We start from the raw sequence: 288,358 nt of genomic DNA, 5'->3' as shown, positions 1-288,358 counted from the left end.
TCAGATAGTCAGCTGACTGAGCCACCCAGGCACCCCTAGCTAATTCTTAAGAGTAGATAAATCCAGGGGTGCCTGCGTGGCTTAATCCGTTAAGCAACCGACTTTGGCTCACATGATCTCGCGGTTTGGGAGTTTGAGCCCTGCGTCGGGCTCTGTGCTGACAGCTCAAAGCCTGGAGCCTGCTTTGGATTCTGTGTCTCCCTCACTTTGTCCCTCCCCTGCTCACACTCTGTCTCTCTCTCAAAAACAAACATTAAACATTTTTTTTAATTAAAAAAAAGAGCAGATGAATCTGGAAACATGGAAGTCAGCAGGAACAATGCAAACATAATTAGGAAAGTGGAATCGAATTGTTGTTTCATACCGCTTTCGGTTTTCTGACCATTACACTAGAGAGCACTATCTACCAGTTCATCAAAAATTTTGGGGGGCACCTGGCTGGCTCAGTTGGAGGAGTGTGCAACTCCTGATCTCGGGCTTGTGAGTTTGAGCCTACACTGGGTGTAGAAATTACTTAAAAAATAAATAAACTAAAAAGGAAAATCTGGAAAACTGTAATGAATACTAAAAAAAAAATCGTGTGGTGCTTATGAACCCACATTTACAATTATTAAGAGAGAGATTAAGGACTTTCAGGCTTTAGTGAGAGTAGCAAAGGCCTGGTGCACAATCAACCACCCAGATTAAGTTAGGACAGCCTTTCTCCACCACACAGGCCTTGAGAATCACCCGGGCACTTTCAACACAGAGATGCCTAGACCTGGTGAATCAGGATCTCCAGGGAGTTCCCTGCGCACCTGTAGAGTTAACATGCTCCCCTGGCAAGGCTTATGACACTGAACATTTGGAAAACAGTGGGTGAAAGCCTTTCTTCCCAAAATGTGGTCTGCACACCAGCCGCCCAGGGATGTCCTGGGAGCTTGCTAAAAATGTGGAATCTCAGACCTCAACCCAGACACGCTGAGTCAGAATCTGCATTTTAACAAGATCCCTAGATGGTTCTTCTTCTTCTTATTTTTAAATGTTTATTTTTGAGAGAGAGATTGAGAGAGACAGAGATAGAGTGTGAGTGGGGGGGAGGCAGAGAGAGAGGGAGACACAGAATCCAAAGCAGGCTCCAGGCTCTGAGCTGTCAGCAGAGAGTCCCACGTGGACCTCGAACCCATCAACCACGAGATCATGACCTGAGCCGAAGTCAGACACTTAACCGCCTGAGCCACCCAGGAGCCCTGCTAGATGATTCTTATGTACACACCAATTTGAGAAACTCTGGGCTAATGAGCAGTGGTATCCCCTAAATCCAGTAGAGTATAGATCACTGTTTCTCATGTCTGGCTGTACATTAGAATCATCCACAGAGCTTTTAAAAATGCTAATGCCTGGGCCACGTTCCCAAAGGTTCTGAATTAATTACATCACTTTCCAATAATTTTTTTCTTCTTGGAATTTTTCTTCCAATAATTTTTTTTCTTCTTCTTTTCTTTTTCTTCTGTAAATTTTGTCAACTTACATATGCTTTTTGACTTATTTATTCTAGATTAGTCAAATATGCCCAGTATTTTAATAATGATGAAGCTTGATTGGAAAACAAGGTCTGAATCCAGGGTCAAGATGGGTCTCCCAACTTCTCCTCAAATTGAACTAACCCTAGGCACAGGCAGATAAGTAATCTTTTTTTTTCTATATTAAATATAATTTATTGTCAGATTGGTTTCCATACAACACTCAGGGCTCATCCCAACAGGTGCCCTCCTCCATGCCCATCACCCACTTTCCCCTCTTCCCCACCCCCCATCAACCCTCGTTTGTTCTCAATATTTAAGTCTCTTATGGTTTGCCTCCCTCCCTCTCTGTAACTTCCCCCCCTTCCGCTCCCCTGTGGTTCTCTGTTAAGTTTCACAGAATCCACATATGAGTGAAAACCTATGGTATCTGTCTTTCTCCAGGCAGAGAAGTAATCTGACTGCGGGAGGATTCCCAGAACAACCCTGCCCCAGTAAAGCCACAGATAAACCCAGTGGATGTGAGACAATGATCGTTCCCCCCACTTTTTTTTTTCCAGTGCTGTTGATTAGGCCGGCTGGAACCACCTGAGGACCAAGGAGATCTTTACCTTGCTTAGGAACAAAGTTTTTAGAACATGAAGAAATCCTTAGAACCTAGCTAAGCTTAAACTGTCTGCTGAATTTATTATTAACAAGACAGCTTTCCATTCACAAATCCTCTCTCTGTATCATGGTTCTCACATCTTTCTTACGGATTTTTGGCTCCTGTATTTCTTCCCCTTTTTTTTTTTAAAGTTACTTATCTATTTATTTTTTTAAAAGGATGGGGCGCCTGGGTGGCGCAGTCGGTTAAGCGTCCGACTTCAGCCAGGTCACGATCTCGCGGTCCGGGAGTTCGAGCCCCACGTCGGGCTCTGGGCTGATGGCTCAGAGCCTGGAGCCTGTTTCCGATTCTGTGTCTCCCTCTCTCTCTGCCCCTCCCCCATTCATGCTCTGTCTCTCTCTGTCCCCAAAATAAATAAACGTTGAAAAAAAAAAAATTAAAAAAAAAAAAAAGAAAAGAAAAAAAAAAGGAAGACCCATTTTTATTTATTTGTTTTTTTATTTTTTTTATTTTTTATTTTTTTATTTTTTATTTTTAAAAAAAATTTTTTTTCAACGTTTTTATTTATTTTTGGGACAGAGAGAGACAGAGCATGAACGGGGGAGGGGCAGAGAGAGAGGGAGACACAGAATCGGAAACAGGCTCCAGGCTCTGAGCCATCAGCCCAGAGCCCGACGCGGGGCTCGAACTCACAGACCGCGAGATCGTGACCTGGCTGAAGTCGGACGCTTAACCGACTGCGCCACCCAGGCGCCCCTATTTGTTTTTTTAACTAAGCTTTACACCCAGCATGGGGCTTGAACTCACCCCCTGAGATCAAGAGTCACATGCTCTACCTGCTGAGGCAGCCACATGCCTATTTATTCGTTTTTAGTGAAAAGTTGAACGTCTTTTGTACCACCAGGACTAAATAAATATAAATTCCAAACTCTTTAAAGTAGCTCCCTTCTCTTTCCCTTAGACAATGCTTTTACTTAATTTAGATAACAGCTCCACCCAGTGCTCACCAGAAAAAAGGCAAATATGGTTTAAAAGCCTTTTCCAAAATCACATATATTAAGAGATTATTGGGGCGCCTGGGTGGCTCAGTTGGTTAAGTGTCCAACTCTTGATTTCAGCTCAAGTCATGATCTCACAGTTCATGGGTTTGAGCCCTGTGTGGAGCTCTATGCCGATGGTGCAGAGCCTGCTTGGGTTCTCTCTCTCTCTCTCTCTCTCTCTCTCTCTCTCCCTTTTTCTCAAAATAAATAAACTTTAAAAAACTTATTTTAAAAAGAGAGATTATGTTGTACCTTTTAAATATACTCTGCTAGGCAGTGTATACTCTGCAAACTTATTTTGTAGCCAAAATGCTTATTAAGCCAACGTAAATCTTACTCAAAAAGCAGGGCTTGAGAGCGTTGTGACACATTGTGAGCATTTCATAAGAGCAGGTGAAGAAAGGCATGACAATCAGTCTGTGTTCACGGAGCCAGTGAGGCTCCTGCGGGTGGGGAATCCAGCATTTGCACTGTGACTTTTATCAGAGCCCCTGTCTTCTTCCTCCATCTTGCAACATGTGACAGATCCATTGCTAATTTATGAAACTTCAAGTTCAGAAGTAAGATACATTTCACATATTTCTTCTGATATGTCCTCCACTTCATCTTCAAGCTCGGCCCCTATTTACTTATGAGTTCTCAACCAACTCTTTGTGACATCCTTTGCGTTTTTTCCTTGCCATTGTGTATGAGTCATTTTTTGGTTGATTAATCTCCATTAGGATAGAAACAAGAGAGCTGTTTCTAATCTTGTTGGCTGACTTCCTGTGTTCCTCTGTCCCTCTCTCAGTGTCTGCAGACATACAAGGATATCATCATCCCATTGGTCTTAAATATCTTAGATCAACCTAGGTATACGCAGAGATAATGAACAGTGTGCAGCATGGCTCCTCTAGTGCCCATCCTTGCATTTGAAAGTCACAATCTTCACCCTTTACAGTAACACTCACACTATGCATCTTGAGGCTGCTTTGACCCATATCCTCCAAGGGATGTTACCTTTCTGCCTGAGCTCACCTACTCCCAGCTTACATTGGTTTCAAAGGTGGGAATTGGGAATTGTTGATAGAGCTCACAAATACAGTTCATGTCCTCATACCCTTTGGACTCTATTAGGCATTCTAGAAAACCTTCACTCTATGTCCCACGTGGCAGGGGAATGCTGCAAACCAGCCCAGATCCCAGCTCCCTTTGAGAATCTACTAGACTCCATCTTTGAAACTTACCCTCTCTCACTCTGACTTTGTGGCCACCTGCCTCACCCTCCCAGGGTCCTGAGAACATAAGATAAACCCGGTCTTAAATATAAATTCCAAACTCTTTTCTTTCCAGGAAATCATCTTTTCTTTTCAGGAAATCATCTTTTCTTTCCAGGAAATCAAACGGGTCCATTCTAAGCCAAGTCTTACCATCAGACTCTCCCAGGCCACCACTCCACTGCCCATGTTCCAGATTCTTCTCCATGGTTTCCATGCTCCACAGTTCACTCTTTCCACCTGCTTCATCATTTTGTTCTTCACAAATTTTCAAATTTTGTTCCATCTATCTTGAATTCTTTTTTTTTTTTAATTTTTTTTTTCAACGTTTATTTATTTTTTTGGGACAGAGAGAGACAGAGCATGAACGGGGGAGGGGCAGAGAGAGAGGGAGACACAGAATCGGAAACAGGCTCCAGGCTCCGAGCCATCAGCCCAGAGCCCGACGCGGGGCTCAAACTCACGGACCGCGAGATCGTGACCTGGCTGAAGTCGGACGCTTAACCGACTGCGCCACCCAGGCGCCCCCATCTATCTTGAATTCTATTCTTCACAACTCTTCACTTTTAATATTTATTTAATCTTAAAGGCTGTAATCAGAATTTTTCTATCTCCCCCTTGCCCTCCATTATAAACTTCATTCAAGGATTCACAGAACACAATTTTACAATTAAGAAGCAACAGCAGTTGGGGGTGGGGAGGCAGCAGCAACAACAAACTCAAATTCCCATAAATAATCATTATGACTTTTCAAATACTTTAGTTGGCACGGTGACAGTTTACCATAACCATCCAGGTGGTTTTCTGTTGAAAACATTGCTCCTGAATTCCCAAGAGCTAGTTTTGGGAGTCAAACTTGGATACTAACTTTACCATGAACTAGTTATGGGACATCAGGTAAGCCACTTAACCTCTCTAACCTAAGCTACAGTTTTCCCATCTGCCTAATGGGGATAATAATAAAACCCACTTCATGGGGTTTTATGAGACATAATAATAATAATATAATGCTGTAAAAAGCCTGGCATATAGTAACTCATTAAACATTAGCTATTATTAGTATTTATTTATCTTTTTTATTGTCCCAAGGGCTATATTTTGTACTTGTGGATTTTTTTTTAAAGGAGAAGACTTTCTTTTTAAGTTTATCTATTTATCTTGAAAAAGAGAGAGAGAGAGAGGGAGGGGCAGAGAGAGAAGGAGAGAGAGAATCCCAAACCCAATCCAAAAACTGTGGATTTGTAAAAATGATCTCGAAGCTCAAAGTTTGATGTAGGATGTCCTAGGTATGAGGAGTTTGGCTGCAAATTATGTATTAGAAGTGTATTTATGGAGCTACAGGACCTAGAATGCCGGAAACAATGGATGTACTTTTCTTCAAGCTAGTCAAACAAATTATTCGATACTAGGCAATATATTATAAAGGGACTGTTACTAAAATGTCATATTTTCTAAAGAGGACATCAGGATTATGAAGAGACTAAAAACAATCTCCTGTGAGTAGATAAAGAAATTGGTGCAATTTGGACCAGAGAAGAAAATGTTAGTATATTCAGGTATTTAAAATGCTACCATGTGAAAAGGAGCCTAGACTATTTCCTGTGTGAGCCCAGTACAGAATTAATGCCAATGGGTGTAATTTAGGGGAAGGCTGTTATCGGTTCAACGTGAGAAAGATTTTAAAGGAGCCAGAAATGCCAGGCAATGTAATGGTGGCTTGCACAGTAGTGATCATCCTAGTCACCTTGCCCTATACATCTCTGCCATCTGGGCTGTTCTCCCCAAGACTGTTGAGTGACAACAAATGATATAAGTATAACTACAGACTTTTGACACTAAGACAGTCCAAGAACAATGTCAGAAACACTTAAAAGAAGAGCCACTTCTGTGAGAGAAACTAGTTTGATGGCCATGGTCTTATTGCTAGCTGCTTTTAGTAAAGGTCCTTTCTTTAAGCCAATACATTAAAAAAAAAAAAAAAACTAACACTAAAACCATTTAGAAAATCCTTGTATAAAGCAGGTGTAATCTAGTAAGTAAACTGTTTTCCTGAGTTCTGTGAGCCACCGTAACAGATTAATCAAACCCAAGAAGGAGGCTATGGGAACCTCCAGTTTACAGGCAGGTGGTCAGGAGCACATGATAGCCTGTGCTTTTGATTGGGGTCTTAAGTGCACTGGGGTTGGGAGGCAGTCTTGTAGGACTGTGGGATCAATGCTGTCTCCAGGCAGATAGTGTCAGAACGGTGTTAGATTATAGGACACCCAGCTGGTGTCTCACAATCACTTATGTGTGAAAAACGACTGCCCATTTGGTGACCAGAATATAGAAGTGTTCAGAGTACTATGTGTCACATAACAGAAAGCAATAATGGGCTTTTTCTTGACTTCTAAGCACCATGGTCCAATAAAGGGAACCAGGGTTTCAAGAAGAAGTGGTTATGGGAGCAGAGGAAACACAAGATGAATCTGGGACATCTGGTGGTACCAGAAAGTAGGAAAATGCTAAAAGAAAAAGGAGGAAGTGAGGAAGGGAGAGACACAGGAGCCAACCTGCTGGCACTCCCAATGAGAAAAGCTGTGCCAATGTAACTGGCTGTACCTCAGCTTGCCCCGGGCTAGTGAGGATTCAGTGTAACTGCTACCCTCCAGGGAGCCTCTTAAAATGGTGACAATGAGGGATGCCTGGGTGGCTCAGTTGGTTAAGCATCCAACTCTTGATCTCAACTCAGGTCATGATTTCATGGTTTGTGGGATTGAGCCCCGAGCTGGGCTCTGTGATGACAGCACGGAGCCTAGTTAGGATCTCTCTCTCTCTCTCCCTCTCTCTCTGCCCCTCCCTCACTTGCGCTGTCTCTTTCTCTCTCAAAACAAATAAATAAACTTAAAAAATAATAATAAGATGGTGACAGCGGGACGGGGCCTCTTCCCTACCCCCTTCCTCATTGTAGCTATTATTTTAATGTTCCCATTAGCTCAGAAGCAAACAAAAAAACCCATTCCCCATGAGGTATAGCACACATTATTGTTATTTGACAGATAAAACCAATTGACACTCTTAAGATGATTCTCCACTGAGGTTTTATTACACAGGAAAATACTGAAATTCTTGACGCATCTGGAATATATTTGTGACACATTTGGAATATATTTGTTGGCACATATCACCCAAACATCAGGGAGCGAGGTCTGAGCTGCCGTGGAAAGATCAGCAGCTTTGGAAGGCTGGCCTGCTGCTTCGATAATATTCCTTTCTGCCATACAGCCAGTGAGAATAGTTGACAACAGTTACAGGGTCTCCAGGCACGGTGCCCTCACTCCCCACCCGTGCCAATCCTTGCACAGCGACCATATGAGTTCCGTACCGGTCCTACCTGCAGGAACAGAGACACAAGCTCAGATCAGTTACGCGATTAGTCCAATGCCACACACACATAGAAGGAGCAGAGCCAGGATTTGATGTCAGATCTCTCTGGTTCCGGAATCCTCACGTTCCACCAGTAAGTTACACTGTCTCTGCATGGGAGGACACACATAGGAGGCTTGGGGAGGAGGGGGACACAGAAAAGTGTGTACATTATCTCCTGAGACATGTCGTTTCTACCAATAGTTTATTGGGAGGTGGTAATCACATCCAGAACCAGAAGGAAAGAGCCAGAGGGAGGGGCAGGGAAGTGTCCCCACCTGGATGACTGGAAACAAAAGAAAGATCTTTGAAAGTCCAAAGCAAGAGCTGTTCGGGGAGATTCCAGGCCTGTAACACTCAGGAAACCAGACTGGATATCGTAGCTTCCGTCATTTTAGGCAAGATCATCAGCGAGGCCAGAAGAGACGGTGTGATTGGTGGGGTCCCTGCATCCAAGGGACATTCTTGCCGTACATTGGCAGACCTAGACTTGCAGTAACTGGTCCTCCACACATCAACGATCCTGCCTTCGTCTGGGGAGGAGTTAGCTTGATAAACCAGCACTCGTGTTTCTACTGCACAACACTATAAGACATCGGGCAGTGTCTTCTCATAAACATAATTTGTACAAGATAAATGAGGAAAGAGAACGAAGGCATGGAAAGTGCCCCAATATCCCAGTAAGTCACTCTCAGTGAGAAAACATTAAGGATGCTTTCCAGTTTTCCTGTCAGAGAACAGAGGAAACCAGTCTCTCCCAGGAAGAAAAGGAATGTGGGTGCAGGACGCCCCCATGACCAGCCCTCTTGGGAGTGAGGAGGGGGCTGGGTCACTTGACCCCTAGGAGAGGCTCTGAGTCTGTGAGGGAGGGCCACAGACCCCTCCTACGCTGCAGAGACTTCGGCGTGGGGACAGTTTCCTTGTGGAATTTTTTTTTAAGGCAATTTTGTCAGCCCAGGACTGAAAACCCGTAGCATTATGATTATTATTTGTTATCTTGAGTTTAAAATAATAAGAACTTTTTTTTTGGTTTTTATAGAAGAACAAGTTTACCAAGATAGTTACTTGAAGGACTAGAAACGCCAAGATCTATCTTCAGAAGACAGAAAACAAAGGGAAAACTTCAACTTGGAAGGAGAGGCTGAGATGACCCAGAAAAAAAGTGGACACAACTCTGGAAGGCATGTGGGAGTTCCCGGCCGGAACGGGTAGCATGGAATTGGCAGGAGTTACCTAACACAAGAGCAGAGATGAGCTCCCCCTCCAGCAGAGGATTTATCGTGTAAATGGCCAGGTTAGAGAGAAGCATGAATGGTAGTGAGTTCTGAGTTCCCATCGGCGTTCAAAAAGACCCCATGAAACATGGCGGCAGAAAGTTCATAGCAGTGCCTAGTGCAGTGACAATAAAAGGAGTTAACAGGAGCCATGAAGATGGGCATCGAGGTGCCTGCAACCCACACCTACATGGCTGCTGTGCAAGTCTGGGCTTCTGCCCCAGTAGGGAAGTCAGGCAAGAAGGCAAGGCCAGTCAACCAGAATATAATTCCCACCAGAGGGACAGGCAGGCTGGTGGGGAGCAGCCTGAGGTCCAGGTGGCAATCTGGGATTTTGTTCACCTCCACTGCTTCTGAGAACAATGACCGTAACATATGTTGGTTCCTGAGCCAAGTCTCTCATTGGCTTCATGGTCAGAAGGTCGGAGCACACGAGTAACAGGTGCTGCTGGCAGCTGGGAGTACTTGAGCACACAGACTGGGGAGGGGCCTGGAAAGGCCAAACTCAATGTTGGCTCCGACACAGGTGAAATTCTGCTGTGACAGGCATACATTCATTCAATGGATACTGAGACTAATTGAGCATTTATGGTGTTCCAGGAACCAGTGCTGCCAAGTTAAGCAGAGAAATGTCGGCGTTGATAAGGTAGTCACCGCCGTTAGGGAGATAGGGGAGGGGACTAACACGGGACTGAGCCCTTACTCTGCCCATCACTGTCATCAGGTTCTGGAAACGCAAAGAAGACTAAGACAGCCTTTCCCCTCAAGGCACTTGGAGTCTAACAGGACCACTATTAACTAGATGAAGTAAAATGTGGTTAACTGGATAGGAGCTGAGAACAAGAAGGGCTGTAGAGGCAAGAAAGGAAAGACGCGAGTTTTCCCCAGGTAAGTAAAGAGAATTCCAGAAAAGGATTTGCTGTCTCCCAAAGAGATGACATGGGGAGGGGGGGGTTGGAGCTTAAAGTCTGAGTAAGAAATTGTTTTTAATTGTATTTATTTATTTTTTAAATGTTTATTTTTCAGAGAGAGAGAGAGAGAGAGAGAGGGAGAGAGAGAGTGAGTGGGGGAGGGGCAGAGAGCGAGGAGAACAGAGGATCTGAAACAGACTCCTCACTGAGGGCAGACAGCCCAATGCGGGGCTTGAACTCACAAACTGTGAGGTCATGACCTGAGCTGAAGTCAGATGCTCAACTGACTGAGCCGTCCAGGCGCCCCTGAGGTCTGAGTAAGAATTTAAAAATTAAGAAAGAGCAGAAGGACACGGATGGCACCAGAACATCATGAGAGAGGCTGGCACACATCAAGTGCATTCGGTGGAATGTGAGGAGCTCTGCATGGCTGGAGGAAGAAGAGAAGGGGTGGCTAGGGGTGGCGAGGCTGAGAAGACACTAGAAAGCTGGGAAGAAACAGGGTATGAGGGACCTTCAGACAATAGGGCACCGTGGAAGGCATCGAGCAGGCTTCGTGCACTTGGACCTGTTTCCTTAGAGACAGAGGACTGATAAGCAGGAGGAGGGATGGAAGCAGGAAAGCCAGGGAGCCACAGAGCCTCTGCGGAGAGCTGGGCCCATTACAGACAACCCGCCCCATCGAAAAGAGGCAGCCAGGGGCGCCTGGGTGGCGCAGTCGGTTAAGCGTCCGACTTCAGCCAGGTCACGATCTCGTGGTCCGGGAGTTCGAGCCCCGTGTCGGACTCTGGGCTGATGGCTCAGAGCCTGGAGCCTGTTTCCGATTCTGTGTCTCCCTCTCTCTCTGCCCCTCGCCCGTTCGTGCTCTGTCTCTCTCTGTCCCAAAAATAAATAAACGTTGAAAAAAAAAATTAAAAGAAAAGAGGCAGCCAGACACACTTTGCCTCCCACCTCAGGGGAAAGAGGCCCATCGAGACCAGATCTCCCCACTTCTATGAAAATCTAGAACCGTCCGTTCTGATGTTAACTATCCATCCACCACCCTGATTTTTAATACTGGCTTAAACTTTTAAAAATCACCACGTGGAGCAAGAAAAACTCCCTCAGTTATATTTCTGCACAATTAGGAACAAAGGAGAGATTGAAAATTAAGTCAGTAGCATTTGGTAATTAAGCCCTGGAGTCTGACCTGGGTTTGAAATCTGGTTTTCCCACTAATCAGTCAGGAGGCCAGGGGTAAGTTAGATTAGCCTTGCTGAGCCTCAAAATGCGAGATGATTGGGCAGGTTATTGTGAGGGACACATTAAATAATGCATGCTAAGCATTTAGCACAGAATTTGGGATATAACCCATGATTAATATATATAAGCTTCTGTTGTTGTTACATTTATTGTATTATCAGTATTATACAATGTATATTGTATTTTGCACTCAATGCATTATTCTCCTTTTCTTTAGTTGAGTTTTTTTTTTAAGATTTAAAGCACCACAGGGGCACTGGGTGGTTCAGTCAGTTGAGCATCTGACTCGGCTCAGGTCATGATCTCGGGTTATTTAGTTCGAGCCCCGTGTCGGGCTCTGTGCTGACAGCTCAGAGCCTGGAGCCTGCTTCAGATTCTGTGTCTCCCTCTCTCTCTCTGCTCCTCCTTCTCTCTCTCTCTCTCTCTCTCTCTCTCTCTCTCAAAAATAAATTAAAAATATTTTTTAAACAGATTAAAACACAAGTAACTACTGCAGCATTAAAAAAAAAAACCTATTTTCCCAGTTTTCATACCCATAGTAGTAAGAAAAGAAAGAGAAAATATAACTGACATTATTCATCCTCCCTTTGGAAAACAAACCAGAAAACATGGGCCTAAAATTCATTGACTCTTTCTCCCAAAAAATGCACTACGTTTGTAAATGAGCCTTATCCTTTCTCTTCCTTCCTTTGAAGTCTTGCACATAAATTTTAACTTAGCAAAACATTTCCAGCTTCCATTTTCAATAATAACAGAGCTTTGCAGACATTTGTAATAACTTATTCTAAACTTAATATTAAAGGCAGGGGCTCCTGGGTGGCTCAGTCCATTGAGTATCTGACTCTTGATTTCAGCTCAGGTCATGATCCCAGGCCCATGGAATGGAGCCTTGCATTGGGCTCCTTGCTCAGCATGGAGGTTCTCTCTCTCTCTCTGCCTCTCTCCCCTGCTTGCTCTCTCTCTCTCTGTCTCTCTCTCAAATCAAAAAAATAAAAATAAAGGCAAAGTTGATTTCTCAAAGAAGCCTATATGAACAAATATCTCACTTGCTAGAGGTAGGTGCTCAATGTTTTACAGTTAATCCTCAAAATACTTTGGATTCAACTTTGCTCAGAGAGCGTCCAGTAGAAGGTCAGCAGCAACTATTGTGTGACCCATATTTGGGGTTTCATTTCTGTCTTCTAGCAAAATAGGAAAGGTAAGATCAGCCTATGTGGGGGAAGAAAGCACATAATCTGAACTGAGGGCACTGTTCTATTGTACTGGGCAGGTCTTTTCTAATGGCAAGTGACTGAAAACTAACCCACACAATTTCAAAGTAAGAAGAGAATTTACTGGTCTCTATAATGTAAAAGCTGTAGGCATGGATAGGTGCAGCAGTTCTGATAGGATCTTCAGGAGTCCTTCTCTGCAGCCCTCTATCTCCCTCAGTTCTGCTTTCCTCTGTGTTGGATTTACTTCCAACATCTCTTTCCATATGGTGGACCTCAACAGCTCCAGGCTTACAGCATCCCGTACCTCAGAATCCCAATGGAGAGAACTCTAAAAAATCTCGGCATTGGATCTCACCAGCCTCGCGTGAGTGAATTTTCCCTTTCCTGAGCCAGTCCCTGGGGCCAGTAGAAGAGAATGCTCTGAATGGCTGAAGATGAAGCCTGACTAAACCCTGGAGTTGGGGGATAGAGTCCATGAGACCTAAGCTACACGGAATGAGAATGAGGAAGAGGCAGTCACCTAAAGAACACAGGGGTACTAGAAAGTGGAATGGATTCCAAGCAGGAAAAAAACCCAGATGTTTGCCACCCAGGTGATGCCCACAGCAAAATCCAGAGAAAATCAGTAACTCATTTTATGCCACAGCATGTAGCAAATACCCCGGGTACTCCGTGGGCTAACTGGCTACCAGCTCCATTGTTACAAGAAACACATACACTGAAGTCAATTCATAACACCCTGATTTCTCAGGTTAGCACCCTGTCAACTTCAACTTTATGAAGCAGAACATGACTTCCTTCTTCCCTGGAATTTAGAATGATTTTTTTAAAGGGATTTTTTTTTTTTTTTTTTTTTTTTGAGAGACGAGAGAGAGCAAGACATGGTGCGAGCAGGGGAGGGGCAGAGAGAGAGAGGGAAACACAGAATCCAAAGCAGACTCCAGGCTCTGAGCTGTCAGCACAGAGCCCGACACAGGGCTCGAACTCACGAACAGCGAAATCATGACCTGAGCTGAAGTCGGGGGCTCAACTGAATGAGCCAGGCACTCCTCACCTGCAGAGTTTAAAAAAAAAAAATCCTTCAGGGTAGTTCTATTTTTAACTTTTTGAGGAACTTCCACACTGTTTTCCGGAGCGGCTGCACCAGTTTGCATTCCCACCAACAGTGCAAGAGGGTTCCCATTTCTCCACATCCTCACCAGCATCTGTAGTCTCCTGATTTGTTCACCTTAGCCACTCTGACCCACGTGAGGTGGTATCTCAGTGTGGTTTTGATTTGTATTTCCCTGATGATGAGTGACATTGAGCATATTTTCACGTGCCTGTTGGCCATCTGGATGTCTTCTGTGGAAAAGTGTCTCTTCATGTCTTCTGTCCATTTCTTCATTGGATTATTTGGTTTTTTTGGGTGTGGAGTTTGGTGAATTCTTTATAGATTTTAGCTACTAAACCTTTATGCAATATGTCATTTACAAATATCTTTTCCCATTCCGTCAGTTGCCTTTTAGTTTTGTTGATTGTTTTCTTTGCAGTGCAGGTTTTTATCTTGATGAGGTCCCAATAGTTCATTTTTGCTTTTAATTCCCTTGCATTTGGAGATGTGTCAAGTAAATTGCTGCGGCTGAGGTCAGAGAGGTTTTTTCCTGCTTTCTCCTCTAGGGTTTTGATGGTTTCCCGTCACATTCAGGTCCTTCATCCATTTTGAGTTTGTTTTGTGTTTGGTGTAAGAAAGTGGTCTAGTTTCATTCTTCTGCATGTTGCTGTCCAGTTCTCCCAGCACCATTTATTAAAGAGACTGTCTTTTTTCCATTGGATATTCTTTCCTGCTTTGTCAAAGATTAGTTGGCCATACATTTGTGGGTCCAATTTTGGGTTCTCTATTCTATTCCATTGGTCTATGTGTCTGTTTTTGTGCCAGTACCATGCTGTCTTGATGATTACAGCTTTGTAGTAGAGGCTAAAGTCTAGGATTGTGATGCCTCCTGCTTTGGTTTTTTCTTCAATAATACTTTGGCTATTTGGGGTCTTTTGTGGTTCCATACAAATTTTAGGATTGTTTGTTCTAGCTTCTAGAAGAATGCCGGTGCGATTTTGATTGGGATTGCATTGAATGTATAGATTGGTTGGGTAGTATTGACATTTTAACAATATTTATCCTTCCAATCCATGAGCATGGAATGTTTTTCCATTTCTTTGTATCTTCTTCAATTTCCTTTATAAACTTTTTATAGTTTTCAGCATACAGATCTTTTACATCTTTGGTTAGGTTTATTCCTAGGTATTTTATGACTCTTGGTGCAATTGTGAATGGGATCAGTTTCTTTATTTCTCTTTCTGTTGCTTCATTATTGGTGTATAAAAATGCAACCGATTTCTGTACATTAATTTTGTACCCTGCGACTTTGCTGAACTGCCCTATGACCCAGCAATAGCACTGCTAGGAATTTACCCAAGGGATACAGGAGTGCTGATGCATAGGGGTACATGTACCCCAATGTTTATATCAGCACTTTCAACAATAGCCAAATTATGGAAAGAGCCTAAACATCCATCAACTGACGAATGGATAAAGAAGATGTGGTTTATATATACAATGGAATACTACTTGGCAATGAGAACGAATGAAATCTGGCCATTTGTAGCAACGTGGATGGAACTGGAGGGTATTATGCTAAGTGAAACAAGTCAGGCAGAGAAAGATACTGTATGTTTTCACTCATACGTGGATCTTGAGAAACTTAACAGAAGACTATGGGAGAGGAGAAGGGGGAAGAAAAAGAGAGAGGGAGGGAGGCAAACCATAAGAGACTCTTAAATACAGAGAACTAACTGGGGGGGGGAGGGGAAAGTGGGTGATGGGCATGGAGGAGGGCACTTGTTGGGATGAACACTGGGTGCTGTATGAAAACCAATTTGACAATAAATTATATTTTAAAAATAAACATAAAAATTCAAAAAGATAAATAAAAACATAAAAATAAAAAAAATCCTCAAGTGTGGCCTCATGCCAAAGATGAGACTGAATGGTTCTGATGCAGGGCTGAGGCATCCCAGCGTTTGCAAAATTCCCAGCCGATTCTAACATGCAGGCAGGACTGGCAGACACAGGGCTAATTTGCTTCTGAACAAAGTGTTTATTTCTTTTTAAGTTTGTTTGTTTGTTTGTTTGTTTGTTTGTTTAGGTAATCCCTACACCCAATATGGGGCTCGATCTCACGACCCCAAGATCAAGAAGCACATGTTCTTCCGAATGAGCCTGCCAGGCGCCCCATTAACAAAGTTTTTCAATAGTTGCCATCGTTGCAAACAAGGCAAATATTCTTCTTTGTTAGTTCTATTTACATTCTTAATGTCAAGACATTGTAGATGTCAATCCAACAAAGCTCCATAACCAGTTATGTGAGGTTGTGCATTTTTTTTTTAAGTTGTGTGTATCTTATGGGCCCCGTGTCTACAGTCCTACTTGGTCTGTAAGGAAATGTCACATCCCTGAACAGGACGACATTCTTCACGTTAAGAGGGAAAGCCCTAGACAGTCCACTGAGAGGCACTGACTTTCTGACCTCTCCACTCACAGATCAGGATGCCCTGCAGAAGCCCCCGGCCAGGGCTAAAAAGAGCTATAGCTCTTCATGTAAACGTATGACAGAAATGAAGAAACAAACCCAGACAAAGGACCTGCAGAGGTGGACAGGCTCAGGGCTGGGTGTGTGACTGCCACCTCTGCCTTTGACTATGGCCCTTGCACCATGTGCCAAATTCTCAGAACCCAGTGAAACCAGCTCCCTCTTGGGCCACCATCTCCGACCCTTCTGCCTCAGTTCCACCTTGTACTTCCCTTCCTGATGATCTCGAGCTCACCTGGCTCCTGACCTCTGGGCTGCTTTCTATTTCCAACTGTCCCGGCCACTTAATCTGACTTCTTCAGTTTGGCCCATGGCAACCCTTCTTAGACACAACTGTGTACTCTACTGGAGACCGAGATTTTTCCTGCCATGTTGGATATAAGATGGAGATTGGGAGAAAATGAAGTTAGATACGCTGAGGCCAGCTCCTGAAGAGCCTCAGAGGCAGTGCTAAGGCCTCTGTTCCCTAGACAATGAGGAGCCGCCATATTGGATATAAGAGGAGAAGGAATGCTATCATAGGTAATTTCTAGAAATCTAACTCTCTTGGCTTTGAGGACAGGTTGGTGAGAGGAAACGATGACAACATTTGGGGCCAGCTTTCCTGGGACATGAGCTAATAAACTATAGTGGGAAGGGTGGGGATTCAACCACAGCAGTTGACAGAGAACTTCCAGGAAACATTTATGTAAATGCTTGATCTAATCAAACACCTTACCCCATCCGTGTTGTCCCTTTGTTCAACATTTCTGGGCCTCACCTCTGAACCTTAAAAAAGACAGGGGTACCTATAGAATGATCCTATAGTAATAAAACTCCACATTCGATTAGAGTTTCGCAATTCACAAAAGGGCTTTCTCGAAGTCTCGCTCGATCCCTGTTCCAACCCTGTGGGATGGACATTAGCATCCTCACTTTATAAAGATGAGACTCAGAGTGCGTGACACATCCCAAGCCTCAGAAATGGTAAGCAGGCAAATAAAAACTCAGTCCCAGGTCTTCAGACAATTTCAGTGCCGCCTTCACCTCAACACAACCACCTCCACAAGGAAAAAGAGGCTTCTCTGTAGTTGGTTTCGTATCGGGAACGCAGCACATTTCATTTTGCATTATGCTAGGCATCTCCTCTATCATGATTTTAGTGTAAATCTTAAGGCTGTACCAGGGAGGATTGCTGTTAACTTTTTGTGCTTATCTTTACCAAAACCAATACATTACAAGTGTGTTTCCATGTCTACATTTCACGTTCATTAAGGGGAAAACATGGATTGCAAAGGAATCTCTCCAGCTTCAGTTCCTTTGATGGTGTGTGTGGACCCCTCTTCCTTCCCCCATGCCCTAACACACTCAACTTCACACTCTGTCTCAACCCCCATGCACCTTCAAGCAGGCAGTGGGACACACACATACACACACACACGCACACACACATACACACACACGCACACATACATACACACATGCAGCCTGGAGGTCAAATGACAGGAAGCCTATTAGGAAGAAGACAAAATTCAAGGCCCCAGGGCTGGATGTGACATGAAGGTAGAATGCAAAGCGTTTGGACAAGGAGAGGAACCACCAAACACTTTGGAATACAGTGAATTGAGAGGAAGAGCTGGGTGTTCTGAGTCTTTACCTAAAAAACCTGAAGCTCAACTTTACAGCTTATTCCTGTGGTTGCCCAAGTATATGGCAGGTTGTGCTCAGCTTAGGAGACACTGCTGCATTGTCACCTAGGAGGGGTGGGTGTTCGGCAGATGAGGACATTGGCAGGTGGCATTTAAGTGTTATGCCTAATTATCCCACTAGAGGGCGACCACAGACAGGCATGTGTGGCAATTCCTACTGGCTGAAAGTTTCCATAGCTTTTGCTTGAGTGTTGGAGGAGCACAAAAATATGCAACAGATACTAAAAACTCAGGTGAAAGTTTACACGTGTAAACGTTGTATAGCCTTGGCCAGTAGTAGGATATAAATTCCTACAAAATGGGAACGATCTTAAGAAGAAAAAGGATAAAAAGTGGAAAAAGTGATTTTTAAACATCTTTTCTTGGCTGTTACACATCCTGAAAGACCCAACCAGAAACCACAGATATGGTAGTATTTCTGATGTTAGTACCCCCATGCCCAGGTCCTCATATCTGCTGCACCCCACACCCCTACAGAAAGCATTCCACAATGGATCTGCTATGTGATATTATCTGTTTCTCACCGAGGCAGCTAATGACCAAATGTAATTATTTGTTGCCTATAGACAAATCAAAGGCAGAACAAACAATAATTTACCACATCCTGTTAAATAATCGAGGATGAAATCAGGATTAACACCGAGACATTTCCAGTGTATTTGAGAGTAGATTCCTCTAGCATCGATTAGAGCCAAGCATTCCAGTAAATTTTTAGGAATGAACGGGAAGCTCTCGTGGTAAGGGCTAAAAACCCGTACGGTCTAGGCACTACCTACCTCCGGGATTCTCCTCTCCTCATCCCTTCCTTCCTCACGTGGTGCATTTTCCATCACCCGAGTTCTGCGCACTGCTCTTCCCCTTGCTTGAAATGTTCTGTTCCCATCATCCAACAAGGGGCTTCTTGTCATTCAAGTTCCAGATTAACTGTGGCTTCCTAGGAAAAGACTTCCAAAGCCACCCACTCCTGTCTGCCTTTCCCAACACTACCCCGCTCTCCAGCTGGGTGGGTCCTTTGCTGCCCGGATACCATCCACTCTTCCCAGCCTCCCGACCAGCTGAATGTGGCCATATCTCCGGCTAATGGGATTGAAGTGAAAACGCTGAGTGGGACTTCCTGGAAGCCTCCTTGAAGGGAAGCAGACAAGCCCTTCCTCCCATTTTTCATTCTCCTGCTCTCTGGAATGCTGATATAATAACTGCAACTTCTGAAAGCATCCTGTACCCTGAGATGGCAGCGAGGATGGACAGATAGGAGCCAGGGGAGCTGATGAAACTGTGGCTGGGATGCAGCATACAATACCAGCCTGGGGATCTTTTGTGTGGGAGAGAAATGAACTGTTTATTTAAATCACTGCTATTTGTAGCTGTCCCATTACATATGCCACCACACCTTAATACAAACGACACGTGCCTACCACACCCATCCCCAGACACGGCACCCTATCTTCTTCACCACCTGAAACAGCTCATCCGTTTGTGTTGACACTTTTATTACTAGGGTCATAAACTAGGGTAAAACTTCATGAGAACAGAAATTCAGGTATAACTCAACTCCTGTCCAGTTCTCACTCTTCAAGAGGAGTTCTTCTACGGAGAGTTGCCTTGTGACTGTCCGAGACTCTAAGTTTTATGTTTGGTGCACTCTGTGCTTGAAAGGCTCGGTGTTCTGAATATTTTCCATTCATCTCTCCAGATGTCTTTACCTTTTTTCACCTGCTCCACGTTCCAGGAGGCTTCTGGTTGAGTTCAGCCACTAGGGGATACCGGCAGATGGATGGGGGATGAAGGGTGGTGAATTCTTGCAGCTCCCTCCCGGCTGAGCCATTGTGGATTGACTCCATGGCTCCCCGGGTAGCCAGACCTAGGGGAGTAAGGGCCTCCTGGCTCCCGCTAGCCCCAAGGCACTCATCATTCTGCATTAGTTTCCCTAAATCCCGACTCTATTAAAGTACCCTGTTATGCTATCTGGGCCTCCTGTCTGTTGATGGAGACTGATGCAAGTGTTGTCTTCCTTTAAAAAAAAAAATTATTTTGAGAGAGAGAGAGCAGCATGAGCAGGGAAGGAACAGAGGGAGGGAGAGAGAATCCCAAGCAGGCACCACGCTGTCAGCACAGAGCCCAACATGGTGCTCGATCTCACAAACCATGAGAGCGTGACCTGAGCTAAAATCAAGAGTCAGACGCTTGATAGACTGAGCCACACAGAAGCCCCAACAGGTGGCTTATTTCTAATTTAACTTATAAATTAAAACTTTTTTTCTGCTTTTCTTACCAAAATTGTCTATCAATGTATTTTTCCCATTTTCCTATCAGGTTTTTGGCCCTTTGTCTCTCCATGTTTAAGAGTTATTTATATACAAAGAATATTAGCCCTTTATCTGTGCTATATCTTACAAATATTTTCTCCCAATTTGTTAGTTGTCTTTTGCTTTGACTATTCTGGGGTTCTTAGCCATGCCAAATAAACAAACAAAAACTCTTTTAAAATATTTTTAAAAATAGGGGCGCCTGGGTGGCTCAGTCGGTTGAATGTCCAACTTCGGCTCAGGTCATGATCTCGCAGTTCACGGGTTCGAGCCCTGCGTTGGGCTCTGTGCTGACAGCTCAGAGTCTGGAGCCTGCTTCGGATTCTGTGTCTCCCTCTCCTCTGCCCCTCCCCAGCTCATGCTCTGTCCCTCTCTGTCTCTTAAAAAAATTAAAAAATAAAACGTAAAAATTTTAAAAAACATTTTTGAGAGAGAGAAAGTACATGAGAGTGGGGGAGAGGGACACAGGGAGAAAGAGAGGAGGAAAGAGAGAGAAAGAGAGAGAGAGAGAGAGAGAGAGAGAGAGAGAGAGAGAGAATCTCAAGCAGACTTTACACTCAGTGTGGAACCTGACACCGGGCTTGATCCCAGGACCCTGGGATCATGACCTGAGTTGAAACCCAGTGTGAGATGCTCAACCAACTGAGCACCTAGTATGTTTTAGTATCTCATAGGGCTAATCTTACTCTGAATTTTTAAATTATTTTCCCCATATAATCTTTAGTTTCACCTTGTCTGGCTCCACAAAAGAGCCAGCCCATTGCTCTTTTTTTGAGATTGTGATAATTAATAAATTGACTTAGGAAAAAATGAACAAGTCTGTGGTGTTGAGTCATCCTATCCAAGAATAGAAGATGTTTTAATTACAAGGGCTTTATACAATATTTTAATATCTGGTTTTTCAAAGTTTTTCTATTTCCTGACCATTCTTGCCCATTTATTTTTTCATATAAGTTTTTGTATCAGTTAATTTGGTTCCGTAAAAACCTTTTTGATATTTTTATTGGGGTTGTGATAATTAATAAATAGAATTAGGGAGAATTGGCATGTCTTCCAAGTCTAATCACTTCAAAATTGATATTTTTAGTTTGAATGTACACACACACACAAGAATCTAAAAATATATGCCAATTTTTAAAAGGACCAATTTCCTTCAGTTCAGCTAGTATCTACATATTAGGCACTGTTTGCAAATTACTGTCAGAAAATACAGGAAGATGAGCAAGCCATGGTCTCTGCCCTCAAGATAACCACCTGAAGGGGACAATAAGCACTTACATAAGTGACTACAATTTACACAGGTGACTCCAATGAGCCTTACGTAGCATTTAATGTTTGCCTCTTGGGGTAGCATGTCTCTGAGTGACAGAGATCTAGAGCCCAAATATCCATGGAAAGTGCTCATATGTGTCTACAGTGATCCAGGTAGAAATGTGGTTTACTGTTGTATATGCTGCGTACTGGTCTATCACTCTCCAGAGAGCCTGATCACCTCCAACACTGATCCATACCTACAAAATGTTCTCTTTCAGAGAAGAAAGCATTAAGCCGAGGGACGCCTGGGTTGTTCAGTTGGTTAAGTGTCTGACTCTTGATCTCGGCTCAGGTCATGATCTCATGGTTCATGGGATTGAGCCTCGTGTTGAGCTCCATGCTGGCAATAAGGAGCCTGCTTGGGATTCTCTCTCTTTCCCTCTTTCTCTCTCCCTCCCTCACTCATGCTCTCTCTCTCTCAAAATAAATAAGTAAACTAAAAAAAAAAAGAAAAAAGAAAAAAAGAAAGGATTAAGTTGAAACCATCCATTCATTCTACAATATTTACTGAGTGAGAAAGTGCTCTTGGAGATGAGATCATGGTGGATAACAAGAAAGACCACACCCGTCGTGGTGATGGCGTTCTAGAGGCAGAGACAGAAAACAAACAAATGAAATAACGCCATTTCAAACAGTGGTAAGAGTCACGGGAAAGAGTATAGCAAGTCAAGAAGAGAAAGAGGGAAGCACCATTTTCAATAGGATGGTGAGGAAAGGCCTTCCTGAGGAGGAGGCATTTGGGCAGATTCGAACGACGTGAAGGGGCAAGTCCCGCGAAGGTCCTTGGAGAAGAGTTTTCTGTGCACGTGGGAGCATCTGCAGAGCTAGGGACGGTATGGAGGCCCGCACACCTGGAAGAGAAGGCCAGGGAGAAAATGGAAGAGAAGGCTTGAGGTAGGCGTGCCTAGATCAGGTAGGGACACTGGGCAAAAAAGAGTTTGGCTTGTGTTGCGTGACAAGGGATGCTTTGGCAGGGGTATGACGTGTATGATCTGATCTGTGTGTTAAATCTGGCCACCGGGGGAATGATAGATTGTAGTGAGGGTCAAGAGCAGAGAACTGGTTAGGAGTCATTGTGTTGTTCGTGTGCAAAATGACGGGGCTTGGACCAGTGGACAGCTGTGAGAAGGAAAAGTAGCAGAGGAATGAAGGAATCATTTAGAGGCAGAGCCAACAAGACTTGCTGACAGACTGAATTTGGGAGTAAGGGAAGAGAGGAGCCAAGGATGTCTGTGTGGTTTTTAGCTTGAGGAACCTGGTAGATACCAGTGCCATATATTGAGAAGGGATGACTACCGGAAAAGGGACAGATTGGTGTATTTTGGACAATCGTTTCAAGACACTTGGTTATGTCCCGTTGATTTTTAATACCTCAGTGTAGGTTATATGTTCCTTTCCCATTCTTCTCTAGTATCCAATTAGAATTGTTCCTGGGAAGACAAGTCAGGTGTAAAAGAAGCTGTGGTAAACGAGCACTTGATAGTTTCTCAAGGTCTCAAGCATTATCCTTCTATAGAAAAGAATAAATCAGTATCAGTGTTGATAGTAAAGGATGTTTGGGTCTAGTTGATTCAGTTGTAATCAAGCAGGAAAAAAATTAATAGAGGTTACACTAAGTTGTTTTGCAATGTTCTGCCTGGTTCAGGAGCAGAGATGAACTTACAGCTCACAACTGGCTGTGTTTAGGCCCATGGTGCATGATCAGAATACACTGGTTACCTGGGGGGAAAATACCTTACCAGATACTCTAGCCCCGATGTAATCTCTGAAATGGAGCCACTTAATCACGGAACATTTTCTTAGCATTTGTCATACACGGGGCACTGTGCTGGGGACTGTCACTGTGTCAGATACTGTGGCACTGCTGTTGTTATTCTTGAACACCTCTTTGTTTTCAGAGGGTTTCCCATGGCTTCCGAAATGCAATTGATCATTTGGGTTCTGTTTGTAGAACTGTGATGAATCTTTAAGGCCAAATACATGCTTTAACAAGATCGCAAATGGGTTAAGGCATGTGAAGTACTTTGAGGCGGTCAGGTGAAAAGCTCTCTGAAGTACCAATTAATATTATCTTTACCTTAAAAATAGCTCTTAAGCAAAATCTGGGTCAAAAAAGGCTATAAAGGGGATATTCTTTATAAAGATCTTGGGTTCTACAGTCCATTCTCTTCTGGCTAGGTGGGAATCCCAGATATTTTGTGAATGATAAGGAAATGCAATCATCCCAGGCCCCAGCACTGCATCTTAATAGGTAGAGCAGGACAGAGTGTCTTCAGCTATTGTGAATGACAAATGGATTTGCATTTTGTGGGAAAAGAACAATGGGATAGGGCCAAGTATGAATGATTTATACCTTAAGCATCAAATGTGCAAATTTTCTTCCTAAAATTAAAAAGACTTTTTTTCTTAAAAGTAATATATTTTAACATAGAAAATTTAAAATACAGAAAATTTATAAAAAAGAAGCCATTAGCCACTCCTCAGAAATTACCACTGTTAATATTTTATTTATATATTATATATAAATGAGTGTGTGTGTGTGTGTGTATAAATACATATATATCTGTAAATCATCTTTTAGGACTGTCGATTTCTGTGAGTGTATAGAAGAAATGATTGGCATCTGAAAGATCAACACCCAAAGGACTTCAAGTTACAGGGAAAAGTTGCCTAGCATAGACCTAATAATAGTTACTCACATTTTATAGCACATCTTCTGTGTATTATCTCTTCTTACTACTAATAATAGCTATTATTATTATCATTAATAACAATAATGCTATTAACAATTAATAATACTTTTTGCTATTAATTATTATTGTTGAAACGTTAGTAAGAGAGGAAAAAATGCTTTCTGAGAGATGTAAGTCTCAGCCCCAAGTTATGATTCGATGCAAGATAATGAATTGTATTATGCCTCCGTTTCCTCAAATGTTCAATAAAAATCCTATCCTAGCTGAAGTCTGAGGCTCCTTCCAGTTTTAAAATCCTATCCAAGTCTTGTTTTGGAATACAGGCACTTATTGACTTGCATTTCCTGGGATGCAAAATTTTACTTTCAAATATTTTTTGAATATTTTATCTAAAATACACCTGTTTTCAAGCAAAGAAAAATGGATCACATTTTGAAGACTCTTCGAATGCTTTGAAGATGGGGCCTATTTACAGAGACCAATTTGTTTCCCTGCATTATTTTAACATGCAACTCTACTCCAGTCCTGAAGCTTCCTAAGTATCTGAGGCTTCGAAAAGCGGGGGTGGAGGAAGCTTATTACCATGGAGATAGATGGGAGCAAATGGTCACATCATCAAAAGCAAACTAGAAATGTACAAAGCTTTTGTGATGCTGATCCTTTTTTTTTTTTAAGTAAGAAGAAGAAGGAAAAGAGGCACAAATAAAAGGACAGATCTCTCTCATTAAATCCAACACTAATTTAGTAATCAGTGAAATAAAGGTACCCTTGAAAGCCTGCTGCCAGAAAATACAGTACAACAAAGAAGCACAAAACGTTGCGGGCTGCCAGGTGTAATTTCCAGGTACTCCAAGTGCATTTGGACTCCCCATTCTCTTAGCTTTGCTTTACAGATCGGCCATCCTCATGGCAGATTTGAACTATCCATTTAGTCACCCCAGTGTGTTATCCAAATATTTAGGAGGAAAAATATTGCGAGAAAATAACCTTTAATTTTATGATTCTGCAAAGGAAACTGTTCGAAATTAAGACGTACAAGAAGCTAAGAAAGAGTGTTAATTTCTTCTTCTGTTTATGATCTGTCACTTTGGACAATCTGGAAATAATTTTGACAGCAGGATAAGAGTCAAAGTTGGACTAAAAGTAAAAATTTACAGAAAGTAACTTATATCAGAATACAGTCACCAGCAATTAGATTCTTATGTGCGTATGTATATATAGAGCTTTTCTATCAACCCCATCCATTATCTCATATTACTCTGACAGAAGGTGCCAAAAACCTAAAGGCAGGAAAGATTTATACTCAGTTCTTCATAAATATTCAAAGGAAAGGAAAGCATTTAAGAATAAATACATAAAAGTTAAAGAACAGGCCAAGAGTCTGCCTTGAACTTTCAATCTATAAATTAGAAATAGTAGGGGTGGGGATGTTTTAGAGATTGAGGTGATATTTTGAAAGTGTTTTATGCTCATCAGAGAGAAATGATTTACATTATACTTTAAATGTGAATTTTGAGGAAAATTGTATCTTCTTCTTCCTCTTCCTTTTCCATTTCAGATTTTCCCTCTTTGTTTATATCCCTAGGAGAGAAGACTCTTCAAAATTAGAAAAACATTAATTTCCTTAGCTGATTTATAAATTCAGTGCAGAACCAAATAAAACACCAAGGTGATTTTTTTTTTAACTTAAGAAAATAGTACTAAATTTCATTAGGTAATGGATATGGGTAATTTTTTTTAAGTTTATTTATTTTGAGAGAGAGGGGTAGTGTGAGCACACAAGTGAGGGAGGGGCAGAGAGAGAGGAAGAGAGAATCCCAACCGATGCAGGGCTCAACCCCATGAACTGTGAGATCATGACCTGAGCCAAAATCAAGAGTCAGACAGAGGTTTAACCGACTGAGCCACCCAGGCGCCCCTAGAAATGCGTAATTAGAAACATTCTGGAAAAAAAAGTAATGAGGAAATAGTTAGTACAACCATATTTAAAATATAAAGGTACAATAATCAACATATTCTAGAGAAGAAATAGATAGCTAAATAGAATAGAATAGAATAGAATAGAATAGAATAGAACAGAAGAGAATGACCAGAAATAAATCCAAATATGTATGTGAACTTAATGTGTGGAACAGGTAGATGAGTCAATTTTACAGAAGGTGAGGAGGAAGGAAGATGCATTAGTCAATAAATAGTGGCAGATATGGGGTTCTTGGGTGGCTCAGTTGGTTAAGTGTCCAACTTTGGCTCAGGTGATCTCATGGTTAGTGAGTTCAAGCCCTGTGTTGGGCTCTGTGCCGACAGCTCAGAGCCTGGAGCCTGCAGCCTGCTTCAGATTCTGTCTCTCTCTGTCTCTCTCTCTCTCTCTCTCTCTCTCTCTCTCTCTGCCCCTCCTCCACTCGTGCTTTGTCTTTCTCTCTCTCAAAAATAAATATTAAAAAAATTTTTTTTTAATTAGTGGCAGGGTAGACTGGCTAGGAATGAAAAAATAAAATACAATGGTCTTTCACCATACTTTTTTTTTTAATTTTTTTAAATGTTTTTTTATTTATTTTTGAGACAGAGAGAGACAGAGCATGAACGGGGGAGGGTCAGAGAGAGAGGGAGACACAGAATCCGAAGCAGGCTCCAGGCTCTGAGCTGTCAGCACAGAGCCCAAAGCGGGGCTCAAACTCATGGACCGTGAGATCATGACCTGAGCCGAAGTCGGACACTCAACCGACTGAGCCACCCAGGCGCCCCTCACCATATTTTTATACCCAAAAATATTTCCAGAAGATTGAAAGATTTTCAACATGAAAAATAAAATTATAGAATTAGTAGTTCAAAACTTTAATGGATTTATTATTTGGTGGATAATCTTGGCATACAAAAACACTTTCTAAGGCCTGTAATCCTAAAGTCTTGAAGAAAAAAACCAAATTTGAACATGTACAAACTAGAAAAAAATATTACAGTATATTTGGCAAAGAAATTGTCATTAATATACAACACGTCGTACAACTCAGTAAGTCAAATCAAATTTAAGAAATAGTCAACATATTAAAATCTTCATCTCTTTCACAATTAAATAATTACATATCAAAACCAATGAATATATCCATATAATGGAACATTATTGAGCAACAACAAGTAACATTATTTGTAATATCCAAAAAGTGTAAACAACCCAATGCTCATTAATTGATGAATAGATAAACCAGATGTGGTATATCCATACCATGAAATATCATTCAGCTGTAAAAAGGACTGAAGTACTAATAAATGCTACCACGTGGATGAACCTTGAAAGCACTATGTTAAGTGAAAGAAGCCAGACACAAAAGAGCACATTTGTATGATTCCAGTTATGTGAAATCCCCAGAATGGGCAAACACAGGGACCCTAAGCATAATTTAGTTGTTGCCTAGAACTGGGGCAATGAGAATCAGGGGAAATGGGGAGTGACTTTTTTTGTTTGTTTGTTTTGTTTTGTTTTGTTTTTAGCGTTTATTTATTATTGAGAGACAGAGAGAGACAGAGCATGAGCAGGGGAGGGACAGAGAGAGAGGGAGACACAGAATTGGAAGCAGGCTCCAGGCTCAGAGCTGTCAGCACAGAGCCCGATGCAGGGCTTGAACCCGCAAACCGTGACATCATGACGTGAGCTGAAGTCGGATGCTTACGGACTGAGCCACTGAGGCACCCGGGGAGTGACTGTTAATGGGTACAGAGTGTTCTGTTGTGTTTTTCCTTTTTGAGGTCATGAAAATTGATTCTGATGATGGTTGCACAATTCTGTGAAATGTACTCAAACCACTGAATTGTGCACTTTAGACAGTGAATTGTCTGGTATGTGAATTACATTTCAACAAAGCCGCTTTGTTTTTTAAGTCTTATATAAGAAAACAGTCAGGGGGCCGCCTGGGTGGCTGTCACTTAAGCATTCACTCTTAATTTCGGTTCAGATCATGATCTCATCACTCGTGAGATGGAACCTCACTGTCAGTGCAGAGCCTGCTTGGGATTCTCTTTTTCCCTGTCTCTCTGCCCCTTCTTCACTCGTGCTCTCTCTCTTTTTCTTAAAATAAATAAACTTTAAAAAAATGGACTCCATTAAAAAAGAGAGAGAGATTCTTTCTCACCCTCTCCCTTTGCCTCTCTCCAGCTCACTCTCTTAAAACAGAAAGGAGAAAGAAAAAGAAAAAGGGGTATATGAATCTGATAAGATTACAAAGCTCAATAAATAATGGTGGAAGTGAAAATTGGCACACTATTTTGGTGAACAACTTAGCAATACCTTTCAAAATTTAAATGCATCTCATTCTTTGATTCAGCAATTCAGACTCAAAAAATTACCATATCAATATATTTGCAAAAACCTGGCAACTTGCATACAGAAGAACATTGTGTGCAACAGGAAAATCTGAAAATCTGGAGGTGGCCATTTAAGGGAATATTATACAGCCTTTTAAAAATATCATGGAGGGGAGCCTGGGTGGCTCAGTCAGTTAACCATCTACCGCTTGATCTCAGCTCAAGTCTTGATCTTAGGGTCATGAGTTTAAGCCCTGAATTGGGCTCCACACTGGGGGTGAAGCCTACTTAAAAAAATACACACACACACACACACACACACACACACCATGGAGTTATAAGGGCTGACATGGAAAGATCTCCAAGAAAACAATAAAAATAATATTTACTGAGCACTTGCTATGTACCACTCTTTCAAGTGCTTTGCATGCAATAACTCACCTAATTCTCTTTGCAAGCCTATATTTTTCATATTGTTATTACCTCCATTTTGTAGATGATGGCACTGAGAAACACAGCTAGGATTGAGTAACTTGCCTAAGATCCCATAGCTACTAAATGGTAGAAATGGTTTTTTTTATATGAAATTTATTGTCAAATTAGTTTCCATACAACACCCAGTGCTCATCCCAAAAGATGCCCTCTTCAATGACCATCACCTCCCCTCCCCTCCCTCCTACCCCCCATCAACCCTCAGTTTGTTCTCAGTTTTTAAGAGTTTCTTATGCTTTGGCTCTCTCTCCTACTCTAACCTCTTTTTTTTTCTTTTTTTTTTTCCTTCCCCTCCCCCATGGGTTTCTGTTAAGAGAAGCGGTTTTTTGCATACATTTAAAAGGTGCATACATTTGTCAGGCTCTGGGCTGATGGCTCGGAGCCTGGAGCCTGTTTCCGATTCTGTGTCTCCCTCTCTCTCTGCCCCTCCCCCGTTCATGCTCTGTCTCTCTCTGTCCCAAAAATAAATAAAAATAAATAAATAAATAAATAAATAAAAGGTGGATATTTATAGATTTCAGGTGCTCCCATCACACACATAAAATAACTGTGTGAGATGATATGTTAATTAGCTTGACTTTAGTAATCGTTTCACTATGTATATGTATATCAAATCATTGTGTTGTACATCTTAAATATTTTAAAATTATTTTATTTAAACATTTTTGTTTAAAAAATCATAGGAAAGCGTCAACATCAAATGTGTGATTGTGGTTACCTATGAGAATGGAAAGAGGAGAATGGAATCACGTTTACTCTACAATGTTTTCTTAATAAAATACCAAAAGCTAATATCACACAATATTAACATTTGTTAATTCTGCCAGTTATATTTGTTATATTAGTATTTGTTATACCAGTATGTATTTGTTATATTAGTCCTTCTATTTTTCCATACATTTGAAAGTTTTCGTTTTTCTAAAAAATATTCTTTCCATCACACTAAACTGCCTCCTGAGTGGTTACCAGACAGCAAATGGACAAACACTCCTGCAGAATACGGTAGGATTATTGGGGGGCGGTGGGGAGAGAAGGGGGCGGTGTTTAGTTTGTTTTATGGTCTACTGTCTCCATTACTGATTCAAAGTATTTTACAGAAGCTGTGAGGGTGTCTAAGGCCTGACCCTTCTTTCTCATTCTAACTCACTTATGCCTAGACCGCTCATGCCCAGACCCCAGTACAATCTAGTTTGAAACACTATCGATGGCTCAACAGTCATTAAGCATGGGTTTCACTGCATTGTTTCCTTGCACAAATGCCTTCAAACTATCTTGAGGGAGGAAGAATTCATTGTTAGCTTGGGTGTCAAGCCTTCCTCAGTCTCACCTAAGTCTCTTTCCACTGTTACCTCCCACAAGTTTACCCTCCATGCTTGCATTACTGTTTGATGTGTATAATTTTTGCCTTATCCCTACATTAGCCTGTCCCCCTTCCTTCCTTTCTGCCCTTCTCTATCACAGCCTTGCTTGGGATCCAATTTCAATCCAACATCTTCCCTAGAGTCTTCCCTGAACACCCCAGCCCAATACAGTAATTATAATTACTCCCTCATACGCTCATCCAGGAATTCCCATGTTTGTGGTTTACTTTGCAGTAGAACAGATGCACGGGCTCTGGATGTCATTTTCTCTCACCTGACCAGGAACCTCACTCTGTAGATCACTCTGCCTCTCCTTTATCTTTAATCTGTCACTCTTTACTGGCCCCATTCAAAACTTTTCAGGAGTCCCCAATTATAAATGAAGCAGAAAGTGTGTCGTGAAAGGTCTGGTCCCCCTAAGTCAGGTGCTGAGGGGAGAGCAAAGAGGAAGACTACTGTAGTGATCCGGGACTCGCAGTTCCCACGCGCTGCATTAAGCCTAAAGCATCAGGAAAATCAAGCAGTGGGCTGGTGAGGTGTTATTAGTCACAGCCCCAATTATACAAAACTCAATGTCCATCAAGAGTAGAGAAAATAGGGGCGCCTGAGTGGCTCATTTTGTTAAGCATCCAACTCTTGATTTCAGCTCAGGTCATGGTCTTGCGGTTTGGATTGGTTTTAGGATTCTATTTCTCCCTCTCTCTCTACCCCTCCCCCACTCATGCAAGCACACGCACGCGCGCTCTCTCTCTCCCTCTTAAAAACAAATAAATAAATACACATAAAAAAAGAGTAGAGTGAATAAATAAATATGGTTGTATTGTAATCCATATAAATGCATTATGGTGAGTGTGAAATAGAACACTACTGAATGGTGAAATGAATAAACTTGAGCTACATGCAATGATATGGACAAATCACATCAACACTTGAGAAAGACAAAAGCAGCCCCCAATATGCAAGAGCCAGTCTGGTACATTCAGCCACTCACAGGTAGGCCTTGGTGTTCTATTGAACATAAATAATTTCGCAAAGTACAACATCAGACAAAGCCATTCTGTGACCATGATAGATCAAGACAAAACCCAAACGACTGTTACACCATCCAACCACCAACAAAACACGAATATTGCCCTAACCACAAAAATGACCAAATATCCTCTTATAGAACTGATATGAGTGACTCATGCTTCTTTTCCAATTACAGCTTTAGCCTCAGTCTTAAGTTCCTTTCTTCTAGGTAAGATTTGGTGTGATACCCAATCACAGAATTACCCTGGCTTCCTGATCAGGGTTATCCAAACCAGAGCAAAGACTCACTTCCTTAAACTCTTCTCCAAATCACCTAACACAAGCCTAAAGCCTACACTAGATCGGAAATTCTCTTACTGAGAATCCCCCCCCCACCCCCCCCACCGTGTGTGCTCTTCCTCACCGTAATGAATAATAAACCCAACCTCCTCAACTACAGGAGTGTGCCTGGGCGACTGGAGGGCACTGATACGTTAAAATTGAGTGAAAGAGGGGCGCCTGGGTGACGCAGTCGGTTAAGCGTCCGACTTCAGCCAGGTCACGATCTCGCGGTCCGGGAGTTCGAGCCCCGCGTCAGGCTCTGGGCTGATGGCTCGGAGCCTGGAGCCTGTTTCTGATTCTGTGTCTCCCTGTCTCTCTGCCCCTCCCCTGTTCATGCTCTGTCTCTCTCTGTTCCAAAAATAAATAAAAAACGTTGAAAAAAAAATTTTTTTTAAATTGAGTGAAAGATGCAAGTCACCAAAAAAAAAACTTTCATTCAAATGAAGTTAATAAAAGTCAGTACTAATTAAGCTGTTTAGAGATGCATTACCACAGAGGTGAGAAAACTATAGAAATAAAAGTAAGGATGTGCTTATGAGAAATGTTGGTATAGTGTTAGTTCTAAGGGAAAGGAAGGGATGGAATGGGTTGAGGCATAACGAAGTTAGAGCAAAACAAATTGCTTTATTCAAGGATGTGTAAGCACAAAACACTGCAACCTAACAAAATACTTTTGCAGAATACAAAAAAAAAAAAAAAAAGGAAACAACTTCCAGAAGACTCCAGGAAGAGCTTGTCCCAGATATTGAACCACTGTAGGATCTGCAAGAAAACTTCAGGGAACTGGTAGCCTTCATAGACACAAGATGGACTTTTAAACAGGGAAGGGTTATGAGTTATTAAAAGAAGAGAATAAAATGAGAACTCATTAGGATGAAATAAAATGCAACAAGATTTTTAAAGGAAGGACGATGTGATGAGGAAAGATTGGAAGGAAATTAAAACGGAATGCTGGAGTTAAGGAAAAAACATGGAAGGTATCGCAACATTGATTCTGATTGATGCTGTAGTGATGTAGAGAACAAGTTAAATAATTATCAAAATTTATGGACAAAGAGATGAAAAAGTTAAGATGATAGCAACAAAGGATAGAGAACAAAGAAGAGGGGCAACTGTTGTTCCTTAGGAGGAATCCAGAACAGCAGGAAAGACACAGTCACAGAGATGGGATAGGAGAGTGTTTCTCCCTAGAGGGTAGGGTTGAGGATGTAGCCATGGTGGGCACGTGACCAGATTGCCCTGGAAGGAGTGGTGTGCCTTTAAATTGAAGTAATGAATGACTACCTGTTGGGCTGGGTTGTGTCCCTTCAGTGATGTTGGGGGAAAAAAATAAAGAGATAAAGATAGTGAATGAATGCATGAATGCAGATGTTCAGCCGGAAGTGCGAAACCACATCCCAGATGAAGTCAATCAAAAGAAGTCAATCACAAGAAACCCACAGCTAGACGCATTTGGGCAAAACTTTTGAACCGTAAGATAAATAGGAGGGAAATGCTACCATATCCATTTTCTCCTTTAAAAAAAAAGGTAGGGGGCATGCCTGGGTGGCTCAGTCAGTTATGCATCCGACTCTTGATTTCAGCTCAGATTATGATCTCACGGTTCACGAGTTTGAGTCCAAGTAGGGCAGAGCCTGCTTAGGATTCTCTCTCTCCCTCCCTCTCTTACGTGCTCTCTCTTTCAAAAATAAATAAATAAACTTAAAAAAAAAAAGAAGAAAAACTACCCAAAACAAATTAAAAACTTAGACTTGTCGCAAGCTTTTCTTTCTCTGCCACACAAAATTCCCAATGACAATGAAACAATGCTTACAGATGGCTAAAGAATGAGGTCAGAATCTAATCCCATTTAACTATGTTTTCACTCAAGGAAGAATAATATGAAGACCTTGGTTTGCAAGTGCTCAGAAAGAATGCCACCTATGTAACCTTTTCAGAAAATTACTTCAGTTGGACTCTAACAAACTTACGAGTTGGTAAGTCGTGGAATGGCACCCTTGGTGGTGAGTACTAAAATCAAGTAAAATTGAGACAGGAAGAGTACATTAATTTTGAACATCTTCACCCTCTAAATGACAAAGCTTATCTCAGTAATAATCGTTAAGTGCAACTATAATAACGGCCAAAAAAGAAATGCAGAAAGTGAAAATAGTTTATTGAATTTTTTATGTATAATTGTACAGTAAAAAATTATTAGTTACTAAAAAAGAGAATATGGAAAATATGGATTACTACTTTTTAATTACAATTATGAGGGGTGCCTGGGTGGCTCAGTTAAGCATCCGACTTCGGCTCAGGTCATGATCTCATGGTTCATGGGTTCAAGCCTCGCGTTGGGCTCTGTGCAGACGCGCTCAATGTCTGGAGCCTGCTTCCGATTCTGTGTCTTCCTCTCTCTCTCTCTGCCCTCCCCTGCTCGCGCTCTGTCTCTGTCTCTCTCGAAAATAAAATAAAACATTTTAATAAAAAAATAATAGTTATGAAAGACTAACAAATTGAAAACAAAGAGAAATTTCTATTTTAAAGATAATGTTCAAATTCAATAAAATATTGAATACATAAGCTAAATTCTGTGCTTTCCAATAAAAATATTCACCTTGCAGTTTCTACTGTATCACCGTTTTATTTTATTTATTTTAATGTTTATTTACTTGAGAGAGAGAGAGAGAGAAAGAGAGTGTGTGTGTGTGGGGGGGGGGAGGGGCAGAGAAAGAGGGAGACACAGAATCTCAAGCACCGGGTCCAGGCTCTGAGCTGTCAGCACAGAGTCCAAAGTGGGGCTTGAACTCGTGAACCATGAGATCATGACCTGAGCTGAAGTCAACGTTTAACTGGCTGAGCCACCCAGGCACCCCAGTATCACTGTTTTAAATTTCAAATACCCAAAATTCAAATACTCACAAGCAATTACAGAACTGAAGTTAACTCGTGTTCTGATTCCTTGTCTTTGCAGTCACTATTGTTGTTCCTTGTTTCAAATCTACTACTTAAACTCAGGCATTTGTAGTACCACAGGGGTTGGAAACACAGACTGTACTCCGAAAGTGAACTGGAACAATGCTGAACCATTTATAAAGCTACCTTTGAAATGAGCCTGCATGTCCCCCTGTTCTGGAAGCTCAATGAATGACTGAAAATTCTTGTGATTACTGCCCGTGTAGAACACAACATGCACTAACAGATAAGTAATGATAAAATGTGCTAAGTTTAAGTTTACATGCACATTATTAACACTCAGTAACCTCAGCAGTTGTTTATGATGTAGGCCAAAGATTGTTCAGGAAGAAATATTTTGTGGCTGACTTTGTTGACAGTTGCTGGCATGTGGCGATAATAAAGGGTAGCTGACTTTAGTCGGTTTCCTTGTCATTCAGTTCTCACTGCTCTGCCCTCCGTCTACCTCTAGTTTGAATAATTCTGGTAAATCTGGCTGTGCAACTGAATGCCAGACCATAGGTCTCTCTTTTTCTAATTACCCTCCAAAGAGAGGACTGTGGTTTAATTAGATAGAATTATGCTCTCATGCATGTATCAGGAAGCCGACAGAAAGGCTTAAGCAAGTGAGGGAAATAATTTTTTCCTGTAGCAGACAGCCCAGGGCTGGTAGAGCAGCTCTGTGAGGCCACCAGGGATGCACGCTCCCTTGGTTTTTGCATCAACATCCTTCCCTTTTGTCTTCTGCCCTTAAGCTCACAAAATAGCTACTGAACCTCAAGATCCTGTGCCAACATTATATGCAAGATGAAAGACAAAATGCTCCCCAAGCCAAGTGTGCCCCCTTTTTAGGAGGAAAACACTAGCTTTCCTAGAAGTCTCATCCACCAGATTTCTGTTTACATCTCCTTGGTCAGAAGTTGTCATCTGGCCACTCTTAGCTGCAAGAGAGTGTGGGAAATAAAGTCTTTTTATTTGACCTGGGCACCTAACCATCCTAAATAAAATTGGGGTTCTTTTGGGATGGAGGAATGGATATTGTTTAGGTAAAGTACTTGGAGATTAAATGCTGGCTATTAGGGGCACCTGGGTGGCTCAGGTCACGATCGGTCAGCTAAGCATCCGACTTTGGCTCAGGTCATGATTTCACGGTCCATGAGTTCAAGCTCCATGTCGGGCTCTGTGCTGACAGTTCAGAGCCTGGAGCTTGCTTCAGATTCTGTGTCTCCCTCTCTCTCTACCCCTCCCCCACTCATGCTCTCTCTCTCTCTCTCTCTCTCTCTCTCTCTGTGTCAAAAATAAATAAATATTAAACAAATTTTTAAATGCTGGCTATTAAATTCTTCTGTTGCTGTAAAGGTACTGAGATAAAGTTGGGGTGTACTTGAATTCCCCATAAGGAGAAACTTGTGGTTGAGGATCACTACAATTTTAATCATTCTAGTGTTACACATGAGAAAGATCCATGCTATGGTATGAATGTCTGTGTCCCACCAAAATTCATTTTGAAATCCTCACCCTCAAGATGATGATATTAGGAGGTGATTGGGAGATCCCAATCACCATTGGAAGATGATTACATCAGGAGGGAAGAGATTAGTGCCCTTATAAAAAAGACCCCAAGGAATGACCTTGCCCCTTATACCATGTGAGGACACAGGGAGTTGGGTGTCTTCTGTGAGGGAGCCATCCCTAACTGGACACCAAATCTGCTGGTGCTATGATTTTGGACTTCCCAACCTCCATAACAGTGATAAATACATTTCTGTTGTTTTTTAGCTACTCAGTCTATGGTATTTTGTTGTATCGGCCTGAAGGAAGATCAATTAAAAAAGATGCTTAACTCTGATGTAGTAGAGACATAATTGTTCTGGGCCAAAAGCATTTCAGTTTCTACTCTTTTTGTATTTTAGTATTTTTGTACTTTGTACCTTAATATTTTTTCCACTTGTGTTACTTTCTTTCTGTGTGTGACCAAGAAAGGATAAAATAGTGTATTATCACATTCAATCACCCAATATCATAAGGTCTGGAGACTTAAAGCCAGGATCAGGCTACTGCAAAGGCAGATATTGATGCTTCTTTTTCTGTACACTCATCTTTCAAGTTCTTGAATTTCCTTGGAGTTAAGCAGCCATGGACCACTAAGCAATACTGACCACTTACCATCCATGTATGAGTCATTGGGCCCATTCACAAGGCAACTCCTGGAAGGAAGAGAATGATAGAGCAATGGTCACTCTGTGGGTCATGTTTTTAATGCCCAAGCTACCCAATAGTGAAACAGTTCCCTGTTCATCTAGTCTCGCTCCTTCACTTTCCATATTAGGCCCATGTTTTCTTATTTTGTCCTCAATGAGGTCAAGAACATTTTCTGGTGAAAATTGACATGACCGGATATCTATTTTCTTAATGCTTCCCACCTCAGAAAATAGTCTGAAGGATGAACTCAGGATAAAGGATTGTAGACATAGGCCACAGCAATAATGACTGAAAGAAGTTTCTGATCATAAAGACTTTCAAACTTCTAGGGAGCGGACGGACGGGCTGAGGCTGAAAGCCTCTAGCACCAAGCTGAAGAAACTGCCACTTGATGGAGCCATTGTGTGTAGTTGACACACAACGTTATGTTATTTTCAGCTGTACAACATGATGATTCCACAACTCCTTATGCTATGCTATACTCACCACAAGGGTAGCTACCATCTGTCACCATACATTTTTACTGTGACATCATCGACTATATGTCTATGTCATGCCTTTTGTTCCCACGACTTATTCATTCTGTAACTGGAAGGCTGTACTTCCCATTCCCCTTCACCCATATGGCCCATCCCCTATCTTCCTCCTCCCTGCAACCATCAGTCTGTACTCAGTATTTATAAGTCTGATTCTGCTTTTGTTCTTTGGTTGGTTGGTTTTGTTTTTTCACACATATGTGTGAAATTGTGTGATATTTTTCTTTCTGAGTCTCACTTATTTCATTTAGCAGAATACCCTCTAGGTCCATCCCTGTTGTCCCAAATGGCAAGATCTCACCCTCTTTTATGGCTGAGTAATACTCCATTATATATATATATATATATATATATATATATATATACACCACATCTTCCTTACGCATTCATCAGCTGATAGACACTTGGGCTCTCTCCATGGTTTGGTTATTGTTAATGCTGCTATAAACATTGGGTTGAATGTACCCCTTTTGAATCTGTATTTTTGTACCCTCTGGGTAAATAGTAGTGCAATTGCTGGACCACATCTTCTTTATCCATTCATCGATTGACACGACACTTACATTGTTTCCGTATCTTGGGTACTGTAAATAAAATACTGCAGTAAACATAGGGGGGCAAGTGCCTTTTCAAATTAGTGTTTTTTGTTGTCTTTGGGTAAAAACTCAGTAGTCGAATTATTGGGTTACGTGGCATTTTTATTTTTAATTTTTTGACGAAGCTTCATACTGTTTCCCACAGTGGCTGTACCATTTTGCATTCCCACCAAGAGCACACAAGCATTCCTTTTTCTCTGCATCCTCACCAACACTAGTTTCTTGTCTTTTGGATTTTTAGCTGAGAATGGTCTTTCTTAAAAACTTCTCAAAAAGTCTGGACTCGGTTCTTCCATTTTGCCTCTGTATGTGATTTAATGTTAGTTTCTGGTAATGTAATTTAATATACATATAAAGATATATGGAAAGAGATAGCTATTGGTATAGATATAGACACAGACACAGATATAGGGGACAAAGGTTACTACCAAGCACAGAGCTGTCGGGTCACTTTGAACACACAGACCTCCATTCCAGCTGATACTCTCAAAGTCTGAGCACACCACATACACAGCCATCTGCACATCGATAGTCTAAAACATCCCTATTATAGGATTTCTCCCAAGCATAAGAACCAACAGCAATAGATTATGGTACTTTATTAAGTGACGCCTCATTATGCAGTGAAATACTACAGGACCATTAAAAAGAATGAGGTGGATGGCTAGGGCTACCAGAAAGACAGATACAGATATGAAGAGTATATTGTGACAGGAACAATGGAAGCTGGAAAGCTGTAAATGGAGAATTCCATCTGGTGTTTTCTATGCATAGAAAAAATTCTAAGGGAATGTTCAGCATAGGGAAATTTTTCTCTAATATTTTATGGTTTTGTTAAAAAATTACCTTCGCAATCAGCAAAAGCTATACACATCTATATACACATGTGTGTATAATAGATATAGATACATTTACATATATACACACTTATACATGTATTCACATTTTATGTGCAACAGGTGTTCTAAAACTCAATTCCTTGCAAGTTATGGCTTTGCCTTCAAACCAGAACTTTAGCTTCAGTCTCCCTCATGCCACGTTTATTCTCCCCTCCATACCTCTACTCCTGTTATTCCCTTTGCCTGGAATCCCCCCCCCCCCCCCGAATCTTTCATTTTTCAAATCCTGTCTACCTGACCTTCAAGGACTGAGACTCTTCCCCAGGTTCTCAGTCACCTCAGACTCCTTATTTCCTCAACTGTCATAATGCCTTTCAAACTTTGGTGTGTGTAAGAATCCCCCCGAAGGCATTATTAATGTTTCTGTCGCTCCCCTCCCCCACCACCAGAGATTCTGATTCACTAGGGCCAAGGTCGGGCCCCAAAGTCTGCTGTACTCATAATACTCCCAGGTGATGTTGACGCTGTGGGCTATGATCACCCTTCACAGGCACGGGTCTAGACCCCAACAATTTAGATTTAGTAAATTCTGTTACTTATTTATTTCGTGGATCACTTGTTTCTCATTACATGGCCAACAACTTGTGGGTAGGAACATTGTTCTACACTTGTCTCTAGCCTCTGCAGTTCGAGAGCCAAGAGATGATCATAGGGTACAAGTTACCTGAGGCTTGGAAGTTTGCAGGCTTCTCAGTAACGCGGACAGTGGTGAAGATTATGTGAGTCTGCAGCAGTCTCTTCCACTTGTACCAGCCCCAGAAAACTTTCTGGCCCTGATTCTGAACTTGAATGCATCATGAATCCATGCATGCGATCATGTGACTTTACGTAGGTTAAGGGACAATGGACAAACCTACCTCAGGAGGACAATTCCTCTGTGGGGCCTCAGAGCCTCTGAAAACACAATTTTTATAATAAGATATCCTTTCTTTATTTTTCTAGACTGTCCCCTGTATTAGTGGAATCCTGAGGCTGGCTGATGCCACTCAAATATAATAGAGCAGTCTGAATGTGGGTGGCCATAACTAAGTGTGAAACGCAAGTGTGCAATTGACTTCTAGCTTTATTTTTTTTTAAGTAGTGATGGGATACATACAGTGGGTCAACTTACTGGAAGAATGCCTGGCCCCACCCATGCAAGTCAGTGTGTATGTGCTCACCTGGTCCATAAAGGCCAACCTGACGGCCATCTCTCCAGAGTATCCCCAAGCAACAGAACACACACCCAATCCTTCCTGTTACTTAGTGCCCACCGACACCCCCCCTTCTTACTACATTCAGTAGAGAAAGTCCCCAGTGTTCTTGGGAACCAGACAATTGGAACCATCTCACCCCCTCCCCCCAACCGTCTCTGGGCCAGTGTTCCTGGAGTGCTGAGAAACTCTAATCTGGGACTCTCCTCTTTAACTGTACCCTTCCCACCCCCCCATTCTCCTTCCCACCAGGTCTTGAGAAGACAGGAGACATCACTGAAGCTGGTGTGTGTTGATTTGTGCCTTATGAATCTGTGTCACTGCATAAAGGTCTACCCCTTCAGGGAATAAGAACGTGCTTCTAGTTCTACCTGTAAAACTAGAAAAGTAGTCTTTAATCTCATAAGAAAGGAGACCTGGCCCTCTACACTCATATGGGAATATGGGGGAAAATATGGGATAGAGGTAGTTCCCAAATACAGTAGTCATGGGAACCTCTCAGGTAACAAACTTTGAAAACAGTCATGGAGGAGTGAAGTACGGTATTTTGAATCACTATCTACTATGACAAATATTTATTAAGCACTTGGGTCATAGACATTATACTGGGTACTGAGGATATAATGATATACCCAAACAGGCATAGTTGTGTATGGAGCTTATGATTGTTCTCATGACACAGTCTTATGAGAAGGTAATTATTGTTTTTTTAATGTTTATTTATTTATTTTGAGAGAGGGAGAATGTGAGCAGGGGAGGGGCAGAGAGAGAGGGAGAAAGAATCCCAAGTAGGCTCTGAACCCAGTGCAATCCCCCTGGGGGTCTCAGTCCCATGAACTGCAAGATCATGACCTGAGCCGAAATCAAGAGTCAGACGCTCAACTGACTGAGCCACCAGGTCCCCTAAGAAGATAGTTATTCATATAAAACCATTCAAACAAATGTAAACATTTAATTAAAGTAAGTGCTGTGAAGGAGCAGTAATGGTGCTTTAAATGCATGAACTAGAAACTGCCAACCTAGCAAGGGCAGTAAGAGAAGGCTTTTCTGAAGATCTGAGTACTGAGCTGAGAGCTGAAGGGTGGGTGGGAGCTACCAGAGCAAAGCATGTTCCAGGCAGAAAGGTGTGAAAAGGCCCTGTGGCAGAAATGATATGACATGTTCTTTCATTGAAAAAGGCTCCAGTGGCTGATACAGGCAAGATGTCACTAGAGAGGAAGAAAGGGCCAGACCATGTGTGGGGTTCATATACAACATTAAGAATTCCTGTGGGTAATAGGAAGCCACTAAAATGTTTAGTCAGATTTGCGTTTTGAAAGACTTCCCCAGGCCGTTGTAAGAATGGGTTGAGAGGGCCAATGCTGGGACACCAGCTAGGAGACTATTGTGATCACCCAGGGGAGAGAAGATGAAAACTTGGTCTAGGGCTGGGGTACGGGAAATGAGACAAGACCAGCTCAGGCCACTCACCAGCTAAAACTAATAATACACAAAGTTTCCCCCACCCTCACCCCCATATGATGCAAACCTCCAGGAAAACTGAGTGTTTGGGGCCTCAGTTATAAAGCTGGCTGATTATAAGACAGCAGTGTGAATTCAGAAGTCCATCCTAAGTTTGACATGTGAGTGTGCAACTGACTCTAGCTTCAAATTTTTTAAGTAATGGGGCAGGTGATTTTTCTAGAGAAATAGACTTCTGGAAAATGAGTCAAAGCAGCAAGTTAAGGGAAAAATTCACGAAGGGTGTCATTCTGCCTTATCACCACTGAGTGCTGCTGTTTCCAATGACAAGTTCCCCCCCAAAACCCCAAAGAGCCAAGGACCAGTAAGAGGAAGGTGGGGGGGGGGGGAGGTGTTACCTTGGAATAAAAGGGAGAAAAAGACAAAGAGATTTCCTAATTTTGGAAATCTGAGTCCTAAGCAGCAGGGGTCCAAACCAAGAATTTGTGAAGGTCATTTTGCCGTATGGTAACTTCTGGCTTTACTGCCAGCATCTCTAAGGACAGTCCCCAGTATTAAAAGGGCCAAGATGGGGTTTTTTTTTTTTAGAACCATTAGCATGCCCCCTCCCCCACAGACCCATTAGTGGGCCTTATTAAACCAGTTCAGACAAAGAGTAAAGATGCCCTAGTTAATGGAGAGTCTCCGATAATTACTCTGCTCAGCCGCTTCTTTTAGGGTTTGAATGGGCTTTAAATAATGTTTCTCTTGCTGTGTTCTCAGACAATGACCTAGTAGTCTGCTTTAAGCGGTGCCAATCCCATTAGCTGAAGAATAGCAAACTGTGTGTGCCAATGAGTGTGTGCGTGCGTGTGTGTGTGTGTGTGTGTGTGCGTGTTGAGGAGCACAGCATATGGTGGAGGTCAGATTTAAATGTTGCTCCCTTCTTCTTTTCCTTCATTCCTTTGTAAACTCATCCCTCCTAGGAATCAAATGCACCACTGTGTCTCTCGGGTCATCGATTGGGTGAACATCTATTCCTGAAAGTAGCAAGCAACTTTCAAATGCTTACAGAAGATGCCTATCATTCTTATTTACTAAGCATTTCTTGGTAGGATGTGATCTTAAAGTTATTCCTTGCCTTCTAAGAACTTCAAGTCCCAATGCACAATAATGCAAAGAACATAAAGTCATCTCAATATGTGTTTACTGCTCAGAGTTGAAAAATGTGAAGCGTTTCATAAACGTGGAAGGAAAAATGTAGGAGACAAAACACAGAAGAGGGAATGCCGAGATCCTTGGAATACTTCCCTCTGTGGCCTCTCTGCTGATGCTGGCAGCTCTTATTTTTCTGGTAATTAGACTGCAGAGTTACCTTTCAAGACAGGTTATATATATCCTGACAGAGAATGTGGAAAAAGGGCAACCTCACTTTACTTGGGAAGGATCAAATTCTTCTATCGGAAAGTAAGTTCAATTGTGAACAGCTTTGTTATAAAAATGTGTAAAACAACGTTCAGAAACACTGTAGTGAATTCAATCTGGCTGGAACCAGCCCTTGCCCACCTTTGTCTGGAAGAGTTGTCCAGGCATTCCAGAATGGTCTCTTTTGATAGTTCTTGAACATATGGAGTGTGAAAACAGGCCAGCATCAGGAAGTGGGGCGACGTCACACCATTATATGGAAGTGGGTTACATGCAGCTCAGTGAGCATCACACAGCACCCACAATACGCACCACACACACACACACACACACACACACACACACACACCCATACGTGCACACACACATTTGACAACTCCTGGAAAGGATGATCACACTGTAGCCAACAGGAAAAAAAGAGCCACTCTCTGGTTCTTATTCTACAAAAACACCATAGGCAAGGAAATACTCTACTTGGGAAAACTAGGAGGTTCCATCCAGTTTTCACTTTTTTTACCTTTTGTTTTAATGACCACGAGCACTTTATGTGTGAGGGCTCCTTGTGCATAATTTAAATTTCTGATGTTATTTATTTTTGAAAGCATGAACTTACTGAGAACTGAGAGATGTTAGTTTCTTGTACCTACACCGCTAACAACCTATCCGTTGGATAACAACTTTCATTTGTATAATAATTAAAGTGTGTGACTTAGGAATCATCCTTCAGGACATGACAAGTTCAGTATTTTGGGCATTGGACTCTTGTATCAGTGATTCCCATTCTGAGGAAAAGGACTGAATGGTATGACAGTTCATTTGGGTGTGTTAGGAGAGGTGAATTTTTGATCATGTACAAAAGGAAAAAAGGATCCAGCTCTTAGGGACAGGCTTGGACCTTGGGTTACATGAAAAAAAGAACAAAACAGGGGTGCCTGTGTGGCTCAGTCAATTGAGCGTCCGACTTCAGCTCAGGTCATCATCTCGCGGCTTGTGAGTTCGAGCCCCGTGTCAGGCTCCGTGCCGACAGCTCTGAGCCTGGAGCCTGCTTCGGATTCTGTGTCTCCCTCTCTCTCTGCCCCTCCCCCACTCACACTCTGTCTCTCTCTCCTTCAAAAATTAATAAACATTAAAATTTTTTTTAAAAAAAGAACAAAACAAAAAAAAATTAAAATTAAAAAAATGAAAAAAGAACAAAAAACCCCAATAAAACCTTCTTAAAAGTCACTCTTGGGGCGCCTGGGTGGCGCAGTCGGTTAAGCGTCCGACTTCAGCCAGGTCATGACCTCGCGGTCCGTGAGTTCGAGCCCCGCGTCGGGCTCTGGGCTGACTGCTCAGAGCCTGGAGCCTGTTTCCGATTCTGTGTCTCCTTCTCTCTCTGCCCCTCCCCCGTTCATGCTCTGTCTCTCTCTGTCCCAAAAATAAATAAACGTTGAAAAAAAAAATTAAAAAAAAAAAAAAAAAGTCACTCTTGAAAACCAAATCAAATTATGGAATCTCAATAATCTTGAAAATTACAAGTGTTAAATTGTTCATTAAACCACACTCTGGGCCATTACGGTGCTTTGTGCTGTGCGAAATAGTAAGTATAATAAGTATAATCCATGATGTTAGACTTTGTGACTAGGATTACAATTCAGAGGTCCTGATCCCCAATCCAGAGCTTTTTCTAGTATAGCAAAGCCTCTCTTGTGATACAATTACCTTACCACAATCCCGCATGTATCAAAGATAGACTACTGCATTAAAAGGGCTGATCCCCAGTAGAACCAAGGGCTGCCCTTAGATGTGGGCCATTGGGCCGCTGTCCTGGGCTCTGTGCTTTAGGTCTTCCCCTGGCTGCATCTCTCTCTGGCCAAGGAGGTGGCTACCTGGAGCCCCCTCCTTCTAGATCAGGTACCTAGGAACTCGACATTCCCTGCCCCCGAAGTCAGAAGCCTGCCTCCAGGGCTGCATAGGTTTTTATGCCAGGGCTTGTCTTCCTGGGGGCTGGCCCAGCTGCCAGTGTGTCCTCTTAGGCCTGAGGAGTGGCTATGACTAGGGAAGCAGTAGATGCTGGGACATGTTAAGATGATGGGACAGTAGATGTTAAGACATGGTGGCAGAGATGTCTACATGCACATGTGGGGCCTTGTAGAGCAAGACGGGGTCTGGGCTGGGAAGCTAAGGGCAACTGTCTGTTCTGCTCTTGTCCCTGTAAATATCAGGTATGCCTGCAAGTTCTGGTGAATGAATGAATGTCTGTCTCTTGGTGTACGTATGGAATCATAAGGTTTTAATGTGTTCAAATTCAATAAATGATGCCATATACACACATTCATATAAATATACAAATTCACATTCAATATATGTACAGTCCACAAGTTATGATGGTTCAACTTGTGATTTATATATATACATTTTTGGGGCGCCTGGGTGGCGCAGTCGGTTAAGCGTCCGACTTCAGCCAGGTCACGATCTCGCGGTCCGTGAGTTCGAGCCCCGCATCGGGCTCTGGGCTGATGGCTCAGAGCCTGGAGCCTGCTTCCGATTCTGTGTCTCCCTCTCTCTCTCTGCCCCTCCCCCGTTCATGCTCTGTCTCTCTCTGTCCCAAAAATAAAATAAACGTTGAAAAAAAAATTTATATATATACATTTTTATATATTTATATTTTCCATTTATGTGCATTTGTATTATACACACACATTTTTACACTACTCTGAAATATAGTATATATATTTGCTCCATACAATTAACAGCTCACATATTGGGGGCCTAATATTGCCATGCACTATTATAAACTCTCACTGTGAATTTGCTTATTCCGAAAACACCTTGAAGTAGATACTATTATTACTATCATCATCATCATCATCATCATCCCCATTTTACCCAGGAGGAAACTGAGGCACGGAGAAGTAAGGTCATTGGTGCAGGCGTGATAACCGGTGGGTGCCAGAGTCAGGCTTCTAACCGCAATGCAGTGCAGCTGTATTCAACTTCCCCTGCTTGTCTGCCTCAGCACTACTTCTCCAAGGCAGGCTCAAACCCTCGCTCTTTTGTAGAGCCCTATCTGAGCATCTCTGTCCTCCGGTTTTCTGCACTTCTGGAGTTTCTTGCGTCTTCATCACTCCTCAGATATTTACTGTTGGGGACTGCCGAAAACCTTCCCGTATGTTTATCTATTAGCTCTACCCTCGGAAAGTGAAAGATGACTAGACTCTCGCCTGACAATGTCCGGGTAGGTGTCTTGTTTTCCAGGATAAGCATGCTGGCCTCTGAGATGAGCTGCCAGATCCCTCACTGGAAAGGAATTGTCGCCCCAGCTTCTAGAAAGGAGTGCTGTCAGCAGACTGCCTTCAGCGGTCAGCCAGCCCCTTCAGGGATTGTGTCAACTGCAGAGAACCATTTTGCCCAAGGCCACGCTCCCTCCCAGAGCGCACCACCTCCACGGAATGATGGATGTGGGAGCGTAAAGCCCTGGCCCTCTTGGTCAGTGGCGTACCGGAGCCAGCTTCCACGGACGTGGAGGCCTGATTGTGCACATCTTGAGCTCCATGTTCAATGACATGACACCCAGATCTTGAAATTAGGCATGGTGTGGTATCTACTCCATGGAAACTGGCAAACACGAACAGATCAGGGCTTTCGTTTTTCAGAGTCAGGTTGCCAGCACACCACTGTTCTTGGCCCAACTCAGGACTACTCTGGACCCTCTGAAGGGCCACTCTGTCTCTGAGTCTTCGTGGGGTTGGCGGAGGCTGTCATTGGGCCTCACAGCTGTATCTCTCCCTCTGCCCCATTCAGCTCCCATCCCCTCAACCACCCTATGCAGGTGTATTGATCCCAAGGGCACTTTCTGCATGCCGAATTCTCAAAGTCTGCCTTCTGGGGAACTCAGCCCGCAACAACTCTAAATACTGTTAAAGTTTATCTAAACTTTGCAGATTGCTTAGGCACTTTGTCAGGAATGCTAGGTTTTCCCACAAGGAAGTTGAGAATATATCATGCAAAAAGGTTCTATTCCACATCAAGATTGAGACAATTTTTCTTTTCTTTTTTAAAAAAAATTTTTAAAAATGTTTATTATTGAAAGAGAGAGTCAGAGCGTGAGCAGGGGAAGGGCAGAGGGAGAGGGAGACACAGAATCCGAAGCAGGCTCCAGGCTTTGAGCTGTCAGCACAGAGCCCGACACGGGGCTCAAACTCACAAACCACGAGATCATGACCTGAGCCGAAGTCGGACGCTTAACTGAGCCACCCAGGCGCCCCGAGACAATTTTTCTTATACAAGGTTTTAACCTTTCTTAAAAAATTTAAGTATATTTTATTTATTCCAATATATCCAAAATTTTGTGATTTCAATATGCAATCATTACAAAATTTTTTACTGAGACATTTTACATTCTTTTTGCATAGGAAGTTTTAGAAACCTAGTGTGCATTTTATACTAACAGCACTCTCAATTCTGAAAAGCAGTTGCTTTTCAATTGCTTAACAGCTATCTAAAGCTGCTACAGGGGCGCCTGGGTGGCGCAGTAGGTTAAGCGTCCGACTTCAGCCAGGTCACGATCTCGCGGTCCGTGAGTTTGAGCCCCGCGTCAGGCTCTGGGCTGATGGCTCAGAGCCTGGAGCCTGTTTCCGATTCTGTGTCTCCCTCTCTCTGCCCCTCCCCCGTTCATGCTCTGTCTCTCTCTGTCTCAAAAATAAATAAAACGTTGAAAAAAAAAATTAAAAAAAAAATAAAGCTGCTATATACATTATACAATGTAACTGTTAAGAGTATCCATTGCTCAAACATACCACAATTTCTATATACACTTGATTGTTTTTTCCATCTTTATTGAAGTATAATTAATATATAAAACCTGCACATAATTAAAGTATACAAATTAGTGAATTGGGACATATGCAATGAACATGCTTATTATTTGGATTGTGGTGTTGGTAACAGGAGTATACATTTGATTATCGATATACATTTAGGTTGTTTCCAGTTTGAGACTATTTAATTTTGTTTTAATGTTTATTTATTTTTGAGAGAGAGACAGAGACAGACAGAGCATGAACGGGAGAGGGGCAGAGAGAGAGAGGGAGACACAGAATCGGAAGCAGGCTCCAGGCTCTGAGCTGTCAGCACAGAGCTCGACATGCAGCTCAAACTCAGGAGCTGTGAGATCATGACTTGAGCTGAAGTCAGACACTTAACGGACTGAGCCACCCAGGCGCCCCCTCCACTTTGAGAGTGAGAAATGGTTCTATCAACATTCATGTCTGTCTCCTGGTGTACGTATGGAATCATAAGGTTTTTATTTGTTCAAATTCAATAGATGCTGCCAAATATATTTCACTTAGTACTGTCAGTTCTTTTTCTAATTTTATCAGTTCTGAGGGATTGCTGGTGGTATCTAAACTGGAGTTCAATGTTTTAATTCCCCAATGAGAAATGATGTTGCTCAAGAGGTAAGCACTTAGTAGAGGCCCTGGTTAGTACTCACCGTCCTAGAGGACAATAGATTCCTGCAGTTTGTGCTTGTTGAATGACTAAAACAAACCACATTCAAATTGCCCAGTGAAAGAATTTTTTTGTAAGATTCTATCCCTTATCTTTGAGCTTTCTTGTTAAAAAAGGAATTGTAGGTGGTGACCGGGTGGGGAATCATTGAATCTTTTGCTTTGCTGAAGGTTTTTCACTCCCTCCCTCTGCCCCCCCCCCCCATTACCTATTTGTAGAAGTGATAGTCAAAAGACTTAAAAACATGTATAGCCAGACCATCAACTGATCAAAAAGGATTCTGGCCCTAAAGCAAGAGCAGGGTGTTGTGGATACCCACCATCCCAGCAGAATAGGGTCAGGTATTAATCCTTTGGGTGTTGGATCATAGGATGGGTGGACACGGGGTTCCTCAGAAAGAGACTTGGGACACTTAGGAAGTTTAGGACCGAAGCTAGTTACCAACCTGTATAGAACTGTTTCAATATTTTAACACTGGGTATGGTCTTGTGGGTGCCTGCTAGTTGAATATTAAGCTCCTTTGTACTTTCCAACAGGGACTCCTTTTACAACTTTGACATTTTATGTCTCAAATGCTTTTAACTTACCTAAGAAGACAAATTATATTGCTCTCAATGAATATCCTAATCATCTCTACTTGGGCACATCTGGGGAGATGGGAGTGAGGTAGATACTTGGCTTGCAAACTTTAAGCTATAAATAGCACCCCAAATTTTCTGATTAAGTTTAACACTTTTTTTTTTTTTTGACGAGGCTTTTATTTCTTCGGAAGGTAGCATTGCTTTATTGAATCCTGGTCTGACCATTACTTTCGTAAATGGAGGCTAAAAGGGAAAAAAATAATGAAAGGACATACTAATATAAAATCTCCTTGCATGTCATTTGGCATTTCGTTTTATTTCAATGCACATTTACTGAGATATTTACTAGATACAATGGTATGTGTCATAGAACATGCAAAGATGAGTAAGATGAAATCCCTGACCTTTGGGGCATGGAGAAGGAGATACAGTAGGGGAGCCTCAGCAGGATAATGGGAAAGGAAGAGTATACAGGAGTGGTAAAAAAAAAAAAAAAATGTGAGTCGGGAGCTTAGAGTGGGAGGAAAAGAGTATGCAGGAGACAAGTCTGAAATGGTGGAATATTAGTCAAGATGCTTTCAGTTGTAAGTGACAGAAACTAACTCAAACTATATTTGGCAGACAGTGATATAATTGGTACCATGGCTGTGAGATCTAGGAGGTGTAAATAGATAGGCGACCCTATGGATTCAGGGTAATGATGCTGTGTCCTTGTAAGTTTGCTGTTTGTAACAAATGTACCACTTTGGTGCCGCATGTTGATGGTGGGGGAGATTGTGCATGTAGGGGAGCAGGGGGTGTATGGAAACTTTGTATTTTCCACTCAATTTTGCTGTGAACCTGAAACTGCTCTACAAGAAAGTCTGTTAAAAAAAAGAAAAGAGGGGCGCCTGGGTGGCGCAGTCGGTTAAGCGTCCGACTTCAGCCAGGTCACGATCTCGCGGTCCGTGAGTTCGAGCCCCGCGTCGGGCTCTGGGCTGATGGCTCGGAGCCTGGAGCCTGTTTCCGATTCTGTGTCTCCCTCTCTCTCTGCCCCTCCCCCGTTCATGCTCTGTCTCTCTCTGTCCCAAAAATAAATAAACGTTGAAAAAAAAAGAAAAAAAAAAAAGAAAAAGAAAAGATGGTGGGGTTGCTGTTCTCAGACAGCCATTTGAATGGAGACATGAACTTAAATGTTTTAAATTTAAAGAGTAAAATATCCCCTGCTGACCTAATGGAGGCCTGAGTGCCTGCCCAGCTGAGATTGTTCTCAGTCCTTGACTTTTCATCCCTTTTCTGGGACCACCCCCTTGCTTCAGTGCTGAGGCTCTATATTAGTGATGGTGAATAAATTCAGTCATTTTGCAAATGTGACTCTTTAATGCATTTTATGTGGCAGACCCTGTGCTCGATGCACACTGGGAATACAGTGACAAAGCCTGGGCCTTTGCCCTCAAACTTCACAGAACGGTGTAGTTTTTCTCAAAGGGTAGTCCACTGACCGCCTATGTTGGAAGTACTTTGAGGCAGTTGTTCGAATCACAAAATTCAGTACAGTATCATAGACCTTCGAATACAAATGTGTGGATGTGTGACCCAGGAATTTGCATTTTTAACAAGTATTCAAGAGCCTTGACACTCAAAATATGGCATCTCCTGGGAGTTCATTAGAGGTGCAGAGACCCCACCACAGATGTCCTGAATCAGAATCTGCATTTTAACAGGATCCTCATACATTAAAGTTTGTGTTTGAGAAACTCTTTTTTAGAAGATTGTTACATGCTGACGTTTCAAAATCACTGGTCTAGGAAGAGGATATACAAACATGAATTTGTAACAATGTGATGAGTTTATTTTAAAGGAACATGTGAGTTCCTCTGGGTGTGCATAAAAGGAAAAGGTTCACCTATCAGAGGTTTCCCAGACATGTGTGATAGCACCCACTTTTAAAGGGCAAGGAGTTAGGCTAACAAGATGGGGCGGGGTGAGGGGTCTCATCAGAGGAAACCACAGTACAGAAGTCCTGAAGTGAAAAAGAATACTGCATGTTTAGGGGACAAGAAAGGTACCTCAAATTGCAGTGTTGTTGTTATTGTTTTTGAACTTACTTAAACTCTGAACATCAACCGAAGGAGGTATTAAAAAATAATTATGGTTAAAGATTTTCTCATTAATCTTTAAGGTTAAGGGGGTGAGGGATCAGACTTTCAATTCCTTTCATGTTGCTTTCTCTAGCCTCCTTGGACATTTTTTTTTTTTTGCATTTATTTCTTCACGTATTAATTCAAACATATATACATTGGGCACTGGTGCTTTGTGACTATTATGTGGTGGTGAGTGAAAACAAATAGTTCCTGCCCTCAGGGAGTTTATAGGTGAGGCTGGGGTGGGGGTGAGAAGCCAATAAAATAGGCAAATAAATAACTGTGTAATTATAAGTTGAGAAAATGGTAAGGAAGTGTGCTGTGATGGAGAACACTGTGGGGAAACTTCAAGGAAAGGCTTACCCAGCTAGACCAGCATATCCTCTTACAAAGTGGCCAAAATCAATGTGGGTTTGGTGTGGTGGGTGTCTTACTAAGAAGCCCCCGGGTGCCAGTCAGTGTGTACATGAACACAATACACACACACACACACACACACAGCACGCCACTGTTGTGCTGGGAATCCAAATGGGGGTTGAAGACCTCCCCTCAAAATCATCCCCTTTCAACCTGCTGTCTACAACATGAAAGGACAGTGAAAATTGATTTTTCTCCGCAGCTCCAAACATGAAATGAGAAGCAATCTCCAGCTTGTAATAGTCCCATTTTCAGAAAGAACTTATATGAGTAATTTTCTTAGGGAGCTGCAAAAAAAAAAAAAAAAAAGGTCCAATCCTGTGTGTCTGTCCCAAGTGAAAATTTACCATTGCAAATATTCATTCGGGCGTTGGGGGGAGCCGTGCGGAGACTCTGCGGCATACGCCATTGTTTTCAAAACGTGTGTGATAAAAATCTTGTCTAAGGAAGCAGAGATAAGGCCTGGCTGTGCGGTCAGGCCCCGCCCGGGCCGCTGGCTCCTTGGGCAAAAAAAGACGAGTCCTTGAGACCCTGGAACCTTGTGTGTCCGGGTCTCGCTTCCCGGGTGGCTGGGGGGAAGCATTTAAGAGTGGGACCGCGAGAAGCGCTTGTAAACAGACGGCCGGGCTGGGATGGTCGGCGGCCAGACGGGCTGTCACGGTGAGGCGGGCTTGCCCGAAGCCGCGCCCCGGCCAGGAGTAGCCTGCAGGCCCCGTAGGTGAAGGCAGAGAAACAGCCCGCGGCCAGGTGAGCATCTGCCTGCGTCTGTGCTGCCTGGCTGGCCAGTGGGGGAAGGGTGTGGGGATGACAACATTGTAACACATATCCGAGGGTATCCCTGGGGTTGCGATGATTTTGCTCTTTCTTCCGTACTCTGGCTTTTAGTTCCTGCTGGAGACTGCGCTGCAATGTAGTGGATAATGGGTGTGGGCAGATCACACGATGCATTGTCTGCTTATTTTTTATCAATCAGGTATATAAGCAGAAGGCAGTTGAAATAGCACATCCTGTTCTGTGCGCTGTTTTTAGTCTCCCTGCTTCCTGGGTCCTAGAAACCAAACCTCAGCAGAGCTTTTAACTCACATCACGCCGGGGCTTCTAGAGAAACGATTGTTCCTTCTGTTGACAACGCTCATTTCTCATGTATAGTAAAGGACGCTGTGTGGCTGATGACAAGCATGATTTGGGCCTCTGTGAGAGGGTTACTATGCTAAAACACCAGGATGAGGACATTTCAGACCCACTCAACAAATAAAATTGTCTACTGAGGTATATGGTTGAATGGCAAATGGATATTGGTCTAGATTTATAGCTTGCAAAGCAGGGCAGATTTGAATTTACCAGGTCAAGCTGAGATTGAGCTATGCTGTTGTAAACTTATTTGGAAGTTTATTTTCCTTTCTTTTGTTTTTTCCTCCTTGGAAAAGAGAAACACCTTTTTTTTCTTTAGTATTTTCAGTAGTCATGGTGAATTGCAATTTATATTCATTCATAAGGTATTTTATTATAAATCGACTGCATGTAAATTTTAATTGTTGTGTCTGTAATCAAATACAAGCCAGTTTTCATTTCATTAGCTTCAAGAAAATGCTTTCACCAAAAATTGGGCTGTATACAGATGTGTCTCTCTGGTCACATAATCTAACTTTGAGTTAGTAGAGTATTAGATTAAATTGCATGTAGAGAAGTGTTTTGAAATCAAGCACATCAAAGAAATAATACTAATGCCTTATGAGTTTGTCTTTAAAATGAATATTTTCACAATGTGATGGTTCACAGCAAGAACTATAAAGCCAGACTACCTGGATTTCAGTTCCTGTGTAGCACCTTCCTGTTGTGTAACCGTGGGAAGTTACCTGCCGTATTTCCCAATCTGTAGAATGGGTTTGGTAATAGTTCTGCTCTCATAGGGTGGTTGTGAGGATCAAATGAATTAATATTTTTAAAGTGTTAAGAACAGCACATGTAATAATTGCTACACACGTTTGTTAAGGAATACTTAAAGGGCTCCTGGCTGGCTCAGTCAGAAGAGCATGTGACTCTTGGGGTCATGAGTTCAAGCCCCACGTTGGGTGTAGAGATTACTAAAAAATAATAAACTATTTCATTGATTTGAAAAATACATAAAATAAACCTGTGTTGAAAGTAGGATGGTGATTGCAGAAGCTGGGGTAGGGGCTAAATGGAGAGTTTTGTTAAATGAGTATAGTTTCAGTTTTGCACGATGAAGAGTTCTACCGATTGGTTGCACAACAGTGTGAATGTTACTGACGTACACTTGAAAGTAGTTAAGATGGCAAATCTTATGTGTATTTTCCCACAATTAAAAATTTAAAAAAATATCAGTGTTGGCAAAGGTGGGTGTTAAAATTTTTCTTTTTTTTTTTTTTCCTTGAGAGAGAGAGAGAGAGGGCACAGAGAGAGAGAGAGAGAAGTGGAGCTCACCCAGGGCTCATGTTTTACCCAAAGTGGGGCTCGTGTTCACCCGAAGCGAGGCATGAGCTCACGAATTGTGAGATCATGACCTGAGTGGAAGTCAGATGCTTAACAACTGTGCCACACAGGTGCCCCGGTATTCAAAGTTCTTATTAGCACACAGCAGCACCGTCCACAGTTGCCTTTGTCATTGTGAAAATGCAACTTCTTACAGTCATCAGTAAGATTCATTTATTTAGTAAATTCATGCAATTAAGGTTTATCATAAAGACATGAACATGTTATAAGAACACCTAAGACTCTATAGCAGGCAGAATTCTAAAAATGCCCCTGTACCAAGATTGGATGGCCTAATCCATGCAACCTATAAAGATGATGAAATATCACTCTTTTGAGTATATTATATTTTGTGACACAGTTGAATTCAAAATGGCGAAAATACCAGAGTGGTGCTTGTCTAATCACAGGAGTCCATAAAAGTGGAGAGCTTTCTCTGGCTGGTGAAATCCAAACGATTTGAAGCTTGAGGAGGAACAACATACTGTTGCTGTTTTGAAGGTGGAGGGGACACTTGAGAAGGAATGCAGGAGGCCTAGAATTGCTGAAGTTGGCCCAGCATGGAAACTGGAACCTCAGATGTAGGGGCACAGTCTAGCAGCTGGACCGTGCCAACAACCTGAATGAGCTTAGCACTGGGTTCTTTACCAGAGTCTTCAGCTAAGAGCCCAGCCTGGCCAGCAACACCTTGAATATAGTCTCTTGAGAGAGGCCCTGAGCAGAGAACCTAGTCAAGCTTACTCAGGCTTCTGACCTTCAGCATTGACCTTAAGAAATAGGTGGTGCTTTAAGCTACTAAGTTTGTGGAAATTTTTTATATAGCAATAGAAAGTTAAGACAGGGGCACCTGAGTGGCTGTCAGTTAAGTGTGCAACTCTTGATCTCAGCTCAGGTCTTGATCTCAGTGTTGTGAGTTCAAGTCCCGCACTGGGCTTTGTGCAGGGCATGGAACCTACTTTTAAGAAACAGAAAGATGAAAACTAATACAGACTTCAGCAGAAAATTGGGCAAAAGACAGGAACAGACTATCCATAGAAGAGGAAATTAATGGCTAATAGATGTACAAAAATACACATTACAGGCGCCTGGGTGGCCCAGGTCATTATCTCATGGCTCATGAGTTCAAGCCTGGCATCGGGCTCTGTTCTGACAGCTCAGAGCCTGGAGCCTGCTTCAGATTCTGTGTCTCCCTCTCTCTCTGCCCCTTCCCAACTCATGCTCTGTCTCTCTCTCAAAAATAAATAAACGTTAAAAAAAAATACATTCTCTTTCCATTAATCAAAGAAATGAAAATTGGAATAACAGCAGGGTCCCATTTTTTCCAGCTCTTAAAATTTACATATTGTTAAAAATTTCAGTTCTTCACATTAGTTAGGGTCCAGCGGAGCAGACACTCTCAAATGCTTGAGGGGTTAGCAAATGGTATAACCTTTCTATAAAACTCATTGCTGAATGTATGCAAAGCCTCACTAATGCCCCCACCCCTTGACCTAATACTTCTACTTCTAACAATCTATCCAAAGGAACTTAGAAATACCTTTTAAAGTGTATTTATTTTTGAGAGAGAGAGAGAAAGAGCAGGGCAGAGAGAGAGGGAGAGAGAGAATCCCAAGCAGGCTCTGCACTGTCAGCACAGAGTCCGAGCAGGGCTAGATCTCATGAACTACAAGATCATGACCTGAGCTGATATTAGGAGTTGGATGCTCAACCGACCCAGATGCCCCAGAAATATTTTTAAAGTTAATGTCCACAAATGTTTAATGTAGCTTTGTTTTCTCATAGATTGTTGGAATTTAGGCTTTGGGGTATAGACCCAGGATAATAATCCAAGTGGAAAACAAAGAACTATAATGGATATGTAACCATTTGCAAAAAGAAAGACATCTGCATATTATGACTAGGAAAACAAAGCTGGCCTGGGTTGGTAACATCTGATACATTAGGAAACACTCAAAGCTATTATTCATTGAATATTTATCAGATATTTGACATACTCTATTTCAGTTTAATCATGTTTGCAACCTTCCCATAATACTTGAAGGCAAGCTATAAATTTACATATTTAAGAAGCAGGCAGGCAGATAGGTGCTACTTTGTTTTTTTAACGGTTATTTATTTTGAGAGAGAGAGAGAGCGCACGAACAAGGGAGGGCAGAGAGAGAGAGGAGAAGAGAGAATTCCAAGCAGGCTCTGTGCGCACAGCGCACAGGGCTCCATCCCATGAACCCACGAGATCATGACCTGAGCCGAAATCATGAGTCGTACACTTCACTGACTGAGCCACCAAGGCTCCCTAGGGGCTACTTTAATTACTAGTTTCAGAAGACCTGATTTTAACAGGAACCTGGAAAAGATTAGATCATTTGGGCAGATGTTTTAGGATTCTCCATCTCTAGACAATTTCCAGGAGCACTAGAGCAATGCTGCTCTTTCGTTTTCCCCACTGCTTCCCTTTCCTAATTTCATTTTGCTCTATTCTTTCACATCCACAGAAACATCCAGACAGTGCCAGTTGCCCCATTGGCACTAGCCAAATGCTGATTTTCTTCATGAGGAAGTGTTAATCCCTTAAAAGAAACCGTGTGGAGGGATGGTTAGCAAGGGGTTGCTTTTTTCTTTTTTCTTTTTCTTTTAAAGTGTATTTTGTATTTGATTTATAAGTAGCTGAACTGTATTCCAGCTTAGATGCAAGCTAAATAATTCAGAGCCCTGAGTACTGAGTGACACTATGATAAAAATGACCACCAGTAGTAAATTCCATGCATTATGTTTGCTCTATTTCATTGGCTCCTGTGGCTATTACCAGACAGACAATAAAAAGTCCACATAATTAACCCTCATACTGACAATAAGGTGAGAACTGTATGTGTTCTGAGGGTGTAATTAATCTTGATGGCAATGTGAGTTATGAGCAAAACCCAAAGTTAAACTATAGAGGCCATTGTATTAAGATGTCAGGCATGCTATTTTCATTAACATTTCGTTTATTTTTCATACACACTAACTGTTAATTTGAGTTATGAGTTTCAGATTGGATTCTCTGATTACATGCCATGTTTGTGACTACTGTAGAAGTTTATTTGTCCAGTTATCTTGATTAGTGAAACCAATTTATAATTCAGTACAAACTAAAGCTGCTTTGTTCTGCATTATCAAGTTTACTTGTGGACATTTATCTAGTGGGGAAATTGCTAAATATCCACTTTACTTGTAGTTTTTTAGCCAGAGAATAGGGAACATGTATTGCAGGTTAGAAAACATCAGCACTGTAACCAGCAGTTTTTAATGCTCCAGGAAATTAACTAAATGATCTTTTCCCACGTGATCTTGATCCATTTTTATCAGCACTTTAGCCTTTCCAGAACAACTTCTCTTCCACCTTTAGGGATTCATTGATTCATTGGCTGAACAAGTAAGAATTGAGCACTTGTTTTGTACCATGACACATAGCTCTTGTACTTGGGGCCAGGAAAACAACCTTGACTAAAACAGTCATAGTCTTTGCCTTCATGAAACTTACGGTCTAGTGGAGGAAACAGACAAGTAAACAGGCCATTTTGCACAGCATAAAAAGCATTATAATTGAGGAAATTAGGATGCTATGGGGACACATAAGAGGGATGTCCAAAATGGACATGGGAGGTCAGGGAACAAGTGATACTTCAGCAGAGACCCAAAGGCTGAATTCACATTTGCCAAGTTGTGTCCCTGTGTGTTGTGGGGTAGAGAGAAGAGAGGGGAAATTCAAGAGATAAGCCTGGGAAAGTAAGTGGACATGAGCTTTTACAGGCAATGTTAAGGAGTGTATGGTTTTTCCAGAAGACAGCAGGGTTTTAATTTTATGTTTGTTTGTTTGTTTATTTATTTATTTATTTATTTATTTATTTATTTTTATTTTTAAGAGAGATAGGGCGTGAGTGGGGGAGGAGCAGAGAGATATACGTAGAGAGAGAGAGAGAGCGAGAGACAAAATTCGAGGTAGGCTCCAGGCTCTGAGCTGTCAGCACAGAGTCTGACATGGGGCTTGAACTCACAAACCAAGAGATCATGACGCTCAACCGACTGAGCCACCCGGGCGCCCCAGAGTTTTAATTTTAGAAAGGCCACTTAGGTGGTAGTGTGGCGACTGGATGAGAGGAGGGCAAGACTGAAGGGAAGACTGGTGGTGGTGTCTGAACTAAGGCAATAAGGAAAGAGAGGAATGGATATATTTGACAGATGGAGGTGTGGGTGAAGGAGCCAGAAGGGTCAAGGATGATGTTCATTTTCTGGGGCAGATGATGATGTCCTTCGCTATATGGGCAATGTCAGGAGGAGGGGCAGGTTGAGGGTAAGATGAAGAGCTGGGTTCGTGCATGTTAGGAGTTAGGGGACATCCAAAAGGCAGTTGCATTTGTGGGTCTAGATCTTAGGGGAGTAATCTGTTGCTCATCCACCACGTGGATTGTAGCTGAAGCCACAGAAATGGAGAAGAGGAGGAACTAAATAAAAGGGTTATGGGGGAAAACAGAGGAATGTGTGCATTTATGATATGAACATAGGAAAGGGGAGCTCATAGTGGGGACTGAAATGAGCATGCAGAGATAAAGGAGAAATACCGGAAAAGGCTACATCAGTGTATTTGGGAGCGTGATGTTCAGTAGGTCAAATACCGCTGAGAGGGCAGGTTGGGTGTGGAGTGAAAAGTCTCCTGGGGTTATCAAGAAGGAAGTTGTTGATGACCTTTGCCTCTGCAGTTGCAGCTGGTGAAGAACCAGATTCCCTCTGGTAGGGAGAATGAACGAGTGGTGAGAAGTAGAGTCAGAAAGCATAAAGAGCAAGTTTCTTCTAGGAACTTGGAATTCAAAGGGAGGAGGAGAAAGTATTTTAGCTGTAGAGGAACTTGGAGGGCAAGGGAGGGTTTTACTTACTTGGTTTTTCCTTTTTGAATCATCGTGCACTTGTACAATTGAATCTCCCCATTCGAAGACCACCCGGAACGCGGAAACACAGTGACTCATGCTGCCTTGAACAGTGCAGGAGTTCCTTGAGTAGATTAAAACCTATTTCAGAGCTTCCTAAACTGATTGCTGTTACCACTCTCTGTACCAGTTTGTTGGTTTATAACGGGAGGAGATTAAAGAGGATGCGGTGCCTTGTTCACTGGTACCATGCAAACTCCTGTCGGCATCCTGTACCCTGCTTTGGAGTTCACAGAGCACTGCATTATGTCATTAGACTTGCTTTCTAAGACGACTTTTGAAGAGGATAGGACAGGTGTTATTTGACCTGCATCGAAGTGACTGGAATTCAGGTTCGAATGGCATACCTCTGGTAGTAGTGCTTGGAACCTTGAAACAAACAGGCCTTCCACTTCCAGGTCTTGTGGTCCCAAAGTAATTGTCCTTCATTGAAACATTAGATATGATGTCTAGAGATTCTCTGGAGTGTGGTGATATGAAACCGGAGCGTATCAACTTTCAGTAGGCCTAAGAAACAAGACTGAATGTTGTGGGTCAACTTTGTTATTTTGATTGAGCCCCAAATACATTTGACATTCTTACCCTTCTTCCTCCCCCACCAAAAAAATTCCGTTGGCTTTAGAAGGAGACAATTTATTTGGACCTACCTTAATAGTTAAAATGTGTTGGAATTATGTATGGTCATATTTAATTTGAAATGATTTCTTTAATTCTTTTGACAGAAACACTTATTAGCAGGGGTGGATTTTTTTTTGTTTTTTTGTTTGTTTTTGTTTTTTGTTTTTACAGCAAACATTTTACAAGTGCTTCTATTTATTGGCTAAATGAAAAATGATGTCTTAGGGAAATATTAGTAAAAGGTTTGGGCAATTAGGACTATGTCAACATTTGCAAAAGCACTTATTTGGCCTAAATGAAGTCATAGTTATTATACCCTTGCAGACATTACAAGTAATGTGTTCAAGGTCACTAAGAGAATTGACGTTAGCTATTTAGTTAGAGAACAGCTTTTGACTCTGTTTAGGGACCTCTCATCCACCATTCCCTTAAAGAATTTACAATGACACAGAAGTATTACAGATGTGATTTTTTTAAATAAATTAAGTATAAACTGTTTCCCTGGGTGTAAAGATGATATTTAGCATTTAACTTTCTGAGTTGTGGGATTAACAAAGATTTAAAAATAAATAATTTAAATAATTATTTTAGTTATTAATAATAAATAATTTAAAGTTGCTGAGGTTTGACACTACAATTCAAAGCCCAATGTCTGTAAAATTTTAGCTATATTATTTCAGGGTAATTAATTTGCTATTAAATGCCTTCCAGGACTGTGTGTGCATTTTAGAGTCTTTTTTCCACCCACTGGCAATATTACTTTGGACACATAACTTCATCTCTTTTGAATTTCCTTTTGGGGCACCTGGGTGGCTCAGTCAGTTGAGCGTCTGACTTCGGCGCAGGTCATGATCTCACAGTACATGAGTTCGAGCCCTGCATCAGGCTCTGTGCTGATAGCTCGGAGCCTGGAGCCTGCTTCAAGTTCTGTGTCTCTCTCTGCTCCTCTCCCACTCACACTCTGTGTCTCTCTCTCAAAAATGAATAAACATTACAAAAAATAATACAAAACTAAATCTGAATTTCCTTTTCTGTAAAGTGGTAATCATAATAGCAGCACTCTGATAGAGTTGTGAGAATTTAACAAGATGATGCAGATAAAGGGCTTAACGAACCCTAACCCTAACCCTTTAGCAACTACCGAAAAATAATAGCTATGACTTCTTAATCTTGGTATTGGCTTAGGAATTATAAAAACTCTTTATTTTGTTTTTAAACATTTTATTAAATACATCATTCCACATTTACCATGTGTCCATCCACACTGAATGAGTCCTTTGCAGTACATTTTTAGTGAATTTAGTATAGTAGTGGTGGTCTTGGACAACAGGCATTTCTTTGAGTCCCAGTTATCATATGCCTGTCATCTTAATGTCAAAAGAGCTAAAGGAATATGGACCAATGAGAGCTTCAAAATGAGTACGTGCTGCAGAATTGTTTTCTAAAACTCCATTCCATGCTAATGATAACAGTCCATAATAAAAGAAATTTAAATCCAGAACTAGAGATGAAAATGTAGTTCCTGCTGTTTTTTTCCTTCATACTTTGTAAACTTTTCCTTTGTCCTGTATGATGGACAGAGATTGTTTCTGACCTTCATGTTGTATTTAGCAAAATAACAAAGACTCATCCTGTTATTTTACCTTACCTTGTCCTTATCTTTGAAGGTCAAAGACTGTTTTGTCTGCCTTTGCTAGCCTTGCTTGTTTCCTGACAGAATTGGTAAGAGGCCGCTTGGTAGTCAAGTTTGTGGTCACAGATTAAGTTGAAAAGAGAAGGAGGAGCCATGGATGCCATTGATCACCACTGAGTGTCTGTCCTTTCAAATAAGAAGTGAATCACCTTTTGCTTAGACCTTATCATGGGTCTGATACTCTCTAGATGCCTTTTTTTTTTTTTAATGTTTATTTATTTTTGAGACAGAGAGAGACACAGCATGAACAGGGGAGGGTCAGAGAGAGAGGGAGACACAGAATCTGAAACAGGCTCCGGGCTCCGAGCTGTCAGCACAGAGCCCGACGCGGGGCTCAAACCCACGGACCATGAGATCATGACCTGGGCTGAAGTTGGACCATGAGATCATGACCTGGGCTGAAGTTGGACCATGAGATCATTGACCTGGGCTGAAGTTGGACGCTCAACCGACTGAGCCACCCAGGAGCCCCTCTAGATGCCTTTAACAAAGACCCAGGCTCACTTTTTAACAGGTTCAATTGTAGCTGATAAAGAAAACAACAACAACAAAAACAACAACAGTTAATTACTTCACTGTACATTCACCCTAAGTACCCATAGGAGCTGGTTTTGTGAATATGTACTAACCCATAAGCTGATTATTGTTTTGAAGGTTAAAGTTGTAAGTATTTTCCCTTCTGCTAATCAGCTGCAGTGACCTAAGGAATTGAAGTCAACAGGAAGTGAGGCATTTATTCATTTCTCATGACATCCCAGTCATGTAGCCGAGGTCTTCTATTGGCCAGAGATGTCTCTGTGGGTCAGAAAGACTTGGGCAGCTTTGTGAAGCCCTGCATTCGTGCCTTCCATTTGTGAGATTATTCATTTACTTTGAACTGATTCTTTGGAACCTTTGAAGCTCTTACCATAGGTTGACAGCTTCATGCCAGACATAACAGCATTTCTAGAGCAGGTATGATTGATTTTGTGTGTTTGTTTCCTTTGTCTTTGGTTTCTTCCAGCTGAAGTCATCTCTTTGTAGACTGTTAAGACATTTAATTGTGTTTGGTCATTAAGACTTTTTATTATCTCTTGATTATTAACGATTCCTTATTTATGTTCCTGTAACACCTTTTGGATACTTCTGTTAACGCACTGTTTACACTTGGTTTTATGTTGTTTCCCCACTAGCTATTAAGCTCTTTTAGGACAGAAGCCGTGGTTTTGTGTCCTCAGCCTCTAGTGTTTGGGTACTTGGTCCATGCTTGTAAATGCTTGTTGAGTATAAATGGTTGTGTGGTTAGAAATCAGCTAGTTTCTAATAGGAATAGTAATTGCTTTAGGTTTTATAAAGAGCTTTTACATATATTAACTGCATTTGTGCTTTACAATTTTCTAAGGTAGTTGGGGGCAGGCATTGGCAGGATTTCCATTTTGCAGATAAGGAGGGCCCAGAAGTCCTGAGTCAGCCTGACTTGCTTGTAGTCATTCAGTTTAGAAGTCAGTGCCTGGACATTAACCCTTTGTGGTTTTGGAAGTTTGTGTCCTCTTTGCCACACCTCTGTCCCATTGAACAAATTCAAAACTGGGTGGCTCATTGTTGGATTTAACCTACTTACAGTTTATGGTCCTTCTAACATCTGTGCCCCTGAGCAATTTAAGGTGACTTAAAAGGCAATTGAATTTGGTTGGCCCAGCAATTAGACAGGGATTCCAGGAGCCTCTTTTTGTTCCCCATAGGGCCTTCAGCTGACACTAGATGAGTCATCTTGGTTTCTCTTTAATCATCTTTAAAACAATCCTGCTACTTTACTTACCTCTCTCTGTTTACTATTGGTTTTTATCAAGAAGCTTATCAAACACTTTATAAACTATACTCTAAACCATGCATATGAAAAATATTATTCTCAGTAAGCCAAATCGTGATATGAGTTGATAACATCTTTGAAGCTACTTTCTTAGTTCCTTTTGGGTGTCTTACATATCTGGGTCTCAGTGTATCTCCCTGGTGGTTGTTACATTCATTGTTGTGGTCTGTCACGTATTCAACTTATGCCAGCTGGCTTGGCTCGGATGGCATCTACATGGATTCTAGTCAGTTATTCCCTGTTGCAGCTGGAGGCTGACTGTAGCCAGATGTGGTTTTTTATGATGGAAGTTTTTGCTTTCTTCGTCTCAGTCTTAGATAATTTGAGGGTATTTTGTTTGTTTTTTAATCTCTAGTCCTTACCATGGAGGTAAAGGGAAGTGGAAAACATTGAGTCTGCATTTTCAGACACTGACACTTACATAACTGAAGTTTATGTCTGTTTGGTTTCTAAAAGTGGGACATATTGGAACTCTGGTGGTTTTATGAAATGGGATTCCCAATCAGGAACCTTGGCTTTCCAATCCAGTGGTTGACATCAGGGCATAATAACATTACTGCCTCCAGCAGCAGAGCAATCTGAGATTTGAAATGCCATGCTTATATTTAGTTTGGTTTCTGGGAAAACATCTCGGGGCATTAAATGTCTCAATGATTTTGCAAGCAGCAAACATGTACTGAAAAGTGCTTTAAATTGATTGGGTGTATTTCAAAGGGAACATCTCTTTACTGGTATTAGAAAGAGCTTGAGCTCTAAGTCAATGGGAAATGAGACCAGCCCAACTACTGATTTGGAGTGGTTCACAAAACAATTCCTAGCGCTGCATAGGTGCTTTTGTTCCTATAAAATGTCTGAGTGAGGTCTTGGCTGCCTGACCTTTGCCATGTTATTTTTAAACCTGGTTCCTACAGCTTAGAAGCTTTCTCCACCAAGAAAAAATTTTGAAGCTCAAATCAACATACATTTTGTTAGATTTTACTTAAATGAGCTTATAATGAATTTAAATGTACTTTTGCCGGAAAACCAGAGTGGTATTTATATTGATAGACGTCAGTGCTTTGAAAACCTACTCTTTATTCAGTTTTTCATTCAGCAAATATTTACTGAGCACCCATTGTGTACTAGCCATAGTTCTAGGCCCAGTGGGGGTTATGAAAATGAAATAGGTTAGAATCACCAATCTGAAGTTTCTGTAGGTCCAGCAGGGTAGGTGTCTGACCCTCAGGCAAATTGTTTATCTTTGAGCCTTCACATTCTGTCTGTAAAATGGGGATAATAATACTCCCATTACACATTGTGATACATACAGGCAATGTACCTGGCACAATATAGGCTTTTGAGAAATTATAATTGTCTTTGTCATTATTTCAGAAAGAACAGGCAGCATGCAATGTATATGTTGTTGGGGTAGTACCAAGAGATTCTGTGGACCTTTAAATTAAAGAGCAGACAGTTTTAGGATCAGGATTTGAGCTTGTAGAGTGGAAAGAATTTCACAGGTAGAGGTGGGGAGAGGGTACCTTAGAGATAGCTGTGTTAACCAACATTTTGAAGCTGGGAAAACATAAACTTTGAGCTGTAGCATTGCAGTTTGGAGGAAACGAATATATTCTGGAAGAGAAGCGGGCAGCAGGGCAGGCAAGCCAGGCCAAGATTGTGCAAGGTTTAGAGCGTCAGGTGAGCAAGGTGGACCTTGTCGGCAGAAGCTTCATTGAAGGATCTATTTGCTACTGTCTCCCCAGTGCCTAGAACAGTGGCCAGCCCGTGGTGAGCGTTCACCAAAAATCTATTGAATGAGTAACTGACTGTGGTTTTAGACAGATTGAGCTTAATTTTGTCATGAGATAAGCCAGGTAGAAAAGTCCTATGAATAGTTGGGAACCTGGGACCAGAGATTAGGCCTGAGATTGAGACTTGACAACGGACATTTGGAAGGCATAAACATAGAAGTAATTATTGAAGCCACAAGTGTGGAGAAATTGAGCCCAGAAGCATATGTAGCTGTAGTTGGAGAAGAGAGCTCAGGCAATGCCCACATTTGGTGAGGAGACTGGTGAGGAAGGGAGGAAGATGGAGACTGAGAATGAGAGGATAGAAATGAGAGGAAAAGTCGATGTGTGGTGCCTGTGAAGCACCGGGGATGTTTGAGGAGGGGCTGGTTAACAGCATCAAGGAGGACCGGGACTTGGAGGAACACTAGTGGTTGTGTATGGAGGAAGTCTCCGGAGAGCTGTCGATGGGAGGTTCAATCAAGTGGGCCCTCGTGCCAGCTTGTGAGGTGTAAGTGGGCACAGCACACCTGGGGACGTTGCTTGGTTTTTTCAAGGTTAGTGTTATTTGCTTTTTGAGCATGCGTATAAACAGACAGTGTGCCCAAATTATATATATAATCTGATTCCAGTTAAATACTGGACACAACACACCTATTGATTTATTTTCCCTGAGTTAGGAGACCATGACTGATTTTTATTTTCTTTTCCATATCTGTCCATATTTTCCAGTTTCTATGAATATTTATTGCTTTTAGAACTGGGAAAACACTATACAAATTATCTTCTTAATGTTTTTCTCCTGATGTGTTACATAGCAATAGACTTCTCATTTATTAAAACTTATAGACAATGTAGCCATTTAATGTTCCTTCTAGGCCTATGAAAATGGGATTCCATCTGTGTTTCTAGGTGTCCTTCTCCTCTGAAAGACCTCTGAACTCCTTACGAGGTCCACACTGGCACTATTTCCTCGTCTGCTGTTGGTGGCTCGCCTCTGCTCCATCCACACGCCTACATCATCTGTATGTCAAATCACCATGAAAAACCATTATCTCTTATAGCCTTATGGTCCAGAAAGGTCGCCTTACTAGGGTCAGATCCTCTGTGTGGTGGATTCTTTACATTATATAACTTAGAAAATTTTCCGTCAGCTACAACCCGAACCAAAGTGAAGAACACGGAAGAGCCACATGTGCTGACCATCCTTGTAATCCCTCTTCGTTCTCACGTTTGAAAATAGATTGGCAGAAACCGTTTACCCTAGGTGTCTTCAGCATTGCATTTTTCTCCATAGTCCAGCTGTTTCTAAAACTACCTAGCCTCAGACACCCTCTCAGCGCTCATTAAATTCTGATTACGGGCCATTTAGTCAAGTGGGAGGAAGTCAGCACTTTTACCATCCAGCTTTGGAGAATATGGCATCTTTGTGTGGGCTGGGCTGGTATTATTGCTCATATCTGCTTCTGCCTCAGTGTGGGAGGACTGACTTATTCATCCTGTTAATTAGCCCGGCTTAATGAGCATGTAAACAGCAGACTTCCTTGTTAGAAGATAGCAACACACTGATTTCTCCATCCTGTTACATTGTGATGTGTGCAAGGGATTCTTTGGGTTGAGCTTTTCTTACCACACTGACGAATGGACTTCAGTTTCTCAATCTTTTAAATAGGAGAAATAACCCTTTTTACAGAAAGGGCATTTTATGTAAAATAAGATAAAATATCTATAGATCATTGAATTTGGCTGAAAAGTAGTGTATTGTAAGTAGTTGGTTGCTGACTTTGCCATTGTTGGGCTGACGCATCTTTGAAGGTATAGACCAGGAACATGTGGTTGTTGAGTGGGTGAGGTCCAGTGGAGTGCTCCATAATTATATAGTTTACATTTTTTAAAGGCATGTTGGAACAGATACCTAGTGAGTGATCCACAGGCTTAGCAATTTGATGTTAGCAACTTTGTTGCATGCAGGTAGCTGAGTAAAGCACTCAGTGGTTAAACGATTTGCTGGAGGCCACCCAGCACGTGTGTGTGTGTGTGTGTGTGTGTGTGTGTGTGTGTGTGTGTGTGGTTGAGCCAGATTTAGAACACAGTTCTAATTAGCTCCTAATTTCCAGTTTTGTGCTGAGGTAAACCACACTGCACCTACACACTCAATTTATTTGGTTCACTTTGTCAGGGGAACATAATCTGCATATTTTGACCTGTCTGAATATGTTGTTATTTTTAATTAATTTCAAAACTAAATGAAGCATGCTAGGGAAAGGTATTTACTTATAGAGACTAAATTTGGCATTAGCTGCTTGTGTTGTAGTGAATTTGAGGCCTGTATATCCTAGGGAAAAGACGAAGTTCCAAAAAGAATGAGGTTGCAAAATGGAGCCCCAGAGGATGAAGACACAGATTATACAGGAGGGTAAGTAAGCACCTTGCCTGGTGTCCAGTCGCTTCAAGTGTAGAGTGGGATACATGGGATAGAGATTGTTGGTCATTTCAGTGCGATATGGCAAACCCAGTGTGCTGCGAGAGAGCCTGAGCAATTGGGAAAGGCTCCCTACCTTGGAGCAAAGCAGGGAGGAGTAAAGCAGTAAGGGGGATGCTGGTTAGCATCTACAAATTGGAGAGGTGGGTAGTCACGAAGGCCCATGAACATCGCACAAAGGAGTAACAGTGCATTCATTCAACACATGAATAGTTAGTGCCTTTTGTTTTTTTTTTTTAAATATGTCAGACACTATTTTATGCACTTGGGATACCTTAGTGAACAAAGCGAGCATAAATTCCTGCCCTTGGGGAGCTAATACTTTATTAGGGAGAGAGAAACACTAAACATTAAGTAAATAAGATCATTAAGTGGTGTGTTAGAAGATAGTAACTACATAAAGAAAAAAGGTCAAGCCAGGTGATCAAGGTTAACATAAACAGTGGTAAGTCATGTTGATAGTATCTGCCTTTGAGAATGACACTTCACCTTTGTGGGTTTTCTCCCAAAAACACATAGCTCTAGTCTAATCATGAGAAAAACATCAAACCAATCCCAGTTGAGGGATAATCTATAAAATATCTTGCCAGTGCTCTTCAAAACTGTCAAGGTCATCAAAAACAAGTAGACTGAGAAACTCATAGCCAAGAGGAGGTTAAAGAGACATGATGACTAAATATGCTGTGATATCCTGTATAGAATCCTGGAACAGAAAAGGATATTAGGAAAAATTGAGGAAATCCCAGTATGTGTGAACTTCAGTTAATAATAATGTATCATTATTGGACCATTAATGGTTCATTAATTGTGAGAAATGTACCATCCTAATGCAGAATGTCACATGGAGGAAACTGGGTGTAGGGTATGCTGGTACTCACTGTACTATCATTGTAATAATTTTGTAAATGTAGGGGCTCAGTAGGTTGAGCGTCCACCTTTTGATTTTGGCTCAGGTCATGATCTCACAGTTCATGAGATTGAGCCCCGAGTTGGGCTCTGCTCCAAGAACGCTAAGAGCTTGGAGTCTGCTTGAGATTCTCTCTCTCCCTCTCTCTCTGCCCCTTCCCTGCTTGCTCTCTCTCTCATTTTTATAAATTTATAAATTTAAAATTGTTTTAAAACTATGAGTTTATTTTTTAAAAATACAGAGTAAGAGGAATCAAAAGTCCAGGGCAGAGATATCTGCTATAATCTAAAAAATTTTTTAAATGTTTTTTTTTATTTATTTTGGAGACAGAGAGAGACAGAGCATGAGCAGGATAGGGGCAGAGAGAGAGGGAGACACAGAATCTGAAGCAGGCTCCAGGCTGTCAGCACAGAGCCCGACGCGGGGCTCGAACCCACGGACCGCAAGATCATGACCTGAGCTGAAGTCAGATGCTTAACCGACTGAGCCACCCAGGTGCCCCAGATATCTGCTATAATTTTAAATAGGATGGTCAGGGTAGGCCTCATTGAAAAGGTGCCGTGAACAATTACTTCAAGGTCATGTTGGTTCTGAGTGAACAGCCAATGCAAAGACCCTGAGGTGAGAACATGCCCACGGGTTTGAGAATCAGCACGGAGGCCGGTATGGCTGGATGGAAAGGAGGGTGGCGGTAGGGAAGGTGTGAAGTCATGGAGGAGAGATGACAGAGCAGACTGAGGTAGGGGCTTCTAGGCCATTGTGATGTGGGCCAAGAACCATGCCATGTATTGACTTATTTAATTCTCTCAACTGTCCTGAGAGAGAGGTATTATTAACTTGCTGATTTTGCTCATGAGAAAACTGAAATTAAGGAGGTTAGTAACTTGCTGAAGTCCCATTGCAGGTAATTGGCAGAGCCGCAGTTCCTCTGTTGGACTGAGTCTTCAGGGCAACTACTACCCACAAGAAAATCTGATGCTCTGCCTGCTTGGGCTTTTTTGGTTTTGTTTTTTGTATTTTGTTTTGTTCTGAGTTGTGGTAAAAAAAAAAAAAAAAAACACGCACACACACACACATAAAATTTACCATCTTCACATTTTGATGTGTCAGTAGGGTTTTTATTTCTTTATTTTAACTTTTTTAGAAGGTGGGGGGAGGGAGTGGGGCAGAGGGAGAGAGAGAGATAATTCTAAGCAGGCTCCATGCTCAGCCCCAGCTCGGGGCTTGATCCCAAGACCCTGGGATCATGACCTGAAATCAAGAGTCAGACGCTCAACTGACTGTGTGTCAGTAGTGTTAAATGTATTCACATTGCTTTGAAACAGTCTCTAGAACTTTTTCATCTTGCAAATCTGAAAATCCATACCCGTTCAGCACCACCTGCCTTCTTTCCTGTATCCCCAAACACCTGGTAAACCACCATTCTACTTTCTGTTTCTATGAATTGGACTACTTTAGATTCCTCATATCCAGTGGATCATGTGGTATTTGTCTTTTTGTGACTGGCCTACTTTACTTAGCATGATGTCCTCAAAGTTCATTCATATTAGAGCATATGACAGGATTTCCTTCCTTTTTAAGGCTGAATTATATTCTGTTGTATGCATATACTACATTCTGTTTATCAGCCTGTTTTGTAAGTAAAGTTTTATTAGACACAGACAGGCCCACCCATTTCCATATCGTCAATGGCTTCCTCCTGCATGACAGTGGTAGGGTTGAGTGGTCACAAAGCTGGCTGTTTGGACCATAAAGCCAAAGCTATTTATTAACTTAACATTGTTTAAAAGTGTTTATTTATTTTGAGAGAGAGAGTGTACATGAGTGAGCAGGGAAGGAAAAGAGAGAGAGGGAGAGAGAGACAGCGAGAAAGAGAGAATCCCAAGCAAGCTCCAAGCTTAGCGCAGGACCCAATGTAAGGCTTGATCTCACTACTGTGAGATCACAACCTAAGCCACAGTCAAGAGTCGGATGCTTAACCAACTGAGCCACCCAAGGGCCCCTGTTATCTTAACTCGTTACAGAAAATGTTTACTGACCCTTCTTCTACTGGGGAGACTGTGAAGGGTTAAGAGAAGTGATGTGGAGACTGCATTGGAGGGAGGAAGGCAAGAGGCAGGAAGACCTTTCTGGCTTTGGGGGAACAGGGAGACAGGTGTGGATATGGGGCTTGCCCTCAAGAAGTTCATAGTTTAATTGAGATGAAAAAGATGGTTTACAAAGTTGACTTGTTCAGTAATGGGTTAGACATTTCGGGAAGGATGAGATCTGAAAGGACTGAGTCCTTAGGAAAGACTTCACAGATGGCTCGGATTTGGGATGGGATGGGTTGGACCAACACAGAGTATGGAGGAATGTATCTCCTTCTCAGGAGGCCTTCTTAGCCACACCTTACACATGAGACACGGAAAGCATTTAGAGCTATGCCTGACATATGGTAAGAGCTCCACTAGAATGTAAGTTCCACGAGGGCAGGATTTATATCTGTTTTGTTCACTGTAGTATCACCTTTGCTTAGGACTCAGTAGCTCCTTCAGTAAATATGGAATAAATAAGTTACTGCAACTCTCTGTAACTCTTTTTAATTGCTTAATTTGTACTATGCAAATACAGGCAAAGGGCTGGATCTCTCACATTGGTCTGTCAATTCATTTATTACACAAAAGAGTAATTATTGTTTGTTTTTTTTTTTTTTTTTTTTTTTTTTTACTACTGTTAAAGCAGCAGCTATCTTTACTGTTTATTGCTGGAGATAGTTATGTGGTAAGAGGTGTTAAGTCAGAGGTACTGACAACAAAAGAAGAAGAGGAAAAGAAAACAATGTCAATGGTCTTAAAGATAACCACTCAAAAATAATTCACTAGTTTACTTAACAAAGATTTATTAAATTGCAACTGTGTTCTGGAGGTCCAAGGGTGAGCAAAATAGACACAGCTGCTGTCTAAGACAGACTATTGACATTGAAACTGGTAATTATGACTGTGAAGTGTATAACTCACAGACATGCAAATGCCTTGGAAACTTAAGGACACTTAACCTAGTCTGGGACACTGGAGAGTGCTTCCCTGAGGAAGTGACAAGTCCTGATTATTGGTTGCTGTGTGGCAAAATGCTCCCAAGCTTAGTGCCTTACAATAATTTATTATCTCTCACAGTTCTGGGTTAACTAGGCTTAGCTGGATGGTTCTCACTTGGGATCTCTTATGAGTTGCAGTTAGACACTGACTGGGGCTGGAATCCTCTGCAGGCTTAACTAGGCTGTCACCCAAGATGGCTTCTCCACTCACATGCCTGTTGCCTCCCTGATACAACATGTGACCTCTCTAATGGATAGCCTTATTTCCTAGGTATCAACTTAGAGCTCCAAGAGATAGGAAGCTGCCAGGCTGGGTAAGGTCTATACCTCAAAAGGGCAGAGCATCATTTCTGCACCCTCTGTTGATCAAGTCCTGCCCAGATGCAGGGAGTGGAAGAATAAAGTCAGTTCTTGAGGGGGGAGTAACAAGGTCTCATTGCAGATAATCATATGGGACAGAATTTGTTGTGTCCATCTTTAGAGAATACAGGTCTGTCACTTGATGTTAGGTTGAAGGATAATTTGGCATTAGGTAGGTGCAAAAGAGAGAGGGAGGGAATAGCCTGTCCAGCAATGAGAACAGCTTTGTGGATGGGCCTGGAGGTCAACAAGGTAAACCTCTAAGGAGGGACTGAAAGGCCTGTGTGACTGAGTGGAGGAAGAACAGAAAAAGTGGCATGAGAGTGCTGGGTCCCATAGAGAAGAGTAGAAGGGTAAATGCATATTTCCATCAGAAAGGAAAGGGAGTAGCTGCATAAGTTCCAAACAGAGGCTATGGAAAGCATTAAATAGTGAAAATCAAAATTCCTAGAGTAGGAAGAACAGGTTAGCCTAGAGAAGGACTTGGGGTGGAGTGGGTGTGGGTCAGGGAAATCTTGCCCCACATCACATAGCTAATATGAGACAACTGGGATCTGAGCCCGGAGCTGACTCTAGTTCAGACCCTTTCCACTATATTGCTCACCACACTGCCTATGGAAAGTCACTTAATAAACTTGAAAATCCCTTGCTAATCAAAATGTAATTTATGCTTTCTAATTTCTTCCTAGCCATCCAGGCAAATACCTTCTAAGTTTTCTAAGCTCAACTCAGGACACCTTCTTTTGAAGACTTTCCTAATGCATACAAAGGTGTCCATGTGATTTCATGATGTCTCGGCTGCAGTGTCCCCTTCTGTGAAAGATTGGGGTTGGAAGGATGACTTCAAAGTTCCCTTCTTTGTCTAGCAGTCTATGGTTTTACAATGTGTGGGGTAGAAGTGTTCTACAAGCTAGCTGTGATGGCCACCAATGGTTACATGCTGCTAACCAGCCTATGAATACCTAAACAGGTAGCACAAAGAGTGTATTTCCAGATATTTTGACTTGAAAGAAAGAAAGAAAGAAAGAAAGAAAGAAAGAAAGAAAGAAAGAGAAAGAAAGAATCGCTTTGAAGGCATTTACTCTCTTTCTATTATGATTAAAGACTGAATTTTAAGCACTGGGTAAGAAAAGGGATATGCATAATATAATCTTAGTCGAATAACTACCTGCTTTGTACCTTGGTGCATCTTTTATTAAATGGGAAACTTATGTTAAAAAAGCAAAATTTGACAGAGTAAACTTGAAGATCAATTTGGCTGTATTCAATAATTCATGAATCAGGTGACATCCCATGTTGTAATTAGAAAGCTTTACAAAATAGAAAGCTTTTATAGGTAGAAGGGGTGGGAAAACTAAAGTTTCTAACAAAGAGTGGCTTGTTTCAAGCAAGGTCACCTTTCTTTAGGGGAAGGGCAGGGATCTATTAGGCAGATAACCTCACTAGTGCTGATCTGGTAATTCCAGATTGACTGGTTAAAGGTTACATTCCTGGAAGAGGCTGAATGTGCAATAAGGTTAGATATTAAGTCTTGATTTGCTGATGTCTCTTGGGCTCCGCCAAGTGACTCCATTTTGGGCCTTTTTATGTAAAATATTTATTTATTTATTGGGAGCGTGCAAGCGGGGGAAGGGCAGGGAGAAGGGGAACAGAGGATCTGAAGCGGGCTTGGCACTGACAGGCTGACAGCAGCAAGCCTGATGTGGGGCTCAAAGTCACGAACCACAAGATCATGACCTGAGCCGGAGGCCTAACCGACTGAGCCATCCTTTGCTTTTTTTTTTTTTTTTTAATATATTTTATTAAGTTCATCTGTAATTTTAGTAAAGAACTGAATGTTTTAAAATTTATAATGTATTTCTTTTTCATAGCCTCTGGTGTAGAAGATGAAACTGAAAAGTCCCATTTTTCAAAATTACAGAAGTGGTGAAACCCTGTTGCACAATTCAAGAGACTCAAGGCTTAACTGTAAACACAGGAAAAGAAACCCTGTTTGCAACTAGAAAAATATTATAACTGATGTTTATCTCTAAAAGTCAATCATTGCCTGGCTTCATGAGGGCTAACATAATTACGTATCAAAATGTAAAATAGAGACAAATTCATAGTCATTATCACTTTACAGGAGGTTAACCAGAGTTCTTGTGAACTACAAACCTCTTGACACATTTTAAAATAAAGGGCTCTATATACTAGTTTAATTTACATACATTAAGCAATGTAGATTGGTGCTGTTGATTTAAATGGTTTTTTTTTTTCAATGTTTATTTATTTTATTGTTTGGGACAGAGAGAGACAGAGCATGAACGGGGGAGGGGCAGAGAGAGAGTGAGACACAGAATTGGAACCAGGCTCCAGGCTCTGAGCCATCAGCCCAGAGCCTGACGCGGGGCTCGAACTCACGGACCGCGAGATCATGACCTGGCTGAAGTCGGACGCTTAACCGACTGCGCCACACAGGCGCCCCGAAATGTAATGGTTTAAAGACCTAAGTGCTAAAAATGATTTTAATTAACCACAAAATTGTGCAGTTTTAAACAAAAAAAGCACATCTATGAACCTTTGCAGCAACATGCAGAGGTATTGCTAATTGCCCAATTTTACCTACTTGTAAGTAGTTAAGGGCAAAAAACCCTTGCGTAGTTGTTTTGTTTCTTCATTCATTTCTTTGGTACAAATACAAAGGTGTATGTGACTATTGAGCACATGAGATGTGATAGTACAACTGAAAAACTTTACTTGATTTTTATTATGAATTGAAATTGAAATAGCCATCTATGGCTAATGTCTACCACATTGGACAGCATCTCTGTCAAGGTCTGTGCTAATTTGGCCTGACCTTGGAGATCCAGTCTTTCCCAGAGAATGAGTTAATGCTCACATAGAATATTTTCTGCCCAGCCCTGGGGCTGGACCTGTACTCCTAGGCCAGTCCTCAAAGCCTTAGGGAGTTGAGCCTGGAGCCTTATTTTCAAGATGAGTGGAGGAATTCTGTAGTCCAGAGGCATTCATTAGGTATTACATAATCCACACCTGGGAAGCACAGACACAGTAACATTTGGGTTTAAGAAAAGGGCGGAGCCTCCCTCTGTCCTTACCCCTTGCACTTTTTTAGAAAGTTCTTTTTTTAAAATGTTTATTTATTTTTGAGAGGGAGAGAGAAGGAGGGGCAGAGAGAGAGGACAGAGAATCCTAAGCAGGCGCCATGCTGACAGCAGTGAGCCTGATGTGGGGCTGGAACTCACGAACCACAAGACTGTGACCTGAGCTCCAGTCAGATGCTCAACCAGCTGAGCCACCCAGGCACCCATTCCCCTTGCATTTTTTAGCCTGATACACCATCAGAGCTTTCAAAGTCTGTGGAAGGACTCATGCATTTTTGAATTTAGACCAATTATGACGTAGGCCCAGACACAGAATTCTTAGCCTCATTGCTTCCTGTTTTAGGTCAACATATCACAGAGATTTGCCAGAACAGACTTTTCACAACTGTGCTCAAAGGCTTTTCTGTCTGAATGAAAGCTATTGGCCTTAATTCCCTTTATCAAACGTTCCACCCTGCTCTGTGTAAGTTCTGACACAAAGCCGGGAGTGATGTGTGCTCTTGACAGTGGAGCCTCTGTGTAGGTGTTGTCCACTTTGGGCGTGACTACCGTAGAAAGATGTAGAGATGAGGAAATAGCTGGGCAGATTCGTGTACTATAGAATACAGTGAACCATGTGCCAATGTTGTGCTCTTTCTTTTCTTCCAGGAAATTAAGGATTGCGCGGCATTGCTTTGACAAGCACATCCTGTTGTCTTTTCAGAGATCTCAATGAAGAATAATCTCAAAGGAACATTTGCCTCCCCATACCTCTGCTAATGGCCATTAGCCGCTAGCAAATGCTTTTAATGACCGAAAAAACATCAACTACCCTTGGTTTTGGTCTGCTTTAGGCAGTCGAATGAAGGTTTTTTTCAGTTGTTTCCAGGACTCTATTGCTGAAGCACCTCTCTTTGTTGGGTGAACATTCATGAAGCCCTTTCCTGAAGCAGTGTAGAAGCCTTAGGCCTCTTGGAGTCTATGACATGGAAGCCTTGGAAGTGGATGATATCAGCCCAGCCTTGGAAGTTACTGAGGATTTCTTCAGTACTTTTGATAGTAAGCTAGAAAAGGCTGTGCAGCAAGCTGAGGTTTATGGGATTCAGGAAGTCCCCGAATTGGTGGGGCATGAGGTACTAAGTACCATAACAGATAATGGTGCTATCAGAAATGTTGCCTCCCTGGGCAAGGGGGGCCTGATTTGGGACCACTGTAAGAGCAGGCTCCTAGAAACCAAAGCTCAAAATGTCTTCCCTGCCAAAGAACAGTTTGTGGTTCAGAAAGGGACAGCCCCAGATAACCTTTCCTGGATGGAACAAAAAGAAGCGTCAACCTTTAACTTTTTCAACATCTGTCAGCGTCGGAGGGACAGACCTCGATCCGTGAATGACTTACTGGATGAGACCTCTACTTTCAAGCCAGGGCATGCACGTTCAAGATCAGATATTACCCAAGTGGACTGGAGGCTGGTCCTCAAAACCATGCCTCTGCAGCGGCAGCAGCAGTCGTCTCTTCAGGGCCCTCATTTCACCAGGCCGTCTTTTCTGTCGTCCTTGCCGAATAAGGTAGAAGATGCTCAAGGAAATACTGGTATGTTTTGATATCTGACTGCTATTGAGCAGTTGTCGATTTTCCTTGGTCTCTATTACATTTACCTCATGAGAAGTGTATTGTCCAGGGTCCTTGTCTGGTTTTGCTTACTTAAGCTCCCTCTTCCATTTACTTGCACACTTCACCTCAAGCCTCAGTCTTGGTATCCTTATAAGAAGTGCTGAGTGAAAAGACAACTGCGGTCAAGTCTCCCCTTCTAATCTTGTGTGTTAGAATCTACAGTCTCATAATTCGTGTGGTATTTGCCTTTGTACAGAGTATGCTACTGCTTATTCGCATCACTAGATGTTTGTCAGATCACACATTGGCATAGCCTTGTGCTGTGAAGGGTTTAAAGATCCATAAAGAAACCATCCCTGCCTTAAAGAACTTCTTGCTTGCAGAGGGGATCAGACACTAACAAACACTCAAGAAGGCACCAGCAGGGAGAGAAAGTAGTAGTTGTCAACTGAAATATTTGTGAAGGAACTTTTGTTTTACTTTATATTGTTGAGATTTCTTTCACTGAGAAAATGACAGTGACTGTAAGAGGGCAGAAGAAGGAGAAGACACTGTGGTGGGCTTGTCAGGAAGGGCTAATGAGAGTTCATGGAGCTTTGACTGAACCATTAAAGATACTAAGATGCAGAAAGGGGATCGCACTAGAGGACACTCGGGATTATGGTGGGAAAGAAGGTAAGGAGATGAGAAGTACCAGGGGGAGCAAAGGATCCCATGGTGGGTAGTGGGAGGAAAAGGGGGGGAGAGATTGGCTCAGACCTCATGGTGTAGGGCCTTGAATTTCCTTTTTTCTCATACATCATACACATGCATGTGCACACAACTTCTGTGAGGCGTGACAAACCATCTCTTTGTTTCCCCCAGCTTTTTCTTTCAAAATAACCTCATTTATACAGGCTGTCTATTCTTGTCATTCCTATTCAACCTTTAATTTAGATGGCTTCTTCTCAGTTAATTGGGAGTACTGTTTTATGTCCTTAACTGCTATTTTAATATTACTTTAGTCTCTATCCTTGCTTGGTATCCCATTGATACATTTAATATTTTAATAAATTTAGTTTCTAAGTATAATTCAAAGAAGAGATACAGTTTAGTAAGTCTATTCAGGAAATGCAGTGTCCCTATCTGTGAGGTGCTACATTATTTTCACATCCAGTTCAAATCTATTCTTTTAAAATACTTCTTTCTCGGACTCACTTATTTTGCTTAGCATAATACTCTCTCTCTCCATCCACTGATATGTGGAATTTAAGAAACAAAATAAATGAGCATAGGGGATAAAAAGAGAGGGAGGCAAACCAAGAAACAGACTCTGAACTATAGAGAACAAACTGATGGTTACCAGAGGGGAGGTGGGTGGGGGGATGGGTGAAATAGGTGATGGGGATTCAGGAGTGCACCTGTGATAAACATTGGGCATTGTATGGAAGTGTTGAATCACTACATTGTACATCTGCAACTAATATTACACTGTATGTTAATAACTGGAATTTAAATAAAAACTCAAAAATAAAATATTTCTTTCTTCCCACTCAAATTCATGACTTATAATTCCTTTTCTTTTCTCCTTGACTTTCACCAGTCCTCTGTAGCATCTAGCCAAGGGTGGTGACCATGGGAGTAAAAAGACAAGGACATTATAAAGCACAGTACTTGGTAGCTGATTAGATATTAGGGGACAAACAAGTTGCTCTGACCCTGGTGCCTGGCAAAATGAGAGCTTTGCCTTGAGTTCATATATAAACAAGTATACTCGTTGATTTAACAAATAACCTCTGTTGATTTTTGGTTTCTTAAGAGTTTACGTAGATTTTTATCAGTAAAGCACCGGAACCATTCTAAAACCCTGGTGTTACCCAAGTTGAGAGGGTGTCATATTTCCAGGTTTAGTTTTCCTGTCATTTGGATTGTTAGTGTAGGAGCTGGAGCTGCCTTAGATTCTCCAAAGGAACCTTGAGTATATGACACCCTGTGACTGTTGTTTTTTCAGTCTCAATTTTTAAAAAAGTTGAATACTAAATCATGTTGAAATGTATGTACTGAATGGTACTTTGAAAAGTCTACTGTAACAGATGGCCTTTCAGGTATTGATATAGTATATAATCTGGCCATCTTTTGATCATCCACGGAATATATATCCTAGCAGGAATTAGCACAGTTGGGCAAATGGCATGCCAAGTTCCTAATACCTTTTCTTTCTGTCACACTCTGGAGAACAGGCAAGATAAATCATGTTTGTATTGCTTACCAGGTGAGGGGCAGGGGTAAGCAGGGAGTACCCACTGACTACGCGTTCTCAGGCTGGGGGTAGAGAAGAGTTTTAAATATGTGGCAGTCCCCCACCCTGGTGACCATAATTCTCATGGCAAGGGGAGGGATGTGCCAACACACAAATGCACACTAGTCACAATCAGCCAAGATCTTTCAGTAAAGTTTACTTTAAAACCTTTGAAATTTGTGATCCAAACTGAAAAATAGCCTGTTGTGTCTCCTGAAGAAATATGCCCCCAAAGCAGAGGGAGACAGTGTAATATCTTGGCTGGAGATTTAGGGTCAGGCCAGACCTCTGTTTTAACCTTAGACTCGCATATCTGACTGCCTGGCGTACATCTCTTTCGGGATGTTCCACAGGCTCTTCAAATTCACAGTGTCCAAAAGTGACCCTCATCCTCTCATCTCCTACTCCTACTGTTCTAAAAATTAACAAGTGTTCATAAGAGTCTGGGGGCTCCTTAGAAGAAATAAAATTTAAACGGGTTTCTTTTGATGAGGTCAACTTGACGTTGTGTCTATCCCTGTCACTCTCTTAATTATAGGTTTGGTTACTGCATGATCCTGTGTTTTCTTCAGTTGATTTTTTTTCCCTAGCTCCTTTTCTGAGCTCACCTTGAGTACGAAGACTCACCAGAAGTGGTTCTTCTTCTCGTCCTCCCCTTCCTCCTCTTCTGCCTCCCTTATCCCCTCTCTTCCCTCCCATGAAAATAAACCCAAGGATCTTCTTCATTGGTCACATCTTCTTCTGTGACTTCTGCTCATTTGGTGATGAATAACCACCAAATGAGCTTTTGAGCCTTACTAAGGATAAATGTCACATTGAGTATAAAGCAAATCAGGTTCTGGCCTAATGAGGCCAGTGGGCAGCTGGGTGTAATACCATCTATTTCGCTGATGGGCAAGCCTGTATGAAGGTCTTCTGGTGTGTCTTCTCCTCTTCCCCCTCCTCCTCTTCCTCTTCCTCCTCCCCCTCCTCCCCCTCCTCCTCGTCCTCCTCCCCTCCTCCCCTCCTCCCCTTCCTCCTCCCCCTCCTCCCCCTACCTCCCCCTCCTCCCCCTCCTCCCCCTCCTCCCCCTCTTCCTCTTCTTCTTCCTCTTCCTTTTCCTCATCCCCTGTCTCTTCTTCTCTTCTTTTTCCTCTTCCTTCTCCCACTTCTTCCTCCCCCTCCTTCCCCCTCCTCCCTCCCCTCCCCTTCCTCCTTCTCCTCCCCCTCTTCCCCTCCTCCCCCCCCTCCCCCTCCTCCCCCTCCTCCCCCTCCTCCCCCTCCACCCCTCCTCATCCTCCCCCTCCTCCTCTTCCTCATTCCCCATCTCTTCTTTTTCCTCTTCCTTCTCCCACTTCTTCCTCTTCTTCTTCCTCCTCCTCCTCCTCCTCCTCCTCCTCCTCCACCACAACCACCACAAAGCTTGAGATAGTAATAGTACTTTAAATATCTTATGTGCATTAAATGGGTTAAAAAATAGAAAGTACTTCTCAGAACCATGTTTGGCACATTTGTAAACACCTAATAGATATCTTAAACATTTACTAATATTATTACAATTATTAATTGAATTTGAAACTCATCAATGAGAATCAAAGTAACACAACCAATGACTCCTACTTTTCCCTGGCATACCAACTGATGTGTTGCAGTAAATGGCCTCGCAATAAATATTTCTTAGATTGACCTTCCTGAAGTGTGTTTTCTCATATTATTGATAGGTTTGTTAGTGGGAAGTAAACCATTCATTCTCTCTCTCACACTGATTTAAGATCAACTGTTTACAGTTCTCCTGGTCAATGAGGAAGGGACTGTTTCTTACCGTTTCATCCTCAGTACTTAACATGGTGCTTTGAACATAGTTTATGCTCAAATGAATTGTTTAAGATGTAAGTTGAATGAAAAAGATGTAATGCTGATAAGATAATTAACGCCAATAACCTCTTTAGCCAGTTCGTGTCATTCTAGAAAAAAACCCTCCAGCATCTTTTCTGAGGGCCTAGTGCCATCATCTAGCATTTCATACCTCGCACATCCTCTCTGTGAAGCTCTTTAGCAGCAGTGAAAAATGAAGATTTGCTTTCATCTCAAAGGCTGCCCTGCACTATCCTTGTGATAAGAGAAAATCAAACAGATACAGCTTGTAAAGCGGCCCCTGGTGTTGGCAAAATGTTGCCCTGGCCTTGGAGGAGTATTCAGATACGTCTCAGACTCCCGGGTCGCACAGGCACGGTTAAGCATTCCCCTTTGTGGAGGAACCTGACTGCTGCTTGGTGAGCACAAAGCCTGGTGCAATGATTATGCTTTGCCCTTTAGTCTTTCTGAAGCTGGCAATCATTTGAAGTAATTTTGCATCACTCCTCAACTTTTCCCTGTTCTCTGTTTCTTTACAGAAGGTGATTACTTTGGATTTGAAGATCACTTCTTCCGTAGGTTCTTGCTTGGAATATATGAGAGCAGAATCTGTCAAACAGATTAACAGCTTACTTGTCACTGTCAGAGCCAACAGCCAAGCACCAGTGCTTGTCCTCAGGGTGAGAGAGCCCATGTAGAAAGAGAAGGAAAAAAAAAAAGAAACAACCAATAGCTGTAGCAAGCACTGTGCATGATTTTAAGTTCTTTACAGCGAACAGCTTATTTAACTTATATAATACTCCTGTGATATAGACACTTTTACTGACCCCGTTTTGAGGATGATGAAACTTGAGGCACGGAAAGCTTAAGGAGTGTGCGTAGAGTCCCATAGCTGGTCCTGAGCAGATCCTCGATTGGAACTCGGGCAGTCTTTCTCCAGAGTCCACACCCTTCAACACTAAGCTGGAGCTGAACACTTACCTTGGAAGCCAATCGTTCCCAGTCTCTAGAACCCTCTATTTTGAAAGCCTTGTTAGCAGTCAGGCCCTGTGGGAGTAGAGGGTGGGAAGTAGTGTAGAAGAGACTGACCTGGATGGTATTCATCGAACCCAAAGTAATCCCTCAGGAGATCACTAGCGAGGAAAAACTGAGACACACCGAAGCAGTCTAGCTAAGCAAGGATTGTTTTCTGCGTTTAACATAGTCACTAAACATGGACAGTGCAGCGCTGGCCAGAGTTCTTTAGGGGACCAACGAGTCCACGGAAAGAAGACTGTAACTTTGCCTTTCATACTCCTGAACGCTGACCATACAGAAGAGCTTAAGTGAACTGACCCCCATGGGTTTATCGTAACTATGGAACGAGGGCTTTGGTATTTTGCTCCATCTTTGGCTGCCTTTTTCAGTCTTACTTAGAAGCTTGTGAATGGATGTGTTCTAGAAATTTCATTGCCTCAGGCAGAGACAGACCTAGGACAGGCTTCTTCCAAGGGAATGTTGCCAGTGCTAAGTAGATGAAGGATACCGTCAGTGGGTCCTAGGAGGCTGTTAGAGTGTGGCTTGAGTCCAGCCCAGTTAAGACCATGCGTTTTCTGAGGGCCAGATAGCAATGTCGAAAAGGTTAGGTCAGAAATCACTAAGAAGTACTAGATCTAAGGCAAGATGGCGACAGAGACAGGTTTTACCCCAGCTTTATTGAGGTATAATTGACAAAGCTGGAAGACATTTAGTGTACATCGTGATGATTTAATATACATACTCATTATGGACGGATTCCCTGTCTAGTTAATTACCACATCTGTCACCTCACATCCGAGGCAGTTTTTTCTAAAAAACTTCCAGGTAGGTCATAGAGACAAAGCTGCCTCATGGTCAGTTCCTTTCCTTACTGCCACCCCAGTGCCTGCCATGCCCTGGGCAGCTGAAGCAAGGTGTCACAGAGAAGCAGCCCTGAGAGAAGGCCCTAATCCTACCGCCAGAATGGCTCGTTGCTAGTCCTGTCATTAATCTTAGTTCTGTACAAACATGCTCTTGACCAGTACCTATGCTTAACCCTCTCTTCCTTTGCATTACGTCATCCTGTTCTTGTTCAGTGAGTAATAATAGAGCCACAGGCAGCAGGGAATGTCCAGTAGGATAAGGAAGATGGGGTCCTGATGTCATAGAATTACAATCCAAATATAAATATGTGTTAAGGTAAGAACATAAAAAGTCATGTGAACACGTGGACACTAGATATGTTGTCAAAAATGGATCACACACACGCATTTACACCTATAAATGTGTACGCATAGTAGAGGAGGGTCGGTCTGTGTGGAAAGAACACTCAACTAGGACTCACTGTGTAGGTTTGGAAGAATCACTCGTCTGTTGCTTTTGATTTAACGACCTAGTGAAGCAGGTTAAATTGTCTCTAAGATCCTCCCAATTCCAAAACCGTATCATTGTAAGACGTGTTTGAACTGACCCTGACTCATGGTTCTATGGGAGCTAATTACTATAGCCAGATGGGTATTGGAAGGTTGTAATGGAATTATGGGTATGGTTGAAATTATTTAACGCAGAAGGATTTCTGTGTGCCTTGTAACTCTACTTCTGGGTGAACTGCTGTGTTTGCGATTTTAAAATCAAAAAAAAATTTTTAAAGAAATCTTTTGCATTATCTATGGAGCTCTGAAACCCAACAGACTGCCAGAATCTGACTTACTTTTCCCTCCCTGACTGTGTTCACATTTTCATCTGCTAGGCAAGGGCAGTGGTCAGCTGGGCTTTTGTTTCAGTTGGTTTCGCTGTCTGGTGACCTGGTACCATTCCTATGCCTGTATTTTCTTGTTCTAAGTACTTGAGGAGTAGGCCTCAAGCAGAGATTTTCTTTAGAGCTAGAAAAACCATGGCAGTGTGGTTTCTTTATCTTGAGTTTTATGTTACTCTGTTTCGATTCTCTTTTTCCCCATCTTTAACTTTAAAAAAAAAAAGCCAAATTTGGGACTTATACTAAAATGACTGCTTTTTCAATTACGATGTTTCTCAAAAGCCTTGGAGCCAATAGAGGTGGGAATATTCCTGTGGGCTTAGAACAAGTGAGGTCACCAGGACATGGTCTCTTGCTGAATTTATGATTCACCCTTCAGCAAGATTAGTCAGTACAAAGAAGTTGCTAAAATAGGTCACAGAAAGTTGATTTTATATGGTTGTATAGTTTCCACTGGTTACTTTATTGAATGTTGGCCTGTGGCAGCTATTTGGAAACCCAACACGCCTCATCGACAACCCATATTCTGATTCTAACATTTCTATATGGGAACTCTGAAAACGAAGTGTCTGATGTTTTCTTGTGGTTGCTCTGTTAATACAGTTTATCTTTCTTGGCTAAGGAGAACTGTAGTTACTAATTTCACAAACTGCTAGAGTTACCATCTTAAAACACAAATCTGTTCATGCTACTCTGTTCTCAAAATGAATCATGGCTCCCCATTCTCTACAAAATCAAGTGTGTAAGTTTTATAAAGCATCCCAATCTGTCCCGATCTCACCACCCGCACCTTCTGTCACCTCGTCTATGTGCTGTTTTCGAATGTGCCGAGTACTTCCAAGTTCCTGAGCCTCTGCTTATGCACTCTCTTCATCCAGAACACCTTCCCCACCCGTTTCACTTTTCACAACCCTCCATTATCTTTCAAGGACCAATCCAAATGCTACGTCCTCCCTGAGACCTTTCTATATTTTTTCAACTAAAAGTCTTTTTTTTTTTCTTTCACTGTATGTTTTCACAGCACATATCATTCTGCTGTGCATTATAGGCAATTGCTTGTATATCCATCTCCCACACTGGTTGAAAGTTTTTTTTAATTAAAAAAAATTTTTTTAATGTTTATTTTTGAGAGAGAGAGACAGAGTGTGAATGGGGGAGGAGCAGAGAGAGAGGGAGACACAGAATCAGAAGCAGGCTCCAGGCTCTGAGCTGTCAGCACAGAGCCCAACATGGGGCTTGAACCCATGAACCATGAGATAATGACCTGAGCCAAAGTCGGATGCTCAACTGACTGAGCCACCCAGTTGCCCCGGTTGAAAATTTTTTGATGCTATAAACCATATCATAGAAAACTTTGTATTGTACCAAGTATGTGAGCATATGCAAAGTGTCTGGTTGAGTTTTATGTGTTGGTGCTTGGAACATCAGGACAATACTGTTTTGTTTTGTTTTGTTTGTTTTCCGAAATGGAAATGGCCCCTCTTTCCTTACCTTATAGCTTAAGTTGACTGAAGTTTGTTATTAATAATATCAGTGAGAGCTATCATTTAATGAGAGTTAGCTTTATGTTCAGCCCTGTGCTGAGATGTGTCAACCTACTATCTTATTTAATATTCATAATAGTTGAATATGATAGATGATATTCTGATTTCACAAATGATGAAACTGAATCTTAGAGAAGTTGACCTCACCCAAAGCTATACAGTATGTGATGGGGCTAGGACTCCAAGCCAGTCCTAACACTAGAGGCCACACATAACCACTCAACAATGCTGTCTGTCTCTCAAGCATGAGGAGGGTTAGGTCATTCCCTCCACCATAAATAAACACAGTGTGATCTAGACTCCAAGTTTGGAGGTTAGAGTTTTCTACTCTGAGCTTGCACACTTTGAATATAACCTTGGCCAAGTCATTTTGCTTCCTGGGATCTCTTTCCAAATCTGCTAAATCAGTTAAGAATATTTTCAGAAAAGGGGTGCCGGGGTGGCTCAGTCAGTTAAGCATATGACTTCGGCTCAGGTCATGATCTGATGGTTTGTGAATTTGAGCCCCACATCGGTCTCTGTGCTGACAGCTTGGAGCCTGGAGCCTACTTTGGATTCTGTGTCTCCCTCTCTTTCTGCCCCTCCTCTGCTCGCACTGTGTCTTGTTCTCCCTCAAAAAAAAAAAAATCTAAAAACATTTTAAAAAAAGAATATTTTCAGGAGCAATTAATAGCATATACAACTAAAAGTAGCCTAAGTAATATGACCATTTGTCATCTTACGTTTTTATCTATCTAACAGGTAACTATGGAACACTTAGTGAATATCAGGTACTATAAACAATAGACACTTAAGACCTGATGTGTCATCAGGGATCCAGGCACTTTCCATCTTTTTTCTCAGCTATTCTCAGTATATTGGTAATGTCTCTTCTTTCCCTTCATAGGTACAAGATAGCCACAGCAGTCCCAAGGGTCACTTTCTTATACATCAATAGCCAAAGTCAGGAAGGGAAAACAGGGCACCCCCTCTGGGTCTCTTTCTCAGTAGGCCCCAATAGCACCCCCTAAGTAGCGAGGGTCACATGCTCACCCCTAAAGCAATCTCTGGCAAAGGAAAATAGCATTTCTGTGATTGGCTTAAACAAATCTTGCTCCTTTCCACGGGGTAGGGGAGAGGACATCTCCTCTGAGCATCTCCCATCATACCTGAGCAAGATTAGGTTCTGTTGGTAAAGAATCAGGAGGACTAGTTAAGGAGGTGAGTAGCTGACAAGTTCTACCTCAGATGGGATCAGGCTAAGAGATTTCTTATCGCTTCTGGCTCTAAGTTTCTCTGATTCTAGTATGTTACCCAAAGATACAGTAATGAAATGCCATTTACCTTAAAATCTGCTGGTCTAAATATTGGAGATTCTTTTCTACTTAATTCCTATAGAGTGAAAAACCCACCATGGCAATGAGTGAGCATATCTTGAAAGTTGGTTTGGAATCGTTTTCTGGGTCACAAAGTTCTTCTTCTTTTTTTTTTTTTTTCAATTTTAGTTAACATACAGTGCAATATTAGTTTGAGGAGTAGAATTCAGTGAATCATCACTTACATTATTTACACCCAGTGTTCATCACAATAAGTGCTCTCCTTAATACCTGTCACCCATCAAGCTTGTCTCCCACCCACCTCCCTCCATCAACCTTGAGTTTATTTCTATTGTTAAGTCTCTTGTGACTGTTTCACTCTCTTCTCTCCACCCTGTTCACATATATTCATCTATTTGTTTCTTAAATTCCACATATGAGTGAAATCAAATGGTATTTGTCTTTATCTGATTGACTTATTTCACTTAGCATAATATGTTCAAGCTCCATCCATGTCGTTGAAAATGGCAAGATTTCATTCTTTTTGATGAATGAGTAATATTCCACCATATATATGTATATGATATATATATATATATATATGTATCACATATATATGTGGTACATATATATATATATATATATGTGAAATATATATATCACATCTTCTTTATCCATTCATCAGTGGATGGACAGTTAGATTCTCTCCATAGTTTGGCTATTTTTGATAATGCTGCTATAAACATTGGGGTGCATGTACCCCTTTGAATCTGTAATTTTGTATCCTTTGGGTAAATACCTAATAATGTAATTTCTGGGTCATAGAGTAGTTCTGTTTTTAACTTTTTGAGGAACCTCCATACTGTTTGTCCAGAGTGGCTGCGCCAATTTGGATTCCCACCAGCAGTGCAACAGGATTCCCCTTTCTCCACATCCTCGCCAACATTCGTTGTTTCTTGTGGTGTTAATTTTAGCTATCCTGACACGTATAAGTGGTATCTTACCATGGTTTTGAATTGTATTTTCCTGATGATGAGTGATATTATCTTTTCATGTGTCTGTTAGCCATCTGGATGTCTTCTTTGGGAAAGTGTCTATTCATGTCTTCTGCCCATTTCTTAACTGGGTTGTTTGTTTTTGGGTGTTGAGTTTGATAAGTTCTTCTAGATTTTGGATACTAACCCTTTGTCAGATATATTATTTGCAAATATCTTCTCCCATTCTGTAGGCTGCCTTTTAGTCTTACTGATTGTTTCCTTCACTATGCAGAAGCTTTTTATCTTGATGAAGTCCCAGTAGTTCATGTTTGCTTTTGCTTCTCTTGCCTTCGGCGACATGTCTCATAAGAAGTTTCTCTGGCTGAGGTCGAAGAGGTTGCTACCTGTGTTCTCTAGGATTTTGTTGGTTCCTGTCTTACACTTAGGTCTTTCATCCATTTTGAATTTATTTTTGTGTATGGTGTAAGAAAGTGGTCCAGTTTCATTCTCCTGCATGACTGTCTTTTTTCCATTGGGATATCCTTCCTGCTTTGTTGAAGATTAGTTGACTATAAAGATGTGGGTCCCTTTCTGGGTTTTCTGTTCTGTTTCACTGATCTATGTGTCTGTTTTTGTGCCTGTACCATACAGTCTTGATGACTACAGCTTTGTAATATAGCTTGAAATCCGGAATTGTGATGCCTTCAGTTTTGTTTTTCTTTTTCAGTATAACTTTGGCTATTTGGGGTCCATCCAAATTTTAGGACTGTTTGTTCTAGCTCTGTGAAAAATGCTGGTGGTATTTTGATAGAGATTACATTAAATGTGTAGATTGCTTTGGGTAGTATAGACATTTGGACAGTGTTTGTTCTCCCCATCCATGAGCCTGGAATGCTTTTCCATTTCTTTGTGGGTCACAAGGTTCTTAAAGACTAGGGATTACCCTTGTCACAGAAGGCAGAAAGCCTCGGCATTTACAAAGTTGGGTCTGTGACCTAAGTTCACACTTAGATCTCTAAATTCACACTTAGAAGTGAAATTGACCAGGACTGCATGGACTAATGCTCTATCACTGTTGCCCATAGCAAAGAAGTTAGATGGAGAAGATCCCAAAGTTGCTATGTCTGTCTAGTGAATATGTAGCCAGATATGTTACAGGTCTCTTTCTGCTAGAGTTTGCACAGATAATACATCTTTTTCCCTAAATTTATTATGAAGGAAGATCAAATGGGATAGACTCCTTTACCCATGAAGAAAGGTCTCCAAAGTAGCTCTCAGAAAAGACATTACTTGAGTCTACTTCATTTCTACCAGAATTAGTTTGTTAACAAGTATCTGTGAGCTATCACTAAGTGTTGGCCTGTGGAGCATATTTCAAGTGTATAAGACACAGCCCCTCTCTGGTTCCTGTGGTATCATTCTCTTCATATTCTTTGCTATGGACAGTGGCAGTGTCCTGACTAATGTGGATCCTATTAATGTCACTTCTCCTGTGTGCCTGCAATGAGGAGTACAAAGACCTAAAATTACTGAAAACATTTCTCCCTAGTTTCTGACTTAAACACAGTTGAGTACTATAACATGAAACAAATAGACTTGGAAAACTGTGTTTTGTTAACTAGGAATATTAAAAAAAAGAGAGATGTGATTATAATCTAGAATATCAGAGAAATCTTCATTGAGGAAAGGATGCTTCAGCTGAGCATAGAGGGGTGAACACAAAACCAAGGTGGAGGTGAACACAGCATGTGTGTGGGATGGCCAGGAGACTAAGCCAGGACAGAGCTCCATTTCTGAGAGTTGTAGTCCAAGGTCATGGAGGACTTGCAAAGCCAAACAACTAGACTTAATGTGATATGTTTAGCAAAGAAGCATTTGAAAATTACTTGAAAGTCAAGATTAAAAGGGTATTTTATAAAAAGTCAGTAAGTTGACAGGGCTGCAGGGTAGTGGGGGTAGGGAGCCGGAAACCTCCCCTCCTGTAGCTTTCATGTCTATGTAAAGGGATATCAGACTAACGTTTTTGGCCTCTCTCCCTACCTTTGCACACTCCACCCCTAGGGAGGAGCAATTTATGGGTAAATTTAGGAGAGGAACTAGGTGTGTATAATTCAGCCTCTCTCATAGGAAGCACTGATTCTGGTCTGTTCCTCCAAACCTGCTCCTCCACCCATCAGCCTTTCATAGGCAGTCCCCCAGGAGGGGAAGCTTGTAGTGATCAGTGCTGCTTGTGACTCAGAGGTAAGTCTGTATAATCCTAGGGCTCAGTTTGGTAGGACGACCCTAAACTGCGTCCTCCCAACTGGCTGATGTTTTGATCTCCATGTGTCTGACAGTGTCGGTCAATCTCAGTTGGTTTAAAACTTGGGTGATGAAGGGGATGCTATTTATTGGTTCCCCACAGGCCCCCACTATATAGAATGGATTGGTAGATGGAAAGAAAGGAAGGGATTGAAACCAACTAGAAGGCTCTGCCAGTCCTCATGCTGTGACTCAACTTAGGGTGGCTGTGGCCCAAGAGAAAGTGAGACTTGTGAAAAGAAAAAGGGCTGTAACTGGGCCATAGATCTGTTGACAGGTTCTGTGTCTGAATTATTTGGTGTCTCCACAGATTCTAGTAGATTCCTTCATACATACATTCACAAATACTTATGGAGTCAGCCACCGAGTGTACAGGAGTGCTAGAGATATGCAGGTCCCTGCCCTCAAGGAAAATGAGAGAGTTCTTTGAGTGAAATAAAGCGAGATGTAAGATAGAGAGGGGGGGCTCCATAAACTGGTAAAGGCTGGCCTCACCGATGATGGCATCTTGGGAGGAAAAACTGAGGGAGGCACGTAAGTTAGTGGGGCGGGGTAGAGAAGTTACAAATGGGGGATTTAACAACCTCAGAGTTCCCGAGGCTACAATACACTCAACTTATTTAAAGAACATAAAAGGGTGTGGCTGAAATGGGAGAAAGGGATGTGAGATGATGTGAGATGAAGTCAGGTTAATAATCAGAGGCCAGATTGTGTGGAACAGGAAGGAGGTATACACATTGTAAGAATTTGAAGTCTGCAGGAAAGAGGCAGATTGAGCCATACGAAAGGTAGGATCAAGTGAATGCTTTTTTTTTTTTTTTAATTTTTTAAAAACACTTTTTTATTTTTGAGAGATGGAGAAAGACAGAGTATGAGCAGGGGAGGGGCAGAGAGAGAGAGGGAGACCCAGAATTCGAAGCAGGCTCCAGGCTCCGAGCTGTCAGCACAGAGCCCGACACGGGGCTTATACTTACAAACCGCGAGATCATGACCTGAGCTGAAGTCGGACGCTTAACCGACTGAGCCACCCAGGCGCCCTGTGAATGCTTTTTTAGTAGATATAGTCCTCAGAATATTGGAAGACAGGAGGAAAAGACATTAGTGGAGGGATAATATTTCAATGTTAGTTAGAGGAGAAGAGAGTCTGAAGAAGTGGGAAGGGATTAGGGACCGAGTAGAGGTGGAAGGCTTATCTTTAACAGCGAGACAAGAAGACTCTTCCTTTGAGACTGGACGGCTAAAATAGGAAACAAGTATTAAATACTCACCATGTATCAGGCACTGTTCTAAGAGTTACTCATTTCTTTCTCACAGCAGGACAATGAGGTAGGTGCTCTTATTATAGCCCATCTTAAAGATGACAAAACTGGGACTCAGGTTAAGTAATTGTCCCATGGTCACACAGCCAGGAAGGGCAGAATTATGATTTCAACTTAGGCTTATTGGCTCTAGCACCTGTGGCCTTAACCACCGTACTCTTCTGTAGCACTTGTGCAAGACCTTGATTAGTGTAATGCCAACATGAAGCCAAGCATAGTATATATGAAGGAGCTCCTGCAGTGCACAAAGGATGAGGCAGTGGGATTAGGTGTTTGGGAAGAGTAAAAGAGGTATGGAAAAAGTGTTCTGGGGGCTGTGTGTGGGATTCACCGAAATGAATAAAAGAATAAATTGTCAGGATGAAAGATAGGATAGAAATTGAGCAACATGAGTCTCTGTTTGGTGCTACGGTCTGAATATTTGTGTCACTCCCCAAATTCATATGTTGAACTCCTATCTCCTGAAGTGATGATATTAGGAGACATGGCCTTTGATAGGTGCATAGGTCATGAGGGTGGAACCCCCATGAATGGTATTCATGTTCATTTTTAAGACCCAAAAGAGCTCCCTAGGCATTCCACGACAAAAGAAATGTAATATATCTGCCCGATTTTGAAAGGCAATCCTTTTAGGTTTGTCTTAGTGTTATTCTGAAGGATTATGGGTACCCTCCATTCACACTCTACTTTGGCTTTCTTCCACATTTTTTGATCTTGTTGTAAGAACTTAAATATTTCCTTAAAACTTGCCTAAATAACTTTGATTTGCAATATTGGCACTACATTGGGTTTTTGAGTTCTTTGAAAACATTAAAATGTTGCTCTCTGTCTCTCACTGCAACCATGGTCTGACCTTGGGAATCCTATTCTTGTGACTTCATTCATTGTGCGGACTCAGGCAGTCCAGATATTCTCAGGAAACCAGATTACCTAAACGTTTCTTTCATTTATTGTAATCTGGGGTATGGTGGTTTTTAAAAAGATAAAATTTCAGGGGCCTTTGGGTGGCTCACTTGGTTGAGTGTCCAACTCTGGGTTTCGGCTCAGGTCACGATCTCACGGTTCATGGGTCCGAGCCCCGCGTCCAGCCCCACGTCGGGCTCTGCGCTGTCAATGCAAAGGCTGCCTGGGATTCTCTCTCTCTCACCCTCTCTCTCTGCCCCTCCCCTGCCTGTGTTCTTACTCTCTGTCTTAAAAAATAAATAAATAAATAAACTTAAAAAAAAGATAGAATAGCATAAAGTAACCAAAATGAAAGCACATAACCATTTCATAATTATATAAGCAAATATAATATACCTATAATTATTATTTATATTATTATTACATATATATCATGTCTAAGGGCTTCATACCAAATCGCATACAGTCTGGGCAGGAGGATTGTGGGTGCTGGGTTACGGAGGCAGAAACTTTTTGTTTTTGCTTTTTACATTTCTTTCTGATTTTTTGAATAATTTTATTAAATAATGTAGTGCATATGTGACAAATGTGAAATAGCATCTGAAACCTGAGTCATCAGAGTAGTGCAGCCATAGAGCCTTGGAGGCTCAGAGGAAGACAGTTGTTTTCAACTAGAGGGGATGAAGGTCTTCAGGAATAGGTGAGATTTTTGTACCGGCCCTCACGTGGGAGGAAAGAACGGGCAAGCAGAGGCAAGGGGAGATCTAGGCAGGGAGGTCAGTGGGAGAACATGCACCAAGGTTGGGAGGGACGAGTTGTAGAAACAACATCGGGTCACCTGGCTGAAATATGAAGGAGTGGAGAAAAGTGCCTGCATCGTGTGAAAGCTCACTGAGGAAAGTCATAACAGAGGGATCAGGCTAACATCTTCTGAACCTCCTGATCCATCCTAATATCCTTAGAAGTGGGACAGCCACCTGTGACATATTCTTGCCAAAAAAAAAAAAAAAAATCTAAATGAACCTCAAGGTCTAAACAGCAGTTGACAGAAAACATGGGAAACGGAGGAACATTTAAACAATACTGTGAGGATTCACCAAGTCCAGGATGTGAGAAGTTCTACAGGACAAATGATTACAGCTTTGTAGTAGGGGCTAAAGTCTGGGATTGTGATACCTCCTGCTTTGGTCTTCTTCAAAATTACTTTGGCTATTCGGGGCCTTTTGTGGTTCCATATGAATTTTAGGATTGCTTGTTCTAGTTTCGAGAAGAATGCTGGTGCGATTTTGATTGGGATTGCATTGAATGTGTAGATAGCTTTGGGTAGTATTGACATTTTGACAATATTTATTCTTCCAATCCATGAGCAGGGAATGTCTTTCCATTTCTTTATATCTTCTTCAGCTACCTTCATAAGCTTTCTATAGTTTTCAGGATACAGATCTTTTACATCTTTGGTTAGATTTATTCCCAGGTATTTTATGCTTCTTGGTGCAATTGTGAATGGGATCAGTTTCTTTATTTGTCTTTCTGTTGCTTCATTGTTAGTGTATAAGAATGCAACTGATTTCTGTACATTGATTTTGTTTCCTGCAACTTTGCTGAATTCATGTATCAGTTCTAGCAGACTTTTGGTGGAGTCTATCGGATTTTCCATGTATAATATCATGTCATCTGCAAAAAGCGAAAGCTTGACTTCATCTTTGCCAATTTGGATGCCTTTGATTTCCTTTTGTTGTCTGATTGCTGATGCTAGAACTTCCAACACTATGTTAAACAACAGCGGTGAGAGTGGGCATCCCTGTCGTGTTCCTGATCTCAGGGAAAAAGCTCTCAGTTTTTCCCCATTGAGGATGATGTTAGCTGTGGGCTTTTCATAAATGGCTTTTATGATGTGTAAGTATGTTCCTTCTATCCTGACTTTCTCAAGGGTTTTTATTAAGAAAGGGTGCTGGATTTTGTCAAAGGCCTTTTCTGCATCGATTGACAGGATCATATGGTTCTTCTCTTTTTTTTTTTTATTAATGTGATGTATCACGTTGATTGATTTGTGGATGTTGAACCAGCCCTGCATCCCAGGAATGAATCCCACTTGATCATGGTGAATAATTCTTTTTATATGCTGTTGAATTCTATTTGCTAGTATCTTATTGAGAATTTTTTCATCCATATTCATCAGGGATATTGGCCCTACAGGACAAATGAACTAATTTCTTCAATAAATACGTGGCACGAAAAAAAAAAAAAGGAGAAAAAGAGAACTGTTATAGATTTAAAGAGATTTAAAACACATATCAACCAAATCAGTGTGTGAGCCTCAGTGAACAAACCATCCATATAAAGAAATTTTTTGAGACAATCTGGGAAAATTAGATACAGAGTAGGTATTAGATGAGGAATTATTCATGTTATTGGGTGTGAAAATGGTGTGTGTGTGTGTGTGTGTGTGTGTGTGTGTGCGTGTGTATTAAAGTTTTATCTGTTAGATTAGAGATACCGCTGAAGTATTTATAGTAGAAATGATAAACTTTAAGCAATTTCCTTTCAAATATTCCAGCCAAAAAACCAAAACAAAAAACAATAAAAAGCCAGAGCTGGAGGGGGTGGGGGATATGAAAAGAAGAATAGCAGAAACTTGTTGTTTGAAGCTGAGGGATAGGTCCGTGGGTGTTTATTTTAGTTTTCTACATGCTTTCAAGTGTGTTTGAAATTTTCCATAATCAAATGTTTTAAGGAGTTTGAACTTTACTGTGTAGCACCAGGAAAGCTGTGAATGGTTTTGGGCTGAGAAGGGGGCACAGGAAGGGCTGAGTGGCCCTGGTGACAGTGTGGGAGATGGCCAGGGGGAAGGTGGATGAGAGGTGCGAGCTCATTTAAGACCTTGATTAGGTCTTAAAGGTACAACTTTCCAGTTGTAAAATAAAAAAGTCATGGGGCTGGAAGGTACAGCATGGCAGCTATAGTTAGTAACACTGCACTACATGTTTGAAAGTTGCTAAGAGAATAAATCTCAAAAGTTCTCATCACAAGAAAAAAATGTTTTGTAACGAGGTATGCTGACGGATCTTAACTGGACTTACCGTGGTGATCATTTCACAATATATGCAAATATCGAATCATTACGTTGTACACCTGAGACTAATATGATGTCGTATGTCAGTTATATCACGGTATTAAAAAACACCCAAACAAACCTTAATTAAGGTGGTGGCCATGAGAACGGAAACTTTTTTGAGAACAGATAGAGGAAATAATAGCAAAAGAGGAACTCTGGTACGTTGGGGGTACAGAAGTGAATCAGGTGCATTGTGTGGAAAATTCCCTTCTTCCTCTTCAGTAAATAGCAATCTTTGTCCTTAAACCACTGCACTGGTATTACAGGACGAAGAGAAGAGGAAGAAGGGGTCTTCACTAGAGGAACTGAACCGGCTCTTCATGCTCCAAAGTAGAAAGCAAGGGGGAAAGGAAGAGTTCTGGGTTTGGGTTTTGGTTTTTGTTTTTCTCTCCCTTTTTCACAAGGAATTACTCTCATGGTTTCAGTATGAAATTTTTTGGGTCCAGTGATTCATTTTGATCATCCTTTCTTGTTTTACTGAGGAAATGGTTATAATCATTGTCAGCGGTCCCATCTGAATCATTTATGATATTAGTTAAGATAGATATTATTCATTTGTGAAATTGAACACTTTACAATAATGTGTGTGAGGTTAATTAAATGAGTTGAAATGATACAGTCTGGGGAAATAAAAGTTGAACTATAAGTTAATGAAAGCTTAGATTTAAATACATACCTTCTGATTTGTCAATAGCACAAATATTAAAAATAAACTTCAGATAGAAATAGAAAGTAGCAATTATTAGAGATTAAAGAGAAATGGTAGTTCTCTGGCCCTCTACAACTCAAAGAAAATTAACACTTCACACAGGAAATATTGGTGAGGTCTGATATAAACAGGCCCTCCGGAGTGGAATACGCACCCCAGAGGATAGTTTCCTGATCACGTTTGCTCTCTTCTTCTTGATTTTTCTTTCTCAAGAAATTAACTCTACAAACTGCAGCCTGTAAGGATGGACCTTTTCCTGTGACCAACACCAGTCTTTTCTGTCTCAATTTAATGTACCTATTTAAAGAGGGCTGAGACAGGTGGGGGGAAAAGTCTGTAAATACAATGAATTCTTTACCCTTACTCTGCATCAAGAAGGTGAGGGGACTTTGGAAATTCCCGGGAAGGATTTCCCATCCAGTCCACCCAAGTCAGAAAGAGGTGAGATTTTAGTCAGGTTTGCTGCTGACTTGGGCCCAATTAAAGCAGAATTTCTTTCTTTCTTTTTTTTTTTAATGTTCATTTATTTTTGAGACAGAGGCAGAGCATGAGCGGGGGAGGGGCAGAGAGAGAGGGAGACTCAGAATCCGAAGCAGGCTCCAGGCTCTGAGCTGTCAGCACAGAGCCCGACGCGGGGCTAGAACTCAAAGACCGTGAGATCATGACCTGAGCTGAAGTCAGACACTTAACCGACGGAGCCACCAACGCACCCCTAAAGCAGAATTTCTAATTCATGCTAGCTGTTGTAAAAAGCTCTCAGGAAGGAAAGAAAAGGAGAGAAAAATTCCTAGCTAAAAGCAAGAAAGATGGTTTTATTTTGCTCAGGGATGCATAGCTGAGCCACTGGGTCACAGGACAGATGGGGGTGGAGGAACACATGGTTACGAGTCTTATTATGGAAAAGCTCGAACTACCATCAGCGCTTGATGGAAATGAGTGGGGGAGAGGTAGCAGCAGTGTCTCTAACAGCACTGCCTCCCTTATTACATTATCCAAAAAGATAGATAACTGAGAATAGGCATCCATTATCTCTCTCTACAAAGGGATTAGTGTGGGTTGCAAGAAATTAATGGCTTTTGAGTTATCACAGAAATACTAATGAATGTCAGGACCAGAGATGTAAAGCAGGTAAAATTGGCTTTTCTCTGCCTTATTTCTCTCCTTTTCTTTTTTGGTTTGCTATTTTAAGATCTGGATCTGTGTTGGGTTTATTTCTTTACTTTTTATTTTTTCCCTTCAGCCAAGATCAGAAATCATGCCCTTTGGGAGTGTGATTTGTCTTCTTTAGGGAATGACTTCGTTAGTTTATGACTGTCTCCAGTGTGTATCAGCAAGAGATTTAGAAACATCTCAGAAATGAAAATCTCTGTCAGGGAAGAGTGCTGCCTCTTGCATGGATGTCATTTGCATGCCTGATAAAAATATCAGGAAGTCTCCCAAGTCACAGTTGCCTTCTATTAAGGAACTAAACTTGTATACATTGCAGCTAATTATTGATTAAAGATGGCACAACCAGATAAACTTGTGAAACAGGGGAAGAGAAAGGAATTATATCTACTATATGCTGGGCGTTGTGCTACAAGCTTTATTTCTCATTTAATTAGTACTTTCTAGGAGCCTGCTATGTAGTAGGCATTGTACTCTGTGTTGTAAAAAAGGATGAAAAGACAGACCTCTCCTCTTTCCTCAGTGGAACTTATAGTCCAATGGGGAGGACAGACTTTTTTAAAAACTTCAAAATTGTATTTATTCAAAAATTTAAATAAACTATTATAATACAGCCTGACAAGAGTCCATCAAAGAGGAATAATAGGGATACCTGATACTGACCCGGGGTGTGTGTGTGTGTGTGTGTGTGTGTGCGCGCGTGTGCAGATGAGGGGTTGAGGGAATCGGGACAGGGTCTGTTCCTGGAAGACAGGATGGGTAAGTGAAGGGTAAGTGTGTGGTAGCTAGTGGAAGCAGTAGGAAGGAGCACTGTAAGCAGGCGGTAACAGTATAAGCGCAGTCAGGCTCAGAGGTGAGAGAGAACTGCTACCTAAGCAGAGACCTAAAACATGGGCTGGTTGAGTCCAGCCCTGGGAACTGGTTACAAGACAGAAGGCTCATGAACTGGCCTTGAAGACTAACAGGGGTATCTGAGAAACAGGAGTTTATGAGAAGCATACTTCATGCTCTGTCCTCTCCATGGGCGATTCCTGGCTTTACTAAAACCCAAATAATGTGTATTAGCAAGGAGTTAGGTCAAGAGATAGGAGGAATATTCGCTCTGATGTATTTGGTTTTCTGTAGAATATTACCTAGAAAACATGAAATCCTGGTGAAGTGCCAATTATTTCATGGACCCGTGGGGGAGAGTCACAGTTTTCCACACAGACCTCCGCATGTCACACTGACATTGCAGACCACCCCCCACCAATACTTAATCTTATGCTCATAATTCCACCCTAGGTAGGCTATTGTGGACCTGAGATTTCCCCCCAATTACATCTTGTGAATTGTACTGTCTTGGAATTGTACTACCTCTACTGTGTTTAGTTTGAACCAGAAGGATGTCATTCCCTGATCTCTGGTTTCTTACACCTGCCTTATCGTCTCCTTGAGTTCATTCGTATCAATGAATTAATACATGGCTTCTTTTGTTTCTCCTTTCTAGAACACAAGCAAGCATTCCCAAATATTCTGAAGAAGGGGTACCTGGAGATCAGGAAGGACCATGACAGTTACTGGCAGAGCTGTTACGCAGAACTCTCACCCTACAACTTATCCTTCTACAGCCTAGACAGCAGTGGTAATCAAGCCCTCTATGCCACCTGCCAGCTTTCACACTTCCAGAGCATTTCCGTGTTGGGCAACCTTGAGGCCAGGCTGGTGGATACTGTTCTGTATGACAACACTCAGCTCCAGTTAAAGGCAGAGTCACCGTGGGAGGCTTTGGACTGGGGGCAGAAGCTTTGGGAAGTCGTGCACGCCACGGTGCCTGGTTACGTGGGAAGGCAGGATGAGCTGGCAAACTCCCCAGGACTTGGTCATCACGCTGACTGTACACAGAACCATTGTTTACAGAAGAAATCCAGTGAGCTGCTCGCGCCATCACCTGTCTTGGAGAGCCCCAAACAATACCAAAACATCATCAAATCAGGGACGCTGTACAGGCTAACCGTCCAAAACAACTGGAAGGCATTTACTTTTGTGCTGAGCAGGGCCTACCTTATGGCTTTCCATCCCGGCAAGCTAGACGAGGATCCCCTGCTAAGCTACAATGTGGACGTGTGTCTGGCTGTCCAGATGGACAACCTAGATGACTGTGACTCTTGCTTTCAAGTCATTTTCCCCCAAGATGTCCTCCGCCTCCGTGCAGAGACCCGGCAGAGGGCTGAGGAGTGGATGGAGGCTCTGAAAACAGCAGCCAATGTGGCGAGGAGTTCAGAGCAAAACCTGCAGGTCACCCTGAGGAGCAGACCCAAGGATCAGATGGGCAGGCATGAACTCAGGAAGAACAAGCGTCAGTCTGTGACCACCAGCTTCCTCAGCATTCTGACAACCTTGTCTCTGGAACGAGGACTCACTGCTCAGAGTTTCAAATGTGCAGGTATGAAGCAAATTTTTAGTCTAAAGCTCCCTAAAGAACAACCTGAATCCTGCAATTGGAATTCACTATAAAAATCCCCTCGATGGGCTAGTCACATGTACCTTTTGTTTGAAAAGCATCTCTCCTTCAAGGAGTTTCTTACCGCAAAACGTCTGTCTATCTTCATGCCATGCTGGTGAAGTCAGTAGAAGGAGATAGGCTATACGCCACTGAGTCCAAATGACTTAGCCGAAGCATAACCAGACTAGAATCTAGGCTTCTTGCCTCTGCTGTGATTCCATTTCCTCTGTCTTTTTAAATAAAGGTCACTGGGAATGTGGATGTCACAAATTGTCTCACAAGAGATATTCAGACCCAAAAGCTGACTGCTGACACTTATTACCGAAAAAAAAAAAACAAAAAACAACAACAAAACAAAACAAAACAAAAAAAAAACCCGTCTATAGCCAGTAACTGTCATTGATCATGACCTTGTCAAATCCTGTTAAGGAAGAATCTAAAGTCAGCCCTGACAGAAAATCTGGAGGTGACTAACAGCAGGGTAGATGATGATTCAGCAGATGACCTCTGAGTCATGATGGGCCTGTGCCTCATCCTGGGGAAGCCCAGGGCTTCTGAAACTGCTATGGAAGGGTGAGACACAAAGTAGAGTTGAAGGCCAATTATCTGTTATTTCTTTTTTTTTTTTTTTTTTTCAACGTTTATTTACTTTTTGGGACAGAGAGAGACAGAGCATGAACGGGGGAGGGGCAGAGAGAGAGAGGGAGACACAGAATCGGAAGCAGGCTCCAGGCTCTGAGCCATCAGCCCAGAGCCTGACGCGGGGCTCGAACTCACGGAGCGTGAGATCGTGACCTGGCTGAAGTCGGACGCTTAACCGACTGCGCCACCCAGGCGCCCCTATCTGTTATTTCTTAAAACCCTATTACTGCTTCTCTCTCCTACTTCTCTCCTACTTCCCTTTCACTTTCCCCTGAACAGTAAACTAGACAGAATAAAATCTTCCCTAAACCAAATCTATGTATCTACTAGAAACTAAATCAAATTATTTCCCTTTCACTAAACCCCACAATTTGGGACAAGAAATTTTCCTTAAGGTAAATTTACCATGAAGGTAATCTAATTGGAAACCTGATTTGGAAGATTTTAATTCAAGTGTGTCAGATTGAAGTATGTTATTTAAAAGTGAATGGGACACTCACCAGCAGCCAAGACCAAATTTTCAATTTTTGCTTGTTCCTGCATTGAAAGCCAAATAGTGGTGGCACAGGGAAAATTTGAATTTAGGTTAGTTGTGATGATTCCCTTTTCTGTTGAAAAATAATGTACCTAACGAGGGGATTAAGTGAATCATCCCTGCTTTCTCTAGAGGGGCTCTGTAACTGTGGAGCAGAAACTCGAGGGGTTGGGTAGGAGAGACCAGAAACACTGAGCCGGTAAAGAAGCCGCACTAGGTGATGTGCATGTATCTGCAGGTGTGAATGACCTTGTGTGAAGTCAGTCAGCTACTTTTGCAAAATGGTTTTGAAATAGGGGGCCACTGGCTTTACCATAGTTTGTAGAAATTACTGACATTTTAGTGTCTTATTAGTGCATGCGTTATATTTCAACATTCAGTCACTCAACAATAACTTATTGATCCTGATTCTGGGAACATTCTGGAATCATGATACACTTCTGTGGCTTTGGATTGCTGATAGGGTCAACAAATGTGTTGTGTTATTAGAATCAAGGAGAATAGCTGAGCCTAGTTCTCAAGGTAGAGACTGGAATCGCTGAGTTGGGAAACTTTCTAGTAAAAGGGGGAAGAAAAGTCTCAAGGGTTACACAGGGATTGTCACCTAGTTGACCCCTAGTCCACCTTTCTCTCATAAGTTTGCTTCCTGACGGAGGGTGCACTGCCCGCGTTCTGGACTTCATTAGTAGCGTTTCTAGCACTCAGAGGAAGGAGAAACACAGGTACAGGTAGCATGCAGCAGGTCCATCACGTCTAGCAGTTGGAGAAATGAAAATGGGAAGAAGACAAAAAAGGGTGAGTAGAAGAGGCAGGGAGAAGGAAACTAAGTAGAAAAGAACAGGGGAAGGATTACCGAACGGTCAGGGACAGAACTTTTTGGCAGCTGCTTTACTTAGGTCCTGTGTTTTAAGATGTCTCCCTGTGCTGTCTAAATGTCCTCACTGTTTGGCCTGGTTGGAGAACAGGTTGAGGATGGGTGGTAATAGGGAATCCAGGAGGCAAGAGAAATGTAATCTGAAACTCATTTGCCCTGCTTAGCTCTTACCTTCGTGCTTTGGTTGGGAGTTCTAATAAGGCACGGTGGGGGGCGGGGGGGGGGCGGTTCTAATTTGGGGTGGAGAGAAGTCAATCCTAATTTGTGCAGTATGGCCGATTCCAAAGTAGCAATTTTTATTTCCTTTCAGTGCCCCTTCAATCGGAAAATGCTACGTTCAGTTGCTTTGTGGTACGCATGGTTTACCAGCTTGCTTTTCATTTTCCCTAATTCCAATATGCAATACTGGTTTCCTACCCCAGGTAGGAATACTCCATCTCCTGTAGGGGGCAGAGTCTCAAAAGAAAAAGGCTAAAACTCTTTAAGCAAACCTCTGAATGTTTTTTAAATTTCTTGGGAGGCTGTTCATTATATTAAAGATTATTATATCAGATGGAACTTTAAAAATCGATCTGTTTCTCACAAACACAATCTAAACCAGCCGTCTATTCATTTAGTACTTGTGTCCCCTAATGTTTCATCCTTGTAAAGATATGCATTCGGTGAAAAAGCTGGTTGCATAGTATGTTTATCTTCTAAAATGGCAAAATGTCCATTAAGTTGTTTTTAGTTCAACTTGGCATTATCTATTATTTTAAGGAGAAGCTAATTCAGAATATTGCATGGTTCTAATGACTCTCTTTAGAATATAAGTTTTTATGTCCACTTAGTCCCTACCCCCTTAAATATTTTTTTGAGGATTTATTTATTATTCCCCATTAAATACTTTTGATGAAAAAACTTTACAAGGGGACAGTTGCACGGAGTAGCTCTTTATTGTGATGTCATTCGGTTGCAATCCAGGCGAGCTACAAATGTTGGCTTTAAATCTACAGATTAGTGCAGTTGGCCTTATTTCATTAAATTCTTTCTGTAGGTGAAGAATTTTTGATATCCTTTTTGGAAACTTAAAGAGCCCCTGCAGAGAAAATGGACCATGACCATCCCCAAATGCCTGAGGTTATGGTTTTGAAAATACATGCTTATGCGTATAACTTTGTATCTCTTAACATGTGCTTGAACTTTTTATAGTTGTATTTGATTATGTGTGTGGTTTGTTCCATGGCTTCCTCTCAGCGCCACGGCTGCCTCATTCTAGGAAGCCCCAGTCACGGTGGTCGTCTTGTTGTTCTGGAACCTACCTTGGTCATTCTTGCCTTCAGGGCCTTTGCACTTGCATTTTTTTCTTCCCAAAAACGTGCCTTTGAAAATGAAGCTCTTTCATTCATCCTACCACTTACCGTGTGCCGAGTTTCTTCCCATGTGCCAAAAACTCAGGTGCACGTGGAGGAAGGAGTCTTTGCTCTAAGAAAGCGGCTGTGCTCCTTGCCCTCGTGGAACTTGCAGTCCGTCAGGGGAGGCGGACGTTAATCCGAGAGTTAAGTTACATCATGAAGGGCGTACGGCAGCTGTGACGAGAGCTAGAGAAGTGAGGCCCACACACTGGATCAGAGAATGGCCAGGGGTGGTCTCAGGTAGAACTATATGAAATTGCAGCTCTCCAGTCATTTTTGACCCACAAAAGGAGTTTGATAGGGTTGAACTTAATACTTGACCCTGAAGTCCCAGAAGGCTCCTGAGCAGAGAAGCATACGGTGAAAGTGGGATTTCAGAACATTTCATTTGGTGCTGCTTTAGTACAACTTTTCAGAAACACCTCTGTGGAAGAAAATGAGGTGCGATTCTTCAGCGAAGAATCTGGTTGGGATTCGAAGTTTGGTTTGGCAATGAGGCGTCTGTGGTATTAAAATATTAATGCTAAAACAAATGATTATGCGGCTTATTAAAATATTTATGAAGTATGTAGCTATAAGTGGTTCTAAATTAGGTTGTTCACAAAATGCTGTATAAATCGGATCATAAGGCAGCAGTCCTGTTTTCTTCAGGAATTAGACGTGGGCACATACCTGTTTCCCCTCAGAAGATATGTGGACTACATACAGCTATTTTTCCTGTAATTTCCCAGCAGTCAGGAAACCTACCAACTGAGCACTGTAAGAAAAGGGCCCAGGGCCTTGTGTTAGGTGCCGCTGCCACTAAACCCTTCCTTCTGTCCCTGCTTTATAATCTGGGAGTGATATCAGATGGCCACCATGGGACAGTGTTCCTGATTCTGAACTGAAGCTGAAAAATGTTAACAGAAGACACAGCAAGAAAAACAGTGAGCCGAGGGGATCCCCTCCACCCTTTCCACACTGTCAGTTTTATGGTTTTACTCCTTCGGCTGCTGTTTAACCTCTTGGGACTGCTGTTGGTAATTACATCTCTCTGGCATTAAGAGCTTTTGCTTTCCTTTTTTTACCCCCAGCCCTTGGGAGGAGTAAGCCCAAGGGGGGGAAAAGTTTTGCTGTGAATTCTTCAGCCATTTAGTGCAAATTCCTGTAATTACCGGCATTGTGTCCTCTCTGAATGGCACATAATACAGCAGAAGCCATTCCTAATTGAGACCTTACAGGAGGTACAAATCCTCTCTTTGTTCAGCCTGACAAATTAGTGCCAGAAAGTGGCAGGGTCCGAGTGGGAATCAAAGGCAAGAAACACAAAGATGGAACTTAAGGCTACAGTAATAACCCTCTCTTGTCCTGAAGGGAAAAAAGGAATGGCCAAGGGAAAGATGAAGTTTTTTTTTGTTTTTTGTTGTTTTTTTTTTTTTGTTATAAATTCCCTTGACATGACAGCACCTCGGGGCTGCTCTATTTATTTAGCAAAAGTGATTAAATAGTAATACAACAGGGCCGCCCATTGTTTCCCTGGGTGCCCCTACCTCACAGACCCCTGCTGCCTCGGCTAATTGATTGACAATGAACCTCTGATAAAGAAGTATGTTGTTAGGACCTAGGTGGGGGGAGCACTTTTTCTCTCTCTTTGTGTGTCTGAGCGAGTGTGTGTGTGTGTGTGTGTGTGTGTGTGTGTGTGTGTGTGTGATTTCATTTTTGTTTGAATTGCACTCTAGTTTTTCTTTGCCCCCACCCCTTCTCGCCCCTTCTGGCCCCTTCTCTCCCCTTGCCTTTTTTCTCCAGAGCTTTTCGGTGGCTGCTCCCAGAGGATACAAACAGGTAAAAAGGAATGAGAATTGTAGTGCAGGCTTTTGACAAGTTTATCTTTGGAGCAAACTTCCTCCTCTCCCCCTGCTCCGTTTAAGACAGGACAGCAGTGTGAGAAGAGTGAAAAGGAGAAAGGGGCTGATTATTAGTACTTCAGGGTCACAGAAGTTTTTTCTTGTTGTTATTTTCTCATTTGTGAGGATGGATGTCTGAAACTAGTCTTTGAACTAAGATTTTTCTCTTAAATTCCTTACTCAACTTTGAAAAACATTTACCCACTAATAACATTTACATGTTGGGGTGAGGGCGGCTGTGGAGTAAGAAATAACCATTTGAATGATTTCGTCTCTCCCCAGTTCCTGAGAAGCCGGGATTGGTTATTTGAGGGTGGAATCTGGCTGCTGGGGGCGTAACTCCGTCCCCCCAGGACGCTGGAAGCAGTGGGAAGAGGCCTAAAGGCCTCTAGGCAGATAATTAATAGCCCCTGGTTATATATGCTCAACTAGCTGAGCAGAAGCTAAATCCCTAATTTAACTCCGTTACAGCTGCAAAAACAAATCATTTCAAGCCCCTATGAAAGCAAAATATATTAAACAAACAGTATCGACCTTGTTAATACCACAAGGCATTTCGTCTGATAAATGAGGGCGTCTTTCTGGCAAAGGCCTATTTTATGACATCGTTTAGACATAAAGTATACCTTTACCCTGGTAATACAAGCATCCCTGATAGAAAGTATGGAGTGGTTAATTATTCATTAAATAGCTGCCAGTCTGGAAGTAAGCAACATTTCTGAGTTGGGGTAGTTACTTACTGGCCTTAGCATAAATCATGCAGAATAGCAATTCTTAAGAAAAAGAGAAATTGAATTTGGGAGCTGATTATGCATGTGAGTCTAGGTAAAGAAAGATATGTGGGTTTTTAACGAGGGAAGTTGTATATTATGCTCTTAAAGGGGAAAAAAACTTTTAGCATAGCCAAAATCTGTTTTGATTCTCATGTGAAAAATTAGGGGATCCTCTAGTAGCCAAAGTGCAAGATCTGCTAAGGAAAAGAGGGACAGAAATAAAAAGAATTGACTTTCCTTGATATCTCCAATTCCTATCTTTAGTACTGTCTTCAAATTTGTGTCCCACTTGCTAGGAATGATGATAATAAGGTGAAGATTTATTTGAGTTAAGGAATAGGAAGGTAGCCAGTTGGAGGAGAATAAGGCAATAAAGAAAAACTTAGATAGTCCCCTCCAAACATATAAAGAGCTTGGATAAAAGAGAATTTTTTTTAGTTTGTTGTTGCCTTTTTATCTTGTGTTGTCTTCTTTTTAGTGTATTGAGTTGTTGTCTCCCAGAGGAGAAGTCTCATATGTGTGTGTCCTGAAGGGCTAAGTTTTATTTCCCTAACCTTTAATATGACCATGAAAGGGTTGCTGATAGGCAGATCTTTCAGTGGAGTTCTGGCGGTGGGTTCATTTCAACAAGCATTTATTAAACCCCTCATGTGCGCCACATACATGCTCTGCCAGGTACCTTGGGATATGCAAGTAGGAGTAATGTGCAGGCAGTGCTCCTTAGTGATTTATAGAATCCCCTCCAAGAGGACATGGGGCTTATAGGGAGTGAGCAGGGGAATGGGACTGGGAGGTAAGGGGCTAGGCTGTCATGGCCACTGGCTTGGAGTTCGACACACTCCCTTTCTGGCTATCGTAGAGAATCCCTGTTGTAGAGAATTTGAAAACTAAAGAGTTAAAGTAGCGTCTCTTCCCACTTCCCCATTTTATTTTATTTTTTAAAGTTTATTTTGAGAGAGAGTGAGTGCATGTTCATATGGGGGAAGGGCAGAGAGAGAGAGGGAGAGAGAGAGAGAGAGAGAGAGAGAGAGAGAGAGAGAGAGAATCCCAAGCAGGCTTCACGCTGGTAGCGTGGAGCCCAGTGTGGGCTAAGTCACCCAGATGCCCCTCACTTTCCCATTTTAAAATTCATCCTGGGGCGCCTGGGTGGCACAGTCGGTTAAGCGTCCGACTTCAGCCAGGTCACGATCTCGCGGTCTGTGAGTTCGAGCCCCGCGTCGGGCTCTGGGCTGATGGCTCAGAGCCTGGAGCCTGTTTCCGATGCTGTGTCTCCCTCTCTCTCTGCCCCTCCCCCGTTCATGCTCTGTCTCTCTCTGTCCCAAAAATAAATAAACGTTGAAAAAAAAAATTTAAAAAAAAAAATAAATAAATAAAATTCATCCTTAGATTTCCTATAGAATTCAACTCCAGGAAGTCTCCTTGGCTTTTACTACCCATCTATCAAAGATAAAACTTGAATTTTGGGGGGTGCCTTGGTGGCTCAGTCAGTTGAGCCTCTGACTCTTGATTTCTGCTCAGGTCATGATCTCATGGTTCGTGGGATCGAGCCCCATGTCTGGCTCTGTGCTGACTGCAGGGAGACTGCTTAGGATTCTCTCTCTCCCACTCTCTCTCTCTGCCCTGCCCCTACTCATGTGAGCTGTCTCTTTCTGTCTCTCAAAATAATTAAATAAATTAAAAAAAACTTGAATTCTTGTTATGGGCTCATTGTGTAATAGGTGCTATGGGAGATGTAAGAGAAGCAAAGATATGGTCTGGACCCTCACGACTCATCCCCTGGTTGAGGATGCACAAAGGAAAATGAGGAATTACTGGACAGCCAGGTCAGGTCCATGCCCAAGCATTTGGGCTTTTTTTCTTTTTTTCCTGGGACAGTGCCCATAGGCATTCTGAATGGTCAGGTTTGACACACACAACACAACCTCTGACACAACTAGGCTGTCCCGAACCCAGGTAATAGAATGGTTTACCTTTATACCAAGAAGGTTGGGAAAGCACCAAAATCTGCATGTGGTGTGTGCCCAGGCTGGCTTTGAGGAGTTCGGGCTGTGAGACCTAGAGTTAGGAGGTTGTCTAAAACGAAAAAACACGCCAACAGGCCCTGTGGTGGTTCCATGTGAGCTAAGTGTGTTTGTGACAGGATCAAGTGTGCTTTCCTTATTGAGGAGCAGAAAATCGTGGAATTGTTGAAGGCGCAAGCACAGAGTCAGAAAGCTAAATAAAAAAGTGAAGATTTTTTGAGTAGTAAAAAAATGAAAAGACTTGTTCTGTTAAAAAAAGGGGGGGGGGCCTGAGTGGCTCAGTCTGTTAAGCGTCTGACTCTTGGTTTCAGCTCAGGTCATGGTCTCACAGTTTCATGAGTTTGAGCCCCATGTGGTGGCAGCACGGAGCCTGCTTGGGATTCTCTCTCTGCCCTTCCCCCACTCGCACTGTCTCTGTCTCTCTCAAAATAAATAAATAAACGTTTAAAAAAAAAGAAAGGATAAAAGAAAAGCATTTGGCAAAATCCTCAACATGGGTTTTTCAGAGATTATAGTCATGCCATTTTGTGAATGATTGGCAGCTTTACACAAGGATTGTTGACAAATGGATCCCTTTCAGCCTACCATGTTGTTGGTAAGGTACATGATAATAATGAGAATGAGCATCATTTAGTAATTAGGATCAACGACTCTGGAATCAGAGTGGGTTTCCAGATTTGCTACTTACTATGTGACCCTACATAATTACTTAACCTTTCTGCATCTCCATTTTTTAATCTCAGATGTGAGAAAATAATCACGTCTACCTCGTAAGTTTGTAGTAGGAATAAAATGAGGTAAAAGGGCTTGGAAAAGTGCCTGGCATATAGTAAGTGCTATGTAAGGATTAGCTCCTTTTATTATTTGTCTACGTAGGACAGTAATTATCTGGATAAAGATATCAGGCATACTTATCAAATTTGGAACTCTCATAAAACTATATTCGACAACTAGAGGGTATTATGCTAAGTGAAATTAGTCAGAGAAAGACAAAGATCATATGACTTCACTCATATGAAGACTTTAAGATATAAAACAGATGAACATAGGGGAGAGAAGCAAAAATAATATAAAAACAGGGAGGGGGACAAAAACATAAGAGACTCTTAAATATGGAGAACAAACAGAGGGTTACTGGAGGGGTTGTGGGAGGGAAGATGGGCCAAATGAGTAAGGGGCATTAAGGAAAATCTACTCCTGAAATCATTGTTGCACTATATGCTAACCTGGATGTAAATTAAAAAAATAAAAATAATAATAATAAATTAAAAAACTATGTTGGACAACTAATATGTTGAATGACAGAATCCAGATTCTGAAACACAAGCTAGAGAAATGGACCAAACAAGTGATATGGGGCACCTGGGTGGCTCATTCGGTTGAGCATTTGACTCTTTATTTCAGCTCAGGTCATTATCCCAGGGTCGTGGGATTGAGCCCCATGTCCGGCTCTGTGCTGAGCATGGAGCCTACTTGGAATTCTCATTCTCTCTCTCTCGCTCTCACTCTCGCTCTCGCTCTGCCTCCCTCCCCCACTCGCACACTCTTTCTCTCTAAAATAGAAAGAAAGATGTGATTTTCATAGGGATAAATAGATAGTCCCATGCTTATATTCAGAAAATTAACTACAAAGATAGATCTGATGGCCATGGGTGAAAATCAGCACAGTGTCAAGAGCTCTGACAAATAAGAGTGAAAGAACTGGAATTGTGACCTCCAGGCAAGTCACTTAACTTGTCTGAGCTAGTTTTCTCATCTGCAAGATGAAGAGATTTATTATTTCAGCCCTTCTGCAAATGTTTATGGAAGCCCTACTATGTTCTAAGCATTATGTTTGATGAACAGAGTAATCCCATTATTTGCTCTCACAGAAATTCAAAACTGGAAGCCAGACAAATGAGTAATTATAGCATGCAGTTGAACTCAAAGGTCTTTGAATTTCCTTCCAACACTTCCATCTGTCTGGGATATTTTAGAGGGGATGGCCTTGCTCTATATGGTCCCTTTTATCTCTTATTCCGTGATTTTTTTTGGCTGTCTATAGAAGATTAGAGAAAATTATATTAATGTGGTCCCTCCATTTAAACTTCATTTAATAATAATACCTTTTTCCTTTGAGGAAGGTATTTTAAACCAGTAGAAATATCACTTGACTCAGAAGACAGGAGTTGGGAATCTTTTTCCTGACTCTGATGTTTATCATTGGATAAATTTGCCTTTTTATCCTTTTTTGCAGTCTAATTTTTTCTGTCTAGAAAATAATTTTAAATAAAAATAAATCTGCATTAAGAATCTGGATACACACTGAAGTAGTAATATGACTATGGAAGAAGAAGAATGGTATATAGTTTGAGTTTTGAACTATTTCACATTCTAAAATTCAGAGAGATTTGATCACTTTATATAAGTAGGCTGTTTGATTTTATAGGATATAAATTTGCTTTTTGATTTATTCCTGGTATCTCATCATAGAAGTCACATGTTGGTCTTTGATATGTTTCAGAAGAATAAAATCATTTTGAATTTCAGAAGATATGGATCTTTTGATAGACCTTCCTGAACTTCATAGACCATAGCTGTGCTATCTTTTTTTTTTTTTTTTTTTTTTTAAAGCTGTTCATTTCTCCCAGTCTTTGTTGCTATACTTTGGTCTGGAAAGTTCTTGTCCCTTTTTGTAGCTTCCTTTATGGCTAACATTGTTCTCATCATGTGTTCATTTCCAGCTAAACTTCTAAAGTAAGTGTTAATGTACTGTTGGACTCTACATTGAGTTAATAGTTTCTATTTACTGACATTTCATTGCGAGAGAAATTGGCCTAGGTGTGGTTTTAGGATAGACTGGGGGTATCCTACCTAGGGGTAGGTCAATATTCTCCTTAATTTCTAGCTAAGTTCCTTGAAAAAGTAAGCTTTTCATGGCCTCTTCTAAAATAAGAGCTATTTGAGAGGTTTTCTAAAATTCATTGTACTGCCTAAAAGCAAAGGCATACTTAAGTAAAATGAGTATATTCATCCCTAGATAAGGAAATCTAGTAACTGAGTAATACCAATTTATTTCTTACAATATTGTTTTCATCCAATCATTCATTCATTCAACAAACATGGGCCATATAAAGTTCCAGAAAAAGGTGTGGGGGCAAACTAAAAGTTAATTTTAGCAGTAGAAAATGTGACTGTATGCAAGTTTTATTTTGTTTTTTAATTGAATATAGTTGACATATAATGTTATATTCATTTCAGGTATACAGCATATTGCTTATGCAAGTCTTTATACCTTGAAATACATTAACGCAGAAAGTGTTTTAATTAAATCACATTAATAAGAAAGAGCATAAGACTCCTTTGCATGTTTCAGATGCAAAATGGAGCAGGCCTGCAAAGCAGTGAGCCCCAAGATCAGGGGTGACAAGGCAGTGTTCTGGGTACAGTTTTGTATTATGCTTTGTTGAAGACTTCTGGGTGTGAAAGATCCTTTATTCCCTTAAAGACTGCTTTACAAGCCTTCCTTGACTACCCTACCCCTGCCCTATTCTAATCCCCCAGGTAGAATTGAGCATTCTTCCTCCATAACCCCCACCCCCTCCACTCTCCTGGACTCCTGTCATGGGCCTATGATGTGTGTCTGACTTTTTCAAAGGCAGGACCTCAGCCTTCTCAGAGTGACCAGAGCACCATTTGCACCGGAATCACAAGAGTAATGAGGGGGGACAAGGCTGGACACTTCCCTAGACCTGTTGAAGTCAGGATCTCTGAGATCAGGTCTGGAGATTTTAACAAACTTTCCAGTTGATTTGCATACATACAAAGTTTGAGAAACCACTGCCATAACCTATTATGTTCTTAGTGAATGAATCAAGCCATACGATAGTTTTCTCTAGGCTATGTAAGCACATTTCTTTTAACTGTTTTTTCTATGTACGTCCAACACTTTAACCACTGGGGTGTCAATCTGCTGATAATCTCCAGGTTTGCATGTCTTCCTTACATTCTGGAAACCACCATGGTGTTCTAATAGGGTTCTACCTAGTGGTGAATAAGAATGAAGAAAGAGATTAGTTCAAGTCCTTACTCATATTCTGGCTTCCTTTTTAATACATCCTAATGTTTTGCCTAGTTTCTATTTTATACTTCATAAGTATATTTAGTATTTGAATTATAAGGTAGCCTTTACCTCCCTCATTTCTTTGCTACCAGCAGGCTCACCTTTCACCGAGACAACTACAGTGGCCTCCCAACCAGTCTTCCTGCTTCCATTCTAACCTTTCCCAATCTTGTCTTAACCATAGTGAATGTGATCATATTAAAATGCAGATTGACCCTGGTAGACCTCTCTTTACAGTCCTTCGGTGGCTTCCCACTTCTTTTGGCTTGAAGACCAGGATCCTTATGATGACCGTGCATAATTCGACTCCCGCCCACCTCTTTACCTTCAACTCTTCTTGTCACTTCCTCCCACACACCAAGTCCCAGCCACACTGACTTTACTGTGTTCCTCAAATGTACCACTTCCTTCCCACCTGCCTCAGAGCCTTCACACTTGCAGTCGCCTCTCTCTGGAACATTACCACCATCTCCACTACCCTAAACTCTTTCTTTCTTTCTTTCTTTCTTTCGTTCGTTCGTTCGTTCGTTCGTTCTTTCTTTCTTTCTTTCTTTCTTTTCTTCCCCCTACTCTTTCTTGAGGTCACTACTTCAGCATTACTTTCTCAAGGACACCTTCTCCAACCAACCCCTCAGACTGACTTAAGACCTATTTAGTTCCCTCCTTTATAATGCTGGTTTAGTACCTCTTACTCTAGTACTTGTTGTAATTGAGATTATAGTGTCGTCTGTGTAATTGTTTGTTTAATACTTGTCTCCTCCTGTCTTCTCCACATACTGCAAATGCCATAATGGTGAGGGCTGTGTTGTCTCGTTCATTGCTGTCTCCCTAGCTCTGCATCTGGTGCACAGTACGTATGTGCACTCAATTGTTCTGATCGTCCTCTGTTTTGAGCCCTCCCTCCCCACTTCCACCATATTCTCTAGGAATCCTAGATTGGAGTCATCAGCAGATACATTTAACATGTTCTCTACTCAGTCATCTAGGTTGTTTAACCATATTAAGAAATGATGGACCTGAAACTTACCCTTTTGGAAAACCAGTTATGGTCTTGGAGGTTTCCAGGGACTTAAGAAAATCTTTCTTGACTATGTAACTTTTTAGAGCCTTTATTATTCTGATAAGAGATATAAGTATACATTTCCAAACTTAGTTGACCTTCTCCTTGCAGGACTAGGATTCCTCAAACACGGGGTGCACACCCCTTCTCTGGGCACCACACCATTAGTTTCTCTCATAGGCATATGTTCTGTTTCAGCTCCAGCTGCTGTGCTGCAGTTCAGTTCTGGCACTGACTGCCTACGGTTGGCACAAACCCCATGAGTTAAGGGCTTGATCCTTCACAAGACTGCTGCAGCTCAGATGCCAGCCATGAACTCAGGGTGTCCCCAGGCCACCTACACTCTCACTGGCTAGCTACAAATTTGGGGGTTCCCACAACCCTCTCAGATTAATAATTTGCTGGAAAAACTCACAACTTAGGACAGCGCTGTCCTCATAATTACAGTTTTATTAGAAAGGATACAAATCAGGAACAGCCAAATGAAGACACTCAGAAGGCAAGGTCTGGGAATGTTCCAAATGCAGAGCCTCTGTGTTCTCTGTCCTTAGAATCAGGGCATGTCACCTTCCCAGCACACCAGTATATTCTTCAACCAGGAGGTTCCACAGTTTCAGTGTCCAGAGTTTTTATTGGGGTTTCATTACATAGGCATGCTTGATTGCATCATTGACCTTGTGATTGAACTCAATCTCCAGCCCGTATTCCTTCCCCAGAGGTCAGGCTGGCTCAAAAGACCAAACCCTCTAATCATGTGGTTGGTCCTGGTGACCACCTTCCATCTGAAGCTGTTTGGTGGCCCACCATGAGTCACCTCATTAGCATAAAGTCAGTTGTGATCCAAGGGGCTCAGGAATCATAAAGACACTTGTATTACTCAGGAAATTCCAAGTGTTTTAGAAGCTCCCTGCTTGGAACGAGGGAGAAAAGAGGAGACAATTGTCTACCATACAACAGTGCGGACAGCAAAAATGGAATCTGGTGAAAGGAGGATAAATGATATATGTGGCTGCCCCTCAGAGGATGAGGAGGCCTCAGTCTTCTCACCTCGTTCTCTAATTTCCAGTCTGCTGCTAGTGTGTTTCTTCCAGCACTGACTGCACTCACCTGGGGAGGGGAGATTTCTAGTGGTGTCTTCTGGGTCTTCCTGGGACCAAGAGGTTTCAGAAGCAGCCAGGAAACTGGCCGGCTCTGGTCTGCCCAGCCTGGTTAGAGCCCTCCCAGGGCCTCAGCTCGGGGTGGTGGGTTGATGTGCACATTCAGTGATTTTGCGATCCCACTCTCTGACCCAGATACCATTCTCAAGTCTTGGCTTAACATTGAGAGTGTTTCTTTTTTAATGGCTATCATAAAAGTGACCAGCAAAATTAACTGCATTTATTGACTTTAGCTAATTTAGTGCGTGCTATATACGACTTCTAGAAGGGAACTAGGATTCCAAAACCAAAGACGTGCAGGCTTGTGTCAGTTTCCAAAAGATTGAAAACACATTCGTTTATTTCCCCCCAGCTTTGTTGAGATAAAATTGACAAATAACATTGTGTAAGTTTATGGTCTACGTTGTGATGATTTGATATACATATATATTGTGAAATAGTTGCCACATTAAGGTTGGTAAAGACATCCATTACCTCACACAGTTAACATTTTTTGTTGTTGTAAGAACATTTAAGATCTACTCTTATCAATTGTTAAGTGTACAAGTACAGTATTCTTAACTATAGCCACCATGTTGTACATTAGATCCCCAGAATTTATTCATCCCCCCAGCTTTATTAAGATATAATTGGCATATAACATTATGTAAATTTTTTTAAAATGTATTTATTTTTTAATTTACATCCAAGTTAGTTAGCATATAGTGCAACAATGATTTCAGGAGTAGATTCCTTAATGCCCCTTACCCATTTAGCCCATCCCCCGCCCCCACAACCCCTCCAGCAACCCTTTTTTTGTTCTCTGTATTTAAGAGTCTCATATTTTGTCCCTCTCCCTGTTTTTATATTATTTTTCTTCTGTTTTTTATCTTAAATTCCTCATATGATATTTGTTTTTCTCTTACTGACTAATTTTGCTTAGCATAATACCCTCTAGTTCCATCCGCATAGTTGCGAATGGCAAGATTTTATTCTTTTTGATTGTCAAGTGATACTCCATTGTGTATATATACCACATCTTCTTTATCCCATTCATCTGTTGATGGACATTTGGGCTCTTTCCATACTTTGGTTATTGTTGATAGAGCTGCTATAAACATTGGGGTGCGTGTGCCCCTTCGAAACAGCACACCTGTATCCCTTGGATAAATACCTAGTAGTGAAATTGCTGGGTTGTAGGGTAGTTCTATTTTTAATTTTTTGAGGAACCTCCACACTGTTTTCTAGAGTAGCTGCACCAGTTTGCATTCCCACCAGCAGTGCAAAAGAGATCCTCTTTCTCCGCATCCTCGTCAACATCTGTTGTTGCCTGAGTTGTTACTGTTAGCCATTCTGACAGGTGTGAGGTGGTATCTCATTGTGGTTTTGATTTGTATTTCCCTGATGATGAGTGATGTTGAGCATCTTTTCATGTGTTGGTTGGCCATCTGGATGTCTTCTTTGGAGAAGTGTCCATTCATGTCTTTTGCCCATTTCTTCACTGGATTATTTGCTTTTTGGGTGTTGAGTTTGATAACTTCTTTATAGATTTTGGATACTAACCCTTTATCTGATATGTCATGTGCAAATATCTTCTCCCATTCCATCAGTTCCTTTTTAGTTTTGCTGATTGTTTCCTTCACTGCGCAGAAGCTTTTTATTTTGATGAGGTCCCAATAGTTCATTTTTATTAACATTATGTAAATTTAAGTTGTACAGTGTGGTGATTTGATATACATATGTATTACAAAATGATTACCACAGTAAGGCTAGTTAACATATCCATCACCTCACAAAGTTACCTTTTGTGTATGTGTGTGTGTAGTGAGAATTTTTTTTGAATGTTTATTCATTTTTGAGAGGAAGAAGGAATGAACATGTGCACAAGCAGGGGAGGAGGAGAGAGCCGGGCACTGAGGACCTCAAGCGGGCTCTGCGCTGACAGCAGAGAACTCATTGAGGCACGCTCATTGAGGATTGAGGGGCTCAAACTCAGGAACCCTAAGATCAAGACCTGAGCTGAAGTTGGATGCTTAACTGACTGAGCCACCCAGGCGCCTGCATCGTGAGAAGTTTTAAGATCTACTCTCTTAGAAACTTTCAGGTATACAATAAAATACTTAACTGTAGTCACCATGCTGAAAATCGCATTCTGACCTAGTACATATCAATATACCAAGGGTTGTATCTTGTTCATTTTTTCAGCAAAGTAAACCATGTGGGGCTGAACCGAAAGCCTCACTGAAAATCATTTCCCCTTCAAATCATCAAGCCTGTACCTCTGACACAGAGGGTAGACTTAGTTTGAAAGTATTGGTTTCTTTCTCTGTTTTCATCAATAAAGATATTCTTCTTAGCCCCTAGGCTTTTAGAGACCAGACAAAATAATAGATACCTGTGATTTGGTGGCTGGGAAGCATCTAGACTTGGTGGGATAAGTAACATATTAGGAGCAGAAGAGCTGGATTTTCTGTTTGTAGCCCTGCCACTGATTTATCTATCATCCAGCCTCGGGTCAGCCCTTTTAATCTGGCCGGTCAGCATCGGTCAGCATCTTCGACACTCTAACCTGAGGGCAGATTAAACTGCCTTGACTGTGTACAATCCAAATGTTACAAAATATCAGCCGAACCAAAAGTGCCAAATTTTAATTCAGTAGTATTGTACATCACTGCATTTTCCCCCCCAGAAAATATGGAAGAGGTGCTTGGATGAACAGAAGTCTTACTGTGGCCTAATAATGGATGGGAAACCTTTAGGAAAATGATGTTTCTCATCCATCATTAAGATGAAGAATTTTAGGGGCACCTGGGTGGCTCAGTCAGTTAAGCCTCCGACTTCGAGTCAGGTCATGATCTTACAGTTTGTGGGTTCCAGCCCCACGTCTGGCTCTGTGCTGACAGAGCCTGGAGCTTCTTCGGACTCTGTGTCTCCCCTTCTGTCTGCCCCTCCCCTGCTTGTGCTCTCTCAAAAAAATAAATAAATGTTAAAAAAAATTTTTTTTTAGGGGCGCCTGGGTGGCGCAGTCGGTTAAGCGTCCGACTTCAACCAGGTCACGATCTCGCGGTCCGTGAGTTCGAGCCCCGCGTCAGGCTCTGGGCTGATGGCTCGGAGCCTGGAGCCTGTTTCCGATTCTGTGTCTCCCTCTCTCTCTGCCCCTCCCCCGTTCATGCTCTGTCTCTCTCTGTCCCAAAAATAAATAAACATTGAAAAAAAAAATTAAAAAAAAATTTTTTTTTTAAAGATGAAGAATTTTAACTGATGAAAGGTGGCTGGTGCCTGGCAACCCTCTGAGCCCAGCTTTCCTGGATGATCCTTGTCTCAGTGACCTTCACCCACGACCCCGTGTGCTTGGGTTGCCTGATCACCTTCCTTTTTCCTTCCCACTCCCATTAGAAGATGTTGTGTGTCTGAGCCAGCATCCTAATAGGGGCCTTAAACTGGACTTATTCACAGTTGGAGTCCCAGAGGCCGTGCCCTCTTGCCATAGCAGACAGGAAGACCGCACCCTGCCGGCCAGGCTGAGCCTGGCAGAGTTCTTCTAAATTCACCAGACACCTCGTCTCTCCATCTGTGATGAGGGCTGGACAAGCAATGGGGAGACAAGCTGGGAATATCTCGCTAGGAAATCCCTTTCAAATGGCAACATGAGGACCAGGGAACAGGAGTTTCTCACTCATACATGTCTCTTTGTGTCTTGCCTGGTAGTTCTGAGTATCCTGATACAAGCAGCCTGCCTTCAAATACTAAAGATAGAGTTAAAAGTTTAGCTTTGGAGGGTATCACAAACCTGTACTTTTAGAGAGACAGAAAAGCCTGGAAAGAAGGCCAAAAATGGCATAGGGAAAAGAGTCAAGAAAGTACACTGAGGCAGTTCCCTAAGTCTTCTAGAACATAAAGCATTTGGTTTGGGGTGACAATGAAGAAATTCAAGCATGGGTTTAAGGGAAGCTGATGAAAGTGATCTCTCTTTCACTTTGAGGCTGTTCCCAGTACTACTTGGATCCACTCTCATGACTTTAATTTTATCAAATTGTTGTCATTACTAAAATAGCTCAAGTAAAAATTACTCTAAGAGATGCTGTCAAGGTTTTCTCGGAGGCTTTAGCAAAGAAGAGGAAAGGTGGTGTTGTAAAGATACTGTAAAGTTCAAAGAGATGAGACTCTCGAGAAATAGAAGGAAAGAGGAACAGGCATTCCAAATGGGGAGTGAGGTGGAAGAGGGGTCCGAGGGGCCCATGGTGGGACAGTGTTTGTGACAAGCAACGGCTGAGGCCGATGTGCACAGAAACTTCTATATACAAGCTGGAAGGAGACCTAAGTCCCAGAAAAAGACTAAAGGAAGACAGGTTGCTTTTCAGGGAAATAAAAAAGATAATCTGAACTTCCAAGTCAGTAAGAGGCTATTGACCTTTCAAAGCCATCGTAATAGAGGTGTAACTACTGTGCCGTTCAAAACCAAGGCCTACCAACTATGTCTTCTTTTCCTCACTCGGCTTTTCCTCACTTCTTGATAAAGTAGTGTCTCACAAAAAGAGAGTTAGTGGTGGCTTAATATAATGTTAAAGATCAGGGAAGATCACTGCAGAAAGAACATTATTGGGGTACACAGTGGACTCTCTTAGGAAAGAGGGTTCATTCAGTACAGTGCTGGGACCAGGGTAGGGGGAGTGAGGCAGTTTCTTTGGGCATATGACTTAAGAGGATGCCCTTCCTAAAAAAAAAAAAAAAAAAAAAAAACCTCAGTAATGGACATAAATAATATTTTAATGTAATATTATTTAAAAATCAAAATTAATGCCAAAATATCCATGATGAATAAAGTATAAAATTTTAGAGATAGGATTAGTATGACTGAATTTTCCTTTTGCTCCTTGGACTCTTACATGGCTCGGCACTGGTTCAGAGGAACATTGCAGTAAGACAGTTTATATAATAAGATACCTTCCCCCAAATCTTTCATTGTGTAATTCCAGAGAGCCCAGCTCAGCATTTGGCTTGTTACAGGGGTGGTGAGGATGACCTCCCTTCCCTGTCTGGCATTGCAGGGGTGCAGTGTGGGGATCCTGGTACTCCCATGCTTAAGAGAGATCTGGTAGCGGGAGGTAGACTGTGACAGAGGAACATTATTCCCACCTCTGGCCGCTTTCATGTCTAAAATAATCACTTTAGCTCAGCCCTTTCCATCTCTGCAGTTTTTCAAGTAAGAATTATTGGTAGCAAGTATTTCACCAGAAGGATTGCTTCATGAAGAAAAGAGCCCCAAGCTTGGAGCCAATGTTACTGGCAGGTAGTTTAGTAGATGGTGGTACAGTGTGGACGAGGCCTCTCTTTGATGGTACCTCTCTACCCTAAACTAACCTAGCAGCATGAATCAGGTTTTTTTTTTTTTTTTTTTTTTTTTTGTAGCTAAGAAAGTAGAGCTGGTAAGAGGGCTCTTTTCTTTCCCACAATAGTGTATCCATCACTTGCAGAGAAAAGTGATTAAGAAGGGTCAGTACTCGGATCTCTTATTTTGCCCTCTTATCTTAGTACTATCAGAGTTTCTTAATATTGGCACTACTGACATTTTGGGCCAGATAACTCTTTGTCGTGGGGGCTGTCCTGTGCATCAAGAGATGTTTAACAACATCCCTGGCCTCTGTTCACTAGATGACAGTAGGTACCCCACTCACTCTTTTATGACAACCAGAAATGTCTCCAGATACCATAAATGCCTCCTTTTGGAACAAAACTCTCCCCAGGTTGAGAACCACTGTACCATCAAGAAATAAATCCTGTCAACTATATCATCTCTTCCACACTCAGCTTTTACTCACTTCTTTATATACTTATTTATAAAGTGATAAATGTCTTCTACTGAAATGCATGTTGGTTATTTCATGGCACCTAATGGTTTATAATGAGACCTTAGCATCTTAGTGGGTAGATCTAAGTAAAAATATTAGGTCATAGAAATAGAACTCTCAACCATCATTCAGTATCAAATACATCAGATGCTCTCAGTTACAAGTAACAGAAAATCCAAATTAAACTGATTTGTACAGTAAAGGGGAATTTTTCTTAGTCAACTAAGCTTTAGGAATCAGTAGATTGGGTAGCTCAAATTTTTTGAACTGTCTTTTGGACTTAATGCCCCAAACAAACAGCCGTTTCTTCCTGAAACAACCTGTCCCTTCTGACTGATAGGTATTGTGGGCATACAGCATCATGGGCATCTTTGACAATCCCAATCCTTTCTACATTAGTCAGTTACCAAATGTTTGTAGTTTATCTCCGTAGTATCTCCTCTTTCCCCTTCCTGCTCCCAAGATCACTGCCTACTTAAGCCCAGATGGTACAATAACTTATCTACTGGTTCTTTCCCCTTGTTTTTATTTTTTTCCTTGTCAATTAATCTTTCCAAAGTTCAGGTTGCTGTTCAGCTTCAAACAACTCCAGCTGTTCCTGTATCTTACTGACCAGTAAGGATTCTTCCCTCTAAGCATTTAGGATTCTTATGTTACTGGCTTCAGTTTATGGTTCTAAGCTCTTTTTTCACCCCTCTAGTTACAGTAAGCCTCAGACATCTAGAATAGTCAACATTTTCCAAACATGCCCCTGTTTTTCTGACTTGAGCTTTCCTCTTCCAAAATCTCTTTTCTTTTTCAAGGATCAGCTCACATGCTCCATGCCTACACAGCCGTCCCCAGTCTCCACAATTAGAGTGATTGCTTCCTCCTTTGCTTACCTCTTACTGTCTTCTGCTTTCCACCTTCCAGATTTGTAATCTTGTCCCCCTCACCCTTCATATTCAGGGTGATGCTAATGCTGTGAGGTCGTAGGCTAATTCATTGACAAAGTAAATTATGCTCTTTTGTATAGTAGATTTATATTTTCTGTGCTTGTCATATTGCCGTACACAAAGGCCATTTTAAAAAATACTTTCCTCAAGGAAATAGCTACATGGGAATACACACACACACACACACACACACACACACACACACACACATAATGCTATTAAGCTCTGCCTTCTTTACTAACTATACAACCATGGACAGAATTACTTTATCACTCTCTGCCTTAGTTTCTTCATCTGTAAAATGGGGATAATACCTACATTATAGAATTGATAAGGATTAAATAAATATGTGTGTGTGTGTGTGTGTGTGTGTGTGTGTGTGTGTGTGTATAAATTGTTTATAACAGTGCCTGGCATATAGTAAGCACTATGTCAGTATTTGTTTATCTGTTTACCTATTTATTATTTCCATTTAAAATTGCATACAATTTTTTTGGAAGTCTTTGGGTAAAGAGCAGACAGGCACAGAAGTTAATGAGAAAATCTACTCATAGACTAGTAAGAAGAAAACAAGTATGAAAAAATACTAAATTTAGACTGACTTAAATATACTAGATATTGAAATAATAACACTTCATTATTCACCTTCTCTGGTCTTACTGTATTACTGGTGATGAAGCACCTTATCATAAGCATCTTCCAAATCGTGTCTTTGGAAGTGAAAATCTGTGTCACAGATATTTTTAAGTCAATGTAGCTATTTAGTAGACAGAAAAGCAGTCAGAATCTCTAGAACAATGCACATATTTACTTACTTGCTTTGGCAAAAATTAAGATTTATTGCCTTTCAAGATAAATTTTGACTAAATATTGACTTTAGGCTCTCAATCATTGTTTACCTGAAAGACCAATGAATCTTGACACTTCTAAACTCGAGTTGGAATCTACTTGGTATTTATTAATTTATTTCATATGATTTATAGTCTTAATAACAACACTCCAAGAAGATTATACAAACATTATACCATTTATCTACTGTAGACAGCTTTTATATTTTCTTTTCTTTTCTGTAAAAACTTTATCGTTTCCATTTGGTCCATAGCCGGGGAGAGGGCGCCAGGGTGTTAAAAAACTGCTTAGTGGCTATAGGGGGCAAGTGCCCTGACACCTGGGGGATACAGAGGGAAGCTTACAAGTCCACTGGGTTCCAGAAGCTCTTAGTCCTGCTGGAGGGTGAGCCTTTACAAGAGCTGCTAGTCCAGCCCAGCCTGTAGAATTAGTCAGGTGGTGGCCATCTTCTTGATGAGCTTCACCTCCTCATTTAGGAAGCGGCTCTCCAGGAAATCACAGAGCTAGAGGTCTGTGCAGGCAGAATCCAGGTCATGCTGATCCCAAAGGGCCTGGTTCAGTTCTTCTCCAGGGCCATGGCGGCTTCCATGCATGCACGGCTTTCCCCCACTCATCTTGGGAGGACATCTGCATGCCCTGGAAGAAGGTGCAGCCTCTGCCCTGGTTTTGTATTTTATTTTATTTCTTTTTTTAATTTTTGTTTTCAACGTTTTTTATTTATTTTTTTGGGGGACAGAGAGAGACAGAGCATGAACGGGGGAGGGGCAGAGAGAGAGGGAGACACAGAATCGGAAACAGGCTCCAGGCTCCGAGCCATCAGCCCAGAGCCCGACGCGGGGCTCGAACTCACGGACCGCGAGATCGTGACCTGGCTGAAGTCGGACGCTTAACCGACCGCGCCACCCAGGCGCCCCTGGTTTTGTATTTTAAAGAGACACTGGGCACCCTTATGCTTCCCCTGTGCCACCTGGCAGAAGAAGTGGCCCATGCCCTCCAGAGCCATATCCTTGCAGTGAAAATAGAAGCCCGGAGAAAGGTAGGTGTAGAAAGCCTGCAGATGTAGGTTGACTGGGCAGTTGACGGCAGCCTCCATTTTGGTGGGATAATTCTGATGAATCTAGGAGCTCAAGGTTGGTGGGCAGTGAGAGGCTAACCACAGAAACAGCGTTGGCTGGTCCCAGAGGCAGAGGACAGCTGAGAAAAGATGGTCCTGGAGGTTGTGACTGGGAAGGAGGTTGGGGGGTTGTTGGAGGTTGGAAGAAGGGGTAGTCCCCAGATCTGTTTCATACAAACACTGTTGAGGCAAGAGACAGATGCATGGGATTCCCCGGGGCACTATCTGTATTTTCAGTCAGCAGTAATAACCTGGCATTTGATTTTTTGCTTCATTTCTTACTTAAATATAATACCTTTAGCACCATTAATACGACACACAAATGAACTTGTTTAAATATTCAGTACAAAAAACCCCATCAACCTCATCTGAGGGCTTGTCGTGTATAGTACTTTTCACTTTTAAACCAATTATTGTTCAGATTGGGCTTTTAAAAGATGTTTTTTTGGTTGCCTTGGTCCTGCAAGTCTAAGCAAGTAACACAGGATTATACTTCATCACTGGCCTCTGTCTTGGACAGTTGATATCTGTGAGTATCAGTCTCCTCTGTTTCTGTCTCTGGATATAAAGTGTACTCAATGCTTACGGTGTCCAGGCGCAGTGCTAATACTTTACAGGCATAACATTGGCCATCTTGTTGTTTAAGAGGAAAATTCTTTAGTTAGGTATATACATTTTGTACCAGAGGAGTTACTTCTGTTATATTCTTAAGGACATAGCTCTCCTAGCAACAGCTACAATCCACTCCACAAGTGCCAGCTTAAGTTATCCTAAATGTGCCTCGGTCACAATAGGAACAGTTTCCTTGCAAGTGTTACTTAATGCTTCCTCAATGTGGCAGTTCTTTGACTGTACAGACCAACTTTTTGAGTCCAAGTTTTGGCCAACAACGAGTGACAACTTCCCTTGTATGATCTCTCAATGCTACAAAAGCCAAACATAAAATGAAGCCAACCAGAACAAATTCTTTCCTGATGAACAGAAATAAATTTCAGTATAGCTTTGGAAACAGTGAGTACATTTCAGGATCGTATTTGAGGACGTGTATTCCCTCCCATCCAGGAAGTTTGCATTCCCTGGGAAGAGAACTTACTATCAAAGGACTTTAAGATTTCATGGAGAAAATAATTTTGAAGTATTGCTATCTCAAGCGAGCCCATGAATGAAACAAAGGGACTACCAGCAGCATGCCATACTATTTCCATTAGCAACTATAGGTGGTACACAGTTGATTTTTCTTGACTTCTTTTGTTCTTTTAGTTTTATTAGACATGCTTGTGGATACTGTTTTCCTTATGACAAACAAAATGCATTCTCAGAGGCATTTGTTTTCATGTGCCTGATTCTCCATCCAAATATGTCACATTTTAATTGATTTTTATGACACAGTAGATGTCTCCTACCTTGTGGGTCACCACTTTGTCTCAAAGTCACAGAGCAACTCGGATGCTTGAGGTGGAAGACGTTTGGAATCACTTATTTCTGAGTAGGTGTTTCTCATTGTTCCTACCCCTTTCCATCGCCATGACCTAGAATTCTGTAGCCTCATTCTACCTGTGTTCACTTGGGAACCCACATGTGGTCGGTTTCATTCACATCCCAGCTCCAGTCTCTCCTACGATGGAGGACGGAAGTCTGGGACCCAGGTTTGCTTGGCTTCTACCTCCTCAGATGGATCCCAAGCTACGCTGCAAAACCTGCTTCCACCCTGTGTCCAGAAATCCTTTGTTAACACGCTGTGCCCAGCTTTGTGCTAATTCCAGTCTCATTAAACAGAACTTGTGATTGTATACCCAGTGTGACACCTTCTTTTAAGAAGTACATGTTCAACAATTACATGACCAGTCAATGGTTATAGACTATAAAGTAGGAGAGCTAAGTTCTGTATGACCTTTCCCCCCTCTGATTATTAGAAAATAGCAAGTCCTTGAAACTCCTCATTTCTGTTTTCCTTCATTTTGGGAAATCTGGTCTCTAGAGCTTATGATAAAAGTCCAGGCCTTTGAGTCACATTTTGCAAAGTGCTTACCACAGGTCATTTGCCCGTGCCGGGGCACTGGACAGAAGAGGGGAGGGTGGGAAAGGGCAGTCCTTTTGCCCTTCCCGTGGCCACCTCTCTCCCCTCTGCACGCATACAGTAGAAGAGGTGACGAAGTGTGCCAGTTTTACTTTTCTCCTTTAACAGAGAAAGTGAAAATGTATCCTCTCTTATCTCTTTTCCTCCCTTTTTAATGAAGACACATCCTCTTCTTCCTTCCCCCCCCCCCCCCTGGTTTTTCTCTTAGAGCCTTTCTACCTTCCAAATAGAAAACACCAAATTTGCTTTACCAAATTAGGTAAAGGGAGTAGCATGGCTGACTTAGGAAGCATTGTGTGAGTTCTTTCCTTGGTGAGAGAGATTCACCTGCATCTAGCTCGTGTCACTTTTATTCCCATGAATTTTCCAGCTGCCGGTCAGGGGAAAGAGGGCTGAGTTGGTAGTCATGAAGTAGCAAGAAGGTGGTTGGCTTCTCCTCGAGATCTCGGCTTCAGTAACACCGCATTGCAGCCAATTGAGCTAACTAGGTGCACTTGTGAGAAGAAAGATTGCGCCTTTGTGGAGCCTTATGCCAAAATTTCTGCTTCAACCCCCAGCAACCGAATCTTTTGGGCGTCTTTAGTGAAAGGCCATTTGGAAAATGGACTGTACATGAAGCAAATAGGATTTCAGTTAAATGGTAACATTGGTTTCCAAAAGAGTACCACAGGGGAAGCTAAGCTCTTCAGAGCATGTGTTCATTAAAGATTTGAAGTGGGGTGGGAAGCAATAAAAAAAAAAAAAAAAAAAAAGGCCAGTGAGTTCTCTTGTGAGATAGTTTTTTGTTCCTATGAATTGAACACACTCTGAAAAGTTTCAAAAAAGAGACTGGGAAGAATGTATTTGCTTTGATCCAATATGTGGAGGGTTCCCTACTACAAATGCCCCTTAATTTAGAAGCATTATTGAAAAGTCTGTTTGAAAGTACATAAAAATATAATATGTAAATAAGCTCTAATTAGTTATTTCAATTAATTATTTTTTGTCTCTGCTTTGCAGTTCTGTTTTTCTCCCCATAATGTCGCTTGTCAGGGTCTGGATTTGGCACCCTTGAAAAAGTGTGTTTTCCTAATAGTCGTTATTAAGAAAACACATTTTTTTGCCCTGTTGAAAACACCACAATGGTAAAGTAAAATCCAGATTGTGTATCTTTGGGGTGAATTGTTTCAGACATTTTTAGTCCATGGTTTGCTAGTATGACTTTAAAGAAGGAAATTTTACAGTTAATTGAAAGAATAGATGTTTTCTTTTTCAGTAAGTGGCATGTGTTGTTTTTTAGGAAATGAATCTGTATTATGCCACTAGCCTCTACCCTTCTTTCCTGATCATCCTGTGTTCTTTCAATAACAAATACTACATTGGATTTGGAGACTAAAGGTTTTAATTCTAAACCAAATAAGATGCTTCTCAGTGGGGACAATGAGTGCTCTGGAAAAATACTGGTAAAATGAACTCAGGTTGTTTCCACATAGCAAATTTTTTAGAAATTGACTACGAACCTGAAATGTTGATTTTGGAGGCCTAAAACGTAAACTACATGACGAATTGTGAGCTTTTCACTTAAGAGTCTGCACACCCTCTGCCCTTGAATAGAGTTGGAATTTTAGAGCATGGAGCCACCTAGAAATCAGGGAGCAATCCTCAGCTTTTACTCACCAGGGTCTATGATGGTAGTTGGCTGGTTGGGGAGAAATGCAGGGCCCTAATCTGGGCCCTAATCCAGATCTACAGAATTGAAGTGTAGGGGTGGGGGAGGGATCTACATTTTTCACAAACATCTCCAGAAAATTCTGATGGTCACTGAATCTGGCAACCCTTGATTTAGGCTGGCCCCTTTATTTTGCAGTGAGGAAAGCAGGCCTAGAGAGTTCGATGGGTCGAGTTCATGGTGTGTATTAGACAGGAACAGGCTTACTAACTCTAGACCTGTGCTTGTGTATACACCATGTATCCAAAATGTACAGGTATCCTGTACATATCCTAAGCGTACAGGTAGGTTTAAACCTACTTCTAAGTCATTAGGGGACCTTTCAGCACGGAGAGTAGGAGAGCCTGGTTCCAAATGAGGTATGAAGGTAAAGACACACAATAACTAGGAGTTTATATGCTCTTTTTCTAAACTAAAACCCGAGTGAGCCCTACCCATGTTCTCTCAGCCCTTTCTGTATTTGATGAGACTAGTGCACAGTGGGGAGAATGCTTAGCTCGTTTAGTTAACTCATATATTTGAACCTCCAGCATGTTAAGCTTTGGACCTGTGTGCCTGATTGATATACACATTTTTAGACCGTATCTTAATATTGCTTATGTATATTGCATCTAAGAAATCATAATAAAGTCATTAAAAATTATAGACTGATAAACCCAGTAGTACCCACTAAAGCATATATAAATATCCAGCAAATGCTTACTGATGTTAATTATATCTAATGTCCAAAGAACCAAAAAGCTAAAGTGACCCAAATTTATTTTTGCTGTGTTCTGTGGGGAGAGTCAAAACTGTAATGATGACCCTGAATTCCTGCAAGACCGTAATCACTTTCTAAATCATTAGGAAAGACTGCATTTTATTCAGGGTCGTTTCAGAGCCAAGTCAATTTGACCATAAACTAATTTTGGGAACAGCAATATCCCAGAGTCTAGGATGTGTTAGGTTCCACTGACTCCTGTTCCAGGGTCCATATAGGAACACATGAGTACTGTGTAATTCTTAGAATGGGCAACATATTTTTTATGGGGTTCTTAACAAAAGTACACTGCTTTAAGAGTCAGGCGAGCAGGTTAGGGAGGATCAATTCTAGGACAGCTATGGGCAATTAAAATCTCTTCATATGTGGGTGTATGTGTGTCAAATAATATTCAGTTTATCATCCTTTCTACATAAACATTTACCAATAGTCTGCTCCATGTAAAGCTCTGTGTCAAGTACTGAGGATAAGAAACAGATTTGAGGAGTTGGAAAAGCACATTAAAAAGGCACAGTAGTTTCAGGAAGCGTGTGCTCAATGCCAGATGAGCAATAATGTGGTCAGTGAGTGCAGCAAACAGCATTCCAGTGTTCATAGCCTAGGAATTGTGACGGCGCCTCCGTCCAGCAGAAGCAGCGTGTGTGTTTGGTTCTTCTTTATCTTTCGCACATATCTCATTGCTCAGCCAATCTGAAAAACGGGAGCTTGTTATGATTTTGCTGCTACTCAGTAGGAAAGAAATAACCATTCCAGGAAGGAACGGTATGAAGCTTTGGAAGCATAATACAGATACATTTACTTACCATCTTTCAATAAGGACTGTGCTTAAAAACACCACTTCTCTTCCTGGAGAATGTACTATGAAACTGCTTGATTACTGATGCCGTTTGATTTGTGATGAAAATGAAAGTCCTGGGGCGCCTGGGTGGCGCAGTCGGTTAAGTGTCCGACTTCAGCCAGGTCACGATCTCGCGGCCCGTGAGTTCAAGCCCCGCGTCGGGCTCTGGGCTGATGGCTCAGAGCCTGGAGCCTGTTTCCGATTCTGTGTCTCCCTCTCTCTCTGCCCCTCCCCCGTTCATGCTCTGTCTCTCTCTGTCCCAAAAATAAATAAACGTTGAAAAAAAAAATTAAAAAAAAAAAAAAAAGAAAATGAAAGTCCTGTGAGTTTTTGTGATATTTTCACTCATAGAGTACATGTGAATCACTTTCTTCTTAGGTTAGCAGTTTGTTAAATGTTTGGAGCTCCTTTAATGGAAATGAGGTGTAACGGTAGTAGTATAACATGGTGACGATGACGATGGTGATGATGACGAAGAGTAATCCATTTTATACTCTTATCATGAAATAGGCTTAATGTAAGATTTCTGTGATCAGTACACTTCTTGATCCAGCCATGAAGTGGGCGGCTACATGGAAGGATTTCTGAAATGAAGCAGGAGATGAGAAATGTCAGGATCACGTTGCTGTTAGTATAATCATGATCACCTGTTCTGGGCTGCCAGGATTCTGTCCTTTGGCTTGTGATAGGATTTCTATCCTCACCAATAGAAGGTGGTTCCTCCAACCTGAATGGCTCCTTTGTGACAGAGCTGAGGTTATTACCAGTTCTTCTTAGAGGACCAGGACAGCGCTCAGAGAATCGTGGATTTCCACGGACACGAAAAGGGCCTTAGCAGTGACTTGCAGACATCCACTGGTTGAGTCATGGCAGGATTTGGCAAATTGGAAATCAGAGAAGAGGGTGTTGTGTGAGGAGAAATAATATATGCCAATGTATAAAGGGCGGAGTGAGCACACTGTTTATTTGGGGAATAGTGAGGAGAATTCTCTGATTCCCACTGGAGAGTAGGAGTCAGTAGTTGGAAAGGTGAAATAGGGGCCAATTGAAGGACCAGTTTCTTTTGTAAGGCCACATATTCGTTTTTTGAGTCATTTTTAAATTAGACAAGCTCAGAGTCCAATCCAAACTCCACCTCTTACTGGCTAGGTAACCTCAGACAAATTCTTAACTTGGCTAAAACCATCTCAAAATGTTGTACATGTTAAATAAGATCCTTTAAAAAATTTTTTTAAGGGGCGCCTGGGTGGCGCAGTCGGTTGAGCGTCCGACTTCAGCCAGGTCACGATCTCGCGGTCCGGGAGTTCGAGCCCCGCGTCAGGCTCTGGGCTGATGGCTCGGAGCCTGGAGCCTGTTTCCGATTCTGTGTCTCCCTCTCTCTCTGCCCCTCCCCCGTTCATGCTCTGTCTCTCTCTGTCCCAAAAATAAATAAACGTTGAAAAAAAAAAATTAAAAAAAAAAAAATTTTTTTTAATGTTTATTTTTGACAGAGACAGAGCATGAGCGGGGGAGGGGCAGAGAGAGAGGGAGACACAGAATCCGAAACAGGCTCCAGGCTCTGAGCGGTCAGCACAGAGCCCAAAGTGGGGCTCAAACTCACAGACCGCAAGATCATGACCTGAGCCAAAGTTGGATGCTCAACCGACTGAGCCACTCGGGCGCCCCTAAATAAGATCCTTTTATGAGAAGCCCTGAGCAACATGCCTGGTGGTGGAAATGGTTTATGAGGAGGAAGTGAGATGCTGATAGGGGGGTTGTAGAGACACTGATCTCCGACAGCTGTGTGCAGAAAACACAGAAGAGACTAGAAACAGGACCAGTTAGGTGCAGGTTATGGTGATCCCTTGGGAGGCGAGGAGGTAGAAGCTATTGGACACATCTATACATGTATTCTCTGGATTTTTTTCCCCCCTTTACAGACTTTTATTTGAGGGTTGTATAACCTTGTTCTGTGGTGTTAAAAGTACAGCAGTAATCACGGGCTCTTTCTTCTGCCTTGAACAGGATGCCAGCGATCCATAGGCCTTTCCAACGGGAAAGCCAAGGTGTGCAACTACAGTGGGTGGTATTACTGCAGCAGCTGCCACGTGGATGACAGTTTTCTTATCCCAGCACGCATAGTCCACAACTGGGACACTTCAAAATATAAGGTAAGCGCAGAGTCTGGGTTTACTTCATGATAGCAGTGGAGGTGTTCACATGTTGTTGTGTGGAATATAAAGGGAATGATGCAAGAATTTGAAGCAAACTTGACTAGGGAGTCTCACGAAAGCTACGAGATCTTATCCAACGCTTCTCAAAACATCTCACATTTAAAGGTGTCTTAACTATGACTTTTATTAATTTCCTCATTTAAAAAGACATATAGCAGTTTTTTACTTCTGGGCCCTGATAATTAACTGTGGGTGCTAAAAAAGAATTCTGATAGAGAAACAGGCCTCATCATTTTTTATTAGATCTTCTCTCCAAAATCACAACACTCTTGAATATACAAGTGACTTTTGAGGGAAAGGACTTTAAATAATTCAAGATATTTCTTAGAGTAACATTCCTACTCATGTCAAGGTCAGTCTTCCAGAAATCCATCCCCCTGGAACTAGAACCTGGAGAGAAGCTATGAGGATTTCTGGGTAGGGGTCCACATCAAGGAACAGTGAACTGAGCCACCCTTACACCTTTACCTGGACTGCTGTTTATTTCTTTTTTTTTATTTTTTTAAAAAATTTTTAATGTTTTTATCTTATTTTTGAGACCGAGAGAGAGACAGAGCATGAGCAGGGGAGGGGCAGAGAGAGAGGGAGACACAGAATCTGAAGCAGGCTCCAGGCTCTGAGCTGTCAGCATAGAGCCTGACAAGGGGCTCAAACTCAGAGACTGTGAGATCATGACCTGAGCTGAAGTCGGATGCCCAACCGACTGAGACACCCAGGTGCCCCTATTTATTATTTTTTTAAAGGGAGGAAGTGAGAATCACAGGTATATGCTAACAGCTTTGCAAAGTAGCTGATAACAGCCAAGCAGGATATCCCAGAAGTACAAATAGCAGACTTGGTAACTATAAAAATGCAAGTCAAGAGAGGAGGAGAGGAAGCCTGAACACTGGGACACTCCACCTTAAGAGTGTGGAAAAGAGTGGGGTGCCTGGTTGGCTCAGTCGGTTAGGCATCCGACTTTGGCTCAGGTCATGATCTCGTGGTTCTTGAGTTTGAGCCCCACGTTGGGCTCTGTGCTGACAGCTGGGAGCCTGGAGCCTGCTTCGGATTCTGTGTCTCTCTTTCTCTCTGCCCCTCCCCTGCTCATGCTCTGTCTCTGTCTCTATCTCTCAAAAATAAACATTAAAAAAAAAAAAAAGTGTAGAAAGGAGAGAAGCAACCAGCAAAGGAGACTGAGGAATGCAGAAAGAGGTAGAAGGACCCTAGTGTGTTCAGCAAGCCACAGGAAGAATGTGTCTCCAGATCAGTTGTGACAGAGGCTGATACATAGATGATGAGATATGATAAGATGAGCACTGAGAATTGACCATGGGATTTAGGAATGTGGTGATAATGACTGACCTCGCTGAGAGCAGTTTGAATTGAGCGGTGGGAGTGAAGGTCTGATTGGAGTGGGTTTGATATGGAACAGGAGAGAAAGTAGCGACAAGAATAGACAACTCTTGAGAAGTTTGCTGTAAGGGGATGGAGAGAGATGGGGAGTAACTGGAGGAGATGTAAGATCCAGTTGGGTTTGATTTTTGTTTTAATGGAAGAAATAACAGCATGTTTTCTATGCTGGTGTGAACTACCGAAGAGAGAATTGCTAGAAGATGTGGTTAAGTGAGAAAGATGGAATCGTGTAGACAACAGGAGGGTTGGTCTTTGCTTGGGGCAGGAAGTAAGAGAAAAGGCAGAGTCTGTGGATGCAGGTGCCAGTGGGTGGCTTAGGGAAGTCCTCTGCCATTTACATCAGTAGCTGTCATCAGATCATTTTATTTCAGCACCCATGATCCTGCAGAGGTTAAACACCCAGCCCCAGTCACTCTGGGAAGTGCCTTTACCTTCTATTTCATAGAGATATAGCAGGATTAAGGCAACAGTCCCACCAACCCTTTTATAAACTCGTCCACACCTACACCCATCCTCCTTGCCCTCCTTCCAGCCACAAAAGAAACCTCACTCCTATGGAAGGTTTACTCCTTCCTCCTCTGCTCACGATCTTAACTCCTCCATCAGTTTTGCCAAATCTAGTTGACCCTCATCAGTTTCTTGTTCTACTGGACTTGTCTGGGATATAATATTTGACCAGGAATTCTTCTGCCTTGACTTTGAAGATACACCCTTGGTTTTCCTCCTACTTTGAACTCTTTTTTTTCTCAGTCACCTTCTCTGATTCTTTGTCCTCAGCCTATACCTTTAATGTTGCAGTTCCTTAGCGTTGTGTTTTGTTTTCTTTTCCCACTTTATGCTTTATTGCAGTATCTCCTTCTCTTCCATGGTTTTAACTCCCTGATGATTCCTACTTTTATCTTCAGCTCCATTTAAAAAATTTTTTTTAATGTTTATTTATTTTTCGGGGCGGGGGAGGGCCAGAGAGGAAGGAGGGGTGGAGAGAAGGGGACAGAGGATCCAAAGTGGGCTCTGTGCTGTCAGCTGTCGATGCAGGGCTTGAACTCAAAAACCAGGAGATCCTGACCTGAGCCGAGATCAGATGCTTAACTGACTGAGCCCCCCAGGCACCCCTCCGGCTCCATTTTTTGCTACTGAAAGGGAGATCTGTGGATTTAATTGCCAAATGACATCTTAGCTCTAGTTTCCAGCCTAGTAGTCTTCAAGATATGTGGATCGTACTGCAGTTGTTAGCTGCGTCGTACTGCAGTCCCACCCATGCATAAATGAGGCAGTAGAACTTGGTAAGTCGAGGAATCTAATCCACTGAAGTAGCCTAGGCTTAGGATTCTTTCATGGTCCTGTGTCCTGCCAGAATAGAGAATTCTGGTATCTGACTGACGAGAAGCTTTTTTCTGATCCTTCTGTTAGAATATTGTCACATCTGCCTTGAATGAACCTTCCAAGCAAAGTGCTTTGTACAAACATAGTCTTTATGGCTGTTTTTATACCTCCTTGCCAGTAGCTGTCTGAGACTTGCTTTCACTGTATCACCTGGGAGCGAGGTAAGTGGGGAAGGAACCCATAACTCACCTACCAGTAATTTTTGAAGTCTAAAACAAACATGAAAATTGCAAGGGGCCATTTGGCTGATATCCTTTCTATACCCCTGGGAAGCTCTGTCCCCTGGGCAAGTTAGCCTGTGTTTGAGTGCTCTCATCTGTAACATGAGGACCGTAACACTTCACAGGGTCACTGCAGGTTAAATGGGTTCATGCATGTGAAGTGTTCAGAATAGTGCTAGTACATAGTACGTGCCAAATAAGCATTCATTCTTATTATGACTTCTATATTTACCTACAAAAATCACGTGAATTGGGATAATACAAGACAGGCACTCTGCAAATAACTTTGATAAGCACTTGAAGAGTGGGAGCTGTTGTCACTGCTTTTCTTATCCTCACATTTATGTTGCTCCTCTCTGTGAGCCACCTGGGCATGGGGAACCTGTCTTCGCATAGTTTCTGGCACGTAGTAGGTAAGCAGAAATGTATGCTGAAGGACGGAAGGAACGAGACCTGTCTCCTAGGCCCCTCCAAACTCGGTACACCCCAAATGGACTTCATCCCCCTCACCACACATCCCTCCGGAATGTCCATGGCCCCACCCGTCACCACTGCCAGCGCTGGGAGACATCAGTTAGCAAAACTTTACGCTGGATTCGCACTCTTGAGATCACGCTCTCTGCTGCACCTTCACTTCCACCTCACCAGTTCACACCTCCGGTGTCACTCCCACGAAGGAGTTTGCTGGCCTTCTGACTGGGCCTCCTGCCTGCAAGTCTTGCCCCAGCAACAGTTCGGAAAATTCTGATCCCACCGTGGGTGAATCTTGTACCCTCTCTTAGTCTCGGTGTCTTCACCTTTAGAACGGAGGTGATGATGACGATAACAGCACCTACTTGACAACAGCGCTGTTTGCATAAAAGAATGACTCGCAGAAAGCACCGGGCACCGTGTCTGGCACACAAGTGCTCGATAATGCCAGTTTTTCCTAGGACTGTATATGGAAGTCCAAACCTCATGGCCCGACACAAAGACCTTTTGTGATCTCTAGTCCCTGCGCTTCTAGCCCCTTCTTCATGCCCTACCTCCCCGCCCCCGTGAGCATCCTCCGTACAGTCTCACTCCTCCTGTTCCTCAGTGCTGCCCTGCCATTGCACACCTCTGGTCTTCCTCTTGCCCTCACTCGGCATGGCAAACCCTAAGCCTGTCCTAAACCTCATTTCCTCTCGCCCACTTCTTTCCTTCCCCTCTCCCAGACAGTTATCATTCTCTCCTCTGCATCTCATACTTGGCACTCTGAATGCTGGCTATAAATATATTTGCCATGCGTGTATTAGATAAAAATGTATTTAGAGGGAAAGGACACTGGTTGACTTTGGTTTAGATTATTTATATTAATCTGCTTAGAGCGGGGCTTTGACAGCTAAGACAGGTGTAGAGAGAACAAGTGAGGGAGGCAGGCCCAGCCTGGGGTCACCGAGAGCTTAGGCTAGTGGCACCTGCCAACAGACTGTGCCACTTTGGGGAGTTAAAACAGAAGAAGTGGCACTAAATGAGGAGAATTTGAAAATCAGGCACAGCTTACCAAGGTGTGAAGTGGTGGAAGAGATCCAGGTCCGTTTGCACTGAGTTCTAAAAGCCACTGAAACCATCAATTCAGCCATCTCTGACACTTTCCGTCTTTTCCCCAAAGCAGACGTTTTTGCCTTGCTGGTCATCCAGGTGACGGGGTTTGATTCTGAGAGGATGAGTAACTAATTGAAGGTGTTACGTACGCTCATTTCAGCCATGTTGTACATGAGGAAAACCTCCTTTGTTAGACCTTCCTTCCCAGGTTCTCAGTGGACCAGGGAAGATTTTAAAGCAAGAACAGAGCTGGTCGAGTTTATCTGGATCATCTCCCACTGGCATTAAGTAACTATATTCCATTTAGTCCAGCCTGTCTTTGCTCAGACACTGGGACTTAACTTGATGTTTCTAATTGTGAGGATCAATTCAGACCTATCAGTTTCCAAGACCAGACATCATTCTGCTAGATCTGCCTCCTCTCCTTAATAAGAAGTACGTGACTGGCTTGAATATCCATTTAAAAGAGTGAAAAAATGGTTTTGCAGGGCAGAATGAAATCTGTCATCTTAAACGTTTCCTTGTCTGCCCTCTGGAGTAATCATACTCCTAATTATTTTTAAAGCAGGATTTCATCTATTTTCCGGTATACATCCTGCAAATTGAATTGAGCTCCAGGATTACCCAGCAGCTAAACCTTATCCTCGAGTTCTGTAGCCATTTTCTAATGAAATTCTGTTTGAAGATAACTTTCCTCCTGCTCTCTGCCCTCCCATTCAAAAATATCAAGCATGACAAAGAGGTGGTAAGGACCTCAGACTTGGCCTCGGCTCTGCCCAAATAGTTCCCTTCTGTTGTGCTTTTAAAAAATATTTTTGTGTCCTAGCCTGAATATTCACATTCCATTTAGCTAGGGGTTTTCCATGTTACATAAACTATTTCCTATCTCTACATCTTGAGAGGCATTCAAGGCAAGCTGGACTGCCCTCGCTGAGCTAGAGAGCAGCTCACTGATGGGAAAAACCACATTTTCAGAGTCATTTGGAGATTTTGTGAACAAATTGCAATTAACCTTAAGATCTCCTGATTCCTTCTCCATTAGCCCCAGTGCTTGTTTTAAGAGGACCAAGAAGTATTATGGTTGGGATTGATTTAAGACTTTCTCCATGATTTTTTACAATAAACATGGAGGGAAATGCAGGAAGGAAACCTTATACCAAAGCAATAAATGGTCATTGTACTGTGGTAACAGTGTGAGTGATCTATTTTTTTTCCCTTTCCTGATTTCATTCTCCAAGTTTTCAGTAACAGGACTGTCACTTTTATTTTTAAAACTTCAGCTGTCATTTAACTCTATACATTCTACTTCAGAAAATACATATTAGATATTTGGCTTTTTTAATGCCTCAGAATTATGGCTATAAATAGGATTGTTGGGTCCTGTGATAACATCCGTGGGCTTTAGTGTGGTATAGAAGGCACTTTTCCACCAAGAAATTGCCTTGCACTGCTGTACTTTTATTCTTTTTTTCACATATAATACACTTCCACAAATTTCAAGATTCACAAATACAAAGGGCATGCATACATAAATAATCTCATTCCCACCTACACTGTTCTTCCCACTGGCATCCGAATTACTCTTTTCTTGTGTATCTTTCCAGAGGTATTTTCTGTCCTCTTTTACACAACAGTGGCAATTTGATGATCTACATGCTGCTCTGGGACAGCTTTCCATTTAGATCATATCACTCTTCCTGGGCTTGCTTGCTTTTTTTTTTTTTTTTTTTATAGCCACTCTGTATTCTATCATGAATTTTACATGTTTTTACACATGACAATCTACATGACAATGACATGATTTTGTTTTTCAAGCTTTTGCTATTACAGGTAGTGATTCAAAGAATAACTTTATCTATCATTTTGCATCTAAGTTCTTCCATTCACCGGTGAGACTGAGGACACCTTCCTAGATGTAGGTTGTACATTTTTGAGTTTGGTGCATATTCTGAATTGTCCTCAATCAGGGTTGTGTCCTACACTTTTACCTGTATCTTCTTGCATGCACCTTCCTTCCCTCAGAGCCAAGATGCCAGCTGTCACTTCTGTTGTGACTGTGCTGCTTCAAGCTGTCTTTCCCCTTTTCTACTTTGTAAACTCAAAATGTTGTCTAAGTAGCCAAGCTGTTCTAAGTGTCTGTAAAGTAGTAAGAGTGTATGGTTCAGAGCATTGTAGAACACTCATTCGTTTCTTCAAGTATTTATTGAACACCCACCATGCTTACCGTTCTGGGCACTGGGGACACAGTCTCTGCCTTGTGAATGCTCATATCCCAATGGAGGGAGAAAGACCATAAACAAATGCACAAATAAGTGACTTTTACATAAATGAGTTGTTCCTGGACTTTATTTTTTGCTTTAGGGTTAAAATCAAATGGCTAGCATACCGCCACATTACATCATAGGTTAGTCTCCCTCTGTAGCCCCCCTGCCTTTGTATTTGGGGAAAGAGGACAGAATATGGACAGGGATCACCTCTTCTAAGGAGTGATGAGTAGACAGTTTATAGTAGAGTTATTAAAAAATAAAAACTGTGAATTTAAATAGTGCTACCAAGCACAGGACAGAGTATCCAGAGATCTGAGCTCTGGCTGTAAGTTCTGCCACAAAATGACTGCAGATAAGTCACTTAAGGTCTCTGGATTCAGTTTTTTTTTTTTCCCTACTAAGGATAGGTAATGGATTAATTCAGCATTTCTCAAAATATGTTCCATGGAGCATTAACAAGTTCTGTGCTTGTTAATAGGTGTTACTCAAAAAGAGGGTTCTATAGGAGGGCCACAGCTAGGCCAACGCTACAGCTGGAACAGGGCCCCTCAGGAGAACGCAGCCCTGGGGGCTCACAGCGTGGCAAGATGGAAGGAATTAGAGAAAGAGGCCCCTTCCTCTGGTGGGGAAGCAGGGCCCAGCCTGCGTTTCGTCTCCCACCGCCCTCTGCACAAGGCCTGCACAACATTAAAAAGCTGCCTTGTCTATAGTCAAATAGGTTTGGGAGATTGCTGGCCTGAGCACGTTAAGCAGACACGATATCCGAAAGCTTTCATAGGCTAACATGCTACCCTTTGAATCACCAAGTGAAGAAGGTAGTGTGTGGCATTTTTCCTGTTGAACCTCAGAACACTATTGTTGTGGGACTAGTATTCTTTGGAACACAGAAAAACTGGACTAGGTTGTGTTTACCAGTTGTTACTCTAAAAGTGTGTTCTCATCAATCCATTTTCCTCCCTTAACAAAAACTGAAGTCCTCACAACCCCCACCTCCACCACATCACCTCCAAATTGCTGTCTATCGTTAAACATTCCCTTTGCTCCATCGCTCTGTTACCCGGGGCTATTTTTGTGGGGGAACATACCAGGACACCATTCCAGAACCTCTTTCTCAGAATTACGTAAACCTGAACAACATTCGAGAACATTAAGAGGTAGCTGCCACCTGCTTAACAAAAGGCTTTTAAATTTATACCAATGATGCTTCCTGCTCACATAACCAATATGTTTATAAATACACTTTGATGTGTGAGGTGTGGAGGAGAACCGTTTCTACCTCGACTTCGTCCTCCTCCTCAGCTCTTGAATCCTGTAGACCACAGCGCTGTGAAGGGAGAACCAGTTCACAAACTGCAACAAAATCACAGTCACTGACTTGAGTTCGTCTAGCTTAAATTAGTCTGTTCGTAAGCTTCAAAAGCTCTGGAAAGAAATTATGTTACTATTAGTAAACATTAAATATTATTTAGTAAAAGATTAAAAAGTCAGTAGGTTTGAAAAATGAACTTATTAACCCTATAAAAGTTGTTTCTAATGTGAATGGAGTGGGATCACTAAAGACAATACCAACCAAAACCATTTTTTAAAAACGTATTGGGTCCATCTATCTGCCTCTGTGAGCTGAGTTTTTATATCCATCCAAAACAACGCTCAGGCTTCTCATGGTTTTCGTAATTTGGTTGGCAAGAAATAGGACAGTAGCTCTTAGGTGGGGATATATTTGGTGTTCACGGACAATTTATGTAATATTTCTATTAATAGCAAAGAAACTTCTCCTCACATAAACTTTATGGTTTCCTTCCCTAAGTAACTATATATTTAACATGTTCTTTTTTAAAAAGCATTCTAATTACAGTTGAGTTTGAAAGTGGAATCCTTAGACCAGTATGCAGGGTGGTTTAGAACTTAGGAAATCAGTGGGGATACAGCACTCTATTTTGCAAAAATAGCATTTTATCCCGAATTTTGTAGTTCTTTCAAAAATTCCCTTACCGGTGTAAGTGGTTGATTATCAGAAGTGAGCATGTGCTCAGTCTTGCTGCCGAAACCTCCCTCAGCCTTGCAAGGGTTTGTTCACCTACCCAGGCAGCCGTGGTCCCAGTTTGCTCCGTATTCTTAACACTGGTTAATAACTTTGTGAAGCAGTGCCTTAGACATCATCGAAACTAGCTCTGTTTTTGTTTTTAGTAATTCCAGCTTATGAACGCTCATGTCGCTAGCTGCTCTCCCATTTGTCTCACTGCTTTTACTGTCTCTGTAAAAGACTCCCTCCCCACCCCCCCCACCCCCAACCTTTTTAGGCTTAAGTACCACCTGAAGAGAGAAGCCTTTTCAGGCCTGGGAGACTGGCCAGTGCCCTTTGTCCTTCTGTTCACCTACTAAAAGGTAGCATTGTTAACCTAATTCAGCAGGTCCCTGACTCAGTATAAACACTGCTCAATAGAGCCAGAAAGACTAATTGAATTGTACAATACATCATTTTTCAGCAACGGTTTCAAGTGGACTGTACTTCATTTCCCAGAACACCATCGTGTTTCCCTCGTTTAAGATATTTAAATATGGCACATATTTAACCATGATAAATCAAATATTTCGACCCAATTCTGTCTTTCTCCACCGAACCTTGAGCTACACGAGGACAGGGCCATGCCTGTTGTACTCTCCACTAATGCCTGCTATGGGATCTGGCATGTACCTGTGTCTCTATGCCTCAAGTGAGGCATTCTGTATCCTTGTCAGTTGTTATTTCCAGTCTGGTTAAATAGAGGTTTTGGCTAATTCTAGGGCCTCTTTGTGAGCTGATTTGCAGAGACTGTAAACTTCACCACGTTTGTGACTGCAGGGCCCCAAAGGATCACACAACAGGTACCTCAAAAATAATTGCTAATAGGGAAAAAAAATGGGACACTTACTGGGGAAGAAAAACCATTGATGCCTTTATATATATATATATATATATATATATATATATATATATCTCCATATATGGATATATGGAATGGAAACTTTTATATGAGCTTTATTTTATATTACAAAATATTAAATGTCATAAATGTGCTTTAATCAGCATACAGTAGCCATATCACCTACTCATATTGGTGGGTTTTCTTGCTTGTATCTACTTGTGATAGTCTCTGTGCCATCCTTGCCCACCAAGTGAATTTCTGTTTATCTTTCTAGACCTTGAGGCAGTGTGGCCTGCTTTGCCAGCGGCTCCCTTCCCCCCAGGATAATTGATTTCTCCTTCCTTTAAGCTACCAGTGGACCTCATCCATATTTCTTTTGTAGTAGAGAACAGGCTATATGCGACATGTAGTTCTTGTTTTAAATATTTATCCCCAGGGCTCCTGGGTGGCTCAATCGGTTAAGTGTCCGATTTCAGATCAGGTCATGATCTCACAGTTGGTGAGTTCAAGCTCCATGTCGGGCTCTGTGCTGATCGAGTGGATAGCCCTCTCTTTGCCCGACTCTGTCTCATAAATAAATAAAACATTTTAAAAATAAATAAATATTTATCTCTTATACTGCATAGTGAGTCCCTTAAGGGTGAGGACTGTACCCTATTTATCTTCATTAGTAAACTTCTAGTCTGGAATGCAAAGCATAGTGGATTTTCAGTTTTCTTTTTAGTAAGCAAAATCGTTTTTCTAATGTTGAATTCTATCCTTATTCCCAGTACCAGAGCAGTTTTCCTGGAAGCTTTTTAGAGAGGTTTTACCCTCCCAAGTAGAAACTAAGCCAACTCTACACATCACTAGCCAGTCCACATCTCAGTATCAGCAAATTGGTAAAGATTCTCCCAAATTACCCACTTCTTATCCATTATTTAAACTACTCCCTCTGGGGGCGCCTGGGTGGCACAGTCGGTTAAGCGTCCGACTTCAGCCAGGTCATGATCTCGTGGTCCGTGAGTTCGAGCCCCGCGTCAGGCTCCGGGCTGATGGCTCGGAGCCTGGAGCCTGTTTCCGATTCTGTGTCTCCCTCTCACTCTGCCCCTCCCCCGTTCATGCTCTGTCTCTCTCTGTCCCAAAAATAAATAAACATCGAAAAAAAAAATTTTTTTAAACTACTCCCTCTGTATCTCAGATGCATTGCATTTCTACTCTTTCTAATGACAAGGAAATTTTAAAATCAACTTGCATTGTCTTGGTGTTTAACACCAGAATTGGATATAGAATTGGAAGGATATATTAGTCTGTCAGCCCAAGCTCAAAGTTATTCTAAGAGCAATTCCTTTCTGCTCACTAATTATCCTGCTGTTTTCTATGCAAATTATCCTGCATAAATAATATCCTTTAAAGCTATCCTTTTTATTCCTTTTGAATTTTGTAATATGTACATGATTTACCTATATTTTGATGGCTACTTATAAAAGTGGTATAGAATATACATGTATGTAGTTTTTAAAATTAAGTCTGTTTAGAGTCTTCATTTTTTTTTTTTTTAATTTTGAGATGACTGTAGATTCCCAGGAAGTTGCATAGATAGTAAAGAGAGGTCCCATGTACCTTTCATCCAGTGTCTCCCATTGGTTACATCTTAGATCACTGTGGTACAATATCCATAAATCGGGAAGCCTACGTGGTATCTTGAGTCTGTATAGTTCTGTGTCATTTTATCTCATGTAGATTCATGTAATCACCACCATAATCAAGATACATAATTAATGGATTCCTTTCAATGCAACGGTTACTTCCACAGGTTTCTGGAAGAGAGAAAGAAAGCCACAACTTATATTTAGTTAAGTTATGGGCTTTTGCTGTGGCTCGCTCAGAAAGTAATGTGACTTTGGCCTTTCAACTCTGGTTCCTAGTTTGAGGAGGTGTGGAAAACTGGATGGTTCCCCAGACTGACTGAGGAAGTTTATCTTGTAGGTATCTAAGCAAGCCAAAGAGTTTCTGGAGTACGTGTACGAAGAGCCCCTGATCGACATCCAGCAGGAGAACCCGATGCTGTACCGCCACGCCGAGCCGCTGGCCACCGTGGTGCGGCTGCGGCAGCGGCTGAAATCGCTGCGAGCCTATTTGTTCAGCTGCCGGGCCGCCGTGGCTGAGGATCTGCGCCGCAGGTAGGTCACAGATGGCAGGCGGCTCCGGTTTGCCTTCCTCTCCCCGCCCTGGGAGGGTGGTTAGAGGACCTCCCTGGCCTTTCCAGTGGGCACCGTCTTCTGTGACTCTCGCTCCCGGCTCATCTTTGACGTTTTTCCTCCAAAGTCCTCTAAGTTGAGCCAAGAGAAATGAAAGTAATAGCTCAGCGTAACTGAAGGCGTTCCAGCCATGGAACTAGTTGCCACAACAGTGAAGACTTCTCCTACCTGTAGACGAACTCGAGGGGATGATCACAGGAGTGTCTTCATTGATCACTTATGTAGCACTTTTCACTTTTCCTGGTTTTATTTGTGAAATGAGCATGTTTGAACTATTCCATAAAGACGTTTTTCAGTGGAAATAAGTGGTTATTCACATCTTACTTTCCATCCAGAAACAGGCTTGGTAGGTGATGCCGGGGGTAGAGCCTGGGATTAAGATGCACCGGCCCAGGATTCTGCCTTTTCATGTCACCGTTTGTGCAGGCTGGTTTTCCATAGGGCAGTTATCTCCAAGTTCACAGAGCACACAAGTCCATGCCAGGTTCAGATCCTGAGAATAAAACTGAAGTTAAAATGTGCCTGCTCTCATCAAATTCCTTCTTTTACAGTTAGATTTTATTAGCATTTCAAGTCTCACCCTTGGCACATACGAACTAGCTTACACTTGAAATAATTGTTGATGGTGTTCGTAGGTCCCTGAAAATACCTTTTAATGTTTTAATGGAAATGACCAAAAGCATACCTTCGTCATGGTTTCTGGAGGGGAGCCTGCATGCAAAAGAACCTTTGGAAAGCGTTAAAGTGATACGGTTTGTTATTTGAGATCTGGTTAGATCCAAGGAAATGGACATAACCCCCAGGCATCTGAAGAAGACATCTTAAAAAGAACTAAATGTAGATAGTGAGGAGTACATAATATCATAATATCTAGACAAGCCCTCATAAAATAATAATGAAAAGGCAGCTGCCATAAAGCAAAACACTTCTCAGTGGTAGTCATTCTATTAACTAGTTTTTCAAAAAGCACTAGAAAAAGGTCAGGTTTTATTCTTGTAAAGTCTAGGCAGATCTTAATTTTAAAAGATCGGGGCTTTCCCTGAAAGGCAATAGGATTATAGGTCCAACTAAACTAGATATAAGATTTGTAATGTTCAAAGTATGTTTGTTCTATCATTTTCACTCTTGGCTTAGTTCAGAGCTAGTTTTTCTTTGCCTGTATTTTTAGACAATATTAAAATCTACACATGGGAATCATGTGAGGTACCTTTCTGGGACAGTGTTTTGCTTTGGATAAATATGCCACATCAGGGCATACGTTTAGAAATTAAACAGATTCTGTCTTCATTTGGAGGACTAAGAATACCTTTGCTGTTCCCGCAGTCTGGTGGTTTACTGCCATGCCTACCCCTTATGGCCAGACCACCAGGAAAGGAATAGAAGTTCTAGAAAGAAGGCATTCCCAGGGCTGTGAGAATGAAGACAGCAGCTTTTCTTCCTTTCCCTTCATTTTTCTTTCCTCACTTGTCCATGACCCTTATGTAGTGCAGTTCCTGGCACCAGACAGGCATTCAGCAAGTACTGAACGGATAGATGGAAGGAGGGAGGGATAGACAGGTGTCTACTATGCTGTCACTCTAAACCACTGAACAACGGCTGGTAGCCCAGTTTTGAGGAAGGAGTCAATCTTCTGGTTTTATTTCTTCCTTAGGTGTCCGTTAGCACAGTGTCTGACCCATCTGAAACCCTCAAAAATAGTTGTTGAGTGAATGAGCAAACGAACTAAAAAACAAAGAAGTAAAGAAAAATTTAGTTGGTTTTGTTTTGGAGATCAGTCTCAAATCTTTCTTCTCCGTTTCACTTCCAATGTACCACCCTGGTTTGGAGTCTCAGGACAATTGCAGTGTCTCTCTCCCGTTGAACCTTCGCATCAGGCAAATTATTAAATACAAGTATGGAGTTCAAGATCTGTACAACTCTCATCCAGTATATTGTTCTACTCTCACATATCCTGGGATGATTTAACTCTTTAATGCATTCTGTTGTGGGAATTGGTTTTTTTCCAATGGAACTGCTTATAATAGTGCATATACATAGTAAACACTCAATAAATACTATTATTCATACTGTTTTATTATCCTAGAGTGTTCTTGTCTCTGGCTTTAGAAATCTTTGTTTAAAGTTTCCACTTAAAAGCCACCCCTGATGCTCTGTCTACGGGACTCGGCCCCTCCTGCTCCTATGTCAGGAGAGGAGTGAGCCAGAGGAAGTGGTTTGGAGCACTGACCCTGGGTATGGGGCCTGAAGTTCCTGGGTATGTGATGCACACTTACTCATGCAGTTGTTGCACAAAGATGAGCGGAGCAGGAGGTTCCCTAAGACCAAAGAATGAGATTCCTATGGAACTCTAGAGGAGGCACATTGATTTTTCTTTTTAAAAATTTGTTCTTTGTTTCTGTATGCTTATATGCTGTGAAGATAATGGAGGGGCACCTGGGTGGCTCAGTTGGCTAAGCCTCTGACTTCGGCGCAGGTCACGATCTTGCATTTGTGGGTTTGAGCCCTACATCAGGCTCTGTGCTGACAGCTCCGAGCCTGGAGCCTGCTTCAGATTCTGTGACTCCCTCTCTCTCTGCCCCTCCCCACTTTCATTCTGTCTCTCTCAAAAATAAACATTAAAAAATATATTAAGGGGCACCTGGGTGGCTCAGTTGGTTAAGCGTCCGACTTCGGCTCGGGTCATGATCTCACGGTTTGTGAGTTCGAGTTCCGCGCCATGCTCTGTGCTGACAGCTTGGAGCCTGGGGCCTGCTTCGGATTCTGTGTCTCCTCCTCTCTCTGCCCCTCCCATGCTCATGCTCTGTCTCTCAATAATAAATAAACATTTAAAAAAAAATTTTTTAAATATATTAAAAAAATAAACCCCAAACATTGTTACCATGTCTTCCCACCTTGGCACAGGGAAAAGCATACCAGCAGCAAGAAGTACTGCTAGCTTCTGGTGGGGGGTGGGGGAGGGAGGAGGCTGTTACGGGGAGCTGTTCTCTCTCTATTTTGAAGTAGGACTATTTCGTGAAGCGGGTCTAAGATGTTCTGGGCTGCTGGTACTCCTCGCAGCAGGGCCTTACTTAATGTCAGCTGTGCCTTTTTTGAGTGTGCTCTAAATAACCATCACCCACCTAATAACTAAATTCCTGTCACCAGAGGCCATCGCTTACCTACCTTTTACCTTTATAAGGAATCTGACGTTTTAAAAACAAAATTAGCCAGCCCTGCACCTTTGATTAGAGATGATAAACTTATCTAGAAGTAATGTGTAAAGTTCCTTTTGTTTCACTTGGAGGCACAACATTTAAAGTGGAATATCAACATAAGAACCTACTGGATACAACTAATCTTATATAATCTTGATAGGAATTAAAGGAGGGAGGAGTTGGTGTGCAATAGGGGAACGAAAGAGAGCAAGAGAAGCCAGTTCTTACCCAGTTGTAAAAGGCATTCTCTCCCTGCCTGGTTTTTACCTCTGTACAGGAGTAGCCATTAATCTCCAGCAAGTAGGCCCAACATGCTGAAGACCTGTCAACGCCATATAAACAGAAGAAAGCAAACTGTTAATATTGCTGTCGTGAGAAAACTGAAAACAGACTGATTAATCGTACTGGTGCTCCCCCTGCCAGGGAGCTGACTTGGGTCGTCCCCTTATTAGGGAAGTCACAGTTTGCTTTTAGGCCTTTCATTATAATGGCCGCCCGGTCTTCATCCTCAGTGTTCTTGTTCTTGTTGTTAAATGAATGCCTTGTTCTTGAACCCATACCGCAAATCTTGACTGGCAAGGATGATTAGTTTAGAAAAAGTCAGTGTCTTCCATGAAGTCTAAAATGTTTACAGTGCTGACAGTTCACTGTTTCTGAGGAGTCCCAGATGGTGACCCTGTTGGATTGGTTCAAGGCCTAGTTAACTTTTCATGAGAAGAATTGTTTATAGTGTCCACACATGAAGGTACATGAAGAACTCTCTGAAAAATCTTAGCACTCTGAGGACACAGCCACATCAGCAGCGATAGGGAAGTGTTTGGGAGGGACCCTAAGAACTGGTAGAGGGTCTCAGCCCTGTATATTCCGCTGCACACAGGAACAGTAGGATGTGTGTGTAAATCACCTGTCACAAATGAGTGTCTTGGGCCCAAATTTGGCCTAGAGACATGTTTTGTTTGCCCTTTCAGGGATGGTCTCCTTGACTTTTAAATTGGTGGAACAGTTGCTAACATTTAAATAACCAGGAGTTTTCATGTATACACCACGAAGCTCTCTGGTTCCTCTGAGGAAATCAGAAGCTCTGATTACATAGGGCTTCTGTCATTCCTGGATGATCCTGGACTCCCCACTTCGCAGAGTCTCTCCTGCTCCTGTTCCCCCCAAACGCAGGGTCATTCAGTGCAGAATATGTTGCTGCCTTGTTTTTCTTATCCCCAGCCCATTTCATTTGTTTATGGTGGTGCCTGGGCCCATGTTAGATAATCATGGTTTTATCAATTAAAAAATGCTTTCCCACAAATATAATAGTTGTTCTTTACAACAGTCCTTTCAGATGGGAAACAGATGCCATTTAGAAAGAAGAGAAGGAACAGTGTGACTCTGAGATGCTACGTGACTTGCCTGAGGTGACAAATCTGGTAAGCAGCAGAGTCCCTGCTCCGAACCAGATCGCTGCTGCTCTCCCCGGCACATTTGCTGGTGGAGGTGGTGAGGGACAGAGGTCTCCAGGCTCTCAGGAGGAACCACTTTTAATTCTCCGAAAGCCTTGACTGAGGTCGTGTGGAAGAGTGGGAAGGCAGGCGGGGAGGTAGCAGACTGCGATGTCCCGGAAAATGGGGTTGCTGACCCAGGCGGTCCTGCGCTCCCCGTTGCTCAGTCAGGCTCGGAGAGCGAGGCGTGACCATGGGCTTAGCGTTTTCCCTAGGGCAGCATTTGCCAGACCTTCCCATTTCACAGACCTGTAAATTTAAAACAAAAATACGGAGCCATCTGTAGGGTTGCCTTCCATATATATCTTTAACCAAAACAGACATAAACATTACCACCTATTTCTCACCATTTCATAAAGGAACATAGGAACACTACCAAACAAACAAGAAAACAGGCAAATGGTCTCAGAAATCAAACCACTTTTAAAATTCAAATACATTTTAAAATTCATTCTATTCTCTTTCTCATTTATTTTACCTTGGACTGCTGAAAACATCAGACTGACAACAGCTATTTGGACTAACTTTTCAGAAATCTGACTTAAGTTCTTGACTTGTTGACTTCTTCTGAGTCTTAAAGTGTATCATTCAGTCTAGGGAAAGACATTCTAGAAATTAATGTGGGTATCTGAGTATTTCCCACTATCATCGAAATGTGATTTGGGGACTTGGGGTACCTGTGAATCCAAAGTTCCTCTTAGGATATAAATTTAAAACTATTTTCTCTCCAACACTAGTTGAGGCCAGTAGGCCTATTCTCCCAGTTGCTTTGGGCAGAATCGTATTGGGGAACATTTGGGCCTGATGGTTATCAGGTTTAGCCTTGGCTTAGACCACTCTGAAACAACAGCTTGACTTGGGAGTCTCAAGAGAATACCAAATGTGATTCTTCTACGTTTTAAGCCACCTACCTTTTCCTGTCTTTGGTCTCACATTTTCCTTGAAATTATAACCCTATCTACAGCATTAGTTCTCACTGAAATATCACCTTTACTGAACAGTGAGAGATTTCTACCATAAAGATTCCCATTTTTATTAACATTATTTATCCAGGTGAGTACCTGAAAAGAAAAGTGTGGGTGTGTATCCTGTCAGACTGGCATTGCCTCCTCTTCTGTGAAGCAAAATTTAGCAGCCTGCTCGGCTCTTAGACCAGCCCCTGTTGGTGCCACCTCATGTACCAAGATTGCCTTCCAACTCCTTCCTTTGTTACCGCGGGGCAAGCTGCCTTTCTGGTGAGCTGGGGTGGGGGGGTGGGGGGGGTGGGGGCGCTGCTAAATACAAAGGTTGAAATGTCCTTTGGCTATTTGCCAGCCTCTTAAACTTAATCTGCCCAAAACGGAGCTCACCTGTTGCCCCCACTGCTGTTGTCAACTGTGCCTGCCGCAGACTTCACCATCAAGCTGGATGGCACCTGTAGCCACCTGGTTGTCCAGGCCAAACACCTTTCTTTCATGTCCACATCCGGTCCCTCAGCAAGTACATTCACTTGCCGTCACCTGCCCGCTACCACCCAGGTGCCAGCCACTGCCTTCTTTCCCCCATGTTATTGCAGTAACGCGTCTCCCCCTTCAGTCTGTTCTTAAACTACAGCTAGAGCTCATGTGTAAATTAGATGATGTCAGGGGCGCCTGGGTGGCGCAGTCGGTTAAGCGTCCGACTTCAGCCAGGTCACGATCTCACGGTCCGTGAGTGCGAGCCCCGCGTCAGGCTCTGGGCTGATGGCTCAGAGCCTGGAGCCTGTTTCTGATTCTGTGTCTCCCTCTCTCTCTGCCCCTCCCCCGTTCATGCTCTGTCTCTCTCTGTCCCAAAAATAAATAAAACGTTGAAAAAAATAAATTAGATGATGTCACCCTTGACCCAAACTATCTAATAGCTTCACTTCTCCAGGTAAAAGCCAAGGCCACGTACGGTCTCATCCCCAGTTACCTCTGTGCCCTCTTCTCCCACTACCTGTCCCCTCATTCCCTCTGGTCACACCAGCCTTTTTTTTTTGTCTTTGAGCCGGCTCCTCCTGTGTGAGTTTCTATCCTTGCTTCTCCTTTCCTCAAATAACCACAGGGTTGCTTCCTTAACTCTTTTAGGTCTTTACACAGCTGTCACCTTAATGAAGCATCCTTCACTCCCTTCCACTTCTTCCCCCCATACACTTTCTGTCTTCTTTCTGTGCTTATCACTATATTACATGGTATCTTGTCTGTCTCCCTCTCTCGGGCCGGCATGCGTGGATATGGAAGTTGTGTTTTGCTCACTCTGTGCAGCCATATACAGTGGTCCTGCCCTCCCCGTTAAATGTCAGCTACAAAAGGTCATGGTTTTTATCCATTTTGTTCACTGCTATGTCCCCAGGGCCTAGAACCATACCTGACGTAGAGAGCTAATCAATATCTGTTGAACAAATGAGCTAAATGAGTAAAGTACTGTTACCAAGATCCCACCTGTTTAATTTGGTCACACTTAATTGTTTTCTTATTACAAAAAAAAAAAAAATACCAGTCATTATAGAAAACAAAAATAAGAAAACCAACCATTATCCTACCACTTTGGTGCCTATGTTTCTAGACTTTTTCCTCTGCAGATTTTTTCCTCGTTAAAATGGTTTCATACTGCACATACCACTTTTAACCCAATCACTGCACCTGGCATACTGTGGACATCTTTTTATGCCAGTAAATATTTGTATTAAGCACGATTCACTAAACAGAAATGGTGCTTTGTAGTGTGAGCATACCTACATACCATTGATCCTGGAAAAGTAAATAAGACTATTATTTAGTGTACCCAAAAGTTTGCGTGTCCTAATAATATGCTGAGAAATCATTTCATAGCAACACCTCCTCTTCCCCTGCACATTTCCCTCCCAAATCAGAGTAGGTGGAGGGGCTATCTGTCACAAAGAGAAAAGATGGCTTGCTGTTGGGAATTGAATATGCCTAATTGAGGAGGCTAGTTTATTAAGACATATCTCTTAAGGCAGCCTAGTTCTTAAAACACAATCTACACAGACATGACTTGCTGTGTCTCTGACCTACATCTGAGGACTATTATAACCAAAATCTGAGATCTAATTGTACAATTATTAGCCAACAATTTTAGAAGAATAAGCAGTAGTAGGACTTGAAGCATGTCAGTAACACTTAAATTCAGTAAATGAATACAACTGTTTGCTCTTTATAAGATTTAATATTAGCCAGATTGTGTGGCTTTATTTTTTCATGTTGGCTAATTAAAAGTGTCATTAGCTTGCAGTTGAGGCTTTAGTCTCAATAGATTATGAATCTATCAGAACTTTGAAACTACCAAAACACAGGATGTTTTTGAACGCAACACTTCTCATTCTACTTTAAGAATCCTTTTCCCTTGGATGACTTCTAGAACTTCTAAGGTTTTCAGGTCCTCTAACCTCTTGATCTCCTAATAGCTCCTCCCCCTTCTGTCATTTTCTTCAGCGATCTTGTTTAACAAATCGTGTACCAATATCAACACTCTAAAAGGGAGCTACAGGTTGCAAAAGACCGTGTCATTCAAAACTAAACTGATTAATAAACTGTGAAAAAGGAATTCTGGCAAGTGATATATTAATTTTACTATAATGTACACATAGCTTTTTACTTGCTGAAATCCTTCAGAAAGTTAAAAAGTGATTTTGTTTTATTCTGAGAGGAAATGAAATATACAGAAATGATCTAAAATCATTTTGTAAAGGATGACAAAAAATAAAACTCAGTGTAGTTAGATAAATATTATGTTCTTGGAACTGTTAAAAAAATACTATAAGAACGTCTTCTAGGATCTATAACTGTGATACAATCTGTCACTTTTGCAATCAGACCCCAGAATAATCAACCAAAATTAGTTCCCAAGTATTCCTACTCCAGGTTTTAGATTGTTACTAAGGAACGTAAACACAATCTCTGAATGAGCAGGTAAAAGAGACCCTTATTTCCCATAACTATCTGCCAAGATATAATATCTGATGCAATCTTGCTACTTTTTCAAGCCAATGAGATTAGCAAAATGAGGTATCTAGATCGAAGCTTGTTTCTTCCACATGGGTTGCTATCGAAATGTCTGCCTTTGATTTAAAATTGTTTTTCCATTAGCTGGGAGCATGGCTAGGCATATGATTCCTGTCCACATCCAGCCTAATGTAGCAATTTCAGAAAGAGTTTGCAGCTCATATGAAGAACACCAAATTGCATCTCCCTGGGTATGCTTCACAGTGCTTCTCGCTGATTTTAGGGTGGGTGATACTGCAGCCCTCTCAACTCAGTACAAATTACCCAACCTGGAGCACAGATTCCTGGAAAACACAGTAATACTACATGAATAGTTTTCTTTTAAATTACTCTTTATGCACTTCTGTCCACATTCTTCGTTCAGGCACATAGGACTTAAAATAAAAAATGGAGGTTGTATGTGTGTGTGTATGTGTGTGTGCCCATATACATGGGCCTTTTCTTCAAAACCTATCTCTTACGTGTGCTAACGGTTCCATGACAAACTTTTTTTTTCTCATTTTAATCATTGGGCTTTTAAACGCCAGTTGTGCACCACCGAGAACTGAGCTTCAGGGAAATGGTGGTATTAAATCTGTCAAAATCCTCCAAAGGGTCTGCTTACTTCAGAGTCTGACCTAGTGCCTCTTCTCTCATTAGCATCAAAGCTTGGTGGGGACTGAATTGAAGTCCTCAGAAATTAGTTGGGTTAAATGAGTCTTGATTTATTTGACTCAGTGACCTATTACAAAATGGAATGAGGGCCTCTACCTTTATTATTATTATTATTATTATTATTATTTGAGAGAGTGTGTGTACATGAGTGGGGGGGGGCAGAGAGAGAGGGAGAGAGAGAGAATCTTAAGCAGGCTTCAGCTCAGTGCTGAGCCCAACATGGGGCTCAATCCCACAACCCTGGGGTCATGACCTGAGCTGAAATTAAGAGTCAAGTGCCCAACCAACTGAGCCATCCAGTTGCCCTGACCCTTACCTTTTTTGTAAAGACTACTGCCTTTGATTTCATTGGCAATTATCTCTGCATTTTTAACCCTGAGTACCAGTTGCATAATATAAAGGCTGAATCATATATGACCATTTTCTTTTTTAAATTTTTATCTTTACCACCATTCTCATTAAAGCAATCTATAAATGAAGCCTAAGTTACCTTCTTGGAGTGTCAGGAAATTCTAAAGGTGTTAAAGTAGAAAACTTTGGCATTAGAAATGATTGTGCTACTTGATTTCCATGATTCTTTAGCAAGTTTCTTCATTGTTCTTTGGTATCTGAGAACTTGATAGTGCTGCCTGCCAGTAATGTGGTTTTCCTTGATGGATGAGTAAAGTGTGGAGTTGACTCTCTCCAACACATTTGTCCTTTGGCTCTGATGGCAGGACTGACCAGATGAACTTGCACTGGCATGAGCTGGGCTGTTCTCATGGTTGGCTTGCTGGAGAAATGCTGTCAGATCTGATGATTAATAGCCCTGCAGTCCAGTAAGGTCACTTCATCACAGAAAACCCTAAACACACAGTCACCTCATCAGAAAGCAAAAGACAGCACCATTCTGTAGCAAAGATCATGTTTACCAGAGGATTGCAAAATTAGATTACTTTCAGTTAGTTTGCAGCCTTTGGTTCCCAATATGTTGACTTTTAGAGGGAATATTGGAGAAATCAGTAACTAACTTTTATGTAACATTTTAATAGAAATGAAGCATTTCTATTGAAACATTTAATTGAAACATTTCAATTAAGAAAATACAGGAGAGGTATGTGTGCATGTGTGTGCAAAAGAGCTTCCAGCTGGGTCCGCCTCTCATTTTCTCTAGGCCATTCCAGGGCCAGGCTCTGTCAATTATCCCTACTTTTGTATCTATAGTTTCTTCCTTTACTAGCACCTTCATTTTAGCATATGAGTATGCCCAAGTCTCTCCCAACTTTAAGAAAAGAATCTTTTTGAGGCATAAAACTTATTTGAAGAAGTAATAACTGAAACCTCTCTAGCCTGGGGAAGAAAACAGACATCCAGTTCTAGGAAGCATAGGGAGTCCAAAACAAAATGAACCTAAAAAGAGCCACACCAAGACATAATAAATACAGTGTCAAAAATTAAGAAGAGTATTTTAAAAGCAGCAAGAAAAAAGCAACTAGTTACATACAAGGGAATACCCATAAAACCATCAAATGATTTTTCAGCAGGAACTTTGCAGGCTAGAAGGGAGTGACATTATATATTCAGGCATATAGACTGAAAGGAAAAATCTTACAACCAAGAATACTCTACCCAGTAAGTTTATCATTCAAAATTGAAAGAGAGATAAAAAGTTTTCCAGACAAACAAAATTTTGAGTTCATCACCACTAAACCAGTCTTACAAGAAATGTTACAGAGGCTCCTTTAAGTGGAAAAGAAAAGGCCATAAGTAGAAGAAAATTATGAAGGAAAAAAATCTCACTGGTAAAAGCAAATATATAGTAAAGGTAGTGGTTGACCACTTATAAAGCTAGTATAAATGGTAAAAGACAAAAGTGGTAATATCAACTATATCTACAATAATTCATAAAGGGATACACAAAATAGAAAGATGCAAAATAGGGGCACCTGGGTGGCTTAGACGGTTGAGTGTCTGACTCTTGACCGCAGCTCAGCTCATGCTTTCACAGTTCATGGGGTCAAGCCCTGTGTCAGGCCTGTGCTTACGGTGCAGAACTTGCTTGGGATTCTCTCTCTGCCCCTCCCCAACTTGCTCATGCATATGCTCTCGCTCTCTCTCAAAATAAATAAACTTTGAAAAAAAAGATGCAGAATAGATCAGATAGATGAAACATGGGGGGTGTGGTTAAGAATGTAGTGTGTTCTTTTATAATGTGTTCAAACTTTAAGCGACAATAAACCTAAAATAGACTGCCATATACATAGGGTATTGTATATGAAACTCATGGTAACCATAAACCCAAAACCTGTAATAGGTACACAAAAAATAAAGATACAAATATCCAAACATAACACTAAAGAAAGTCATCAAATCATAAGAGAGCAAGAGAAGGAAGAACAGAGAAGAACTACAAAACAACCAGAAAACAATTAACAAAATGGCAATAAGTCCATACCTATCAATAACTACTTTAAATGTAAATAGACTAGGGGCACCTGGCTGGCTCAGTCACTTGAGCATCCAGGTCTTGATTTTGGCTCAGGTCATGATCTCAGAATTTGGGAGTTCGATCTCCGTGTCAGGCTCTGTGCTGACAGTGCTAGAGCCTACTTGGGATTCTCTCTCTGCCCTCTTCCCCGCACCCCCCCCCCCCGGCTCTTTCTTTTTCTCTCAAAATAAATGAACTTAAAAGAACAGGAAAGAAAGAAAGAAACAATGGCCTTAAATGACACATTAAACCAAATGGACTTAATAGATACATAATGTCCCATCCCAAAACAGTAGAATGCATATTCTTTTCAAATGCACATGAAACCTTCTCCAAAATTACACATTAGTCTACAAAACAAGTCTCAATAAATTTAAGAAGATTGAAATCCTATCAAGCATCTTTTGCAATCACAACAGTATGAAAGCAGAAACCAATTACAAGAAAAAACTAGAAAAATACACACATACTTGGAGGCTAAACAACATGGTACTAAACAATCAATGGGTCAATGAAGAAATCAAAGAAGTAATTTAAAAAACACCTTCAGGCAAATGAAAATGGAAGCAACGTTCCAAAATCTATGGGATCCAGGAAAAACAGTTTTAAGAGGAAATACAAGCCTACCTCAAGAAACAAAAATGTCTAACAGTCTAACCTTACACATAAAGGAACCAGTAAAAGAACAAACAAAACCCAACATTACTAGAAGGAAGGAAATAATAAACATCATAGCAGAAATAAATGAAATAGAGACTAAGAAAACAATAAAAAAAATTAATGAAACTAAGAGCTGGTTCTCCAAAAAAATAAACAAAATTGATAAACCTCTAGCCAGACTCTTCAAGAATAAAAGAGGGCTCAAATAAGTAAAATCAGAAATGAGAGAAGTCACAACCAACACTAGAGAAATACAAAGGATTTAAAAGACTATGAGCAATAAATTGGATAGCTAGAAGTAGATAAATTCCTAGGAACATATAATCTTTCAAGACTGAATAAGGAAGGAATAGAAAATCTGAACAGACTTTCTGTTCTCCTCAGCAAACAAAAGTCCAGGACCAGATGAAGCATTCCAAAAAATTTCAGATGAAGAAATGCTTCCAAATTCATTCTACAATGCCAGCATTACCCTGATACCAAAACCAGACAAAGACATTTAAAAAAAAAAAAGGAAATTACAGATCAACAGCTTTGATATAGATGCAAAAAAACTTCAGTGAAATATTAGCAAACCAAAGCCAACAATACATGAAAAGGATCATATACCATAGTCAACTGGGATTTATTACTGGGATACAAAGATGGTTTAATATCCACAAAACCAACCTGATATACCACATTAACAAAAAGGAGGGTAAAAATCATATAGTCATCTCAATAGATGCAGAAAAAGCATTGGACAAAATTCATCCATTTATGATAAAAACTCTCAAAGTGGGTACAGAGGGAACATACCTCATCATCATAAAGGTCTTATATGACAAACCCACAGCTAACATCATACTCATTGGTGAAAAGCTGAAAGCTTTTCCTCTAAGATCAGGCACAAGACAAAGATGCCCACTCTCACCACTTTTATTCAACATTGTGTTAGCAGTTTTAGTTACAGCACTCCCACAAGAAAAAAGAAATAAAAGGTATCCAAATTGGAAAAGAGGAAGTAAACCTGTGCTAGACCCTACAGACTCCACTACAAAACTGTTAGAATAAATGAATTCAGTACTGTTGCAGGATACAAAATTAATATATGGAAATCTGTTGCAATTATTATGCATTAACAATCAGAAAGAGAAATTAGGAAAACAATCCCATTTACAAGTGTATTAAGAAGAATAAAATACATGGGAATAAATTTAACCAAGAAGGTGAAATACCCTAAAGAGAGAAACTGAGGATGACACAATAGAAGAATATACTGTGCTCAAGGTTTGAAAGAATGTTGTTAAAATGTTCTTACTACCCAAAGCAACGTACAGATTCAGTGCAACCCCTGTCACAATACCAGTGGCATTTTTCACAGAACTAGAACAAATAAACCTAAAATTTGTATGGAATAGCAAAAGACCTAGAGTAGCAAAAACAATCTTGAGGTATCATGCCTCCTGATTTCAAACTATATTACAAAGCTATAATCATCAAAACAGCATGGTATTAGCACAAAAACAGACACATAGATCAATAAAACAGAATAGCCCAGAAATAAACCCACTCATATGGTCAACTAATCTACAACAAAGAAGGTAAGAATATACAATAGGGAAAAGACAGTCTCAATAAATGGTGCCTAGAAAATTGGACCACGTTCTTACACCATATACAAAAAATAAACAAAATGAATTAAAGACTTAAATGTAAGACCTGAAACCATAAAACTCCTAGAAGAAAACGTAGGCAGTCAACTTTTGGACATCAGTCTTAGCTATTTTTTTGGATCGGTTTTCTCAGTTGATAAAAAACAAAGCAAAAACAAAAAATTGGGACAATATCAAACTAAAAAGCTTTTACCCCACAAAGGAAGCTATTAATGAAATGGAAAGGTAACCTACTGAATGGGAGAAGATATTTGCAAATAAGGGATCAATATCCAAAATATATAAATAACTCATTAGTATAAAAAAAAAACCTGATGAAAAAATGGACAAAGCACCTAAAATAGATATATTTTTTTAAGAAGACATACAGATAACCAACAGACACATGAAAAGATGCTCAACATCACTAATCGTCAGGGAAATGTAAATCAAAACCATAGGAAGATATCATACCTTTCAGAGTGGCTAGTATCAATACAAGAAATAAAAAATGTTAGCAAAGATATAGAAAAAAGGGATCCCTTATGCAGTGTTGGTGGGAATGTACTTGTTGCAACCACTGTGGAAAAGAGTAAAAAGGTTCCTCCAGAAATTCAAAATAGAACTAAAATCAGATGATCCAGCAATTCCATTTCTGGGTATCTATCTGAAGAAAATGAAAATTCAAACAGATGTATGTACCCCTGTGTTCATTACAGCATTATTTATAGTAGCCAAGATATGGAAACCACTGAAGTGTCTATCAGTGGATGAATGGATAAAGAAATTGTGGTATACATACACAAAGTGGAATATTACTCAGCCATAATCTGATTTCAAAAATGAAATTTTGGTTGGGGCGCCTGTGTGGCTCAGTCAGTTAAGCATCTGACTTTGGCTCAGGTCATGACCTCGTGGTTCACAGGTTCGAGCCCCGCATCAGGCTCTGTGCTGACAGCTCAGAGCCTGGAGCCTGCTTCGTGGATTCTGTCTGTCTGTCTGTCTCTCAAAACATAAATAAAACATTAAAAAAAATAAAAGAAATGTTTTTTAAATGAAATCTTGGGGTCTCCTGGAGAAATATTGCCATTTGTGACAACATGGATGGATGTAGAGGTTATTATGCCAAGTGAAATAAGCCGGAGAGAGACAAGTACCATGATTTCACTTACATGTAGAATCTAAAAAATAAAACAAAAGAATAAACAAAAAATGGAAACAAACTAATTGGTGGTTGCTAAAGAGAGGGTGGAAGGGTGAAATAGGTGAAGAGGATTAAGAGGCACAAATTTCCAGTTGTAAATAAGTCACAGAGATGTAAAATACAGCATAGGGAATTAACATTTTAATGACAATGTGTGGTGACAGACGGTAACTAGATTTTTAAGTGCTTATTTTCTAATTTATGTAATGTTGAATCACTTTGTTACATACCTGCAACTAATATTGTATATTAATGACAATTAAAAAGGTTTTTCTAATTGAAATAATACATTTTCTTGTTTAAAAAAGGAAAAGATCCCTTCTTAGTCCTACCTCCTTTTTTTTTTTTTTTTTTTTTTAACCTATGGCCAAGTTTCTCTTTTTTTTAAGGGCTACTTCTTTAAAGAGTAATCCATAGTCCTTCACCCCTCTGCAATCTGACTTCCCTCTTCCTCTCCTGAAATCAGTTCGTTCCAGGTCGCTAATGATTCCCATTTGCCAAATCCAGCAGAAACTTCTCGAGCTTTGTGACAGTCTTACTCATATTATTTGACCTCTCCACTGCCTTGGATGCCACTGACCCTCTTTTTCCTTCTTGAAATTCTCTCCTTTCTTGGCTTTGCTGCTCCTGGCTCTTCTGCTTTTTCTCCCTCCTATCACCTGCTCCTTCCCAGTCTTCTTCCCGCATCCACTCCCTAACTAATACTGTTCTGCCAGGATCCAGTCTGGGTTTTCTGTTTTTCTAATATGTGCTGTCCTGGGCTAGCACTTATGGCTTCACCTAACACCTGTAGGCTAAGGGCACACAAATCTCCTGCCTGGACTCCTGGACGACTTTTCCTGGACATTCTGCAAACAGTTCTACTCCTCTGCCCCAACTGAGCTACCTGTTGCGCAAAGACAATTCCTCTTCCTTGTTCCCTATGCCGGTAAGTGGCCATGCCATTTACCTAGTGGACCTAGCCGGAAAACTGAATAATCCCAGGCTTCTTCCTGGCCTTCACTTCCTGTTAGTCAGCATGACCTGTGGATTCTTCTACAGAAATCTATCTTGTGGCAAGCCCACTCTCTACAACCCCAGAGTAGCCATTTAAATTCTGTCCAGGCCCCCATCATTTCTCGCCTAATTTACAAAAAAGTTGTCCATCCCTCTGTCTCTCCCCCATCCCCTTCTGCTGCCGGGGTTCTTTTAAAGTCACAGATCTAACCATGCTGTCCTCCTGCACTTCTGTGGCAGCCCCATCTCTTTTGAGGTAGATGTGTAGCAAGGCATTGGGAGACCTCTCGTTTCTGGCTCTGCCCTGCCTTTCTAAGCTCCTACCCATCTGTACGTGTGCACTGCTCTTTCTTCCTCCCGCACAGCCGGTCCCCTGAGAGCACTTTGCTCACACTGGCCTCTGTGCTGTCACACGTGCTGCTCCCTCCACCTAGAACTCCCCTCCTTCCACACCTTCAGATTACCAATGGGCAGTTCTCTGAGGCCTTCCCGAGCAGGTGCTCTGCAGGTTTCCCTCACCCCTGCAGGTATGTCTCCCGGTCTCAGCACTCCGCCTTGTGAACTGGAGCCATTTGCTTACTTGCCCGTGTATCCCACTTGTCTGCATATTCTTTGCTATTAAAAAGCCGTGTTTTCTCCAAAGCTCCAGGGCCTAGCACAATGCCCGTCACATATTATGTACCCTGCATCTATTTATTGCATTGAAACATATGCTGATTTTAGGTTTTTACCACAGTGACAAGTCATAGAGGTTGTAAGGTTGGATTTCATTTGCATTAAATTCACTGGGAGGTATGATGATCACAAGTAGTGTTTTCTGACGAAATGCAAATAATCATCCATTCTTTATTGAATACATTAATAGTAAAATTAATGCTGACATGACTATCTTAAAGGGACACCCGGCTTTGCCTCCTGGATATGAATCACTCCCCCAGGGGTCCCTGAAGTGGCTGTGAACTTTTCTCTGCATTCCCTAGGCAGCTCTGCGTGAGGCAGTTTACTGCTACCCAAGCACACACCGGGTCCACAGGTCCTCTGCAGCCCCTTTTAGTACTCAGAGTGTAAGGGAAACTGGCCCCTGGGAGTCCCAACTCGTTCCGTCCATTTCCTAAAGAGCTTGGTCGATTGAGCCAACTTGCCCACGTAAACCACAGCAGGGAAGAGCCCTTGGTGTCACCCTGATGGGAAGTTGCAGGCGCTTTCCTGGGCTTCGCTTTTATGTTATTATTTACCCCCTTGCTTCCCTTTGGATGGTCTGCCTAAAGGAGATTTTCAGAGACCGTCTTGCAAACCCAACCTGCCGTGAAGATGGGAGGCAGTGAGAAAGAAGAACAGCCTGATATCTGGCCCTGCCTTTGAAACCCTTACCTTCTCTAAGCACAAGAGTGTGTTCCTACTTCTAAATGGCTGGAAAAAAAAATTTTTTTTTAATTTACATTAAAAAGCACCAGTAAGGAGATACATTTTAATACCTCTCAGTCTTCCCTCTCAGGAAATTTACGGTCGTATTTGACTTTAGTGCTTTTGTGCTACAATTGCCATCCTGAGGGAAAAGAAAAGCTGATTGACATTATCGTCTTAAAAGCCTGTGGATTTTGTGGCCACCACCATATCTCCTGAACACATCTTCTCCAGACACACTCAGCTTAGTTCCTTTGTCTTTTCTGCATATATTGCATTTTCTAGTTCTTTGTGTCTGTTATGACCGACCCCGTATAAATTATAGTAGTAGACACTGACAGGTGGTAGAGAGGAGACAGTAGATGAGGTGCTTCTGCGGGGAGAGAAGACAAACGTGAAATATATTCACACCCAGAAACATTAAACACATAGATAACTTTAGCAGTACAAATAATGTTAGATGACCGTGCTCAAAGTTGGTTAGTTATTGTGAGAAGAGGAGTGGTAGTTAATGAGCAGTGTTTGGAAGCAAGAAGGACCTAGCCCAGTAAGGAGAATCTGGAAATCATTGCTCATCAACTGTGTTCATTGACACATTCATCTCCAGCCCTTAGCACAACACCTGGCTTGTTGTATGCACTCAGTAAGTTGTTAACTGGTTAATGAACAGACTGGCTGTAGTACTCTAGGAAGAGTCTACCAGTACGATTTGATTTGTAAGTTTATAATTATTTCTTACATCCTGTGTACTCTGTCATAGAAGTCTTAGGATTTTAGAGCAGGAAGGACTAAGTGGCAAAACATCGAGATGACCCTGCCCTGTGTTTGTTCCTGCTAAGGTCCATTTCAGTCAGTTTCCTTCTCCCACAGTGTCCGGCTGACCTACGTTTGTGCAAACCAACGGAAGAGGTAGAAGCTAATCTTGAAATGATTTTCCAGCCTACCTACTTGATTCACTCTGTCTCCATTTCTTAGCCCTTCTGACACATTGCTTTCATTTTACTTTATTTAAGGGATTTCATTATTAAGCATTTGCTGTTTAAAGATTATTCCTCCCATTGAGCCATGCTCAAACATTCCATGTCCCCTTATTGGACTATCATATGTTGCTACACTAGCTGCCCCACTCTAAGACTGCGTCCTAGGTTTCCTATTTGGCATGTATCTTTAGGTCTCAAGTTTTCCTGCAAATGCTTACATTATATATAAATAGGAAACTATAAATGCAATGTTGTATTCAGATTGGATCCTTGACTAGAAAAAAGGACATTAGACAATTGGTGAAATTTGAATAAAGTCTATAATTTGCATAATGCTTCCTTTCTTAGGTTTGGTCAATGCACCATGGTTGTGTACGATGTTAACATCGGGGTAGCCAGGTCAAGTACATGAGGGTTATAAACATTTCACAAATAGAGGAAATGTTAGAAACCTGTAAACGTGCTGGTTATGTTTAAAACAATTTTTCAAGCAGGAGAAAAATTGCAGAATGCCAAAGTGTACTTTAGATAATTCCAGGAAGTGTAAGGAAAACAAATAACAATGCCTTTCCCTGCTATGCCCCTTCCTATTCAGTTCCCTTCTAGGTCCATCCCATCCATTCCCACAGCTTTAACTGTCACCTCTGTGCTGATGTCAGAAATGCCCTGGAGTATTCCACATCTCTTCATCCCATATTTCCAAGGCCCATATTTGCTGGCTCTCCTACAAGCACTCTATATTCAGCACGTGTGAAACTCAGTTCTGTATCCCCTGCCCTGACAGCCTGCCCTGTGTAGGCCAGTGACATCACCATCCTGTCACCCAAGCTAGTTACTTCAGTCTCTTTTGATTCCTTTCTCCTCTTTCACAGATTCTAAACATTGTCAATTCTTCATCCAAAAGGTCTCCTGTATTACCTATCCCCCACTTTCACTGTCCTCCTGTGGTTACCCTAAAATAGACTCTCAAATACCTGTCGGGACTATCTCTGCCTGCAGTCTGCCCATAATCTCTACTGCCTTCAGAAATTGGGCATGACATGGGGCGCCTGGGTGGCGCAGTCGGTTAAGCGTCCGACTTCAGCCAGGTCATCACGATCTAGCGGTCCGTGAGTTCGAGCCCCGCGTCAGGCTCTGGGCTGATGGCTCGGAGCCTGGAGCCTGTTTCAGATTCTGTGTCTCCCTCTCTCTGCCCCTCCCCCGTTCATGCTCTGTCTCTCTCTGTCCCCCAAAAAAATTAAAAAAAATAAATAAATAAAAAATAAAATTAAAAAAAAAATTGGGCATGACAGAGTATATCAGTGTCACTTTCCTGCTGAAAAATGTGTAAATGGCTATATATTGCTTCTGGCCTAAGTAGCAATAACATCTACCTACAAGAGACATGCATTATATAGCTAAATTAGATAGTCAGCCTGCCTCCCTCTTTCCTCTACTCCCACCTTCAAGAAAGTGGAAGGAGTACAGGCCTTTGGAGTTAGAAAGTCCTGACCTTGAATCTCAGATTTGTGACTTTGGACAAATTAGTCTTTGCCTCAGAGCATCAGTTTTTTCTCACATAAAATGGAGGCTATACTTACATGTAGGGCACTTGTGAGAATTAAATTAAATGATGATGTATGTCGGGGCACCTGGCTGGCTCAATTGGAGGAGCATGTGGCTCTTAATCTCAGGGTCGTGGGTTCGAGGCCCATGTTGGGTATAGAGATTACTTAAATAAATAAAACTCTTAAAAAAAAAAAAGAAGGAAAGAAAGAAAAGAAATGATGATGTATGTCAAGTGCCCAGCCCCCAGTGGATTTTTCTTACTGTTATTGGTGCTTAATACTATAGGGTGCCAGGAGGAATACATCTCTCAATCATCTCTGTCTTGTATGCGTGTTTTTGAAAATGGAAGTGGTCTACCTTCCACAACAAGGAGCCTGTCTGTAGTAGGGAAACTTATCCCTCACGTGGAGGAATAGGCACTTTCCCCATAACCTACCCACCTGGGCTTGGAATGTGTACCCCCTTCCTGCCACAGGTGTGGCCCTGAACCATTAGAGATGAAGAGTCCAGCCTCAGGTACTATAATGCATTTCCTAGAATATAAGTGCCTTGCCATTCACTCAGTCTATTCTCATTTCTGTGGACAAAACAGGGCATTTTAGCAGAATTTTTCAGAGCCTATCATACTTACTAGGAGAACTCCAAACAAGCATATGCCTGTACCAGACCTCCATGGGGGAAGGAATTTATCTAACAGGTGCCCTTTCTTCAGTGGCTTAGTACAGTGGCTGACACATAGTTGTGCTTAATCAGTATTGGATAGATAGAAAGATGAATGGAAGGATGAAGGAATGATTTAATCTCTAGGATTTGTCTATTAATGCATGCATAATTGAAAGACTGAATAATAAATTTCCCAATGAGCTGGATATTAGCTCAGGGATTCTAAACCTTGGCTGCACTAATCACCAGGAGAATTTTTGTTTCGTTTAACACTGATTTCTGAGTTCTACCCATGTTTATGCCCCGTTATTTTCTAAAATCTCCCCCAAGTGATTTTAATAGACAGTCAGGGTTGGGGTCAAACATGCTTGACCATTCTAAAAATATGTATCCTGTGCATAACTTACCATTCTCAATTAACAATTTATATATCTTTTCCTCACTTGACTTAACTCTCCTTGGCTTATTACTGGGAATGTCTTATTCACAATTTTCCACCTAGTGCCTGGCACAGTGTTTGGTATATAGAGGACAGTTATAAACGTTAATTGAATAAATTGGTTGTTTCATTTAAGATACAAAAAAAATCGCACAGTACCACAAAAGACAAAAAAATGCTGGCACCATGAGTTTTATTTTGGGATGTATGTGTGTTGGTCGGGAGGGTTCTAACCGTCTATACTTTGGTATGATTTTTGTCCATAATCCATTGTTTTTTTCCTTTGTTCACAGTCATTTATCCAGATACTGTAAATTGACAGCAGCTAAATATATTAGACTCTGTCAGGGAATCCCAATTTGAAATATTTCACCCCATTAGTCCCATCTGTACCTATGCACTAAAATTCATCATGATATATGCAAGAGGATAGTTCATTAATGTGATATCAAGCACCATTGTCCCCATTAAAGAAAGCCATAAAACCCTGTAGACAAAGACACACAGGTTGCCACACCGATTTTCTCAATTCCATAATCTAGTAATTTAGGCATAGAACTGGAAAGATATTTAAAGACATCATGTTCAGTAGTCTTTATTAAACATTGAAGAAGCTGGAGCTAGGTGGGTTTTAGGATTTGTCTGAGATGACACAACCTGTGAGAGACACAGCTAGTGCAAGAAACCTGATGTTCTAACCCACCGTGGATTGCATTAGAGTCAAAGGTCAGGATAAATTCCAAGAAATGCCCAATCTTCTAAGACTGAATCAAGAAGAAATGCAAGATCTGAATAGACAAATTATAAATAGTGAAATTGAATCAGTAATCAAAAATTTCCAGCAAATAAAAGTCCAGTACCAGATGGCTTCATAGGTGAATTCTACTAAACATTAAAAAAGAGTTAACACCTATCCTTCTCAAACTATTGCCAAAAAAAAAAAAAAAAAAATAGAAGAGAAAGAATACTTCCAAATACATTCTATGAGGCCAGCATTACCCTAATACCAAAACCAGACAAAGACGGTCAAGAAAGAAAGAAAGAAAGAAAGAAAGGGAGGAAAGAAAGAAAGAAAGAAAGAAAGAAAGGGAGGAAAGAAAGAAGAAAGAAAGAAAGAAAGAAAGAAAGAAGAAAGAGAAAAGAGAAAGAAAAGAGAAAGGAAAGAAAAGAAAAAAGAAAAAGAAAAAGGAAGAAAAGAAAATTACAGGCCAGTATCACTGATGAACATACGTACAAGTATCTTCAACAAAATATTAGCAAACCAAATTCAGTAATATATTGAAAGGATAATAGGCAGTGATCAAGCGGGATTTATTCCAGGGATTCAAGGAAGTTTCAATATCCAAAAATACACAGATAATCCACATGATAAACCACATAAACAGAGGGATAAAAATTATATAATTATCTCAATAGATGCAGAAAAAGCATGACAAAATTCAGCATCCACTTACGATAAAAACTCAACAAAGTGAGTCTAGAAGGAACATACCTCAACATGATAAAAGCAATATATGACAAACCCACAAATAACGTCATACTCAATGGTGAAAAGCTAAAAGCTTTTCCTTTAAGATCAGACACAAGACAAAGATGCCCACTCTCACCACTTTTTAAAAAAATATTTTTTAATGTTTACTTTGTCTACTTTTGATGGGGGGGAGGGGCAGAAAGAGAGAAAGAATCCCAAGTAGGCTGCACACTAGCACAGAGCCTGACAGGGCTTGATCCCACAACTGCAAGACCATGACCCAAGCCAATATCAAGAGTTGGAAGTTCAACCAATTGAGCTACCCAGGCGCCCCTCACTCTTACACCTTTTATTCAAATTATGGAAAATGATAAAGCTGAGAAAAAGATAAAAAAAAATAATAGACCATGAGGGGAGAATTAGAGAACTAAGTGATTTAATGAAACGTAATAATATCTGTATCATAGGAGTTCCAGAAGAAGAAGAGAGAGAGAGAAAGGGGCAGAAGGTTTACTTGAACAAATTATAGCTGAGGACTTCCTCAATGTGGGGAAGGAAGCAGACATGCAAATCCAGGAGGCATAGAGAACTCCCTTCAGATGTAACAAGAATAGGTCTCCACAACATATTACAGTGACACTGGCAAAATACAAAGATAAAGAGAGAATTCTGAAAGCAGCTAGGGACAAACGGGCCTTAACCTATAAGGGTAGACACATAAGGGTAGTAGCGGACCTGTCCACTGAAACTTGGCAGGCCAGAAGGGAGTGGCAGGAAATATTCAATGTGCTGAATAGGAAAAATATGCAGCCAAGAATCCTTTACCCAGCAAGGTTGTCATTCAGAATAGGAGAGATAAAGGCTTTCCAAGACAAACAAAAACTGAAGGAGTTCATGACCACTAAACCAACCCTCCAAGAGATCTTAAGAGGGAGTCTGTGAGTGGAATGCTGTAAAGACTGCAAAGGTCCAGAAACCTCACCACAAGCATGAAATCTACAGATAACACAATGACACTAAATCCATATCTTTCAATAATAACGCTGAATGTAAATGGACTAAATGCTCCAAACAAAAGACATAGGGTATCAGAATAGATAAAAAAAACAAGATTAATCTACATGCTGTCTATAAGTGACTCATTTTAGACCTGAGGACACCTTCAGATTGCAAGTGAGGGGATGGGGAACCATCTATCATGCTACTGGAAGTCAAAAGAAAGCTGGAGTAGCCATACTTATATCAGACAAACTAGACTTTAAACTAAAGGCTGTAACAAGAGATGAAGAAGGGCATTATATAATAATTACAGGGTCTATCCATCAAGAAGAGCTAACAATTATAAATGTTTATGCACCCAATTTGAGAACACCTGTATATATAAATCAATCACAAACATAAACAATCTTATTGATAAGAATGCAGTAACTACAGGTGACTTTAATACTCCACTTACAACAATGGACAGATCATCTAGGCAGAAAATCAATAAAGAAACAGTGACCTTGAATGATACACTGGACTAGATGGACTGGAAAGATATATTCAGAACTTTTCATCCAAAAGCAGAACACACATTCTTCTCGAGTGCACATGGAACATTCTCCAGGATAGATTACATACTGGGTCACAAAACAGCTCTCAATAAATCAAAGAGAATTGAGATCATACCATGCACACTTTCAGATCACAATGCTATGAAACTTGAAATCAACCATGAGAAAAAGTTTGGAAAACCTCCAAAAGCATGGAGGTTAAAGAACACCCTGCTAAAGAATGAATGGGTCAACCAGGCAATTGAAGAAATTTAAAAATATATGGAAACAAATGAAAATGAAAACACAACAGTCCAAACCCTTTGGCATGCAGCAAAAGAAGTCCTAAGAGGAAAATACATTGCAATCCAGGCCTATCTCAAGAAACAAGAAAAATCGCCAATACAAAATCTGACAGCACACCTAAAGGAACTAGAAGCACAACAGCAAAGAAACCCCAAGGCCAGCGGAAAAAGAGAAATAATAAAGACTATAGCAGAAATAAACAATGTAGAATCCAAAAAAAAAAAAAAAAAAAACCCAAAAAACAACAACAAAAAAAACACATTAAACAGATCAATCAAACTAAGAGCTGGTTTTTTGAAAAAATAAACAAAATTGATAACCCCCTAGTCAGACTTCTCAAAAAGAAAAAAAGAGAGGACCCAAATATATAAAACAAGAATGAAAGAGAGATCACAACCAACACCACAGAAATACAAACAATTACCAGAGAATACTATGAAAAAATGTATGCCAACAAAGTGGACAATCTGGAAGAAATGGACAAATTCCTAGATATCCACACACTACCAAAACTCAAATGGGAAGAAATAGAAAACTTGAATAGACCCATAACTAGTCTGGAAGAAATTGAATCAGTTTTCAAAAATCTTCCAACAAATAAAGAGTCCTGGGCCAGATGGCTTCCCAGAGTAATTCTACCAGACTTAAAGCAGAGTTAACATTTATCCTTCTTAAGCTGTTCCAAAAAATGGAAATGAAAGGAAAGCTTCTGGACTCATTCTATGAAGCCAGCATTACCTTGATTCCCAAACCAGACAGAGACCCCACAAAAAAAAAGGAGAATTACAGGCCAATATCCCTGATTAACATGGATGCAGAAAATCTCAACAAGATACTAGCAAATCGAATTCAACAGCGTATTAAAAGAATTATTCACCATGATCAAGTGGGATTCATTCTTGGGCTGCAGGGCTGTTTCAATATTCACAAATCAATGTGATACATCGCATTAGTAAAAGGAAGGATAAAAACCATATGATCCTGTCAATAGATTCAGAAAAACCAATTGACAAAATACAGCATCCTTTCTTAATAAAAACCCTCAAGAAAGTCCGAACAGAAGGAACCTACCTTAACATTATAAAAGCCATATATGAAAAGCCCACAGCTAATATCCTCAATGGGGAAAAATTGAGAGCTTTCCCCCTGAGATCAGGGACACGACAAGGATGTGCACTCTCACCTCACCACTGTTGTTTAACATAGTGTTGGAAGTCCTAGCCTCAGCAATCAGACAACAAAATGTAATAAAAGGCATCCAAATTGGCAAAGCAGCCAAACTTTAATTTGTCACAGATGACATGATACTCTACGTGGAAAACCCGAAAGATCCCACCAAAAAGCTGCTAGAACTGATACATGAATTCAGCAAAGTCGCAGGATATAAAATCAGTGTACAGGAATCGGTTGCATTTCTATACACCAATAATGAAGCAACGGAGATATCAAGGAATTGATCCCATTTACAATTGCACCAAGTACCACAAAATACCTAGGAATAAACCTAACCAAAGAGGTAAAAGATCTGTATGCTGAAAACTATATAAAACTTATGAAGGAAATTGAAGAAGATACAAAGAAATAGAAAAACATTTCATACTCATGGATTAGAAGAATATTGTTAAAATGTCAGTACTACCCAAAGCAATTTATACATTCAGTACAATCCCAATCAAAATTGCACAGGCATTCTTCTCAGAGCTAGAACAAACAATCCTAAAATTTGTATGGAACCACAAAAGACCCCAAATAGCCAAAGTTATGCTGAAAAAGAAAGCCAAAGCAGGAAGCATCACAATCCCAGACTTTAGCCTCTACTACAAAGCTGTCATCATCAAGACAGTATGGTATTGGCACAAAAACAGACACATAGACCAATGGAATAGAATAGAGAACCCAAAATTGGACCCACAAATGTATGGCCAACTAATCTTTGACAAAGCAGGAAAGAGTATCCAATGGAAAAAAGACAGTCTCTTTAGCAAATGGTGCTGGGAAAACTAGACAGTAACATGCAGAAGAATGAAACTGGACCACTTTCTTACACCATACACAAAAATAAACTCAAAATGGATAAAAGACCTAAATGTGAGACAGGAAACCATCAAAACCTTAGAGGAGAAAACAGGCAACAACCTCTTTGACCTCAGCCACAGCAATTTCTTGTTCAACATGTCTCCAAAGGCAAGGGAAATAAAAGCAAAAATGAACTACTGGGACCTCATCAAGATAAAAACCTTCTGCAATGCAAAGGAATCAATCAACAAAACTAAAAGGCAACTGATGGAATGGGAAAAGATATTTGCAAATGACATATCGGATAAGGGGCTAGTATCCAAAATCTATAAAGACCTTACCAAACTCAACACTCAAGAAACAAATAATCCAGTGAAGAAATGAGCAGAAGACATGAATAGACACTTCTCCAAAGAAGACATCCAGATGGCCAACCAACACATGAAAACATGCTCAACATCACTCATCATCAGGGAAATACAAATCAAAACCACATTGAGATACCACCTCAAACCAGTCAGAGTGGCTAAAATTAACAACGTAGAAAACAACAGATGCTGGTGAGGATGTGGAGAAATGAGAACCCTCCTGCACTGTTGGTGGGAATGCAAACTGGTGCTGCCACTCTGGAAAAACAGTGTGGAGGTTCCTCAAAAAATTAAAAATAGAACTACCCTATGACACAGCAATAGCACTACCAGGAATTTATCCAAGGGATACAGGAGTGCTGATTCATAGGGGCACATGTACCCCAATGTTTATAGCAGTACTTTCAAAAATAGCTAAATTATGGAAAGAGCCTAAATGTCCCATCAGCTGATGAATGGATAAAGAAGATGTGGTTTATACATACAATGGAATACTACTTGACAATGAGAAAGAATGAAATCCTGCCATTTTCAGCAATGTGGATTAAACTGGAGGGTACTATGTTAAGTTAAATAAGTCAGTCAGAGAAAGACAGATATTATGTTTTCACTCAAATGTGGAACTTGAGAAACTTAACAGAAGACCCTAGGGGAAGGGAAGGGGAAAAATAGTTACAAAACAGAGAGGGAGGGAGGGAGGCAAACCTTAAGAAACTCTAAAATACAGAGAACAAACTGAGGGTTGATTTGGGCGGGGGCGTTAGAGGGGGAAAGGGGTGATGGGAATTGAGGAGGACACTTGTTGGGACGAGCACTGGGTGTTGTATGTAAGCGATGAATCATGAGAATCTACCCCCAAAACCAAGAGCACACTGTATACACTGTATGTTAGCCAATTTGACAATAAATTATATTAATTATTGGGGCAGATAGAGAGAATCCTAAGAAGGCTGCGCATAGCACAGAGCCTGATGTGGGGCTTGATCCCACAACTGTAATACCATGACCCAAGGCGATATCAAGAGTTGGATGCTCAACCAACTGAGCCCCACAGGTGCCCCTCAATCTTACCACTTTTATTCAACATAGTATTGGAAGTCCTAGCTATAACAATCAAGAAAAAAAAAAGGCATCCAAATTGGAAAAGAGAAGTAAAACTGTGACTATTTGCAAATAACATGACACTATGTATAGAAAACCCTAAAGACTCCACTAAAAAATGATTAGAACTAATAAATTAATTCAGTACTGTTGCAGGAAACAAAATTAATATACAGAAATCTTTTGCAATTCTATACACTAATAACTATCAGAAAGAGAAATTATGAAAACAATATCATTTACAGTTGCATCAAGAATAAAATACCTAGGAATAACTTTAATTGAGGAAATGAAAAACCTGTACACTGAGAATGGTAAAACACCGATGAAAGAAATTGAAGCCAATACAAATAAATGGAAAGACATACCATGGACTGGAACAAATAATATTGTTAAAATGTCCATACACCCAAATCTGACCGACAGTCTGCAGATTCAGTGGAATCCCTATGAAAATACTTACGCCATTTTTCACAAAACTAGAACAGGTAATCCTAAAATTTGTACGCAGCTACGAAGACCCTGCGTAGCCAAAGCAATCTTCAGAAAGAACAAAGCCCTGATCTCCAACTATACTACAAAGCTATCATAATGAAAATACAATGGCAGTGGCACAAAAATAAATGCATTAATTAATGGAACAGAAGAGAAAATCCAGAAATAAACCCATGCTTAGATGTTCAATTAATGTTCAACAAAGGAAACAAGAACATACAATGGGGAAAAGACAATCTGCTCAATAAATGATGTTGGGAAAACTGGACCATTTTTTTTAAATCATATACAAAATAAACTCAAAATGGAGTAAAGACTTAAATGTAAGGCCTGAAACCACGAAACTCCTAGAAGAAAACATAGGTAATACGTTCTTGGACATTGATCTTAACGTTTTTTTTTTTTTTAATCTGTCTCCTCAGGCAGAGGCAACAAAAGCAAAGGCAAAAACAAACAAAAAAATCAAATGGGACTACATAAAACTAAAAAACTTTTGCACAGTGAAGAAAACCATCAACAAAAAGGTAACCTACTGAATGGGAAAAGAGATATGCAAATTACATAACTGATAAGGGATTAATATCCAAAATAAAGAACTCAATTCAATATCATAAAAAGAAATCAATTAAAAAATAGGCAAAGAATCTGAAGACATTTCTCCAAAGATGACATACAGATGGCCAACAGACACATGAAAAGATGCTCAACATCACTAATCATCAGGGAAATGTAAATCAAGACCACCATGAGACATCACCTCACATCTGTCAGAATGGCTAGGATAAAAAAGACAAGTAACATATGTTGGTGAAGATATGGAGAAAAGGGAACCTTTGTGTACTATTGATAGGAATGTAATTTGCTGCAGTCACCATGGAAAACAGTATGGAGGTTCCTCAAAAAATTAAAACTAAAACTAAAACATATGATCCAGCAATTCCACTTCTTTTTTTTTTTTTTTTTCCAACGTTTATTTATTTTTGGGACAGAGAGAGACAGAGCGTGAACGGGGGAGGGGCAGAGAGAGAGGGAGACACAGAACAGAAAGCAGGCTCCAGGCTCTGAGCCATCAGCCCAGAGCCTGACGCGGGGCTCGAACTCACCGACCGCGAGATCGTGACCTGGCTGAAGTCGGACGCTTAACCGACTGCGCCACCCAGGCGCCCCTGATCCAGCAATTCCACTTCTGGGTATTTATCCACAGAAAAAATTTGAAAAGAATATGCACTCTTACATTCATTGCAATATTATTATTTTTTTTAATTTTTTTTTTTCAACGTTTATTTATTTTTTTTGGGACAGAGAGAGACAGAGCATGAACGGGGGAGGGGCAGAGAGAGAGGGAGACACAGAACCGGAAACAGGCTCCAGGCTCCGAGCCATCAGCCCAGAGCCCGACGCGGGGCTCGAACTCACGGACCGCGAGATCGTGACCTGGCTGAAGTCGGACGCTTAACCGACTGCGCTACCCAGGCGCCCCGCAATATTATTTTTAACAGCCAAGATAGGGAAGCAACCTAAATGTCCATCAGTAGGTGAATGGATTAAGAAGAGGTAATATCTACATACAATGGAATATTACCCAGCCATGAAAAAGAATGAAACTTACCCATTTGCAAAAACATGGATGGACCTAGAAGGTATAATGCTAAGTGAAATAGGACAGAGAAAGACCAATGCTGTATGATTTCACTTATATGTGGAAACTAAAAAAAAAAAAGCACACAAAACAGAAACAGACTCAAAGACACAGGGAATAATATGGTGGTTGTCAGAGGGGAGGGGGTGGGGTAAAGGATGATAGATGGGAAGGGGATTAAAAGGTACAAACTTCTAGTTATAAAATAAGACACAGTGGTGCAATGTACAGCACAGGAAATGTAGTTACTAATACATAACAACTTTGTATGGTGATAGATGGTAGTTAGATTTATCACAATGATCACTTCATAATGTATATAACTATTCAATCACTTTGTTAAATACCTGAAACTAATAGAATATTGTATGTCAGCTACACTTCAATTAAAAAAAAAAAAAACAGAGCATTACTTCTTTTTGTCCTGAAATAAACTCATTAAGGAATTAAAAAAAAAAAAATCAAAGACCAAACTTTTACTTCCATCTTAGTATCTGTTAGAAAGAAAAAGGGTGGGTATTGTTACAGTTTCCTCAGAGACTGTTGGGAGGAGGAGTGTTGGTGCAAAGGGAGGAAGGTAGAGGAAAGGGATCTTGAATGAGACTTTGAAACTTACCAGGAAGTGTGTTTTGTGGCAGTCAACACAGTTCATTTGTCTTTCTGTCCTTGTTTTCAGAATTTTCCCCAGAGAATACCTCCTTCAACAGATCCACCTGTATTCCCTCGCTGATCTGCAGCAGGTAAGCACTCAGAAGGGCCATTTCATTGCTCTTTTCTCATTGGGAAAGTGTCTTTGTTGATTATGGTATAGGTACTGAATTCTGCCATCATTGGGGTAGTTTCTTCATAAGCCCTGATAATCAGTTTCTACTCAGAATGAGAAAAAAAGTTTACTATAAAAAAATATTACAGGACAATAAGAAATGCTGGCAAGGATACGTAGAGACAGGAGCTCTCATACATTGTTGGTGGGAATGTGAACTGGTTGGTACAGCCACTTTGGGAGACAGTTTGGTGGTCTCTCAAAAAGTTAAACCAAGTTACAATATGAACCAGCAGTTAGTTCCACTCCTAGAATATACCCAAGAGAATTGAAAACTTATGTCCATGTAAAACTTGTATACCAATGTTCAGAGCAGCATTATTCATAATACCAAAGAATAGAAGTAACCCAATGTTCATCAGCTGGTGAGCAGAGAAACAAAATGCTATATATCCACACAATGGAATATTATTTGGCCATGAAAAGGAGCAACATACATGCTACAACATAGGTGAATCTTGAAAACATCATGCTGAAAAGAGCGAGACAGAAAAGAATATATATGTATGATTCTGTTTAAATGAAATGTCCAAAATAGGCAAATCCACAGACAGAAAGTGGACAGATGAGTGGTTATCAGCACCTGGGGAGAGCAAGGGAATGACTGGTGATGGCCTGGGGGTTTCCTTTGAGGCTGACCAAGGTGTTCTGGAATGATAACGGTGATGGTTGCACAACTTTGTGAATGTACTAAAACCCACTTTGGAAGAGTGAAGTTTATGGTATGTGAATTATATCTCAATAAAAAATTATGCAAAGAAAGAATATCTGAAAGGCAATGACTGTATGAAACTCTTTGACTTGTGCTTAAGTCACTTAAGGGAGGACCTTAAAGTTTAATAAAACATAAGAAATCATATAAGAGTCAAAATCATCTTTTAAAACTTTTATTAGTGCTCGTCCTTTTAATGATTGACCAGGTTAGCAACCAAGATGAAAACCAATATTTTTTTTGTTCAACCCAAAGTCCTGAATATGTTAAGCTTTGGTTAATCATTTAAATCAACAACTCACTGCCTAAGAAGCTTTTAGACGCTAAAAGCTTTCCATATATCTATCTATTCTTTCAAGAGTCAATTAAAAAGATAATTGTGACAACTTCCTAAGCATCTCAAATTATTCTGATTCTGTTCTTTTGTTTATCATCGTTGTCCTCTGCTGGTTTCGCCTACAGAAATAAGGTCCGCTTAAAAACTGTTCAGATCCTTCAGTCATTTTACAAGACTTTAAAGTGTTGTTGTTTTTTAACTTCAAACTTTGGTGTTTTCTTTGTACAGTCTGAGGGAGGAAAGTTATTTTAAATGGTAGTAGTTTTAGAGCATTTAGTTGGAACGATCTGAGAGAATAGGAGTGTTTTAATTTCCATGTGTACATCAAGTTTAACCTATTTGCACATATCAGCTTGTTCTATTCTTCAGTCCTGTATACCCTTTACTACCTAATCGAGCGGCAATGATCTGCTGGCTGGGGTGGGAAAAGGTATATTACAATTGCCCAGTGGTGTTCAAGGAGAAGAATTGATTAAAATATCTATTACACACTTATCTATTTTCTAGAACTTCATTTGATCATAGTATCTGAGAACCCATTTGAGAAGTATGTTTAAAGGCATGGACATAGTCTTGTAAGGGTGGTTTAAAATAGAATGGGTGGGTTCCAAAGTGAGTAGTTTTTGAGGAAGCCTTTTTTTTTTTTTAAAGCTTATTTTGAGAAAGAGAGAGAGAGAGTGCATGCCCATGCAGGCAGGGAAGGGGCAGAGAGAGAGAGGGAGAGAGAATCCCAAGCAAGCCCCACTCTCAGTGCAGAGCCTGACGTGGGGCTCGATCTCAAGACCTAAGCTGAAATCAAGAGTCGGAGGCTTAACTGACTGAGCCACCCAGGCACCCCTGAGGAAGCCTTTCAAAAATGGTTACCAGATGAAGAGAAGGAATCAGAGCAATTCCATATTCATTTTGGGGTATCAGAGTAGTGTATCCATTTGGCACGATAAAGCCTGCTATTTAAAGCTTCCCTATGCCTTGCAGACTCCCCCCGCACCGCCCCCTTGTATAATCAAACCACATATGCCACGCAGCTCACTTAAGTCAGTGACAGCAGTATTCCTGGTGGGCTGGACCATTAGCCCCTGGAGCCCCATAAGCAGCTTAATCAGTTTTCAGCCTCAGTAGTAAAGCGATAGAGGCAATCAGCAGCTCATCAAACTCCCCGGGTTGGGGGGATGGCTAGAGCTCTGTGCATCCATTTAATACACAACAGCTCACTCTAACCTGGTTCTTTGTGCCTGGTTTTAAGATCCTCAGACTTATCATATTTAGAGGAAGTTTAATTCAATTACTTTTTCTGCCTGAGGTGGTTTAAATTGAATTTAGCTTTTGATCTGTCCGCATCTAGGCTATCAGTACTGAAGGGCACCTCCACCCCATTTTCTCTTAGTTTCTCAGTTTCAGGCATGTTTTCTGAATCTGGACTGTTCTTGCAAATACGTAAGAGAAGGGAGCACAAGAGGAGAAAAAAATGCACTATTGGTCTGTGACAGAGTGTGAGTGACAGCAGGCAGTCCAGCCTAATGAATGGAGCTGCCGGCCCTGTGCTGTCCTGTCCCCTTCTGTCCTGTGTGTGGCTGCCCGGTCATCCCGTTTCATGTCAGCTTTAGCAGTTTTAAAGTTATTGCCCCCCCATTTCATTTCCCTCTGCACTCCTAAAATAAAGGTTTCTATAAAAGCAGATCTAGCACATCAAATAACTACAGAAAAATGAACTTCAGTTTATAAATTTTGCAGGGGGTAGAAGGTACGCTACAGGAAGTAACTGAAGAGTTAGACACCTTGAATGACAATAACATAAATATCCTTCCCAAAGGCATAGACTGCTCTCCACAGATTGCTCCTCAGTGAATTCGATTTTTCCCATTAGCTTTTATTTAAAAAACAAAATGTGAACACCAACCAAAAATCAAACAAGGTAAGAATTTGGTGATGGTGTGGACATCACCAAAAATCAAACAAGGTAAGAATTTAAGAAACATGGTAAAGGGGGACTTACGATTTAAGCGTCTATAATCTTAAAATAACAAGTACACAAAACACTAGTAACACCTAAGATAAAGGTGCTGGAAGAATTCTGGTATCAAAAAATTTGCTTTCTTCTCATATCTCTGTTTTCATTTATATAAGTAACAATCCCAAAGTTGAGGAGACAGACTCAGTTCAACAATGTGGCTGGAGATTTCAAGCTACCTGAATGCTTCTGATGTTACATTCAAGACCAATTGCTTCCCGCTTCTCATTTTCTAAACTTAGTGGCCTCCTTTACACACATTCTTCTTTACATCTGTACGCTTGGGTGTGAGGAGACGAACCGCACGGATCGACCCTGCTTAGCGGAAGAGGCTCCCTGCACTTGTTCTGGGAGCTGTAGTTGCCTGCTTGCTGGCCAATGAGTGCCAATTATCAGCAAAGGTTATATAGCTCATGCTGGTACCGAGTCCCCAGTTGTCTGTTTATTTCACCAGTGATTAAGTTGCTCACTGGGTTTTACTAGCACCTCATAAAGGTAGTAGTTGAACAACACAGTCATTATGTGGCTATAATCAGTTGGCAGCATTATAACATGCAACACAGAAGATGGGACCAAGTACTCCTCCTGCCTTGTAGCAGGTCCAAGGACAGCAAAAGACAGGGGCGGAGGCTCTCCAAATCCTAGGAACTCAGAGGGGCACTGACTGGAGCCCATCATTTCTTAAGTCTAGAATTTCAGGTGAATCTCTCTCCAGGATAGTAGATACTGTTAGAGAAACTTATTCAATCCATGTTCTTTGAATATAAGTCTAACATAATATATTGTTGATTTTTTTTAAATGTTTATTTTGAGAGAGGGGGAGGGAGAGCAGGTATGCATGCATGTGACTGGTGGAGGAGGAGAGAGAGAGAGGGAGACAGAGAATCTCAAGCAGCCTCCACACTGTCAGCACAGAGCCCAACACGGGGCTTGATCCCAGCAACCATGAGATCATGACCTGAGCTTGAAGTCAAGAGTCAGATGCTTCACTGACTGATCCAAATAGAATCATAAGCAGAAGCTTTCTTTCAGGAGGTGTGATTGCAGTGTTTGTTTTTTAAATGACAGAGCAGTTCCTTATAAAGGGTTTGGCAGACAAGGACTAAGCATATATCAATGAATGAACAAGTACTGAGGCATGTTTTGAATGGGGGAAACCGAGGCACTGCTTTTTAAAAGCTTTCTCCTGCTTTGATACTTCAAGAAGGGGAAGTAGAAAATAATTTGTGTCTTGTTATTTTCTGTCTGTCCAGCATTTTCACAAATCCATGGAAAGGCTAAATTAAGATAGGGATATGATAAAAAGATAAGCCCCAAGGAATCAGCAGGAACAATACCATAACTCTCAATGCATTAGCTTTCTGCAGTAGCTCTCCCCTTTCCCTGTAAAGTACGTGACAGACCGTCTTCTTACTTACATTGCTGATAGGAAAATTCCACATTTTACCAATAGAATACGTTAGTATATGTAAGTTAACATTCAAGAGATTATTGTTGCTCTTAAGGAACAAATCAGAACCCTGGTTTAATAGCTCATTCCCCAGACTGTGTAAGTGATAGGAGAATTCTTCTCAAGTTCCTTCTGTTTGCCGAAAGGAAAGGTCAGATTTAACTTCTAAATTTTAGCTACCTGTGCTCTTGTGACAAAACCTAAAAATGTATATTAATGACTAACTCTTCTGGTGTTACTCACCTTTGGGGCATATGTAAGCTAAGCATTGAATGATTCTATTTGTACATGATTCATGAGAAAGGATACTGGAGGATCCCATGGGTGAGGCAGTTGGTTAAAGTAGCCCCTCCCATCGACTCCCTCCACTGCCTACCCCCTACCCCCAACACGCACCCCGCTGTTGTGGGACAATCTGAGGAGCTGATTTCCCCATCATCCACCTTCCCCCAGCCCTCAATTTCAAACTAGACCTTACCTTCAAGTTAAGGCAATTTAGATTCCAGTTAATACAGAATACTACCTGAGAAGAATAAATTATTTTGTTACAAGTTCTTTTGTCTTGTTAATAAGTTGAAAGCACAGGATGATATTCAAGAGGAGATATACTTCAACAGATATGATGATGCAAAAAAGATGGAACAGTCTGGAATTTGGAGTACTTACTAACAAGATGTAAAGTGGGAAGGATGCCAGAGGGGAGGGCCCATAGCACTTACGAGCCATGAAAAGAGAGAGGAGTAAATCAAATGCATACTACCTTTCTAGAGTTGCCTAGAATGGTCTGAACTGCTTGCTTTATGCTAAAGCAGTAAACACTTACATTAAGCAACTAGGCATGTGAATATTTGATGTATCAATAGATGGACGGATGGATGGATACATTCACTATCCCCAAACTTATTAGCACACTCTGTCCCCAAAGAGAAGCAAACTAGTTTTAGCCCCTAAACCAAACTCTAATGCTGCTCTATAAAACAACAATGTACAGAATTCTAAAACCAAGTAAGAATCTACACCTTTTTTGTATTGGGATAATGGCACGTTGTTTACTGTTGCAAACTTTCTGCACACTAAACATTCCTAGACAGCTGACTTTTCAGTTAACTTTTTTGCCCCGTACCCATACGACTTAGGAATTGTCGTCTCTGTGACCTAAACATTTGTCAGAATTGGGTCCTACCGTGAAGATTATCTACTCTTTCCTAGCTAGTGAGTGCAGCCACTAAAAGGCAATGTTTAAGACATTTTGAGGCCACTTTTTAAAAACATGCTTTGCTGAATTCCTCTTTGAGGAAGTGTGTGAGTGATCTTGCACGGCCCTGCCCCACCAAGCAAACAATCAGAGAAAGTTATTCTCTGTGGGCACTGTTTGTCAGCAGACAAAGGCCGAGCCTAAGTGGGCACCCAGCACAGCTGCCCTTTCACCGAAGAAGCAACAGGTGATGACCTTTCTTCACACGAGGCTGACATCTTTGAATCCACAGTCCACAGGAGCACAGCGCCTCGGTGCCCACAACTGAGTCACCAGTCTCCAAGCCTCAGCAGCCTGAGGAATTGTATTCACAGCCTCTCAGCACCCCTGATCCCCGGACCATTGTCCACCCAGGCATTAGCGGGCAGGGTAACTAATTAGGAGCGTTCGGACTTAACAAGCAGAAAAACAAAGTGTGACAGCTTGCCTATGTTGTTCCCTGGCTAGGGCCTGTGTCCGCTGCAGCCACCACTGCCCTCAGAAGCTTCTGGGGTGATCTGGGGCAAGATAGGAGTGGGGCCTCCGTGAAAACATCACTAAATCTTCCTTAGCTACTTTAGCCACCGTTGTTCTACTCAGTGAGCTAGAAAAGACCGTAAGTTACTTGGGGGAGGGGAGGGCACACATCATTCCTTTTAAATAAGCAGGTTTTTTAAAAGTGTGCAAGAGGTACAGGGAAGAATTGAATGTCATTCTTTGAAGCATTCACAGATTGGCATCAGAGCAAATGGAAAGCTCACTGTTTCTCAGGAGAGGTGTATCTTGAGTAGGTGCTGAATAGTCCAGGCCTCGAATTCAGTCTTCCAGGGGGTTTCAGATCTTGGGGGAGGGGGGAGTGACGACCACTGCTAAGTGCCTGGGCTGGAAGCTGGGTCTGCTGACTCCTTGGCAGAGGCCTTAAATCTCTGGAGTTTTGTTGATCTTGACTACTGTTTTTTTGGTGTTTTGGTGATGGGGCCAGTTAGCTGAGCTAAAGCAGGTGATTAACAAGGTAGTGATACAGATTGTTCTTTATGCCAGCCGGTTAGTCTTTCTTTGCTCGGAGAACACTTTGTCTGTCTGCAGACCCAGGCCCCACACCCGACTACATCCACACACCTGGTCCAGAGACACAGTAAAGGATTGAGGAAGGTGGGCTGTGGCAGAAAACGTGGTTAGCTAAGGGCAAAGTATTGCCCTTCTTGGGCAACCAGGCCAGAAAGAGGACCATGTGTTGTAAGTGCTGGATAGAGAGCCTCAGTCTCCAGCTGAGAAAGAACTCAGTTGAGATAAGGATTCCAGAAGTCAAATGTGAGCCCTGGAAGTATAAACAGCATGATCATAGGGGAGGTCGCAGCCACAGAGGTAGGTGGTGCTCAGTCAGGGCTGATGGAGATCACTTTCCTGGAATCTAGTTTCCTGGCTCTGCTTCTACTATGGCTTCCAACCAGCTGGGGTTTTGTTGTTGTTGTTGATTTGGGGGTTGTATTATTGTTGTTTCCCATTTATAAAAAAGCAGTTATGGGGCACCAGGATGGCTTAGTCGGTTGAGTATCCAACTCTTGATTTCGGCTCAGGTCATGATCTTGTGGCTCATGCACTCGAGCCCTGCATCAGGCTCTGTGCTAACAGTGAGGAGCCTGCTTGAGAGTCTTTCTCTCTCTCCGCCCCTCCCCTGCTTGCACGTGCATGCTCTCTCTCAAAAATAAACATTAAAAAGCAGTTATATTACTGACTAGGCAAAGGCCTGCTTTCAAAAACACTTTACTTAAAGATATAGACAGAGTAAGGTTAGTGTCGATCTTACCATTGGTGGAATCAGACCCTCCCTGCCTGGCCCCTCAGCTTGCCGCTTCACACACAAATGTTAGTCACTAGGAACAGGCAAGAATGAACTGCCATCAAAACTAATCTGTCACGTGGTCAGATAACTGTCACAGTGGCAGTTGCTCAGTGGGGCCTAGTTCCATGCATGAGTTACCTATTGCTGTTTAACAGATTACCCCAAAACCCAGTAACTAAAACAGAAGTAAACCCTTGTCTCCCAGGTCTCTGCGGGGCAGGAATGTGGGAGCAGTCTAATTGGGCATTTTGGGTTCAGGCTGTTCGGAGGCTGCAGCCCAGGTGTCATTTGGGGCCACACTCATTGGAAGAAGCCCTGACTGGGGCCGGGGCATCTGCTTCCAAGGTAGGTTACTTCCACAGCAGCCGAAAGTTGGTGCTGGCCATTGATGGGAGCCCTCTGCCCTTCCTCATGTGGGCCCTGCCGCATGCTGCCTCGTGGGGGATCTGAGCGAGTGAAAGCCAGCAGAGGCTACTCTTTGTGGGTCTTTGCCTCTCGAGTCAGATAGCCATCACTTCTGCCATATTCTATTTGTTTGACATAAGTCACTAAGTTGGGCCCACACCTGAGGAGAAGTGCACTGCCACAACCAGAGAGCTTACAATTTTGAGAGAGACAGACAGACAGACCGAGCACGAGCAGAGGAGGGGCAGAGAGCGAGGGAGACACAGAATCCGAAGCAGGCTCCAGGCGCCAAGCTGTCAGCACAGGGCCTGATGCAGGGCTTGAACCCACAAACTGTGAGACCATGACCTGAGACAAAGTTGGACGCTTAACCGACTGAGCCACCCAGGCGTCCCATAAACATGTTTTAAACCCATCATATCCTATAATAGCAGCCTGTCCTATCTGTATACTTCTTCTACGTATGTATTTTGAATGTATTTTTTACCGTTTAAAAAGCATTCTTTCCAAAACAACCTTGTGAGGTCGGCAGCTCTGCCTTGTCTCATGCCCATTTCACGGGCAAGAATGCAGACGTAGATAAACTAGCTGGCTTGCCAAAGCTACGCAGCTTCTGCTAAGTGACCGAACCAAGACTGAAACCAAACTTTCCTGCCTCCTTGTCCAGTGTTCTCTCTGCTGTACCATAGGAGTGTACGTGTTAAGCAGGCAGCCTCCTGAGTAATCTCACACTCTTGGAAGCAGCCACCATGTTGTAAGGAAGCCCAAACCAGCTCATGCACAGAGACCGCAAAGAGAGGCCACATGTAGTCATTCTAGCTGACAGCCCCACTGAGTCCTGGCGGACAGCCGTCATCAGCCACTAGGCATGTGAGTAAAGATACTTTGAAAGGATTCCAGCCTCTAGCTTTCAACTCTTCTCAGCAGAGGCAACAGATATCATGGAGCGGAGAAAAGCCATCTCCACCATTTCCTGCCTGAGATTCTGACTCACAGATTCTGAGAATAAAATGATGGCCTTACACCACTAGGTTTGGGGTATTTTGTTTTGCAACAGTACTCACTGGAACACCAGTAACTCAGCTGTTAGATCACAGCCTCTAGGAAGCTCTCTGAGTTGAAATGTGAGGGTCCAGGCTGAAGCCAGACTGAGGGAAATGGGAGGAGAACTTTCAGGCCTTGGTAGCATCAAAGCCATCAGTGACCTAATCTACAGTGTTTCTATCAGGGAGGCAAACAGGAAAAAGGTTTTATTACTGATATTTGACATTTCTGAAGAATGTTCCGTCTGCATGCTTCAGGATTATTTTGAAAAATTGTCCCAACACACGTTCACGGAACATGTATGATGGGATCACTTGACTTTCCTTAGGAATGAATGTGATAAAAAAATCTGAGTCTCCAAGCTAGAGCTACAGAGAGCATGGAGTTCATAATTTTTCTATCCCACCTGTGCTCCTGAAGCAGGAGCCCAGTTCTCAGTCACCAAACCCTTGGCTGCACACCTATTCATTCATTCATTCATTCATTCATTCAGATGTTAATTAAGCATATACTCATAACTACATGCCCAGAGTTATGCTGGCCTTGAAGTTGAGAGCGCATTTTCTCAGGAAAGGACTACTGAGTCTTACTGATTACGGTCAAACTCCTGTACTCTATACTCCGTCTTTGCGTCAAGAGCTTCTGGTAGAGGCTGCCCATGACTGTGTTCAACCTAATGACATCCAGCAGGATTTCACCCCTCGATGCCTCATGCCAGCCACTCTGCCACATTTGTAGTTGGTCTTCAAGGGGCCAGAGGGATCTTGAGAAGGCTGTCTAAGTGAGGTATTGAAGGCTAAGGAGGTTTCTAGCCTTTTCACCAAGTTCATTCACTGGATGTTGCTCCAGGGACGGAACGAGGGAGGATGGCAGACTCACAAGACAGCATTAGCATTTGTGTCTTTGATGACACCACTGGCTGCACGTGATGGTGAGCTGCAGTTCCATCTATGTTTGGAACGTGGTGCTTTTCAAGAATACCGCACCCATCCTTCTGAGGAAAAGTTAGCTGACTGGGGCAGCTTTTCTCATTATTTGTTTTGAAATTTCTGGCCAAGCCCCAGTGAACCATCAACACATTTGCTCCTGGAATTTTAAACAAGATTAAAGTCATTTGTGACAGCAGGGAAGATCTTTATAGCCCAAGAAATCAAGGAAAGGTAGAAGGAGCAGCATCAGTCATTCAGGAAGCTACTGAAGCATTAATAAGCCCAGACCTCTGTTAGCTGTTGAACAGGTTTCTTGTCAGTCAGAAATTCACTTCTCTCCCAAGAGCCAGTCCTTCATTTATCTATCCATACAAGAAACAAGTGATAAATGTCATATTAGGTACCAAGCACTTCCTGTGCCAAGTGCTGGGGACAGGATAGAGAAGGCACAGCGCCTGCCCTCTCAGAACATTCTCTCCCAGTTCTGTACTGGTATGCCAAGCACATCGGAGGGGCAGCCTAACCATTCCATTCTGCATTTAAAGGAGAGAAATAAGAGAAATGGGGCTTTAGCACAGGGTTATGTTGACTCCGGCTTCCGCAGGGGCCAGGCAAGTGGCATGGCATCTGTGCCTGACGCAGGCCCAAGTAGATGCTTCAGGTCATGACGAGGAGCCAGAGTACATCCTCCTCTGAAGGGGACAGCTGTTACTCAGTAGCTCCGGAGCTGTCATCTCTTCCCATTTTCCAAGAGAAGCCGGAAATCCGCATTTTTATGTGAAATTTCTTTATATTTAAACACTCTGCAGGCCAAACAAAACACAGCCACTGGTTTTGACCTCTGCTTTATAATAGAGAATGCTCGCTTTTGTTCCTTCAGAACTAATGAATGCTCAATTATGAGAAGGAATTTGGAGGTTGGTGTTAGATTATGCTCCTCAAAAGGCTGCAGACCCCACCCTGAACCCTCGAGACACTAATTGACACACTAGCACAGGCCGACAGCTGGGCTCTGGAAGTAGGAACACACGAGGAAACAGGCCAGCTAGACCAGGTCACTTTGGGAGGTCAGGGCAGCAGTGCAAACATTAGAAGGCCGAAGACAAAGGTCAGGTGGCAGCAAGGAAGCCCTCCGTTTCCTCGAGCTGTTGGTTAATGAATCATATTCAGAAACTATCACCAGATTCCCCCTCTCTGGCAGTGCTTCGTGAGGTGGAAAAATTAAATGGAAATCAAAATTACCATGGCTGTCGGGAGCTTTTCAGAGACCAGCAGGCCAGTGCGAGGCCAACATAGGATGAAGTTTCTGCCTGGAGCAAAGGTCTCCAAAGGATACCTGGTGTTGGGTATTGCAGAAGGGCTGGATGGAACAGGATTATATACTGGAGCCTTGGAGCCCGGCTGCCCATATTCGAATGCCAGCTCACTCCAGACTCACTAGGTGACCTTGAACTAATCACTTGTCTTAATAACTCAAAAAAAAAGCTTCATCTCTGAAGCCGGGGATAATAATGGTACCTTCCCCAAAAGTTGCTGTGAGGCTCAGAGGAGTGAACCTACAATGCTGCTTGACACGCAGAGCCTAGGAGCTACAAGCTTCACCGGTGGCCCAAGTACTGGGGTTAGTGTTGCTAGGAGAGGTGGGCCTTCCCTAAATGGCTCCCTGTAGCTTTCTTCAGTGGCAAGACACTGCATCTGTGGATACCGATGGCAACGGCCACCGCAGAAGTAATGTTTGTTCTACCTATTTGGGCCCTCAGATTCTGCGTGGGGCTCTCGGCCACTGGATCCTACCATAGCTGCACTGCGGTCACTGCACGGACCAGCACCTTGATAGGGAAGAGAAACCCTGGGTGGGCTTCCTCCTGCCTCTAGGGTGGTCCTAGACCAGGCCTCCCCAGAGGAACTGCACTTCGAGGCCTCCCACCCTCACCCCCTTCCTGCCCGGGCAGTAAGAACTCCCCAGAGGGCCATGCTAGATAGAACAAGTCAGAAGCACGTACTGGCCTCCTAGCTTCGCCATCTTTCTTTGGTCTTGCCAGGAGGCCTTCAACACTTGAACCAGAAGCTGAGTTTTGGCTTCCCCAAAACGGTAGGCACCTTCAGTACTTGTCTCTTTGAAGAATGAGTGCCCTTTTGTTGGTGGGGGTGGGGGGGGTGGGGGGGGTGTTGTGCACAGATAATCTCTTCAATTTTAACAAAAAGCATTCTTTAAATTTTGTACAATCCTAGAATGTGCTGTGTGTGTGTGTGTGTGTGTGTGTGTGCACGTGCACGCTTAAAAAATACTGAGTCCACACTGTTTCTGTAGCTATAGAAGGGAGGAGCTTACCAGACTGAACTTTTGGCAGAAATAAAAAGGACCCATGTTTCCTTCCCACCTGCAATTATAGTTTTACCAGCTTGTAAAGCACCCGTAGAATTTGCAGTACATTCTTCCTTTGCAGGAGGGGAGAGGCCCTGCTGTGAGGGTAATTGGCTTTCTAGCTTCCTTTAATGTGCAGGTGGAAGGGACCTGTACTGAAGGGCCTATACTCTTAGGATTAACTGATGTTGAATTGTGTTTAACTTCCACGCATCTCCCTGAATACATGTGTTCCATTAAATCTTAGGAGTGGAAACACAGCTTATAACCTCGGAAAATATCCCCATCCCTATCACTTCTTATGGCTTTACAAAAACAGAGGTGTTTTTTTTAATGGATTAAAAAAATTTTTTTTAATGTTTATTCATTTTTTGAGAGAGAGAGAGAGAGAGAGAGACAGAGCACAAGTAGGGGAGGGGCAGAGAGAGGGAGACACAGAATCTGAAGCAGGGTCCAGGCTCCAAGCTATCAGCCCAGAGCCCAAAGTGGGGCTTGAACTCCCAAACCATGAGATCATGACCTGAGCCAAAGTCTGATGCTTAACCGACTGAGCCACCCAGGTGCCCCTTAAATGGATTTTTAACCACCGAAGGGATTATGCTCAACCCTGTTTAACCCTTGTGTTAAAGATACATGGCATCTTTAAATGACAGTTTCACACAGTACATCCAACTTGTATGACTTTTTTCCTCAAGCTTTGGCTGTTTACAATATTCGTACCCAGGAGGAGAATCTCAGACTCTTCACTACTTTATATCTAGAATTCTAAGTTACCTTATTTGTGAAGTGAAAAGGTAGAGTTAAACAATTTTTACAGCCCCTCTCCCAGCTCTAGGAACCCTGGTTCCATGATCCTTAAGAAGTGATTAAGTTGTGGAAGCTACTCTACATGTCTCTATCTACTTTCTGGGATTTTCTTGCCAGTTTTCATAAACTAGCAAGGCTCTGAGCATAGCAAGGAACATGGAGTGAAAGCCAGATAGCTGCTCCTTCAATCAAGGGACAAATGTCAAGATTCCATTTGCCAAAGATCAACTGATGTTTTCACTTTTTGTCCTTAAACAGCAGTTTTAATCTTTTTCACAAACTTAATCTGAAGGACAGCTTACAAAAACAAGTTAAATATACTGATTTTATACAGCCCTTAAAAAGCAAATTACCTTCTTAATACCTTACAATCTAGTGGCGGCTAGAATAGTCCCCAGCACACAAAAGTTGGCCAGTAAAAATGTGCAGAATATGCCAGCTAGTGAGTTTGCTCCTAAATGGGCAGCTTCGATAGGTTATCTGGTGAACTAGGAGTTGGAGTTTGTGTCAGAGCTAAAAGCAGAGAGCCCCTTGCAGCTCGGGTGTGCATGAAGGACAATGAAAGAATGGGGCATCATAAGGGAAGGCTTAGACCTGAAGAAAAAGGGAATTCAGGGAAGGAGGTTGTTGAATGGATTCTTGGCTGGAGCAGAGGTCAAGGGTGCAGAGAGAAAGTCTAGGTAATCACAGGTAGTAAAACTACCGATTGGAGTTTCATCTTTTTCTCTTTTTTCTGTCTGTTGCCCTCTGGGGGCAGGGCAGGGGATCATCTGACAGACAGAAGGAGCTAGAAAGGGTCAGGATTCTCAGGCTGCTTGCTTTTTCCCCAAAGTTGTTAAGGCGCACTCTCACCGAAGGCAAAGGCCTCCCATTTCATAGCACTCAGTCAAGGAGGGAGGAGAGAGACATTCAGAAAACCTACAACCCAGGACAACAATAGTTCATCCTTTACCAAGTAACATAATACCTCCGGCACTTAGTCTTTGTAAAATGAGAACACTGTACTAAATAATTAGATTAATCATAGCTGTTTTTTTATTACATGTTTAAAAAAATGTGACTTTTATTATAGAGTGCCTACTTGAGGCCAGACCCTGTTCTAAATCTATGTAGATTACCTCATTTAATCCCAACAGCCCTCTGAGGTAGGTACTATCATTACTCATCTCTTGCCCAAAGTCATTTAGCTGAAGTAGAGGAGCTGGGATTCAAACCCAAGCTGTCCTGTTCTACTACATACCTTCTCGTTTCCGTTTATATAAATGTTTCAGACTTATCAAATCCAAGAATAACAAATACGACCAGCTGCTCGATTACCCCTGCAGTTGAAGGATTCCCTTCTCCAGTGGGCACACACTCTGAACCACTACGTTTACTATTTGCCACCAGCACTAACATTTCTTTATTTCTAGAGGCATCCTGATACCAAGATCTACCTGGCAGCAAGGCCACGCCCTACCATTGCTGAAGCTCCACTAAGTCTTATCACTGGGTAGAAGGAAAGAATAGAAGGCAATGAGGAGAACAGAACTACATAAATGTTCCCATCACAGCCTCAGAGTACCAGCACCACATATGTAAAAATCCAGTGCCTGGGAGACGCTGCGTAGATGCTGTGGTCATAGTGCTTAGGCCCAGTCCTGCCCAGGTTCCCCCAAATAGTCCATAGCCCCTAAAGTTTCTACAGTTTTAACCACTACTGTGGTGGCCAAAATATTTTCATTCTGTCCCAACCCAGTGACCAGTTGTCAAAAACAGCAAACTTCCAGAGCAAAGAACTGGATAACCCACAGAATATATTATAGCACAAATGGGAAAGCAGGCTAACTACATATGGACTTATGATACTGTGAATTTGCTTTTGTTTTTTGAAATTTTGGATTTAGCATCTTCTATAGTCATCACTAAGGCTGACCTGTGTCAGTGTGTGTTTATATATTTATAGCTAGTCTGCTTCCAAAAAGGACTTTTGTGGTAGAGCTTCTCTCTCTCTCTCTCTCTCCCTCCCTCCCCCTGTGTGTGTGTGTGTGTGTGTGCGCGCGCGAGTGTGTGTGTGTTCATAACTGGCTACTTTTAATTCTCATCACTTGCCATTGGTTTGAATCATTGGCATATATACTTATCAAAGATGAGTCTTTGCTGCTCAGGATCCGGCGTGCCTGGAGTTCTGCTAGCATCCCTCCCACAGAATGTGGTTAGAAAACCCAACTCTTCTAGAATTGCCTTCAGCCTAAAGGTTCCCTTAGCTACTGGAAGAATAGAGGACAAAAATCTGATGCAGCTGACATTTTAGGTGTGTATATAATTTACCAAATTGTTGACCACTCAGCTCTTAGTCAGTGGTCACAAAAGGAATTAGAAACCCTCCCCTGCTACCCCACAACCCAAAGAAGGAAGGGTGTTACTTGGCTTTGGCACAGAAGCCTGCTGGCACACAGTGTCAAACAGCAGCACAATGGTACATTTTGGCCACAGAAGGCTTTGGGGTGGCGGAAAGGGCCAAAATAGTTGTGGCATAAGTTGGCCAAGATATTAAGCAGATCTGAGTTTAATTTGACGTAAAGATAACAACGCTTTTTTTTTTTTTTCGTTGTTTGTTTGTTTTGTTTTCCAACTGGCTGCTGCTTTCTCTGTCTCCATGGGACCAAAGATTTCAGCCAGGAGCTAGTTCATAGGGGCATTCAAGTCCTTTCAAAGTGAGACATGCAATGGTCTTTACACAGGCTTTCACGTTTGGCTGGGCAAGATGGAGTAAGGATAAAAAGGCACATGGGGATCTGGGAGAAGCTGAAAATGGATCTTGAGGCTTGAATTCCTCTATGACTTTGCTTAAGCCACATTGCCTGAGCTTAGAATAGAGAGGCAGGCAGTCTGTCTCCTTGGGATAAGGAAAGATTTGGAACTCGGCTACTGTGAGGTCTTGGCCCCTACTGTGTATTCTGGTTTGTTTTGTTAGCAGGAGCAAGTTATTCTCGTTTCTTGCCTTTGGGGTTTTCTTCAGCACACTTAGAAGCTAGGAGTCTCCACCCCACTGATAGGGTGGACAGAATGGGATAATGAAAGGGGTGGAGAGACAAGTTGATTCAGCTGCTTAGGATGAGGAAGGCCAAGAAACTTCAGGCCTCGGAGCTAGCTTCTGGACACATCAAGGGTGGGGATGGAAGGGGCACCATGAGGACTGAAGTTATCTCTATCTGGGCAAGAAGCCATTCTTCCTAAGAGGCTAATGGGGCCAGCCGGGCTAGTTAGGAAAACCAATTTCTTGTCTGAATCGTGACTTTATTACCCGTGAAGTGGTTAACAGTGGAGGAGAAGCTACAGTATTCTGAAAAGTAGTCAGTGAAGTGTAACCAATCGAAAGGGATTATGAGATATACCTAAAAATGGTTAAAATGGTAAATGTAATGTATATTTACCACACTAAAAAGAATATGTAGCTTCTTTAAAAAAACAAAAAGATTAGGAGCACCTTAGGAAGGCTCTCCTTGACTTATGTATGGACTCTATTTCATGACCTTCTAAGTATTTGTGAAGTGCTAGGTACCATGTTTTGTGATGTGGTGGATTTAAAATGTGTAAGACAAGATGCTCATTCTAGATGGGCAGTATGCTGATGGGGTCCTCCGAGTGGGAAGGAGGTGCATTTAGGAGGAAACGAGTAGTCCCTCTACCCAGGATCTGGAGGTGCCTACCCAATTTCCAGACTGGGAACAGAGACGGTGCAGTTTTAGGATTCTTGCCAAGACTATGCTATGCATTCCCCACATAAAACGTTACCGGAGTTCGTTCTTAGGCCTGCTTGTAAGAGTCTTTAAAAATACTGGCTCAGTCGGTAGAGCATGCTACTCTTGATCTGAGGGTCATGAGTTCAAGCACCATATTGGGCATGGAGCCTACTTTAAAAAAATAAAAATAAAAATGACCTATACGTGGAAAATTCAACCTTGAATGCAAGTCTTTATCCATCCTGCACTCCACTACTAAGAACAATACCTGGGCAAGAGGAAATGCCCAATAAATACGGAGTGAATGAATGAATGAGTTACAGGAAGAGGAAGACAAGTATGAGACTGAGCTCAAAAGGGACTGTATGTTAATTCGAGCCACGATATTGCGTAAGTGAGCATTTGTGACCTGAAGATCTCACTAACATTAATCTTTTTGTGTTTTCTTTTTTCTTTAGGACTATTTAGTCCTGAGTTCAGACAACTGATTTTCGGTAACCGCTATAGTTCAGCTATAGCATGCCCTCTGAAAGGCAGTGGAGCATAATGGTTGAGGGCATGGAGCCTGGAGCCAGACAGCTTGGGTTTACATCTTAGCTGTACCCCTTACCTGCTGTGTGATCTTGAGCGGATTACTTAAACATAGTATGCCTCAGTTTCCTTATTTGTAAAATGGGGATTATTAAAGTACCTACCTCACAAGATGATGAGATTGTGTTATAAATACGTGAAGTTCAGTTGATTTACAACACCGTAATAAGGCTTTTATCATGCACCCCGTGACTACAGGTGCTTTCTCTTTTTTATTCTAACAGTTCAAGCTGTCCATGAATAGCAAGAACACTTTAATATTAGAAACTCTGAAATGTTACAAAGGGGATTCCCTACCTGGACAATCTGACATATATTTCACATCCTCTTTCTACCACTATTGCCAATCTTTTCTAGTTTAGATGACCCCAGTTTCTCCATCTCTGACATAGATAATAATTTACCTTATATGGCTGATAAGGGAACCGATAAAGATATAGATAGATATAGATACACACACACACACACACACACACACACACTGAACTTTTATTGAAGTGTGTAAGCAAATTAAGCATAATAGAAAATGCTTTTTCAAATGGCTTAGCAGAAATCACTAATACTGGCATTTTTAAAAATACATTTAAAATAGTAGTTGACTGGGGCGCCTAGGTGGCTTAGTCGGTTGAGTGTCCAACTCTTGATTTTGGCTCAGATCATGATCCCAGGGCCATGGGATCAAACCCCGCATTGAGCTCCATGGTAAGCATGGAGCCTGCTTAAGATTCTCTCTCTCCCCTTCCCTCTCTCCCTCTATTCCTCTCCCCTGTTTACACACATTCTCTCTCAAAAAATTAAATTAAAAAAATGTTTAAAAATACAATACATAGCCATCATGATATAGAGCTAAAACTCAAAAATGAGAGTTTGGTGGGGTGATATTGCCAGTAACATTGCATTTAAGAATGATAGCCTTTTCTATTATCAGGTCTTCTAGCATATTCTAGTCATAAATTGTACGTAAGTATGCACAGATATGTATTATACACAGTCATGCGTTTAAGGAAATGGTCTCTTTTCCGTAATTCGAAAATTCCTGGTAACTCCATTTTATTTCATTAATGCACATTCTCACATGCTGTTAACTACCTGCTTCCTAGGATGCCGTACAATTTATACTGCTGACATGACCTTGTGACAGAATCATGAGTACTACAGCTAATTTGGAATTCTTCAAATATGAATGAAAAACACAGAGGAAAAATTAATAACCTGTGAATGGGGAAGGGCTGGGGCGGCAGAAGCAAGGGAGGAAGGCAGCTTGGCCCAGGAATGGCATTGGAAGCGGGGAGAAGAGAGGGAGCTGGCTGCCTCAAGACATGTTATTTTTACTGTGGCTTCTTGCTCCTCTCCACCCCCACCTCTTCCAGTCTGAGCTTTGAGTACAGTTGAATTTTCACCACAGAACTTGGCTAGGTCTCCTCAGGGACTTTCTCTTTCCCATCTTTCCATAAATTATAGGTTTGCACATGAGAACAGAACAGATGATTCCCATTATCTTTTGGGTTGGGTTAGGATTTTTTTTTTTTTTTTAAACCTGCCCACTCTTAAATGTGTATCCTAGTTCAGGGAGGTGGAGCTTTTGTTAACATAGTGGCACATCCACCAACAAATTGATCCACTCCTCTTTAATAAGATGGTTTTAACCTGGTTTCCTTGACCAGTATGATTACGATCATTTTCCTGGGCCTTTAAATACTCACAGGAAGTCATTGCTCCTGAAGAACCGGGCCTTGCCGGAGCTGTTCACCAGTATCCCCAGCACTTGGAACACCACCTGGCAGAATGCAGACTCTGCATGTGTATGTATGGATATTTTGGTCCTTATTTTAGTGGTGAAGTGACATTTCCAGGACACTAGTATATTTTCATAAACGACCCATTCAGATCATTGTAAAGTAATCGGATAGATCCAAAAGTGTTCATTTTCCCCAGAGCATAGGGACCATTTATAGATAAGGTGTAGAACTCACTAAAAGCTAGAGCCACTGCTAGTAGTTACTAACGTTTAATGAGCTCCAAAGCTGAGGACTTTCTTTGACTAGATACACAGACCAGATGCAAACTCAAAGGAAGGGGAAAAGGAATTTACTGTATTGCATCTGAGTTTATTGTGCTCTTTGTGGTCTCCTAAAGTATTCAAGCTAAGCTCTCTAAAAGAAACAGGTCCTAGGGAAAGGTGCAAAGAGAAATGAAAAGATGCGGCCTAATTGCACTTCCAGCATCTGGAATATTCTATTGCTTACAAACATAATAAAAGTACAGTGAAGGAATTTTTTTTTAAATGTTCTTGACAGTGAGGGAAGAAGTGGGAAAGGACAGATAACATTTTTAAAAAATGGTTAATATTTGATGCAGAATTCAAAACTGAGCGACCTTCCTGAAAAAGCAAAACAAATAAGGATGAGGACTTGGCCTGATCAGAAGAGAAGTCTAGCAATAAAGAGGTCTGTAGAGAACAGGGAGGCAAGTTACAAATGGGGGGATCATGACAGCAAAAAAGAAAAGCAGAAGTGTTCGACTTGGGACAACTGGAAGAAGAAAGAGCCAAAGCTGAGTGGAGAGGAAGAATAGGCAATAACGATGTTACCAAGAAGCATGCTATAGAGACAGAAGAAACAGTTCCTCCCCTGGAAAATGGACAGGGACTAAAGAAGATGGATATTTTTGAAATCCAGATCCTTCTGAATGAGGCCACCATCAAGGTAAACCCAGAGTAGGGTCTAGAGTTTGCTATAAATTTCCAAGTGACCTTATCTTGTAGTTTAACAAACTAAACATGTATTTGCCCGGTATCTCTTGCCCTACCTAACCTTGAGCAAGATCTACTAAATTAATACCCTCTCTTTCTACTTGACTGCCCTGGCAGTGCTGTTGTTCTCTCTGTACTAAATATAGTTCCAGGGACAAAAGGGATGAAACACATGAAAGGCAACAGCTTAGCTTATGTTAATATATGTCTTTCTTGTTCAGGACCAACTAATCCATCTCAGGAGCCCCCCAGAACGACTCCTTTTTGATGTTAGCTTATTTATTTGATGATAGCAGTGATGAGTAAGTCTGTCCTTACTATATTTCACAATATGAATTAAATCATAACCTGTAGCCACTGTGAGGGTTAAATCCTGTTAATTCTATTGTTTACTCTAAATAGAGGGGACATTGATTTCATAATTAAAAGCCTAATATATTTGGATGGCCTTGTTTACCTAAGTAGCGATTTACAGTTAAGATTCCAAAAGCCCTTCTGTATGGTGTGACCTTTTTGTGTCAAAGGCATTGTGTGGTATGCCTCAAAGGCAAAAATATATCCTTCAACCTTGCTCTTAGCCAAGAAAATTGGGCATGGAAGGAAACAAACCAAACAAACAATAAATTGCCATAGATGCATGTGCACTAAGTTATTCATTTTTACTCAAATTAGTAAAAGAATGGTCGTTCTTATTTCCTAGCTGTTCTTTCCAGAAATACGTTACTATATTACTATGTGCCTGATACAGCTTAATATAAGCCTTCAGTATCCTAATTTGGCATTCCTCAAAGTGTGGTTTAAGAAGAACAACATTTTTGAGCTCTTAATGTGCTATTTACATTTCTAAGAGATTTGCATGTATCTATCATTCCATCCTCACAACCAGCCTGTGCAGTGGGTTTTATTATTACGCCCATTTCTTGGATGAAAACCTTAGGCAGAGCAGGTAAAAATAATTTGCCCAAAGTCACCAGCTAGGACATGGAAAAGTATCAAAATTCAAACTCAGGAAGACCAACTTAGCCAGTGCTTTTCATTACTATACAAGGACATCTCTGATTTCATGGAATTTCTACCAAAATGCAACTGGTTGGTATAAGAGATGGACAGGGCATTAAATGACATTTAATCACATAATGAGAAAATTATTCCCTTCTGCTCTCTTTCTGTCCTTGAGGTTAAATTAAGCAACAACTTATTTTGGTGCGACTTGAACCCCTAACATCTGCTAATCTTTTTTTTTTTTTTTTTTTTTTTTTTTGAACAGAGTTGGTGGCAGGCTCAGGGTGTTCCAGCAGTTGTGTTACCTTGATTTTATGGCAAGGGATGCTGGTTTTCCATTTGTGGTATTCATGCAAGGCTTTCATTTTTAAACAAACTTACTTAAGTAAATGACTCCATTTAAATAAAGCATTAAGTAAACAACACAGGTGGAATGCAGCTATGACAACGTTTGTGAAGGTGTTTCACACGATTGAAGTTTGGGAAACATTGTCCTGATTCTTCTGTTCTGAAGTGCACTTTGATGCAATGTTTTTGGCAAACACTGAGTGAGATTCCTTGTGTTCTTATCAAAAAGATCCCTCCCTCCTTCCCTTCTTGGGGTGGGGGGGGGCTCATCTGCCACGGAGTTTTCACCAGAGCATAGAGAAGAGAGAAAAATATATTGTACTGAACTTTTTTTTCCCCACAATAACCTATTTTATTTTGCCTTCCTGAGAGTTTTTACTTTATTTTTTTTTGTAGTGAACTTTTAATCACACCTCATAATTTTTTCTTCCTGAAAACATACTATTTCTGCTTTTTTGGTGTTAAAATCCCATTACCTGCTTGTGAAAGGATAATGATAGTCAAGAGATTTTTGTTTGGTTTTTAATATCCTTACTCGGCAGAAGTAAAAATTAGAAACTTAAAAAAAATTGTACCGATCCTGAAAACATGAAATTTGGGTGCCATTGCTCAGTCACTGTTCATGGTAGGATTCCTGTTCGTTGCCTAGCAGGCTTGAGTACTTCAGGAAGGGTAATGTGGAATCATGCCAATCTCTTTCTAAAGTGCATTCAAGCCTTTTCTTCAGGGAAATTATTAAAGCACTCTGCTTGTGAAATTCTCTTTATTCTCTAGGTTTCTGGTTTTCCTATCAGGACTGCAATGCTAATTATTAATAAAATCCTTTTTGAAAGTTGCAGTGCCCCTGAAATAGTTACTGTGAGCAGCCAATCCATTGGAATGCTGATATTTGTTAAAATGTTTATTTCATTTTTCACTTCCAAAATGGAAAGTTCAGAGCACAATTGAGAAATACTTGGTCATTGGTTTTTTGTTTGTTTTTCTTTAATGTTGCTGCTGTTGTTTCCGGGACTTAAGAGAATAGAGAAGCTAAAAATCTTGGACATATTTAAGAAAAAAAGTCACTTATTTTTCTTGACTTCATGCTTTGATCAAAACATTATTTTACATGAGATTTCAGAGTTGATCTAGAAGGAGGCCATTGGGAGTTGCAGAAAGATTTGTAAAAGGGAGAGGAGGCCCCAAATGCCCAATGTCAAGGAGGCTGGAGTTGGAGGGGTTAATTTTAAGTCCAAAGCACAGACAAGTAGCAAAGTTCAAAGACTCCTGCAAAATTTAAGATGATTTCTCAGGATAAGTCAGAGTCAGCCAGGGAAGATCTGGCCTGTTGAAGGCTGGCATTGGCCAGCAACCCCGAAGCAACAGGATCGACGCCACAGTCAATGCTCTAAGGAAGACAATAGAAACTAGTCAAAGGTCTCAGACTGAGACATTCCCAGCCCCTAGATCACTCTGTAAACTCAATGGATATGACTGGCTTTCACATTTTTTATTTCACTAACTCTAAGACGTCTGAGTAGCCCTGTCCCTTATGTGGCTTTCCTTGTACCTTAAAGGATCTTTGTAGAGACGTAGGTTCTCATCCTTATCTACCCAATGGCCTTACTTTCAGCAGCAGATGGCAATGGCTTGTTCCTGGCCTGACACTAAGCCCCATGTCCATATGGAGTCTTTCATGATCCAGTACAAAGGGACCTGGAACAGGTCTATCAGACTAATGTCATCTTTTTTCTCTTGGGAGTAGCCATGACCCAGAGAACCTTCAGAAAGCAGGACCAGACAAATATGCGGATGTTCCAGCAGGCTAATAATTTAGCATCTTCCTCATTGGTACTCTTAACTTACTTTCAGTGGGTACTCAGATGGTATTTAGTGTATTTAGTAGATAAGGAAAGGGAGCGACAAACTGATTATCAATAAAAATACATTATACTTCTTTCTGTTGAGAATGAAGAATTACAGGCACCTGGGTGGCTCAGTCGGTTAAGCATCCAACCCTTGGTTTTGGCTCAGGTCATGATCTCACAGTTTATGGGTTCAAGCCCGGCATCAGGCTCTGCTTGGGATTCTCTCTCTCTCTCAAAATAAATAAACATTTTTAAAAAATGAAAAATGTATTACATACTCTAACAGTAGCACTACCTTTTTAACTTACTTGGAATGAGATTCCTAATAAGTATTTCCATAACTCTGAACTGGATGGTGTTAGTCACAGCCTCTCCAAGAGTACAAGCAACATACAAGGATATAATTATAAGGTCTCGATCAAAATATACTTAAGGTGTTTTTTTTTTTTTCTGGCTTTCATCTCAGCAAAATGTTTCCAAGTTTTTCAGATACCAGATTTGGTCACCATCAGTTTTTCTTTTTCTTGCCTAATTGTCTTAGCTAGAACCTCCAGTAAAATATTGAATAGATGTGTTAAAAACAGACATCCTGGTCTAATTCCTGATCTTAAGAGTAAAACATTTGGTCTTTCATCATTAAATATGCTTTTAACTTGAGTTTTTCATGGATAGCCTATATCTGTTGAAGAAGTTCCCTTCTTGTCAAATGCTTTTTATCACAGGGAGGGGTTGGATTTTGTCAAATGCTTTTTTTTGTTTGCATCTGTTGAGATCATCTTGTGTTTTTTGTCCTTTATTCTATTAATGTGACTTAATACAATGTTTGATTTTCAGATGTTAAACCAACCTTGCATTCCTGGGATGAATCTCAATTGGTTATAGTGTTTAATTCTTTTTATATGTTGCTAGATCCAGCTAGCTAGTATTTTATTGAGGATATTTGTATCTTTTTCCAACTCTTTAGTTCTTAGTTTTGGTCTGCAATTTTTACAGAATCAGGCAACTTTAACATTCATGCAATGAAGCTCGTCTCTTGCACCCACATTAACTGATTGCTCAGATGACTGGTGCATCATTCCAGGATGCTTTTCCTGGCTTACAGTTTCTCTGTACACCTTACGTGTGCTTACCACCAAAATGTTCAGTTCTCAATGTATAAAGAAGTTTTTAAAATTTTTCACTGCTATCTACTTATCCTCTAGAGGAACTAGTTCACATTTGACAGTAATTTAAAGAGTAGCTGTGGAAATGTGAGCTCACTGGCACCTTATTTCCAATTTATTTGGTGATAATGTTGTACAGTTTACCAATTCATGTCCTAGGACTGGCCGGGTCACACTGTAATCTAGCTCTGATGGTGGGGGCTGAGAAGAACCTCCAAATTGGACTTTGATGTTTGGGTTCATCATCCCTGATAGTCACAGAAGAGAGCTCTCTGGGATTCTTTCCATTTTCTATTGTACCAGCCACAGTTTTGGGCAGCATAATCCCATAACAATATTCAGATCTTCCCCTTTTGTGACTTCCTTTGGGAGAAGGGAGACAGAATGCCTAGCTGAACACATTAGGTACCAAAGCTTTGCCAACTGGTGGCGAAGTCCCACGTGTGGAGCCTCCCAAACTTTGAGTGCAGGGTTCATTAGGATAGCTTGTTGAGCAGGTACTGAGACCTGGATCTGCTTTTTAGTCTGAACGAACTACATCAGTGGAAAATGATGTTTGTTACTTGATTGGAGCTTTAGGATTAGGCAACTCTCCTTGTGATAACTCAGGCCTTTTATAACTATTTTCAGAGACAGAGAGAGAAAGAAAACAAGAGGGAACAACTCTGACCATGGTCTAAAGCCAGGCTTCTGTCACTAAGCAATCAAGAAAAAAGCTCAAGTGGCCCTTGCATAAGTGGGAATTTGCGGTTTCTAAAGCTGCCCATTCCCCAAACGACTAAAAGATGTTATTGGCATTTGGCACTGTTTCCTATGTTTTGCTCTCCTTAAATTTCTCTTTAAAAGGCTTTGAGTTTAAAGGCAGAACCACTGAAAAAATGCAATTGAATCCTAGAGCTGTGAAAGGCCAAGTCCAGAGTTAACCCCAGGAGGCCCTGTTTTGTTCTTGTTAAGGCTTATTCCCAGGGGATGCCAGGAAGTCTAAGGGTAGGCAGAAGAGAAGGAAGAGACTAGTCCAGATCAGCTCTAGGATGGCACCACCACGCGCCAAGGGCTTCCCGCCCTCACCAGGCCAACTGACTCCACGATGTACACTGGAAAGACTAGGGGAAAGGGACAGGAAATTTAGGAAAGAGAACCCAGAGCCAAGGGCAAGAGAAAGAAGACTCGCTGGTGGCACAGCCTCCCATACCACAGGCTGTCATGGGACAGAACACAAGACTTCCAAGGGCTTCTTGGCCCCAACTCACTTTTTTAAAAGTTGTGTTTTCCCCTAGATTATTAAAGTCTACTCATGGCACAGAATTTGGGAAGCACAAACAGTTAGTAGGGAGAAAATGAGAAAATAACCGTCAGGCAGGATGGCAGAGAGTTTCAGATCCCAGCCCTTGGTAGGTCAGACTTTGAGTCCCAGCTCCACTGCTCGGCATCCTCATGTACAGCGAGGGGAGTAAGATCTAACGGTGATGTGAGGATTCAGTGAGATCACATACCTGGCCACGGTTAGCTGCTGCTGCTGCTGCTTCTGTCATTACCATTAGCCCACCACCACAGTTAACAATTGGATACACATCTGGCTAGGTCTTTCCTATGCATGTATAGGTATAAAACATGGCTTATTCTTTACAGTAGATCGATTTTTATCTTGCTTTAACTTAAATAACCTTCAGAAGCACTAGCTCTTTTGCTTTCGTGTGGAAGATTCTATTGCTATAGTTGAATGCCTTTTCCTTATAAATAATACTAGGATATATATACATCCTTGTATAAAATCTTCAGCTTCTGATTATTTAAGGTAAATTCAGAAGAGGAATTATTACAGTCAGGGTTTGAACTTCTTAAAAGCTCTAGATACATTTTCCTAAATCTATACCTGCCAACACATCAAGTTCTCTCTTCAGATCTCTGGAGCGTCAGCCAGGGATTTTAAACACATATACGCACATGTGCATACACACACATTTTTGGTAATTTTAGAGGCAAAAAAAAAAAAAAAAAAAAGATTCCTCATCACTGTTTGATTTTGCCTATTTTTTTTTTTATTATTTGGGAAGCTAAATGTGTTTTTGCATGCTAATTACTACGTTTAAAAAATTTGATCACGTCTTTTGCCCATTTGAGGACAGACTATTTTTTCCCCCCACTGAGTTTACATGAGTTCCTTATATGTTACGGGTCATGTTTTTCCTAGTTTTGTTGTTAGCCCTTGGATTTTATATGTGATCTTTTTGATAAACAGAAGTTTTCAACTTTTATGAGTTCAGATCTGTCCACTTTTCCCTGTTGTGATTTTTTTTTTTCCCCTGTGGCTTTCGAAGCCTTTCTCCATAGTTGAATCTGATAAATGATAAGTTGCATTTTGTCTTTTCAAATAGTTCATTTCATACATTCAGTAAGAAATTTCTGGGATTTTTTCTTTATTGTATAAGTGAGGATAGAGGGGAAATTTCCCCCCAAATGGTTAAGTAGTCATTTCAGCCCCTTTTTTTAGATACTCCGTCCTTTCCATGCTGACTTTTGATTCCATATTCATATAATCTAATTACGTGTGTGTCCTGGGATCTGTTTCTAAGCGATCACTTCTATTTCCTCAGTAGCGATTCCAACGGCCAGTACCAATCATGTGAATTTTATGATATTTTCAGGTCTGGTAGCACAACTATATCTTCATATCCTTGTTTTACAAAATTGTCTCACTTACGCCTGCCGTTTTATCCCTCCAGATCAACTTTGAAATCACCTTGTCAACCCAATTTCCTTTTTAAATTATTTTAATAATTGTACTGACTCCAAGTTGAATTTTTGCACTTTTTGTACTTTTTCTTAACAGTGAGAATTTTTAGCTCGGGACTTGAAAAGAAACACATGTAGCTTAAACTTATGTAAGATTAATAAGCTAAAAGAATTAACTTATTTTACAATCCTAAATACAACTATGATTGAATGATCACAGCCAAATGCTGCCAAAACTTGTCAGGAGGCAGTTGCAGAGCCAGCCACTTCCTGTCAAGTTAGGAGCCTTTTACAGACTGCGCATTAAGATTCATTTTTGAGGTACAGAAGGAGCTGAACATGCACCAAATGTTCAAATGCTTCAGTGTTTTTTATTCTACATAATCAACAAGAATGTTAGCTATTCCAATGATAAAATGCTTTTCAAGAGCAGTTCAAAAATTGCCCACTCTGGCCTTTCTGGCTGCCCACAGCATTCATCCTCTATTGTCTCATGTTTGGAGAGCCGACTAGCTCATCCCTCAGGAATTGTGCACGTCCCAGGAGCGCGTGAATCACACGTCCCCTGGAGGCTCTGCTAAAGTGCATGTGGTGTTTAACTGGCAGCAACCCCTCTGCCCTCTAGGTTCACGCCATGAAACCATAACCTCATCTGGTCAAAGGCTTGCCATTTTGTTGGGACAAAGTTGGCATTTAAGTGTTTGGTTCCGGGGCCTGCAGTAGGAATATCCCAGAAATATCCTGTTTCAGCTTTTTGAATACAAAGGTTGAACGCACTTGGAAAGGCCCGAAATGGAAATGGAGCAGGACCCATTCCTCCTTAACAAGTGATCTGTTTATACCCATGGAAGGGCAGCAGAGCAAGATAGGGTCAGGTGGTGGCTAGAGGCAAAAATGCCTTAGAAACTAGGTGGCATTTGGGCCAGGTATGAGAGCGTGTGCCTGGAGAGGCGTGGTAATGGAGTAGGAATGACTAGGCATGGAAACCATACGGGCCTGAGTTGAAACTCCAGCTTTGGTGCCTGTTGGTCCTCTGACCAGGCGACCAGTCCCTGAAGCTCTCTATGCCCAAACTTACTGACCTGTGAAAGGAGTGAAGATGCTACTCATCCTGGGCAGTTGCAATAAGAATTGGAAGTCAGTATAGAAAACATCCAGAACTTCTCCATAATGATAGCAATAGATAGTAGTTATCAAGCAAAACTTTTTGAGGGAATGATGAGGTAGGCAGGCATCATGAGAGCAGGAGACAGAGGCACAGTAGATAAAAACTAGAAGCAAGTTTGCAAAGAGTGGATGTACCTAGCTTGTGGGAAGACCTTGCAGGCCATACTAAGGAGTTGAGACCTTATCTTATAGGGGCTGAGGAGGCCTCAAGGGGTTTTCATTTAAGAAATACCAGCTCTAGGAACGTACTGAAGTGGTTAGCACCAGGCCCTGGGAGTCCAGCTCCGTACTCCACACGTTTAAGCTGGGCGACCTTGAGCAAAGGACGTAAGCCTTATGAGCCTCAGTTTTATCACCTGCAAATTGGCAATGATAACAGTATTGACCTTTCAGGGTTCTTGTACATAATATTTATTTAGTGCTCACAGTGTGCCTGCAAATGTTCCAATTACTTGACTTGTATTAGCTTAATGGAGAAAATGAGTTAAAAAGCTTAGGGAAGTGACTGGCACAAATTAAACAGTCACTGCTGTGGGGGTGGTACAACAGCTGATGTCATTTTCATCACTTGGTCAGATATTTTAATAAGATCCTGCTGGTGATGCCATAGAGAATGGGTTGGCGTGGTTGGGGCTGGAGGCCGAGAGAGCAAACAGGACAATAGTTTGGCACACGTCTAAAATTTCCTGGAGTTGTACCTAAGATCTGTGCACTATGCCTTATGTATGGGATACCTCAACTTAATATATGAGGTAGCCAATGAACCCTCTTCTCCCAGCTGACAAGAAGCTACTCGCCAACTTCCTGGAGTTTCAATGAGCTGAGTGCTGTTCACTTAAAAAAATAAAATAAAATAAATAAAAATTAAAGGAGAAAGACTGACTGAGGGAACAAAGTAAAATCCTTTTTTGATTACTGTGTGCCTGAAGCACAGAGGCCCCGAGGAAAACCGAAATCTCTACGATTTGTACGAAACTCTGACCTGCTTGGTAGTTTTCCTTCACTAGAGCTACGGGCAGTAGCACACGACTGTAGAAGAGTCCTCTCTTCTGGCCCAGTGACATAGAGATGCCAGAAGGGAGAAAGGCAGGCCATTGGGTGGTGTGGAGAAGGAGGCAGATCACGGTTGATCTGCCCTCAGCCCTCTGGAAAACTGGCCCCTTGCCGGGCTTTCTTTCTTTGCACACTTTTCCATTTAGATTTTGCGGAAACTCTGAACATGTCACATGTGAGCATGCTATTCAAAATGCTTTTCTCTTTGAACCTGATCTTGTCTTTGAATGTCCTCCTGTTGTAAATTCACGGTTTTCATTTTTTGCTTAAGGCCAAGTCTAAGGCAGGTCAGTCAGCGCATTGACTTCTCCTTGGATTCACACCAAACTACGTGACAAAAATGTTCAAGTTGGGGAACAGACTTCCCCTGCACAGTACGCTGGGTGGTATGAAATTATTATAACCTTTGAATATCTGGGGAATGGATAAAACAATCCGATACTACTACTGTTTCTCCTCCTAATGACTACAAAAACACAATTTAAAACTATAGGAATTTGTTCACCAACCAGGTGATCAAGATCAAATAATGTCAGGGGAGGGAGCTGTGAGGGCAGGTCATTTCTGAGAGGGCAGGAAAGAAAAAGTAGAACCGCCAAAGGGCATTTAAAACACTTAAGTGAGATTCATAGAAAATGCAATATGCATCATTATTGCTTACTTACTGACTCCCAGTTAGGTATTTAAAGAGATAAGATTAAATGTCTAGAATTCAGTGATAATTATGTAAACAAAAACCTGACCTTAAATTGCCTGGTATTAGATAGGGCTATTGACACTCCACATATCTTATAAGTCATTCTAATTGAATGGGGCAGTGTTACCTTCCAAAACCTAAAAACACCCATAAGTCAGAGAACATTCTGATTAGACACACAGGTCTCCTTAGATACAAGCATCAAGTCTAATGCAGTCATGACAGGTTCACTGATAGGCAATTTTCAAGACCTTTTGTGAAAATAAACATTATCAGAGACGAGTAAAAACACAGGCCATACAAAACCAGAAAATGAAGGTCATCTACATTTTTGTAAAGTTTACATATATGCATATGCAAATTACATTTCTAAAGCCATGCTTTGTAGAGCTGTCGTTTTTTAACAATTTAAACATTATGAAAGTTAACTTGCATTCATAATTTAAACATGAAAAAACAGAATTATATATATATATACATGTATTTTTTTTTGGAAAGTATGAAAAGGCTAGTTACTTACAAATTGAGGTTTCAGGGACGAGCAGAGCTCAAACTCTTCCAAAATGACTGGAGAGAATAAGGAAAGCAGACTGGCTTAAGGCTTTTATTGCGGTTAGGGGGTGGGCCTGGGTGAGGATTCCGGTAGGAAGCAGGAAATTGGGTGGTTTGAATCTCCTGCAGGTGCTAAGGAAGAACACGTCCCATCAGCTTGCCCAGGTGTGGGGCACAAGAAGAGGCAGGCATGAGGTTTAGAAGCTGTTTACAAACATCAAAATAGAGTTTAACTCTGTATTACAAACATCATCCACACAGTCACCCAGTCACCAATTTGTTCTTCCAGTGTTACCACCCAAATTTCTCTTTTCTCTCCACTCTTACTACCCCCCCCCTTTTACTTCTAAGAAGTTATCACCTTTGAATGTCTGATAGCTTTCTTTCCTTTTTTATTGAGGTCTAATTGATGTACATTATATTCATTTCAGGTGTGCAACATGATTCACTGTGTATATTGCAAAATGGTCACCACAACATAAATCACTACACGTAGTTAACGACTTTTTTTCTTGTGATGAGAATTGTTAAGATCTACGCTCTTAGCAACTTTCAAATGTGCAATACAGTATTAATTACAGTCACCATGCTATACATTACCCCCCATCCCATAACTTAACTATTTTATGGCTGGACATGTGTACCTTTTGACCCTCTTTACCCATTTCACTCTCCAACCCCTACTACCCCTGACAACCACCACCAATCTGTTCTCTGTATCTGTGAGCTTGGGGTTTTGCTATTGTTGTTGTTTTAGATTCCATATATATGAGAATTTAGATTCTCTTAGCATAATACCTTCAGTGTTCATCCCTGTTGTCACACATGACAAGATTTCACTGTTTTTTATGACTGAGTAATATTCCTCTGTGTGTGTGTGTGTGTGTGTGTGTGTGTGTGTATCACAGTCTCTCTATTCGTTTATCCATTGATGAACACTTAGATTGTTTCTATATTTTGGCTCTTGTAAATAATGCTGCAGCATTAATGGGAGTACAGACATCTTTTCTCGTTAGTATTTTCATTTTCTTCAGATAAATACCCAGAAGTAGAATTGCTGGATCATATGGTGATTCTATTTTTAGTTTTTTGAGGAATCTCCATACCGTGTTCCATAGTGGCTGCACCAAATTACATCCCCACCAACAGTTCACGAGGGTTCCCCTTTTTGCCACATTCTTGCCAACACTTGTCATGTTTTGCCTTTTCAATAATAGCCATTCTAAAAGATGTGATCTGATAGCTCACTGTGATTTTGACTTCTGTTTCCCTGATAATTAGTGATGTTGAGCACTTTTCATGTACCTGTTGACCATCTGTATGTCTTCTTTGGAAAAATGTTCAGATTTTCTGCCCGTTTTTTAATCAGATTCCTTTTTGCTGTTGAGTTGTATGAATTCTTTATATATTTTGTATATTAACATCTTACCAAATACAGAATTGGGGTGCCTGAGTGGCTCAGTTGGCTAAGCATCTGACTCTTGATTTCAGCCCAGTTCTTGATCTCAGGGTTGTGAATTCAAGCCCCACATTGGGCTCCACACTGGGTGTGTGAAGCCTACTTAAAAAAGGGAAGGGAAAGGGAGGGGAGGGGAGGGGAGGGAAGGGGAGGGGAGGGGAAGGGAGAGGAGAGGAGAGGAGAGGAGAGGAGAGGAGAGGAGAGGAGAGGAAAGGAAAGGGGAAAAGAGAGGAAAGGAAAGGAAAGGAAAGGGGAAAGGAAAGGAGAAAGGAAAGAGGAGAGGAGAGGAAAGGAAAGGAAAGGGGAAAGGAAAGGAAAGAGGAGAGGAAAGGAAAGGAGATAGGAAAAAGGAAAAGGAAAATATATGGTTTACATTAGGTTGCCATTTCATTTTGTCAATGATTTCCTTTTCTGTGAAGCTTTTTAGTCTGATGTAGTCCTATTTGTTTATTTTTGCTTTTGTAGCCATTGCTTTTGTTATCAAATCCAAACAAAAATCCTTGCCAAGAATGATGTCAGATGGCTTACCACCTAAGTTTTCTTCTAGGAATTTTATGGCTTCAGGTCTTACATTCAAACATTTAATCCATTTCGAGTTAATTTTTTGTGTATGTATAAGATAGTGGTCCAATTTCGTTCTTTTGCATGTGCCTGTCCAGTTTTCCCAGCACCATTTATTGAAGAAAATGTCCTTTCCCCATCATATCTTCTTGGCTCCTTTGTCATTAAGTGACTATATACATGTGGTTTATTTCTGGATTCTATTCTGTGCCAATGAGCTATGGGTCTCTTCTTATGCCAATACCATACTGTTTTGATACTGTAGCTTTGTAACATAGTTCGAAATCGGGGCGCATGATGCCCCCAGCTTTGTTCTTCATTCTCAAGATTGCTTTGGCAATTTGGTGTCTTTTGTGGTTCCCTACAAATTTTAGGATTGTTTGTTCTATTTCTATGAAAACTGCCATTGGAATTTTGGTATGGATTCCACTGAATCTGTAGATTTCTTTGGATACTATGGGCATTTTAACAATACTAATTCTTCCAGGGGACCCTGGGTGGCTCAGTTGGTTAACCGTCTGACTCACTATTTATGAGTTCAAGCCCTGCCTCCAGCTCTGTGCTGACAAGACGGAACCTGCTTGGGATATTCCCTCTCTCTCTCAAAAATAAATAAGTAAACTTTAAAAGAAAATACTGGGGCACCTGAGTGGCTCAGTCGGTTAAGCTCAGCTCATGATCTTGCTGTTCCCGAGTTTGAGCCCGGGTTGGTTGGGTTCTGTGCTGACAGCTCAGAGTCTGGAGCTTATTTCAGATTCTCTCTCTCTCTCTCTCTCTCTCTCTCTCTCTGCCCCTCCCCTGCTCACACTCTTGTCTCTCTCTCAAAAATCAACATTAAAAAAATAATTTAAAAAAATACTAATTTCTTCCAATCCATAAGCACAAAAATCTTCCCATTTATGTGTTTCATCTTCAGTTCCTTTCATCAGTGTCTTATAGTTTTCAGTGTGCAGGTCTTTCACCTCCTTGGTTAAATTTATTCCTAGGTATTTTATTCATTTTGATGCAATTGTAAATGGAATTGTTTCCTTAATTTATTTTTCTGATATTTCATTACAGAATGCTATTTTTAAAGTCTGCCCTTCTCTCCCCTGACATACCATTCTGCAGAGATAGCTTTTGTTAACTATAGCCAGTCTGTCTCCTTCTAGATATTTCTACTCATTTACAAATGTTAACCTTTTTTTTGCAAATGGGATCAAGCAATACTACCTTTCTGCATCTTGCCTTTTTCACTTAATAGTGTTCTGTGGACATCTGGACATACGTGCACATTTAGTACACACAAAGGTTTACCTCATTCTTTTATCAGCTATATGCATAGTCTAGTTATCTTAATTTTTAACTAGTGCATTCTCTATTAGAACCAATACTGCAGCAAACACCCTCGTTTATTTCTCTGAGCACTTGTGTGACTATGTAGTGAAAATGAGTTAATGTGGGACAGCTGGGTCAAAGGGTGTGTGTGCTTTGTAGTTTCACAAGTATTGCCACTTGCCTTCTGAAAAGGTGGAACCAGTTTATACTTCCATTCAGGATCTTGAGAGTGCCTGTTTTCCTACACCCACGTTAAATTAATTAAACATTAAATTTTTTAACATTTATTTATTTTTGAGAGAGAGAGAGAGAGAGAGCACGCGCATACATGTGCAAGTGGAGGAGGGGCAGAGAGAGGGAGACAGAGGATCCAAAGCAGGCTCGCACTGTGAGCACAGAGCCCAATGTGAGGTTCGAACTCCCGAATGGTGAGATCATGACTTGAGCCCAAATGAAGAGTCAGCCGCCTAACTGACTGAGCCACCCAGGCACCGCTTAATAACATTTTTAATCCTAGCCAATCTGAGCAATAAAAAGTAGCTTCACACTATTATTTTAATTTGTATATTTTGCCATTGTAATTAAGATTGAGCATCTTTTTTTTGTTGTTTGCCATTTGTAGTTTGTGTTCATTGCCTATTTATTTCATGAGCCTCTATTTAAATTACGTTGTTGGTCTTTTTGTTATTAATTTGAAAGAGCTCTTTCTTTATTAAGGAAATGGGCAGTTTTTGATATAAATGGGAGCTGTTTTTTCCCAGTTTGTTTTTGTCATGTCATTTTGTAAGTGATATTTTGTATTTTACTAATATTTTAATTTTGCATGTTCACATTTATCACTCTCTTATGGCTTCTAAGATTATAAAATATTTGCCCCATGTAAATATTTTGCTAACATTTTTCTCTAATATTTTTTTGTAGTTTTAAAATACTTCTATGGTTTTCTTTTTATAGTTAAATCTTCAATTTATCTGCAATTACATTTTATTATGAAATGAGAGATTCAGTTTTATTTTTTCCACAATGTCTCACCAGTTGCCACAGCATCATTTATTAAATAATTAATCTTTACCCACTTTTACTGTATAGTAAGTTCCCATACACATTTGAACCCATATCGTGCATTTATAGATGCCCAGCATACAGACACCACAAACACAGTAGATAATATTCTTGAAAAACAGGATGTATGAAATCATAATCAGTACTGTGCGGTGAGTGGTGGTTTACTACTTGTTGACGCCTTGAGGCGAGGAATAAAAATTACCAGTTGTCTTAAGACAATGGCATGCAAGCTAATAAAGAGCACCTATTCCAGTTTATGTGCAGGGTTTGTTTTTCCTCACATCAGTAACCCAACAATTTATTAGATCAGAACCTTCTAGCCAGAAACCCATTTTGGTTTTTCATTTAATCTTAGGCACTGCTGGTCTCATAAAAGCTGTTAAGTAATAATAATGTTGAGCACTTATATTGTGCTTTCCATCCCTAAGTGCTATCTAAACTTTTAACTAATTAAATGCATTGACGACAGGAAGGGATTTGCAGACGTCTTCAGGAAAACCGATATCTGGTTGCACACCTGTGAGGGATGATTCCTAAAAAGCATTAACTCCCTCTTTGAATGGCACTCAGCAAGCAGAGGAATAAAAAGCTGGTGACATTATTTCACTTCTTTTGAAAATTTCCTTGGGTATCTTCTAATTAGTCTGGTTAAACTCACCTTTTATCTATCTCCCCAGATATTCCCTTTCTACATTCCTGGGGGTATTCAACAAGCTTCTTTTGATGTCTTCCCTGTTGGTTAATCACAAAATCATAGAATCTTCAAACTGAGAGGGATCCTTATTGATCCTGTAGTTTTGAACGACTTAGTACAATCCCTTTATTCTGTAGATAAGGAAACTGAGGCACGGAGAAGTGAAGTGACTTATAAAAAAGGTTGCACAGCTTACCGGGGACATAACTGGGGATAGAAGCCAAAAGTGTCACTCCTTTATCTGCTGTTGGTCAGCCCTGTCCTTTGTTTCTCTTTGTGAGCATTTGAATTGACCTTTTCTATTTTCTTAACTTTTTTTTTCTTTTTTGTTTCCATCCTTTCCCTACTTCTCCTTCCCTTCTTCACTTTCTGCCTGTTATGTGTCTCCTGTCCTTACATGATCAGCTAATATTGCCTGGATTTCTCCTGTATTTCCGTATCTCTTCAAATGTGGAGTCTTTTGTTGTTTCCTGTTAAGATGTTTTATAGTGGTCTCTACTCAAGCCCTCTCTGAAAAGCCATACTTCTTTAATTCCTCCCACATCACATGCGTAGAGGGAGTTGTTCTGTTTTGCTTTGCTTTTCCCGGCTGTAGTTGCCACTCCTTTTAAGAAGTTACATCTCTAGGGGCGCCTGGGTGGCGCAGTCGGTTAAGCGTCCGACTTCAGCCAGGTCACGATCTCGCGGTCCGTGAGTTCGAGCCCCGCGTCAGGCTCTGGGCTGATGGCTCAGAGCCTGGAGCCTGTTTCCGATTCTGTGTCTCCCTCTCTCTCTGCCCCTCCCCTGTTCATGCTCTGTTTCTCTCTGTCCCAAAAATAAATAAACGTTGAAAAAAAAAAAAAATTTAAAAAAAAAAAAAAAGAAGTTACATCTCTAGTTTTGGTAAATAGGCTAGGGTTTAAGTTGATGGTAAGTCCATTTTTGTCACAGAATTTGGTGGTTACTTTAACTGATGAATTTCCCAGTTCAACTGATAATAATATAATATTTAAAATCATGTTCCATATTCAGAAAACAACACAAGATGTGACCATTTAAGAGAATTTGCACACAAGGATTAAATGTGTTGGACAAAAAAAATCTGTAAGGCACAGCAGGTCCAGTTCAGATGGAAATCATGGCGATAAGCCTGGACCAATGCAGGCTGTGCGTCTTGTTTCCGTGCAGGAACCAAATCAGTTTAGAAATCCATTTCTACATGGCGGGTCAGTAGGCATCCAGAGACCTCAGAATTCTCAGGCTGAGCCAAACCCAGAGGCTGCACTCTGACCTAAGATATCCTTAGAAAGGCTCCTTCCTAGAGTAGTGAAATGTGCGTAAGAGGGGGAGTCTGGGTCTGTCACCAGCTGGCCAAGTGATCTTGGGCAGCACACATCACCTCTAGACCTCAGTTTTCTCATATATTAAGGAAGCTGAGTTTAAAAGATCACTTAGGGCCTTTCCTTATTTACTACTCAGTGAGTCAGTATTATCTTAACTAGAGCCAAAATGAACAATAGAGACCTAAATATAATTAATTTCAGACATATAACTAATAAACTCAACAGAGAAGTAAAATTCTGCTGACCATACCATGAGAATTTTCTGGAATTGTTTCCATTTAAACTATTTTAATTATTTTCCTCATAATTACATGTGTACCTCTATCAGACTGTATGGCCTGTTTGGGGGGCTCACAACATGTGGACCCCATAATTGTACTCACCCTTTGTGAATGTTTCCACTGGAGTTTCTTGAGGTTGTGGCCTGATGAGGCCACACCCCTGGAGGCACTTTGCCTAGTGCAGAAAACCTGTCTGAAGTAGGCCCCACCCGAGATATTTTTCTGAATAAGAAATTTGTGTTCTTGGGTTCATCTCTGTTATTCACCCATTGAAGACAATTGAAATTGAAAAATTTTTTTCTTTTATTCCCTGAGGCTGTTTCCAGCAGGAAGCAAAATGTGATCTGATAGAAATGATGATGACCACTCACAAATCTACCCAATTACATCAACCCAGATTAAATTATCACATAGTTTACAAAGTGTAAGTAGAAATTGTCACCTTTGGGAGAGGCTCAGATAAGAGCTAATTGGTGACGTCATAATCCACCCTCAGGGAAGTGCTTCATTAACCAAAGTTTCAGTCCTGTGAGAGGGGTGAGGAGCAGCTAATTAGAGAAGTTTTCTGTTTATATACAAACAACCCAGGACTGAGCCATAATAAGGGGCTCAAAGGTTAGCAATGGGGAAATGGCCTTTTAACAAACTTTTTGAAATATGAAAATCCCCTTTACTAGTTATCCCCCCTCCTTTTTAAGTAAGTTCTGAGCCCTATGTGGGTGAACTCACCACCCTGAGATCAAGAGTCAACGTGCTCTGCCGACTGAGCCAGCCGGGCTCCCTTAGTTATTTTCTATTTTTAAGAAAAATAATATGGTGGCATGCTTTTTATTTTTTATTTTTAAAGACTTACAACTAAGAATAGTAAGGGGCGCCTGGGTGGCGCAGTCGGTTAAGCGTCCGACTTCAGCCAGGTCACGATCTCGCGGCCCGTGAGTTCGAGCCCCGCGTCGGGCTCTGGGCTGATGGCTCAGAGCCTGGAGCCTGTTTCCGGTTCTGTGTCTCCCTCTCTCTCTCTGCCCCTCCCCCGTTCATGCTCTGTCTCTCTCTGTCCCAAAAATAAATAAACGTTGAAAAAAAAAATTAAAAAAAAAAAAAGAATAGTAAAATTTAGAATTGAATGAAAATTAGGGATATTCTGTGTGCTAGGGTTTTCCAGCCCGGGAAGAATCTACAGACTGCTTTTTCCTAGCTCTTCACAAACTCACCTGGCCAAGATCACTGGACTTCACCATACCCACCTGTTAACGCCGACAAATGGCACTCAGAGAAAATATAGTGAGCACAACCTCTCTCATGGTCCTCTGGCCAAGCAAATGCCAACTAAATTATATTTGAAATCATTTTACAACGTGTGACAGTTTTGATTCTTTCATCTCATCAAGCTAGCTTGTTACCACTGGTGAGTGGCAGGTGGCTTTGTTTACCATGAATGGGGTCTTTGGGTTAGACTTTTAAGGAGGGGCCGTTTGTCAAGTGCAACAGGCCTCTTCATCACAGTATTCCCAACAGTTGTCCCGAGTCTAGATGTTACACAATGGCTGAGGAATGCCTGTATTGAGATGCAAGGTAACTGGACAAATCAGGGAGTAGGAATTAGCCAGTGCATGAAGAGATTCAATGAGAAAGAGTTTTTTCTTTTTTCTTGTCCAAGTCACTAGTGGTCTGTCCCTCTCCCCCCGTAGATCTTGAATGTTGTGGTGGTGCCAAGGGAGTGAAGGCAACGGACACAAAAGAATCATTTGTGCCCTTTTCCCAATCCCACAGATCTCTATTGGCCACAGACCTTGAACATGACACTGCAATTTCCTGGTGCCACACATGAGTAATAAGCAGCTGTTTCTGAAACTGTGGTTTGGAGAAGGCAGCACTAGGTTATTTTTTAACTTAATTGTAATTTTTGATTGGTCTGCAAGAAAGTAAATCAAATAAAGACTGTTGTCTTAGTCTGCAAGAAAGCCATAGGCCTCAAATTCCAATGCTGACCATCTTGACCAGAATAGAAAGGGGGGGAAACGTGTGTATCCCTGAACTGGAAGTTCAACCAGGCAGCTTTCGTGGGCTGCAGTCACACAAGATGGATAAGCAGATTTGGTATATTTGTCAGCCAGCTGGATCATGAAAAGTGCTATTTGGCGGCTCCTGGAGTTTTAGAACTACCTGAAATGATGAGTGAAAAGAATTTGTAGAAAGATTGCAAAAGTAAAAAAAAAAAAAAAAAATAGCAAAACGGGGAAGAAGATACCAGCTTGGTGTTGATTTTGCCCTTATCCTCCCATGTGATGAGAGGACGCATAGTTTTAAATTACAAATGAAAGTGTGTATTCTTTGACTACCTGACCCTTAAAAAACTCTGAAATAATCACATATGCACAGTCTCCAACTAGGTAGATCAGACTAGTACGTTCCTTAGTACAAGAAATTAAGTTTAATGGAAAACAGAAGCAAACTCCTTTTCACTATTTTGGACATCTGCCTTTTCTCAAGGAGATAGGGCAGTTTGGCATGGACAAGGTGAAGGAGGTTGAGTGTGGGGGGTGGGAAAGGGGGGAAGAGCTACATATGTTTTCTGCTAATTACTTTGTCATAATTTTATCCACATAGGCTGGCACTTTGGGGACGATAAATGGAGGGATAACCAAACCTCATGTCAGAGATCTATTTCACCTTCACTCGTGACTTATCTAAATGACCACCTGGTTAACTAAAACCAGTAGCCTTGTTATGCTAAACATGGAATGGCCTTGTGACTTTTGATGGATTGTGATGAAGTTCTATTAACTTGTGACCAATTTAATTACAAGAATGAAAAGATTAAGAAAGACAATTTCCAAGTGTTGCTAAAGTATTATATGAGTGATTCAAATCAAGCTTGAGGTGTGTTACATGTCTTTCCCCAGCATTCGGGCTGCCTGTCTGTTGTATGAGCTCTGTTCTCTCATTAACAGCAGGGTTGAACGGAATGGATCTATACACTTTACATTAATCTCAACTGATCCTATCCAAACAGAAAGACAGTCTGATGCCTTTTAAAAATGACATGTAGGGGCACCTGGGTGGCTCAGTTGGTTGAGTGGCTGACTTCGGCTCGGGTCATGATCTCGCAGCTCATGAGTTTGAGCCCCGCGTTGGGCTCTGTGCTGACAGCTCAGAGCCTGGAGCCTGCTTTGGGTTCTGTGATTGTCTCTCTCTTCCCCTACCCTGCTTGTGCTCTTTCTCTCTCTCTCTCTCTCTCTCTCTCTCTCTCTCTCTCTCTCCCACAAATAAGTAAACATTAAAAGTAAATAAAATAAAATAAGTAAAAATGACATGTAAAAAAAAAACCTTTTTGGGGTGCCTGGTGGCTTAGTCGGTTGAGCGTTCTACTTTAGCTCAGGTCATGATCTCACGGTTCATGAGTTCAAGCCCCACATCAGGCTCACTGCTGTCAGTGAGGATGGGATCCTCTGTCCCCCTCTCTCTCTCTACCCGTCCCCCCCTCATGCTCTCTCTCCCTCTCTCTCTCTCTTAAAAATAAACATTAAAAGAAAGACCTTTTTTTCTCCCCCTTGCTATAAATCACAAGTGTTTGAAATAAAGAATGAATCTAAATCATATAAAGTTTCTGTTTCGATTAAGATAAGCTAATAATAAGCTATGGTTTATTGATTACTTGCTCTAAGTTAGACATTATGCCCAGTACTTTCATTATGTTAAATCTGATCCTTCCTTCAACGCTGCAAGGTAGACATTATCCTGATTTTTAAGTTGAGGAACTAAGGCTCAAAGAGGTTAAGTAACTTGCCAAATTTGGTCTCATGGCTGGAAGGCAGATGAAGTAGAATTTGTGCTCTGCCTTGCTGCTTCCCCTTACCCAGAAACAACTAAGTTCTGAGGGAATATGGAAAACTCTGTAATGTCAATCTCTCTGGGAGACTGATGAATCAACTCCCACACACCAGAAAAATAGTCAAGTCGACAAGAAGCAAAAATGATAGATTTTTTAAAAACAAGCTTTGACCAGTTTTATTAAGGATGCACTTTTGTGATTTACTTTGTCCTGGTTGGTCCTGGCTTGCTCTCAGTGATATCAGAATCTCCTGGATCGACTCTAATCTAAATAACGCAGTTAGTGGAACTTTTCCTCATGCTGGACCCTATCGAAGACTTGTTACTCTGGGCAGTAATACTGCCTAGGGAGGTACTCCAACTTAGGGTTGACACAGAAGACTTCTCTCAGGTTGTGCACTTGCTGGCCACCTATTGGCTTGTTGGACATTTGACTTTTTCCTGCCCATAGTCATTTTCCAGGTCCATTGGTATCCTGGCAGCTCTTTTCTACTTTGTTCTCAGTTGGAACCTGAAGATAGTGGCTGCTTGGGCTTTGGTCTTCTTTGGCGCCACTGTCTTCATGGTGTTTATGGAATATGTCCCAAGCCTTAAGCCCCCACCAAGATGGCTAGGAATTGGGAATGAAAGTTGCAAGACTCTTGGGGGCAGGAGGAGATGGCAGAGGCGGGACATTTGGTTTCTTTTTACGCAGTTGTTCAAAACAAAGATAGATCTGGTTTTTAAAAAGAACCCTAGGAGATTTCACACCTGGAATCTACTTCTTTATAGTAATAAGACCTCTAGACCAGAAGCCCTAATAGCTAGATTCTGTTCCCAGTGTTGCTAGTAGTTGGATTCAAAGACAAGACTTAAACCTCCTACATATATCTGTACCTCTGGCAAACTGTAAGTATGAAGTTTTCCTTTCTGTAATATTAAAAAATTCAAAAATAAATGTATAGACTATTACCTCACTGTCCTGGAGGAGAAACTTTCAGCATCTTCAGCTCTTTGGAACGTGGCCATGAACCTAAGCTAACACATAGGAAGAGTAATTAATCAAGTGTAAAGAAGCAAAAAAAGTTCCTGAACAGCTGAGCAACCACCAGGTCCACGCACTCTTTGTGCTCCTCCCCAAATCACACAGCAGAATGACTGAAAATGTTTGTGACACAAAGACAGCCCTGAAATGTGACTGCTGCTGCTGCCAAGGAGGGAAAACAGGAACACCTCCCTGGTCAGTCAACAAGAGCTTACGTCCCTGGCAGAGAGGGGACATTTAAGACAAGTATGAGACTCAGTCTTTGCCTTCAAGCAATTGACATTCTCAGATTTCTCCATATAAAATCACCATTTTATAGGTAGTATCACCATTTTTATATGTTCGATCTAGTTGGATAAACAAAACAATCACATGTTAAACAATAGTAAAGAGTACAAAACAGCATCAAGTTCTGTATTAAATTATATGATGTAAAAGTAAATTATACAAAGCACAAGACATTCATAACAGCTGAAGTAGCCAAAGATGGCTTTCCACATCAAGCTGACTAGATCTGAGCTATGAAGCCTAGATGAAATTTAAATAAGTGTTAAGAAGTGAAACTTAAGATAGAGGAAATGACAAGGGTGAGGGCCCAAGAGCAAATGTAAGCACATTCTACACAGGGAAAAGTTTTCTCACAGCATAAGTTATACAGTGAAAAATGGAAACTGAACTTAGATAAATAGTATGGATGGAATCAGCTTATGGAGACACTTGCACACCAAGCAAAAATGTAAGCTCCAATCCCGTCCAGTTCATTCTTGTATTGAGTGCCTGGGACACAGTAACTCAATATCATTTTATGAAATGAATGAGTGAAGAGATTTTCTTAATGATAAAATAAGAACTCACCAAGATTTGAAAGAAGAGATGATACTTGATAAAAGCGATGTCCAAAACTGATTAGTATATACACTGGATGGACCAAAGGGAAAAGGCTGGCATCCAGAAATAAAACTAGAAGATTATTTCATCAGTCTAGAGAACAGTGATAATAGGCTGGGGAAGACAGGAAAAAGGGACTTACACCAGAGATATTCAAAAAAGAATCAACATGAATCTTGAAAACACTATGCTGAATGAAAGAAGCCAGCCACAAAAGGCCATATATTGTATGATTCTATTGATATGAAATGGCCAACATAGGTAAATCTATAGAAGAAAAAGTAGATTATTGGTTGCCTAGAGCTTGGGGGAGAAGAGATAGGTTAGGGGGCAAATGGGAGTAACTTCTAACGGGTACAGGTTTTTTTGGAAGACTTGATGAAATGTTCTACAATTGACTGTGATGATGGTGCACATCTGTAACTATACTAAAAAACACTTCATTGTAGACTTTAAATAGGTGAATTACATCGCGTGTGAATTACATCTCAATAAAGCTGTTATTTAAAAAAAGAGGGAGCGAATAAATATGGTGAATGACAATATATGTGTTTGATGGAGAAAATGAGCCACTCACTATAGATTCTATAATTTCCAGTTTGATTCTCATCGAAATACCAAGAATATCCACTAACACCATTATTACTTAAAATTTTTTTAGGATCACTGGATGATAAAGTAAGGCATGAAACATAAGAGATACAATATTAGAAAGGAAGGGACCAAGTTATCACTTTCAGAAAACCCCAAGAAATTACCTAAAAAAGATTTGCATTCATGAAAATTCAGTAATATAGTTATATGTAAGATATCCCAATGTCAGTATATTCTAATATATAAGCAGTAGCTAATAAGAAAGCATATTATACAAAAGTTTAACCTTGAGATAATCTAAATAGTAGTGTGAGTAGCTTAAACTGGGGGAAAAAAACCCAGAAAATTTTATTAGGCAATAACAAATGAAGATTTAATAAAATAGAGATATAGACAAGGTTCTTTGATAGGGAGAATAAATATTATAAAGATACCGATCCTCAAATTAATTTTTAAAGTTTATTAAAGTCCACATGTAGGAATAAATATACGTTTCTGACAGTATAAGTTTGTTGAAGTATTTCAGAAGCCTTCAAAATGCAAAATGTTCGTACCCTTTGTCTCAAGGAAGTTTTCTAAAAGAAAAAAAAAAAAAAAAAACCTTTATGCACGAGATGCCCAGTCTTCTCCTTTAGATCCTCCTTTCATGTCTTCCTCCATATCTTCCCTTCTCACCGTCTGTCCCTTCAAACAATCTTTACTCACCTGGTTTCTAGGCTCTTCTATATACTGCTGTTTCCCCCCTAAATGAACTATATCTTGTTAGAACATCTCTCTGAATGTGTCACTAACCTTAATTTGTTTAGGAAAGAGTAACATAAGTAAAACCAAACTCAGCTGCACTATTGTTACCACAATTTAGAGCTAACCCTATGACACATTGGAAAGTGTTTGATATAAGATTTGGTAGTTGTTGTTTCTTAGAAAGTGTGTATCGTGTGTTGGTATTAGGAGTACCTGTTACTGGGGTTTATCGAAGTTAATGGTCCTTGAGAAAACAAATAAAAGGAGGTCTATCTATGGCTTCTAAAGGAAATGGAGAGGAGAGTAAGTTAAAGAATGGTGGAAATGTACCTGCTTAACTCAAAAAACAGCAGCATAATTTCTACCCCCTTTATTAAGAAAAAAAAATCCACTCTTATAAAGCAGTGAACTTTATTTTTCTGTTCACTTTCTGCATCGTAATACAAAAATAGTATACATTGTTTCTTATAAAAAGAACTACATATATACAAAATGAAAGACTTGCTTTTCCAACTTGTTCCCTTCCTTAGAGTTAACTACTGTTATATTCATTTTTAAAACATGAGATTATTCCATGATGTTTAAAAACCACTTTGAGTTTTTTATCTCCAGTATTAGGCAGAGCTTCATTTTTTGCAAAATGCTTTATTAGATTCCTTGCAGTCTTTTATTTTTATCAGCTACTGCTATTTATTCACCTTGACATTGTAATTTCTCTTTAGGTATGACTTACTACATTTCCCTCAGATGTTATTTTTATGTAAAATTGTCATTTTAACTCTGTATTTATTTGAAAGGATCCAGCTACTAGCAGTTATTTCCAGCTACTTCCAAACTAACTTTAATGTTCATTCTTTTCTTATATCAAAATCAGCATGTATATGCAGGTGCATTAATGAGAGAGAAGTAAAGGCAGATGTTTTTCTTGTTAGTATTGAACTGCTGAAGTCTTTGAAGCTCATGCAGTATTAGTTCAACGAGATCTGACTAACATTGGTTCCAGACTCATGGATGTTTGCAGGCTAACCGGTGAGGTAACAGTGGGAGGTAGGCAGATACAAGACAGTAGGGCCTGGCGGGGACAACTGTCCGCTGCAGAGCACGTGCCTCAGTAGGAGCAGACGGCCCCTACTCACAGCCAGAATCATCATCATGTTGGAATTCAGGCCTAGTTTTGCTATATCTAATGATTTTTCAAAAGAAGCCAAAAATATGGGTATTTATGTGAAATCTCCCAATTATTAAATTGGCTCACTTTTTAAAACACTGAGAGATTAAAAAAAAAAAAAATCCTCAGGCTGAATGTGGCCCTCAGACGGTCAAGTTGCAACCTCTTTATATTAACATACTTATCAGCAGCAAAAGAAACCTATTTTTCCACATTTGTTACATGTTGTTGGGGAGACGGTGAAAAGGCTATCCTATTAACTCATCAGAGGAAAGGGATTACTGAATTTACAGCACAACATTCGACATTAATATTTACCTTGTATGTGTCCTATTTTGGGAAACACACCATACTTAGGCCACACCATAACGGTATGCTGGTCTACGAAAGTAGAGTTCCCCATCTGTTGGTCCTCAACTCCCTGTATTACACTACAAAGAAAGAGGAATACAAAAGAAGTTTCAACATCTTCATTTTCCAACCTCCAGTGGTTTAAACCAGAGAGCTCTTTTGGAGTGAAAATACTACGTCTTTTCTTTCTCAGCGTTGCTGAGAAATTATAATTAGAGGTTTTCCTGTTGTGTAAAGGAAAGGAATTCCAGTCCTCCTGCGTCTGCAAGACTTCTGTTCTCAATGAATTTGCTTCCCTGTCCCATTTCTCTTTCTGCAGGTGATAGAGGGGAAGCTGGCTCCATTCTTGGGCAAGGTCATTAAATTTGCCACCTCACACGTGTACAGCTGCAGTCTTTGTAGCCAGAAGGGGTTCATCTGTGAAATCTGTAACAATGGAGAGATCCTCTACCCTTTTGAGGATATTTCAACAAGCAGGTACAGAATCTCTTGTCTTAACAAAAGTATACCTGAATATGTCACATGTCGTTCTGTTTGGCCTGATCAGGCCGACTTTTAGTCAAGTACCGTATATCTGTCTCTTACCTTGTATCAGATTCCTCTTATTCTTGGAGAATATTTTTTGACCTTTTGGTTTCCTATATTTATTCCCAACTCACTTCACTGTCTTTATCCAGAATGAGATAACAGAGTTGCAAAGAAACATCACCTATTTCTCCCTTCTTAGGTAACAAAGAGGGTTCAGATTCATTTTTAGAATGAAGATTAGGGAGGATGAATCCTCACAACATTTCAGGGCCAAGTGATAGGCAATGGGAAATTGCAGTCTCAGAGCAAGGCCAAAACCGTCCCAACTGCCAGGAATAAAACTACAAGACACTGGGGAACAGCTGTCTGGCTCGCCACATGCTTTTCTCCACAGATGCGCTGCAGTGTGGCGATGAAAGTTTTAGGATCCAAAGGAGGGAAAAGTGGGAGTTTATGTGGGATTATTTTTCTAACCAAAGTAATATTTGGGCATCATCACATTCGTTGGTTGATGGATGATTTTTCCCCCCACTAACTTGAGACCAGGGTTTTTACTATTGCTTTTCTTGAATCACAAAACGATACGTATCACTTTTCCTTTCATCCCAAAAGCATCATAGAAATATATACTGTTTCTGTATCTGTGCACTGGCTTCTTTGGCCATGAAATCATGCCTCATTTCCCACCCAGCAGGGCTCACTTACACTGTGGTTCCGAACAGAAGGGAGGCATTGTAGCCAGGGGGAGTTGAAGCATGTAGGCTAGAGCTAAGATATTAAGAGTTGACTCAGCCCTTCTGGCCTCTTCTTAAACCCAAAGACTCTGTAAGTATACAGGAACTTGAGTTGGCCCCACACATAGAAAGATAAACACATACACACACATATACATGCTCCAGCCTCGTTTCCTGAGTACAGGTACTTAGCTCATGGCCTAGAGATTATATACTTCTTAAAAATGTGCACCACACAAAAACTTGTACACAAACATTCGTAGTAGTATTCATAATAGCCAGAAAGTGGAAACAACATAAATGTCCAGCTGATGAATGGATAAACAAAATGTGGTATATCCATACGATGGAATATTATTCAGCATAAAAAGGAATGAAGTACTAACATGCTGTAGTGTGGCTGAACCTTAAAAACATTATGCCAAGTGAAAGATGCCAGATACGGAAAGCTGTATATTTTATGTTCTGTGTATATGAAATGTCCCAAATAGGCCAATCCAGAGAAACAGAAAGTACATTAGTCGTTGCCTGGGGCATGGGGGAAAAGGAAGAGAGTAACTCCTAATGGGTGCAGATTTCTTTTAGGGATGACGAAAATGTTCTGGAATTCGATTGTGGTGACAGTAACGTGGTCTTGTGAATACGTTAAAAATCAGTGAATTGTATACTTTAAAAGAATGAATTTTATGGTATGTGAATTAGATCACAATCAAAAGTATTTAATAGAAAATAAAACAAATTAAAAAATGCTTCCAACTCTATAAACCATATGCTGGATCACAAAACAAGTTTTAATAAATTTTTAAAAACTGAAACCATACCAAGTATGTTCTCTGACACATTGAATTAAGATCCCCAGTAGCAAAAAAAATATGAGAAACCTCAAATATTTGGATAAAAAAACAGTACACACTAAAAACTTATGGGTCAAAGAAGAAATAAATCACAAGAGAAATTTTAAAATATTTTGGAAAAGGGGCTCCTGGGTGGCCCAGTCAGTTAAGCATCTGACTCTTGATCTCAGCTCAGATCTTGATCTCAGGGTAGTGAGTTCAAGCCCCACATTGGACTCCATGCTAGGTGTGAAGCTGTATCTATCTATCTATCTATCTATCTATCTATCTAATGAATGAACATGAAATATAAAATGTCAAAATGTATGGAATGCAGCTAACATAGTACTTAGGGTGAAACCTATAGCTATAAATATATCATGGAAAACATGTCAGAAAAAAAGGAAAGGTCTCAAATCCATTACCTAAAATTCCACCTTAAGACACTAGATAACAGAGCAAACTAAATCGAAAGCAAGCAAAGGAAGGAAAGAGTAAAGATTAGAGCAGACATTAATGAAATGGAAGATAGAAAAAAAATACATTAATGAAATCAAAAGTTGGTTTTTTGAAAGAATCAACAAAATTGATAATCCTTTAGCAAGACTGACCAAGAAATTAAGAGAAAAGAAACAAATACTCAAAATCAGGAGTGAAAAAGGAAAAGGCAGTTAAAAGAACTATAAAGAGATACCACAAGTGACTTTATTCCAACAAGTTAGACAACTTAGATGAAATGGACAAATTTCTAGAAAGACAAATTACCAAAATAGACTCAAGAAGAAGTAGAAATATGAATAGCCCTATAACAAGTAAAGAAACTGAATTAGTAGTTTTTAAATCTGCTCATAAAGAAGCCAGATGCCTTCATGATGAATTTTGTTGAATATTTTAAAAAATAATACCAGTCCTTCACACAGGGATAAAGAGGGGCATTACATAATGATAAAGGGATCAGTCTTCCAAGAAGACACAACAATCCTTAATGTGTATGAAGAGAGTCAAAAGACATGCAGCAAAAAACCCCTAATAGAACTACAAGGAGAAACAGACAAACCCACAATTATATATCCACTATTATACTTAGAGACTTCAACACCCCTCTGTCAGTAACAGATCCAGCAGGCAGAAAATCAGTTTAAGCATATCGTTAAACTGAAAAGCACTATCAGTCAACTGGATCTAATTGACATCTCTGCCAATTCATGTTGTTCATCCAACAACAACAGAATATGCATTCTTCTGAAGTTTACATGGAACATTTAACAAGAGAGACCACATTCTGGGCCACAAAACACATCTGAAAAAATTTACAAGAATAGAAATCATGCACAGTACGCTCCCAGGCCATAATGAAATTAAACTAGGAATCAGTAACAATGTTACTTTTACGGTACCTGTAAAATCCCAACGTACTTGGAGATTAAACAATATGTTTCTAAATAACACGAGTTGATCATTGATGTCCACACAAAACCCTGCACAGGGATGTTTATAGCGGGTCTACTTGTAATCGCCAAAACCTGAGAACAACCAGGATATCCTTCAGTATGTGGATGGTTAAATAAACTGTGGTATACCCATGCAATGGAGTATTCTCCAATAATAAAGGAAATGAGGTATCTAGACACAAAAGGACATGGAGGAACCTTAAATGCATATTACTAGGTGAAAGAAGCCAGTCTGAAAAGGCTGTATACTGGATGATTCCAACTGTATGACATTCTGGAAGAGGCAAAACTGTAGAGACAGTACAAAATCAAATCAAATCAAATCAGTGATTACCAGGGGCTTGGGAATGCATAAGGCAAGATGAATAGGTGAAGCACGCACAGGTTTTTTTAGGGCAGTAAAATTATGCTGTACGGTTCTGTAATGGTACACACATGACGTTTTACATTTGTCAAAACCCATAGAACCGTAGAACACAGAGTGAGCCTTAATTTAGATTGTGGACTTTAGTTGATAATAATGTGTGAATATTGGTACATTCACTGTAACCAGTGTGCCACACTAATGTAAGATATTAATAGAGAAAACTGGGGGTTAAGGTAGTATTATGGAAACTGTACTAACAGCTCAATTTTTCTGTCCATCTGAACTGTTCTAGGGGTGCCTGGCTGGCTCAGTTGGTAGAGCATGTGACTCTGGATCTCAGGGTTGTGGGTTCAAGCCCCACATTGGGGGTAGAGATTACTTAAAAAAATAAAAGTTAAAAAAAAATAATAAATAAATAAATAAATAAATAAAAGTGAAAAAAAACTGTCCTAAAAAATAAAGTCTATTTTTAAAAAAGACAATTCATCCAGCTGAACAGTTGACTCAAATACCAAAGCTGATCAATGTGAATAAACTTTATTAGAACAATTTTAGACTTACAGAAAAATCACAAAGATAGTACAGAGAATTACCATAGACCCCACACCCAGTTTTTCTCTTATTAACATCTTACATTGATATATTTGTTACTATTAATGAACCAATACTGATACATTATTATTAGCTGAAGTCCATAGCTTTTTCAGATTTCCTTAAACTTTTTCAATGTTTATTTATTTATTTTGAGAGAGAGTGTGTGCATGCAAGCAGGGGCAGGGCAGAGAGAGAAGAGAGGGAGAATCCCAAGCAGGCTCCATTCTGTCAGCACAGAGATCAACACAGGGCTCGAACGCACGAACCGTGAGACCATGACCGGAGCCAAAATCAACAGTAGGACATTTAACTGACTCAGCCACCCAGGTCCCCCAAGATTTCCTTAGTTTTTACCCCATTATTATTTCTGTTTCAGAACATCTCCCTAAGCTCCTCTTGGCTGTGACAACTTCTCAGACTGTTTTTAGGACATTGACAGTTTTGAGAAGTACTAGTATTTTGTAGAATCCCTCTGTGGGGATAGGCCTGATATTTTTCTTTTGATTAGACTGGGTTTTATGGGTCTGGGGAGGAGGAGTGCAGAGATAAAGTGCCGTTTCCATCATATCATATCACAGGGACATGCTATCAACATGACTTATCACTGCAAAGTTTGTGTCAGGTTTCTCCACTGTTGATACTCTTCTCCTCTGACCCTTCTCCATTGTTACCCTCTTTTAAAGGAAGTCACTATGGGGGCACCTGGGTGGCTCAGTCAGTGGAGCATCCGACTTCAGATCAGGTCATGATATGGTTTGTGAGCTCGGGCCCTGCGTCGGGCTCTAGGGCTCCCGGCTGTCAGCACAGAGCCCACCTCGGATCCTCTGTACCCCCCCCAACTCCCTCCCCCTGCTCACGCTCTCTCTCTCTCTCAAAAATAAACAAGGCTTTAAAACATAAATAAATAAAGGAAGTCACTATGTGCAGCCTACAGTTAAGGAGTGAAGATTATGCTCCACTTCCCTTGGGAGTGGAGTCTATACAAAATCACTTGGAATCCTGCATGAGTGATTTGTCTCTTCTTCCCATTTATTTTTTTTAAATTATCTATTCATGTCAGTGTGGGCATGTGCATATTTATTTTATATTTTTGGTTATAACCCAGTATTACTTTACTTTGTTGCCCAGACTGTTCCAACTTTGGCCATCGGCTCTTTCAGCTGGTGCCTGCATCACCTTGACACCCTCCTACCATTGTGGGATGTTTGTTTCCGAGCATTTCTGTACTTTCTGGTGCTACCAGACATTCCAGACTCATCATATATATTTCTTGCCCTAATCCTACAAGTAGCCGTTTCTCCAAGGAGCCTGGGTTCCTTTTTTGGAAAATATTAGAAACCAACATGAGGGCACTTAGACTGCACACCCGCTTTTAAAGCCCTCGGTCCCAGGACTCATCCCTTGAGGAGGGATGAGAAGAGAGATGCTTCCCTCTGACTACACATCAGAATTTCCTGTGAGACTTGTTGGGTTGTTTTAACTCTGAGCATCTTTATCTTCAGAGTCTCCCCGTGTGATTCTGCATGGCAGCCAGAAGAAAGAATCACTCCTCTAAGATGGCTGTGGCCATAGTCAGACGTGCCAGATACTTACAGTCCGAACGACCACATTAACACGTCTGTGGACTCAGAGGGCCCTTCACCCAGCAGGAAGGAAAATGTAGCTGTTTAGAATCTTCCGTTTCTCTCTTGGTCAGATGCAGTTCTCTAAGCTGCACAAATGTCTGAGAGCAAAGGAGCCCTTACCAGCCTACCTGGAATTTCAGGTTGATAATACTTCCCAGGACCCCGCTGAGCTCTCTCTAGTGGTGTCCAGTTTCCAGTGAAACGCTGGGAATGGTTTATGCAAGTCTGGGGTAAAAGACAAAAATAAACACCAATGAAATATTTATTAAAGGGAAACTTTAATCTGAAATTGAGTTGCAGATTTAAAACCTGTCCATAAAAATGTGCTGAATAAATGTGATAAATAAAAATAAATTTGAATAGTGGGGTAGATTTTAAAATTTAACTGAAATCTTCATGGATAAAGTTCTGTAATATCTGGGATTTGCTTCAAAATAATCTGATGGTGGGAGAGAGGGAATAGATATAAATGAAAGAAATTGATAATTGTTAAAACTAGATGATAGGTACACAGGGGTTTATTACACTGTTCTGTGTACTTCTGAATATGTTTGAAATTTTCCACAATAAAACATTTTTAAAAATCTGTAAGTAAGGGGGCCTGGGGGCTCGGTTGTGCATCCGACTCTTGAGTTCAGCTCGGGTCATGACCCCATGCTTAGCACGGAGCCTGCTTTTGATTCTCTCTCTCTCTCTCTCTCTCTCCCTCTCCCTCTCCCTCCCTCTCCCTCTCTCTCCCTCTGCTCCTCTCCCCTACTCTCTCTCTCTAAAATAAAAAGTAAAATCTATAAGTAAAAATCTTAGAAATGAAGTATTTAGTGAATTTGTCACCACATAGCCTTGACCATCTTGCTAAAGTCAACACCTCTGTGACCTCAGAAATATGCTTAATATCCCATCAGATCCAAATATCATCTGAACAGCATAATTACAACTCAGTAAAAAACATTCTACAAGCATTACAACTATTCATTTTTTCAATAAATGACTTACTGAGCATACTGTGTTCGTGCATTGGGCTAGGCTCCTGGGCCACACGGTGAACATGGCATGTTCCTTGCTCACAAATAGTCCACAGTCCCTGGCAAGAGACACTGAGCCATCAGGCAGTTAGGCTGATGTGTGGGCGGAGCCCTGGTCTAGGGGGTGGACCTAGAGCTCCAAGAAGGGACATCGTCCAACGCGGTCATGTACATTGTAGGTGAAAAAGCAGTTCCACAATTTCTAAAAATGTTAGCTCTGTGTTGAACTTTATCTGAAGCACTGATTTATTCACGTCCGTATTAGAACATACTTGGTTTTAACATGCTTATTTGATTACGACCATATGTCAAACATGGGTCAACTCTTCATAGTTTCTTTTCCTTATTAAATTAATTGTTATGCAGGAGAAGGCTTCATGAATATGTAATTTAAAAATATAGCCCTAGCATTAATGTTTAGAACACCGTCTCTGACAGACATAGACAATGTGCTGGGGTTGTAGGAAATTGCACTAATATTTACTAGTGCTGGTGCCAGCAATTTACATATCTCGTCATTTAATTCTTATGCCAGTCCTCTGAGGGAATATTGTTACCTCCATTTTAATAATGAGGAAACCTAGGTTCAGAGGAGCCAATTAACTTGGCCCAAGAGATAAGGCCAAAACTTGAACCCAAATATATCTGACTCTCAAATCCATGCTTTTTTCATTATACATCACTGTTTCTTCTGTACCTGTCGTCTTCAAACCATTTTTGCAGCGTACCCTCGAACAGAAATGTGAAGAAATTACATCCCTCCGTCATTAAAGAAGTGTCCCCCCAAACGGTTATTCTGAATTCTCCCCATATTTGCCACCCTGAAAGTTTTTACACTTGGAGCAGTGAGCCAGCTAGATTAGGGCGGGGGAAAGACACGACTTTCTTTTGCAAAATGGTGGGGGGCTGTGGTGAGGGGGTGTGGGGAAAGAGCTTCCTTCCGCCCCGTGCACAGCGCTCGGCAGGTCGGGAGGCCCAGGGGCGCCTGCGGGAGCTGGAGATCTGCCTGACTCAAGCTGAGTGGGCAGACCCCCGCTTGCTGCACTGTCCTCCCCACTTCCACTCCGTTCAGCCGATAATGCGGACAGTTTCACACTGAGGTAGTCTTTCTTCACCAACACAAATTAAATGCATACCTGTCTCTAGTTTAAAAAGGAAAACACTCAGACCCAAACTGCAAGATTTTAAATACAAGAGGGAGATCCAGAATCACAGAACTTAAACTTAATCCAGTATTTACCCTCCTAGAGGACTAAACGGAAAGCACAGCTTTAGGAGAGAGAAACATTCTGTTAAAACAGCAATAAAATTCCACATCCTAAAGACAGAGAAATGACAAAAACCGTACCCTCCTTGATTGAGAATAAGAAATAAAACTCTAACTTCAGAATTACAAATCAGAAGGTTAGACTGATACCTCTCTAAGACTTGAAGGGAAAACAGTGACTGTGAAAGCAAAGAAGTTGCATATATCCACAAAATAACCCTGGACTTAGATTTTTTAAAAGAAAAAAACAGTCCTCAAATTGCCTCCTATGCCGCTTTCTTTCTGACATCTCTACATACCACTAATCTTCCCTTGTTATTAAAGACATAATGCTGCTAAAGAGACCATCCTGCCTCACACATTTGTGTGTGAAGATGCCATTCCTGAATCTTGAAATGCTTCCAGATCACAAGTACATAAATACTTCATCTTAAGAACACTCAGCATGGGGGCGCCTGGGTGGCGCAGTCGGTTAAGCGTCCGACTTCAGCCAGGTCATGATCTCGCGGTCCGTGAGTTCGAGCCCCGCGTCGGGCTCTGGGCTGATGGCTCGGAGCCTGGAGCCTGTTTCCAATTCTGTGTCTCCCTCTCTCTCTGCCCCTCCCCCATTCATGCTCTGTCTCTCTCTGTCCCCCCAAAAAAATAAATAAACGTTGAAAAAAAATTAAAAAAAAAAAATTTAAAAAAAAAAAAAAAAAAAAAAAAAAAGAACACTCAGCATGCATTTTAACATGGGACTTAGAAGATGTACCAGCTATCATAAATCAGTTCCACCCTTTCTGTCTGATCCATTTGCCTTTGTTAATTTTTTCATGTGACATACAAATCATCCCCACAAGTTTTCCAATATGGAAAACATTGCACTTCTAGACTTTATGACCCTATACCATTTGGGGCTGTATCTAGATGTGGGTATACTATCAGAAGATTCTACTTAACACTGAATTTGGTGTATTCCATATAGTAGGCATTCCATAAATACTTATTGTTTGGTTCAGCTCTCCCCAACATATCATGTGCACTCATTAAGAACACTGACAAAGCTTTTTAAGTAAACTGATTCAGAAAGTTTAAAATATTTGCTCTATGTGAAATAGAGAATAGATTCTTTATGATCTCACTTACATGTTAAACCTGAAAAAACCAAACTTACAGAGAACAGAGTGGTGGTTGCCAGAGGCAGGGGTGAAGATGGTCAAAAGGTAAAAATTTCCAGTTATAAGATTAATAAGTTCTGGGGATGTAATATACCACATGGGGACTAAAGATAACAATACCATATCATATATTCGAAAGTTACCAAGAGAGGAGTAGATCCTAAAAGTTCTCATCACAAGAAAAAAATTTTGTACCTATACCAGTTGATGGATGTTAACTAAACATTGTGGTAATCACTTCACAACCTATATACATATCAAATCATCATGTTGTACGCCTGAAACTAATACAATGTTATATGTCAGTTATGTCTCAATAAAACTGGGGGTGATGAAATATTTGGATAGATAGAGGAGCATAGTAAAAGTCTGAATAACACTACTTTTACGTAAGCTTTGTCTGTAAGGTTGAAGCAACTGACCTACTATTTGAGGTATTTCTGTGGTGTGAGCATCGGCCTGCCCAACATTCATTTCTCCAAGGAAGGCATTCGAGGTGTTCTTCCTGGAGGGGGCTGGGGGGCTCCAGTGGCTCAGTGGTGACTCTTCTAAAAGCAGTCCATGTTTTTTGAAGCGCTGCGGTTTGGAGAAGCAGATTGAGCATAACTTGCCAGCTTTTCTTTTGCTGATCACTCCCTCCTCTCCTCCAAGAATGACGATTGCACTGAGGACCTTGAACTTATCAACACCAAACTCTTACCGGTTAAGTCAACATATTTGGACACCATGTTCAATTTGCACACATTTCAGGAACATTTCCTACATCTGTCTATTGAGAATGAACACTGGCCTCATAGAAGAGTCCATAGCAAGTGAGTTTCTAACATGGCCTCTCCTCCTTTTCATTTTAAAAATTTATTTCTTTAGGTTAACTTATAGAAAAAGAAGGCCTGGGCACCGGGGTGGCTCAGTTGGTTAAGCATCCAACTCTTGGTTTCAGCTCAGGTCATGATCTCTTGGTTTGTGAGTTCGAGCCCCAGGATGGGCTACTCACTGATAGCACAGAGCCTGCTTGGGATTCTCTCTCTCTCCCTCTTTCTCTGCCCCTCCCCCACTTGTGTGTGTGTTCATGCTCGCTCTCTCTCTCTCTCTCTCTCTCTCTCTCAAAATAAATAAGCTTTAAACAAAGAAAAAGAAAAAGGCAGCCTCCCAAAGAACTCAGTCCAAGCCCCATTGCTCTCATCCATCTGGCCAAATTTCAGAAAGGTCCAGCTTGTACTGAAGAACATGCAGACTCCTCCCAACACCCTTGACCTTGTGAATTGGTCTTTGTCATCTTACATTGCATGGCAATCCACACCACCTTGCCCCTGAGGACCTCAACTTGTTGGGGAGTGGACTTTGGTCTTTGCCGTGGCACTTTTCTGCCCTTCCTGAAGCTTCATGAACACACTAAGTTTCCAATAGCTAATTGTAGTCAAACCTCATAAAGGTTTGTTTAAAAGAGAGAAAGCAACTGCTGTATTATAAAGGATAGAATTACGTCTTCCATAGAAGATGCTGAGATGTGCGGTTTTCCTCGGCACAACTTGAGCAGTCCATCAGGGGCTGTGTTTTCTGTGCCCGGGTTCCCTTTGATTTGTCCCTGGAGGATAAACATGGAGACGGCTTTCCTGAAAGTTGTTGCTTACTTCGGTGCCTAGAAAATCACCAAACCCCAGATTCGCCAGCAGCCTTACAAAGGCTCTTACATTTTTCTGGGAGCCAGTTCTAGTTTGTCATTTTCTGAAAGAGAGGTTCATGTTTAGGCAGGAATTTTTTGGTGGGGGTTGGGGACTAGAACACACTCCAAGGTAGAAGGAGAGGGAAGGGCCGCCCAGAAGCCGGTCTTTCCTTGTGGCGTCCTATTTGTTCAGCCTTCGTTTTTGTCAGTCCTTGCACAAACAGACTGAATACCTGGATTATTCCCTCATCTGGACTCAAATACTCATACATTACATACCCTTTCTCACTAATCAGCCTGACACATTCCTTTGTTGGTAAATGGTTCCAAAACAAACACTGTCAGTGTACCTAATTAGCAGGTTTGCGGGCTGTGCTCACAGTCCTGTTACATCCTGTTCAACAATAGAGAACAACAGCCCTGGCGAGGTCGGGCTTACAGGGAGGGAACCGCTCCCCCCAACGCATATACACTTTTTTAATGATATTTCCTTTCTGTGGCTTTTCTTGGGAAGCAGCCACTTGGTGAGTACTGTGATGAGGTGTGGGATTCTTGCAACAGCTAGAGGAAGTTTGGACTCCTCTTCGTAGGCACCTTTGCTTAGGAGCCATTAGTTTCCATCTGCTTATTGTTCTTCTCTCTGGTACTGGAGAGGAGCGCAGTGAGGAACTTTCTCCACGTCCTCTAACACTGACGAGAGAGGACAAGATCCCTGCCTGTGTTCTAGAATCATAAATGAACAGAGATGGAAAGGACTGTGGAGAACATCTGAATATTTTAGGGGTAGAAAATCTGAAGCCCAGGGAGCTCGCAGGTTTTATGAGGGGCAGAAGCCGAGGAGCAACTTACCAAGATGGAATTCTGCTCTGCGGCTACATGACTGCCAGCTCTTAAATGTATTTATTGTATCAATGAAGGTTTTCCTTGATTAAAAAAACAAAACAAAAACAAAACAAAAAAATAAATTAAAAAAACCTTGAACGCAATGCTAGTTTTTTTTGGCTTTTAAACTTCGGTCAAAGAGTAACTTGGCAAATAACATCTCACCTTGGCCTGGTGGCTCCTATATTCACATGTCAAAATGTTTCAGAATGTCTGCTAACACAGATGAGACTTTTGTGAAACGCTCAGCGCTGACCTGACCCTGTATGCCATTAAGCCACTTTATAAATACAGTGCACTTATAAACACAGCCCTCGCTGGTGCGGCTGCCATTGTATTTTGAAACCATTTGGTCACTTGAATAGATGGCTGTCATCTCTACCTCGACGCATTTCTTACCAAGCTTCTCGTTAGGTGTCTGGTTAATACTGTGTTGTCATCTTATCTCTAAGCATTTCAGACAACTCAATTTTTTGTTGATTGGAGGGAGTAAAGTTCAGCATTGTTTAATTCATGTTGTAACTTTCTGACTATAAAACTGATACGCATTACAAAACCTTTGAAAAGTACACAAAAGTATAAAGAGGAAAATTCTCCATACATATGTCTGTATGTTTACTTTTTAATAAAATATGTATATATATATGGTTTTATTATTTTACTTTTTAATTTTTTTATGTTTATTTTTGAGAGAGAGAGACAGATAGCAAATGGGGGAGGGCCAGAGAGAGGGAGACACAGAATCCAAAGCAGGCTCCACACTCTGAGCTGTCAGCACAGAGCCTGACACAGGGCTCGAACTCGTGAAACGCAAGATCATTACCTGAGCCAGAGTCAGAGGCTTAACCGACTGAACTACCCAGGCACCCTTAGAATATATGGTTTTATACCCAGCTTTTTATCACATTATATCAGAACCAAGAAAATAGTTTATCTATAAACTTTTATTGATGGCTACTTTAACAGGAAAAAAAAAATAATTGGTTCTAAAATCATTAAGATCCATTTAAAAAGTAGAGGCAGACTAATCCACAGAAAAATCACTGGAGTAGGAATACAGAAGTCTAGATGTCATCCCTAACTTGGCCACTAATTTGCTGTGTGACCTTTGACAAGCCACCTCCCACCTCCAGATTTACCTACGAGGTATATGGCATTGTTTTAACCCCGTATTGACAAAGAAGTTAGAACTTTATTTCATTCTGCTCCTTTGTTTAGCATTTGCAGTAGTCTGTTTAATAGTTTGTCACAATATTTTCAGTGAAGTTGACTATTTTTGATACAATTTACCCAAAGGGATTAAGATATAAATTCAAATTGTGATTCAGTCCACCATTTTGAAATAATGTCAGCTCCATGAGGAAATGGACTTTCCTATTTTGCTCACTGCTCAGTTTTCTGCATCTAGAACAGCACGTAGTTAATGCTCAATGAATAATCCACGAATAAAGAGTTTGCTTTACTTTTAGTTTTTCAAATCTGTGCTTTTTCACATATTTTATTTTATTTTAAATAACCTTTAAACTAATTTCAAGGAAATTGTCTGCTTAAATGTAGACATTGCCAAGATATATGACTTTATCGAGTGATAGCTAGCATTCTCTCATATGTTAGGAATAGATATAGTTTTCTGGCCCAATGAAAACTTTCATGTCAAAAACTTGAGTTTTGCTCAACTACTCAGTTTAATTTTCAAAACATGTTTTCAGTCGTGTTTCAGTGTGTTTTTTCCTTCCCAATGGGACTGTAAATAAGTAACCTGAATACACAATAGGAAAGAGAGGAGTGTTTACCTTTCCATACAAAAAATGTTGATTCTTCAGCCTGAGCAGTATGTTCTGAAATGAACTGTCTTATGCTTTAGAATTACAAAAAGGTACAATAGTAACTTGATTTCATCAGCATATGTTTCTGATATTTTGAGACTTTTCTTGCCTCACTAATTATGGGAATACAGATAGCAAGATGTTATAAACGCTATCTTTTAAAAATCCTTTTTTGTTTTTATTTCAGCATCTAACGTATACTATCACCTTCGTTATAAACCCCTTCAGTATTCTGAATATTAAACCACTCGGTGGTGCATCAGGAAACATCTTCATTTGCTGTCTGTAGCTATCATTAATAATCATCTGTTCAGTTCCTAATGCTTCCAGAACACTTAGAGTAGAGATAAAAACAGTCTATAGATAGATGTTCATTCTCTAAAGAGGTCGCCGCTTGGACTGAATTAGATCTATAAAGCATAGGACTTGGTATAGAGTCAGAGGAGCTTAGCATTTATCTGCCTGTCACTCCCGCCCCCCTGATACACGCACCTTTCCTACCCCACCTTCCCCAGGGAGGATGGCATCCCCGCCCAACACCACACCCACAGCTAGTAGGAGATGCAGGCGATTGAATTCCAGTATAGTCCCCTTTTTGCCTCTCCTTGTCACAGCACCATCCTGAAATCTGAGGGAACGCACAAGCTGTCCAGAGGAGGGCAAAAGATTATATCACCTACCCTTAACTAGTCTCACTTCTGGTGATAGTTGGTGTAAGGTGGCTGGGGAGAGGTTCTCAACAAAAGTATAATGGGAAGGATCTTATAAATTTTTGATGAGAAAACAAGATCACATTAAAAAAGTAGTAATTCGTGTGAAAAACAGAAATGTGGGAATTTCCTTTTATAGAACTGGTAACATAACAGACTAATTTCAAGTCCTGAGCGAGTGGCCGATTCAAAAACTGCATTGGAAACATTGGAAGCCACTCACCGGAGCTGACTGGACTTCAACTGAAAGATCTAGTTTGGCCTCGAGAGGTGGGAAGCTGAAGCATGTTAAAGCTGTTCTCTGAGAGAAGAGTTAACACTTTTTTTCTAGAAAGAATCCTTGATGGTGGCGAGAAAGGCAATTTAAATTAAAAGACTTAGCCGGAAAGCAGGTTCCATCAACGATTTGAAAGAAAAATGTCAGAATCGAGAATGAAAAGAGATAAGCAAATTTTCCGTGGGGGCAGGATGGCCAGGTAGGGTGGAATAGGTGCTAGTGAGGCCTGAAGGAACATCAGGGGGAACATGGTTTTCATACAGTGCTTCAAAGAGGCACCAGCCAAGGGACTTGGGGACAGCAATCACATGAATGTCAAAGCAGCAAGCAAGATGACTTTTCCCTTCCTCCAGCTTCCCTGAGAATGTAGTTGAGGTACACTGTTTAAAAGAGAGAGTCCTAATCAGGGGAACCTTAATATTTAGAGAGTACCTAAAAGCAAGCAGTACTTAACCCTTCTCCACACCTAAACACACCCAAAATTTTCATACTTCCATTGTTCTCCCTGAGGGGTCTAGAGAGCTTGCCCAGGCCACCACTCAGAAAACTGAAAGAGAAAAGGCTTATTAGTTAGCACAGCACTTTACTAACCAGACCTAAGCTAAAGGCTCCCATTGGCTTCCCCCAGTGACTGTAGTATTGCCTTTGAAAGTTTCCTTTACCGATACACTAGCCTGTAGCCTTCTCTACCCTATTCCTGTCTTACGAATATACATGTTGAAAGACAAAATTTTCAATGACTCCGAGGTGTCTTACATGTCTGTTTATTGCTTGCATACTTAGCATAACTACTTCTATTAGTGTGATTATCAGTTCTATTCAGCCTTTACTAATACGCAGAGTAAAAACAAAAGTTCTGAATAACGTGCTCACTGAATGAAAGAGACTGCTAAAACATGCGTTCTTATTCACACCTTCCCGTGTTCAATGATAACGTATACCATGTTTTAAGCATTTTTGCAATATTTTTCCAAGATAATACATCCTCTGTTCATGCAAAGTAGGATACTTTGGGGCGCCTGAGTAGCTCGGTCGGTTAAGCCTCTGACTTCAGCTCAGTTCAGGATCTCATGGTTCATGGGTTTGAGCCCCACATTGGGCTCTGTGCTGACAGCTCAGAGCCTGGAGCCTGCTTCGGATTCTGTGTCCCCTCTCTCTCTGCCCCGCCCCCACTCGTGCTCTGTCTCTCTCTCTCAAATATAAAAATTAAAAAAATTTTTTTAAAGTAGGATAATTTTAATTACTAAAAGTGTACACATTACTAAACAGTTGTATTCTTTCATAATTTTATAAACATGTAAACAATAAGTCTATTAGTTTAACTTATCAAATTTACATAATACTTTTATTACTATATAAAGATGAAAAAAAATCCGAGATATTCAAAAAGTCAAATATCTAAAGCCAGGATTAGTCCTTGACTAAGATGTTTACACAGGTGCATTTCATTTTACATAAACCTCATAAATTACACTATAAATTTGTAAATTAGTTGATTGTATACATTTCAAAATTTTTTTTTATTTAACATTAAGATGAGCAGCTGTAAACTTTCCTAATATATTCAGTATAGAATTTGACCTCTAAAGTTGTTTACATGAAGGGAGACTGTTTTCGCTAGATATAAAAATGTATTATAAAATATACAGTACAGTGCTGGCATAGGAACAGACAGATCAATGGAACATGATTTTGGAACGTATGCAAATAGACCCAAGTAATATGGGAATTTAGTACATGATAAAGATGCACAGCAAATTAGCAAAACAAAAGATGGAACTTTCCATACAAGAAACTGGGAACTAGACAGCCATTTGGAGAAAGAAAAGGAATGCTGGATTTGATCATACTCTTTACATCAAGATAAATTCCAGATGGATCAAATATTTTAATGTAAAAATAAAACCCATAAAGTACTAGAAGAAAATATAGGAGAGTATTTTTGTAATCTTAAGTGTGGAAGGTCTTTCTAAGCTTGACACAAACCCAGAAGCCCTGGAAACAATATGCTTTTAAATATTTTTTTTTAATTTTTTTTTCAACGTTTATTTATTTTTGGGACAGAGAGAGACAGAGCATGAACGGGGGAGGGGCAGAGAGAGAGGGAGACACAGAATCGGAAACAGGCTCCAGGCTCTGAGCCATCAGCCCAGAGCCTGACGCGGGGCTCGAACTCACGGACCGCGAGATCGTGACCTGGCTGAAGTCGGACGCTTAACCGACTGCGCCACCCAGGCGCCCCTTAAATATATTTTTAAAAAGTTAGGACCCCTGGGTGGCTCAATTGGTTAGGCATCTGACATGCGATTTTGGCTCAGGTCATGATCTTGGTTTTGTGAGTTCCAGCCCTGCATCAGGCTCTGCGCTGTCAGATTCTCCCCCTCTCTCTGCCCCTCCCTTGCTCATGCTGTCTCTCAAAAATAAATAATAAATAAACTTTAAAAAAATAAATAAGTATATTTTTTAAAAGTTAAATGCTTAAAGTTCTCTAAAGACAAATGTAAACAGGAAACCGGGAGAAATATTTTCAACACATTTAACAAAGTGTTCATTAATTTCCTGAATATAAAAAATCTTTAAAACGCAGTAAGTAAAAGTCATTAGACAATGGGCAAAGGACAGGAACTAATTTACTGAAAAAATATGCAAATGGCCAATATCTGAACAGCTTAGTGTCACTTCCAATTAAAGAAAGTAAAAATGATAGGTTCTTACCTATCAGCTATGAGAAAGTATTAATAGATATGAAATGTAAGGCCCAATATAAAAACATTAATTAATACCACTTTTTATTTTCATTTTGAAAAGTCCGTATTTTTGTTCTAAATATTTACAACAGTCCTGTCTAACATATTAGACAGCCCTGCTGCCTTTGGAAACAGTTGGCCTAAAGCAGCAGTTCTCAAACTTTTATATTCATCAGAATACTCTGGAGGGCTTGTTAAAACACAGATTGCCAGGTCCCACCCTAGAATTTATGATTCAGTAACTCTGGAGTGGCACCCAATAATTTGCATTTCTAACAAATTATCTGGTGATGCTGGTTTGGCTGGTCCAGGGACCACACTTTGAAAACCACTGGCCTAGAACGAACACATCGAGTATTAGAAAATTATGTGATATCATCTAGTTAAGAGAATTGTACTGGTAAGGGGAGGCAAATTAGGGGAAGTCTAAAGTAATGACATAACACTGCGTCTTTCACCTGAATGTCTTTCTTCTTCTAAGTTTATATCACTAACCTATTCCCAAGCAAGCAGTCATCTTCATAAATCTAGATATGGTTTACCTTCTAAACTTTTTTGCGTTTTTCTACTATATCCCTCCTTAAAAATGTCTTTTATTTTGGCCCCCTTAGGAATCTTAGTACTTTGAGGAACTGAAATGTAATATGAAATAGAAATAGAAATAAATAGACATAAATCCCGTTCAGAGTCTTAGATACATATTATCCTTATAAATTATTATTTCTTTTAAAGAGGCTTACTTCAAAACCTTGGCAGTTAAATTTTACACTTTTACATTAAAGAGGTAGACTGGGGACTCAATGGAAGCCCATATGTAAGCTAAGTTTTTCTGTTTTAAATCTACATTAACCAAATATTATTATATTCACTGCCTTTGTCTTAGATGTAACAAGACATTTCTAAACATTTCTTGGGTTCTCAGGTGTGTTGAACTACTTTAGCAACTTTTATAGAAAGCCATTGCTCCTCTTTATGGTTCTCTAATGGCTACAATTATAATATATTCTATTTTCTGGAAATCAGAAAATTCTGAAATCTTCCTGCAGTTTCTTTACTTTCTCTAATATTAAATGAGATTCTCCTAAAGTAACCCCAAGAAGAGATGGACCTTTTTGGTTAAGAATTATATTAACTGCCAGGTGAACCATTAAAAAAAAACCCTGAGGAGCGCCTGGGTGGCTCAGTCGGTTGGGCATCCGACTTCAGCTCAGGCCATGATCTCACAGTCCATGAGTTCGAGCCCCGCGTCAGGCTCTGTGCTGACAGTTCAGAGCCTGGAGCCTGCATCGGATTCTGTGTCTCCCTCTGTCTCTGCTCCTCCCCTGCTCACGCTCTGTCTCTATCTCAAAAATAACTAAAAACATTAAAAAAAATTAATAATAATAAAAAGAACCCTGAGAAGTGTCAGAAACACTAGTGTTTCTCTATCCCCAAGTAACTATTTCACTCAGGTCAAACCTATTAAGATTTCATACACGTACACAGAGTATGGCTGAGGTCTGTCACCATCCACAAATTAGCAAGAAGCATTTATTAAGCATTGGCACTAAAGATAATGTGATTTACTGTTCCCAATAGGATAGCAAAATTAACAAATGAATTAATTAACCCTTGTTTACATTCTATTTCAAAGCCAAGATTTTAAGTAAAGCTTTTGTCAAAGGTATTAGCTGAGCTTGGTTTACAAACTCCAAGTGCAAGACTTGTGAAAACCAAATGCTTTGTGGTCTGCAATCAGGGAAAAACTCTTCCTTAATTAACTCTGGGGATTAAAAGGTAAATAAAAAGATCTCTGCAGGCATACCAATTGTTCTTCCCATGATCTGAGTCTTAGCAGGTATTTGGGGGTGTGCTGAGTAATTGAAAGGGACACGTGGCTGATAGCAGGGGAAGGAGAGCCAGATTTCATGTTAGAAGACTGGCGTCAAGTCCAGAGGTGATCACACACTTACCCACCTGGGACCAGAGAAGCCACCACCTACTTTATTTTATTATCTCATTTCATTTTATCTATTTGCTGACTGACTGGCCTATTACCCATGGGAAAACAAATAGTACCTGGCTCGGAATCATATTACAAGGATAATTTCTATAAAAACAGGGGCAAAAGGCCATACAGATGTTGCCTAATTTATTTATTTATTTTTTTTTTAATTTTTTTTTCAACGTTTATTTATTTTTGGGACAGAGAGAGACAGAGCATGAACGGGGGAGGGGCAGAGAGAGAGGGAGACACAGAATCGGAAACAGGCTCCAGGCTCCGAGCCATCAGCCCAGAGCCTGACGCGGGGCTCGAACTCCCGGACCGCGAGATCGTGACCTGGCTGAAGTCGGACGCTTAACCGACTGCGCCACCCAGGCGCCCCCAGATGTTGCCTAATTTAAATGTCCAATATTGATCTGGCTGTATGTGTACTTACCATTCAGAACTATTGGAATAGCTTTACAAATTAGCACATACACACCTAATCTGCCAGACATCTGGCCAAAGAAGGTAGATCTTTTCCAGTCTCATACAATTCCAGTCAAACCATATGGATACCTTTTTGTCCCCATCTCCCTACCCCTAACCAACAGACACACGTGCACGCACACATGCGCGCGCACACACACACACACATTGAATAATCCCAAATGTAGTCCATTTCTAGTTCTGCATGGAGCCACAACAGTTCTGTAAGCCAACATTCCCAGACCTTTTGCCCTCTTCCTCCCCATCCCACCAGCTTCCCCTGGAGTAGGGGAGAGAGGCATCTGGAGCGTGTGGATTTCTAGTAATCCTGGCTCAATGCTTCACTGGAAGTGGTGCTCCAGGCAGAGGCTGTGAAACTTGGACTGTCCCCAGCCATCAGCACTAACCGTAACCTGTTTCTTATTGAAATTGCCTGTAACGTGTCTTTATTTTAATCCTCCTATTACCCCGCAAAAGAAAGAATCTGTTAGATTGTTTAAATCCTGTTTAACTCATTTTACCTTAGAATGTTTGCTAACATGTTCTGTGTATTCTTCTAAACAGCATACATACATATGTACATACAGGGAGTACAAACCTAGCACATATGTATACATATGCAGACATACACCTTATGTGATTTTCCACTTAAGCAAATTATAAATGATTGGCTTATATTCATTTACTTACACAAGAACAGAAGAAAACACCAACCCCAAACATTAAAATAACCAGGCACCAATAACTACCTCCCTTAGCTAAGAGATTTAAATAATCATCTCGGTTTCTTGGAAAAACCAATAATAGCTAGTGGCTCTGTGGGGCGCCTTACATAGTAGCCATACAGCAAACCGCACTCGCATGCCTGATAACGTGCACTTATTTCGGCACCCCACCCTGTTCGTTGTGGGCTCGGCAGAGTGGAAATCAGCCAGAGCGCTGCCCCGCTCTGCAGGCCTGTCCTTTCACTTGTCAGAGATCCAGCCAAACTCAAGCCTGGATTTCAATCCTAATGAAATATCTGAGGTCATTGCCTGAGCCAAAAATAAAAATGCAGCAGGAGAAGAATCTGACATGGACAGAGCAGAAGCATTTCAGTGACCTCAACTTGGGGCAGGGGCCTTTAGCAGCTTCCCATGGCCCGCCCGCATGCAGCTAGAATCTGGAAGACACAGACAGAGCCGTCGAGCCTGTCTCTAATTGGTCTCACATCATCAGCATTCCAGAACAGGAAACTATCTACAGCCAGGAATTCTTGCCTCTTTGCCATAATATTTGAAAAGCAAACCTTTTCCCCTGCACATATTTAATTCTGTTAGTTTGCAGCAGGTTAGCTTTCTTGGTTTTGATACTCGAATGAGAACACTGTGTCTGTGGCTATCAGATTTCCAGGGTATGAACCTCTCCCTCACTTGCCTAGGTCAGTAAGCTAATTTTTAGGCCAAAGACCATTCATAAAATGTATAGCATCTCATTCGATGATGCCTTTACTAAGACATAGAATGAGATCTGCTGGTGGAGCTATGCCCCTGCCTCCAGCCCTAGGAAGGGGACCAGTTTTCCAGGGCACACGTGGACATTAATGGCACTGCCCCGAGAGCTTCCAAAGAAGCCAAACTAGAGTTCCTTCCTCCTTATCCCACATCATATGGTATGTCCAATGCTCACTCACAGGCATACAGTTCACTCCACTGTGGCTGTCCCAGGGGTCAAAACGCAAAAATACTTGCACATCGGATGAGAAATGACTGCCGCCTCTAGCCAGCCCCCACACCGCCCCCAAAATAAAAACCCCACCACACTGAACCATTCTGGCTTTTTCTTTGGGAGAGAGGGTGTTGATGACGGTTGGGAAAGTACTTAGAAAGGAATCCTTAATGTTTAATTGAAATGTTCTGAGATAGAGGCAGAGTCAGCTCCTTTTGGCCAAACTCCTGAAAATCAGAGCTATATGTACTCGTCTATAAGCTATTTCATGGTTTCATTTATCAATGCAAATAAATAAAATTTAAAGTAATGCTCTCACTTTTTTTATTAAAAAAAAACTTTCTTACGTTTATTTTATTATTGAGAGACAAAGTGAGACAGAGCATGAGCATGGGAGGGGCAGACAGAGGAGGAGACACAGAATCCCAAGCAGACTCCAGGCTCTGAGCTGTCAGCACAGAGCCCGACACAGGGCTCGAACCTACCAACTGTGAGATCATGACCTGAGCCGAAGTCAGACTCCCAACTGACTGAGCCACCCAGGCGCCCCGGAATGCTCTTCACTTTAAGGATCCTCTCATTCAGTCCCAGCTTGTCAGTTTGAGATTTTCCAAGGAGTGGCCAGCAAGGCTGTATTCCCACTCATCCATCCACAGACATTGGGGCAAGAAAGTATGGAAAGAGAAAGATAAAAGCCAGAGAGGCCTTTACCCCTCCTGCACAAAATCTGCAAGTTGGAAGGAACCTTAGATAATCCAGCCTCCCCTTTAACTTCCATGGGGAGCGAGAGCTTCAGGGATGAAGTAACTTACCCAAGATCCCAATGACCATGGGGCCAACCTGGACCAGGAAGTCCGGGCTCCTCATTCTAGCTGAGCCCTCCTCTCTTCAAGAGAAACAGCCCAGATGTTCTTGGCACGGAGCAAATAAATACTACTGGGGGCCAACCCACCAAGGTGGCTTTTGGGGAAGACTAAAAAAATCAGAGTGAGTAGATAGAAAGTTAAGGGTTACTAAGCAGTACACAGAATTGTGTCATGGGTATTAACTTCTTAAATGCTGTTCTGAATTAATTTTTAAAACCATGGGATGGTTAATGCTAGTGAATTTCAGCTCTGTTAACCAAATGATGTATTAAAAATACATATTGGTGAAAACGAAATGAATAAGTAACACTATGCTGGACCTTACTGGTTGGTGTGAGTATAAGCCACTGGTTGGCACTTGCATGGGGAGGGTACATCCCCTGGATACTCCCTCTATGATGCCTTCTCCAGATGAATTAGGTCAATGGTTCGCAGCTGGGATGAGCTCCCTGCCCCTCCCAGGGGACATTTGGACTTCGGGCAGCATCTAGAGACACTGTCAGTTGTCACAACTTGGGGAGAGGGGTTGCTACCAGCATCCGGTGGGTTGAGGCCAGGGATGCTGTTGAGCACCGTGCGGTGCACTGGGCAGCCCCCTTCAACAACAAACAGCTGTCTGGCCCCAAACGTCAATAGTGCCGAGGTTGAGATCCCTGGATTCAGGGAAGCAGTGGACGTTTTCAGGAAAAACCCACTGGATGGCTTTGGTCAATAGCAACTATGTCTCCCTGGGGTTGCATTCCCTGTGACGCTGGAAAGGAGGACATAGGTCTTTGTTCTCCGTGATGTACAGCAACAACCAGAAAGCCATGAAGCTGCTGATTGCTGGGAGCAGGTAACTCAGAAATGACGATGAAACTGGCCGGCTTTCATTTGGTTTATCACTCAGGGACACGGAAGGATGGGTCTCTTTCATTATCTGCTGCAATTTTGCACACGGATGATTACATTGATAGATTTACCTTATGTGCAAGATGTGTTCCTGAGAAGTTGTCTGTTAAGTCATATTTGAAATATAGTCGGGAAATTCAGGAAACACCAAGGAGTCAGTGAATTCTTTTAAAGTGAAAGGTCCTTTTAAATAAAGTGCTCTTCTCAAAGAGGAGCAAGCCTATATATTGCGTTGTTTAATGTAAATATTTCTCCTGCACATTTTTCTTATAGAGCTCCATAACTTTTACGTAAGAAACTGTTTCTCTTCCTCCTTCCTTTTCCTGACCTTATTCTTTTCACTTAAAAGCAAATCAGGGGGAAAGTTAACAGTAGGCTGTCTGAATTTGGGAAGGTCATTGACCAGTCCGTCCATTATACTGTTCCAAAGATGACTGCTGGGTTACAAATGGTTAGAAAATAGGACTTGGTTACATTCTGAAATCGTTAATTTTTTATCTCAGACTTTTTTTCAGTTACTGACCTTTGGCTGGAAAGAGCAGGTGTACTCAGCCCCCTCCATCACCCCATGGGTGTCTGCTGCACCGGAAATACCCAATAAGACTCACCCCTCCTCACTTAAGTGGGGTGTGGGGGTGCTGGTATCAGCAGAGATAAGGGGGTGGTACTGAAGGAACCCAGCGGTTTTCCCCTTATCAATCACTGCCCTAGGGCAACATCCCTAGGTGTATAAATCACTAACTCAGCAGGGCAAAGGGGGCAGGAAGGAGGAAATTTATTTGATAAGGCTACCATTAGTGTCACTTCAGTGATAGGAGGGTATGGAGGTGTGACCCAGTGAGGACAAAGACACTGCCACTGGGGAAGAGCTGACCCAGACAAGAGGCACTAGGAGACCTGGGTCCAACCTTCATCCCACTGGAAAGAGGGAGGAGCCAAGGGCAGGGAGATGCTAGAGATGATTCTACCGGGTGGACTGTCCTGACCAGTGTGGCTCCAGCGTCAAGAAAGCAGGTCCTAGAGTCACCACGAAGGGTGGTGTCACACTCACCTGCTCTTTAGAGCACCTGCCATTGGAATATCCTTCCGTATACATTCACCCATTTCTGTTCCACAGAACTCCGTGAGTAGGAAGGAAAATGAGGAAACCAGAGCAGTGACTTGCCCAAGATCGCTCAAAGAAAAGGTTGTGATTTGAGCACAAGTCTTCTGATTGAAAGCCTTGCATCTCCCTCTAGGATGGCACATTCCCCCCACTCAGATGATGAGGCCTCGGTATGAGCTGTGGCTGGGCTGTCAGGAGTCCTGGATTCTAGTCTCAACTCTGTCTTTAACTCACTGTGTCCTCATGAGACAATCACTAGCCCTCTTAGAATCTCGGTTTTCTTATCTATGGCATGAGGGGGTTGATCAAGATGTCCTCACGTCACCGCGGGTGTTGTAGGTGTGGTCAGATTGAAATGAAGACTCTCAGGAAGGCAGCAGCAGCAGTCTTGGCTGTATTATTGAGCACCTACCACATGCCAGGAACTGTGCTAAATGCTTTATTACCTCATTTCAGCTTCACAACACTTCTACGAGGTGCATGTTAATGGAAACTCTACTTAGCAGATAAGGAAACCGAAGTTCAGAGAGGTGAAGTGACTTGCTCAAGGTCATTGTCTTAGTCGGCTCAGGCTGTCATACAAAATACCACAGACTGGCTGGCTTAAACGACAGATATGTATTTCTCACAGTTCTGGAAGCCTGGAGTCCCAGATCCAGATCCAGCAGGGCGTGGTTTCCGATGAGAGCTCCCTTCCTGGCTCACAGATGGCCACCTTCTTGCTGCCTTCCTCACACGGCCTTTCCTCTGGGTCCACACAGTGGGGGAGAAAGAGAGAGAGCTCTCTGGCGTCTCTTCTTACAAGGACACGAATCCTATCAGATCAGGGCCCACCCTTATGACCTCATGTAACCTTGATTTCTTCCTGAAGACGCTATCTCCAAATGTGGTGACGCTGCGGGTTAGAGCTTCATCATAGGAATTCGGTCAGGGCGGTGGCAGGGAGGAGGTGCTGCACAATTCAGTCCAATACAGCCGGAAAGTGATGTGAAGGTGGAATTTGAAGTCAAGCCATGTCACTCCTAGCCACCCCTGTGTTTTACTTGCCCAGAGAGCTGAGCTCGGGCAGAGACTGCCGCTACCGAGAGGTCCTGTCTTTTGGTCTCTGAGCAGCAGAGGAGTCTCCTGGGTACGAGAGTGGGTGGGTGGGTCCTTTCACCAAACTTTCTCAATCTGGACTGGTCCTGGGGCTAAGTCAGAGGCAGGCTAGGAAAGGGTGCCCCAAAGACCATCCTATGCCCAGGACTGAAGCCCAAGATACTAGAGAAAAAACAAAAGCAGCACAAACTGAGCCTTGAGGGCTGTTTCCTTCATAGTCCTCTTCGAACCTGGTCCAGTGCTGGGCCCCGCATGCACTGTTGCTGGTTGGACAGAACCACGCGGGCCCGATGCCCTGGGCTCCTGAGATGAGGGAGCCGTTGCTTGTCAGGGCTGTGTGGAAGGGTGGGCGCTGAATCCACACTGGCAAGCCACCTCCTGGAGCAGCTACAGTTGTGCTTGACAGTTACTCATTATTAAAGACTTTGCAGGAAAAACAAGTCATTTGGACTCCTGTGCAGGCTTCCACTAAGCCAAACAACAAACTAGTCATCCACCTGGAATGCCTCCCCTCTATAAATTACAATATCTGCATGTTGCCTTCAAAAAATACCCTCTTCTCCACTCTCTCGTGCTTTACTGTCCCCACTTGTGTTATAAAGATGGGCTTACAAAGGTGGGGGGGGGGTCCCTGATTTTTAAAAAACTCAGAAGGACAATAGACCAAAGGATATCATTCAGAAAAGTGTCGTTTGACTTTTCCAAACTGTCGGATGAAGGCAGGGAGTCACGGAGAACCACACAGCCCACATTAGCAGAAGTGGACAGCACCGTTTTCACGGCTAAAACGCCGGGGCCGTCACTGGTATTCAGAGCACAGCATTCTCGTTCTCCGTCACTTCACCCCAGAGTTACTACCCACACTGCTGGCCCAGGGATAGGAAACTAACACACAGAGCTTCTAGAACTCTGTCCACTGTCACCACGATCACACAGTTGCTAGTTGACTGCTGACCCCCCTCCACTGTGAGCCATAAGCCTCGCCCCGGCTAGTTCTAATCAGAAAAAAAAAAATTCTTTTTTCAAGGGAAATTCAACCTTGAGCATCTTGGAAAAGGGAAGAGCCCATTTCTGTGAGTCATCTCTCTCCCCGGTGGCGGGGCTAACCCGGAGTGAATGTACTCTGAGCTGCACAGAGGACTGGACTTCAGCTATTTGTGTCTTGCTCATCTCAGCCTGGTTCATCATCTCCCACGTTCGGCTTTTGCAGGTGTGAAAGCTGTGGAGCCGTTTTCCATTCTGAATGCAAAGAAAAGTCCGTCCCCTGCCCGAGGTGCGTCCGCCGAGAGCTGCAGAAGAAGCAGAAGTCTTTCTGGCGGAGGCTGAACGTGGACGAGAGCCTGGAGGAGGCCTGCAACATGTTCGAGCTGTCCTACCAGAACACCTGACTCAGCAGGGGCCCGAGGACAGGGACTGACCTCTCACCGATCCATCAGCCCGGCGGCCTCCTGACCAGCCAGTTAGGTCCCTTTGGAGGAAGAGTATGTCTCGTCTTCAGCTAGATATAGATATATATTTACATACATATACACACATACCTAGACGTCCCGTATGTATGTTCTGTGTAAATCGCCGTCCAAAAGGTCCGTGAAGCCTCTGTGGCTCAAAGAAAATACCAGTAGCTGAATTAAACTTAGCCATGAATTTCAGCAGCTTGCTCCCAAGCAAAACCCTGGTTCTCACACGATGCTTTATATAGCCCAGATTTTTTTTTCTTGTTTTGCTTTGTTTTGTCGTTTGGCTCTCGGGGGCCATCTTGTACGCGGGACACAGGAGGAAGCATTTCCTACAGAAGCACAGAACTTCGGGTTGCGTTTGTGTTATTTATTTTGAGCCTTCACAGAGGATGCGGTGACCGAGGCAAGCCCTCGCCATCGCCCGTGTCACAAGAAAATCTTCAGAACACGGGGATAGATGACTCCGGGTCACCTCAGTTTCTGCCGTGCAGGTGGGGATCACCTCAGCTGAGCCGAGTGGCCCAGAAATGAGGAGTGTGAGCTCCCTCTGACAGAAAGCACGCACCCCTACTTTATGAGGAGAGCTCCTTCTGGTTTTGAAGTTAATCTCAGGGGTTTTTTTCCTGAGGAAAAAAGAAAAAAGAGACCTCTGCGACCAATAGCTGCTTGTTGTCGGTCTGTTTGCTGGTTCGAAGCCCAGCGCCACCTAAGGGTGCGACGCCCCAGCATATTTGGTTGAAAACGGCTTTCTGAAGGGCAGTTTTCCCAGGGTTTTGTGGGGAATATTTATGATTTTTTTTTAATGGTGCTGGCCTGGGGAAATTTCCTACGATTGTGGTCAAACACGTCGGTTTCTAGACTGTGGATATTGTACGTACATTCTGTGAGGTGGCGTTCAGTTTCTTTTCACAGAATCTTAGGTAGGCACGTCCTTCCTATTTATTTGAAATGCTTTATTTGTCATTGTTCTCCATTGCACTTTCACTTTGGCCTGTCAATTTAACCACATCTGCTTTCACACTTTTCAAATTGTTTACAAAATCAAAGTAACATGGGACTTCAAAACACCAACAGTAGACTATTAAGAAAATACCAAACTTATGAATACAATTAATGAACTAAATGTAATAGTATTGTTTAAATAGATACACACACACACACACACACACACACACAATTGCCACCTTGAAACAAAAATGCTAAAATCATATCCTAGGAATAGGAAATATAATGAATCGCTTCACCACTTAGCAGAGCCGTGGCCCCCACCGCCATGCCCTGTGGGAGCCAGTAGAATAGTCGTGACCAAAATGTCAAGTAGGCTGGCACTAGAAATCATGGCTCCATTCTTTCCACCATAATCTTCCCAGAGCAGAAAGATACACTGATAATGAAGCAATTTTCAACAGGCCATAGGAGACGATTCTGTATGTTTGCCCCGAGCAGATGCCTCCAAGGCCCTCAGAGTTGGGTAGTTTCACCGCTGTTGGGATCTGGAGAATCAGTGGCTCACAAAGTATAGGATACATTTCACCCCATTACTGCTTCGTCCCCACACCTTGCTCCCTCCAGATCCTAACTCTTGAAACCTCTGTCCGTGTAGAGGCGTGACATTCCGGACTGACTTTTGTGCCGACTGCTGGATGCAAACATTTCACCTCTCAACCCATGCCAGTTCCTTTGGCCCCAGACCATTCATTTCAACTTAATAGCGTCCCACCACACATGCATGTATTTTCTGACTGCAGCATCTGTAACCAAGGGCATAAAAACTTGTTAAAAGGCCAAGACCCCATTCACGAGACACCTTACGGTGCCTTTTACTCTTGGAAAAAACAGGTTGACTTCCCCCCACCCCAACTCCGGTTATAGAGAACATTGCACACAAAAGATAAAGGGTGGAAAATCTCAAACAAGCACTTGGCAAACAGGCAAACAAATTTGATCCTCTCCTCCTTTTTCTTCCCCTTCGTGAAATACAGTATTTATATTTTCCAGCCTCAGAGAAGATAGCAGAACATGATCTTTCACAAGAGAATTATAGACCTGCTTATTATAAAACAGATGTGCTCCGATGGCAAAGTGCCTTTTCCCCTCCGCCCCCAGCTCCCCATCGCCGTAGTTTGCTTCTGCCTTCGCTGTAATTAATGTATCTGTGATCCCGCCTTTCAGCAAGGCCATCCCCAGCACAGTGCGTTGGGAGACCTGAAGTGCAGGCCCCCTTGCCCCCTCCAGCATGTTTGCTCTCTGTACAGAATTTCCTGTCCCACCTCACAAGCACCTAGCATCAGACCTGCTGAGAGGGAGAGATTCTGGACCCCTGTTCTAAAGGCCTTTGTTTTCACGGGTGCCCATTTAGAGGTCCTTGCTAAATACTGGCATTCCCTGGGTACTCCAAAGGAGACCTTTCTACCCACATCATTTTCTGCTTATTTTCAAAAGGCGAGAGAAAAAACCAAACCGTAGATGTGCTGGGTCCTTCGGCTACCCAGAAGCAGAACAGCATCCCAGCTGCTTGTTTTCCCTCTTTTTCTGTGTCCCTGACGGCCTGGTCGGTGCTGCCTGCCAGTCGACACAGCAGTCCACCACCACCACCAAAAACTGATAGGACAGAGTGGAGCCAGCTTAGGAATTGGGTCTGTCATGAAAGTTCAAAATTGCTGTTTTCCAGCCCAGAAACGCCTTAGAGCACATGAACGCCCTTACTGTTTTCAACCCAAACAAATGACTCGGTACACTGTTAGGTAATTGTTCCACTGCTCAGGAACTGTCGAAACAAAAGCAGATCTGTGGATTACCACCTCCTTCAGAACCAAGCTAATACCTGCTTTCCCTCCTGTTCCCGTTCTCATCCCATATTAAATATCTCACACGTAAAACACACGAGAAAGCGGCCAATTAATCTCCTAGAGCCGGCGGCTGACTCCAGGGAAACTCTTTTCACTTGAAAGGCCCATTCCCTGGTGTATCACTTGAGGAAATCCCTCCTAACAGTGCCAGAAGCTCATGTGTGAGACAGTCCAACCCTGGTAAAATGTTGGCATCTAATCCTGCAGTAGAGAAGCCAGTTCCCAAAATAGAGCCCAGTTGTACCGCTGCAGGAAGGCCACAAAGTACTTTAAAAGCAATCAACTGGAATCAAGTCGTGTTCTTTCCAGGGCTGATTTTCCCCAAAGTTGAAAGCCTCTTTATATGAAAACCATGTAAAGTCTCATCATCCCCCTTCGCCCCACTGCCTTTTCAGGGTACTTGTGTTCCAGCCATTTTCATATATGTAGTAATAAAATGTGATATTTTTAGGAGCTTTAATACTTGATTAGCTGAGAGGGTAATCGCTTTTCGATTCTACTAGACTAGGCCTCCACCAAAAAAAAACAAAACAACAAAAAAAGGGAATATGATTAGTGTTTGGGATTTGTGGTTTCCAGCTAACTCAGTGGTACTTCGGACTCCTGCAAAGGGACTGTGCCATGATCTCCTTCGGGCTGCAGTGAGAACCTCGGTGTTTACATCACTCTAGCAGCCCTACACAGCCTTTGCTTAAACTAAGCGAGTCCACTTGGATGAGCTCTGACCTCTGGTTTTGTCTCTGCCTGTGTACACACTGCATACTGACACTGGACAGTTTCTTCCTGTGCCTCCTTGAAAAGCCTTGGCTTCCAGACCTGTGGGTTTGTTCTCTATCTACTGGCCAAAAAACGGCATGTGTAAATTACTGTATCAGGGTAGGACCGGATGCCACACCGAACACTTCTGCAAAAAAGAGGCATTACCTGAGGAAGCCAAGATATATTTTGTTCCTAATTTAGGGTAAAGCCAATGCTGCTGTTCATAAGTTTGGGCAGAATTCTTCATCTCCACTGCTCTGCTGCACTTTATTGAAATAACTGGATTAGGAAGTAACTCGTCAACTCTTGATTCTAACACTGTCTAGAGTCAATTCAGAAGTTATTTTATTTTATTTTTTTACTTCTCCCACTAAAGAGAGATGCATACAGTTTCCCCCCTTATTTTTTGAATTTTCTGTCTCAATACTTTTCTTACTCTTAAAATAATGTCATAAAGTTAGAGAATTGGGGGCAGAACTGACAGAAATGAACACTCTCTCCTTGGCATGAATTGAGTCTGTAGAGGTACTGTCTTCCTTCCCTTGGTTCTTGTTAGCAACTGAGCATTGCTGTATTGTGTACTGTGGCCCATTCTCCTGACCCCGAGTCTAGTAGAACCCACTGCTCTAGGTTGAGCCCAGGACGGGTGATAAGCCCTGCTCAGTTAATTTAAGCAGACAAGTGTTGATTTCTATCATGGGGGCAGTTAAGTCCTAGCACCCAGCACTTCCTGATGGTAGACAATTCTAATTTCATTGTATTCAGACCCTCTGACTTGAGGGGTTCTCTTTAGTATGTCTTCGTGGATGCATGCCAAGGTAAAGTCTCAGTCACTGTTGAACTCTAGGTAAAAGTCAAAAGCGTGGAATGTCCTCCTCGGCACCCCCGTAGTTGTCAGGGGCTTTATTTCACGTGGGTTCCTGACGATCGTGTGATGTGGCACGCTCCTCATCAAGTGGCCTTCGATGTGGTGGAAGCCAGGGTTAAGCACAAGGGAAGGGACAACTGCTGTTGGGGTTCGGTTCCTCCCTGGAAAGAGAAGCCATCTTGTCAGAAAGGCGTGACACAAAGCCACAGTGGTTGCCTAGGGGAGAAGACTCAGGCGCATAAAGCAGCTCGTAGCTCGGTGGAGACTCCTTTCTCCCGGCCGTAGCGCTGCAGACCAGCCTCTCTCCCCAGCCCTCGATCTTCCTCGCCCCAGTCCTGAGCCGGGGCCAGCGTCAGGCCTCATGGCTGTAACCCGGCCGGCAGACCACTGGAGCGGGTGCTCCTTCTCCATGTTGGTCTTGCCATCCGCCTTTCCCAGCAGGAGTGCCTTACAGCACTGCCTAGTGCTTCTGTCTCCTCTGTGGACCCACCTGAAGCCTGCAGGGCCCTGCGCCTCAATCTGGATCACTTTGCTTCCTCTCTGCCGGCCACTCCGTTTTACAAACGCGCTGGCGACCTGCATATTCCACACGCATGTCAGACCTTTAGCCTTTGTTTAACCTGGTGCCTTCACCTCACGAGCAAAGGATTCCTGTCGGGAAGACATCATTAACGCAGAAGGGTAGAAACATGGGCTTCTTAGCTCCGTCAACACTTTTACCACGAAATACAAAAGACACGACTGCGTCACGGTTGAACTTCGTTTTACGCTGGTTCGGGTTTTGGGTTTTGGTTTTTGATCACTCTTGTTATTTGTTTGTTTGCTTGCTTTCATTAACCAAACTCAGGGGAATGTCACGATGTCACCAAGGCCAATGAGGAGAGATTATCCAGACTTGAATCTGTAGAGTCGGTGAGCTTAGCCTTCTTCAGGCTAAAAAAAGTATACAAAAACAATTTTCTTTTCATTTACCGTATAAAGGTTTTCCTTTTTGCGTCACCACCTGTTTCCCAGGTAGGAGTGGGAAGTCTCTTGAACACATTGTGATGAAAATGTTTCCGTGTGGCATGGGCAGTCCATTGAGTCCAATTCGGCTTTTGCTGCTGGAGGCCTAGGTTCTGATTTTGGTCACCTACCAGAATCTTCTTTTGAATAGCCAGAAGCCCACCGAAGAAGATTGGGGGTGGGGTTGGGGGGGGGGAGTCTTTAATGAACAGTAAAAGGAGGGAAAATGCTTCGTTTGCAAACGAAGAGCATGGAACATGGCGGTCGGTGCACAAGACTTCCACTCGACTTGTTCTCCTGCTCCTGGGTCAGATCCGTGTCGTCCTCCCTTCTTTCCACTCATGCATGACAGAACCCACTAAAATTCTGGGCTTGGGCAATTATATCACCCTGTGTTGAACTATTTGAAATAACAAATGTGCTATACATGCTATTTCTGTTTTCTGGAGTTTGTTGCCTTTCGTCTGGGCATAACTTATCCATATTTTTGTTTATATCATTTTCAAATATCAGTAACCGTAATAATATAAAGCAAAGCTGTATTGTTGACAAGAGCCCTAGTTTTTATGGTCATCTGTCGTATAATTTAAGTGCACCAGTTCCTAATGTACAAAGTCATCTCTCTCTCAATAAACAATTCAGAAAATACTTTCTGTTCTCATAACAACTTCATTAAAACACTGTTTTCGCAGGGGTGGTGAAAACCCAAGATGAGCTCTGGATGTTAACTCAAAGTCAAGATTTGAGATTTATTGAAAATGGGCTACTAGGACTTTGAAATATCTCTTAATATTAATCTTACAGGGGTTTCCACCCCCCCCCCCGCCTAAATTCATCGACTCACAATACTCTCACAGCCCTTCCTATACCTGTGAAAAATAAGAGTGTAACTTTATAAAAATGCAGATGTAGTTTTTTCTGGGCCTTGTGTGTCAAGGTGGCATGGTTTCTTTCAGGTCCGAGAGAAGCCCGCCACAGCTCATGCGTGGAATGTCTTCCCACCGTAGCTCCTCCCCAAGCCTTCTTGTCCTGGTTCATCTCGCCACCGTGCTCCCCAAATTAGATAGACAAGTGACAGGCAGTAGGCCACCAGGCAAGGACACTCGTCTTCCCGAAGACCATATTTAGGGGGCAAAGAGTGAAAAGTAGAGGAGGTGCTTATGTGAGAGACAGCAGCCCTCTGGTTGGTGAGAGCCGGGCAGGCACGTCTGTACTACGTGGCCGGGGCCGGCCCTGGCTTTTCCACCACCGAGACCACGGGTACAACAGTTCTCCACCAGGAAACGTAAAACACCATTTTAACTCACTTTCTCAAAGACAGACATCGGAGACTAGAAAAGGTGCTCCCAGTTAAACATTTACCAGAGGTGAACCCTGAGCCTCACCCCCCAAGACACACCTCAACGTGTCCATATCCAACCTCTGCTCCCCCTCCCTCAGGAAACCAACTAGGGCTCACGCCCATTCTGCCCAAGGAACAACTGGACTTCATCCTCACAAGAAACCTGTTACAACCCATGATAAAGAGAGACGGGTTAATGTTTCACAGAACCACGCTAGACACGGGACGTGGTCAGAGCCTGGATTCATCTGATTCACGGGACAGGTCAGCTTCCCCCCAGTTGTAGTAACCTGCAGCGGCCTGAGAACTCCAGGAAGTTTGGCGTCATCACAGAGAAGATATGCAAAGATGTTTTCAGAAGGCTAGAAAGAGACACTATTTTATTCATCTCTCCCCACCCCCAGGAGATGTTGATTTGAATCTCCCTTAATTGTTTCCCCCCGTCCTGTCCTTTGATGATGGCTCAAGATGATGGCTTTAATCAGTGGTTCCCACATCAGAAACACAAAAACAAAAGCCAAATGTCAGGACCCCATCACAGACAATTGAATCCGAATCTCTCTGGATGGGGCCTGAGTGTTTGTATTTCTTAAAAGCTCCCTGGGTGATTCTCCTGTGTTCTGAAAGTTAAGAACCACTAGATTAAATGAAGCAAGTTGCCCTGAAATAAACATTTGCTTGGCATTACTGGTGGTCCGCAGTGGGAAAGATGTCAAAGGGATGTGGACGGACTGAATGGCCTGAGTTGCCCTCTAGCCAACAGCTGTTGCCACCCCTTTTCCCAGCAGACTCGGAACAAGTACTTTGGAACTTGCCGCTCACGGGCTGCAATCGCTTTCGTAAAACCCTACCTTTATACCCCCTGTATTTTCTTCCAGGGTGTGGTTAGCTTCTGTTTCTCCAGTATATCCTATCTCCGGACAGCCTGGTGAATAGAAGTGGCCAGGTCATGGCCACAGGTGACTAAGCTGGCTACAAAGGCAGCCTTGTGTTCTCCCTTTCATTTTTTCCTTCCTCCATTTCAGCAGGCTATGCTGCCTGCATCCTCAAACGCATGCATGCGCGAGTCTGCTCCCACCGCAGGCCCCTCGGTGCACACGGACTTCATCACTCTCGATAGTGGTGTTTAAAATGGAAAAGCACTAGGTGCTTCTTGCCCAGAAAGATCAGGGGAATTCATGAAATCTTGAGCTGTGTCCAGATTTGCCTCGGGTCAGTAGAAGAACTAGACTTGCAAATGAACCGGAGTCATTCCACGATCCGGGCACCTATTGAACTGATGAGTTTCAACCTCGGTTGCCAGTGACGGGTGAACCGAAGCAGCCAGTTCCTTCCCTCTCCTTCCTTTAGGAAGTCAGTAGCTTTGAAGACAAGTATTCCTCGTTCATGAGCTTTTCCAAAGGGTTCAGAGTCTTAAAAATTATAATCTCCTCCGTGCCCGCAGTGCTTATCACATGGAAAACACCCACAGCGGCGATGACTTAATTCAAAATCACCAAAGGCAGCCACGAGTCCTTTGGGAGCAGGAATGCAACTAGAAATGAACTTGGGTCTGCTAGGGCCTTACCTGGGATTTGTTCTAAAGCAGCATCAGTTGAAACTACATTCCTGACTGGGGGGGAGGGGGGAAGTTTTAAGTTTCTTTTTATTATTGTTTCAGATCCCGACCGGGGTAGAGAATTATTCCTCCCCCAGGATAATAAAAGCCTCTGGTACATAACCAGGAAGCCCGAGGCAAAATACACCCAGCAGAAAGATACAGTTTACTCTCTCCTGTTGGCATCTATTTCTTCACCACTTGGGCAGAGAAGTCTAGCAGGAAGAATAAATTGTGACTAGCTGAACATACGGGAATTCTGGTTTATACTCAGTGACTTCCAGTTTACCTGGACAATATGGAGATTTGTTACTCTACCTTTATTTCATATTCCTCCATTGAGAGCTCCTGGTTTTATGCAAATCCGCTAGAGTTCACCAGTTCATGCCACATTTCAGATCCTACCGGACAATCTCGGGCAGCTGCCGGTCTGGGGAAAATTCCAACAGCTTTTATCCAGATGCTCCCAGACACACTGATATGTGAACCACTTTCAGTGACTTCCATGTTCTCCCGGGATGGTCTGTTGTTCTGAAGCTGAAGAGCTGCTATTAGCACAGTAATTTTTTCAAATGAACATTGAGCTAAATTATCTTGAATGTATGAAGGAACATCTCTCACTGTGTTACGGAAAATTGCCTCCCACATTACAAGACTATACAAAGCACATATTAATTTGGGGCCCAAGGACATTCAAATTGCCTTAGCTTCTGGGCTGTATTGTGATGACACTCTCTCAGTAATATCGGGTTCCAAGGACACCACAAGGTGCACACCGTTAGGAAAATAAACCAGAAGCTTTCTCCATTAGGATCCCCGCATGCATCCCCAAGCCCAGCTAGGGGCATTTTGTTCTGAGATTCAAGCCTTTTGCAGAGGAAATGAATTCCGATTGCATAGGCAGGGAAGTGGATTTGAATTCTAAACTGGGTCAACTTCCCCAGAGGGCTTTCTCATTCTGGAGGGAGTCCTGGAGGGAGGCAACAGAGGAAGCAGCCATCGGGCAGCCCCAGCGACCCCGTAGCACCCCTACGACAGGTATCTCAGGAATTAACTCCAGCAGGTGCACATTCAAATCCAGGCCAAGGTGAGAGGGGAACGTGCAGGCTGGGCCCTGGCTGATAAAGTGCCAGTGCTGCCGTGAGCATTGTCCGCGTGTGGCCCGGCCGGCAGCGAGCCCTGAAAACTACGCCTGCCTGCATCGCCCCCCCAGCACCCAGTCAGCTCACATGCAGCCCCCCACGGGATGTCTCAAAGATAAAAATAAACATCTTTTAAAATAAAAATTGTGAGGCGTGCTTGGGTGGCTCAGTCGGTTGAGCGGCTGACTTCTGCTCAGGTCACGATCTCGCGGTTCGTGAGTTTGAGCCCCGCGTCAGGCTCTGTGCTGACAACTCAGAGCCTGGAACCTGCTTCAGATTCTGTGTCCCCCTCTCTCTCCGCCCCACCCCTGCTTGTGCTATGTCTCTCTCTGTCTTTCAAAAATGACTAAACATTTAAATTTTTTTTCATAAAAATTGTTAGATTTTTGCCTCGTTTGTCCCACCCTTGCCTTGTTTTTCATTTTCTACTTTTCTGAGGAAATATCACAAAGCCAATCACAGACATTATGACAGTCTATCTCCGCGTGCTTTAAGTACACATCTAAACAAGATGTGTGTTCTTTTCCAGATGGTCACAATGCCATTACACACCTAACAAAATGAGCAATGGCTCCTTGTTTTCACCCGGTACTGTTTCAGATCAAACTCATCTTATTATGTCCAACACATCTTTTGTTGTTTTGTTTGCCCAAACGGTAAAGCTCTTACAAAGTAAAAATAAGATTATGCGGTGCCCCCCCACCCCCGTCCCCAGAGCTTGATAAACTGTAAAAGGCTGTGCAGCTTCTGCAGCCTCCCTCCCGCCGTCTTTAAGGCACACCTGTCCCACTCTTCCTGCAGAGGACAGGACTCTCCAGGCCGGGTAGTCCCAGTGGCCTCTCAGTCAAAGTCTCCTCCCTCTTGGGACCCGCGGCCCCGAGCTGGGCCAGCAGGAGCATGAACTTGAGGGCAGCTGAGCACGCACAAGACTACGAGACTATGATCGACCGCTGAAGGGGCCTGTCGGTTCCTCCGCCTCCCTCGGAGCCGCCCTGAGCTCTGCTCTGCCCAAGACCTGGGGGTCGGGGGTTATGCCTTATATCCTATCAACTATGCAACAGCGACTTCTCTTCAAGTGACCCAGAGTTGCTCCCCGACGCAACGCCCTTCCCACGCAGGGAACCGTCTCAGCACGATTCCTTCCCTTTCTCTGCCTTCGCCATCGTACCCCGACCGAGTACCCAACAGCACTGCCACGTGAGGACGCAAGAGTGAACCCACCGGCGGAGGGCGCCATCCCTGGCCTCTGTACCCAGGCGACAGCCCCCGTGTGATGACAGCAGCTCACTAAGGGTGCTGAGGAACCGACTAACTGAAACGATGGGCTCATAGGAAAGGGTTGGTTCCTACGGGACTGGGTGGAAAGACAACCCTTTATTGCAGGCACGGCCAAGGGTTCCATCTGGGGTTCCCTGGCGCGCGCTGAGACCCAAGCCATTGGCTCCTGCTCTGACACTCTGGTCCTCTCCGGTGGCTCCTCAAACCTCGTCTGTCCCCCTCGATGCCCTCACCAGAAAGACCAGAACTCAAAGGCCCTCTATTCAGTTCTCCCCTCGGATGAGCCTTTCACTCGAAAACATAAGAAATATTCATGAAATAAAATTAAAAGGTACAAAAACCTGTGAGACAGAAGGGCTCTCTGGCGGAGTCCTCCCAAATAAAAGACTCAGCCCAGGTATTTTCTTGAAAATGCTGCTGTTTGCAATGTGGTTAGTTGGGCACGTTGCTGACCTTTTTTTTTCCCCCACCAGATACAAATGGCTATTTTATCAGATTGTTATTTTAAAGCAGGAAGAAGCCTAAGATTATTTATGATGATCAAAGCTTGCCAACTTTAATTTTGCCTTAATAAAACTCCTGATCTCAGGCCACAAAAAGACAGAGATAATGGAAGGAAGGGATTCCCTGCGGCAACGTTAACATCACCCCCGAGCACCTGTTGTCAACCTGCCCCCCCCACCCCCCCAGCAGCAGCAGCAGCAGCTGGAAATGTTAGAAATGCATGTTCTCAGGCTCCAGACCTGGGGGGGGGGGGTAGGGCCCAGGGATCTGTGTTTTAGCAACCTTCAACCCCAGGGATTCTGATGCAGGCTGAAGTCTGAGACCCAAGGGGGCATAGAGGAGGTCTGTGGATAATTCAGCCCTCCCCGCCTCCTCAAGACAGCAAGCCTTTCTGGAGCCTCCTGTAGGCAGAGTGCTGCGTTAGACGCTGGGGATGCACAGACCACACAGGTACAGCCTCCACCCTCCGGAGCCGCCGAGTGACCGGGAAAGGCCAGCATGGCCGCACATAGGGCCTGTTAACCCGCAGTGTTATTCCAACAGTGAGATGTATTCCTGACCCCTGCGCTCGGATGCTGGGTGACCTTGGGTTAGACCCTGAAACTCTTAGCGAGGCTACGAGGCCTCGGTTGCCCCGCTGCCTCCTCTGTGGAGATAAAAATAGTCTTCAAATTATGGGGCCGTTGTGAGGGTTAGGTGAAATCATGTGGATAAGGCACTTAGCACCAGGCCTGGCACACAGGGGAGGGAACTGGATGCCAGGTGCTGTTGTTTTCAGGGAGCAGAGGGAGAGCCTGAAAGAGGATGTGGGTCAACTCCACCTGGCCAGGCAGAGTTTCCGGTGGAGGGCACGTTTGAGGCTGGTCTGGGAAGGTGAGTCAGCGTGTGTAAAGGAAGGGTGTGGGCTGGAGGCAGGTGGCTCTGAGGCTTCTGCAGACTCCGGGTGGCATTCAGGGGCTTCCCACGGCTTCTCCAGCGGGCCCCAAGAGTCCCACGGCATTATTTGGCTACCATTTTGTTCCTGTCTACAATCCTGCCCAGCTCCACTTATGGACCAGCGTAAAGGTGGTCCTTCTACAGCTCCTGGACTTTGTGAGAGTCTGCTGCACCCCACGGCAAGGGACTCAGCCTTCTCCCTTTCCGGCTGCACCCCCTCCCCCGGCCTCACTGAGAAACGTGGTGGAAGTGGGGACATCACCACGCACCAGCCTCAGCGCCCGCCTTTCCACCCTCCTGTGGAGAGTTTTCCTCAGAGCCTTTCCTCACCAGGGTCTCCCACTTTTCTATCAATTAGCAGAAACACCAGAAGGGTGGGTGTAGAGGTCAGCGGGCATCACTCAGGTTCCCGTCCCACAGGGTCAACCGGAGGGGCCCTCACCTCCTCCCACCCCCCGCCACCGCCACCATCACCAGGTCCCTGAAGTTGTCTGAGGCAAAGTCAGCTTTTTTTTTTCCCCAAAACTATTTTTTTTTCTCCTTCATTTTTATTATTAATTTAGAAAGCCCCACACAAGCCCCAGTCCTGTGCCCCCTCTGCGGATCTGTCCCCCTCTCCTCAGGAACCTGGGCCTCCCATCCTCCTCCTCCTCCTCCTCCTCCTCCTCTCCTTTTATTCCGGTGGCCGGTGATTGGAACAGAGCGCCCCCCTCTTCCTCCCAACCCCACAATTGTCACCACCAATTAGTGCATTGTTAGGACACACAATGGCGTTACTGTAGCCAGTGGAATTGGAGGTCTTTGTGCTTCCCCAGTCGGCCGTGGGGGCAGTCAAGTCTCATTTAGAGACTTAAAACACAACGCCAGAAGAAAAATGCTATCAGAAAAGCAAAGAGAAAAAAAAAAGGGGGGGGGGCTGCTGAAGAAAGGGAGAAAAGCACCAAAGAGATAAAAGAAAAAGAAAGAATGAGAAAGAAACAAGAGGAAAAGAAGAAGGTGAAGTTGAAGATGAAGGGAAAGAAGGACGGGAAGCAAGCAAGTGTTGAAAAGAGAAGGAGGGAAAAAAAGTGCTATTCAGGAGTTGGCCCAAACTCATGAAAAGACCCGAGTGGTTGCTACATACTGAAGTCCCCCTCAGAACACAAAAAGGGGCTCGGGCTTAACAGTAATTAGTGGCCTGATTGTGCTTAGAACACTGTGCGTCTTTAGAGGGTTTTTCCAACTTTCTTATTTTTTTTTTTCAGTTCTCACAAATAAAGGGGGTGGGAAGAGAAAAGTAGGGGCTGGGGGAGGGGAGGGCCTGCAGGCCACGCTCTCCCCCCCCCACCCCACCCCCAGCCTGGGGGTGGGGGCAGCTCAGCCTTTCTCTTTGACAGGTAAATTGGATTTTATTCTCTGAAGCTTGTAACTAATTACAGAGGGTATTTTTCTGTAAGAACGCGACATATGGGTACGTTTTAGAGTCACTATTTTGTTTGTTTCAAGTACCTTTCGAGCAGCCTGGCCCTTTTCGCAGCCCGCAAGATGCCCCCAGAGGCCCGGCCCTTCTTCCATCCAGGACCCACCGGTGGTGGACTTTTCCTATCAGCCAGACTTCTACGTCCAGAGCCTTTTCTGCTCGTGAAATTCATGTCCCAGTTTAAACACAGGACCAATCTGAGGAAGCAGCCTCACTCCTGAGGACTTGTCCGACAGCTCTTGGGCTGATAACAGGACCTCCCCTGTGTCTTTCCTCTCTCTCTTCCTCCTCGCTGATCCCTAAAACAATCGGAAATGCTCCGTGCCTCTTAGAGCTAAGGCACAAGGAAAGTTCTTTGAGGGAAAGAAGCCACCCTGAAGTTAGGCTGGTCTCTTGGATGCCCAAGTTCATTCTCCACATTCATATTCCCTCTCTCCCTCCCTCTTCCCTCCCACCTGGCCCACACCACACTTTCTAGAAAGTGCAAAGACGCACCAAGTCCAGTTTCCCACAGAACAAAGGTATTCTTGGGGTGCCTGGGTGGCTGAGTCAGTTAAGCATCTGACTTCAGTTCAGGCCATGATCTCATGGTTCGTGAGCTTGAGCCCTTCTTCTCTCTCTCTCTCCGTCGCTCTCATGGACTCTCCCTCTCTTTCTCTGCCTCTCACTCACTTGCTCCCTCTCTCTCTCTCTCAAATTAAAAACAAAAAAATCTACCTAAAAAAAAAAAGCAAGAATATTCTTGTGTTGCTATTTTTTTAACAGTTTTCTTGGAACAATGTAGCCCAATGCAGTCAATTCCTAACTTGTACCAGTTTTTTATTTCCCTTCAAGGGCACAAAACATGCCTCCCCTTTTCCTCTGTCTAGCTCAGACCAGACTCCTATTAATGTGTTTCACAGATAAGCTAATGGAGGCATCATCTGCTCCTTGCAAGGTTTCCATAAAATCGCTGCCCCCCCCCCTCCGTCTTATAAACAAAGCCGCCAGAATTTGCCTGGGACTGTCTAACCATTGTGTCTCTTTTTGCTTTTCCATGTGTGAAGTGGAAGCGAAAAAAGTGGGGGTGGGGGGGGTGGGGGGCTGTTCCCAGGCATTTACTTGGGAGGGAGGGATATTGGGGGACACCCAGGAAGGCGCAGACCAGAGTTCTCCTCTACATCCCCAACCGGCGGCCAAGGCAGGTGGCTCTACACTTGGGTGAGCTCACTGCAGTCACTATGCTCACTCCAAGGCCCAGGAGGAGGATGAGAAGAGAGATCGGATCAGAAGGGAGGAGTCCTGGCGCACAGCCGTGCTGGCACTGCGCACGTCCGCTTCTCTCCCTGCCGACCGCCGGCAGGTGCCCTGCGCTGGCTCTTTTCATCCCTCCTTGCGTGTTGCGGGGACTGTTCCAGGCTCCCTCACCCCCACTCCACCCTGAGAAAGGGCACGTCCTGACTCAGTCGGGAAATGAAAAGTGAAACTCTCTGATGGTGGTGGCCCATGCCATGTCACCAGTACCCAAGTTGGGAGATGCTGGAAACAAGGATGACCGAGCCTCCTAGGGGCGGCGCCTCTAGGGCACAGACGGGTTGGCTCGGTTGCCCCAGATCCGGGGTAGGGCAAACAGGGTGAGGGGCGCCCTGAAAGGGTCCTTGGCGAGTGGCCTGTGGCACCGACTCAGCACCTCCCACTTGCCCCCCGCCCTCGGCCTCTTGCTCTGGGAGGGGTAACGGGAGCCCCAGGACGCCGGGACCTGCAGGTGACGTGGGTGGAGGTCAGCCAACTAGGACGTGGAGCCTGAAGACCCCGAGTCGGGCAGTTCAGGTGCGCAGCGCACGCCCCAAGGGCTGTCCGAGGAGTGTCCGTCCCCAAGTTACCACGGCCGCCGCCTACGCATCCCTCGGGCCCGGTCCCCTCACTGTACCGCTCGCCCTGCTCCTGTCCTGATCCTCTCTCCAGGCCGCCTCAGTCAAGTTCTGAATGGCGAGCTCCAAGGCAACGGAAGTGCGTCAGGGCTCCCGGTGCTTCTTTGAGTGACACTTAATGAAATGCTACGTTAAGGAAACACATGCTACCTTAAGGTCACTCCAGCGACCGTTCTGGCGCTGTGCGTGCAGGTTTATTGTGACTGTCCTCGCTTGGGGCCATCAGGGCCACAGCACAGGTCACCACTGTCTGGGGCCGGTGAAGCAGCCTCTGTCCAGTGGCGAGTGCCTTAGAGTACGGTCCGAAAGAACTTTCTGCGGTGAGGGAAGCGTCCCCGGGGCTGGGCTGTCCAGTATGGAAGCCACCGGCCACATGTGTCGTGAAGCACTTGAAATGTCAGGGGTGCCTGGGTGGCTCAGTCGGTTGAGCGGCGGACTTCGGCTCAGGTCATGATCTCGCGGTTCGTGAGTTCGAGCCCCGCCTCGGGCTCTGGGCTGATGGCTCAGAGCCTGGAGCCTGTTTCTGATTCTGTGTCTCCCTCTCTCTCTGAGCCTCCCCCGTTCGTGCTCTGTCTCTCTCTGTCCCAAAAATAAATAAACGTTAAAAAAAATTTTTTTTAAAGAAATGTCATAGCTAGTGCAACTACGAATATGAACGCTCAATTTTATTGCATTTTAAATAGCATAAATCAGCCCCTTGTGGCTAGGAGCTCCCACATTGGACAGCACAGCCTTCCGTGATGTTGCTGAACCCTGCTACAGCCAGGGAGCAAGTCGGCTCCCAAGTGTTTTTGCTTCAGAAAGACAACTGCCCAAATCACAAGCCCTTGAGCACCTCCTGAGGAGAAAAATTTCTAATTAAAGGCAAAAACAGTCTTTTCTGTCTCCCTTGACTGACACCAGCAACTTCTCTCTACTCACATTCTGCTGACAACCACAATTTGGGGCTCCCCGGTGTAGACACACAAGGTCTTACCTTGAAGTGAGAAAAAGAAGCCTTCCACACCTAGGTGTCGGGGCGGCGGGGGGTGGGGGGTATACCCCGGGGAGTCAAGGGATTCTGTTATGGTTTCCAAGGGCAATAAGTCTAATCTACATTCCTTTCCTCCAAAGTTGTCAAAGGATTCCCATTAACCTTAGTGATGGCTCTCCACAGGGCCTGCGAGGCCGGGGCCACTGTTCTGGGTGCGAACCAGTGGAGGGTCATCTGGCTGCTGGCTTGTTAAAGACTTTGAGTGAAGCAGAGAGAGAAAGAGAATGAGAGAGAGAGAGGTTTCCATTTTCAAGGTACATTGTTTCTTTCAGTGAAGACTTCTGTAACTGATACAGGTAACCATAGATCACCTGGGGACGATTTCAAAGACGAGAGCAGCTGGGTGAGTAAAAATCACAGCGGATCTCGATGGCCAGGAACCAGGACGGCACAGGCACATCACAGACGAGCCCCTGAGCTTCTTGGTATTTAAAATGATCCACACGCTTGCAGAAAAGACAAAACCCCTAAAGGATTTGAATTATAATTCCAAGTGCTATTTTAAATTATCATCAAAAGGACAGATTAATTTTTTCATACCTCCCAGTAAAATGGGGGTCCGTTTCTCACCTTTGCTGCCACCCCCCCCCCCACCGCTACCCCCACCAGGTTCCTTAGGGGCCTTTCCTATTTAATAGGCCCTGCAGCAGGCAATTCTAGAAAATGAGTTACACTAAAGACTGGAAGTTAGGATGGGCACAGGGGAAATGAGAGCTGGAACTTTGGGGGGGGTCTCCCTTTAAAGTTCTGCTGATCGCATTTAAAAACAGGCACACGGCATGCTTTCCAGAAATACAAAATTCAATTTAAAGAGTTCTTCCTCATCTTTCTTCTCTGAGGATAGGTGTTCATACTACTTATCGTCAGCTGACTCTGAGGTTTCAGAGGCTCTGAAATGATTGTCCACTGCAAATAGACTTTATCAGTCAATGCCTGGGTCTACTATTTAAGAAGAGCTGTGTACAAAAAAATAAATGTACCCCAGGCCTCTGGCCCTGGAGACGTCACTGTTTATCTGGCGTGACAAGAAACAAAGTTCAGAGAGCAATACAGGAACAAATATGAGCCCATATTAAGCTGTGAGCTGCAAACCCCCTGTGTGGTCAGGGTTCAAAAGGCAGAGATCTCTGTGGGCTCTAGTCAGGAGACCAGCAGAGCCATTCCCGAGGGGGGACAGGTTGGAGCGTTCGTGCTGGACCTTGGAGGCCCCTCCAACGCCTCAGGGAAGCGGTCCCAGGAGGAGGCGGGGCTTGGCCACTGAAGCTGTGGGCCTGTGAGGCTCATGGGGTCGCTCGAACCTGCGTCCCGCACCCAGCCACGGGGCAGGAGCAGACCTTCCTGCCCCCCTTCCATGCACATACCCAAAGTCAGCCACTCTCGGCCACGGTTCCTGGTAGTAACCTCGATCCAATACTGGGGTACCAGGGACACGGATGAGAAAATAGTTTAAAGCTCAGTGTCTGCCACCAAAGTGACAGGGACGAATTCCCAGCCCTACTATCTACCATGAGTCGTGTCAACTTATGAATTCCAGCCAGTGACCTAGCCTTCCGGAGCCCCCCACATCTGTCAAAGGTGGATGATAATGGTTCCCCTGCACGACTGCTGTGAGGACTAAGTAAGATTAAATAACAAATGTACAATGTCCAGCAAATCATTTATATAACTTATATTTATGATATGAACCCTATACCAATCTTTTGTAGAAGAGGCAGGAAGGCTAAGTGAAGAACTACTCTCTTTTCTGTGCTTTTCTTTTCTAATTTGTGGGCTGTTTGATCACAAACTATTCTCATTTTGACCAAGCTCACTGCAGTAAGGTTTCCCTGCAGTGCCTTTCAAAGGACAGAAACTTGAATGATCTACTATTTTCATAGCAATTTGGCTTAATTTTTTTTTCCCCCTGAGACCGGCAGAATAGGTTAAACTTAAGGAAAACGGTGCTGTGAGGCTAGCAAGAAAAATTTAATTTAGTTTCTGGATTGGACTGACCATGGTGAATCCTAAACAAGAAACTAAAGAAACCATGTGCTGTCGAAAAGCACTTCGGTCACTGAGAGAGCACCTACCAGGAGGCAGGCCCTATGCTGCATCCAGATGGCCGCCTGTGCGCTCGTAAGTAAAAGTTCTCATCAATAAATATTTCTTAAATACTCAAAGAGATAAGGACAAGTGCTTAGATCTGGAATGATGGAGAAACCGGTTTTGAAATGTGAATTGTGTGCAACCGATAAAAGAATGAACATCCAGACTGGATGAAGATTGTCTAAAACCCCATTAAAAAATCATACCAGACAATGGGCAATTTACGGAAAAGAGAACTTAAATGGTCACCGAGCCCATAAAAGATATAATGGGAGATGATTAAAAAGCACGAGTTAGCAGAGGATTACATACGATCCCGCAAAGAAATGATAGCAATGACTCAAATAAATCTTTGCATACCCTGTTCATAGCAGCATTAGTGTCCATAGTCAAAAGGTAGACACAATTGATGGAACGGATAAACACAATATGGTACATAAATACAAGGGATTATTACTCAGCCTTAAAAAGGAAGGAAATTCTGACACAGGCTATAACATGGATGAACCTTGAAGGCACAACGCTAAGTGCAATAAGTCAGACATAGGAAGATAAATGCCGTATGATTCCACTTTTATGAGGACCCATAGGGGTCAGACTCATGGGGACAAAGTAGAAGAGACAAAAAAGGGGGTGGGGCAGAGGGGGAAAGGGGGAGCTGGTGTTTTGTGAGCACAGAGTTCAGGGAGGGAAAATGAAAATGTTCTGGAGATGGAGGGGTGGTGATTGAATGTGAATGTGCTTAATGTCACTGAACTGTACCCCTAAAGATGGTTAAAATGGTCCATTTTATGACTATTTAACCACAATTTAAAAAATGTATTTCCAAACTTGGATTCAAAAACGCTGTTATCCTAGGGGCACCTGGCTGGCTCAGTCAGTGGAGTATGTGACTCCTGATCTCAGGTTTGTAGGTTCAAATCCCATGTTGGGTGTAGAGATTACTTAAAACATAAAACAAAATCTTAAAAAAAAATCACTATCACCCTTTCAAAAAAAATCCCTTAAATATATCCTTCTTTCTTCTCCCATCATTGAACTTCTTTAGTGTGCCTTTACTATTAAAAATGCAAAAACTGGGGTGCCTGGGTGGTTCAGTCGGTTAAGTGGCCAACTGCTGATTTTGGCTCAGGTCACGATCTCACGGTTCGTGAGCTCGAGCCTTGCATCCGGCTCTGCACTGACAGCATAGAGCCTGCTTGGGATTCTCTCTCTCTACCTCTCTCTCTCTCTCTCTCTCTACCCACCCCACCCCCCATGTGCATGCTCTCTCTCTCTCTCTTTCAATAAATAAACTTAAAGAAATGAAAAAAAAAATTTTTTAAGAATGAGGTAGGCAATGAAAGAAGTCTAAGACAAACCATAATGTGAAAAAGTTGATATACACAATGCTTTCCATTTATGTTAAGAAAAAGAAATACATTGTATGTGTACAACACAGAGGAAGGTCTCCCAGGAAACACCCCAAACTGGTCACAAAACTTGCTTCTGAGGAGAACGGGGTGGGGGGAGTAAATGGAAACTTGGATTTACTTTTACTGTGGAATAATTTTTTTTTAATTTTTTTTAACGTTTTATTTATTTTTGAGACAGGGAGAGACAGAGCATGAACGGGGAGGGGCAGAGAGAGAGGGAGACACAGAATCGGAAGCAGGCTCCAGGCTCCAAGCCATCAGCCCAGAGCCCGACGCAGGGCTCGAACTCACGGACCGCGAGATCATGACCTGAGCCACCCAGGCACCCCTGGAATAATTTTAAAAGAGATCCATAATTCCCCAGTATCAGGGGAGGAAGGCTGGAGTCTCCTGCCCAGTGGGCTTGGCAAACTGGGTCCAGGACTGCCATCTCTGACTCGGACAACCTACTACAAAGTGGAAAACAGGCTAATGCATGCGGAGGGGGAAGGAGACCTTTCGGACTGCGAATATTATGAACAGTTGTCTGTAAAAATAAAACGTATCTGTGAAATCACGAGTTTCAGTTTTCAGTGTGGAAAATATGGCCCGCGCATTTCTGCTTGGGAGGTAACAGCTCCGCCTTGAGCCAGAAATAGACGAGTCTAGATACACCACATGTTATTGGTGCGAGGTAGACAGACTATTTAACTCCTTCCAGGATCTGTTTTCCCATCTGCAAAATGGGTATAACAAGAATACAGACAGTGGGGGGCGGTTATGAGGATTATAAAGCATCTGGCATGTACCAAATGCACAGGAAATACCATTAACATACACAACAAAGTCTCATTTCTTTAACAGGGTGCGTGGAGTCTCAAAAGCCAAAGCCAAAGCCAGTTCTCTCCCTTGTGCAGAACCCAGCATCTAAAGAAGCATTCAGTAAATAGGACCCTGGGCCTTACCCACCGGATCCGCGGTCCTCCAACCTCAGCCAACATCCAAATGGTCTGAGGGGCTTGTTAGAAATACAGATGCCCAGAGTCCATCCCAGCAACTGTGACTCAGTGGGCCTGGCGTGTGGCCCTGGAACCTGCTGTCTACCTCCAGTGCTGGACAGGGTGCACTTAAGAACTCCTGTTCTATGAGAACTATTTGGAAAAGATGAGGCAGAGCTCAAATGCCCTCCTTTGCCCTCGCCAAGTCTGCTTTCCCCTATTCTGCTTCCTCTTCCCTCTCTGCAAGAAAACGACCCCTCTTTTTCTTCTTCCTTCTCCAGGGTTTTGGGAAGTGCAGTTTCTAGAAAAAAATGTGCTTGCTGTTTCTTGACAAAGCTTCCACAGGACTGTTTTTAAAAACAGAAAGTGGTGGCGGGGTGGGGGTGGGGGGGCACCTGGGTGGCTCAGTGGGTTAAGCACACGACCCTCCATTTTGGCCCAGGTCATGATCTCCCGGTTTCCTGGGTTCGAGCCCCGTGACAGGCTCTACACTGACATGTCGGAGCCTGCTTGGGATTCTCTCTCTCTCCCTCTCTCTCTGTCCCTCCCCCGCTCACTCTGTTTCTCTCTCTAAATAAACTTAAAAAGAAGAAGAAGAAGAAGAAGAAGAAGAAGAAGAGAGGAGGGGGAAGGGAAGTGGGGAAGGAAGGAAGAAAGAAAGGGCGGCTTCCTGGAGGTGGGCAGGAGAATGCCAGGAAGCAGGGGGTTCTGAGGAAGCCCTTCACATTTGTCCCAGAAAGACGAAAAATCCTTCGAGATCCCATCTCATGGACAGAAAGACCTTTTCCATCCCCTGCGACAACATCCAAAGAGTCTGTCTTCCAGTTGGAGAAGTAGCGGAAATCAGAGAGTAAAAACTGGGCTGGAGGAAAAAGAGGGGTGCAGAGCGGGCACGGGGCGGGCTGCAAACGGACAAGCGCCGGACATAACAACGTGACGTGGATGTACGTTCAGGCCAAGTCTAAGTGTCCGTTTCTCAGTACCTTGTAAACAAAAAAATATATAAAAATAAAGACTCACCTAAAATGCTGCTTGCTTGCTTTGTGCGTGTGCGTGTGCGTGTGTGTGTTTCTTGCAGCTTTGCAAACACCAACTAATGAATCCGTCTGGCCAGGACAGCCCCTCCGGAGGGAGGTAAACAGTCACAGGCTCTCAGGGCCTATCTGCTAAGTAAACCACAACCACAATGGGCGAGAAGTTAAGCAGCTCGTGCGGTGAGAGGCTGCCTAAAGTTAATTAATTGCCTCACGTCTGTTGCTGATAAAGCAGGTCTTAAAGGGTGGCTGTTTTCAAGTTGTGCAGCCTTAGGTGGAAGTTGAAAATTAAAAGAGTTGCTCCTCTAAGAGATTCGTGACTTCAAGATCAAACCTTATTAACACTAGTGGCGCGAGGTGGAAGGGAGAGATTTGAGGAGGGAAGAGTGGCCCCGTTCAAGTCAGGCGCCCACGCTGCCATTACCCTGGAGTTTTACTTCAAAAGACAGTAGAGACGCGTTTCCCAGTTCGGGGTGGTGACGGGCATCCAAGAGGATCCATCCGTCTCGTCCAGCCGTGACCCCTCCCTGTCATACCAGCACTCCCTTTGTCTAGTGTGTTATTACTTCCGTAAACTTTCTATGATAGAACATTCCACCGTAAACCCGAAGCTCCACCCCAGCCACGCGCCGCCCAGCCTCAATGACCATCAGCGCAAGGTGAATCTCGTTTCATCTAAACCAGCTGTTCTCAGACTTGAGTTTGAATCGGAATCACCTCGGTGGGGGCTGGGGCGGGGAGGGCTTGTTCCACGAAGTCTGAAGGGAGACCTGAGAATTTGCATCTTCCCAGGGGCTGCTGGTGCTGCTGGTCAGGAAATCACATTCTGAGAACCACTCATCGATATTCTCACTCCCTTTTTTTAATTATTATAAAACCAATCTCCCATAGCTTGTCACTTCACTTGAAATATTCAGTGCTCTAACAAATAATGCCATTATCACACCTGAAAAATACGGATAATTCATGAATGTCATCAAACACCTCGTAAGGGCTCAAATTTCCAAATGCCTCATAAATGTCATCATTTTTTTTTTACAGTGTATTCTAATCAGAATCCAAATAAGGTCCATATTAGGATTGTGTGATGTGTCTTAATGTCTTTTCATCTTGAACCATTAATCCTCCTTTAACTCTTTTATTTCCTTGCAATTAACTTGTTGAAGAATGTTTATGGCTTTTTAAGAGGTAGAATAGCATAGTGGTGAGCTCCCTGGGGTCCAGCTGCGCGCTCGTGACCTTGCTGAGTTAGTCACCTTCTCTTAGCACCGGGCTACTGGTAAATGTTTAACAAGCAGCTCTCAAGGGAGGAGGGGAAGTGGGGGAAATCCAAGCCCCGATTTGTACTTTTGCCAATGTCTCTGGTGACTGCACCGTACCGTGGCCGATTTCAAGTTACCAACATGCTGTCACAAAACACAGAGCCTGGAGATGTGTGGGGTGGCACATTGTCACACAAAATGTCCACGGTCCCGACACGAGAGACATGCATACTCCCAAGCGCAGACACGAACAACTCATAAGAAAATAATTGGAAAGTGATGACTTTTGAGTACCTATCACCTTTGTTTTTAATATGATTTATGTGTTATGGGTCTATTTAATTTTTATTAATGGCCATGTTTAACCACTAGCTTGCCAAATTCCTGTAAGTTTAATGGTCAGTGCCGGCTGCCGTATACAGCTGTCCCTCTGTCTCGCAGCCATGAATGGGAGGCATCACAGCTCTAACGCTTAGCGGCGAGGCTGAAGGAAGACCGTGCACTGGGGCGTGCGGTGGGACCCACTGCGTGCACTTGACCTAGAGGACATCAGATAGAGTTACTTGCTCCCGGGGCTGGGCTGGGAAGGCGGCCATGTGGGGGCTTGTGTCAGATCACCACCTACAGGGGAGCCGTTTTCAGAGTTCCAGGGGAAGAAGCAACCAGAAGGGCGAGAGCGGCAGAGGTGGCCCTTGGGCCTGGCTCGATCACCACACAAATTCCAACCCGCCAGAAGAAATGCTGTGTAGAAGAACTGACTCAGGCCTGCGCCCCTCCCCTCCACTTCACGAGGCCACTTGATCTGTTTGCTAAAACCAAGACCCTTCTTTTGAGGTAGATCAGGTTACTGGCAAGGTGATTATTGTTTCTAATGGTCTGCAAACAGGTTCTCAGCTGTTAACCCCTCCAGCCTCCGGGGACACAGGGACAAGCCAGACTGGGCAGAGGCAAACCTCCCTGGGAGCTCAGGGGGTTGAGGGATGCTAAAAGAAGGAGTCTGGGCAGGGGTGGGGGAGGGTGCGCAGCGCCTGGGTGGCTCAGGTCATGATCTCTCCGTTTGTGAGTTCAAGCCCCACATCCGGCTCTGTGCTGACAACTCAGAGCCTGGAGCCTGGTTTAGATTCTGTGTCTGCCTCTCTCTCTGTCCCTCCCCCCACGGGCACTCTGTCTCTCTCTGTCTCAAAAATAAACATTAAAAAGAGAAAAAAAAAAAACAAGACTGGGTTTAGAAGGGTCCTGTGCTAGTGAACAAATGAAGTTCAACTGCAGGCTGAGCACTGACACCTGCATTAGTTCCCCGCATAGCCTGTGACTCTGTCCTGACTCCCTCCGCTCCCAGGAGCACCCCCCTCCCACCCCCGCCTGAGCGTGACCCAGTGGGGCTGGAGAATGCATTGTCCACAGAATATGTAAATAAAGGAGGCAAGGTCAAGTGACACTAAACCCTGCCTGCCGGTCACCCTAAGCTCTCTGGGCTGCTACTTCCCAGCAGTGTGAGCTCAGGCAAGTTATTTAACTTCTCTGAGGCTCGGTTTCCTCATCCATTCGATGGGGATAACAACGATTTCCACTTGTGGGGTTGTGGGGCAAATTATAAGTAATGCGTGTAGGGTACTTAGCAAAGTTCCTGGCACATAATAAGTACACAAGAAAGACTAGCTGCTATTATCATTGTAATGCACGTGGATACTGTCATCGTTGATAACAAATCTATTAATAGTTATTCCTTTCCATGTATTTTCTCATTCAGTAAATATTAAAAGTAGCATAGGGCACGTCTTTGGGGAAGTTAGACTTTAATTTTTTTTTTTCATGTTTATTTTTGAGAGAGCGGGACAGAGTGCAAGTGGGGGAGGGGCAGAGACAGAGGGGACACAGAATCCGAAGCGGGCTCCAGGCTCCGAGCTGTCAGCACAGAGCATGATGAGGGGCTCGAACCCATGAACCATGAGATCATGACCTGAGCCGAAGTCAGATGCTCAACAGACTGAGCCACCCAGGCGCCCCAGGACGACTACCCTTTAAGAAGGGTCTTCACTCTCCAGAAAGCACTCATCTAGATTCTGGGAGCATTTTCTCCATGCCCCTCAGGGGGGCTCAAGCCCATGAAAGATGACAGTGTTGTGCACACTTGAAATGGCAAAAAGGCAACAGGGATTATTAAAGAGCGCCACCGGAGAGGACAAGAAGAGAGCGAAGCAAGCATGAGGTGTGGGGAGTCTGAGGCAAGCAGAGGGAGGACGAGGCCCCCTTAAGACAGACGCCATTTGGGGCACCTGGGTGGCGCAGTCGGTTAAGTGGCTGACTTCAGCTCAGGTCATGATCTCGCGGGCCGGTGAGTCAAACCCTACGTCAGGCTCTGTGCTGACAGCTCGGAGCCTGGAGCCTGTTTCAAATTCTGTGTCTCCCTCTCTCTCTGCCCCTCCCCTGCTTGTGCTCTCTCTCTCTCTCTCTCTGTCTCTCAAAAATAAATAAATATTAAAAAAAAAAAGACACCATTTAGAAAAATATGATGTCGCCAAGGCATTCTTCTACCCCGCCGTGGTACCCACAAACTCTTTCTAAGCATGCTGACACGGAAAAGCGGTGACTCTTTAACATGAAAACGGGAAATTGTTGACACTCAGAAATGGCCGTCTCAACCTTGTTGCACGAAGGCTTTCCTTCAGCTGGACGTGTAGTCATGGAGCAGATTACGGCACAGTGGGCAGGCTGAGCCCGCTTATGTGCAAGTATGTGCCCAGAAAGAGCCCCAAAAGGTCACTGCATGAAGTCATGAACAGCAGTCAGCTCAGAAGTGTGAAATCTGGATGTAGGAAAAAGGCTTTTGCTTACTTCATTACTTCTTTATAAAGTTTTGTGACGATCACATACCACTTCTTTCCCTATTTTAGAAATTTGGATATAATTCATCTTTCTGAAGTGCGCAGATCGTAAGTATACTGATTGATCGGTTCTGGCAAATGTACATACCCATGTAGTCCCCACCCCTGCCAAGATCTAGAACATTCTCCTCATCCCCAAAAGTTCCCCCGTGTCCCTTCCCCAGTTAATCTCCTCCCCTGGTCCCTCTGTTTCCAGTCCTTGCAAACAAACACTGATCTAATTTCTAGTTCAGCCTGTTCTAGAACTTCATATGAGCTGAATCATACAGTACATACTCGTATCTGGCTTCTTTCACTCAACACGTCAGTGAGATTCATCCATGCGGTCACATTCCTCAGCAATTTGCTCCTTTTTATTGATGAGCAATATTCCATTGCATGGACCCACACCAGTTCGTGTTGTCGTCTGTCAACCGTCACCTGCTTTCAGTTTTTTGATTATTAGGAGGAAAGATGCAGAGAAATTCATCTCCAAGCCTGTAGGAGGGCACATGTGTTCTCTCCCGTAGGCAAATATCTGGGAGCAGGGTCGCTGGATTGAAGTTGACCGTGTTACACATTCTCACTGGGGACCTCGTGACCAGGATGAAATGGAGCCAGAGTGGTGGGGGTGGGTGGGAGAGGAAGGCTGGAGTGAGGAGGATGTGGCGTTCTAGGGCAGAAGATGCCACGGACGGTGATTTGGAAGGCCCCAGCCTCAAACCGGGTCTTCGTCTTTGGGCAAGTCGGGGGTCCAGTTTCCTCATCTGGGAAAGAACAGCCACCGTGTTAAAGAAGATGGAAGATGGGAGCAGGTGGTTTCAGGCAGGCCCACCAAGAACATGGGCGGGTCCCTATCAGACCTCTCGCCCTGACTTGGAGGTGGGAAAGCATGGCCAGCGTCCCTATCACTGGGCATAAGCGAGGAGAAGGTCATGCTCGTCTTGGCTTTCTAGGTAGCTAGGGAAGAATGCATGAGTGACTAGCTTCAGAAAGTCAGTTCTGTATGGTCTCTAGCTCATAGCTTCCCAGGGCCGACTTCTTGTGTTCCGCACCTCTTCCTCCGTAATCCGGCGGAGCAGGGGGGCCAGGCCCGGATTCGCATGCTGGTAGCCAGTCGTCCGCTGGGAGAGGAGGGAGCCACGTGAAGGGCCAGGCAAGGTACAGGGATGCCCTTCGGTGCTTGTAGAGGGGAGCTCTTCGATGGGACCTCAGCTGTTGGCCCCGGGGAAGGAAGCTCAGCAGAAGGCTAGAGCTGGTCCTTGGGCGACCGCGTCACCAGCCACCCTGCCCCCGTGGCTGCTACTCCACACGCTTGTCCTCCTGCTGTTCTGTGATCCGATGGAGTCCCGGAGAGCCGTGTTCTCGCTCCTCGTCTCCCCCAGTCCCCTGCAAATAGTAAGAGCCCATTGGACAAATGAACACACCGTGCTTCCTGTGCCTTCACGTTGGGAAGAGGCTGAGGCGACCCTTTGAAGGCCGCGCAGGATGGCTGCGTTGCCCGAGTGACCTAATGCCGGGATCGTTATTTCCAGAGCGTTACATTTTCCCACTGCCAAGCCCAAGTTAAGTCTCAAAATTCCCAGTCCCTCGCATGAGACTTTCCCTTTTGTTTATAGGCAGGAATATTTCCCCTCTGTGTTCCTGCCTCTGGCAAGGCTTTAAACATCGTCAGGATGTTTAAAAAGCACACCGCTCAAAGTCGAGCTTCGGGGAGGGGGGAGAAAAAGAGGATAATGTGAGCATTATTTTGGATTTTTTCCCCCTCCTGGCCAGGCCCATGGCTGTGGCTCTGATTACAATAATTTTGCCTGGATCTATTAGGTCTTGTTTTATCAAAGTGACTTACTCTTGTTTTTCTTTCCTCGCTCCTGCAGGCATGGCCTTGGGAGGGAGACAGTCTGGCAGCTGTGAGAAGCATAAGGAGCAGGAGGGGAGCCGGGGGCACCGGGCCCGGATGCGGAGCGGACGCCTCTCTTCTGGACACGCACACAGCGCCCTCTGATTCTAGCGCCCAAGGAGCAGCATCGCCACGGACTGTGACTTCGCTTTACGAAATAAAAACCAACACAACGTGTAAAGTAAGCTGAGGTTCTTCGGGCTCTAGTCCTGGCACAGCTCCAACTGACTGGGAGGAGCCACTGGGCAGCTGGGCCCCTCAGGGAGCTTCCGTTCAGAAACTCCAGTAAAAGAGTAAGGTAACAAAGACAAAGGGTGTCCTTAGAGGTTACGGTGAGCGCTGAGCACCAAGGCTTGGGGATGAGAAGAAAAGCAATTCAAGGAACTGCCATCTCCCCGCCTGTCTCTCACTTTCCTTCTTCCCGGTGTCCCGGCCAAATACAACAGCCCCTCAGCCACCCCCCATCCCCACGCCCCACCCCCACACAACGATTTCCCTCTGGGCTCCAGGTGTTTACTTGGTCTGGAATGCTCTTCCCTCAGCCCCTAAGGGTCAACTGCTTCCTTCCCAGGGTGTGGGCCCTGGGTGTGGGACAGTGGCCCCATGCACTCCTGGGCACATGAGCATTTGGGTGAATCACTGGATCGTATTCTCCCTGTTGTGTGCAATGGGCCAGTGTTAGCTTCCTTGGAGGATTCTTGTGAAGACTAAATTAGAGAGTATGTATTCAGCATAGTGCCGGAACATAATAGGTGCTCAAACAAATACGGGAGGGAATAATAATACAGAATAATGCATGAGTGTTCGGGGAGTCGTGGAGCGTCAGATACAATCAGAAAGGGATCCAAGATCCTGAGCTCTGACTGCTTGAAACGCTATCTTCCCTGTCACAGTGCATGGCATACAGTCAGCACGTGACCAACACTCACCCAATGAGTTATTCCATATGGAAAACCATGGATGGCAAACTAAAAAGTCTAGTGTTTATTTTGTCTTTTTATTCAACTAACATTAAGTGCTAACTGTGTGCCAGGCACTATGGCAGCCTCTGGGGAGACAAAGAAACCGGGCCCTGTCCTCCAGATGGCTACAGAAGTCAGATTTTAGGAGGGATTTGGGGATGGGGGTGGGGAGGAGGGTTGGATGAACAGAACCCTGGGGAGGGTAGAGGGGAAGCCGAGAGAAGCTAGCGTGGCCTGCCAGGCCAGGCAGAGCTGAGGGTGGCCAGAGGGCTGGTTTGGGTGACAGGCCAGAGGAGAATTCTCAGCAGGTAGAGGGACAAGGTGGCATGAGAGATTTCCACAGAGGGGACTCCAGAATCCCAGGAATTTGTCTGATCCCTGAAGAGCAGGGGTTTTCCCAGCACCCCTGGGAGGAGGTAGCACCTCTAACCACATCCCACCCTCCACCCCCTGCCCTTCACTAGAAACTCTGTCCGGTCCACAACAGGGCATACTGGGGCTCACACTGACCTTCAAATGTAGGGAGCAATTTCCCAGTGCAACCCACAATACAGAGCCCAAGACCCGAGGCTCAGAGGCTTTCTAAGAGGGAAGGAACTGGGCTGAGCTCAGAGGAGCTTAACTGAACATTAAGCAAACACCTTTCATTATAGCAACTCAGGGTGTTTCCATTCGTCTCCTTAATGTGCAATTAACTGTTCCCACTTTATGCCATATTGTTTCTCTTCCTCTGCTCTCTTGCTCCCTACCTCTCTCCATGGGGTGAGATTTTAATTTATCCATTCATGTAACAATTATCCATTGAGTACCAACATGCCAGAGATACAAAGAAAAACAAGACAGAACCCCAGCTTTCCACCTTGGCAACAGTTATTGAAGTTTAAATGTCATCACAGCCTTTGACTCAGCAGGTTCAACTCCCAAGAATTTATTCTAAACATACACTCCCACAGGTGCCAACACTATTACATAAAAGGACAATTCTTGAACTATTTTAAAATACCAATTCAAAATTGGGAATAATACAAAGGTTCACCAATAGGGAACCGATAAAATTGATTATGATAAATGTAAGCAATAGGATACTCTAATGGTCAAGAAAAGGGTTGATCTTTTATGAGTATGTGTGCCTCCATGCTGATTTCGCTTTATTTTTTATTGAAGCGTACTTGATACAATATTATATTAGTTTCGGGTGTACCACAAAGTGATTCAACATTTATATACATCGAGAGGTGATGACCACTGATAAATCTAGCTGCCATCCATCACCATAGACAGTTGTTACATATTAATAACTATATTCCCCGATGCTGTACATTGTATCACTGGGTCTTCTTTATTTTACAACTAGAAATTTGTACCTTTTAAGCCCTTTCCTTTCTTTTACCAGACTCTACCTGCATGCAGCCCTTCGTCAACCACCAAATTGTTCTTTGTATCTATGAGTCCGTTTTTTGTTTTTTAGAGTCCACGTGTGAGTGAAATCACGCAGTATTTGTCTTTCTCTGAGTTATTCCACTTAGTGTTATGCCCTCCAAGTCTATCCATGTGGTCACAAATGGCAAGATTCCATTCTTTTTCGTGGCTAATATCCTATTGTATGTACCCAGCACATCTTCGTTATCCATTCATTGCTGACAGACACTTAGGCTGCTTCCGCAGCTTGGCTATTGTAAATAACACTGCAATGAACGTACGGCTGCACATATCTTTTCAAATTAGTGTTTTCCTTTTCTTTTTTAATAAATCCCCAGAAATGAAATTGCTGGATCTTATGATGGTTCTGTAAAAAAAGACTGATCTTTAGGGGCGCCTAGGTGGCTCAGTCGGTTGAGGGTCCGACTTCGGCTCAGGTCACGATCTCGCGGTATGTGAGTTCGAGCCCCGCGTCGGGCTCTATGCTGACTGCTCAGAGCCTGGAGCCTGTTTCAGATTCTGTGTCTCCCTCTCTCTCTGAGCCTCCCCCGTTCATGCTCTGTCTCTCTCTGTCTCAAAAATAAATAAATGTTAAAAAAAATTAAAAAAAAAAGATTGATCTTTATGGAAGATAAGGAAAGATCATTAAGAAAGATGATTCAGTGAAAAGAGCATATATATCATTTTTTTAAATGTATGCAATTATATACATACGAGGTCTATCTAGAATCTACAGCTGAGCTGTCCAACATGGTAGCCATGAAACTTGAAATGTGGCTGGCTGGAACTGAGATATGCTGGAAGTACAAAATTCACAGCAAATTTCAGAGACTCAGTACGAAAAAAAGGAATGTAAAATATTTCAATTATTCTTTATTTTGATTACCTGTTGAAATGATAACATTTTGGATATAGTGGGTTAAATAAAACATACTACTGAAATTGATTCTACTTTTTTAAAAAGTGCTTTTGAGTATATCCACAAGAAAATGTATAATTATGTATGTGGCTCATATTATATTTCTATTAGACAGCAAGCACTATTCTAGCTTGGAGCCAGCAAACGATTGTCCCGGGGCCAAATCAGGCTGAAGCCCACTTTTATAAATTAAGTGTTATTGGAATACACCCACGCCCATTTGTTTAGGTACTGTCTGTGGCTACTTCCCGGCTATAAGGATAAGACTGAGTAGTTGTGACAGAGACAGTGTGTCCACAAAGCCAAAAATATTTACTATCTGGCCCTTTATAGAAATGGGGCCTCAGTGTTGCCCCAACCCCCATTCTAGAAGAATCTATAGGAACCACAGTCTATAATGGCTACCTTTAGGGTGGTGATGAAGCAGATTTTTAGTTGCCCCCACGCCCCACCCCATAATAAGATATTATTTTTGTCAGCAGGGAAGAAAAACAATTAAAAGAACTTTTAATTAAGAACCTGCCCTCAAGGAGTGTGCATTCTAGTAGGGGGTCAAGCAAGCAAGGAACTGAAGAGTCAAGGAGAAGTACAAGGTCATTGTTAGATGTTTGAAATGCCAAGTAGAGAAGAGTAATAACCAGTGACTGCTGACAGCTTAGAGATGGCCACAGTGTGCCAAGTAATGCTTTATAGATCTTATTTTGTTTTATCACAACATCCTCATTTTACCTTTGAGGAAATTGAAGCCTAGGGACAAATAACTTGCTTAATGAAACACACCAGTCTCTACTGGGGAGTTACCCTGGAGAAGCGATCCGTCAGATCAAGGAAGACTTTTACTAACTATAGCTCTCCCTGACTCTATCTCCCTAACTAGCATTTTTGTCTGTTTTTCTATAATCGGCTTGAGCGGGTGGGGGCTATGCTTCTCTGGGATGTTCTAAATGTCTTTAAGAATCTTTTCATTATAAAGAATGACCTGTTTGTAAATTACTAAAACTACTCAGAAGCAAAAAAGTGACTGTGCCATTCTGCACCCTCCCCCCCACCACATCCCCAGTGCTCCCACTGGAGGGTGGCCTCCCAGACTTCATACTTAAAACATACACAGTGAGGGGCATCTGGGTGGCTCAGTCAGTTAAGCGTCTGACTTCAGTTCAGGTCCTAATCTCACGGTTTGTGAGTTCCAGCCCCATGTCGGGCTCTGCGCTGACAGCTCAGAGCCTGGAGCCTGCTTCGGATTCTGTCTCCCCCTCTTTCTGCCACTCCCCCACTCGTGCGCTCTCGCTCTCTCTCTCATAAATAAACATTAAAAAAACACACACACACAGTGCTTTTAGCAGAAGCAGTGTGTGATGATACTGTCAGGAGACTGGCTTTTATCACCTAACAATAAAGCATGGACTTTTTTTTACATGATAGCACTCCTGATCTACTTAATTTTTTTTAATAGCTACACGTGCTTTTAATAATCCTCTTTTTAAATGAAAACATCGGTTAAAGTTCTGATGGAATACTGGAAAAATACCTCTTAAGAACGACTTTTACCCTTTAGTCTTTGCTTTCAGGAAGTGGATTTATGTTTATGGCTTCTCCCAGCAGCAAGCTAGGGGCAGCTCTGGCTGTGTTGGAAAACGTGTTGCTCATTAGTTTTCAATCCCTAACAGTCTGCAGACAAACAGCCAGAGATGCAACTGAACGCAGCGTCTTTACCCCTCAGGTGCTTACACAATCGGCTGCGTTATACACCTGTAAAACCCAAGATAATAACTGTCCCAGTAATTACGACTTGCCAGGGGAATGTCAAAGTCATGTCCAGGCAGGGTAGGTGGAAGAATAACACCGTAGTGTCTGCCTCTCTTTTTCTACTTTTCCAGCCACCAACCTCCCTTGAGCTTTTTCTCCTCGTCCCTGGACTCCTGTTGAGGTCTCCAGGAGCCTCCTAACCTCAGACACTCTCTGGTACAATCCACTTGGCATGGGGTGGCCAGATTACACTCCCCCAAACACTGTTTTGTGCATGTTGCCCTTGGATCAAATACCTAAACAAGATTCCAGATCTGTATCTTGGCATCCAAGGTCGTCCTCAGTGTTGCCCCAACCCACCATTCTGGTCTTACCACCGAGTCACTCTCTAAGCTCATCTTCCCATCTCCACCAAAGAGGTCCTCTTCGCCCCCAGTTCGTCTTGCTCATTCCAGACCCTGCCTCTGCTAAGAGAGCTTCTGTCTGGCTCTCACAGTCAGCTCCAATCCTCTTGTTCTTTCTAAACCCTTCCCTAACTCAAATGAAATTTTCCTAAAGACTTCTGAGTCCCTCAAGCCCAAACCTTTCTCTGATCTTACCATGTTTTGATTGTTAGTTACCTTTTATATATAAAGATTGTGTACACCCCAACTAGGCTGTACCATTCTCACATATCACTTTATATCTTCTGTAAAATATGTGTGAGCACCTTCCATATAATACATGGTACAGATAAATATTGGTACAGATTCATTAAGAGTATTTAGGCACCCAACTGCCTGGGTGGCTCAGTTGTTTCATGATCTCATGGTTCACGAGTCTGAGTCCCGTGGCCAGCTCTGTGCTGACAGCTCAGAGCCTGGAGCCTGCTTTGGATTCTGTGTCTCCCTCTCTCTCTCTCTCTCTGCCCCTCCCCAGCTCACGCTTTGGTCCTCTCTCCCTCAAAAATAAATTTTAAAAACATTAATGAAAAAAAAAAGAGGATTTAGGTTACTTCCAGTATTTTACTAGAAAAGAAATGCTGTTTGAATAATTTTGTACATCTGTGAATATTCCTGTAGAACAACTTCCTCTGGTGAGAATTGTTAGAACAAAAAGCATATCCATTTTTAATTTTGAAATATATTTTCACATTGTCCTCCTTGAGGAACTGTAATAATTCACACTCTTAACCATAAAGTTTGAGGCACAGCCATCATATTTAGTGTTTTTAAAGGAATCCATTGAGCAGAAGAACCACACTTGATTAAACGATTCCCTTATTTTTGTACATTTAAGCTTTGTCCCTATTCAATACAGAAATCTACGTTCATGGTCCCAGAAAGTGAGAGAACGTGATCCTTTGACTTATAAATCACGTAGCTTCTCCACAGAGCAACAAAAATCCAAGCACCAACTATTTCATATACACAGATGTACTCCTAAAACAGTGTGTAAAAATGATATTTTTGTAAATAAAGTCAAACAACCAACCGGAGGATTCAGCATAGTTCCGTAGAAACAACACAGATTGAAGGTCAAAGGTATAATTTTTCATCTTTTTCTTACAAGTTGTAAGACTTTGGACAAGCCGCTTAATCTCTCTGAGCTATAATTTTCCCCTCTGAAAAGGGACCTAGTATTTTATGTTTTGATATGAATGACAAGGTTTAAAAAAAAAAATCCATCTAGCTTGAGCTGCTAGCCAGCTCAGGAACCATGCCTCAGTCACTGTTTCATCCCCAGTGTCCACAGCAGTTCCTGGAATGTAGCATATAATCAATATGTAACAAATAAATGACCAGTATTTTATCTACTTGTCCATAGGATGAGTGCCTCGTCAAAGGTCAGATAATAAACGACCAAGAAAAGTTAGAGGTGGTCAAGGAAGGAGCTCACACGGGCACATCTACCTACTAGTCTGGCCCATTACCTCTCCATTTGAGTTTGACCAAAGACTCCATAATTGTCCCCAGCTTTGCTCTATTCCAAGTGAAGAGCTGTCAGGAAGGTGCCTTCTATAACCCATTTTCAGGGTCATTCCCCTTCCTTGCTTATGTATCCCACACTCTTGAGACATTGTCTCTGGTCTCTGGGGAAATGAGACTTTACATCTGGGCTCCAAGTCTACCTCCCAGCCCTTAGACCCAACACATTCTCGGGGCCTCTGGGTGGCTCAGTCCGTCAAGCGCCCGACTCTTGATTTCAGCTCAGGTCACACTCTCATGGTTGGTGAGATGGAACCTCGAAGAGGGCTCTGTGTTGGGCTCTACCCTAGGCGTGGAGCCTGCTGAAGATTCTCTTCACTTCTCACTCCCCCACTCTCACTCTCTGTCTCTCAAAAACAAAAACACCCACATATTCTCCAAAATCGTCCGATTTCCAACTTGATGGATCTCTCCCTTTTATTTGGGTAAAATGTTTTATCTAGACGAAATTAAAATACCCCTGGAACCTCTCTCCCACCTTCCCCAACCCTTCCTTAACTCTCTACCAATGGAGTTCTAGGACCCATAATACTTTTCCAATATCTTCTCAAGCTCTCACGGTTTTGTGTCTGCAAGCCAGCTCTGTAATTTATGGAAAGACCCAGAGAAGTTAAACGATCTACCCAAGTTTACAGAGCGAACTGGGGAGGGGAGCGGATTTTACCTCTGATCTTCAGGTTCTGGGTCCAGAGCTGGTTCAACAGCCCTCCTCTTCCCTCTGCTCACTCCCCATGGCTTCACATTTGTCAAGTGCTTTTGTTTGTCATATAGTCATAACAGTCTCAGGGGGCATGGCCCCATCGCTATTGCTAGGTACCAACCATCTCAAAGTTCAGAGGCTTAAAATAACCATCACTTCCTACTCCAGCTCCCGCGTCTGCGGTTCGTGGGGACGCCGGGTAGGCAGAGCAGCTGATCTTGGCTGGGTTTGCACACGCATCTCAGGGGCAGCTGGACAGCTCTGTTCTGGGCGGGGCTGAGCTGGACTGGGGCAGCTTCCTTGGGGGCCCCCTGCCCCACATGTCTCTCAACTCCCCCCTGGGACCAGTGGCCTAGCCCAGGCAGGCTCCTCTCATGGGAATAGCAGAGACGCAGGAGAGCAAGCCCAACCACACAAGCATGCCTTCAAGCCTCTGCTTGTATCCCACCTGCTAGCATCCTATTGGCCAAAGCAGGGGTCATGGGCAGAATCAGTGGGTCAGAGGATACACTCAACTCTTGATGATGGAAAGAGCCACAGAATCACATGGCAGAGGGTAGTGATAGAGGGCAGGATAAAACTGGAGGTCCTAATGCAATCTACCATGGCCGTCAAATATCAAGCCATCCTAGTGAAGCTAAGTTTTCTTCTTGCCTAAGAGTGTAGACCCGTTCTCCAAAGCACGGCCCCCCTTCACATAGGCCCACAGAGTACAGGGTGTAGCAGGAGCGGACGCTGAAGGCACTTCAGTCGCTGGCGACTTGAGTGCAAGGAGGCACTTCGGCGGCTGCCGCGGGTAAACAGAGAATGAGGGTGACAAGCCGGCACTGGCTCCAACCTCCCGGCTGTGTCTCCGGCTGTTCCCACCCTAACAACTCCTCGCACGTGATTCACTGCTCCAGGAAGAGAGAAGTAATTGAGGGTATAATTTATATTGGAAGACTTGCTCTGAAGGAAATTAGACAGCGACAGAGCCAGCACTGTGGCTCCAAGGGAGTTTCCTGCCAAAGACCAGAGCAACTCAACCAACCAGTGTCCAGGGATATGGGAAGCAGGGAGAGGAGACAGACCCCTGGGGGTGGGGGCTGGGGAGAGATCTCAAACAAACAGTAGTGGGGCGCCTGGGTGGCTCAGTCGGTTGAGCATCCGACTGCGGCTCAGGTCGAGATCTCACCGTTCACGCGTCCAAGCTCCGCGTCAAGCTCTGTGCTGACAGCTCAGAGCCTGGAGCCTACTTCGGATGGATTCTGTGTGTGTGTGTGTTTCTCTCTGCCCCTCCCCAACTCATGCTCTGTCGCTCTGTCTCTGTTTCTCAAAAATGAATAAACATTAAAGACATAAAATAAAAGGGACAGTCGCAAGAAACCCCAAAGCAGTCTTAGAGCAGAAATAGAAAGAGGCAACAAACCCCACAGTTTCTGAGATGTGTTTTGCTTTCTGGAAGCGTTTACGAAATAAGGCTTACACGTGTGACACCAAGTTTTCCGTGAAAACTTCTCGACACGATCTCTCTCACGCTCTACCCCTTCTGTTGCCAGGATAAACATGCTAGGAGGGCAATCGCATACGTCACGAAATGCAAACAAACTGAACAAACTCGGGGAAACGGAGAGCCTCCAGCTCCCAACTCCGATAGCTCGGTGGTCATCCGTTCCAAGTCTCGTTCAGGTTGGAAGCTAGCTGCACAGAGACTTTTGTAGTTACGCAAAGAACAACACTCACACGTGACTCGCTACGAATGTTCGATTAAATAGTCATAGCAACATCACCTCACCAGCCACAGAGTGGTAATGACAAAGGTCACAAACCTGTGCGTCTGTGGCTTAGAGGAAAAGTCAAAGCCCTGCAGCCCAGTGATGCCCCTACCTGCGCTTTCCCCCCCCCCCCCCCCAGGGGTTCAGGCTGTCTCCAATCTTCTCTCGTTGAGTGTAAGGCCTCCAAAACCTTTCTTGGCCGGTCTCCTCACCTGAAAAAGAAAGTGGTCAAACTACATGCTCATCAACGTCCATGCCAGCACACACAGTACTTCGGTGATTCCCCCCACCCGCCTCCTCCAACCGCGCCTTGAAAGAGTGAAATCAGAGTGCCAGGAATCTTTGCCCAGGTATTTAGTAACAGAGGTTGCTTGGCACAGATATATAAAATCAAAACCACAGCGGAGATACCAGCAAGAAGAAATGCTCCAAGTGAAGCTATGCCAAACTGTGTGCCCTCGAGCAACTTACTTCATCCTTCGTGCCTCAGTTTGCTCAGTCTGTAAAATGGGGGAAATAAAATAACCTATTATTGAGAGTTCCGAGGACTGAGTGAGACAGCGCGTGAAGCATTCAGTGAGGGGCTTGAGCACGTAGAAATCACGCCATGCGTTTTTTTAAAGTATTAGCTGCACATGTGACTTCGGCAACCCTCGGGACAGCAGGTATTTCTTTACTGAGAAGGAAATGCTGAGAAAATTTGTTTATAAATGAAGGATTTTGTTTAAAAAAAAAAACCCAACTTTTTCAATTCTTATTGACTTGCTGGTGTGCAATAGGACTTATACACGTAACACAAGAGGTGACAGCCTGGCTCGAGGCAGAGGGGAGTTTGAGTTTCTTATTTGCTCTCATTTTCTTTCACCTGTATCTGTGCGTTTGGTTTTCTTGCATCCCGTTTCCCTACCCTCAACCAGTAAGACGTGGTTCTCCATCGTGGCTGCACGTCAGAGTCATCTGAGGGAGCTTTAAAAATCTCTGCACCCAAACTCTGCTGTTGGAAGTGAGGATAGAGGTAGGGGTGGGGTTAGATGGAGGGCAAGCATCTGCATGCTTCTAGAGTGCTTGTCACGTTCTGATTCGTGAGCTGGGCCCAGGGGACACCGGTACCTTCCGTTTGTAAAAATTCGCTGTGCTGCATACTTAGGACGGCGCACGTTGCTACATGCATAATATACTTCAATAAAAAGTTACACAGGGATCTCTATGCTGAAATTGCACTGAAGAGCAATTAAGTCAAAATCTTCAGGAGTGGGACCCTGGCGTCAACGTTTTTGTAGAACTTCCCAGGTGGTTGCAATGTAGAGCCTAAGTTGAGAACATGCTGCGGACGTTCTTGAGGCCACAGGGGACCTGGGTCTCAGAACTGGCATTCAAGCCAATAAGTAGAAAGGCCCTTGGAGCATCTAGGTAGCAGTGTTCCTACCACTCACCATTTCGTACCTGACCTATAAGGAAGGAAGAGGCACGGATGTGAGCTTCTGTTGCAATCAGTGATTTGCTCATTGCACATGAATCCATAAATGCAAGCCTCAAGAGCACGTGGATGGGAACCGGCAGTCCTGTGGCTGTCCCTGTCTCCAGCACCTGCACGGGGCTTACCGAAGTCACCCCCGCTTTGTGTCTCTTAAGAGGAGGCTCTGGGCCGTGCTTTCTGCTTACCTCCCCCAAGTTTCCAAGAATCTTAAAATCAAAAAAAGGTGTTCCTTACGTGCTTCCCGAATCTCCCTTTTATTTATTGCAATTGTACCTACATCTTCTCAGAGTCTGGGGGGAAAGGAAGAACGATGCTGTTCAACATATAGTTGAACATCATTAACACACTTTTTTCTCTCTCCTTTGCTCTATATTTCAACATTGCAGGAATATTTTGGATTGTTTTCCTGAATGCTATTCACTTAAAACAATTTTTCATAGGGGCGCCTGGGTGGCTCAGTTGGTTAAGTGTCTGACTCTTGTCTTCGGCTCAAAAGTCACGATCTCACAGTTCGTGGGTTCGAGCCCCCGTGTCAGGCTCTGTGCTGACAGTGCAGAGCCTGCTTGGCATTCTCGTTCTCCCTCTCTCTCTGCCCCTCCCCACCCCCCACCCATGCACTCACACACTGTCAATAAATAAATGAATTAAAAAAAATTTTTTTTAATTGGCATCATCCTTATATTTTATTTTTGATAGAGAGAGAGACAGAGCACAAGTGGGGGAGGGGCAGAGAGACAGGGAGACACAGAATCCGAAGCAGGCTCCAGGCTCTGAGCTGTCAGCACACAGCCCAACACGGGGCTCGAACTCACAAACTGCGAGATCATGACCTGAGCCGAAGTCAGACACTCAACCGACTGAGCCACCCAGGTGCCCCTAAAAATTTTTTTTATAAATGTGTCTCCTCAAAACTATAATTCTCTTGAACACTTAGTGTTACTGGATAAAGATTTAACAAGTTAATTCAACAGGCACTTACAGGGGCTTGCTACATAGAAGATTCTGGGCTGGGGGTGCATGGGTGGCTCAGACAGTTAAGTGTCCGGCTCTTGATGTCAGCTCAGGTCATGATCTCGCCGTCATGGGATCAAGCCCCGCAACAGGCTCTGCACTGAGCATGGAGCCTGGTTGGGATTCTCTCCCTCTCTCTTTGCACCCCCCCCCCAAAAAATAAACATTTAAAAAGAAGAAGAAGATTCTGGGCTGGGCTGTGAACGCCATTGATTCCCACCTTAAAGGAGCCCACATTGAGGTAGAATAAGACATAATACTAACACAAGATGGGCTGTCAGACATTCTGCAATATAGTTTACAAATAAGCAAACCACAGTAGTATGAAGTCAAAAGATAAATTCTACAAGTGACAATCACCAAAGTTGCTTTATATAAAAGAGCTGGGTCTATGGTTGAACAAGGATACTTGGAAAATTGCTGATCATCTAAAGGTCCATAAAGTGTTATAACTATTTATTTTTGTATTATTTTCCCTCACAATGTCCCTTCCAATTTGAAGTTTCACGCTTATGCTAGAGTCAGAAGTTTTTTCTTTAGAAAGAGTAACTTACCATCTTTAAAAATAAGCGAGAGTTGTTTGCTTCTGTTTTAGATGAGATTGACTGCATAATTTTGCTAAAAAGACTTGAATACTTTGCTAGCCTCAGAAAAATCACTTAATTAATAAACCATCAAGGATTCAGGAGCAATGGTGCTCCCCAAAACTAAACCTAAATATGTCCTCATAAAATTCAAACTGATGAAGTCCACATTCTGCCAAAGGATGTAAGCAATGGCGTGGTCAGTACAAGAGCGCTGATGGAGAGGCGAGAATGGTCTGGAGACAGTGGTGCTAAGGGTTCAGGCTGATGTAGAGCCCGAAGTCCCTCTAAATGTTAGAAGGACCGCTCATGATGTCTCTTCCAAGATTCTTCAAGCTGCTTCCTGGAGTCCAGTGATCTCTTCATGACTTGTTTCCTAGCCATTTAAACATCTTTGTAGATACAACACTATGATCCATGAAAGGAAAATTGATGCTGGACTTCATTAAAATGAAAAACTTCTACTCTGTGAAAGACACTGTTAAGAATAAGACAAGTCACAGACTTGGAGAAGATAATTTGCAAAACATGTATCTGATAGAGGATCTATATCCAAATATACAAAGAACTCTTAGAACTCAGCAATAAAAAAACAAACAACGACACCCACTTTAAAAAGTGGTCAAAAAATCTGGACAGACACCTCACCAAAGAAGATACACATATGGGAAACAAACATATGAGAAGATGCTCCATACCATATTAGGGAATTGCAAATTAAAACGATGAGTAACTACTACACGTCTATCAGAATGGCCCACATCCAAAACACTGACAACACCACATGTTGACTATGATGTGGGTCAACAGGAACTCTCATTCATTGCTGGTGGGAATGCAAAATGGTACAACTACTTTGGAAGACAGTCTGGGAGTGTCTTACAAAACTAAACGTCCCCTCACACACATGCAATCCAGCAAGCCTCATGCCTTGGTATTTACCCAAAGGAGTCGAAAACTTACGTCCACACAAAAACCTGAACACAGATGTTTAGAGCAGCTTTATTCATCATTACCAAAACTTGGAAGAAACCAAGATGTCCTTCAGCAGGTGAATGAATAAACTGTGGTACATATAGACGCTGGAATATTATTCACCACCAGAAAGAAAAGAGCTATCAAACAATGAAAAGACATGGAGAAACCATAAAATACACACTACTAAGTGAAAGAAGCAATCTGAAAAGGCTAAATACTGTATGTTTCCAACTGTATGACATTCTGACAAAAAAGGCCAAACTATGGTTGCCAGGGGTTGGAGAGAAGGACAGATGAATAGGTAGAGCCCAGAGGATCTTTAGGGCGATGAAACTATTCCTTATGGTACCATAATGGCAGATACTTATTATTATACATGTGTCAAAATCCATAGAATGTACAAAACCAGCAGTGAGCCCAAATGTAATCTGTGGTCTTTGGGTGATAATGATGTGCCAATGGA

The 288,358-nt window shown here is 42.3% G+C and overlaps 1 protein-coding gene, 1 long non-coding RNA gene and 1 other non-coding gene across 12 annotated transcripts; 2 read left to right on the top strand and 1 right to left on the bottom strand.

Annotated features, from left to right (window-relative positions):
- Positions 1-51,884: 51,884 nt before the first annotated feature.
- Positions 51,885-252,288, top strand: PLEKHM3 (pleckstrin homology domain containing M3). Of its 10 annotated transcripts, none has more exons than XM_030324425.1 (9): positions 51,885-52,163; positions 67,139-67,215; positions 75,377-76,297; positions 98,001-98,936; positions 129,551-129,696; positions 141,463-141,656; positions 172,694-172,757; positions 219,220-219,377; positions 221,243-221,529. In XM_030324425.1, exons 3-9 carry the CDS (start codon positions 75,694-75,696, stop codon positions 221,286-221,288), a joined length of 2,148 nt encoding a protein of 715 aa, XP_030180285.1. In that variant the 5' UTR covers positions 51,885-52,163; positions 67,139-67,215; positions 75,377-75,693; the 3' UTR covers positions 221,289-221,529. The 10 variants fall into 10 exon arrangements, with proteins under 10 accessions (XP_030180285.1, XP_030180286.1, XP_030180281.1 ...); XM_030324426.1 differs by lacking the exon at positions 221,243-221,529 and adding an exon at positions 191,996-192,092 and having other exon boundaries at positions 219,220-219,362; XM_030324421.1 differs by lacking the exon at positions 221,243-221,529 and adding an exon at positions 245,913-252,288 and having other exon boundaries at positions 51,886-52,163.
- Positions 211,055-212,937, bottom strand: LOC115520238. Its single transcript, XR_003970731.1, has 3 exons — positions 212,864-212,937; positions 212,754-212,755; positions 211,055-211,066 (listed from the first exon to the last, which is right to left on the bottom strand). It is a non-coding gene; the product is annotated as an uncharacterized LOC115520238 (long non-coding RNA).
- On the top strand, positions 223,110-223,182 carry TRNAQ-CUG. The gene has a single exon. It is a non-coding gene; the product is annotated as a tRNA-Gln (tRNA).
- Positions 252,289-288,358: the final 36,070 nt, after the last annotated feature.

This window comes from Lynx canadensis, chromosome C1 (genome assembly GCF_007474595.2).
Source record: "Lynx canadensis isolate LIC74 chromosome C1, mLynCan4.pri.v2, whole genome shotgun sequence".
Lineage (NCBI taxonomy): Eukaryota > Metazoa > Chordata > Mammalia > Carnivora > Felidae > Lynx > Lynx canadensis.
The sequence above is the reverse complement of the archived record's forward strand: the minus strand, read 5'-3'. Positions and strand labels throughout refer to the sequence as shown.

Excerpts from the sequence above, each read along its gene's own strand:
- PLEKHM3 (XM_030324422.1), top strand. The coding sequence starts at position 75,694 with ATGGAAGCCTTGGAAGTGGATGATATCAGCCCAGCCTTGGAAGTTACT. Across the intron at positions 98,937-129,550 it reads TCAGAGTTTCAAATGTGCAG|GATGCCAGCGATCCATAGGC; the intron begins GTATGAAGCAAA and ends TGCCTTGAACAG. Across the intron at positions 141,657-172,693 it reads GCTGAGGATCTGCGCCGCAG|AATTTTCCCCAGAGAATACC; the intron begins GTAGGTCACAGA and ends CCTTGTTTTCAG.